General features: G+C 45.5%; 4 protein-coding genes across 7 annotated transcripts; 1 reads left to right on the forward strand and 3 right to left on the reverse strand.

Moving 5' to 3' along the window:
- Window positions 1-52,705: 52,705 nt before the first annotated feature.
- On the forward strand, window positions 52,706-91,365 carry LIMD2 (LIM domain containing 2). Its single transcript, XM_088476729.1, has 5 exons — window positions 52,706-52,847; window positions 80,916-81,002; window positions 83,336-83,380; window positions 83,709-83,848; window positions 88,422-91,365. Exons 2-5 carry the CDS (start codon window positions 80,916-80,918, stop codon window positions 88,582-88,584), a joined length of 435 nt encoding a protein of 144 aa, XP_088332855.1. The 5' UTR covers window positions 52,706-52,847; the 3' UTR covers window positions 88,585-91,365.
- Window positions 91,366-96,235: 4,870 nt separating this feature from the next.
- Window positions 96,236-154,242, reverse strand: MAP3K3 (mitogen-activated protein kinase kinase kinase 3). 2 transcript variants are annotated; one of them, XM_088476731.1, is made up of 16 exons: window positions 153,954-154,241; window positions 140,021-140,142; window positions 134,379-134,419; window positions 130,582-130,681; window positions 125,809-125,922; window positions 118,238-118,355; window positions 117,054-117,187; window positions 116,768-116,841; window positions 116,526-116,593; window positions 116,350-116,442; window positions 111,516-111,707; window positions 111,105-111,253; window positions 109,719-109,850; window positions 105,193-105,322; window positions 102,232-102,409; window positions 96,236-99,876 (listed from the first exon to the last, which is right to left on the reverse strand). In XM_088476731.1, exons 1-16 carry the CDS (start codon window positions 153,955-153,957, stop codon window positions 99,648-99,650), a joined length of 1,878 nt encoding a protein of 625 aa, XP_088332857.1. In that variant the 5' UTR covers window positions 153,958-154,241; the 3' UTR covers window positions 96,236-99,647. The 2 variants fall into 2 exon arrangements, with proteins under 2 accessions (XP_088332857.1, XP_088332858.1); XM_088476732.1 differs by lacking the exon at window positions 109,719-109,850 and having other exon boundaries at window positions 153,954-154,242.
- A 10,399-nt stretch (window positions 154,243-164,641) lies between these two features.
- Window positions 164,642-179,436, reverse strand: TACO1 (translational activator of cytochrome c oxidase I). 3 transcript variants are annotated; one of them, XM_088476733.1, is made up of 6 exons: window positions 179,405-179,436; window positions 178,794-179,069; window positions 178,481-178,587; window positions 173,801-173,934; window positions 165,617-165,794; window positions 164,642-165,527 (listed from the first exon to the last, which is right to left on the reverse strand). In XM_088476733.1, exons 2-6 carry the CDS (start codon window positions 179,047-179,049, stop codon window positions 165,327-165,329), a joined length of 876 nt encoding a protein of 291 aa, XP_088332859.1. In that variant the 5' UTR covers window positions 179,050-179,069; window positions 179,405-179,436; the 3' UTR covers window positions 164,642-165,326. The 3 variants fall into 3 exon arrangements, with proteins under 3 accessions (XP_088332859.1, XP_088332860.1, XP_088332861.1); XM_088476734.1 differs by lacking the exon at window positions 179,405-179,436 and adding an exon at window positions 179,295-179,397; XM_088476735.1 differs by lacking the exon at window positions 179,405-179,436 and having other exon boundaries at window positions 178,794-179,378.
- Window positions 179,437-195,786: 16,350 nt separating this feature from the next.
- On the reverse strand, window positions 195,787-229,496 carry PRR29 (proline rich 29). The gene is made up of 6 exons (XM_088476746.1): window positions 229,348-229,496; window positions 204,703-204,787; window positions 202,481-202,596; window positions 199,497-199,696; window positions 198,467-198,537; window positions 195,787-196,429 (listed from the first exon to the last, which is right to left on the reverse strand). Exons 1-6 carry the CDS (start codon window positions 229,429-229,431, stop codon window positions 196,398-196,400), a joined length of 588 nt encoding a protein of 195 aa, XP_088332872.1. The 5' UTR covers window positions 229,432-229,496; the 3' UTR covers window positions 195,787-196,397.
- Between the last annotated feature and the right edge of the window lie 58,862 nt (window positions 229,497-288,358).

Consider the following 288,358-nt stretch of genomic DNA (forward strand, 5'->3'; position numbering starts at 1 on the left):
GGTGTAATAAAGCAGTCTGCAGATGTCATCCCTTGGTTTATCGGAAGAGACTTCATGAGGCTTCAGGGCTCTATGCGCCCTATCAAATGTAATAAGAGCACTGGGATCATTACCCAAAATTTTGTTAAAAACCTTGGTTAGCACATCAATCAGTCCTTGTGTAGGCACATCTTCAGGAATAACTCGGACTCGTAGGTTCTGCGGCGGCCCCTATTATCCAAATCATCCATCTTTTGTTGTAGAAGGAGCATAACCTTTGCATGAACCTGAACAGTATCACGTAGGCTTTGTAAATCCTCGGATATAGCCTCCTCCAGGGACACCATTCTAGTCGTCAGCTGGGAGAGATCTGCCTGAAGAACCGCCACTTCTTTACGAACTGTCGCCTGGAGTCTAACTTCGAGTAGTTCAAAGTCCCTTTTAGATGGTAGCTCCCAGTGCCAGATTAAGGTACACATGGGCCTGGAGCTGAAATTTATGAAGGGCCTATTGTGTGCCACTGCAGGGAATGTGACAAGCGTTGTGTCCGTGTGACTAGTGATGCAGGGGCATGACCAGTGTGGTGTGGTGGGTGTAGTCTACACAAGGAGTCTGGCATGTGCAGTGGGTGTGGCTAACTCCATAGAGGGCATTGCTACATATAATACAGAAAGCATCTCGGTGACCACCATATAATGCATTGAGCATCGCAGTGACCACCATATACAGTAATACAGAGTGCATTACAGTGACCACCATATAAAACAGAATTGCAGTAATTGCCATATAATACAAAAAACCAGTACCTGTCATATAATACACCATGCATCCAAATGACCGCCATACACAGCTACACATCATGGTCCCTGCAGTTGGATAAATCAAACAACAAGCTACTGATGCTTCAGCCTGTCCGGGGGGCGAAGCTTCAAACGGACCTGAGAATAGGCGGGGCTTCAAACGGCCGGGGGGCTGAGGCATTTTTGTGTGAATGGGTGCTGCTTCAGCCCTGGCAGTCAGGAGGTGAGTGATCGGGGTGGTGACAGGAATTTAAGGTGGCCATACATCTGCGACTGTTAAGGTGGCCATACATCTGCGACAGATCGTCGCGATGCAGGGATGCGATTGGAAATTTCCAATTACCCATCAGAGACTTCCGATCGCCCACCATCGATGTTCTGCGATCTGTCGCCGGATCGCAGACATTTGCCATGTTAAATGTTGGCTATTTGACGATCGTGATCATTTTTTGATCGCGATCATCAAATTGGCAAAATCCAACATGTTGGATTTCTGCGATCCCGCGATGCCGAGTTGCAGCATCGCGGCAATCCATCACAAACCGATGAGGCCCATTAGTCGCGATCCGGCGATGTGATGGGAAACGCCGAACTACCACCATCGATGTTCTGCGATCCATCGCCGGATTGCAGACATTTGCCATGTTAAATGTCAGCGATTTGACGATCGCGATCATTTTTTCATCACGATCGTCAAATCGACAAAATCCAACATGTTGGATTTCTGCGATCCCATGATGCGCCCAGGCAGCCGGGAGGTGAGTAATCTGGGTGGTGGCAAAAAAAAAAAAATCCTGTCAATACTATCTGATGATGCTGTGGGCCTATTTGCATGGGTGGGCCTGGAGCTGTAGCTCCACCCGCCCCATTGTTAATCCGGCCCTGGTAGCTCCTGCTTAGTTGGTAGAGACTTAAGGAGCTGCATAATGGTAGAAAGGTCAGTGTGCTCTGGAGGGCCTCTGCCTGTAGAATCATCTGCCCGGGACGAGCCCAATGATGAAGGCGAGCCCGGCGACAAAGACTGGGGCGTTGCCGCCATAACCCCGGAGGACGAGGCTGGTGTTCGCAGAAATTGACGTAGAGCAGGGTGGAGAGAGGAACCCGATGGTTTGGGGGTGTTCACCTTGGAGGATCCCTTCTTTTTCTTACCTCTAGAACTTAGAGGCATTGGCAAGTCCACTTTCGAGAAAATTTAAATAGGTGACCGTGTTGGGACGTAGACTGGGTAAATGAAGATATTCACACTTGGCCTGATTCAGAGCCGCTCGTAAGCGGCCGCTCGTTCGCTCCGAGCGATGTTCGCACATCTGCGCATGCGTATGGGTTGTAATGCGCATGCGCCAACCAGTTAGTGCGGTCGGAAATCGTGTGCTTGCAAAATAGCGAATGCCTGCTAATTTGAGTGACAGAATGAGGCATTTGTGGGTGGTAACAGGGGAAGGTGCTTGAAAACGGGGAGTGGAGATCCGAACGCAGGCGTGCCAAATGGTCAAAACGGGCGTTTTAAAGGTGTGCATAATTAACAAAGCAGCGTCATCGACCACGTCACTTGGTTGTCTTTTAGCCTGAACTGCTCGCATGATTGCGGTAGGAAAATGCTACCACAAGAATAGCGAGCAGTTCATACGCCTTTCGATGTACTCGATTAATCTAATAAATAGCGGAGATGACGTATGATGCGAGCGGCCAAGGGGCGTCATTACAAAATAGCGAGCGCATGTTCCGTTCGCTTGCTCAGACATAGAGGCGTCAACAGACCGTAAAGAGCGAGCGCTCAATTTAAATAGCCAGCCCCTTTTCTGAACGAGCGTCCGCAAATAGTGTCCGGCTCTGAATCAGGCCCTCTGTCTCAAGACACATCCCCGAGGAAAAGTGACCTAAGCAGCCATAGGCCTTAACATCGGTGGAGTGCAAGGACTGGTCCCTCTTTAGTTTAGTGTTAAGTGAATGTCCCATCTGCTCAGGACATTATTACTTCAGCAGACACTAGATATGACAGAAACTGAAATAAATATAGAGCCTGTATTATGTATGGAGCAGCCACAGGAGGGAGTTACAGCCCAATAGATATGTATTCAAAATGCTAACCACTGACAGCTGCCAGAGCATGGAGAATGATTGATATTATAAGAGAAAAGAGCTTCACCAGGACAGAAAGCTCCTCAAAGAGAGTGGTAGTGATTAGAGACTACAATGAAGAGGTATCAGCACTCCAGGTTCCAGGGAAAGGCACCACAGGCAAACTCACAGTCTGACCCAAGGGAATACAACAGGGGAGAACCAGCGGCTGCAGCACAGCTCCGTCAGGGCTGGGATCCACACATACACTAGATGGAGGGGGCTCTGTGACCCTCCGCTTGTCGCTCTCAGCGTTATCCCGGTGGTGACAGCAGGTGGCCGAGTCCAGGAGAGAGAGGCTCCGGGGTAGAGCGACTGCCTGAGCCGCGTGAGAGCGCGCCCACGCCGCCGCCCGGAAAGGTGAGTCTGCAGCGTTAGTAGTGGAAGTGCGGGGTGGTCAGGACAGGCGGGAGGTCTCAGGTGGGTCTCCGGGGGTAGCGCTCAGGTGAGGCGAGGCACTTCACTTACTGGCGGATGCCGGGCAGGGCCTCACACAAGTGCTGCATCTGGCAGGCTGGTTCTGCTGGCGTGGAAGGCCCAAGTCCGCGATCTGGCCAAACAGGGGGCACAGGAGTCTAGAGCGGGAGACCGCAGCGGCAGGCTGCTTAATAGCAGATGCGGTGATAAAATTGTCCCAAAGCACAAGTCCTGGTGGCCGAAAATATGTTAAACAAAGTTCCTGGGACCTGAGCTCCACAGAAACACGTCTTCCTAGGATGGCTGCTAAGCCACGCCACTATGACTATTTTTTAAGTATGCCAATTCCCTTGAGGATTCGGATAAGGTAAAGGGGCTGCAACAGATCAATTTGGGATTTTTGGTGCCTACAAAAATGTAACCACTATACTAAAGGGGAATAGACTTCCTTGGCATACAATGGTGCCTTTGTATGTGAAAGATACAAATTGACCCATGTGTGTATACAGTGCATCCGAAAAGTATTCACAACACTTCACTTTTTCCACATTTTGTTATGTTACAGCCTTATTCCAAAATGGAATAAATACATTTTTGTCCTCAAAATTCTATACACAATACCCCATAATGACAACATGTAAAAAGTTTTTTTGAGATTTTTGCAAATTTAATACAAAACAAACAAACTAAGAAATCACACGTACATAAGTATTCACAGCCTTTGCTCAATACTTTGTTGATGCACCTTTGGCAGCAATTACAGCCTCAAGTCTTTTTGAATATGATGCCACAAACTTGGCACACTAGCAGTTTCGCCCATTCCTCTTTGCAGCACCTCTCAAGCTCCATCAGGTTGGATGGGAAGCGTTGGTGCACAGCCATTTTTAGATCTCTCCAGCAATGTTCAATTGGATTCAAGTCTGGGCTCTGGCTGGGCCACTCAAGGACATTCACGGAGTTGTCCTGAAGCGACTCCAGTGGCCAGCACTCTAGGCAGCTGTCTAAAGCTGCCTAGTGCCTAATGGTAGCGCCGGCCCTGGACGAACCTGTGAGTAGGCGGGGCTTCAGACGGCCGTGGGGTTAAGATGTTTTTGTGTGAATGGGTGCTGCTTCAGCCCAGGCAGCCGGGAGGTGAGTAATCTGGCCTAATGGTAGCGCCGGCCCTGGACGAACCTGTGAGTAGGCGGGGCTTCAGTCGGCCGTGGGGCTAAGATGTTTTTGTGTGAATGGGTGCTGCTTCAGCCCAGGCAGCTGGGAGGTGAGTAATCTGGGTGGTGGCAAAAAAAAAAAAATCCTGTCAATACTATCTGATGATGCTGTGGGCTTATTTGCATGGGTGGGCCTGGAGCTGTAGCTCCACCCGCCCCATTGTTAATCCGGCCCTGGTAACTCCTGCTTAGTTGGTAGAGACTTAAGGAGCTGCATAATGGTAGAAAGGTCAGTGTGCTCTGGAGGGCCTCTGCCTGTAGAATCATCTGCCCGGGACGATCCCAATGATGAAGGCTAGCCCGGCGACAAAGACTGGGGCGTTGCCGCCATAACCCCGGAGGACGAGGCTGGTGTTCGCAGAAATTGACGTAGAGCAGGGTGGAGAGAGGAACCCGATGGTTTGGGGGTGTTCACCTTGGAGGATCCCTTCTTTTTCTTACCTCTAGAACTTAGAGGCATTGGCAAGTCCACTTTCGAGAAAATTTAAATAGGTGACTGTGTTGGGACGTAGACTGGGTAAATGAAGATATTCACACTTGGCCTGATTCAGAGCCGCTCGTAAGCGGCCGCTCGTTCGCTCCGAGCGATGTTCGCACATCTGCGCATGCGTATGGGTTGTAGTGCGCATGCGCCAACCAGTCAGTGCGGTCGGAAATCGTGTGCTTGCAAAATAGCGAATTCCTGCTAATTTGAGTGACAGAATGAGGCATTTGTGGGTGGTAACAGGTGAAGGTGCTTGAAAACGGGGAGTGGAGATCCGAACGCAGGCGTGCCAAACGGTCAAAACGGGCGTTTTCAAGGTGTGCATAATTAACAAAGCAGCGTCATCGACCACGTCACTTGGTTGTCTTTTAGCCTGAACTGCTCGCATGATTGCGGTAGGAAAATGCTACCACAAGAATAGCGAGCAGTTCATACGCCTTTCGATGTACTTGATTAATCTAATAAATAGCGGAGATGATGTATGATGCGAGCGGCCAAGGGGCGTCTTTACAAAATAGCGAGCGCATGTTTCGTTCGCTTGCTCAGACATAGAGGCGTCAACAGACCGCAAAGAGCGAGCGCTCATTTTAAATAGCTAGCCCCTTTTCTGAACGAGCGTCCGCAAATAGTGTCCGGCTCTGAATCAGGCCCTCTGTCTCAAGACACATCCCCGAGGAAAAGTGACCTAAGCAGCCATAGGCCTTAACATCGGTGGAGTGGAAGGACTGGTCCCTCTTTAGTTTAGTGTTAATTGAATGTCCCATCTGCTCAGGACATTATTACTTCAGCAGACACTAGATATGACAGAAACTGAAATAAATATAGAGCCTGTATTATGTATGGAGCAGCCACAGGAGGGAGTTACAGCCCAATAGATATGTATTCAAAATGCTAACCACTGACAGCTGCCAGTGCATGGAGAATGATTGATATTATAAGAGAAAAGAGCTTCACCAGGGCAGAAAGCTCCTCAAATAGAGTGGTAGTGATTAGAGACTACAATGAAGAGGTATCAGCACTCCAGGTTCCAGGGAAAGGCACCACAGGCAAACTCACAGTCTGACCCAAGGGAATACAACAGGGGAGAACCAGCGGCTGCAGCACAGCTCCGTCAGGGCTGGGATCCACACATACACTAGATGGAGGGGGCTCTGTGACCCTCCGCTCGTCGCTCTCAGCGTTATCCCGCTGGTGACAGCAGGTGGCCGAGTCCAGGAGAGAGAGGCTCCGGGGTAGAGCGACTGCCTGAGCCGCGTGAGAGCGCGCCCACGCCGCCGCCCGGAAAGGTGAGTCTGCAGCGTTAGTAGTGGAAGTGCGGGGTGGTCAGGACAGGCGGGAGGTCTCAGGTGGGTCTCCGGGGGTAGCGCTCAGGTGAGGCGAGGCACTTCACTTACTGGCGGATGCCGGGCAGGGCCTCACACAAGTGCTGCATCTGGCAGGCTGGTTCTGCTGGCGTGGAAGGCCCAAGTCCGCGATCCGGCCAAACAGGGGGCACAGGAGTCTAGAGCGGCAGACCGCAGCGGCAGGCTGCTTAATAGCAGATGCGGTGATAAAATTGTCCCAAAGCACAAGTCCTGGTGGCCGAAAATATGTTAAACAAAGTTCCTGGGACCTGAGCTCCACAGAAACACGTCTTCCTAGGATGGCTGCTAAGCCACGCCACTATGACTATTTTTTAAGTATGCCAATTCCCTTGAGGATTTGGATAAGGTAAAGGGGCTGCAACAGATCAATTTGGGATTTTTGGTGCCTACAAAAATGTAACCACTATACTAAAGGGGAATAGACTTCCTTGGCATACAATGGTGCCTTTGTATGTGAAAGATACAAATTGACCCATGTGTGTATACAGTGCATCCGAAAAGTATTCACAACACTTCACTTTTTCCACATTTTGTTATGTTACAGCCTTATTCCAAAATGGAATAAATACATTTTTGTCCTCAAAATTCTATACACAATACCCCATAATGACAACATGTAAAAAGTTTTTTTGAGATTTTTGCAAATTTAATACAAAACAAACAAACTAAGAAATCACACGTACAAAAGTATTCACAGCCTTTGCTCAATACTTTGTTGATGCACCTTTGGCAGCAATTACAGCCTCAAGTCTTTTTGAATATGATGCCACAAACTTGGCACACTAGCCGTTTCGCCCATTCCTCTTTGCAGCACCTCTCAAGCTCCATCAGGTTGGATGGGAAGTGTTGGTGCACAGCCATTTTTAGATCTCTCCAGCGATGTTCAATTGGATTCAAGTCTGGGCTCTGGCTGGGCCACTCAAGGACATTCACGGAGTTGTCCAGAAGCGACTCCAGTGGCCAGCACTCTAGGCAGCTGTCTAAAGCTGCCTAGTGCCTAATGGTAGCGCCGGCCCTGGACGAACCTGTGAGTAGGCGGGGCTTCAGACGGCCGTGGGGCTAAGATGTTTTTGTGTGAATGGGTGCTGCTTCAGCCCAGGCAGCCGGGAGGTGAGTAATCTGGCCTAATGGTAGCGCCGGCCCTGGACGAACCTGTGAGTAGGCGGGGCTTCAGTCGGCCGTGGGGCTAAGATGTTTTTGTGTGAATGGGTGCTGCTTCAGCCCAGGCAGCTGGGAGGTGAGTAATCTGGGTGGTGGCAAAAAAAAAAAAATCCTGTCAATACTATCTGATGATGCTGTAGGCTTATTTGCATGGGTGGGCCTGGAGCTGTAGCTCCACCCGCCCCATTGTTAATCCGGCCCTGGTAGCTCCTGCTTAGTTGGTAGAGACTTAAGGAGCTGCATAATGGTAGAAAGGTCAGTGTGCTCTGGAGGGCCTCTGCCTGTAGAATCATCTGCCCGGGACGATCCCAATGATGAAGGCTAGCCCGGCGACAAAGACTGGGGCGTTGCCGCCATAACCCCGGAGGACGAGGCTGGTGTTCGCAGAAATTGACGTAGAGCAGGGTGGAGAGAGGAACCCGATGGTTTGGGGGTGTTCACCTTGGAGGATCCCTTCTTTTTCTTACCTCTAGAACTTAGAGGCATTGGCAAGTCCACTTTCGAGAAAATTTAAATAGGTGACCGTGTTGGGACGTAGACTGGGTAAATGAAGATATTCACACTTGGCCTGATTCAGAGCCGCTCGTAAGCGGCCGCTCGTTCGCTCCGAGCGATGTTCGCACATCTGCGCATGCGTATGGGTTGTAGTGGGCATGCGCCAACCAGTCAGTGCGGTCGGAAATCGTGTGCTTGCAAAATAGCGAATTCCTGCTAATTTGAGTGACAGAATGAGGCATCTGTGGGTGGTAACAGGGGAAGGTGCTTGAAAACGGGGAGTGGAGATCCGAACGCAGGCGTGCCAAACGGTCAAAACGGGCGTTTTAAAGGTGTGCATAATTAACAAAGCAGCGTCATCGACCACGTCACTTGGTTGTCTTTTAGCCTGAACTGCTCGCATGATTGCGGTAGGAAAATGCTACCACAAGAATAGCGAGCAGTTCATACGCTTTTCGATGTACTCGATTAATCTAATAAATAGCGGAGATGACGTATGATGCGAGCGGCCAAGGGGCGTCTTTACAAAATAGCGAGCGCATGTTTCGTTCGCTTGCTCAGACATAGAGGCGTCAACAGACCGCAAAGAGCGAGCGCTCAATTTAAATAGCCAGCCCCTTTTCTGAACGAGCGTCCGCAAATAGTGTCCGGCTCTGAATCAGGCCCTCTGTCTCAAGACACATCCCCGAGGAAAAGTGACCTAAGCAGCCATAGGCCTTAACATCGGTGGAGTGCAAGGACTGGTCCCTCTTTAGTTTAGTGTTAAGTGAATGTCCCATCTGCTCAGGACATTATTACTTCAGCAGACACTAGATATGACAGAAACTGAAATAAATATAGAGCCTGTATTATGTATGGAGCAGCCACAGGAGGGAGTTACAGCCCAATAGATATGTATTCAAAATGCTAACCACTGACAGCTGCCAGTGCATGGAGAATGATTGATATTATAAGAGAAAAGAGCTTCACCAGGGCAGAAAGCTCCTCAAATAGAGTGGTAGTGATTAGAGACTACAATGAAGAGGTATCAGCACTCCAGGTTCCAGGGAAAGGCACCACAGGCAAACTCACAGTCTGACCCAAGGGAATACAACAGGGGAGAACCAGCGGCTGCAGCACAGCTCCGTCAGGGCTGGGATCCACACATACACTAGATGGAGGGGGCTCTGTGACCCTCCGCTCGTCGCTCTCAGCGTTATCCCGCTGGTGACAGCAGGTGGCCGAGTCCAGGAGAGAGAGGCTCCGGGGTAGAGCGACTGCCTGAGCCGCGTGAGAGCGCGCCCACGCCACCGCCCGGAAAGGTGAGTCTGCAGCGTTAGTAGTGGAAGTGCGGGGTGGTCAGGACAGGCGGGAGGTCTCAGGTGGGTCTCCGGGGGTAGCGCTCAGGTGAGGCGAGGCACTTCACTTACTGGCGGATGCCGGGCAGGGCCTCACACAAGTGCTGCATCTGGCAGGCTGGTTCTGCTGGCGTGGAAGGCCCAAGTCCGCGATCCGGCCAAACAGGGGGCACAGGAGTCTAGAGCGGGAGACCGCAGCGGCAGGCTGCTTAATAGCAGATGCGGTGATAAAATTGTCCCAAAGCACAAGTCCTGGTGGCCGAAAATATGTTAAACAAAGTTCCTGGGACCTGAGCTCCACAGAAACACGTCTTCCTAGGATGGCTGCTAAGCCACGCCACTATGACTATTTTTTAAGTATGCCAATTCCCTTGAGGATTCGGATAAGGTAAAGGGGCTGCAACAGATCAATTTGGGATTTTTGGTGCCTACAAAAATGTAACCACTATACTAAAGGGGAATAGACTTCCTTGGCATACAATGGTGCCTTTGTATGTGAAAGATACAAATTGACCCATGTGTGTATACAGTGCATCCGAAAAGTATTCACAACACTTCACTTTTTCCACATTTTGTTATGTTACAGCCTTATTCCAAAATGGAATAAATACATTTTTGTCCTCAAAATTCTATACACAATACCCCATAATGACAACATGTAAAAAGTTTTTTTGAGATTTTTGCAAATTTAATACAAAACAAACAAACTAAGAAATCACACGTACAAAAGTATTCACAGCCTTTGCTCAATACTTTGTTGATGCACCTTTGGCAGCAATTACAGCCTCAAGTCTTTTTGAATATGATGCCACAAACTTGGCACACTAGCCGTTTCGCCCATTCCTCTTTGCAGCACCTCTCAAGCTCCATCAGGTTGGATGGGAAGTGTTGGTGCACAGCCATTTTTAGATCTCTCCAGCGATGTTCAATTGGATTCAAGTCTGGGCTCTGGCTGGGCCACTCAAGGACATTCACAGAGTTGTCCTGAAGCGACTCCAGTGGCCAGCACTCTAGGCAGCTGTCTAAAGCTGCCTAGTGCCTAATGGTAGCGCTGGCCCTGGACGAACCTGTGAGTAGGCGGGGCTTCAGACGGCCGTGGGGTTAAGATGTTTTTGTGTGAATGGGTGCTGCTTCAGCCCAGGCAGCCGGGAGGTGAGTAATCTGGCCTAATGGTAGCGCCGGCCCTGGACGAACCTGTGAGTAGGCGGGGCTTCAGTCGGCCGTGGGGCTAAGATGTTTTTGTGTGAATGGGTGCTGCTTCAGCCCAGGCAGCTGGGAGGTGAGTAATCTGGGTGGTGGCAAAAAAAAAAAAATCCTGTCAATACTATCTGATGATGCTGTGGGCTTATTTGCATGGGTGGGCCTGGAGCTGTAGCTCCACCCGCCCCATTGTTAATCCGGCCCTGGTAGCTCCTGCTTAGTTGGTAGAGACTTAAGGAGCTGCATAATGGTAGAAAGGTCAGTGTGCTCTGGAGGGCCTCTGCCTGTAGAATCATCTGCCCGGGACGATCCCAATGATGAAGGCTAGCCCGGCGACAAAGACTGGGGCGTTGCCGCCATAACCCCGGAGGACGAGGCTGGTGTTCGCAGAAATTGACGTAGAGCAGGGTGGAGAGAGGAACCCGATGGTTTGGGGGTGTTCACCTTGGAGGATCCCTTCTTTTTCTTACCTCTAGAACTTAGAGGCATTGGCAAGTCCACTTTCGAGAAAATGTAAATAGGTGACTGTGTTGGGACGTAGACTGGGTAAATGAAGATATTCACACTTGGCCTGATTCAGAGCCGCTCGTAAGCGGCCGCTCGTTCGCTCCGAGCGATGTTTGCACATCTGCGCATGCGTATGGGTTGTAGTGCGCATGCGCCAACCAGTCAGTGCGGTCGGAAATCGTGTGCTTGCAAAATAGCGAATTCCTGCTAATTTGAGTGACAGAATGAGGCATTTGTGGGTGGTAACAGGTGAAGGTGCTTGAAAACGGGGAGTGGAGATCCGAACGCAGGCGTGCCAAACGGTCAAAACGGGCGTTTTCAAGGTGTGCATAATTAACAAAGCAGCGTCATCGACCACGTCACTTGGTTGTCTTTTAGCCTGAACTGCTCGCATGATTGCGGTAGGAAAATGCTACCACAAGAATAGCGAGCAGTTCATACGCCTTTCGATGTACTTGATTAATCTAATAAATAGCGGAGATGACGTATGATGCGAGCGGCCAAGGGGCGTCTTTACAAAATAGCGAGCGCATGTTTCGTTCGCTTGCTCAGACATAGAGGCGTCAACAGACCGCAAAGAGCGAGCGCTCAATTTAAATAGCCAGCCCCTTTTCTGAACGAGCGTCCGCAAATAGTGTCCGGCTCTGAATCAGGCCCTCTGTCTCAAGACACATCCCCGAGGAAAAGTGACCTAAGCAGCCATAGGCCTTAACATCGGTGGAGTGCAAGGACTGGTCCCTCTTTAGTTTAGTGTTAAGTGAATGTCCCATCTGCTCAGGACATTATTACTTCAGCAGACACTAGATATGACAGAAACTGAAATAAATATAGAGCCTGTATTATGTATGGAGCAGCCACAGGAGGGAGTTACAGCCCAATAGATATGTATTCAAAATGCTAACCACTGACAGCTGCCAGTGCATGGAGAATGATTGATATTATAAGAGAAAAGAGCTTCACCAGGGCAGAAAGCTCCTCAAATAGAGTGGTAGTGATTAGAGACTACAATGAAGAGGTATCAGCACTCCAGGTTCCAGGGAAAGGCACCACAGGCAAACTCACAGTCTGACCCAAGGGAATACAACAGGGGAGAACCAGCGGCTGCAGCACAGCTCCGTCAGGGCTGGGATCCACACATACACTAGATGGAGGGGGCTCTGTGACCCTCCGCTCGTCGCTCTCAGCGTTATCCCGCTGGTGACAGCAGGTGGCCGAGTCCAGGAGAGAGAGGCTCCGGGGTAGAGCGACTGCCTGAGCTACGTGAGAGCGCGCCCACGCCGCCGCCCGGAAAGGTGAGTCTGCAGCGTTAGTAGTGGAAGTGCGGGGTGGTCAGGACAGGCGGGAGGTCTCAGGTGGGTCTCCGGGGGTAGCGCTCAGGTGAGGCGAGGCACTTCACTTACTGGCGGATGCCGGGCAGGGCCTCACACAAGTACTGCATCTGGCAGGCTGGTTCTGCTGGCGTGGAAGGCCCAAGTCCGTGATCCGGCCGAACAGGGGGCACAGGAGTCTAGAGCGGGAGACCGCAGCGGCAGGCTGCTTAATAGCAGATGCGGTGATAAAATTGTCCCAAAGCACAAGTCCTGGTGGCCGAAAATATGTTAAACAAAGTTCCTGGGACCTGAGCTCCACAGAAACACGTCTTCCTAGGATGGCTGCTAAGCCACGCCACTATGACTATTTTTTAAGTATGCCAATTCCCTTGAGGATTCGGATAAGGTAAAGGGGCTGCAACAGATCAATTTGGGATTTTTGGTGCCTACAAAAATGTAACCACTATACTAAAGGGGAATAGACTTCCTTGGCATACAATGGTGCCTTTGTATGTGAAAGATACAAATTGACCCATGTGTGTATACAGTGCATCCGAAAAGTATTCACAACACTTCACTTTTTCCACATTTTGTTATGTTACAGCCTTATTCCAAAATGGAATAAATACATTTTTGTCCTCAAAATTCTATACACAATACCCCATAATGACAACATGTAAAAAGTTTTTTTGAGATTTTTGCAAATTTAATACAAAACAAACAAACTAAGAAATCACACGTACATAAGTATTCACAGCCTTTGCTCAATACTTTGTTGATGCACCTTTGGCAGCAATTACAGCCTCAAGTCTTTTTGAATATGATGCCACAAACTTGGCACACTAGCAGTTTCGCCCATTCCTCTTTGCAGCACCTCTCAAGCTCCATCAGGTTGGATGGGAAGCGTTGGTGCACAGCCATTTTTAGATCTCTCCAGCAATGTTCAATTGGATTCAAGTCTGGGCTCTGGCTGGGCCACTCAAGGACATTCACGGAGTTGTCCTGAAGCGACTCCAGTGGCCAGCACTCTAGGCAGCTGTCTAAAGCTGCCTAGTGCCTAATGGTAGCGCCGGCCCTGGACGAACCTGTGAGTAGGCGGGGCTTCAGACGGCCGTGGGGTTAAGATGTTTTTGTGTGAATGGGTGCTGCTTCAGCCCAGGCAGCCGGGAGGTGAGTAATCTGGCCTAATGGTAGCGCCGGCCCTGGACGAACCTGTGAGTAGGCGGGGCTTCAGACGGCCGTGGGGCTAAGATGTTTTTGTGTGAATGGGTGCTGCTTCAGCCCAGGCAGCTGGGAGGTGAGTAATCTGGGTGGTGGCAAAAAAAAAAAAAATCCTGTCAATACTATCTGATGATGCTGTGGGCTTATTTGCATGGGTGGGCCTGGAGCTGTAGCTCCACCCGCCCCATTGTTAATCCGGCCCTGGTAGCTCCTGCTTAGTTGGTAGAGACTTAAGGAGCTGCATAATGGTAGAAAGGTCAGTGTGCTCTGGAGGGCCTCTGCCTGTAGAATCATCTGCCCGGGACGATCCCAATGATGAAGGCGAGCCCGGCGACAAAGACTGGGGCGTTGCCGCCATAACCCCGGAGGACGAGGCTGGTGTTCGCAGAAATTGACGTAGAGCAGGGTGGAGAGAGGAACCCGATGGTTTGGGGGTGTTCACCTTGGAGGATCCCTTCTTTTTCTTACCTCTAGAACTTAGAGGCATTGGCAAGTCCACTTTCGAGAAAATTTAAATAGGTGACTGTGTTGGGACGTAGACTGGGTAAATGAAGATATTCACACTTGGCCTGATTCAGAGCCGCTCGTAAGCGGCCGCTCGTTCGCTCCGAGCGATGTTCGCACATCTGCACATGCGTATGGGTTGTAGTGCGCATGCGCCAACCAGTCAGTGCGGTCGGAAATCGTGTGCTTGCAAAATAGCGAATGCCTGCTAATTTGAGTGACAGAATGAGGCATTTGTGGGTGGTAACAGGGGAAGGTGCTTGAAAACGGGGAGTGGAGATCCGAACGCAGGCGTGCCAAACGGTCAAAACGGGCGTTTTCAAGGTGTGCATAATTAACAAAGCAGCGTCATCGACCACGTCACTTGGTTGTCTTTTAGCCTGAACTGCTCGCATGATTGCGGTAGGAAAATGCTACCACAAGAATAGCGAGCAGTTCATACGCCTTTCGATGTACTCGATTAATCTAATAAATAGCGGAGATGACGTATGATGCGAGCGGCCAAGGGGCGTCTTTACAAAATAGCGAGCGCATGTTTCGTTCGCTTGCTCAGACATAGAGGCGTCAACAGACCGCAAAGAGCGAGCGCTCAATTTAAATAGCCAGCCCCTTTTCTGAACGAGCGTCCGCAAATAGTGTCCGGCTCTGAATCAGGCCCTCTGTCTCAAGACACATCCCCGAGGAAAAGTGACCTAAGCAGCCATAGGCCTTAACATCGGTGGAGTGCAAGGACTGGTCCCTCTTTAGTTTAGTGTTAAGTGAATGTCCCATCTGCTCAGGACATTATTACTTCAGCAGACACTAGATATGACAGAAACTGAAATAAATATAGAGCCTGTATTATGTATGGAGCAGCCACAGGAGGGAGTTACAGCCCAATAGATATGTATTCAAAATGCTAACCACTGACAGCTGCCAGAGCATGGAGAATGATTGATATTATAAGAGAAAAGAGCTTCACCAGGGCAGAAAGCTCCTCAAATAGAGTGGTAGTGATTAGAGACTACAATGAAGAGGTATCAGCACTCCAGGTTCCAGGGAAAGGCACCACAGGCAAACTCACAGTCTGACCGAAGGGAATACAACAGGGGAGAACCAGCGGCTGCAGCACAGCTCCGTCAGGGCTGGGATCCACACATACACTAGATGGAGGGGGCTCTGTGACCCTCCGCTCGTCGCTCTCAGCGTTATCCCGCTGGTGACAGCAGGTGGCCGAGTCCAGGAGAGAGAGGCTCCGGGGTAGAGCGACTGCCTGAGCCGCGTGAGAGCGCGCCCACGCCGCCGCCCGGAAAGGTGAGTCTGCAGCGTTAGTAGTGGAAGTGCGGGGTGGTCAGGACAGGCGGGAGGTCTCAGGTGGGTCTCCGGGGGTAGCACTCAGGTGAGGCGAGGCACTTCACTTACTGGCGGATGCCGGGCAGGGACTCACACAAGTGCTGCATCTGGCAGGCTGGTTCTGCTGGCGTGGAAGGCCCAAGTCCGCGATCCGGCCAAACAGGGGGCACAGGAGTCTAGAGCGGGAGACCGCAGCGGCAGGCTGCTTAATAGCAGATGCGGTGATAAAATTGTCCCAAAGCACAAGTCCTGGTGGCCGAAAATATGTTAAACAAAGTTCCTGGGACCTGAGCTCCACAGAAACACGTCTTCCTAGGATGGCTGCTAAGCCATGCCACTATGACTATTTTTTAAGTATGCCAATTCCCTTGAGGATTCGGATAAGGTAAAGGGGCTGCAACAGATCAATTTGGGATTTTTGGTGCCTACAAAAATGTAACCACTATACTAAAGGGGAATAGACTTCCTTGGCATACAATGGTGCCTTTGTATGTGAAAGATACAAATTGACCCATGTGTGTATACAGTGCATCCGAAAAGTATTCACAACACTTCACTTTTTCCACATTTTGTTATGTTACAGCCTTATTCCAAAATGGAATAAATACATTTTTGTCCTCAAAATTCTATACACAATACCCCATAATGACAACATGTAAAAAGTTTTTTTGAGATTTTTGCAAATTTAATACAAAACAAACAAACTAAGAAATCACACGTACATAAGTATTCACAGCCTTTGCTCAATACTTTGTTGATGCACCTTTGGCAGCAATTACAGCCTCAAGTCTTTTTGAATATGATGCCACAAACTTGGCACACTAGCCGTTTCGCCCATTCCTCTTTGCAGCACCTCTCAAGCTCCATCAGGTTGGATGGGAAACGTCGGTGCACAGCCATTTTTAGATCTCTCCAGCGATGTTCAATTGGATTCAAGTCTAGGCTCTGGCTGGGCCACTCAAGGACATTCACGGAGTTGTCCTGAAGCGACTCCTTTGATATCTTGGCTGTGCGCTTAAGGTAGTTGTCCTACTGAAAGATGAACTGTCGCCCCTGTCTGAGGTTAAGAGTGCTCTGGAGCAGGTTTTCATCCAGGATGTCTCTGTACATTGCTGCATATATCTTTCCCTCTATCCTGACTAGTCTCCCAGTTCCTGCCGCTGAAAAACAACCCCACAGCATGATGCTGCCACCACCATGCTTCACCGTAGGGATGGTATTGGCCTGGTGATGAGCGGTGCCTGGTTTCTTCCAAACGTAACGCCTGGCATTCACGCCAAAGAGTTCAATAGAATGCCAAAGAGTTCAATATTTGTCTCATCAGACCAGAGAGTCCTTCAGGTACATTTTGGCAAACTCCAGGTGGGCTGCCATGTGCTTTTTACTAAGGAGTGGCTTCCGTCTGGCCACTCTAATATACAGGCCTGATTGGTGGATTGCTGCAAAGATGGTTGTCCTTCTGGAAGGTTCTCCTCTCTCCACAGAGGAATGCTGTAGCTCTGACAGAGTGACCATCGGGTTCTTGGTCAACTCCCTGACTAGGGCCCTTCTCCCCCGATCACTCAGTTTAGACGGGCGGCCAACTCTAGGAAGAGTCCTGGTGGTTTCGAACTTCTACCATTTATAGATGACGGAGGCCACTGTGCTCATTGGGGCCTTTAAAGCAGCAGATGTTTTTCTGTACCCTTCCCCAGATTTGTGCATCAAGAATCCTGTCTCAGAGGTCTACAGACAATTTCTTGAACTTCATGCTTGGTTTGTGCTCTGACATGCACTGTCAAGTGTGGGACCTTATATAGACAGGTGTATGCCTTTCAAAATCATGTCCAATCAACTGAATTTACCACAGGTGGACTCCAATTAAGCTGTAGGAACATCTCAAGGATGATCAGTGGAAACAGGATGCACCTGAGCTCAATTTTCTCCTTCATGGCAAAGGCTGTGAATACTTATGTACATGTGATTTCTTAGTTTGTTTTTTTTTTTATTAAATTTGCAAAAATCTCAAAAAAACTTTTTACACATTGTCATTATAGGGTATTGGGGGAGATGTATGAAGCCCAGAAATGGTATCAGCGCCCGTTAGGTGCGCTGATACCGCTTCTCCCTGATGTATGATCGGGGGTCTGGGCAGTAAATGACAGGGGCGGCTGCTGGCTCCAGGCTGCACGCGGGAATCTCGCGATACTTGCGAGATCCCGCGCATGCTCAGTGGAGCCGGCCGGGACAGAGACACATACCATCTGTGGTCTCTAGCGGGTAGCGCCGGAGGGGGGAGTTAACGCTCCCCCTCTCCGGCCGATGAGATGTTCTTACATCTCATCGGTAGCGCTTCCCGCTTCGCCTCGGTAAAGTAAAGAGGCGAAGCAGGAAGCATTATAGCGGCACGTTAAGTGCCACTATCATACATCTACCCCAGTGTGTGTAGAAGTTTGAGGACAAAAATAAATTTATTCCATTTTGGAATAAGGCTGTAACATAACAAAATGTGGAAAAAGTGAAGCGCTGTGAATACTTTCCGGATGCACTGTATATAATGTACAATTTTACTATAGGAAAAGAGGAACTGGTTTACAGTTATGCCATACCTCTCAAGATTTGTGAAAATGTCCACATGTGCACAGGAGTATGTGCATTGTATTACATAGGGCGAAATCCATGCCCCTCCTCTGTAATACATTGGTGTCCCCCACCTCTGTACTATTACATTTCCTGCCCTAACTTCTGCCATAACACTCTGTAGTAATATCCTCAACCACACATACTGTAGTAACATATCCACTCCCATGCTTCTTCAACAACACCTATTCCTCCTCACACTGTAGTAACACATATCAGAAGACTTGCCTTTGCCAGTAGTGTAGTAGTAGTATTTATAATCCAGCATACTCTTCAAGTATATGTTCTGTTTCCCTTGCTGAGAGCAGCTGGACTGTGGGCCTGATTCAGAGCCGGACGCTCTGAACGAGCGTCAACTCTGAATCAGGCTCCGTCGTGCGCATGCGTTCTGGGCCACCATCGACCCGGTTGCGAGCGCTCAACGCTTGCGACCCGGGTCTGAATCAGGCCCTCTGTTCGCATCAATGTCTTTATTTGCATGATTTGCTATGCACTTGTAACTCGCTGCTGTTCATAGTATAATTCTCTGTGTATTTTTTATTTTTTTTTGTATTTGTGTACTGTCATTCCCCCTATGTATGGCGCTGTTTTGCATCTGTTCCATATATCTACCAATGTTGAGCTGTGCATATTCTCTCTCCTGACAGTATAGCTCGGAGATGAGATTTTTTTTTTTAACTTGTGCAGTTCGTACTGCTGCAGAAACAAACACAGTGATTTCAGTTATCTGCAAAAGAATTCACATAGCTAATTATTTCCACAATACTTTAGGCTTTTCCTTGTAGCTGCTTGCTTGATTCATTCATCAAAGTTATGAAATGTGGGGGGAAAAAAGCTAAAATGAGCAGCTGTACTTCATTGGTGTCTGGAGTGACAGCTTTTAAGGCACCTGTCACATTTTTGAACTGACAGTCATGGCATCATTCATATTCAGTATTTTAGCACAGTCATCACATTTACACAGAGCAATGATACCATTGACCTGACCAGTAACAACAGATGATTATCAAAACAACTTTAGAAAACTTTTTATTTTGATTGCTAGCACATTTAGTGGTACAATTTTTACGGTGTTCTCTGTAGCAGACCTATCTTTATATACCTTTTTGATATCTCTTCAGTTTTAAAAAAAAAACCTAGTTTGCTTAACAGGATTTCTGGATAACACAATATTAACAATAGTGGAAATACTATCAGATGTGTTTTTAAAATTCTGAATAACAATATCTGAATTCTACACCAAATTCCAGCACCATACCTGGACGGTTCAGTGCCCTGGACAGGCTGGCTGCACTACAACTTAAAATTCTAACTTCTATCTGACGCCACTACATACAGTCATCCCTGTTCTCTCCAGCACCAATCTACTTTTACATAGGTGAAGTAAACCAGAGCAGGGAGCCTCTTCGGGACTACTTCATGGACCAGGAGCTGGTGCCTTTGTGACGTGAACAGGCAGCCATGCTGCACCCTTAGCCTGCCATCAGAGCCTCCCTGCCAAAATCCCTTTCTTTGCATAGCTACACTTAAATGGCAAATCAAGAACAAACCTCTTCAACCGAGTGAAGAAGAATCGATCCTCGAAATTCGAGACGTGCAACTTTTTACTTGGCACTTAGTACACCACTCATAAGTAGCTCAATACTGTATGTACCATTTCCGCAGCAGAAGAGATGGAATGTATCCAGATAAAGTGATATCCTGCTCTATCAGTTCTTATGTAGGAATATTGATTATTACATTATCCTTTTCAAGCACAACAACTATATGCAATTAAACAACTATATATAGACAATCCATTGCCACTACAAAAAAATTTTGAAGGGAGGTTGTTTTGAAACTGGAAAAAAACCCACTAAGTCAGTCGCTAATATAAAATTATTTTTATTCTAAATATTAAATAGACAATACAAGAAAATAGTTTTAAAAAGTAGGGCGCCCTCCAAGTTCACAGCTGAAGGTGTCAGGCTGCTATTCTAGGGGTCCAATGGCACCCATAAATCTAGGAAGAGGCAGTATAACATAATACCAGGAGTTATCCATAGAAGATTCTGGAGCACTTTTTACATCTAGTGCTCTGCATTTGGATCCATTTTTAGGGGGGAACAACAATATAGCATATCAAGAGAGCTCGGGGTGCACCCCGTTTGCTACTTGCAGCACAGGTTGATATGTAACATGCCATTTTTTCCCTGACACTCAACATTGCTCTGGACTTCCTCATTTAGAGACATCGATTTAGTCCATATGTACCTATGGGTTCATTCACGGCCATAGATCCATAGAATTAGGTTTGTCCATTGTCCCTCATTGTTCTATACCCATTATATGTACTGGTTATTTGCAGTTGTATTATAGAAAATTCTTAAAAGAACTATCTGTGTCAGAATATTAGAGTTTTTCTGTGTAATACTATGCACTAACTATATTTATATTGGATCATGCATATATGCACTTTTTACATGTCACATATTTAGGACTTGTAATTGAGTACAAGTGAACTAATACAAGAAAATAACCTGTCACAAGCCGCCACACTGCAATTGCAGGGCTAGACGAACCCTCTGCGAGCATTCGCTGAAACTCCTATCTCCTGTCCATCATTCCATGAGTGATCTGGATTGGCTCCTGCATCTATTTCTTCCTAATGCAAACGCTGCTCTGATGCCGGTGATAGAGTTTTCGGGTTTCCGGTTCTCCTGTTATCTAGTCAAGCTCCAGTTCTCCTGTCTATATTGTTATACTGCCGTTTGTGTCATCCAGGTGGCACAGTTCGCATACCATCTACCTGCCGTTTGTCATCAAGGCGCTACTGTTCGCATATCTTTCTTCTGCCGTTCTTGTCATCCAGGCAACAAGGATGGCACTCTGTGTCCAAGAGTGCGCAGTGCTTGTGTCAACCTGGCGGCACAGGCCACACTCCAGCGTCAGCTGCTTGTGTCAACCCGGCGGCACAGGCCGCACTCCAGCGTCAGCTGCTTGTGTCAACCCAGCGGCACAGGCCGCACTCCAGCGTCAGCTGCTTGTGTCAACCCGGCGGTGCAGGCCACACTCCAGCGTCAGCTGCTTGTGTCAACCCGGCGGCACAGACCGCACTACAACGTCCAAAGTACGCAACCCTGCATACCAACGCCTGTCTCTTTCCTGAGGCTCTAGTCTTTCATCTACCACATCTGGCCAAGTCATACCATCCCTCAAGGCTGCTGCACAGCCCAAAGGCCGCATCTTGTCTTATGGCCCACAGGACACAGCCACCCAATGCATACCAGCCCTCAAGGCTGCTGCACGGCCCAAAGGCCGCATCTTTTCCTACGGCCCACAGGCATACCAGCCCTCAAGGCTGCTGCACAGCCCAAAGGCCGCATCTTTTCCTACGGCCCACAGGCATACCAGCTCTCAAGGCAGCTGCACGGCCTACAGGCCGCATTGTGTCTTACGGCTCACAGGCCCATCAAGCCAAGGCATATCGGCTCTCAAAGCTGCTTTACGGCTGCATCTAGCCAAGACATACCAGCCCTCAAGGCTGTTGCGGGACTAATACCCTCAGGAGTCACACCCGTGGCTTAACAGAACCATTATCTTGCTCCAAAAATGTATAATGCTGCATCTCTAAGAGGAGAATCTTCTGTTAGCCGAACCCCACAAAACAATATAAAACCAATAATCTCAGAGGGCGCTAGAACAGTATTTAAAATATTATATTTTTGTTTGTATACAATGTTTAGTCTATAACATCAGTGTGGGTTGCTTACCATCAATCAACTCCAGAAGGATGAGCTTGATTACTTCACAGGCATCTGTAATTATACCCACTCACCAAAAATTATTCACACAGAAAATGAGGCCAAATATTAATAAATGCCAATAAAACTTATTCCAGTGTAAAATATTTTTAATATAACTAATTGTTCTTACATAAAATGATGTCAAGCTTAATGTCACTTTGTAGATTATCGAAATTTGTGATTCTTTGGACTTGACACTTTAAAATGTATCCATTAGCTTCGGCATAAAACCCTACGCGTTTCACCCCTTGGGGACTTCATCAGGGGTAATCAAATAGGATCACAATCAGTTCATATGTGGTCACATTGAATCTTTTAAAAATGCCTTACATATCAATGGAGAATAGATCCTTTATTCAGGCTTTAGCCAAAAAGTTCACAACTGATTCATATTCAGAAAATATTAGCACCCCCAATTCAGTGTAGATTAGGTCCTTTGTGCAAGATTTAGCATATAACTGGTCCAGTACACAATGGGGAAATTACACAGTTCAGCTTCTGAATGATCTAGAAGCAGTGAATGAGTGAGAGAATGAAGGTGATCAGTCCATTGCTCCTTGTGGTGAGTCCGTGCGGGACAGAATCCCACGTCCACGTCGTTATCATACAAGGCATGTGCTGGATGGTCTTCCATAGGTGGAGGTGATGAAAATGTATCGCTTATTCACCAGTGCAATGTATTTTCTGTGTGATCTGTTGGAGCCTGACCTTGACCTCATTTTCCCACCAATTTTGCATTCTCTGGTTTTTCAAAACGTCTGGCTGCATTATATTTTTATTGCTCAGGCGCATTTCAGTCTGCTTTGTCCCTATATTGCAGTATGTCCCAGTTCACTTTTTCTTGTTTGTTAACCCTAGAAAGCTAACCTTATAAAAAAAAGTTTCTTAATAGCTAACCTGGGTCTGTGATACCCATAAGATGGAAAAATCTGTAGCATGCAGAAAAATAACATTAATTGAACAATGGTGCAATACATGGCTACTATATGTTCTAAACAAGACATTACAACTGGAAAAAAAAAAAAAAAATATATATATATATATATATATATATATTATATATATATATATATATATTTTTTTTTTTTTTTAATTTATTCAAATACAAATCATTCCCCAATTTTCTATGCACATCGGCTTGTGACATGTTACTTTGGTATGATGTCTTTTTAATATGCAGTAGATGATATCTCCTCATTGGGAAAGCGTTAAGTTACTGTCCCCTATGTGATAAGGTTAAGCCAGATAGGCCTGTTAACGAGTGACATTATGGGAAACTCATTTTCAATTGAATTGCGCATTAAGCATAGTGTGCTTTCAATACCTTACTCATGAAATGCATTAACTTTTTATGTGGTTTGTGAAAACAAATGCGGATATTTAAATCCAGCCTTTAGTATCGGAAGAATTATAAAATATATTAGTCAATTCTGGGTAGCAGGGTGTTTTGCAATGCATTTTTTATTTATTCACAAACATGAATATTGGGTTTTAATCATGTATATACATTTTTTCAACTTAACATCATGCATACTATGCCAATTTGCTCTATGATGTAATTTATTACAGCCATTATAATTCCTATATTGACCATTACATTTTGTAGGTTATATTTGACAGTTCTCATTTTTGTATTCACTGCTTTTTCTTTTTTTGTTTTGTTTTAAATTCAAACTGTTTTTATTTAAAGATTTTAACAGTAAAACACAACAAGTGTAGAAAATGAAGAGATTTCAGGATGTGCATACCTTCCAACATCAACCATTCCAAGAGGGACAAAATGCTCTGTTCCTGGATTTCCCTCATTATTTATAATTGCCATCACCTGTGTTGAAACACCTTTGTTATCAATTAACTTGTTCAACACAGTTGACGGCAACCATTAATTAAGAGTGAAGTCCAGGAATAGAACATTTTGTCCCCCCTGGAATGGGTCATGGTGGGAGGTATGCTAGTTCAGTAAACCCAAATTAAGTTGAGTGTTAATGTTAGGGGGCGGTTGTTATTTATTTTGTATTTGTTCTGTATTTTACACTTTAACAGGACACAAGAAGGTAAAAAAAGGGGGAGAGTGAAGAACAGAGAGGGGTGGTGTGGAGGTGAGAGGAAGGGAGGAGTGTAAATAGTATAGACCTTCTACGACCTGTTTACACTCTCAGAAACCAATAGTGACAAATATAGGAAGCCTAGTAGGAAGATTCTTTGAATTTCAACCAGGATAGTCAGGTAGCTCAAAAGTCTATATGTCTACCAGTAGTAAATGTTATTGGGATTTAGTTAATATGCTGGCGGATGGGATGCCGGCCGCCAATATACCGGCGGCGGAATCCCTGCGACCAGCAAAATGCAGACGCCGTTATGCCGAAGAGGATCGGGATACCAGCGTCGGCATCCCGACCGCTGGAATCCAGAACTAAGGACCCGGGTTAGTATCGGCGTTAGTCTGGGGATGGGGGGTTAGGATTAGGGACAGCCGGGGGGAAATTAGGGTTAGGCACCACCGGGGGGTGAGAGGTTAGGGTTAGGCACCACTAACGGAGGGTTATTCAGCCACCAGTATTTCCTACCCATTCCTAATTATCATATAGAAATTTTTGAAAAGCCGTCTTTCAAATAAGGACCAGAGTGCGACTTTCAAAGAACTACGATTACGGCTTTTGCAGCATTGTTAGGATGTCTGAGAAAGGATTATATGTGATGGAAGGAGACAATCTTTGGAACATCACTTCCTAAAATTAACCCTGCACATTTAGGAGAAAGGCTTGGGCAGTCCCACAAGATGTGTAGAGGACTCCCAATTGCACCATTCTATCTCCAGCACTCATAAGAATACATTTCGTGTAGTAAGCTCGGGCATCTATACAACAGAGAAAAGACCTTTTATAGAGTGTATTAAAAGTTGCAGAACTTATCGGGCTAATGTGAGTGTTTTGGAAGATTTTCTGCCAGTCTGAGGCACTGACCATACCCTGCAGGTCCATTTCCCATAACAACGTAAAAGTAGGTAACATGTAAAAAATTATCAATATATATAATGTAGAAATAGTAGGTGGAGACACAGAGAGGTTCAAAAAAGAAGGAGCTCTGTGCATGATCTTATGAGTACTCAAGGAGGTCAGGAAGTGACGAAGTTGCAAGTACAATCAGCTGGCCATTCCAAAATATACTCACTTCAGCACAATTTCTAAAGGTTGGGGCATAAAATTCTGGAGTAAAATCTGGATTAAACAAAAAGGGGAAATTGGTGAGGAAATATGAGAGAGGGACCTCAGTTTGTTCCAACAACGTAGTGTAGTGGTGATGGTAGGGTGATCTATATTTGGAAGCCAAGGGATAATTTCAGAGATGAAAAGCAACCATGTCAAATGCCTACCTGTGGCTGCTGGCAGCTAATCCAGGGGCAAACGCAGGATTTTTAGGGGGGGGTTTCCACATACATATATATATAAGCCCCAGCCCCAAACAACCAGTCCCAGCCAGCCCCTGCCAGACAGCCCCTGCACCAGAAAGTCACCCCAGCCCCACACTGCCATCCTCTATCCAGACAGCCAGCTCCAACCCGATAGCCAGCCTGCCAGCCCCAGACAGCCAACCCCACACTTACCTGATGCTTGTGTAGCTCCTCAGTCAAAAGCCGCGGGTCCGAGTCCTCTGCTCTATGGCGTGGCGTGACATCATGCACGCCGGCCGCCAGGTCTCTCTCTCCTTCCAAATAAAAAAAATAGCGGGTGCGGGGGTCGACAATGCCGGGCGAGCGGGGCCCCCTCTCTATCCGGGCCGCCAGTCTAGTCTCTGATGACGTCCCTGGTGATTGCTGCACGCTGCCTGGCCACTGTCAGTGCAGCTGTCAGCGCTTCCGCATCTGGTGGTATGAAAGCCACCTGACGCAGAAGCGCTGACAGCTGAACAGGCAGCGGCTGGGCAGCTCCGACTGTGGCCCACTGATTGTGCAGAGACAGAGACAAGGCTGTCTCTGTCTCTGCAAAAAAAAAAAAAATTAGTTGGTCAGGGGGGGTTTCTGGGTACCCAGAAACCCCCCCTGCATGCGCTAGTGTAATCTTCCAGAAGATGCCGTGCTCACACTGCCTGCCCAGGCCCTGTTCACCTACAGCTCTGCCCCCAGCCTCCTCCTGCTCTTCCTGCAGCCCAAATTCTGATGGATCACTGCATCTGCGGCTCCCGACGGCCACAGCGATTGGCGATCCTGACAGAATCACTCACCCAAAGCTGTAGCAAGATAATCTTCCTGCAGCTGCGCCTCTCCCCAGTCTTTCCCTGTTTCCAGGCAGCAGTGATGGGCAATTTCCAAGAATGCCCATCCCCTTGCGCTGACTGCTCTTCTTACAGGATTGTGAATAGATTCCCTTTGCACCTTGGTAATTCCATACTGCACTGCAGGTGGGCAGATATAAAATGTGCCAAAAGATTTAAGCTGGGTACACACTAGACGATATGTCGCCAACATATCGTCCATTACGGTAAGTGTGTATGCACTATGACCAACCATGCATGCTCCCGTGGGGTCGTTCATCGCATTGACAGATCGAGCCTACATGCTGCTCAATCTGTTAATTTGATGAACGACCCCATGCTTGTGGAGGCGGCTGGTGAACAACATCTCTTGCAGTCATTCACCAGATCGTGCGGTGGAAAACAACTGCACTATATGTTGTTCACACATCGTCTAGTGTGTACCTGGCATTAGATATTGTGTCCAAACTCAAATTTAAACTGAAGTGTAAAAAAAATCTGTCCAACATTTGTGGGCTGCATGCAGAAGCAGCCACTATTTATTCTGCATGCAAAATACATATATTTGCCCCCTGTGCACAGCAACTTGGTTTGTTTGAGATACAAAGTAACTTGATTTTTTTTTACCTCAGAAACAGTCCCTATATTTAACTTTTTTATTTTCATACATTACACTTCCTCTTTTATAAAGAGTCTATGGCATCTTTTGTTCATTGTAACATAACATGAACCTGTAAGTGGCTAAATGCTCCTCACAAGGCTTTGCAGAAAGCAGAAGTTACAAATTACTGGGGCAGAGAGGAGGGGAGTAGTGGATGTTGACATGGGTGAAAAAAAAGCACTGGTTAATAAAATAACAATGTCTAGCTAAGTAGCTGGTGTATGAATTTTCTTTTTACTCAACCTCAATCAGTGACTTGGATGTGGATTTGTAGTTTTCCGAAATGAATTGTACCAAACTCTTCTTTCCCTATGCAGTGAACATAGAGCCTGATTCAGCAAGGAACGCAGTTACTTATACGCATGCAATCGGCCGATTGCTGCATTCTGCGTATGCGTATGCATCGCAGTGCCGTGTGCGAACCAGTCATTGCGATCGAGACTGCGATCGCAGTGACTATGCAGACCCATTGCAGAGTGATTGACAGGAAGTGCCATTTGTTGGTTGTGACGGGGGGGTCGGCTGAACGCAGGCATGCGAGTGCATTTGATTGCCGTTGCAGGGGCGTGCATAAATTATGCACTGTGATACCATATGAGGCCTCATAGCGTGCGCTGAAGTAAGCAATTCCTGAGTGAGGTCTGGCCTTCCTTAACTGTGTTTATGGGACCGATGTTACTCGATTGTACCAATGTTTTCGCAGTCTTGCTAACCATTACGGTTATGCGTGTAAAGTAAAGTGGGCGTCTATGTAGTGCTGCGGCGGCATTACGATCGCTATGGATTTAGCATACTATCACAATGAACTGCGTGCATACGCTATATTGCGTACCGTAATGAATCAGGCCCATACTATGCTGTAGCATGCCAACATTTTGCTTAAGTTTTCACCTTGACACCGAGCTGACTAAAGAAGAAAGGTGTCTCCCAATGCCCTTAAATTATATATTTTCTTAACATATAACAAATACATATAGTTAAAAAAATTATTCAACATAATGAAGATGAATAAAACATGCCTCTAAAAATAGGTTTGGCTCTATAGTTCTTAATGTCTCTCCAAATTATGACTGTATAAACTCCACATATAAATTTTTTGATAGTGTGGTCATTGTGAAAGCTACAGAAACAAGCACAGGACAATAAAAGTGGAAATTTCATAGGAAATTATGGTTACAATAAATTCAGGTCTTCACAAATTATGATATAGTAGGTGTGGCCGGAGGACGGCCACACGTGGTTAATGGCAGCCGCGGCACTGAAGGGGTTAAATGTTGCTGCGGCACCATTTTTAAATAGGACAATAGGCGCTAGGTGACAAGTTTTAATGTATGTCAGGTGCTAGGCGCCATATTTGAGAAGTGCTAGGCGCCGTGTGTACTTTAAAGGTATAAGCTGCCACAGCCCGGAACTGCACTGGCGGGCGCGGCAATTATGTATTTTAACCCCTGGGGGACTGGTGCAAGGAGCCGCTAAGTGCTCCGCACTGGGGGCTAAGCTCCCGGTGCCCCAGCTACACAGCGGGCTGCAACTGACTGCCGGGGGCAGGGAGCAATGCTCCAGGACGGCAGGAAGCCGCTGCAGCTGGGACAAGTGTCCCGGACTGCAGGGCTAAGTGCCACACACCGGGGGACCGGGCTAGCCGGCTCCCTGTGCAGCACTGGTTAGCTGGCTGAGCGATGGGGACTGGGAACTTGGCTCAGATCTTGGATCCCCCAGCACCACTAAGCAGAGTGGCCGACAGTAGGTTTAACCCCAGGTGCTCCACACTGCACCTAGGTAGAGCCCCAGCAATACCAGGCTCCAGGGCCAAGGCAGCCAGATAATAATTTTCAGGGAGCTCCCAAAGAACTTCTCCTCAGTGGCCAGGAAACCCTGCCTGGGGACCTTGGTTGTTGACCTCTGGACCTCAGATTCAGGCAGAGGTGACAGGCTTGGTCTCTTAGCAGATTCCTCGAAGTACATTTTGGAGGAAACTTCCCCCAACCCTAGACGAGCTGACTCCTGGGTGGCGACTAAACCACCAGGTGGGCTCAGGCACAGAGGAGCGACCACTCCCCACTGTCCATAGGGGACAATGTTAAATGTGCATGTGCACTTAAGTTGATTGGTTGAAAACCACAGGGTGGACTTACCCCTTGTGGTAATGTGTATTGGAATGGCATAAAAGAAGGCTAATGAGCCTGGTGTAGGGTGCATTTTTTTGAACATCAAGAAGGAAAGAACTGTTGTAATATGCTGACCCCCTTAAAGCTGGGAGGAAGAGTCTTTTTTTAAGACTATTGAGCAATAAACATCTTTGCCTTTACAATGACTGCATCTGAGTCCTGCAGCAACAGAATTGCGCCAAACACTATTCCATTCTCTGGCTGTTCTGGATTGAGCCCAGCATCTCCAAGCTCAAGCCTCTGCCAGCTACCGTGCAGAGCCTGGTCCATTGCGAGGGATCAGTGAGTATCAGCCGATACCAATCGGGGTGTGGCCACACCTCGTCAACGCATACGCAGCAGAAGCGGTTCCAGGTGCCGGCGGTTGGAGCCTTGGTGTACGTAAGAGGCGGTTCGAAACACAGATGGTAGGAGTTTGGTGGTGGCAGCTACATACCAGCCCACTGCGCAGTGGGTGGAGTCGGTGACAGGTGGTCACTGACGGTAAGAGGGAATCCCGGATACCCCAAGATCCAGTGGGGATCAAAACCCAGTCTGTGTTCATGCGGCAAGTGAGGTCATCTGGTCACAGTATGGGACCGGGTCAAGATGTAAAGTTCCTGGTTGGAGAAACTTATGATTGTATAAAGTAGTAGTATGGTAATTAGCCAACACTTACTCACCACTCAACCTGCTGGGTTTAGGGTTGCTATGTGTAAACAATAAATATTGGGGACACATTTTCATGTGTCAATACAGCGATCTGTATTGATAGATCAATTTAAATCGATTTAAAGAAGAAAAAACAACAATATGGGAGACATGGATTATAGCAACGCAGTTAATAAGTACTTACTGACAGGTGCCTGGTGGTGTAATGTCCATGGTAGTGGATCTACAGTAGGCCCTGATTCAGACCCGCTTGCTGCCGGAGGCAGCTCGCAGGTATGATGTGCGTTTTTAATTTTTTTGTGAGCGGCCTCCTGGCCACTCGCTAAACTGTGGGTGACCACCCACAGCTTTAGCGGGCGGCCAGGTGATGGTCACGACCATCGGGGCTTGCAACGAGACCCTTGTGGTAGGGTCTCATCTGCCACAAGCCCCAGTGAGCTTCCGGCTCCAGTAGAGCCAGAAGATCACCACTGACATCTCTCGTGATGTCAGTGGGGCCACCCCCAAATGGCAGGCTGCCCCCAAAGTTACAGCGTTTTAAGCAATACACAAGTCTATCTTGGAAATGACCCTATCACAAACTGGTATGAAAAGATGAATAATCTAATTCGAATATATATGCGTGAATTAGTTAAATTCAACAAAGAGAAAAGAGCCACAGTAGATGTGGATTATGGCCACAACACTATGTACCAATGGGCTGGTAACAAAATAATAGAGAATAAAGCTGGGTACACACTGAACGATGTGCTGCATCAACAATATCGCTGAACAATTTCCTTTGAACTTTCTGTAGTGCAGGACAAACGATATTGGGTGTACACACTGAAAGATATCTAAGAAATATATCTTTCAGTGAAGTCATCCTGCCACATCTCTGAAAAGGCAATTCTTCACGATATCGTTCAAATTGGCCTGCAGGTACAGACGACCAAAGATATAGTTATCGTCCAGCGGGAGTGTGCATCGTTGGTCGTTCATTGCATACACACGGAACGATGTGAACGACATATCGTTGAACATTATTGTTCATATCGTTCAAAGATATCGTCTCATATTTATGCCCTTAAGATACCATTCGTTCCTAGAAACCGCAGGAGAAATTTCAACACAGACTCATCTAATGAGTTTACATCCTCAATTAGTGACAATGAGTGGTCTGATGTAAATCTGGCAATCAATCTAATGAGCACCCTTTAGGTGTAACAACGAGAGCGAAAGATATAGGAGACGGACACATTACACCAAACGTGCTAAACAAGGGCAGTCGCATAGTTTGTGGCAGAAGACCCCACTTCTACGCAAAACTTAGTGGTTAACCTGTCCTCTTATGAACTTGCAGACATAGAACAGCAGATCCTGTCTAAAGGACTATCATTTGTACCATCAGTACCCTTTCATTCATTACAATGGCAAACTGAACAACAATGCTTTACATTGCCAACTCAATCTCAAATATTTTTTTTGTCAAAACAGTACATAGGCCTAACAGTGAATCACCTGTAATACATCCACAGTTACCAAAATTTATACCTAGATCTTCATTTGAACTTCAAACTTCGAAAGCATCTATTAGAACTTTTATGAGAAAGCTTGATTATGAAGTGACTATTGATGAGGCACAGTTACCTCCAATGAGATATAATCTCACTAGAGAAGAGCAACAAGCACTTTACTCGCTGTCTCATAATACCAATTTAATATTCCACCCAGCTGACAAAGGTGGCCCATTAGTGATTCAGGATTTTCATGAATATAAAAAAGAAATTGACCAACCACTAATGTGTATCATCCACTTACAAATCACCTTACGGGTATAGTCAAGAATTGTGAGGTTCTGAATTTGTTGTGGACCCGGGGTGATGATAAGAGCAGACACAGAAGCATATTTACATGAAAAAGTGGAGTTTTTAATAAGTGACTTAGAAGACATGGGCATGGCAAATGAAAAAGTCCAGGTATAGCACTAAAGTGCACTTGATAACTGTAGTGGGGGTTAATGAGAAAATGTCCAGATAGTGACAGGCAGGAACAGTCCAGTATACAAGTATAGTGAGCTGAAAACAGAATGCAGGTATGATGAGCTGTAACTAAATGCAGGCTTGATGAGCTGTAACTGAAAGCAGGTTTGGTGAGCTGTAACTGATGCAGGCAGAGGTAGTGAAGTCCAGCTGGGAGTGAAATGAAGCAAGGTGCAGGGAAACAGCAGGTTCAGGTACTCAGGCAGGTAAGAAGGTATATGGAGGGTGCAGGGTAAGTCCAACAGGTTAGAGCAGGCAAGGTTCAGGCTAGAAGCATATAACAAGCAAGTAGGTAAGGCACAGGTACTCTCTCTCAGCTGTAGCTGAGAAACACGTTGCACTGGCAAAGAAAGGAAGGCTCTGGACCTTCCTAAATACTCAGTGCCGCGCTGTGACTGGCTGGAATGAGCACATGACCTACCAGGATTGGACAGCCGGAATCACATGGCCGCAAGCAAGATGGCAGCGCCCATGCCAACGGAACGGAAACACCACCAGACCTCACCAGGCCTAGTGACAATGTGCCCGCACAGAACCACGTGCAGCCAATGCCCCTCGCCAAAAACCAGCACCGCTGCCAGAGACCCCCCACCATAACGACCTTACAGGTAATACCCAGTGACTACCATGCCGAGAAACCCTGGCCGTGATAGTACCCCCCTTATGGGTGGCCTCAGGACACTCACCAGGCTTCTCTGGATGGGCAGCATGGAACTTCTTGATGAGTGCAGGAGCATGGACATCTCGGGCATCAGTCCAACAATGTTCCTCTGGGCCATAGCCCCTCCAGTCCAGTAGGTACTGCAAATGTCCTCTGCAGAGACGGGAATCCAATACCTGGGAGACCTCAAACTCTATGCCCCTTTCAGTCTGGACACGGGGAGAAGCAGGCAGGACTCTGTGGAACTTGTTTAGCACCAGGGGTTTCAACAGGGAGACATGAAAGGAATTGGGAATTTTTAGATAAGGGGGTAGCTGAAGGCGATAAGCCACGGGGTTAATGACTTCTATGATGGAGAAGGGCCCAATGAAGTGTGGAGCAAATTTCATGGATGGTACTCTAAGTCGTAGGTTCCGGGTGGACAACCAGACCTGGTCTCCAACTTGCATATGTGGTACTTTCCTACGCCTCTTATCAGCTTGAAATTTGTAATGGGAGGATCCTTCTCCAGGTCAGTACGAACTTGAGACCAGATTGAAGCAAATCTCCATACAGTGTCTTCTACAGCTGGGACATCAAAGACGGGCAGGCTTTGAAATTCAGGGACCCGAGGATGAAGGCCGTAGACCACTTGGAATGGTGTTTGGTTCGTGGAGGAGTGGTAGGAGGCGTTATGAGCAAATTCAGCCCATGGCAGCAATACAGACCAATTGTCTTGGGAAGATGTCATAAAAATCCTCAGGAAGGTCTCAAGGTCTTGATTAACCCTTTCAGTGGAACTGTTGCTTTGTGGGTGATAAGCCATAGAAAAATTTAACTTTACTACTAATACAGGACATAAGGCTCTCCAAAATTTTGCTGTGAACTGAACACCACGGTCAGAGACAATCTCAGCAAGAAGACCATGGAGACGGAAAATATGTTGAACGAACAAGTGAGCCCAGTCAGGGGCAGAAGGCAATTTCTTTAGTGGTATATAATGGACCATTTTGGAGAATCGGTCTACTGCGACCCAGATGGTAGTGAACCCTTGAGAATTTGGCAGATCCGTGACGAAGTCCATGGAGAGATGCGTCCACGGACGTGATGGAATAGGTAGTGGTAATAACTCACTAGCCGATGCCTGATGTGAAGATTTATGCTGGGCACACGAACATGAAGAAATAAATTCCAACACGTCTGCTTTCATGGATGGCCACCAATATCCTCTCTTTAAAAATTCCAAGGTCTTCCGGGTACCTCAGTGACCTGCAGAGCGAGAGGAATGAGCCCAGGTGAGGAGCTGCTTCCTTAATTCTGGGGCCACAAAGGACTTCCCTGTAGTGGGCTGTAACTGTAAGGTGGCAAAGACTCTTGACTCCAAAACAGGGGTATTTTGTTGATTCTCTGATTTGTCATCACAGAGGAAAGATCTGAACAAGGCATCTGCCTTTTGATTAAGGGCTCCAGACCGGAAGGTCAGGGTGAACTGGAACTGAGCAAAAAATATTGCCCATCGGGCCAAACTAGGACTCACGCACTGAAGATTCTTGAGGAAGAGAAGATTTCTATGATCCGTGAAGACAGTGAAGGGAAACTTGTCCCCTTCCAGCAGGTATCTCCATTCTTTTAATGCTAACTATACTGCTAAAAGTTCTTGTTCACCAATGGCATAATTTCTCTCGGCAGGAGAAAATTTCTTGGAGAAGAAACCACAGGGGTGGACTCGATTATCACCATAATGCTGGGAAAGAACTGCACCCACAGCCTCTGATGAGGCATCCACTTCCACTAGAAACGGCCTATCCAGATCTGGCTGTCGTAAGACTGGAGCTGAAATAAACGCCTGATTTAAAAGTTGGAAGCCGGTCTCTGCCTCAGGTGACCATAGGGCAGGGTTAGTGTCTTTTCGGGTCAACGCGGTAATGGGAACCAATAATGATAAAAATCCTTTAATAAAACGTCTATAGTAGTTGGCGAACCCAAGCAATCTCTGGATGGCTTTCAAAGTTTGAGGACGGGACCAATCCAAAATCATCTGCACCTTCTTGGGGTCCATTTCTAGACTGGAGCCAGAGATGACATAACAAAGGAATGGCACACTGGGAACCCCAAAAACACATTTCTCCAGTTTGCAGTAAAGGTGGTTCTTCCTCAGACGGGACAATACTTCCTTCACATGTTCATTATGGTTTGTTACAGAAGACGAAAAAATCAATATATCGTCCAGGTAAACTACAACCGAGACGTACAACAGGTCCCGGAAAATCTCATTACAAAGCACGGAAACACAGCAGGGGCATTGCACAACCCAAAGGGCATCACAAGGTATTCAAAGTGTCCATCTCTAGTATTAAAGGCGGTCTTCCATTCATCACCAGCACGAATGCGGATGAGATTATAAGCCCCTCTCAGATCCAGCTTTGAGAATATGATGGGCCCTTTAACTCTGTCAAACAATTCTGTGATCAGGGGAAGAGGATACCGATTCTTTTTTTTTAATCCAATAATTTTTTATTGAGTTTTTAAAATATGCAATAAATTTACATTGTACAACAATATAAACATTACAATAAAAACAAAAATAATAAAAATAGTAGATAAAGCAAAAATCTTGTGTGTGGTTTCACTTCTTATTATCCACATGTCATGTGTACGGTATAACAATCATCGCATGCATGTCAAACATCAAACAAGGCATTTGGGTACATATATACATGGTAAAGACATTTTGCACAGCATTTTACAAATATAAGTATTAATGTTAATTAAATTTAGAAGCTTGAGACTAGATAGTAGACAGGCTGGGTGCCATCAACCTTGAACGACTATATGGAGAATCTAGCCATCTTTCCCAAGTATCATAATACTTCTGCACCGAGCCTCTAGTGGTATCAACATACTTTTCATGTGCAGCAACTGCCCCAACCATAGATAGCCAGGTTTCCATATTTGGCCCAGTGGTTGCCATCCAATCCCTTGCTATGCAGACTTTGGCAAGCGTACAGAGATTAATAGTGTAACGTATGGCATGTTTGTTGATCATGTCTGCATCTATCACCGCCAGAATGCATGCCTTAGGGGTAAGAATATCCTGAGGTATACCCGTAGAGACAATAACATGGGATACCCCTTGCCAAAAGGAATCTACTAAGGGACATGACCATATTAGATGCCAAAAGTTCCCCTCAGCTGAATTACATTTAGGACACTTTGAATCCATCCTACCCCCTATTCTCAGTAATCGAGCGGGTGTCATATATACTCTATGTATTATGAAATAGTGTATCTGCTGATATCTGACAGACGTGGTGGCAATACGAGGGCTTGCAAGAGCCACTCTCCACTCATCTTCCTCTATTACCCCAATATCATTTTCCCATTGCTGTTTCAATGATAATAAATGAGACTTATGATGCTTGTTTAATAGATAAGAGTATATCGTAGATATTAAGCGACTAGAACTAGCATACTGCAATAAGGTTTTAATGGGAGACTCCTGTAATGACAGAGTAACTTTAGAGAACTGAGCATTAACAGCATGTCTAAGCTGAAGATATCTATAGAAGATATGGTTGGGGATGTTAAACTCTAGCCGCAGTTGATGGAAGGTCTTTAGAGTGTCTGACTGAATTATCTGTCCAATAGACACTACACCCCACTGACCCCAGGCTTCTCCAACCTAAAGAGCTGAGAGCTCCCTAAAGCAATTAGCATGAGCAAGAGGAGTATCTGGATCAATGCCCTCCGCTTGTAATAGACGTGAGACAAGTCTCCAAATCGTGATGGCCTGCCTAATTATGGGCATCCTAATTATATGTATATTGTCACTCAATATTAGTCGTAATGATGACAAGCCTGTTTTAGAATGAGCCATGACCTGAGCATGCAAGGAATTATCAGTTTGATCATTAATCCATTCCCATATATGCGTTAATTGTGCAGCAAAATAATAAAATTTAAAAAGGGGTAATGCCAAGCCTCCAACATCACGAGGTCTAGTTAAAGTATCCAATTTGATCCTGACCCTTTTGTTGGCCCAGATCACTGAAGATAAGAAGATAAGAGGCCATCTATCTGTGTAAAAAATTTCTGTGGGATATAGACCGGAGAATGATAGAAAGTATACAGGAGTTTAGGTTGGAGAACCATTTTAACAAGATTTACTCTTCCCGTTACCGTTAGTGGCAGTTTACTCCAAATTGGGACACGGGACTTAAGATATTCAATTTGCGGCAACATATTCAGTGGCAGATAATGTTGAGGGATATTGGAGATCCATATGCCTAAATATTTAAATGAGTTCACCCATTTTAGAGGAAGATTAATAATAGGAACAGTGGGACAAGTCCCCCTGAAGGGTAAGATACATGCTTTATCCCAGTTAATCAATAAACCGGAGTATTTCCAAGGATACCGATTCTTAATCGTTATATCATTGAGGCCCCGGTAATCTATACGAGGTCTTAGGCCTCCGTCTTTCTTGCCAACGAAAAAGAAGTCAGCTCCAGCGGGAGAGGTGGAAGGTCGAATAAACCCCTTTGCTAGGTTGTCTTGGATGTACTCTGACATGGCTTGAGTCTCAGGCACGGATAGAGGATAGGTGCGACCACGGGGTGGCATCTTGTCAGGCAGCAGCTCGATAGGACAGTCCCATTCTCTGTGGGGAGGTAAGACTGTCACCTGTTGCTCGGAAAAAAAATCAGAGAACATCTGGTACTCAGAGCTGGAGATGGTAACGAAGCTGTCTTTTTTACAGGTCGTATTTTGGGAAGACAGGATTTCTGACAGTCAGTTCCCCATGAAAGAATCTGCATTGAACACCAGTCTATCCTGGTGTTCAATGCAGGTAGTCCTAAAATGATTTCTTGAGAAGCCTCTGGTATCACTAAGAACTTTAAAGACTCGGAGTGGAGTGCCCCAACACGAACTAATATTGGTTGAGTTTCCTTGGTGATCGCTCCTTTAGCTAGAGGACGTCCATCTACAGAAGTCAGAGAGATTGCGTGCTTGAGAGATGAACAAGATATCTGTAGTTTATCAACTAGGCTGGAAGTCATGAAGTTTCCGGCTGCTCCAGAGTCTAGTAGAGCAGAGACGAAGACAGGTTTGGGCTTGAGATCCAAGGCTACGAAAATCCTGAAATCTTTAGTATTTGGGGACGGGCACATAACTCCTAACTTGATGTCCCCGAGGTCAGTTAGGAACAGGCATTTCCCGACTTGCGGGAGCAGGAGGCCACCAGGTGACCCGAATCTCCGCAGTACAGACAGAGGTTTTTTAGCATCCTTCTCTGATGTTTCTCCTTGGAGAGATGGATTTGGTTTACCTGCATGGGCTCCTCATCTATAGGAGGACGGGGTGGATGGTTAGGCAAGGGAGACGTACATGACCTTTGCCGGTCAGTTCTGTGCTTTTCAGCCTGACGTTCTCTGAAGCGTAGGTCAATTTTGTTACAGAGTGAGATCATATCATTTAAATTGGTAGGAAGCTCACGGGTAATCAGATCATCTTTTAATCAGTCGGAAAGGCCATGCCAAAAGGCTGAGGTGTGGGCCTCCTCATTCCACTTAAGCTCTGATGCCAAGATTTGAAGCTGTACGGCATATTGGCTGACAGGACGGGTTCCTTGTCTCAGGGTCATGATGCTGGACGATGCTGACACTGTGCGTCCAGGTTCATCGAAAATCCTCCTGAATGAAGATACAAAATCTGTATAATTATCCAGCAGTGATCTAAACGCTCCCAGAGTGGGGAGGCCCAATCCAAAGCCGAGCCGGTCAGGAAGGATACGATGTATGCCACTTTAGTTCTAGCGGTGGGGGAGTTATCAGGCTGTAACGTAAAGTGTATATCACAATGATTTAAAAAACCACGACAGAGCTTAGGATTGCCGTCAAACTTGCTTGGCATGGGTAGATGTAGACGAGGGGACACCCTGGTCCCTGTATTACCAGGCACAGGAGGAGGTGTAGTTGCTGATACCCCAGGGGTGTTTAACGAGGTTTGCAGATTATCTTGGCGTTTAGATATCTCCTGTAGGAACTGGGCCATTTGATGTTGCATAGCTTCCAGGTTTTCTAAACGACGAGCAATACAGCTAAATAAGTCCACTCCTGACTCCTGTTCTGTGGCCGGATCCATGGGGCCAGTGCAAACTGTCAGGTTCTGAATTTGTTGTGGACCCGGGGTGGTGATAGGAGCAGACACAGAAGCAGATTTAAATGACTTGAGTTTCTGCTTAGGCGAATTCCGTCTGGAATTGCATTTGGAGATAAGTTCCGACCAGGCGAAAAGCGGCAATACGCTAAACTTTTTCGCCGATTGCGGCTTTATGCTTCTAATTGAATACGGCCTATGGTGGATAAATTATTAGAAAGAGGTTACCACCCTAAACTGATTGAGGAAAAAAAACACAAAGTAATTAGTTTAAATAGGGATAAATTGCTCTATAAACAACACAAAAGGGAGAAACTCCCCTTTCTGCCATGAGTACAATCAAGCAAGTGATAGTAATAACAGCTCCAAACAAACTTTGCCCACTGATACAAACAGGTCCTGACCTTAAATTGAAGGACACTAAGATTGTCTTGCTACACGCATGGACGCAACCTGCGTGATATGTTGGTGAGGACCGACATCACAAATCTGGTTGTGTCAGATGTACATGCACCATATGCCGATACCTGATAGCTGGTGATAATTTTTATCACCCACATTCAGGTAAAACATATACCATGAAACACCGACTTGCATGCAATTCCAGTTTTGTTGTATATCAGATCATTTGTCCCTGTGGCCTTTCCTACATAGGCAAGACAGAGAACTTTTAAAGAAAGAATGGCTGCGCATAGCTCTGCGATCAAAGCTGCCCTTAATATGGGTAAAAGTGAGCAACCAGTAGTTAGATATTTTTGCACCATACCAAACACATTGGCCTCATTTGATATTGTTTGATCAGTGACATCCCCACATCTTTGTGTGGTGCTAATTGAACTTTGAAATTATTCCGATGTGAAACCAGGTGGATCCACAGACTGGGGTACCTTTGTTCCCAAGGGACTCAATGGCCACCTAGGTCTTAATTGTCTTATATAGGCCTTTGAGCCTTGATGTGATCGATTGGATAGTAGTCAGATAGCTTGCTGTACCAGAGGTGGGACTGTAGCTCAGTTCAAAATTGAAATAGGGGAGCCACACCAACTGCCCTTCCAAACACTGCCAAACATCGCCGGCCGGGACTTATTGACATTTGGTGTGGTTCCCCTATTTGAATTTTTGACTGTTTTGCAGCCCCACCTCTGAAGCCTCCACTGTGTATGACACACTGGCTAATGATATAGTGCCCCTTGTTGTGTATATTACCATATTGTAATGCCTTTTTGTACTTTATATTTTTTTATAACATATCTATTTTTAGCAATTTATATGCATACATATACTAGTTAGCATTTTTGATACCAGAGACCAACAGCATTTGGATCTTCATTACATTAGGTGTGGACATTGAGGGCCTGATTTGTAGATGGTGGAGTGGGGGTGCCAGGTCACCATTCCCGGAAATGGTCGCCCCCATTTTCCAGGAGGATCGAGACTGCGTTGGTGGGCGCAGATTTCTGGCCTCTTAACTGACGAGCACCCGTTCAGCTTGCGGGAAGCTTCAGCTCCCACAGCCTGACCATCGGTCGCAGTACTGGGATCGCAAATGCAGCAAAGAGGTATCTGGCAACTCCTTCTGCACTTGCTTCTGAGATGGACGGAATTACACAGCTACTTGTGTGCAGCTCTGCAAATCCGTCCATCTCTGAATCAGGCCTTGAGCCTATTATTGGATATTCTATGCGCCCTATTGATAAGCATATACCCTATGTCGGTCTACTAATGTATTTAAGAAGTGTAATTGACATTTTTTCTTACCAACATAGTGCCTGATACATGCAATATAATGTTCTGATTTAGTATTATGCCTCTATTCTAGTCCTTCTGATTTGTTTATGTTTTATAGTTGATATTACTATATTGAGAGGGAAGCATGTGTGACTAATCGGTGTGAGCGCTCGACGTGCCCACCGTGATGACGTCACTAGGTATGCGTGCATGTACCCCACTGTCTATTGCATTATTTTTCCTAATTAAAGTTGTGAACCAGTAAAGGCACTGATACGTTAATTATTACAAAACTGCTGTAGTGGAGTTTATGATTATGGGCCTGATTCACTACCGATTGCAACTGCGATTACGCATTCAATCGGCTGGTTGTTCCGTTCCGTATGCATCGCAGTGCGCATGCGTGAACCACCCACTGTGATCGTGACTGCGATCGAAGTGACTATGCAGATCCATCGCAGAGTGATTGACATGAAGTACCATTTGGGGGAGGTGATGGGGCGGTGGCCGGTGAAACACAGGCGTGCTAGTGCATTTGAACACTGTTTCATGGGCGTGTATAAATTATCCACTGCAATGCCTTACACAGCTTGAGTACTCCTAGCGTGCGATGAAGTTAGCAGTTCCTGAGTAAGGACAGAGCTTGTGCAAGTGTGTGTGAGGCTGCGATGGTACTCGATGTTACCGATGGTTTCGCAGTCTTGCTAAACATTACAGATGTGTGTAAGGTATGTGGGCGTCCTTATGTTGTGCAGCATATGGCATAGCGATCGCAATGGATTAGCATACTATCGCAGTGAGACTGCGTGCACAGTCGCTATTGCAATCGAAGTTGCGATCCGTAATGCATCAGGCCCTGGGTCCTATTGTCCTGCAGGTACATTTCTCCAGTTTTTATGGTGATTCGATTTGAAATGGATAAAATTAGTGGCACCTACTGTCTTTTGGTATGGTGTAGCTTCTATGTAAGTGGACTGTACTGTGAGGTTGATATCCAGAAGTTGATGGTGTTATGGCTAATAGTTTTGATGAATCAGAAACCAAATGGGTTGGTGTTGAGATAACTAACAGAAGAAATGGCAGACTCCTCAAATCCTCTCCAAACGGGTTGGGTATGAAATCCTGGTGGCTTAATAGCCGCCGGGTGAAATACCGACAGTGGAAGCACGACAGCAGGAGAATCCCGGCGGGGCAGGTAAGTCACCTAACCCTACCCTTCTCCCCCCCTAACAACCCTTTGGGGGTGCCTAACCATAAAACTCCTGGGGTGGTGCCTAACCCTTCCCGAACCCTAACCTCCCCCCAGTGGTGCCTAATCCTATCCCCCCTTCCCCTAACCCTCCCCAGGGGGTGCCTATCCCTAACACCCCCCCCCCCCCGTAACTGCTAAGGACGCCTGGTCTTACCTCGTTCGGTCCGGCGTCCTTTGGCATTCAGGTGTCGGTATTTCGATGCCTATCTTAAGTCCCATGTCGGACTTCCACAGTCGGGATATAGACCGGCGGCATTTAGTCCGCCGGTCTATTGACGACATGCCCTCCAAACAAAGGGGGTGACTCAGCAGTGGACGGAATTGCAAAGCTGCACGCAGGCAGCTTTGCAATTCCGTCCTTGTAGGTGTACGAGCGTGTAAACGAGCCCCAAAGCAGTGAGATACTTTTCAGAGTTTGTGCTTTGCAAGGGGTTACATATAAGAGGCCAAGAGATGGTATACGTGGAATATGCCGGCAGACAGGATCCTGGGGCGTTGAAATACCGACTCCGGAATCCCGACGCCCGGCATAATGCTGTTGACGATATCCTGAAGAGAATCAGGATACCGATGTCTGCATCCTGGCCCCCACCATCCCGAAGGTAAGAAGACTGGTAAGTATGATACTTAGCCCACGGATAGGGAGGTTTAGGTTTAGGCACCCCTGGGGGGGAGATTAGTGTTTACAGTGCGGGAATGGGATGTTAGGGTTAGTCAACCTAGGGGGGAGGGGAGTGTTAGGCACCCCCTGGGGAGGTGAGGGTTAGGGAGGGGAAGCTACTCCCCTGCTATAATGGCAGCCCTATCTGGCTCATAGGGGCTGCAGCTAATGCAGGCCCTAAGAGCCAGCCTGTCTGCTAGCCTAGCAGCAGCACTGGGTTTAAGCCACACACCTTGATTTAGGCCACACCCACTGATTTAGGTCACGCCTGCAGCATTCAGACTTAAGCCCCGCCTCTCGGTGACATCAGCTGTCAGTCACCAGGATGGAGAGGGAGAATGTACACTGCAGACTCCCCGGCCAGACAGGTAAGGAGCCGCCGCTGTAACAATTGCAGGGAAATGGCACTGATTATACCATTTGAATGTATTTATCTCTGATTTATTTTTTTTCCCAAGTATATAGCGGCTACATAACAGGGCTAAGGTGCAATCAGGGAGATTGCTAGACTCTTCAGGAAGTCAGGGAGATTGCTACTATTTCAGGGAGTCTCCTTAACAATCAGGGAGAGTTGCCAATGCTGAATCAGCCCCAAAGAAACAGATTGTCTATGTACCTACCATAGAGGTTTGCAGCAAAGTCTCCACTCCATATGAGCCGCTCCTCGTGATAGAGGTTGGCGAAACTCAGTGAAAACTGAAGTGTTACTGGGGGGATTGGTATGAATGACCGCCGGACGAGAGCCCGGCGGTCTTAATCCCGACGCCGGCAGGCCGAACAGCGGTGATCCCGACGGAGGTGAGTAAACTACCTAACCCTCCCCTCTCCTTCCCCCCTCAACCCTCCTTTAGGAGTGCCTAACCCTAACCTCCCCCCTTAGTGCCTAACCTTAACCTTCCTCCTGGGGTGCCTAAACCCTAACCTCCCCTTCCCTTAGCCTAACCATCCCGGGGGGGTGCCTGACCCTAAATCCCCCTGGGGTGCCCTAAACCTAACCCTCCCCTCCCCGCGGCTATGAAGCCGCGTGGACCGTACTTACCTTGTTCGGTCCCGCGTCGTTCTAGATTCCGGTGTCGGGGTTATGATAGGCGTTGCTATTTTGACACCTATCAATAATCCCTAGCCGGCATTCTGACGTCGGGATTGTTACTTTGCGGCCGCCGGTCACATGACTGCATCCCGTTACTGGGATGTAACTTGTGGGGGCCCATAAAAATGTCAATGTCATATGTTGGTGATATTATTAGAAAGTATAATTTGTAAATACTCCCAGCACCACAAATGTGTTAAATACACAGTTGTGCCAAAGTTCACATTATTATATACAGAAGGCTCAGTTTCTATATGCCACAGTGCCCCCCATGCTGGTGATGAATCTATGTGTGAAGGCCCCACCATGAGTGGATCCATTAACAAATATGTGTGAACTTGTCTTTTGCGATCTGTTTAATATTAGTAAAAGTTAAGCTAGGTACACAATGGAGCTATGTCGGGACTATTCACTGTTTCATAACGACATATCGCCTACATCGCTCAGTCTGACGGTTTCCGGGTTTGATGTGCACATAAAACCTAGCGATATTGCTAGCAATTTTGTGCCTATCGTGCAGTGTGTACAGCAAACGTAGCCTTCATCCTAATGACGGTTGTTCTAGTGTGTACAGGAGGAGCGATAAATCGCTAGCGACCAAATTATACAATATATTGTTTGGTCGTTCAGAAGATTGGGTGTGTACGTTCAATATCGCTTGTTCTGGGCTCAAGGGAAATCGTCAGTAAAGTTGGAGCGATCGCCTTACTTTTATACACTTTTAGCTCTCTGGCTAGTGCATTTGTCTTCCTACTGTTGCCGTATTGTGGTGTTTTGGGTAGTAATGACACTAGTCTGTAAGTTTTTTACATGACTGCTAAGTGAAAATTCTGTTTGTTTTTTTTGCCCCTGTCTCGATTTGGTGCCCTTGGACTAGGGGTGTGCACCGGCCCCTTTTCGTGTTTTGTGTTTTGGTTTTGGATCTGGATCTTTCTTCGTGTTTTGGATCTGGATTGGTTTTGCCAAAACCACCCTTCCGTGTTTTGGGTTCTGGGTTTTGTGTTTTGGATCTGTATTTTTTTTTTAAAAAGCAAAAAACAGCTAAAATCACAGAATGTGTTGGTTTTTCTGCTCCTATGCTATTATTAACCTCAATAACATTAATTTCCACTAATTTCCAGTCTATTCTGAACACCTCACACCTCACAATAGTGTTTTTATGTCCAAAAGGTTGCACCAAGGTAGCTGGATGACTATGCTAAGCGACACGAGTGGGAGGCACAAACACGTGACCCATCTAGGAGTGACACTGCAGTGGCAGACAGGATGGCAGTTTGAAAAACTAGGCCCCAAACAGTACATTATGCAAAGAAAAAAAAGAGGTGCAAGATAGAATTGTCCTTGGGCCCTCCCACCCACCCTTATGTTGTATAAACAGGACATGCACACTTTAACAAAGCGATCATTTCAGCGCCAGGGTCTGCCACACGACTGTGGCTGAAATGATTGGTTCGTTTGGGCCCCCACAAAACAAGCTGGCAATTAATCTGGCCCTGCACAAACTGGCTCTACGGAGGCAAGATGTCGTCCTCATCCTCCTCATCCACCGATTCCTCACCATCTTCAGTGTTGTGTACATCCTCATCCTCACAGAGTATTAACTCGTCCCCACTGGAATCCACCACCACAGGTCCCTCTGTACGTTCTGGAGGCTGGTCTCCCTGGAAGAGTTGATAATTCATTTTGATGAACATCATCTTCTCCACATTTTGTGGAAGCAACCTCCTACGCCTTTCGCTGACAAGGTTCCCGGCTGCACTAAACACTCTTTCGGAGTACACACTGGAGGGGGGGCAACTCAGGTAAAATAGAGCCAGTTTGTACAGGGGCCTCCAAATTGCCTCTTTTTCCTGCCAGTACAGGTATGGACTGTCTGACATGCCTACTTGGATGCTGTCACCGATGTAATCCTCCACCATTCTGTCAATGGTGACAGTATCATATGTAGTGACAGTAGACATGTCAGAAATTGTTGCCAGGTCCTTCAGTCCGGACCAGATGTCCAAACTTGGTCCTGCCTGCCCTGCATCACCGCCAGCGGGTTGCTTAGGATAGCTAAGTTTTTTCCTGGCAGCCCCAATTGCGGGAGAAAATGAAGAAGGAGCTGTTGACGTGTCACGTTCCGCTTCAGCTGACAGTGTGTTCACCAGCAGGTCTTTGCACCTCTGCAGGCTTGTGTCGGCCGGAAAGAGAGACACCACATATGCTTTAAACCTAGGATCGAGCACGGTGGCCAAAATGTAGTGGTCTGATTTCAACAGATTGACCACCCTGGAATCCTGGCAAAGCGAATGAAGGGCTTCATCCACAAGTCCCACATGCCGAGCGGAATCGCTCTGTCTTAGCTCCTCCTTCACTTTCTCCAGCTGCTTCTGCAAAAGCCTGATGAGGGGAATGACCTGACTCAAGCTGGCAGTGTCTGAACTGACTTCACGTGTGGCAAGTTCGAAGGGCTGGAGAACCTTGCACAACACGGAAATCATTCTCCACTGCACTTGAGTCAGGTGCATACCCCCTCCTTTGCCTATGTCATAGGTGGATGTATAGGCTTGTATGGCCTTTTGCTGCTCCTCCATCCTCTGAAGAATATAGAGGGTTGAGTTCCACCGCGTCACAACCTCTTGCTTCAGGTGATGGCGGGGCAGGTTCAAGAGTGTTTGCTGGCGCTCCAGTCTTTTGCACGCAGTCGCTGAATGGCAAAAGTGGCCAGAAATTTTTCGGGCCACCCAAAGCGTCTCCTGCACGCCCCTGTCGCTTTTCAGAACATTCTGCACCACCAAGTTTATTGTGTGAGCAAAACATGGGACGTGCTGGAATTTGCCCAGATGTAATGCCCGCACAATATTGGTGCCGTTGTCAGATATCACAAATCCCCGAGAGAGTCTAAGTGGAGTAAGCCACTGGGAGATGATTTCCCTCAGTTTCTCTAAGAGGTTGTCGGCGGTGTGCCTCTTACTGAAACCGGTGATACACAGCGTAGCCTGCCTTGGAACGAGCTGGCGTTTCTGAGATGCTGCTACTGGTGACGCTGCTGCTGTTGCTGCGTAAGGTGATACATCTACCCAGTGGGCTGTCACAGTCATATAGTCCTTAGTCTGCCCTGTTCCACTTGTCCACATGTCCGTGGTTAAGTGGACATTGGGTACAACGGCATTTTTCAGGACACTGAGGACACTTTTTCTGACGTTTCTGTACAGTCTCGGTATCGCCTGCCTAGTGAAGTGGAATCTAGATGGGATTTGGAACCGGGGACACACTACCTCCATCAATTGTCTAAATCCCACTGCACTAATGGCGGATACCGGACGCACGTCTCACACCAACATAGCAGTCAAGGCCTCAGTTATACGTTTTGCTTCAGGATGACTGCTGTCGTACTTCATCCTCCTCGCTAATGACTGTTGGAGGGTCAATTGTTTAGTAAAAGTAGTGGTGTTCCTACTTCCTCTCTGGGATGATGAATGACTCCCAGCAGCAGCTACAGCAGCAGCGGCAGCAGGAGGCATAGCAATGCAGGATCCTCCGGAGGAATCCCGGATAGGAGAGTCAGTCATGCCAGTGACATGGCCTGCAGGACTACTTCCGATCCTGACTAAGGAGGAAATTGACGAGGAGGGAGTTGACGGTGTGGTTTGCAGGCGCTTGGATACAACAGGACAATGGGATTTAGGTGTCCCTGGACTGCTTACGGTCTTAGCCAAAGTTTCTGAACTTGACAGTAACTTTTTATGAACGCGCTGCAGGTGCCGTATAAGGGAGGATGTTCCTAGGTGGTTAACGTCCCTACCCCTACTTATTTCACCTTTACATATGGTACATATGGCAAGACAGTTGTTGTCCGGATTTGAATAGAAATATTGCCAGACCAAAGAGGTGGAATGTTTGGTCTTCTGCCCAGGCATGACCGTGATGGGCTTTTTCATCCCACGGACAACAACTGTCTCCCCCGGAGCCTGATTTAAACAAACCACATTACCATCAGAATCCTCCTCGCCAACTTCCTCCTCAGCGCCAGCTACACCAGTATCCTCATTCTGTTGTACTTCAACAGTGACATCTTCAATTTGCATATCAGCAAGTGGACTGTGGGTGCTCCTTTCAGCACTTGCAGGGGGCGTGCAAATGGTGGAAAGAGCCACCATTTCCCGTCCAGTGCTGGGAAGGTCAGGCATCGCAACCACCACCACACTTGGACTCTCCTTGGGGATTTGTGATATCTTCTTAGAACGCACAGTTCTTCGCTGTGCTTTTGCCAGCTTAACTCTTTAGATTTTTTTAGTGGGAGGAGGGCTTCCATCGTCATGTGAAGCTGAACCACTAGTCATGAACATAGGGAAAGACCTTAGCCATTCCTTGCCACTCCGTGTCGTAAATGGCATATTGGCAAGTTTACGTTTCTCTTCAGATGATTTAAATGTTTTTTTCAAGGTCATTTTCCTGAACTTTGCCATTTGGGATTGTATGTGCCCTCTACTATGACATTGGGCATCGGCCTTGGCAGACGCCGTTGATGGCATGTTATCGTCTATGTCATGACTAGTGGCAGCAGCTTCAGCACTAGGAGGAATTGGTTCTTGCTCTTTCTCTATTTTTTTTTTATCGGAGAAAGTTTGGTCCTCCATTTATGTTATATCGATTTGATATATACGTGCGGCTAAGGCGCACACAAACACAGAAAATATTTTTTTATTTTTGCTGGAGAGTAGTGCACTTTGTGGGTTACACCACCCTTTAAGAAATGAGCCAGCCGGCTCATTACTTATGGGACACAGGCGCACGCTTGGCGCTGCTCCTTTGTTGATGCACGTGTGGCTACTGCGCACACAATTCACAAACACAGAAAAAAATTTTTTATTTGGTTTGGAGTGTACTTTGGGGGTTACAGCACCCTTTAACGGTCAAGCCAGCCGGCCCTTTACTTATGACACAGGCGCACGCTTGGCACTACTTTGTTGATGCACGTGCGGCTACTGCGCACACAATTCACAAACACAGAAAATATTTTTTTATTTGGTTTGGAGTGTACTTTGGGGGTTACAGCACCCTTTAACGGTCAAGCCAGCCGGCCCTTTACTTATGACACAGGCGCACGCTTGGCACTACTTTGTTGATGCACGTGCGGCTACTGCGCACACAATTCACAAACACAGAAAATATGTTTTTATTTGGTTTGGACTGGAGTGTACTTTGGGGGTTACAGCACCCTTTAACGGTCAAGCCAGCTGGCCCTTTACTTATGACACAGGCGCATGCTTGGCACTACTTTGTTGATGCACGTGCGGCTACTGCGCACACAATTCACAAACACAGAAAATATTTTTTTATTTGGTTTGGAGTGTACTTTGGGGGTTACAGCACTCTTTAACGGTCAAGCCAGCCGGCCCTTTACTTATGACACAGGCGCACGCTTGGCACTACTTTGTTGATGCACGTGTGGCTACTGCGCACACAATTCACAAACACAGAAAATATTTTTTTATTTGGTTTGGAGTGTACTTTGGGGGTTACAGCACCCTTTAATGGTCAAGCCAGCCGGCCCTTTACTTATGACACAGGCGCACGCTTGGCACTACTTTGTTGATGCACGTGCGGCTACTGCGCACACAATTCACAAACACAGAAAATATTTTTTTATTTGGTTTGGACTGGAGTATACTTTGGGGGTTGCAGCACCCTTTAACGGTCAAGCCAGCCGGCCCTTTACTTATGACACAGGCGCACGCTTGGCACTACTTTGTTGATGCACGTGCGGCTACTGCGCACACAATTCACAAACACAGAAAATATTTTTTTATTTGGTTTGGAGTGTACTTTGGGGGTTACAGCACCCTTTAACGTTCAAGCCAGCTGGCCCTTTACTTATGACACAGGCGCACGCTTGGCGCTACTTTGTTGATGCACGTGCGGCTACTGCGCACACAATACACAAACACAGAAAATATTTTTTTATTTGGTTTGGAGTGTACTTTGGGGGTTACAGCACCCTTTAACGGTCAAGCCAGCCGGCCCTGTACTTATGACACAGGCGCACGCTTGGCACTACTTTGTTGATGCACGTGCGGCTACTGCGCACACAATTCACAAACACAGAAAATATTTTTTTATTTGGTTTGGAGTGTACTTTGGGGGTTACAGCACCCTTTAACGGTCAAGCCAGCCGGCCCTTTACTCATGACACAGGCGCACGCTTGGCACTACTTTGTTGATGCACGTGCGGCTACTGCGCACACAATTCACAAACACAGAAAAAAGTTTTTTATTTGGTTTGGACTGGAGTGTACTTTGGGGGTTACAGCACCCTTTAACGGTCAAGCCAGCCGGCCCTTTACTTATGACACAGGCGCACGCTTGGCGCTACTTTGTTGATGCACGTGCGGCTACTGCGCACTCAATTCACAAACACAGAAAATATTTTTTTATTTGGTTTGGAATGTACTTTGGGGGTTACAGCACCCTTTAACGGTCAAGCCAGCCGGCCCTTTACTTATGACACAGGCGCACGCTTGGCACTACTTTGTTGATGCACGTGCAGCTACTGCGCACACAATTCACAAACACAGAAAATAGTTTTTTATTTGGTTTGGACTGGAGTGTACTTTGGGGGTTACAGCACCCTTTAACGGTCAAGCCAGCCGGCCCTTTACTTATGACACAGGCGCACGCTTGGCACTACTTTGTTGATGCACGTGTGGCTACTGCGCACACAATTCACAAACACAGAAAATATTTTTTTATTTGGTTTGGAGTGTACTTTGGGGGTTACAGCACCCTTTAACGGTCAAGCCAGCCGGCCCTTTACTTATGACACAGGCGCACGCTTGGCACTACTTTGTTGATGCACGTGCGGCTACTGCGCACACAATTCACAAACACAGAAAAAAGTGTTTTATTTGGTTTGGACTGGAGTGTACTTTGGGGGTTACAGCACCCTTTAACGGTCAAGCCAGCTGGCCCTTTACTTATGACACAGGCGCACGCTTGGCGCTACTTTGTTGATGCACGTGCGGCTTCTGCGCACTCAATTCACAAACACAGAAAATATTTTTTTATTTGGTTTGGAATGTACTTTGGGGGTTACAGCACCCTTTAACGGTCAAGCCAGCCGGCCCTTTACTTATGACACAGGCGCACGCTTGGCACTACTTTGTTGATGCACGTGCGGCTACTGCGCACACAATTCACAAACACAGAAAATAGTTTTTTATTTGGTTTGGACTGGAGTGTACTTTGGGGGTTACAGCACCCTTTAAAGGTCAAGCCAGCCGGCCCTATACTTATGACACAGGCGCACGCTTGGCACTACTTTGTTGATGCACGTGTGGCTACTGCGCACACAATTCACAAACACAGAAAATATTTTTTTATTTGGTTTGGAGTGTACTTTGGGGGTTACAGCACCCTTTAACGGTCAAGCCAGCCGGCCCTTTACTTATGACACAGGCGCACGCTTGGCACTACTTTGTTGATGCACGTGTGGCTACTGCGCACACAATTCACAAACACAGAAAATATTTTTTTATTTGGGTTGGAGTGTACTTTGGGGGTTACAGCACCCTTTAACGGTCAAGCCAGCCGGCCCTTTACTTATGACACAGGCGCACGCTTGGCACTACTTTGTTGATGCACGTGCGGCTACTGCGCACACAATTCACAAACACAGAAAATATTTTTTTATTTGGTTTGGAGTGTACTTTGGGGGTTACAGCACCCTTTAACGGTCAAGCCAGCCAGCCCTTTACTTATGACACAGGCGCACGCTTGGCACTACTTTGTTGATGCACGTGCGGCTACTGCGCACACAATTCACAAACACAGAAAATATTTTTTATTTGGTTTGGAGTGTACTTTGGGGGTTACAGCACCCTTTAACGGTCAAGCCAGCCGGCCCTTTACTTATGACACAGGCGCACGCTTGGCACTACTTTGTTGATGCACGTGCGGCTACTGCGCACACAATTCACAAACACAGAAAAAATATTTTTTTTTTAGCACTTGGGGGGAGCACCCCTGACGGACAGAGCACCCCCTGGACAACACTACTGCACCCCTTTAGGACTGGGACACTGCACAGGACTTTGGAGTGGACACAGCCCCTATGGACAACTGACTGCACAACACAGTCCAGCCAGCCCCTATGGACTTTGAAGTAGTGGACACAGCCCCTATGGACAACAGCAGCACAACACTACTCTGCACTACACTACACTACACAGCCCAGCCAGCCCTAACTCCCACCCTCCCTCTTCACTGTCCACAGCCGAGTGAAAAAATGGCGCCGACGCGGGTACCTTATATAGGATCCAAAACCCGCGAGACCCGGAAGGCGGGATGATGACGTTTTGCCTCGATTTCAGATCCGAGTCAGGCGGGAAAAGTCGAGCCTGACTCGGATCGGCCTCGGATCGGGGGGCTCAGAGGGGTTCGGATTTCAGAAATCCGAACCCGCTCACCCCTACCTTGGACATAACAGGCCACAAAGTGAAAAACAAAGAATATGCAGTCATGATCTTACTTTACCTCTCAAACATATGCGATAGTGATGACATACCTTGTCCTTAATGGTATTTCTTCCTTTCTTTTTCTATTGCTTTTGACTTTTTTTTAAATAAATTTCTGTCTTATCACATTTGTGACATGCGGAAATACAAAACATGTTTTTGCAGACATTGGCAAGTGTATCTCCTTCGTCATGTAATGACTTTGCTCAAATCTGAGCTTAGTCAACCTGTGGCTCAACAGCTTTTGTGGTACTGCAAGTTCCAGCAGTACCAGTCTTGTTGTTCCAAAATAGCTGCAGGGCCATGGAACTTCTATCTCCACTCTCTTCTATGTCGCTAGGTGACTTGCAACACGTGTAACAGAATCCTTTCTGTCCTTTATTCCTCCTCACCTTTAATCTGCTTCCCCTCCCGCACCCATTCACCTGTCTACACTGTACCTCCCTGTCTCCATGACAACTGGCTCTGGGTAATGGGAGCATCCATTTGGTCACCATAGAAACCAAAGCATTTGCTGGCCCTTCTGTATATCCAGCAGGCAGACAGCACAGTATATATATATATATATATATATATATATATATATATATATATATATATATATATATGTGGTGTTACTGTAGTTTGGTTGTATAATGTAAAGTGTACAGTTGATTGCTGAAAACAAAGGTGGAAAGCATGGATGAGAAATGTGCGATAAGAGTGAGAGGGTGATTTTACAAGATGATGCAATTGATAAATTAGTGAAAGTAACATCAATTATGTCTAAGGGGCAGAAGTTAAGAAGTTCATTTTAGTCTCTAAAGCGATGTTTAAAGCAATTATGCATGTGTTATGTAAAATAATAGCTAAAGGAATTTGAAAACAACAAAAAATAAAAAAATCATACTTTTAAATCCTTCACAGGAAATGAGGATGCAATTTTTGGAGACATCAGGGACATATAAACCGGACAGGGGGAGAGTGTGTGGGGGGCAGCAGGAGAGAAGAAAGAGGAGGAGAAGACTAGGAGAGTCCAATGGGAGCAGAGAAGGAGTATTGAAAAAAGAAATGGGGGGAGGGTGACAGGACGGAGGGAAAGAGATAACCAGGGAGGAGAGGAAGAGGGGGAGGGGGGAGGCTGTTGCATGAAACAGCCACACAAAGGACCGGGGTTGTGAAAGAGAGAAAAGCGGGCAGCAGAGCAGGAACAAGCCCCTCAGACACACAAGGTGACCAGGAATGAGGTGAGTACATTGCAGCCAGCGATGTATAATCATTAGCAAAACAGGGCAAAATTGCTAGTTGGAATCTGGTAACAGGATCTGCAGAGCAGCATGATAAGACAGAACAACATACTGTAGCAAGCCAAACAATGGTGCAGTGTAGAGAATAGCATTGCATGATGCAAAGCAATAATACAACTATAACACAAACCAATACTATAACATAGGAAATAGCACAACATGCAAAGCCAAGCACAATACTCATATCAATGACATGATCTGAGCATTATTTTCACATGCACAGCAATAACGTTTGGATTGTAAACTAATGATACTTACAATAAATTATAAACATAGCATGCATACCGCATTAGTGTTACATAAAAACAACTATGCAAATGTAAGCAGAGGAGATGTACTCAATTAGGTCTGCAGGATTTTCCATTTTTGTGAAAGGTGAGTTTCTCTTTAAAGTTTGGACCCATAGTGTCCAAGACTGTATTATCGAGCCATGCACAGCATTTTGGTGACAGCACAATAACACACATCACGGTGTATATAATGCAGAGCACATTACACAAATGTACATACCAAGTCATCATCACCATTTATGTTATATGAACATCACTGTATCTGTATTTCACTTCTAAGCACACAGACAATAGCTGACATTTGATGGGAGAGATGATAAACACTGATATGCTTTGTCTATTCTCCACATTTTCTTGAATGAAAGCTTTAGCAAGCAAGTCTCTTTGCCTATATATATATATATATATATATATATATATATATATATATATATATATATATGTATATATGTATATCAGTATTGTTATCATGGTATGTTTAAGTTAGTCATTCTGTTTGTATATCACGTAAAGCTGTATAAGTTTATGACATTAATAAAGATATGTATACCATGATACAGACAGATGTAGCATTACAGACTCTTGTGCAACAATTCAGTTGCAAATTAATTACTGCAGATATTTATGCATAATATATTTTGCATTCATTTATGTAGACCTGTAATCCACACCTGGTTTAATTAAGTGGCATCTCCAGCAGCTGTACTGTATATGTATAGAAACTGATTGAATTTTGTACACAATATTGAGGTCTAGGGGCCTAGGTATCAAGCTTATTTTTACATAAAATAGCAGATAAGAACTATTTGGCCCATCTTGTCTGCTCTTTAAGGTTGGTTTTAGGGGTAGAATTGGATTAGTGGTTTTGGTTAGGGTAGTAATGTTAATATTTTAGGATCAGGGTTTGGGGTAAGGGTTGGGGTGTTAGGGTAGTAGGATTAATTATGAGCATTTTGGGTATGTGTTAGGGTTTAAGATTAATGAGTCTATGTACTAATAATCAAGGTACTGTCGCAATTATTATGTATCTTTCTTGTAGGGAATATTACAATTTTTTATGAAAATATCCCTGCTATGTACCAAGGGGAACTAGCATGGACAGCGGTTGCAGGATATCTAAGAAATCTCCTGCATTGTGCCTGCCATTAGTACATCAGAATAATACATAAATTTCATAATTTTATGCAAAAATCAGCTTGATACATGTGTCCTAACGGCGATATGGATACAAAATCACGGCGGGCATAGCGATTATTAGTACATAGGACCTCATTCAGAGGCGGTCGGAGGATGCAAGCGGTCGCTCAGATACTGGGCGGCCACTTGCATCCTGACCGCCCGCCTCTGTTGCGGTTGTTAGGCTGTGGGTTTACACCCACAGCTCTAACGACCGCTCGGGTGATGGTCGCGATGGTCAGAGACCATCGCGACCATCGGGGCTTACGACGAGACCCTAGGGTAGGGTCTCACTTGTCGTAAGCCCCGGAGAGCTACTGGCTCTGTCAGAGCCGGAAGCTCTCCACTGACATCACTAGTGATGTCAGTGGGGCCTCCCCCAAACGGTAGGCGTTCCCATGGGAATGCCTCCGTTTGGGCTGCCACCCCCCCCCCCGGCCCGCCTTCCAAACGGGGCGAGCTGTCAATCAACATCGACAGCTCGCCCCCTTTGGAAAGAGACCCGCTACGACCAGCGCTGTCGGTCGTAGCGGGTCTCACGCATGAGCCGGCTCCCTCATGCGCACTGGCCAAACATCAAGGCGGCCGTGCGGTCTTCGTACGGCCGCCTCTGAATAAGGTCCATAGACCCATAAGAGTTATGGTATTAGGATTTAGGGTGAGGGTGTTAGGGTGAGAGTTAAATTATATGAACAGATATTCACGGCCAGGTCACCAAGGTACAGTTGGGGAGAGTGTCCAGCGTGGAGAGCAGAACCCGTAGGGGAAAGGCTTAAAACACTCAGAGGTGTATCAAGCAAGTGTTATCTCATTGCAATGTTCAAGCAGGGTGACCAGTAAATTGTGTCCCGGACATGGATTAAGCAGGTGTTTGAATTGGAGACAGGCCAAAGCGCAGTTTCTTCGAAGTAGTTTTACAGTAGTAGAAATTTCAGGTTGAATCTGAACCAATTGGTTTATTGCTTAAAGAAGAGCAAATTGTACTGTGTTAAGGCCCCACACACGGAGTGATATAGTGACCGATCTGTCGGATTGGAACGATATCGCAGCTATATCGTTCCGTGTGTGGGCATGATATCTGCCATTGTGCGCTCCAGTGAGGTCATCCATTGCTCCTCCAGAGCTACGTCTGCACAAGAGATCTGGGGAATTGACCGACGATGTCATGCTAGTCTATGCGGGAGGGAAAGGGGGGGGGGCATATAGGGCGGTCAGGCAGTGGATCGCTCAGTGTGTGGGGACCGCCCAATATTTTTAATGCCTCAGTGATGTCACTAATTCCTATTGAATTCATAAACTAAACATTGGTTCAAACTACAAAATGGCTGCCTCCAACTTGGTATAGGGCACGCTCTGAATCAGGGCCGGTCTTTTTTTTTTTGTTAGAACGGCCTTCTGGCCGCTCGCATAGCTGTGGGTGACCACCCACAGCTATAGCGAGCGGCCATGATGATGGTTGCGATGGTCAAGACCATCACGACCATCGGGCTTGCGACGAGACCCTTTTGGTAGGATCTCGTGGCCGCAAGCCCCAGAGAGCTTTCGGCTCAAACAGAGCCGAAAGCTCTCCCACTGACATCACTTGTGAGCGACGGGTTGTCCTTCGCTATCCGGGTCTCGCGCATGCGCACGACGGAGCTGGCTCTGGGCCACCATCGACCCGGTTGCGAGCGCTCAGCGCTTGCGACCGAGTCTGAATCAGTACCTCAGCCCCCACTTTTCTACTGCCTTTTGCCTCTGTAAAGGGGCCTACGCAAGGTACAATTTGCAAACTATCCAATCTCGTTTGTGATTTCCCTTGAAATCCTGAATAAACGATATTGTGCCTACACATGGAACGATTCTACAAACGTCCAAACGATATAGATTGGTCGTTAATGACTGCAAATCGTTAACGATATATTGTTTGGCAGAACATAACAGCACGATGTATGTTCTGTCTCTCCGTCGGCTGGTATAAAATGGAGGAGAGATGTGTGCCAAATCGTGAAAGATAGGTCGATATCTTTCTGCAGGGTCAAGAGATAAGCGACAGCAGGAGCATGCATTGGCCTCGTGATCATCCCCACACACTGCACTTTTTAAATGATTGGTCGTTCCAATCAATCGAAAACGGACAAATAGTGGAAAAAATTGTACCGTGTGTTGGGGCCGTTACTGAGCTATTTCAGACTTTCCCTTTTTTTTTCCTCTACTATTCTGAGGTAAATATTGTGTGTGTTACTGTACAACTAGACAATTAGACAGTCATGCATTAACAGTGAGGTGAGTTTCTTTATTTCTTGGTACCACAGGAATAAATACACTTGAATAATTGTATCCCCATCAGTGGCAAACGCAGGATTTCTAGAGGGGGGGTTTCCAAATGCTTGATTTTAGAGTGAGTGTGGCCAGTCTATGAAGAGGGTAAAATTAGCACTTATCCATCTTTAATATGCATCATACAAAGTGTATTGTGTGTCATAATCCAGGCATATACAGGATCAGAGATCACAGTAAGCCATTAGATGCGGCAGTAGGGCCATCCTGCCTGAGCTGAATGTTTTTATTTTAGATGTGGGCACCATTCCAGAGTATTACAGCAAGTCCGGGAGTCTGGTGGAGCAGCAGAATAACCTAGCACTGCCCTGGACATAAATGTACATATTGGGCTCTATAGCAGCACATCCCTAACAGTGCATGTTTTGCAGACCTCCTAGTTGGTGCACAGGTGTATTTATTACTGGCAAACACATGATAAAAGATCCATAGGTGGTGCTGATTATTTAATTTGTGATACTGAGAAGAATATACAGCACTAGTAAAATTATATTATAGTACTATTTCTATTGTGGTCATGGTGTGGGCTGGGGAGGGGGGTTTCCAGGCAGACTGAAGCCCCCCCTGCTTTTGCCTATGCCCATGTCTGAGCAGCTCTGTTTGCTACCTCTATAGCTAGAGTTTCACTGCGTAAACAGGTACAGTAACTATCTGGGCCTTCTTAGACCGATATGTACAGCAGTGTTTGAGATACAGCTGTGGGAAAATAACAGTATGCTTTCCCTATGTTGTTGATCCCTTCTCTTTTTGCTTAATAAGAAATTTTGGAGTATTTTTGGGTGAGTTACAACCACCAGATTTATTTGAAATGAGAGACTGCTTCCGGTTGACTGTCTGGTATAGATTTTATTGATTAGAATGAAGGGGACTTCATATTCAATATTTTACTGAAGGGAGCATTCTATCTATATCTTAATGGGAACATATACTATTTATTAAATGGGATGTAGTCGGCATTCTGGTGGTCAGAATCCCGAAGCTGAAATCCCGACGGCAGTCAAAATCCCGGCTCCAGAATCCCTACTGTTGACATCCCGACGGTAAGGTTAAGGGATAGGGTTAGGCACTAGGCTGAGGCTTAGGGTTAGACTGTGGTGGGGTGGAGGGTTAGGTTTAGGCTGTGGGAGGGGAGGGTAAGGTTTAGGGGTAGGGTTAGATACTTACCCACCTACAAGCATCGGTATTTCCAACCAGTCGGCTCTGAGCACCAGTATTCTGGGGTCCAGGATTATCAGGAGGGGGCAAATGCTACTTAGTATTGTTCCAGGCATTCATAAATGCAGGGGCCTGAGCAAACCCTTAGAATGCAGGCGGTTTCAAAATGAACGCATATTGGCGGTGATTTGGGTAGCAACCCTCCAAAATGCTGAATAGTAAATCCTACATATTTGAGGACATAACCACCAGCAGTACACTGGAATAAAACCACCCTTGATAAATTTACCTTTTGGGCCTCTTAATTCATAGGCCCATTGAATTTATAGTTTGCTAAAATTTAAGGTAGCCTTGTTATTAATTGGAGCACCAAATTTGTCCCTGGTGTATATATAAGCCTGATGTCAAAGGGTTGGACTCACGTATGTGTGTGTATAATATATGGTGTATGTATGTGTCTGTGTGTGTGTGTGTATGTATGTGTGTGTATATATATATAAATATATATATATAAAATGTTATGAGGCAAATGGTTAGATAAGGAGGTTGAGGTGCAGTGGCAGATATATATATCTGTATCAGAAAACATGCCTTGAACATTTGCATAGGGAAAAACTACAATATAGGGTTCGGAAACCATGTTCATAACTTCATATAGGGTAGAAAACAGATGAGGAAGGAAAATAAGGCAAATACATGTTCAAGCAGACTATCTACAGCCGTGGCCAAAAGTTTTGATAATAACACAAGTATTGGTTTTCACAAAGTTTCCTGCTTCGGAGTTTTTAGACCTTTTTGTCAGATGTTACTATGGTATACTGAAGTAAAATTACAAGCATTTCTTAAGTGTCAAAGGATTTTATTGACAATTACATTAAGTTTATGCAAAGAGTCAATATTTGCAGTGTTGTTCCTTCTTTTTCAAGAGGAGGGTGGACAAACAAAAACCCACAAATTCTGACAAACTCCAAGCATTGATTAGGCAAGAATGGGTGGTCATAAGTCATTATGTGGCCCAGATGTTGATTGACAGCATGCCAGGGTGAATGGCAGAGGTCTTGAAAAAGAGGGTCAACACTGCAAATATTGACTCTTTTAGGGGTATTCAATATGGAGCGAAAACGCAGTTTCTGTGAGGTTTTCGCTCGGATGACGTCATTTTCGCCGGTTTGACTTTTACACCGTATTCAATTTGAAAACTTTTCGCCGGTGCGAAAAGTATATTGCATTCGACCCTGCAGAAAAGTTTCACCAAGGAATGGGTGGCGAAAAAAAGTGCATAATTGGGGTTTTGGGGTGTGACATTTGGGAAACCACCCTACAACCTTCAGACAGTCCCCCAAAGGTAAACTGTGTCAAAAAATAAAAAAAAAATACCTCAGAGGACCCCAAAAAAAGCACTTTCAGAACAAAAATTGGGGGGTACAAAGTTAAAAATAGTGAAATACAATCTAAGGGGGTCCCCAAGTATGCCCCAGGTGTTTTTTTTCATTGGAGGTGTTTGCGGCAGGTGGATTTTTCAAATTTTTTAAAACTTCACTTTAGCAACTTTTAAATATGCTCAGCCCCATTTTCAAGTACCCCAAATTTGCTGGGACTACTTATTTTCAGCCCAAAACACTTCTAAATACTATTCTTCACCACCTTCCCAAATCCCCAAAATAGCAGCTATTGAGCCCGTTTAAAGACCCCAAAAACCTTCAACAGGGCTAATCGGGGGTATCCAGAGTGAACCCCCAAGTCAGAGCATCTTTTTGGGGGTGTTAGGGTCATTTCCCCTAAAATCAGCGAAGTCTTCGCTGATTTCACATTCGCCGGGTGCCGTTTTCGACGATTTCATATTGAATACGGGTATAATCGGAGGCGTGCCCGATACGTTTTCGACGGCAAAAGCTCTGATGTGCGGCGAAAACTTTGACCCGCATAGACGGCGAGGTTTACGTTTCATATTGAATACCCCTATTTGCATAAACTTAATGTAATTGTCAATAAAACCTTTGACACTTATGAAATGCTCTTAATTTAACTTCAGTATACCATAGTAACATCTGACAAAAAGGTCTAAAAACTCTGAAGCAGCAAACTTTGTGAAAACCAATACTTGTGTCATTCTCAAAACTTTTGGCCATGGCTGTATATTCAGATTGTCAAAAAATACATGTACAGACAGGTCAAGACCAATAGACACCCTCAGAAGATCAGGAGAATTGGCAGATATAGATCACAGACACATATCCAGACAAAGGGCCTGATTCAGAGCCGGACGCTCTGACCAGAGCGCTCGCTCTGAATCAGGGCCGGCCTACCTAAAATCGGAGCGGCCTCCTGGCCGCTCGCATAGCTGTGGGTGACCTCCCACAACTTATGCGAGCGGCCAAAAAGATGGTCGCGATGGTCAAGACCATCGGGCTTGCGACGAGACCCTTGTGGTAGGGTCTCGTCTGCCGCAAGCCCGGAGTTCTTTTGGCTCTATCAGAGACAAAAATACTCCCACTGACCACTAGTGATGTCAGTGGGGCCGGACCCAGACGGTAGGCGTTCCCATGGGAACGCTTCCATCTGGGCAGCCACGCCCCCGGCACGCCCACCAAAGGGGGCGTGCTGTCAATCACCATCGACAGCACGCCCCCTTTGGAGCGAGACCTCGAGCGGCGGCTTCCCCGTCACTCGCCGGGTCTTGCGCATGCGCACGACGGAGCAGCCTTCGTCGTGCGCATGCGCATTTAGGTAACATCGACCCGCTTGCTAGCATACAGCGCTCGCAAGCGGGTCTGAATGAGACCCAAAGTCCTGACAGACAGGACAAAAGAGAGAGCTCATTCAGAAAGCAGTGAAAACAGACAGGACAGAGGTCCTGATTCAGGCCCGCTCGCAAGCACTATGTGCACGTGAGCGGGTCGATGTTTGGCCACTGCGCATGCCGGAGCCGGCTCCGACGTGCGCATGCGCGAGACCCGGCTAGCGACGGAGATATGCAGAAGAGAAGACAGCCAAGTCCAGACAGATCTGGATAGAAGAGACACACAAAGAGCCCCAAAGGAGAAAACACAAACGGGCACCTTTCAATAAAGGATAGAAGACAGATCCAGACATGTCAAGACAGGTAGACATGTTCAGACAGACCGACATAGCTCCAGACATACAAATGGATACATGTCCATACATACAGGAGATACATATTTATCCAGACGTACAGAAGGAAAGATAAACATGTCTAGACAAAAAGGAGGTAAGACGGCTGCACATCCAAATACATGTATGTGCACAGAAGAATAGGGGAACAGAAGAAAAAAAACATAGTGGGCCAGAAATGGGAAGGTGGTAGGGGAAGATGCCTGCCAGCGCTTGGAGCCGACACAACCCCCCACACACATTGCCTTCCCATCTGCAACAACCCCAGTGGCCCCACACCCAACTCTACCCTTGCTGCACCAAACGAGGGATGGGAACAGATAAGAGACTTTGGGGTGACAGATGACAGAGAGAGAGAAGGGGACAGAAGTGAGAGACATTGGGGGTACAACACTGGAGAGACAAATTAAGGGCATGAGGCTTGAGAGACGGGGGGGTTATGAGGCTGGAGAGACACTGGGGGAGGCATGACAGTGGAGAGCCACAGGGGGGCATGAGGTTGGAGTGACTGGGGGGCGGTGGAGGATGAGTAGACACTTGGGGGGCATGAGCTTGTAGATACATGGTGGGATGCATGAGGTTGTAGAGAACATTGATGGATGGACTGGAGAGACACAGAGGGGATGAGGCTATATGGCAGACACACTTGCTAGCAATTTGGGGAATAATGGGTCAGAAATACTAGTTTATACATGTACATGAACATCTAAAACATTAGTGTTCAACCCCAGAAAGACACATGTACAAGCATCGGAACCATAACACAGACTTAAAAGACTGATGCACTAAAGGGGAAACTGCGTTAAAAGTCCCTAAACTGGAGTTTTACGGCATTTTCCATATGTAATAAGCATCGGAATGCAATGCGAAGAAGCCTATGGGCTTCTTATCAGGACGCATACCCTGAGAGGGATCTGATCAGATCCTTCCCATAACCCCCTGCGCAGAAGGACGCCAGAGGGACTTCTGCATGGTAAACCCGAAAGTCCCTCTGTCCGGGGGCATCGCAGAGGACCGCTCTTATCTGGAAATCTCATTTCTAGGTACATACCGTGGTAATCAACCACGATATGTACCCGAAGAGATGCGGGATGTACCGCTTCGCAGTAACACAACTCTTCCTACCACCAGATGCATATGTTTGTTGTTCACATAAATGATTTATTGTATTTTACAACATTTATTTTCTTTATGAAAAGGCAGAAGGGACTGGCAGAAAGAGAAATACACTACCCCAAGGTCCGGGTTAGTTTGGTGAGGCAAATTCAATTAGCGGTGATGGCTACAAGGTGCTGGCTTTCCAGCCATTTCAGAGGGGTCTTGCGAACACCAACACTGCACAATTTTCATAGTGCCCCATTGAGGTGCACAGAAACCCCCCTGCATTGTTGGGGTACCGCAATAAGCGATGATGTTCACAACCTCCTGTGGTGACTGTACATCCCTGCTAATTAAATTGCCCTCTAATGGTGCATACACACAGAGCGATCAGACAGCGATAACGATATCGCTGTCTCATCGTCCTGCACCCTCCTAGTGTGCTGGATGATCAATATCAATCATCCAGCACACCACCAACTCACCAATGACTATAGCGACCCGCGATCACCGATCGTGGGTCCCTATAGTAACCTGGTCGGTATCGACCAGGTTGGCCTGCATGCACGGGCGATGGACGATATCGCTATCGTCCATACGTGCCCGTGCATCGCAGGTCGTTGGTGGGTTGGAAGGGATCCAAAAATGCACAATATGAACAATAACAATATGATCAATATTGTTATCGTTCATATCGTGCATTTAAATCGCTTAGTGTGTGCGCACCATAGGACACACACAACCAGGAAACCACAAGACGCAGCCAGTTAGTTGAAGATATTTACAAGATTTGGGCTGTAGTAAAGATAAAATGTGTGCAGTGCTTTAGGAACCATTTAATCCCTAGGGAATATTTTTGTCATCTGACCAATTTGCACATAGGCAGCCAGGTTTGGGAGCTCTTGTCCCGTTTCTAAAAAGGTGGACAGGTGAACCGAAATCTTTTACACAGATTCCCAATGATAAGAACAGTAAACCAATGTATATAAAGAATCAAGGCAAATATAACAATAAATTAAATAGAAGTTCAAAAGACTTACAAAATAGTGGGTGATGGCGCAATTTGTCTCTTCGCCCTCATCCCACTAAGATGATACAATTTACCACACCACAGTGGCTGGCGCATTAAAGCTGTCATTAAGTCCCACACACCTATGTAGCTACCTACCACATTTCCTTGATACCCATTGCACATTGTTATTTTTCACCTTTGTAATAGGTCTTTGAAGCTCTGGAGATGCTTCCATAATAGCACAGTGTTTCTTTATACATTAAACTAGTACAAGGAAAGGAAAAGTTATAAATATAAATTTTATTGTATGTTAAAGCAGTGTGGCTTGGCATAACATGGTATAGGTTGCACCTTGCCGGGTTTTCTGCATGAATTCTGTTTCCTTGGAAGTTCCTAGTGTAGTGCGGTAGGCTTCCTAAATGGCCGTCGTGGTCTATGCAGCCAGGTCCTGCTGTGCTCTGCTGTCTGGTGATCTTTTTCCTCCCTTGGCTTCAGCGGCTGAGCTACAATGCTGTGACTTCCCGGTGGCCCCTTCCTGGTTACGTGATGGAATTCTCCGGTGTCTTAAGTGTGCCAGCTGCTAGATACTTCTCTCTGTCTTTCTTCAGCCTGGATCTGTGGTTTGGGGCGTACTGGGAGTCGTCCGCCGCAATCTTGAGCCTACTCTCCTGCTTATCGGAGCTCTCTGCTGTCGCAGCTCTTTTGAGTCTATGGTTGCTGGCTCTTCCCCCGTTCCAGCGGTGCGTTCATCTCCCTGTCTCCTCCTGGTGGTCTCTCTTGGGCCTGCTGCCCTCTCCTGGACGGCCTGAAGTGACGGTCCCTGGATAGGTGGGCCCTGTGACCCGGACTCCAGGTACCTCCTGGTCCTTGTTTGATGCCACCTGCAAACACTGCTTCTACAGCCTTCACAGTGGTATCTACTCCTTTTTTTCCCCGGCTATTCTCCGGCGTAGCTACTCGTTTGGTGTCCTTATTTCTTTTCATTCCCTGGACTCTATTTGGTGCCCTTTATTTTAATATCTGGGTTGCCTCTTTAAGTTGAATGTTGTGACTCTTTCCCTGGTGCCTAATTTTTATTCCAATTTGATTATTTTTCCTGCCCTCTCCCCTATCCATCCTAGTTTATTACATGTTTTACTGCTCCTAGTGATTTTATTACCCATCATTGACTGCACATCCACCATGAGTAAATCTGGATACACTGCAGGTGCACTGGATAAACTGGAATAATTTGCCTGCTCTTCTCACATCACAGTCTGTTCTCTTCAACAGATTCTACAGGTTATTAGCGCCTCTGAACAGAGGGTTATTAACAAGATTGGAGAACTACAAGTGGCATGACATGACCTTCAGAAAATTCAGGATAGGGTTAGGAAAGCTGAACATTGGATTTAAGAGCTTGAGCACCTCACACCTTCTATGAAAGACTAACTCTCCAATCTGTCCTCTCAAATGGCTGGCCCCCCTTGGGAGGGAAAATGTCTTCTTGGGAGTATTTTTTTCTTTTGAAAAAATGGCAGATGTGTAGTTCACATACTGTATTTCTGTTTTGATACCTGTTTGCTCTCTGATACCTCTGTAGCTGCGTTGGTATACATTTGGGTTAACTTTATGCTACGCGGACATGGATGGTGCCTTCAGATCATCATTTTGTTGTTCTTATGCCTTGTGACCAGATGACCTTCATTTGCCACCCAATCACAGATTAGTCTTCAATCCCCACTGGATCTTTGAGTATTAGGGATTCCCTTTTACCATCAGTGACAGTTTGTTACTTATGCAGTGGATGGGTAATGCACTGCCACCACCAAACTCCTACCTTCAGCAATTGGAACTGCTAAGTATGCCTAGACAAGTTGCGGCCACACCTCCTGATTGGTGTCAGCTGATACCTCCAATTCAGAACAGCTGGAGAACTAAATAGTGTTTGGCACAATTCTGTTGTCACAGGATTCAGATGCAGTTGTTGTAAAGGCAAGATGTTTATTGTTCAATGTCTTCAAAAAGACTATTCGCCTTGCTGAAGGTGCTCAAGGTAAATCACAGCATACAAAGATGTTATAGCAGCATCTCTCAGTCAGCAGAGATCTTCACAGCAGTCCAATCCTTCTTGATGTTCAAAAAGATACACACAAACCAGGCACACAGGCCTCTTTTATGTCACTCCAATAACTAAGTGCATGTGCCTTGCATGCCCAAGGCATGCTCACCTTTAACATTGTCCCTAATGGACAGTGGGGAGTGGTCACTCCTCCGTGCCGAAGCCCATCCGTAGGGCTCGTCCCACGCCCAGGCACCGTTACGTCTAGGGTGAAAAAAGTTCCTTCCAAAATGTACTTCCAGGAATCTGCTATGGGGGACTTAGCTACCTCATCTGTCCAAATCTGGGCTCCAGGACTAGGCAGAGAAGATCCCCAGCCAGTAGTCTCCTGGCCAGTGGGGGGATGCTCCTTGAAGCTCCCTGAAAATAATTAGCTGACTGCATTGGCCAGTCACCCATGCACCTCCTCATACCACTTTCAGACATGAGGTTGCATGGGAAGGCAGTCCATTTCCCTGGAAGGGGCTGGGGGATCCAGCAACCCAAGCAGAGCCCTGGATCCCCTGGGACTTCCAGGGAAACAAAGTAAGTGCAATTCCCTTTAAATTCCCTTTAAATTATACATTTTATATACATAGTCACATATTTTAAATACATTAAATGTTAAAATACATACACTGAGCCTGTGCCCTGCAACAGGCTTTCACAGACCGCAGCACTGCAGCTCAGGACTGCACTCCTGACTCAGTGCTGCCACACCTTAACACATTTATATATTTTATTTAACAATGTATGTTTGTTATACTGTTGGCGGTACTGGGAGCTACTCTCCCGGTCCCTAGCACTCTGCAACACATGTTGCTGTCTGCTATCCTCAGAGCGCCGGGGGTTACCAGGAGCTGGGTTGCCTGGTCCCCAGTGCTACCAGCCCCTATTACATGCTCTCAATGCTGGGAATCCGGGGTGCGGACTCTCCCTGTACCCCAGCGGGCATTCACACAGCCCTGCACTGCAGGGGTGCCGGGAGCTCTGCTTCTGGTCCCCAGCAGTCAGCCAACATACAGTCCTGCAGCCCATGGACTATGTCCCAGCTGCAGTGGCTGAGTACACACTACCCCCTTGTGCAGTGCATTGCTGCATGGGGGAGCTGGGGCGCTGGGTGCTAGGCTCCCGATCCCCAGCGCTGCACCAGGGGGTAACACATAGCATGGTTGCGGCTGCCAGAGAGGGTCCTGGGCTGCGGCACATCGGTGCCTAGTGTCTGTAATACATTTACAATGACCGCCTAGCGCCTATACATTTCAAATATGGCACTGCAGCACAGGGCCGCGGCCGCCATTAAACATATGGGGGGAGCAGGGGGTGTCTGTTGTGGGACTGGGACCTGGCCACATGCCTTATGCAAGGTTTTTATGTATGCACAAGGATAATAATCACTTGCCCACACTAGCTGTTCTGTGGTGGTTTTACATCCACTTCTCCATTCTTCTTTACTTCTTTGGTTGCTTATCTCTAACTGCTGTGTTGCACATTGGTGCATTGCCCTGTTGTTACTCCGTTATCTCCATTTGAGTCAGAGGTCTAGGTTGTCACATACCGCTTTTCATGTTTGCAATGTTTCATCTTTTTTGTCTGTTTTGTTATTTTATTTTTTATGGGTGTAACATTTTCAAATCTTTAATAAAACTTATGCGTATTATTGTAACCCGTCATTGTCCCCAACTCCTAATATTTGGTAAACTAGTGTGCGGATCCCAGGTTGTTATAGGTCTATTGATTTTGTGACAAAATATATATATTACTTTGTATCTTTGACAGTACACAAACTTTTGTAATTTTGGATTATGTTACAACCTTTTAAAGTTTGTTTTTTATCTGCAGTTCTATAATAAAATATTATGGACAAAAAAGCATTTAAAAAAAAAAAAGTATGGTAATAATTATAATAATACAATAATTATCATGAGACATGGGAGCTGAAGGCAGCACCTGGCAGTGAGTAAAGGTTGTCTCTGCCTGCTATGACTCGCAAGTAGAGTGTCTGTATTTGCATACAGGGTGCAAATAATTTATTTGCATGCACTCTGAAGCAAGCATAGAATGGCGACTGTTTGTACATTTACATATTTTGCTAGGTGCTTTGTAAAACAAGCACATGACCGGTTCTCTTTATTACAATCGCTAGCGCACACCCTAATTTAGTCATTTTATAAATAAGGATAGACTGCTGAAATCTTGTATGTAGGTCCAGTGAATAGATGAAAACAAGCTGTGTAAGACGATGCGGAACCTTTTTGGCGCCGTATAAATAAAGGATAATAATAATAAAATGGTCATATCATGATCAGCCCAATACTGCAATCAATGTTGGGTTCTTGTCCACTGTGGCTATATGCTGACATTCTCCAGTATTGTTCTGCATGATGCTATAACCTACATGTGCCTCACATCTTATAAATACATGCTAGACATGATTTGCGTCTGAAAGTCTGCCATGATGTGTGCACATATCTGTGAACACAAAGCTATATTTTATAACAAACAGTACTGTGCACTTTTTGCCTAAATAAAGTGCAAAATGGCTGTTCTGCATGTTAACAGCTTTGGATCCATGTGTTCCTTGATTTCTAATGGGTGACACAGTTGTCTGAAACACGATGGCCAACATTTGGGGAAGAGCTGAAGTGGGCACTGGTAGAAGGATGTGAAGGCACTGAATTGGCACACTTGTGGATCAGTGCAGAAGTAAGATTATTGAAGAGCTAGTGGGGTGGAATGGGTGTTCCTTGCCACATGGATATGCACAGCTGATTCCACAAAGCTTTACTTTTGTGCAAGCTCTGAGTGGTTCTGTCTCGTCCTATACATTTACTTAGACCTCTTTTGTGCACTAATTACCCATGGGAAAGAGGCTTTTCTACACCTACTACAAGCAATGGGGTAAAGTGAGTGCAGTCGGGGCCAATTCAGAGATGGTGCTAATGCGATTGTTATTTTATTTTATTTATTACCAGTTATTTATATAGCGCACACATTTTTCCGCAGCGCTTTACAGAGAATATTTGGCCATTCACATCCGTCCCTGCCCCAGTGGAGCTTACAATCTATGGGCCTGATTCAGACCCACTCGCGAGCGGCTGTCCGCTCGCAAGTGGGTCGATGGTCTGCACTGAGCATGCGCACGACGGAGGGAGCTCCGTCGTGCGCATGCGCCAGACACGACGAGCGAAGGACTTTCCTTCGCTCGTTGTGTCCGATCAAAGGGGGCGTGCTGTCAATGTTGATTGACAGCACGCCCCCTTTGGTGGGCGTGCCGGGGGCGTGCCTCCCTGACGGGGGCGTTCCCACGGGAACGCCTCCCGTCAGAAGCCGGCCCACTGACATCACTAGTGATGTCAGTGGGAGTGATTTTGGCTCTGATAGAGCCAAAATCACTCCGGAGCTTGCGGTTGAAAACCTCAACCGCAGGCTCCGGCTCGCAATTTCGATGGTCGCGATGGTCACGACCATCGCGGCCATCAAAATGCACGCTCGTATAGCCTGTGGGTGGTGACCCACAGCTATACGAGCGTCCAGGAGGACGCTCCATGAAAATGGAGCCCGGCCCTCATGCAGAGCGTGCGCTCTGCTCAGAGCGTACGGCTCTGAATGAGGGCCTATATTCCCTATCTCACACACACACACACACACACACATATACACTAGGGGTAATTTAGTTAGGAGCCAATTAACCTACCTGTATATTTTTGGAGTGTGGGAGGAAACCGGAGTACCCGGAGGAAACCCACGCAAGCACAGGGAGAATATACAAACTCCACACAGGTAGGGTCGTGGTGGGAATCGAACCAACGACCTCAGTGCTGTGAGGCAGTAACGCTAACCATTACACCGTCTGTGCTGCCTGTTATGCACATCGAGCGATTGTTTGCCATCCTGCATGCGTATAAGCCGCACTGTGCATGCGCTGCGATTGTCTTGCGATTCCGCGCGCACAGAGGACCCATCCGCAAAGTGAGTTACAGGTAGTCATCATTTGGGGGAGGTAACGGGGGGTGTTTAATAAAACGCAGGCGTGTCTGACTGACATGCGTGTGAATAAATTAGCCCTTGTGATCTCCTACGCAGCATGAGGGCCCTCTGCGTGTCAGGAGAGCGGCCGAGTCACAAGATGGCCATTTGATGTGCGTCGATGTTACCGATATTTACACGGGTAAGTAACGTCATACGCATATGAGAAGGCAGCAGTGGTTGTCCTTATGCTTGGGTAAGCTTTATAACTATTAGCATATTTTCACAGCTGTGTTCTGTTCGAGATTGCAGCTGCGATCGCATTAGCGTCCATCTCTGAATCAGGCCCTCACTTGTCACTTAACAGGCCGTTCTGATGTTCTCGCTGATATTTTTAAGCTCTAAATGAGGCAAAACTGAGCTTTATTTTATATGAAAACCAGGAATGATTTTCATCTAAAATACAATGGGTACCTGGGCAACCTTGGTGTAAATTTAGAGGTCTGCAGTGGCAGAACTACCTAGTGTGACTGCTACCCCGCTTCCTTGCGAGACATGCACACCCTTCGGAGCAGAGCTGTGCACCCTGAATTCTGCAGTGGCACTGCCGAGCTCCTTCCTAATTTTATATAACAATGCCAGTGATGCACTGTTCCATGCTGAAATATACTGTATGTGTATGTATAATCCATTCTTGACAACAGAAGAATAGTTATCATAAAAAAAATATTGTAAAGAACACATGCATACAATATGATGATCTGCTCAAAGTCTGTGAGCGAGGGGGGACCTTACATATTCTGCCACATTTACTGTAAGCCTGAACAGAATACAGAAATATCAACAGCAGGGGTATCCCACACGCTGCACTTGTCATAGGTGTCACTCACTAGAGACCAAGGGGGAGATGTATCAAACTTTGGAGAGATATAAAGTATCAATCAGTTTTTAACTGTCATTTTTCAAACACAGCCTGTAAAATTATATTTAGCGGGCAATTTAATTGTTTATTTCTTTTGGGCGCATGACGAAGCAATTCAGTCGTTGCTTCGTTTGGGCACAAATAGCCGTGGATGTACACACGGCAGGGGTGCACCAGGTTTAGCCTCGCAAAGCAGCTAAACTTGTCTAAAGAACTACTTTGGGTGCCCTAAGTTCCAACTTATTGCACATTTCTGCTCACCACCTTGGGAGACTGCGAGAAAAAATGTGTGCAACCCACTGCTATTCGAGCCCAAGTGGAGCAACAACTGCATTGCACGTCGGGCGCCTAAAAGAATAGCCTGTTGAAAACCATTAAATCGCCTCCTTAGAAACTGATTGCTTGGTGCTGTACTGCAGCACCTCATTTGTTCCTCTTGACAGTTTACTCTGGATCAAGACTGCAGAGCACCAGGCAGTTGTTGACTCTAGGAGCAACACAGAACAGCTAGTGCATAGATTAGAATGGTAGCTTTTATCTGTAGGTCACAGCATTCCATCAGATTTAGGCTTCTTGCAAAAGTAGAGAGGAACCTTTTAAGAAGAATAGCGCTTATTGCTCAATAGTATGGCTTAAGAGTTGCCAACACCACTGAGAGGCAGTGATGATACAGATGGAATGTACACAACACACATCATAGAATGTACTGTACACAACATGTCCTCTTTATATAGAACAAAAGCAGTTTCCACTCCTAACAAATTTAAATAAGCACTTGAAACACTGGACCAATCCTAGTGGGTGATGTGATCATTGTGACCAATCTGTGAACGTTTGTGGGTGATAGCTTGTGCCAAAGTGCTGCCAGAAGACCAGGACATTTTCAACCAAGTCCCATTTTGCATATAATTCGAACGACGAGCGATATATCGTTAGCAGATCGTCGGGTGTGTACACCCGATGTGCTTGTGAACAACGTCGTTTTAGGTCTTTCAGTTTCATTTGAGGGTCAAACCATGTCAAAATAATTTACATTTGACATATGGTTTCACTGGTATTTGCTTCAGTTTGTAAATGCAAATCGGATTGGGTACTTGACCTACTAAAGAGAGTAAGTGGCAGGTCTAAACGGAAAACTCCCTTTTTGCTTTCTATTTGTTCCCCCTTTACAATGACCTGTAGATAGCTCTGCACTATCAGCAGTACATGTACTGCGAGAAGGAATGATCACAATGTAGACAGAAGCTCCCCTGTCATATTATTTTTCTGCCTTAGCCTTACAAAAATATAGCCCAATGTTTGTGGAGAACATTTTTTTTGTGTCCTAATGCTCAACCACTTCCCAGTCTAGAGATATTTGCACAAACCCCTACAAACATGAAAATCACTGTCTGGTATGATTTAAAGATGGCTGCCATTTCTTAAAGGAAGCACGTAAAATAAATATATTTGTGATTTTGAACTACTGCCATATAGGGGTGACAAAACGGATATATATATATATATTTTTTAAATAGAAAGACATTCAATTGTTATTCGCACTCCCTGCTGGGCGTCTATACGAATTGGCACCCTACGGAGCAAATCCATTTTCTCCATTTGGGTGCCCATTAGTAATTAACGTCCCTAGAAGTATCGGGTTTAGCCGTGCAAAGCAGCTAAACCCATCCAAAGAAGTAGTTAGGGCACCCGAAAAAAGGGGCTTTGCACACACTTCTCTCACATCTGGAGGCTGCGAGAAGAAATGTGTCCCCACGCGGCTTTAAGCTGTGCTGCAAGGACGATCTGATATTTCTGTGAACGACATCGTTCACAGACATATATCGTGTGTACAAACTCACAGATGCGCTACCGATATATTGCTAGTCGTTCTAGTAATGTGTACCCAGCTTAAAGCTGCATTGCCCTTTAGTTCCTGTTATGTTGTACAAAGTGTTTACAAGATGTGAAAATGCAGAGAGTAGTTCCAGGATGTGCTGCTGTATCTGAGGCTCATATCCTGTGTGTGCCCCTGGGGAAGAGTGATCTACAAAATCTAGAGTCACCGTGGCAGAACGGCGTGGTCTCCAGCTGTGGGGCCTCTGTAGTCGTGAGTTTCATCTTTACATGTGTCTCTCCTGCACCCCCAGCTCAGTGTTATGGCCTATGCGCCTTCTATCTTGCACTTACAGCAGCTGGGTGCCCAATACTAAGCACATAGGCTTTTCCCCATCACAAGAAGTTATTTTTATATGTGTGAGAAGAAGGTGCCATCTGTGTGCACATGCAGATCTGTATCTAGGGAGGGAGGCTTGTGCTGATTTCTTCTGTCACTTGTAAATGGTGGCTGACTGCTGGAGACAAGATATAGCTGCATATATTATAGGAGAGATAGGCACCCTGCATCTCTCTATCTGGTAAGTAGGCAATGTGATTTTTAAGATCTTCTAAGCGGGAAGTATACGCCGAGATTTGCCAAGCTGTCTTTATCTGAAAATGTTAAGGTTTGTACCACTGCCATTTTCAGTTGGGGACTGCCCAAAATCTGGCACAAAAACAGGTGCAAACAACATATGGCATATTCTAAAATGATCCATAATGTATAGTGGTTCTGAAAAATATGTTGGAGCTGTCCAGCTGCTTTGGAACTACACAGCCCATCATGCCATGCCATCTGAAGTCTAAAGAGGCACCATGGGACCTCTATTTGGGAGATAAGTGGCATAAGAGTATTATAGGGACAAATAGTTTTGTTAACAACAAGAAAGGACTACAAATGCAGGTGGTTCTTGAAACATACTAATTAACCTTTGGGTTGCTAATATTGCTGTATGTTTTAATGAACTTAGAGAGGCTCTTTCAGTTTATATAATGGACTTGGGTTACGTATTCTTATGAGGCAGGCATACAGTAGTTGTATACATTTGTTATGTAGGTCTTATTGTGTATGCTAATACCCTTGGGGTGGGTTGGGTATGAAATGCCGACAGCCGGGAAGCCGTCTGACTAAATCCCGACGCCGCAAGTTCGAACACTGAAGTTCCTGATTAGGGCTGGTAAGGACCCCAAGCCCCCTTCTCCCCCGCCCCTAACCCTCCCTTAGTGGTGCCTAACCCTAACCTTCCCCCGGGGGTGCCTAAACTAAACCCCCCGCACCCTAAACCTAACCACCCCCCAGGGGTGCCTAAACCTAACCCCCCCTCCCCGCAACCTAAACCTAACCTTCCTGGGGTGGTGCCTAACCCTAAGTTCCCCCGGGGGTCCCTAAACCTAACACCCCCCCCGTGGCTAGGCGCCAACACTGCATGGCTTACCTTCGTTCGTGAGGCCGTCTGTCTAGATTCTGACGTTGGAATACAGACGGGCGTCTGGATTTCTACGCCGATCTTTAGTCCCACGTCGTTATTTAGACTCCGGGTTTTAGTCAGACTGTTTCCCGGCCGTCGGCATTTTGACTGTATCCCCTTGGGGTATTGGGTTTGCCGTCTTTTTGTAGTAAATTTGAGGTCTATAATAAGCAGCTTATGGTACTGAACTTGAGGCCTGTGATGATTGCTGTGTACTTGAATGTGTTGAGAAGGCAGCATGTAGGATCCGCTTGTATCACCTATATTCTATAGGAGGTGGTCTGCACAGCTGGAACACTTTCACCTGGGAGTTAAACGAATAACTGAGAGTAGCAGCAGGAGGTTATTATGCAAAGTGGAGATAGAGGACAGTGTAGGATGAAATTAGAAGACATCAATGAATGGCTACTGAGGGACCAGAGCCGTAACTAGACTCTGGTGCCCTGTGCCAGAAAGAGCATTGGCGCCCCCCTCATTTTTCAAAGGGACATAATACACCCAAAAAAGGGCCATGGCCTCATGGGGAAGGCCAGGGAAGAGATAGGAGAGGCCAGGAGATGCTGGGGATGAAATAAGAGGAAACTACAAGTGTGAATGATAATAAACAGAAATTTGTCAGGCCCAAACAGCACCCCCTGACCTGTGGTGCCCTGTGCGATGGCACCGGCCGCACTACCCTAGCTACGGCCCTGTGAGGGACTATTGTATTTAAGTGTAATCTGGTTAAAGATGTTATATGTATATTACACAAAGATAGATGAAATGATAGCTATGTTTATTTGTGCTGCTGAACACTGACATGCAATACTTTCACACTGATGTGTACCATAACGTTACTGAAATTATGGTATCCAGTCCTGTGGGGAAAGCTGTGCATGTCTCCTATGCTGAGTCCCCATGGCGAGGCAGATTGCAAGTGTGGCAAATTGGGTATTTGCTGCTGTGATGTCAATTCAGAATGAGACGTGTGCATATCTAATGCACATCCAGGATACATAGTATTATACTATAAATGTACATGTGTACAAGATTATGGGGCAAGATCACAGGAAAGAACAGAAGCCACAGGGTGACAGGAAGTGACAGAGGTGACTTTCACAAGCTACATTAACCCCTTCACGCCCTTACGACAACATCACATCCCTGAGAAAGTGATGGAGTATGTGTAACAGAGACACCAGTCTTTGTAATGTATGTGATCTGGGCATGGAATGCATTTAAATGATTATGGTTCGTTTAAAGCCACCTTTTGCACATGACAAGTTTTACATAGTCCTGTTACTATTACCTGTTATTTGTACAGCACCAACATATCCCACAGCACTTTCTTGAGAATATATACTCATTCACATATGTCCAGACCTTACAGTCAAAATTCTACACCACAAACCCTGTTGTTTTAGTGTAAAGGAAAGTATTCCTATCCCTAACTCAAATTTCAACTGCAAAACATGCTCCATTTTGCAGCCAAAGGTGCAATAAAGAGACTTTTTCACTGAACAATTTTAAAAACTTTGTTCATCATTAGTTGTAACAACAAAACTTTCTATACACGTTTCATAATTCATACTTCTTCAGGGTCCATAGGCTCCACAGGGAGAACTTGGAATGTAGGTGATGGGAACCAATACAGGCACCACACAGTTAAAGCTTTACAGCTCCCAGGATGCATTGGGTCCACTCTCCCTAAACCCTGCCCTCAAGCCAGAGGCACCTCGGTTTCGTTGGTGCCTGGCCGGAGTGGGGTCACCATTTTGTAGGGGGGCTTTTCATCAGCCCCATAAGCTTATTTTCTTTATTTAGTTACTTCTACAAGCGACTAGAGCGTACAGCAGCAGACTGTCCGTGGGACGTCTGTGCTGCCGCTCCACCACCACTCCGGTGCCGTGATGCCAGCACTGATCTGGGGATCTCGGTGGGCGTGCCGGGGGTCATCGCTAGCCAGGGCCCCCGGAGGGGACCCAGATTGTACCCGGACATCAGGGGACAGGTAAGGTGGGTCGCCGCTCGTGGTAACCTGCGTATAATGGCAGTCGGTACTTCTGATCTCAGGGGACAGACCGGATGTGCTGTGTGTGGACGCAGGCTCCGGCCATCACACTCCAACTTGACTACCAGGGACATATTGGTTGCAGGAAACCAGCGTCCCAGGGGTTAATAACTGGCCAGGGGAGACAGCTTCCCTGTTTAAGCAGCTCCTTCCCTCAGCTCAGCACGCCTTTCCACTTTGGTCTGGCTTCCTCCTCCGGACATGCCCCCTTCTAAGTTCTCCGGTGGCCATTTTCTAAGTGTGCAGTCGCAGTTCTCCCAGGACAGCGCGTGGTCCAGTCCCCCTGCATACCTCTCCCTAGGGTCAGCGTACTCTCCCCAGGGTCAGCGTATGTAGCGCTATTTCCTACCAGACACTGCGTCTGTGTAGTTGAGTATAGAGCCGCTTTGCAGCGTCTTTCCTCCATTGTATGTGACTTGTGCTAGTGCTATTTGTCATACTATGACTATACCCTTTCTCTCATTCTGCCCTAAATACAGGTTTTGTTAAGGGTATCTCATACCTGACCTCATATATAGATAAATATATATATATATATGTTTATATTTTTTTTTTGTATAGATATATATGTCAATATTTCTGAGGTCTGTCACGAACTGTTGTGTGCTGCACTGTGCCATATGTTGGCAACAGGTTCCTGCAGCTTGCATAAGCATAAGACAGGACCAGTATATTTCTCCCTGGTCCAGTCTTATGCATCTATACCTACTCGTGGTTGCTGCGTACACAGTGCGCTATTGTGCGTCATTTATCCCGCAGATATGTCTGACAAGGGTGATGGATACATTCCTGTACTTTTGTTGCAATCTTACAGATTATGTACTGCAGTTTTCAGCGAGGAGGATGTGGTTCAGGATGGGCTATGTATGAGGTGTTATAACCCGCCTTGTTCCTCGTACCCCCTGACATCAGTACAAGAGCCTCCTTGGGCGGTGTTCTCTCAGATGCTGGCCTCCATTGTAGACCGCCTGGCGGTCCCGGCTGTTGTTCCTCGCAGGGACTACCACTGAATATGCAGACCCCTCCTATACCTCAGCAGGCAGTCATGCCCACAGTGGGATTGCTACAGGGCCCTCCACCATGGGTGGATGTCTTCTCTAACCCATTGCAGAGTCTGGCAGTAACCTCTACTGCACTTCAGATCATCTTACAGAGTGAGAAGCCCGTTAGACCAGCTAAGCGTCTTATGTTGTCATCTCAATCCACACAACTATCAGAGTCTGAGATGCCTTCTGATGGCGGAGAGGTGGCTGATGCCTCTAACCCTGACTCCCCTTGGCAAGAGGCGGAGCTTAAGTCAAGGATTAATATTCCTGCCTTGGTGCTTGCGGTCAGATCCGCAATGGTTATTGAGGATGATGAGCCAGTACCTAAAGCCAAACACGCACTGTTTAAACAGGTGAAGGTGACTTCGGCAGTATTCCCTCTGTCAGATTAGCTGGTGGATCACATGGCGATTGCCTGGCAATCGCCTTGTAAGAGGTATCAACCTCAGAAACGTTTGACCTCCTGTTACCTGTTTACGGAGGCTCATTGTAAAAAGTGGGAATCCCCCCTGTGGTGGATTCACATGTTACATGGCTAATAAAGAGTGCACCGTTACCTATGCCTTCCATTTCTTCCTTAAAGGATCCTACGGATAGGAAGGTGGCAACTTGCCTGAAGTCTATATACTCTCTTTCAGGAGCTGTTGCCCGTCCGTCCATGGCTATTTCCTGGGTGCTAAGGCTATAGAGAGTTGGGCCGATACACTTGAGGACACCTCGGACGTTCCAGAGGATCAGGTGTCACTGATCGGCCATATTAGGGACGCGGCTGCATATATTGGTGAGGCCGCTCTGGATGCTAGTCTGCTAACATCCAGGGTCTCGGACGTGGCGTGTCTCCTCACCATTCCCTGTAGTTACGCTATTGGAGCACAGATGCCAATTCTATAATGGGGAGATTTTGTTTGGTCCAGACCTGGACAAGATTATTGACACATTAGCCAAATCAAAATTTGCATTTCTGCCTTCAGCATCTGCTCCTGCAAAGTCTCGTAGCTCCTACTTTAGATCCTTTCGTCCTCAAGAAAAAGCCAAAAGGCAGTCCTTTCCTAGGCAGTCCGCTGCCAAGAAAATTGCCAAGCCTAAGAAACAGGCCTTGAGCACAAGATGCCCGGCCTCCAAACAGGAGAATAAACCCGCAGCCTGACGGGGCTGGCCTTCCTCTGGGGGACCCCAGAGTAGGAGGCCGACTTCATTTCCCCCAGTACTAGTGTCAAACCACCAAGGATGCTTGGGTAAGAGACGTGGTCTCTCAGGAGTACGCCCTCTCATTCCTCCGAAGGCTTCCCCACCAGTTTTTCTGCACAGGCCCTCCTTCAGACAAAACCAAGGCCTTGCAGATCCAGAAAGCCATACAGTCCTTGCTGCATGCAGGGGTAATTGTACCAGTTCCACTATCTCAACGAGGGACTGGTTACTACTCTACTCTTTCTGGTTCAGAATCCGAATGGGTCTCATTGGCCTATCCCCAACCTCAAAGCTCTGAACAAGTTCCTTAGGGTGCCCAGGTTCAGGATGGAAACCTTACGATCCATCATATTGGCTATTGAACCTGGGGATTACATGGTATCGCTGTACATTCAGGATGCATACCTTCATGTTCCCATAATGCCTACTCACCAGCACTATCTGCGGTTTGCTATACTGCAACAACACTTCCAGTTTCAGGCGCTGCCTTTTGGCCTATCCACGGCTCCAAGGGTATTTACCAATATTATGGCTGTCATGGCAGCCCACCTGCGGAGTCAGGGTATCCGACTCCTGCCTTATCTGGACAACCTTCTCTTGTTGGCAAGTTCTCCAGACGTACTTCACCACCACCTGCAACTGACAGTTGCTTGCCTGCAAACACACGGGTGGTTGATCAATTGGAAAACGTCCTCCCTAATTCCCACGCAGAGGATGGTTCATTTGGGAGCTCTTCTGGACTCTCACCAGCAGAGAATCCTTCTGACTCCAGAAAAGATCTCTAAGCTGCAGCTGCGAGTACGCAGATGTCTCCACAGTTACTGGATGTGAGTCCACTCGGCAATGCAGGTTCTGGGATCCAACAACGGATGCCTGTCTCTGGGGATGGGGCGCAGTGACCGGTCCACACTCATTTCAAGGCCGGTGGACAATGGTAGAGGTATCCCTGCCCATCAACATATTGGAACTTCGGGCTGTATACAGGGCCCTCATGATGGCAAAGCACGTTCTTCACGGAAAGCCCGTGGAGGTTCAGTCCGACAATGCCACCAACCATTAAGAAGGCACTCTAAGTCGGGCAGCAATGGCAGAATTGTCACGCATTCTGACATGGCAGAATCTCATCTCCCAGCCATTTCGGCAGTGTTCATTCCGGGAGTTCTCAATTGGGAAGTGGAATTCCTCAGCCGTCATGACGTACATCCAGTGGAATGGTCTCTTCACCAAGAGGTGTTTCAACTCCTAGTGGACAAATGGGGTCTTCCAGAGGTGGACCTCATGGCCTCCCGGCACAATCACAAGTTACCAGTGTACAGGGCCAGGACAAGAGATGCAGAAGCAAGCCTGGTGGATGCTATGTAAAATGTAAAATGGATGTAAAATGGACCTACCGGTTTGCGTACATATTTCCTCCTGTCTCCCTGCTTCCTCGAGTTCTTCGGAAGTTCAAGCAAGATGGAGGCACTGTCCTGCTGGTGGCTCCAGCTTGGCCCAGACGTTATTGGTACTCAGATCTTCTGAATCTTTCCATCGATACTCTGTTCCTGCTGCCTCAATGACTGGACCTGTTGTCTCAAGGTCCTTGCCTTTACCTGGACCTGGGTTGTCTGTCTTTGACGGCGTGGCTCTTGAGACATCCCTCCTGAGGCCCAAAGGTTTCTTTAGCTCAGTCATCAACATGATGCTTAGAGCGAGTAAACCTGCCTCCGCCAGGATCTACCACAGATTGTGGCATACATATTTCCAGTGGTGTCATACAAAAACTTACTGGCATTCTTTCAAGCTGGGATGGACCTTGGCCTGCGCCTGGCCTCATTGAAAGTGCATGTTTCTGCACTGTCGGTGTGGTTCCAACGTAGAATTGCTCCGCTTCCAGATATGCGCACCTTCCTCCAGGGTGTCCTCTGGTTTCAACCTCCCTTTGTCCCACCAGTGGCTCCTTTGGGATTTGGCAGTAGTTCTTTGGGCCCCCCAGGGTCCTCCATTTGAACCACTAGATTCAGTGGCTCTTAAGTGGTTAACAGCTAAGACTTTTTTTCTTCTGGCCATTGCATCTGCCAGAAGGGTGTCAGAATTGGGACGCTCTCCTGTCGTCCTCCTTTTCTGATATTTCACCAGGACAGGGCAGTGCTTTGTACTTGCCCTGAGTTCCTTCCTAAGGTTGTTTCTTGTTTCCATATTAATCAGGAAATTATAGTACCAGCCTTTCTGTCTCCAGACCTCTTGGCAGGGCAGGCCTCATTGGATGTGGTCCGCTCCCTCAGGATTTATGTGGACCGTACCAGTTCTCTTCGGAAATCAGACTCCTTGTTTGTGCTCTATGGATTTCACAAGAAGGGATGGCTAGCCAATAAGCAAACATTGGCTAGATGGCTTCGTATGACTATCTCAGAAGTTTACACACAATCAGGCCTGCATGTTCCATCTTCTGTTAAGGCTCATTCTACTCAGTCTGTGGGTCCCTCGTGGGCTGCTAGCTGTGGCGCCTTGGCTATTCAGCTTTGTAAGGAGGCCACGTGGTCTTCTGTCCAGATCTTTGGGACATCCCCAAGGTCTCCCTGTGGAGCCTATGGACGCTGAAGAAGAAAATGAGTGTTGTGGTAAGAACTTACCTTTGTTAACTCTCTTTCTTCGAAGTCTATAGGTTCACACAGGGCACCCGCCCTGACGCACCTGGCTTCATATGGGCTATCTTACTGGTCACCGGTTTCCAGTCTCCTTCTCTGTGAGAGTCATTCTTGAGTGTTCCAGTCTTCCTTCTCTCTTATCCTCCTCCGGCCTTTGGCTTATTACCAAATGAGGTGCCTCTGGCTTGGGGGCGGGGTATAGGGAGAGTGGACCCAATGCATCCTGGGAGCTGTAAAGCTTTAACTGCGTGATGCCCGGATTGGTTCCCATCACTTACACCCCAAGGTCTCCCTGAGGACCCTATGGACTTCGAATAAAGAGAGTTAACCAAGGTAACTTCTTACCATAACTCTAATTTCTAGGACATATGGTATGCACAATGAAAATATTTCAGTGCATATTTAAAAGATTACCTTTTAATACATCACAGAGTAAAATATAATGTAAGGGAAGTCAGTGGTTCTATAACTCCACGTAATGAGCCTCAATAATTTCACTGGTCCATAGTGATTTTAATAAGATGTATTCTCTTGAATATGGTCAAGCCCACAAAATGGCTGCTTTCTCTGTGTAGGTGTCTGGTATAATTCAAGGTCTCACTGAAATTTTCATTACAGATGAGAAATAAACCTGACCGGTCCCAGGAGCAGAAACCCGGAGAGATGTTTCAGGCTAAACTTCCCAGCACAGCAGCCACAGGGCATGTAAGTACAGCTCTTCATAAATACTCTGCAGTGGGGCCATAAAGACAGGTTTGTGTTCCATTGCAGAAAGGGAACATTTACTTCACAAAGCTATGATTGTTCAGTCACTTTTGAAAAGGCACATAAAGCACAATGACTATAACAGCGAGAGAATACACTCGTTTAGATCACTAAAATTGTTCCAAAAATTATTTATGGAGATTCTAAAAATAAGACAAGGGAAGGATGTATGTAGGCTAGATTTACACGTTATTTCTGTGACTGCGCACCACATACAGTATGTAGGAGTCTACTTATGAGATACTATGGATGAGACAATGCATTCTCCAACTAGCACTCTGCACCCTACAGTGCATCCTATAACACAGAGCTTTGGACAGTCCCTCCTTGGGCATGGCCTCCCTGCCCACCACTACAAGATCTAATATACTGAGCTACATGAGGCCTTGCATTGGTGAGTAGGCCAGACCTGTGTCCAGGAAGTTGGGTGCTCTGCTCTAGCCTCAGTTTGGACTGTGCAGCCTGAGGCATTTGTATAAAAATTACTTTGGTTTATTTCCTTGTCGGCTTCAGCTGTGTGCTCACTTGCTGAAACTGTCTACACTGCGCCTACCAGATACAAAGGACAGAGGATGATAGCTAAGAACATTCTAGTCAAGCTGACCCTGAGATGCTCTACAATATGAAGCCTTCAAGCAACCTGATACTCAGCCATTCGGTAATCAGAGCATGACATGGCCAGTGCTGAGCAGAATCCCACTTATAGATAAACTGTTTCACTCATACTGGGACTTAAGTGGAGGATTAGCTTCTGAAGCGCTAAACTATTAGGGGGAGTTAAAGCTGCATTACCATCTAGGGAAAATGTTTCCTAAGATGCACCATACCCCTACGTGTAGCCCCAGGCACTGCTACACGCAGAGGGTAATACCTAACAGGTTAATAAAGACCACCATCTTTAAATGGCAGCAAAGGGTGGAAGGTTTGTGAGTTGGAGGACCAGTCACAAGCAATAACCCCTTGAAACCATGCAAGGGGGTTCTCGGTTTGCAGATCGGGAAATAGAGTGAACATGTATGAAGGACACTGGAGAGTCTAGACGGTGCATACACACTGTCAGATTTTTCTTAAGATCTGAACGATAATGATTTAAAAAATCGTTGATATCTGAAGGAAAATCTGACATATCTGACATGTCTGAACAATGGACGATTTCCATTCATTTTAATGCAGTCAACAATCGTTCAATCGTTTGCAAATCGTTCAATCATTCAGTCGTTCATCTGACAAATCTGACCGTGTGTATGTACCTTTAAGGTTTTCTGCGTTACCAAAGTCAGATACCTATAGCCAATGGTGAAACCGTTGTAGCTCCATAGATTTCCTCTAATAAGAGTCATGTTCTACACATAAATTAGGAGTTTACAATTTAAATTTTTATTTGCAATAAGAGCCAAGACCTAGATTTGTGTACTATTTGCACAGTGGTGCTTTTTTTTACATTTATAATTCTCTGCTACAGTATATGCAGACATTTAGCAAGTTTCATTGTGTTATAATTTCAGTTTTGTATTAATGAAAGTAGATTTGTCAACTACACACAGTGGCAGCAGACCTTTTGACCCCCACTCAAGCATTGTGATCGCAACCCCACACAGCAGCGGGTGGGGCTATGATATTTGTGTCATCATGGCAACTCCTTGGCCACCACACTAGGCGCTTTTATCTGCCAGTTACGGTAGGCGAAGTCTGCTCGCTCCTCCATATGCAGTTAATACGTAAAAGCTGCTGGGACCCAGTTCTCCATGAGTACACCAATATGGGGCTTGTACCTTAATTAGGTAACCCATTCTTAAATTCCCGCTAGGACCGGGATCTCCTGTCAGGAAGGACTGCCTGATCCTCTTTACAATTGGTTTTTGCTATATATAGTGGCATGGCTGGGTCTGACCCCGGTGGTATAGTGATAGTGAAAGCTACCATTATGCTGAAAACTCTTAGTCGGGACAGCATCTTATTCGCTGCGCTGTCTCGCAAAGAGTCTCTTGGTAAATTGCCCCGACACAGCATCTCTAATCGCTGCGAAAAACACAGATTAGTTGATATTTACTGGGGTAAAAATATGATTCTTTCTAATTACCAGACAACACTAGAAATCTTGTCCAGTTACAAGAAACTGTCAGTTTGTTAACAGCTGAGATGTTAAATGGTAATGGCTAAAATAGAAGAACATTAAGAAAGTAAAGAGATCCCTTCACTGAGAAAAACGAGCATGAACCAAGATGTGTGGACACCACAGTGTAATAATGTCCTGTGATCTGTTCATCTCATAGGATTCTGCATGCAGTCCATCAACAAGTGTGGTCCAGAGGTCAAAGGTGAGTGACTGTTCACCAACTTCTCTTGTTATTTTTATAGATTCACTGAATTGCAGAAAAATAAAAACTGTCGGGCACACAAAAATACATCAATGTAAAGTAGGGAACAAAATGATGAGGATAGAAGGCTGTGGCCCAAAAAAGTTTTGCCATGTATATAGAGAGGCAATATGAGGGTATATAGTGCTGCTGACTTATTTATCTAAATGCACACAAGTGGAGAATTGATTCAGTATATGCCTAGTGCACTGGGAGCTAGGACTGTGTGTTGTAAGTGCTTTGTTATTTATTTGTGCCATCTGTTAATGATGTTGGTATGTCACCACAGTCTTTTAGTGTGAAGCCCCCAGTTAGAGAACTCTGCTCGTCCTGCCAGACAACCGTGTACCCTATGGAGAGGCTGGTAGCTGACAAACACATCTTTCACAACAGGTGTTTTTGTTGCAAGCACTGCAGTACCAAACTGAGGTGGGTATTCCTTTCCAATAAGACCTGAGAAAGGCATTCGCATTAATAAAGATTGCTAAATGTGCTCCTTACTAAGAATTATTTTGTGATCACTGTGCCTATACAGTTAATTATGAATATATAATACTTGTAGCATGTCCATATAACAAAAGATTTATATTATATAAAACATTCAAAACCATACGTCAAAGTAAAATTTTAAATTAATGTAATTGTATATATCCACTATGGATTTTTTCTTTCTTCTGAAAAACAGGCAACATTTAAAGGTCTCTTGCACTAAGTCAGGACAGCCATTTATTGGCTGAATTATTAGGTCTAAGAATGCTAACAGTTTACTGGGCACATCACTAATCCACAAATTGGCTTCTTGCACTATTTGCAGGCAAGGAGTACACTTTCAGAATGTTTATTAATCTGATAACAAGACGTGTGTGAGGGAAACTATGCAAAGGACCAGATCATGTAGAATGTACAGCGCAGGGAGTGGATATAAAAATGGAGACCGCTGTGAAAGACACACAATTCTATATTAATGCGGAGTTTGGACACCATGCCATTAATATACAGATATCCTTCTTGGAATAAGCTAAAATTCTGAATGTTATCTAGTGGAATGTTTTACATATTCTTCAAGGTGCGTGAGAGATTATGTATTCAATAACATTGAACCACTATGGTCAGTTTTAGCGAAGTCTGGTGATGGTTTGAGGACCAGCTTCACTGGCCAGCACAAAGACTGAGCGCTTCTGGCTATGTGTGTGGGTCATTGTAATCTTGAAAAATTACATAATTGTTGGGAAACATCTGACCATAGGATGCGCTTGGTTGCCTAAAATATCCATGTAGTTATTACTAGTAGTAATTCAGCTCTTGAGTAATTAAATGACCAGCAGAACACGAACCATCATAGATCCACTTCCATGACAAATGTAGAGCTATCATGGATGCTAGATATGTGGAGCTCTCGTCAGACGAGTGGAAACAGGGTCTTTAAGTATAAAAATTGGGTTGTGCTGTAACATTGGCTGCAGTGGCTGGATTTGTAGACAAATCTTCAATGTTCAGTGCTCCCATTCACTTATTTTTGTTTTGCAGCTGCTTTTCCTCTTAGCCAATGAGGTCCTCCCATGCAGTGGATGTCATCAAAACCTTGGAAACGTGCTCTAGTTATACCGACTAAAGTTGCTGTTTTTGTCACACTTGCTTCAGTTAAACACACAACAATCATCTCTCATTCATAATTTGTTATTAATGGATTCTGGAACTACACCGTATAAACAAACAAAATAAAGATTAGCACAACAAATATTCTACCAGTGTAGCCAACACAAACAGTTTCAATTACTATATTGTTCAGTGTTTCCATCATTTTGTCTATCCCTGTGTGTTATGTGAGTACCTGTAGCAGTTTGTTTAGTCATGGTTTCCTTTAGCAAAAATAAAAACTGTAGGTAGAATTTAGACACGGTATTCTGATCAACACAGAACAATTGTGTAAAAGTAATTTGTTGCAGTGTGTGAGTTTGTGTATATATATATATATATATATATATTTATTAGCAATTACCAATTATGCGCGAAGACAGCCACAAATGTATAATAATTTATCCAATAATATATTGGTGTATTCCAAGCAGCAATCGTCAAATTAGACCTCTCTGTCTCTGGAGGTCAGAAAATGACAATTTAAATGATAACCTGAGGAGAGCTTAATATTCACAATTTCAATCCCCTTTGGTGATACAATATTGATAAAATATAGATAGAGTCAATGGAATAGGAGAGTTGACACACAAACCACTTTAATCATTCCAAAACACTTTATTATAATTCAAAAACACAAAACTTATTGACATATAACCTATTATCCCAATTATAATCCTCATACTGAGAACAAAATATCTCCTTAATTTCTTGCTCCTGTTGTATAATAGATCATATACAAATCCCAGAGTTCTCTAATGCTAAAAGTCTGGGATTTACTAAGAAGCAAGTAATTAAGGAAGATATTTTTGTTAAAGAAGCATTAGAGAAGTATGGGATTTGTATATGATCTATTATACAACAGGGGCAAGCAATTATGGAGATATTTTGTTCTCAGTAGGAGGATTATATACCTCATTTACACCTAAATGTGGTTTCTATCAAAATCAAGATCCAAACCTGGGAGACCAGAAATTAAGTCTGAAAGATATAACAAACCTTATATGTTCCTATAATTAAGGATTTAAAAATACTCAGGTGCTGTCTAACGAATTAACCAGAATTAGCTGTCATTAAAAGGGTGGTTTCTTACACATTTTGAGACAAGCAAGTCAAAGATGCCACAGAACCCCTGATGAAGTAGTGATGGACAAAATGTATTGAGTGATTGTCATCACAATTGACAAATATTTGTTCAATAATCCTGTTCCTTATAATTGGGATAATAGGTTATATGTCAATAAGAAAAGTTTTATGTGTTTTTGAATTTTAATTAAATGTTTTGGAATGATTAAAGTGGTTTGTGTGTCAACTCTCAGCTTCCATTGACTCATAATCTATATCAATATTGTATCACCAAAGGGGATTGAAATTGTGAATAATTAAGCGCTTATAATTTTATATATATATATATATATATATATATGAAAAAAAAATTATTGGCAAAATAACATGTTTGATGCTCAAATATTGTTTATAGTTCCTGTTACTCACAATTTGTGTTGTGTAACACATAATGTTAACTATAATGCAGCCTTATGTGGGTGAATCGTAGCAAGTAGTTCACACCTGTCACTTATACCCAGTGTAGTCACCCACGTGGTGGGCAGATCCAGGAGAGACTGCAGCCTATAAAAATTTCTAGAAAGTAGTGACATCACTTAGATACTAAATCTTCACAAGGCACCAGTAAATTGATCACTGTATCCTGGTGAAATTTGTGTGAGCTTACACAATAACTGCTTCTATGGTCTATAGTCAAAAGATGAACATTAGATGAAGATTAAAATCTATGGCTTCATCTACTTTGACGACTGTTAATTGCAGCTAGTGATGTATAGAGATAGAATAAGAAATAGTTGACGAATTAAAATTCCAAATGCAATATTCCGATCATTTACAAAAAACATCATGTAAAATCATCACAGATTAAGTTGGACCCCCACCAGATGTAAGTAAAATCTGGGCAGTATGTTCAGCCCGGGCTGATTCCTCCAGACAGAATGGTAGTGTGACCTCATGAAGCAATACATTGCCCCAACCGACGAGTTTCGATCTGCATACAGATCTTTTTCAAGCAACCACACTACTACACTCTATTATGTAATTATGGGGGAGAATTGTTAGACGCAGAAATTTAACGTCTGAGAAGTTTTCGCACATTTTGCGTGCTTTGGTTTGATATTTTCACATCTTTTGTCTTTGCGTGCTCCCGTTTTTCGCACTATCCACTACAAAAGACTTGAATACACATTGGCGTGAAAACTGTTCTTTGAGAAACCAGCTAAAAGTACTGGTGAATTTGGGGAAATCTGTCTGTACACCATAAAAATGCTAACTGACATTGGAGATCAATTTAGAAGTGTATTTGTGGCCCTAATAAAAGTATTTGGTGTTCTTAAATTGTGTCAAATAGCTGTTATATGCATATTTGCATAAGTGTGGAAAATTATAAAAAGCCATTTTTTTTGCACAAAATAAATACTGCAGTTAAAATGCAGGTACATTAAAATGGGTGCAATATATTTTTGAGTCAAAAAAGTGCACTTTGCAAAAATGTTAAAAATACACCTGCAATGTTTAAAACACATGTTCCATGCATATAGGCCCCCTAATTACCGGACCCACTACTTTAATTCCATTCTTCACTACTTTTAAATGGCCAAATTAAGCTAATTAAAAAAATATTTTTGCCTAATTTGTCTTCAAACGGCTCGTCCTGTCACTCATGCTTACGGAGCGTCTGTGTACAGGGTGCGAACGCTTCCCGATCGCATGGACTAGTTCGCGCACTGCGTCTTGCATTTATGCGCAGATTGCAAACATCGGCAGGCTATGCTACGCAGCCTAGCGAACGGGTCTGAATCAGGCCCCAAGTCCCTACATTTTTAGATGAAAATAGGGATTTTGCACAATTTTTCACTTGTTGCTAGATGGTGAAAACAGTTCGCCGGTTTTTGTCTATGGAGAATTCACACCTAGGAAAACTTTGGCAATAGGATTGCACAATACACATTTTTGTGCAAAAAGTTTTCACAAAACCGCAGCTTTTCATGGCTAATTGAATCTGGCCCTGTGTCTTATTTTTTGGAGATGAAAACATCCCTTTTGAAATCTATACAGTGTTGGATTAAATCCTCATAAAGAAACTGGCTGAGTATTATATGTTTTCCCAGAAGCACTGTTATAGGTGACCAATGCTTTATATGTAAATGGTGTGTGAAAAAAATATTTTTGTTGGAGTTTTGGTTACTAATTTCAGGCTGCTTTAGCTGTGCACTTATTTCTTTTTGTACTATAGCCACCTAGTGCTGGCTGTGGGTGTAATTATTATGTGCCATGTAAATGTGATCCTTCTCTCTCACAGTCTGGGATCCTATGCCGCCTTGCATGGAGAATTTTACTGCAAGCCTCACTTCCAACAACTTTTCAAAAGCAAAGGGAACTATGATGAAGGCTTTGGACGTCGACCTCATAAGGATCTGTGGACCCACAAGGAACATGAGGCACCTGGCGACAACACACCTTGAGGGTGCAGAACATGCATATCACACCTGGGGCTTAGCTTCTCTCACCCACAATGCACATGGGGATGGGCCCTCTATATGCCTCAGTGTGGCTTGTTGTGTTGTTTTTTTTGCAGATAAAGGCACTTTCTATAGGATGTAGCTTATGCAGTTAACCCCACCTTGGGTGGGGGATGGCTTACTGCAAAAGGAGAAGGAATACGATGCCACCTTGGCCATCATTTTCATAATAGGACATCCTCACACCCCCCCCCCCCCCCCATTAGCAATTGCTTCTTCCAATTTCATGTATAAATGTTCAATATCTCATTCCATGCTGTACTGTCATTCTAGGCACAGGTGGCTTCTTGAATGTGTCTGGGGTAGGGTCCAGGTGAGTGAGAGGGAGTATCACACTTGATAGTAATCCACAGCAGCAAGAGTTGTGCATTTGCACATTCTTAGTGGTCACCCAATCGTTGCTGCCTTTTTGATTTTCAAATCTCAGGGTGGTGACAGGGAACAAGGCTGTTTACATCTTGCAGCAAAAGCATCATTTATTTAATTCCTCAGAATACACCAAAGTAGTATTGCTAGAAAGTGTGGGTGTGACTGATTTTATAAGGCACATGGTAACAGGACAGCCATACCCTTCTCTCTGTGCTCAATGACCTCAGGGGACATATACTTGTCTAAAAATTCAGATTCCAGGCATGTATACATTAGCCTTTACTGTATTCCACTTCCTCTCAGTTTATTGCAAAGAGACTAAAACATTCCTTAACTCTACTGCTTGTGGGGATAGGAGCCCCTCTGCCAGTATGAGAGTTACTAATACTCTGCACTGGGTTTGGGTTTTGTTTACAGACTGTTTATAACCTCTGAATACTCTCAGTAAGACTTGATTGTATAATAAAAGCCTCTGTAGGACATGTTGCTCCCTCTTTGTGTTTGTACAGCTGCTATGCAACTTCCATAGTCCCCCACCCTAGCAGTATTCTGCATAGAAGTGGGTTTATAATAATTGGTTGAACAAACACAAGCCAATATTCCAGTATCAGATAGTATGAGAGGGAAATGCCCCCAACAGCAGTCAATCATAAGAGAACATATTAAAATGTACAATTGATAAGGGGAGTGGATGAAGGTGTTATGTAACTATTTTCTGAAAAAGGACTTTAACAGATGAAATTGTTATGAAGTAGGGATCATAGTAACAATGTTATTTTAAATGTTGGTAGTCTATTTACTGATATATTTTGTGTATAAAAGTGCTATGTCCAATCTTAAGTCAGTGTTTAGTGGATGATTTATCTTAAATTGTAAATATCTTAGGGTCTTCTAAACAGAACACCTTCGTCCCCTCACCTCCCCAGTTGTGTTTATTTCAGTGGGGATAGAAGCATCAGAAGTCTATCCATTCCCCGTTTTGTGGTTTCAGTCCAGAATACAGTTTACTGAAACATTAATGTTTCTATTTACTGCATTTTGCACACATTTTTTGTTGTTTTTGATGGACTAGCATTGGTGTATCCTCCTGTGTGATACCTGAATGGTTTGTGTGGCCTTTAAGTGTACATGTTGCCTACACAAAGTGAGACAGCCATTTGGGGGTTGAACATATCCCTGGGAACCAGTGCTAATATATCTCCCAACAATTTTATATACAACATTAGGACATGTGGATATTCACCTCCATCATTTGGTTAGGCAAGTCCTTACAAAATCTTGAACCCTGTCCATTCTGTTTCACAAAGCCTTTAACTAACAGGTAGGCATCATAGCGTGCCTTAATGATGTCGCTGAGTGATGGATAGTATGTATTCTTATAAATACTGGTTCAACCTCCAACTGTGTGCAGTTGACAAACTCACAGTAATGGAGCGTACACACGGTCAGATTTGTCAGATGAACGACTGAACGATTGAACGACTTGAACGATTTTACCAAAGTTTTGAACGATTGAACGATTTTTGACTGCATTAAAATGAATGGAATCGTCCAAGTTTGACTGCAAACCCATCAGATGTCAGATATCGTTATCTGACAAACGGGAACGCGCATCGTTGATCGTCCATCGTTCAGGCATGTCAGATATGAACGATTTTCCTTCAGATATGAACGACTGAACGATTTTTAAATCGTTATCGTTCATATCTGAAGGAAAAAACTGATCGTGTGTATGCACCATAAATCTCAAAGTGAAGGGAGAGAAACTTGGAGATTTAGTGAATCCACTTCCAAGCGCTGAAGAGTTAACCAAATTAATATCCTGTTTGTACGGTGGTTTTTAAGGGTCATGGTATATTGTAAATGGATAAAAAGCACAGCAGTAACCCCACAAAACAGGTGACTTAGGGCAGCGGATAATGTTCATAGATCTTCAATAGTGTTAGGAATAAGAAAACACTTGATAATGGCAGTGAGCATTACAAAGCGTACTGATAAATACTGAACACCTCCATCTAGTGGTGATCTGCACAGCTACAGGAAAATATGATTCATGGTACTAGTCCAAGGAGGTGGCCTAGATACAGCAGCATTATCCTCTTTTGTAAAATAAAACTCAGGGTTCAGTATCCGCTTCTCAACACATAAATGGTAAGATAAAAAATGTACTGTCCAGCAGAAATATTTTTTGCCTTGTCCTGCTCCGTATACCCAATGGGCTCTGTGACTTCATTTGTACTGTAAGGGTGCTTGTCCACTCCCAAAGCATTTAATCACTTTCAAACTGAGGATTATTCCAGTATGTGACTGTTCTGTAATACAGGGTAATTACATAAAATTATTTGATTTGTTTAATACTGTGTTCTGTCTGATTATTGATCATTTCTCTCACAACAAAAAAAGGAGGCATGTTTATACACCCCCAATGTACATACTGGGAGGAGAAGAGAGGGACATGTGCACCCCAATATCTATATTATAAGATGAGGAATGTGTGTCCCCAAAAGTCTGTATTGGAAGGAAGCAAGAGGTGTGTGTTCAACTGTCCATATTGGAAATAGATGAGAGTGATGTCGGTGTGCACATGCATTCCAATGTTGGATAAAGAGAGATGAGACAAGGAACGTGTGCACATGTGCCTCAATGTCTATATTGGAAAGTGATGACTAGGGTGTGTGTACCCCTTTAATGTATAAAGTGGAAAGAAGTGTGATGTATATCTGCTTACCTCAATATCTATACTGGAAGAAGGAGAGAGGGACATTGGAAGTGTGTCAGGGAGTTCATCTCAATGTCGATATTGGGAAGAGGAGAGAGGGACATGCAAGTGTGTAAGGGAATACACACTTAGTACATGTCAATATGATAGGGTCCCCTGTGCGCACAGGTGAGGCAGCAAGACAGATGTGTGCATCAGTCCCAATGTCTTTAGAAGGAGAAATAAGCCTGTGCGCACATTCCTGTCTATATATTAGAAGACAGTGAGACGCACTTGTGAAGTAAAAAACAAGTTGGCGATGTTTTCTGTAACAACAGTCCAAGCACAAAATACAAGTTTATATAATATAAATGACCATTTTATTGCAAAATAAAAACTGGATACATTGTGAGGGCTCTGCACTGCAAGCCCCAAGTCAGATTTTATTTTGAGATTTATACAGTAAATAAGATATTCCCTTTGGCACAGGTCCCCCTCCCCTCTCATGAAGGTACATTACTATATAGCTTCACTTAACAGTTCTACCTACTTGTAAAACATTCCCCACTGCTGAGAAGCAATGTGATGGCAGTAATACTAGTCCCACACAGATCATGGCTGCCTTCCTTTCCAGCTCTCTGTAGGATATTTCTATACATTGCTTCCTCATCCTTTCTGCATGCAATAGCATTATTGCCCTATTAGACATAGTGCACATAAACTCATTCCTACTTTGTAGGATACTGCCTTTAACATGGACAATTCCAGTTCTCGTTAGTACAATTATTGATTTATGTCTGTTTCTAGATTTAATATTGAATTTGTTTGGCTATGGTAATCTATTGTATCTAATTAGTATTGGATCAATGAAACTACCACCCCTACCGGCTTTGTGACTACTGCAGCAGTTCAGCAAAACAACTTTGGAAGTTGCCCCTGCTAGGTGTAATAGAGGCACAGGTTGGAATACAGCCATACCTCTCACACATCAATAAACACACAAAGGGGCATGAGGCAGAGTTGGCTGCAAAATGAGTGTAATTTACCATACAAAAAGCCATATGTAAAAACAGCACATTTACACCCCTATGCTGAGGATTATGATTCCAAGATACATGCAGGTCTGCACCAGCATATGAGCCAGATTGACACCATGCATATATCACATACATTTACGCTCATGTTTTAAGCATTTGTTTTGCTTGTAAAATGCAGATTTGCCACAATAACACTTGAAAAACCTGTCTAGTACAGCTGAAGCAACTTTCAGGCTTTTGTACGCGGGTGGTCATTATCAAAGTATTTCAGCTGCCCTTGACCAGCAAATAAGAAGGCTCTCTTAGATATTTACGCCTCTATCTATGCCCTGGTCGGCATTGGCTTAGAAATTACCCTGTCACGTTCTTGCTGTACTCGGCCTATATTAGAACACCTCCTATGTCTTGCCTGTCTATACGCAAGTGGGTGCAAGTGCCAGAATCACGTAAGTCTATATAGTCCCATATGTGCCTTTCCGCTTTTTTTATATGCACAGAGCAATTTTACACTAGATACACCGCGCAAACTGGTGTATCTACTCTGCAACAGCTCCTAGAAAGGACAGGACTAAAGAAGTATCTTAAGAGCCAAATGTAAAGGCGGGTATCCACTAGGCGATTTTGACAGGAGATTGCATGATATCAACGTCGTTATTGCGGAATCGCCTGCAAATCGGGCATGTAAATGACAAAAACAACCAGCGATACGCGTGCCCGCTGGTCGCTTTTGCCATAGATCATCGCCCGTACATGCTGGTCAACCTGGCGATCCAGTCAGGTTCAGCATGTGCAGGGATGATGGATGTGCTGGAGTGAACGTTCAGTCTAGAAACATCACTAGACATACAAACGACAGCACGATTGCAATGTCGTAATCTTGCTCTTGTTTGTAGGTCTATAAATGGATACGCGGCTTAACACTCAGGTCCTTTAATCTTATGCAGAGACACAATGAGAACAGATGAGACAGGCATACAGACTGAAAGCACCACACATACAGCCCAACTCCATCTATTAGAGGAATACATCAAACAAATGTTGCAAGGAAGAAAATAATCGCAGTAACGTGACCTAGACCCAAGTCCTGCTACTTTAAAGTGCTCTTGGCATTAACGGACACAGTGGAAACCACCATTTTATGAGTGGAGAATGCAATTTGACCATATTACTGAAGCTATGTTAGAGCATCTATCCTTTTGCTAGGAATCACTGATATCAATGGAGCTATAAGACAAAACATATATATCCCATTTACTAGGAACCAGTGATGTCAATGGGACCCAGTAAATGATTAGACTGCATTCTAGTGAATATCAGCTTCGCCTACAAAATGATTGCCTCCACTGTGTATAGGTAGCAGGTACGCTGTACAACTGTATGCAAACTGAAATTCATTTAGTGCATTGAGGTCTCTTGTTTAGTGCATAATAGAAACACTCGACTGTCGTAACAAGGTCTGAGACACGGGCTGATTCAGCAGTGGGTGGAATGGCAAAGCCGCAGTGAAGAGATGACTCCTGTCAGCCTGGGATCACCATCGGTCTCGATGTTGTGCGGCACTGGCCAGCTGAGTAAGCCTCATCTTACGCAGCCTGCTTCCATGGACGCTGACCTCGACGCGCCCCCCGTTACCGGGAACGCAGGCCTTCCCCAGACAGCCCCACAAACACCTCTGCCTGTCAGTCAGGCAGAGGGGGACCTGCGTGCGATCCTGCAGGACCTATTGTGCACATGCACAAAACAGGTCCTGCATATGTGCAGATTCCCGATAATTGGGAATCTGTGTGTAAACTTGAATCTTTGTCCTCTGCTGAATTAGCCCCACAGTGTCTTCTCAGGGTGTGTATTTATGGACTTAGAACTGCAGGATACAAATGAAATAAAAATGAGTGTGTAAATTAGGGCACTTCAGCATATACCAAGAACCATATCACTTCTGAACAATGTGCATACAGTCTAAGCCTAATGCATTAGGATGACTTCATCAGCCTGTGCTGCTTTCCATGTTTGCAAATAGACATGACAGGACTGAGGTGCCACCAGTACACTTGGTACAATTTGTGCATAGGAGAAAAAGTCTGTCATTCTAAATATAGGGAAGGATAGACAAGAAAACAAAGACGTGAGAAGATGTTCATACCTCACCCGTATCACATTAAGCAGCTAGTGTAGGTAGGGATCAATGATTGACAAAATACAAGCAGTAAAGCGGATAGATTCAACCCACTTGTGTGCTTTGAGCCTAATATTGTAGTTTTTTTTTACAGTATGCAATAACAATCTAGTCTGTTACAGTCTCTAATAACACAGCCAGGAAAACTAATATATTGCTGAATCATAGGAATATAGGTGATAAAAACATTTCATGCTCAGAAATCTCCTGTTAAATATACACATCACAAGCAGCTCCGAGTCCCAATGATACAGACTGCTGCTTTTCCTGACAATTTACCAGCGATTTCATGAAGTGTCCCCACGTAAACTAAGCTACATGTTACAGAGTAGCATTATGGGTGAAGCCTCTACCCTTTGTGACACTTGAATTTCCTTTATTTGTGGAAGTTCCATACCTATTCTCTACAGTGGGATTGGAGCAGTAACAGTGCCACAAATATGTTCTCAGCCACCATTGTATCATCCTACTCCTTTTTGGTAAGCACACTGAACTACAAAGTGCACCTAACACCTACACACAGTGGAGCTGATTTTGTTAGTGAATACTAGTTCCTGGATTGCATTCTTAGTTCAGTTAAGGCCAAAGAGTGAAGGCAGCCATTTCTGCGAATGCAGCAACTCACTATGAACCAGTGACATCACTAAGGCACAAAGAAGATCACTGATGTAAATGGTCCGTAGCGTTCACTATAAGAGGTGTGTGTAACCCCCCCCCCCCCCCCCCCAAACAAATTAAATATAAAAGTCAGGAAAATTCCATTTCACTCCTTAAAAGGCAAACAAAATAAATACAGCTTCCAAAACATCTCAGGTATGGAAGCAGACAATAAGCCCTCAATAACAGGCACTATAATAGTCAACAAATGATTTGCTTGAAGATTCACTAAAATAACTGTATTAATGCCCCTTGTCCCAACAAGCACACTCCCCTCCAGGGATTTCAAGTGAGGCCCTGCATGACTTTTCCCCTCTCCCACACTGTCACAGAGGCAGTCTTCAGTAAGAGCACGCACAGCTTCCTCTCCTTACAGACTCACCCATACACTAAAGCTGGCCACACACTAGACCAACTTTCATCCAACCAGCCAACTAGGTGATTGGTTGGAATGAAAATCTGGTAACGTATGGGAGTAACTGATGATCAGCAATTTGCTCCTAAATGCCAGAAAACAGATGAAAATGGTCGTCAGACAAGTTTGTTAAATGTTTGATCTAAACTATTTGTTCAAACAACAGTTTTTGTCCATTCTCCGGCATTTGGGAGCAAATTGCTGATTGTCATTTGCTTTCATCCCTTACCAGGTTTTCATTCCAACCAATCAACTAGTTGGATGTAAGTTGGTCTAGTGTGTGGCCGGCTTAAGATTGAAGGCTTTGAGAGTATATAAGGGGACAGCAGAAAAGAAAGGAATCCATAATCGGGTGTAGAGCTGCAAACACTTTCACAAAACGTAGGTTAAATCCCATCAACAGGATTATTATACATTTCTCTCAGCAATAGGATTTTTATACATTTCACAATCAAAAATATTTCTCTCCATTTACATATTTAAATTAGGTGTCTATGGCTCATGAATAGATTATACCCCTCTCACACTGTCAGCTATAATCCAGGTTGTTTCACGTGATCGTGCAGCAACCCGGGTTACTGTGCAGTGTGAAAGGGCCCAGTTGAAATAACTCTGGTCGAGTGACCCGGCATTTCAACCCAGGTAACGAGCAGGGTTGAACACGGGTTCAACTCGGCTTGTGGTGCAGTGTGAACAGATAACCCAGGTCGAAGCGGTCCGGGACCCATTCACAGCATATGATCTAATCCTGGGTGCAGTGTAAAAGAGGTATGGGTCTGGTGAGAACCATTAGGCACAACCTGGCCAATAATACACACAAATATATGGTGCTAACAACGTAAAATGCGAGTGCACAACAGAAGGGAGAAGTCTTCATTTCAGTTGATCAAAACTGAGGTCATACAGATGAGCATGGGTTGAAGTGAACAAGGCAAGAGAAACAGCTAGCCAATAAATGCATTACAATGCTATATAGCAGCACAGAATATTTCTCCTGCATATAAAGTTAGGCAAGTGTGAGGCAGGAAGACCAGGCCAATTTGTAGCCGATCTAAAGATTAACAGCAGCACAGAGTAGTGATGTGAGGCGTCTGTCAAATACACCTGTACATGAAATGAGGTTCCCAATGTGTATACACAGTGATTGACTTCTGTATTTGTAGCACCTCCTCATTCATTGGGTTAGCAGCATACCTTACAGTGACTGCAGGAGCAAATACTTAGCGAGTAGGTCTGCGTAGGACATTATCACCAGGCAGCATTATTTGCTTTATTCAATTTTTGATTTTCAGAATCTTCATATAAGTAGTTGACGGAGAACAGACCCCATACCTGATTATACGTTCTGTCATACTGTCTGGTGTGCATAGAACTAGGTGTTTTTTTTTTTTTTAAAAAGCCTTTGAAGATTTATACAGGTAGCTTTGGAGGGAGATGTACAGATAACTGTACAGCAATGAAGCTGTGGATTGTATAAAAGAAACTTACCCATCTCCTACAGCCTTAGCTCACCTGGTGCCCAAACGTAGAGAATGGCACTACGTATTTATTTATTTTATACAGCTGATTTTAACAACGCAGGTCACCAACTCACTACATGGGGCTGCCGTATATGGGTCAGAAAAGTAGATTTAAAAAAAATTCCTGCAACACTCTACAATAAATAAATGCTTCAAAGAGCATAAAGCATGTAACCTGGGAGGCTAACAGAGTGTGAAATGTATAATACTAACATACGTATGCCTTATACAATGGCCTGAAAAAAACATCTCTACTATCCTCTAATCTTTAATAACTTATGCATAATGTAACAGATATGGTCTTCCAAAGCATACAGTATACTGGATCACAATAGACCAAGAGGAGTAACACCATCATTAAGCTCACTAAGTGTCATTCAGCATCCCTGCTTTGTCCCTTAATAACCCTGCCTCACTATAAAGCCTGGGATTATCGTTGTAATGGTCTGTAGGACAAAGTTGCATTATAACTATTTTCAATAAAAATATGGCAGCATATTAAATATAACAAAACATAGTTTGAAGATTTGCTAGACAACAGACCATGTACTGGTTCATTAAATGTCCACTATAAAAAAACTCTTAAAAGTAGGAGAACTGTGTGACAAATACACAGAAGTGATCATTATACATCCATAATACTATAAACTATCAGACACGTGTACACAGCACACATACAGTCTTCTGTTTGTACATATCCGGCACCATCATTTTGAAAAGAAAAAAAAAAAGGCAGCAATGCAATTTAATCTCACTATTAGGCCTCATCCTTCCAGTGAGTCACATACATGGACATCCATCATTGTATTTGTTTTTTTAAAGAGAAGTTTCACAAATCGTTCAGAGTTTAATTTGCAACATAGAACCCAAGGGTTTCCTATGTACATATAACTTCCATCCCATTACTCTGCATCTGCTGTCCAAAGACGTTGACAAATGATAACTGATACACTATGACCAACACCTCAAAACTGGCAGGTGTTTAACAACAGGTAAATGCCATAAACAGAGTATATGTACAAAAAGGTTATATATAGATAGGTTAGACTTCTATTTGGGCTCTATTATGGAAATGTAATCCCTTAAACTGAATAATAGTTTATTTTTTCTATCAAAGTGCCCAGGCAATGGATGGGGCTGCTGCAGATGGTCTTCTACTGACCAGCTGCGCCAACTTGTCTTTGGCACCAAAACTGTTCGGGAAATTTGGTTGAAAATAACCAAAATGCTGATCCAAATGCTCCATGCATAGTCAGCTTAAATCACCAACCAAGTGAAATGTGTAACACACACACACACACACACACAAGATGTGGAACACCACACTACATTTAAAGGTTTCTGCTATTTTCCCACCAATAAACATTTGTGCTAATCAGGAAGTGCTTTGCGTTAAACCCTCTGTAACCGTGACATTAAAGCACAACTAGAAGGATGCATGTGGCTGTTTGGTCAGTAAACAATTATTTTTGTCTGCAGAGATTTAAGAAGAGAATAAAATGTTTTGTATAAAAATATCTTGGAATACAGAACAGGCTTGTAAACATATCCCAGACTCCTCACTAAGGCACACTTTGTGTTGGCAGCTTCCACAGTGAGCTGATAAGCAATCTAACATTAGATTTGGTCAGGAACACAAGCCATGGAGTGTAACGAAGTTTTGTGACGTATGGCTGTCAGGAATTCACACCATCTATGAAATGGTTAGAGCTCCCTGACAAGAGAACAGGCCATCAGATCATAGTTATTTCGGTTCCTAGGTGTAGAGGTATTAAGGCACTTGTTTCAGAAGTGGAAGAACACCTTACTGAAGAGAGGCTGGTGCAGTTTAATCCTTTCTGGAAGTCGCCATTTTCTTTCTTTTAAATCAGGTCACTAGTTGGATGCACAAGGAAATCTTCCTCGGGCATCATTTAAGTCAATTCATCATTACAATATAAACCATTGTTCTGATGCTCTAACACTGACATAGACCCTCCCAGCTGCTGGATCTAGAACCTGCTCTGAACACAGCAAAGGTATGGGAGGGGTGTGATTGTCTTCGCTCTTTATTAGAGTCCCTGGAACCTTCCCTGAACATTTTCATCTTTATGGAGAATTTCCACGTTCAAGGGAAGGAAAACACTTTTCCGGAGACTCAATATGTGAGTTGAGCAAAAGGGTGCCTGAGGAGCTCCTCAGCAGACGGTCTCTGCCGTGCCTCCACCAGTATCCGCTTTACAAAGTCCCGGCAATGCTCTGATGTATTTGGAGGAAGCTGAGGATTGGTTGGCTGGGTGGCAATTTTAAAAATGGCAGCCATGGCTTCATATTCAGCCCAAGGAGGTTTTTCCGTCAGCATTTCCACCACAGTACATCCCAGGCTCCTATTACGCAAAGAAAAGAGCACAGGAAGAGTTAAAACAAAGTGTTGACATGGATTAAATAAAACATTTTAAAAACTAAAAAAACAAAACACAATGCACTTGGTCCTATGATAGGTGATGTATGTGACATTTACCATAGGAAATTGTAAACTTGGAAGACATGGTTGGTTACATTTACGAAACTTGTATCAAAGGCAACAGTACAAAATGGTGCTCAAAGCATCTAGATTAAATGTACAGATTTCACAAAAAAAAGGTCTGATGAGTTTCCATGGCTTACAGTACACTTTCTGCACAAATGGCCATAAGTAGCACTCCTTTACTTAGGAAGACTGAGTGGGATGGGGAAATTGAGATCCTAAAATGTAATCAACACTGATCACTTGCCATGATAGATTTTAAAATCAAATGAAATCTAGACAGAGGATTTTTAGACTTCCAAAAAATGTTTTATTTTCTATAGTGATTCATCTTGTGATTGTATGTATAGAAGCAGGACAAACTCTTGCAGGCATCAGTGAGGAGCAAAAGATGAACAGTTTTTGTAAACTTTAGTGTCCTTTTAACATTGATCTTCAATGTCCTAATGACATCTATTGAGTGAACCTCCGTAGACAAATTCAGATCTAGGGGCAGATGTACTAAGCAATTTGGGGATAGGTGTTTTTGGGCACATCTGTACAATAAATTAAAAAGCAATAGGCATAAAGATTACACAGATAACCATACATAAAACAGCAAATGAGTTCCCTTATAGAGAGGGAAAACAAGCAACTTAAGACAAAATTAATAGTAAAAGTAATAAAAGTACACCTGCTAGTATGGTTAAACTCTTGCAGGTTCCATTAGATAAATGCTACCTGTATTTTATGCTTATGGTTTGTTACCCCAAGGTGGAGGTGGTAGATAGATGTGGAGATCAGAGTCAGCTGAGCTAGTCACTATACTCCGCATTGCAGACAGCAGGTGCTGAGAGATGGGGGTGGGGGGCTAGCTAAGGAGCCATGACTGTGATATTGACTTCAATTGGCATTTGCTGAGCTGTGGGTAGGGACTGAACAGTGCACTGTGTATAAGTGAGTTCACACTTCAGTGGTCATTTGCTGAACGGAGTCTGGGTGGGGGTGACTGAAGAGTGGCTGAGGCATACTTGCCTATGTTTGAAAAAACATTTCAGGGAGACTGAATTAACAACTGAGCGCGGCGGTAAAGTGGACTGTAGTGTTACATCTGAGAGGCGTGTCATAAAAGTGACTTATGTTGGCTACACGCTGGCCAATATATTGGCCGATCAATTGATCAGCCAATATATCTGCTGGCTGTCGGCCAGTGTGTACAGGCGATATGTCTGTGAACATCATTCATAGACATATCGCATTGGCTGTGCTACACAGCTGATGGACAGATATGTCTACACAGCGGCGGGGACGGGACACGCTTCCCCCCAGCCGCCGGGACCTGCGAGCAGAAGCAGATGATGGCCGTTCAGTGTGTATGAATGACCATCTGCAGATATATCGCTATAGTGTGTACCCAGCATTACATCCAAATGCAATGAGCACCAAAGCAGTTAGTACGAGCTACTTGTTGATGAAAACACACTGATACTTAACAGAAAATACATGTAGCCATAGGGATCACTGTGCCTTATAACCAATGCAGGGAGATGATACTAATGATCCCATTTAAATGTATATATCTCTGTTTTTTGTTTTTTTTAACAACAACTACATAATGGGGGTAAGGTGCAATCTTCAGGGAGATCGCTACTATTGCAGGGAGTAAGTATGGGCTGAGGAGCACTGTGTGTGACCACAGTGAGCAGGTGGAGATTGTGTGTGTTGTAAGGTGAAATATAGATGTGACCCTCCCAACCAGATCACATCTACATTTCAGATTAAAATATGCTCCATGATCAGTAAACAATACACACATTTGAATTTAGAGGACAATGTGTGTTTTCTTTTCTGTGGATTAATTTCTATTATTAATACATAGGAAATATATTAATTTTGTTCAGTTGACAAAAGTATTTGGGGAGCACTCCAACACTTCTCGCACAAGGTGCTAGTAGACCTGGAGCCGGCCCTGCTAGTAGTGTACACAATTCCTAGCTAATTGCACTTTCTGAACACACCGTCACCTGTACAAATCTTTACTGTATGTTTTATGGACCACTGTGGACTATTATATGGTATGATAGGTGCGCATTACAGTGAACATAATATAAATGTTAAGCATAAGTTTCAGAGAAAACACCGCAGAACATAGTAGGATTTGTTGATTAGAAGCAGAATAGCACTCCATTCTGTATGCAGTCACACAGCATTCACCAGTAAGAAGTGATTCACTTACCAGACATCTGCTTTCCTCCCGTATCCCTCCCCACTGATCACCTCTGGGCTCATCCAGTAAGGTGTTCCGGTCACAGAGCGGATTCCAGTTCCTGACATGCAGATAGTCTGAAGCCGTTTACTGGCTCCAAAGTCTCCCAGCTTTACATTCCCTGCAGAGTCCCGCAAAATGTTGGCTCCTATGGTGTGGAGGCAGAAGCACATAAATATCATAGAAGACTTAAGGTGCATACACACGTAACGATTTTTTGAACGATTTGTCGTTAACGACGTTATTGTTCAAAAAATCGTTCAGTTTCTGAGTTATAATGATGAACGATAATCGTGGAAGCGCGCTCCGGTTTGTAGTTTATCATCCATTTCAGACTGTCCAACATAACTATTTTTATTTAGGGAAGGAACATTTTCCGTTCATCATTGTAAAAATCGTTCATTACACTTCAAAAAATCGTTCACTTTTTCAAAGGGGAAATCTGACAGAAAATCGTTTGTTACAAAATCGTTACGTGTGTATGCACCTTCAGAAGAAGCGAGCGCAGAAAGAGCTTGAAAATGTTCACTCCCATGAAAAAGGATAAAAACGCAAAACAATAAAATTATATTGCGACTGTCACCAATTTTAAGTGCAGTGGCGGAACTCCCGGAGACAATGGAGTCATTTGCCGCCGGGCGTCATCCCTGAAGGGGGCACCTGGCTCCATTGTCCCTGGGAGCTGCATGGAGAAGGAGCACCGCTGATCGGCGCTCCACCTCCATTGGCGCAACTACGGAGGGTGCAAGGGGTGCGGTCGCACCCTTGCACCCTCAATTTGCCGGGCGCCCTCTGAGTGTGTTACCAGCGGGCGCCCGGCTCCTATCCTCCTGGCGGTAGCCGGAGGACGGAGCTCCCTCCGTCTTCCGGGTCCCGCAGTGCACTATGGGAGTGACGTAATGACATCACTCCCATAGTGCCGAGGAGCAGACACCAGGGATGGACGGCAGCAGCACTGGAGCGGGGATAAAGGTAAGTGTTTGTTTGTTTTTTTGTGTGTGCGCGCGGTGGGGGCCATCACTACTGGGGGCAACTACAAGGGGCCTCACTACTGGGGGCAACTACAAGGGGCCTCACTACTGGGGGCAACTACAAGGGGCCTCACTACTGGGGGCAACTACAAGGGGCCTCACTACTGGGGGCAACTACAAGGGGCCTCACTACTGGGGGCAACTACAAGGGGCCTCACTACTGGGGGCAACTACAAGGGGCCTCACTACTGGGGGCAACTACAAGGGGCCTCACTACTGGATGTACTGCATAGGGGGACCATTACTGGGGAGCACTACATAGGCGGACCACTACTGGGGGCATTATATAAAAGGAACTGCACAAGGGGGGCGGCGGCAGCAGAGGCTGGCATAGGTGCTGGGGAGTGGTACATTTTAGTTTGTGGGGGGGGGCACCAACATTTATCTTGCCTCCGGGCACCTGGGATGAAGTTACGCCACTGGAACAGTGGTTTTCAAACCTCGGTCCTCAGGACCCCAAACAGGTCCCGTCTCCTGGTAGGTGCACAGGTGTATGCATTGCGCACTGACACATTTTAAAAAATCCACAGGTGAAGCTAATTATTTCACTTGTGATTCTGTGAGGAGACCTGGAAAACATGCACTGTTTGGGGTCCTGAGGACCGAGTTTGAGAACCTGTGCTGTAGAGCATTTGTCCAGGAAGGTTTAGGTGTATGAAACTTGCCTGTATGACAAAAGGGAGCCAAGCAGTGACTATTTTAATGAAGCAAGTCAATGAAAAATAAAATCGGATGTCTCAGCGCTTCCATGGCTTACGCTGCCAAAAACCGTTAAAGATATAACACAATGATGGACTTTATTTTATACCATGTAGAGATTGATATGTATTATCTGGTTTCTCCAGAAAAATGTATGTAATCCCTGTTTACTGGTTCAAAATGTAAGTTTTTCCCTTTTTTTTTTTTTTTTACCAGTCCCATTTCATTTATGTGAAAAACGATTCTTTAACTTCAAATGAGTCCAATTCCTGGTAAGAGCCTGATTTGGCATGACAATAAATAAAGCACTGATCTACTGTAAGTGAAGACTGCTTTTCTCATGGATAACTTTACGTGGCCCTTTTGTGTGTCAAGTCAAAACTAAATCTTTTCGTGTGGACTTCAGGAGGAAAAATGACTAATGTCAGCTACAGGGCAAACTTATAAGACCTTGGTTAAAAAGAACACTATCGCCATAAATTCAAAATTGCTTCCATGAGAAGATGGGGCGGGTCGCTAGTCATTTATATAATGATCCAATGATAATCCATTACAGGGCTCCTATATGTCCCTGCGAAGTGTACCAATTGCTTATACAGCGGAGGCATCCATTTTGTGGGCTGATCCAATATTCCTAACAATGCAGCCTGTTGATAGGAACAAGTGCTATCATTGAGGAAGGAAGGGATCTGAAAGCACGTGGGTAAGCCAAAGGTACATTTTTATTCCTATGTGGTTTATTAGATCTAGTAGGATTAAAAAATGTAAGGCATCCTTCTAATGCACAGTAACTTTGTAAAGCACTGCATTATACTTCGGGCCAATTTTTCTAGTACACACAATGTACACACAATACAAACTCAATTATTGTTCATTATTAAAATGATTGATAGACAACAGAAGTTGATTTATTTACGGGACATCAAAGACAAAGTGGAATTTACAATCAGAAGCCCATAAGGATATATAAAGATGCCCATACAATTCTCTACCAATTATAGATACAGCTACCGACATACTGTAGTAAGAATAATGTAGATCCCAAAAAAGATCTCTCAGATACAAATTGGAAGGCTGGTAAATCTGAGTATGTATGTGATTATGGTCCCATACATGCCAATGGTGCACTATGTATAGGAAGTTTAAATACGCAGAAAGTATTACATTTTATGATTGAGTAAACAAATGAATAGGTAAATACCCTTTATGTCCCTGTGTACAATCATGTTGCTGTGGAGGTAAGAGACTCCCTCCAGGATCTGCCGGGTGTATCTGCGAGTAACGTTTTCCGTCAGCGCCCCGTAAGCTTTCAGCTGATCTTTCACTGATCCCTGAGAAACGACAGATACTGTAAGTGAATCAGTTACAGACCTTTTCATTAAAGCACTTGAACATAAATGGGGACATTGTATCACTGAGGTATAGAGTCAGAGGCAGGAGTTTGAACACTTTAAATTTACCAGTAAGACATCCTCCTCCTCTCTCTATCCCTTGCCTGGGAAGCTCCGTTTTTTGCAGTGTTCCCGAGCTGGGTGCTTGTTTTATAGTAATACATAGTAGCCATCCTTATTTTTCATTACCAGTTTATTCTCTTACTAGCTACTAACCCCTTCTGTCTCTCTTCAGCGCTCCTCCATCCTTTCTTCCCTCTCCCCTCTTACTCCATCACTCTCTTCCATATCTCTCTGTCCTCCCTCTATTGGTGCATACACACGGTCAGATTTTTCCTTCAGATATGAACGATAACGATTTAAAAATCGTTCAGTCGTTCATATCTGAAGGAAAATCTGACATATCTGACATGCCTGAACGATGGACGATCAACGATGCGCGTTCCCGTTTGTCAGATAACGATATCTGACATCTGATGTGTTTGCAGTCAGACTTGGACGATTCCATTCATTTTAATGCAGTCAAAAATCGTTCAAATCGTTCAAAACTTTGGTAAAATCGTTCATCTGACAAATCTGACAAGTCTGACAAATCTGACCGTGTGTATGCTCCATATTTCTTTTTATTCCTCTGCCATTCTTCCCCTCTTTTTCTCCCTTTCCTTATCTCAATCTTTTGACCAAACTCAGTCTTGCTCTTTTGCCTCCTCTTGCTCTCCTGCCCCTCTGTGACTGAATTTGCATGCACACAATGCAGGCATAGCTCATGCACTTAGCTTGATTGATTAGGTTCCCAGGGTGGGCATACCCCCTGTGGTAGTGTGTGTTAGAGGCCTGCGAGCCCTGAATGAGTGTATCCTCTGACTATTAGAGAGAACTATACTTCTGTACTTCTAAAGAATCTCTGTATGCTGTGGAGTAAAGACATCTTTTGAGCAATAAACATCTAGGGCTAGATTTACGAAGCAGCTGCATTTGCAAGCTAAAAAAGAAACAATTGTAGCGCTAGTAGAACAAATAAACATACAATTTATTGACAAAATACACAATGATTAAAAACAGTCAATATGTACATATTGACTGTTTTTAATCATTGTGTATTTTGTCAATAAATTGTATGTTTATTTGTTCTACTAGTGCTACAATTGTTTCTTTTTTACCTTATGCTCCTTTTTGTGGGTTGCAGTTCCCACATCTTGTAGCAGCTTCTGTAGACCAAATTGTTCTCAGGGTGAGTAGCATTGCGCACCATCCCCCTCCATTTTTCTTGCATTTGCAAGCTGCCACTGAAAGCAGAACTCACATTCAGTTTACAGCATGCCAGGCTCTACGCTGAATGTGAGTGCCACCAGAATAGCACAAAATGCTACTCCGTTCTCTGGCTGTTCTGGATTGAGCCCAGTGTCTCCAAGCTGAAACCCTCTGCCATCTACTCAGTGCAGACTGATTCACAGTGAGAGACAAATGGGAATTAGCCAACACTACCCAGGAGGTGTTTTAGCAGCATGTCCACACACCTGTGGAACAGACAGGTCCTGGTGCAGGAGCCTGGTGGTAGAATAACCTAAAGGTTGGATGACCTACATTTCCTGGTGTAAAGCAAAGGGGGTTTCTTACCTCTTCTGTTCTGATCAACCCGATACTACTGACCCTGCAGGAGGGTCTGGAAAGAGTTTCAAAACTCAGCACCTAAAAAGTCAGGTGTCAGCCATCTTGGTTTTCTATCAGAGAAAACTGGCTCTTCTCGTGTGTACAGACCTATTTTCATGGAGTCATACATGTGCAGCCCTCCATATATCCCGTCAATAGCTCATTTGGAGTCTTTATCTTAGCTATGACTTGGCTCTTTTTTGTAGGTCTCATTTTCCACGAGGAAATGGCAGTTCTTAGAACCAAACATATTCAACAAAGGTGGTTTCCTAGATCCATCTTAATTAGGACATTGTGATCATGGCTTTAGAACAGTTTAAGTCTCTGGAGGAAGAAGACTCTTTTCACTCTCTGGAAATCGTTAGTTCATTAAGAACAAAAGAACTGTGCTGGACAGATGACCTGTTGATGGTCTACAATGTCTTTAAGAGAGGCTGGACAGCTTCTAAACAGACCATTTAGTGGGGCCTTTACGACGGTGTGACATGAGGCCTCAGCTGAGCTGCTGCGCTGAATGACCTGATATTCGCTGTACAGCTTCACAAAATACTACAGATTTCATAACTATGAATCCATGTATACCAGTTTTGGATGTAAGGTGTTGCGTATCGCAACTTTTCAGCAGGTCTGGGACATCCACAGAGTTCCTCATTGTATTTGGTTGTGGGAGGAGCCTGAGCTTTGTGCAGAGAATGTAAAGGGCCCAAGCCCCTGCACATACCAGTGTTCCAGTGTCCACACTGGATTCAGAGAAAATAATTTTTTATACTGAATTTATTTCTACAATTGCCAGTAGGACCTCCATACTGTCAAGCCTCAGGTTAATATCTCTCTGTGATGCAGCAGCTTAGCTATGAATGCACCTGGTAGGGCCCTTAGTGGAAGAACCCAAGAGAGAAGGCATTCTGTCCACACCACATAAGAACATCTTGGCCATAGGAGGCCCCCAGCAGCTCCACTTAACAAATCTGAGGCTGTATGCCCTCTTTCCACATGGGCAACACAACAAAAAAGACAGCACACCAACAGAGGAGCCCCAACATCGGACAGCATCTGCTTCACTGCAACCAACTGAGTTTTCAAATGACTGATCTTAGATGTCATAGGTGGTTTGTACTCTTTCCCAAGTAGACATGTGGGCTTCAACCTGCTCCATATTCTCCCCATCGTTTGCAAATCATAACTCAGGAGCACCAGATTTGCCAGCTTTGGTGTGAACCGGCTGAGATACAACAGCGCCAACAGATCTGAGGTCACCAGCAAGCTCTCTCTGATGGGTGAGCAAAGTTAGTGCCCCAACCAGACCATAAACAGGTTGTGAATTACCTAGGCAGGATGTATATAAGCATTACTGAGTTGGAGAGCAAGCAAATTAACGTTTTACTACTTGTCTGTCCTGGCCACACACCACTACTAATTCAGAATAGAATTTAATGCAAGTACAAAAAACACATTTTCAACAACAATCTTTATAAACACCAATCTGCAGTGGTAATTAGGGCCAGATTCTGATGTGGCCGGTATTGCACAGCTGCAGGAAAGCGGCAGTGCAATACCATACAACTAAAATGCAAATACAGCAGGAGGTGTCTGTAGGAATACGATGCCTCCTGCATGCATCTGCGATCCGAGTGCTGCGTCCAAAGACAGAGCGTCGGATCACCATTGCGACCACCGTAGTTTACTGGCCAGTTGCTATAGCCAGATCAAGCAAGTCTGCGTCCAACGACCCTAGGCTTGGCACACATACAAAACAGGGGAGACATGCATCCATTTTGTACAACGGTCTTGGTCTCCACCCCCCAAATGCAGAACAGGTCTGAACGATCTGTAGGACCCGTTCTGCACATGCGCAGATCCCAAAACATCGGAGGTACATAAACCATCACGTTTGCATACAAACATGAATCAGGTCCTTAATTCCTGCATCGGCCATTGTAACATATCTTTTCCTGGTATCTGTATTCCATGTGAAAAGAGTTTATAGATCCCATCACCCTTTAGTTTGCCACTAGCTATGATAGGACATATGAGAGGAAAGCAACAAAAAAAGGCATCCTGGTAGTGCTGCTCTGTATAGCATATACGCTTCAAAGAAATGGCTTTCACTGTAAAAATTGTATGTTTCTATTTAAGCATAGGGGGCACAAACACTGTGGGGGTTTCCAAACACTTAGAACATGAGAAGAAGGAGGAGGAGGAGGAGTGGCAATCACATATTATTAACCGCAGGACCTCCTTGTCAAACGCAGGTGCACAGGTCTGTTTACTCTCCTCTCAGAATAGGTAGAAAGGAAATGCACACCCACTAACTGCACAACAGACTGGACCCATTCACCCCTCAGGCATTATGTGAAGAACTTTAGCTCTTGTGGGAGCCAACTGTGCTGCCAGAAAGTCGCCAGTAGCACAGCGAGAGCAAGGTATATGGCACGTTACAGAATCACTAAGATTTGGGGCCTGGCAACGCTCATCTTACAATATGGAATCTTGAAAATCAGACATGCTCTTATAAGGGTGGAGACTTAACTTCTTCATTGCTGAAAAAAAAGGTTCATTCACTGTTTTGGTGGTAATAATAAGAAAAGAAAATCTCTTTAACTCATTCATCCTGTATATTATTATTCCCAGGCATTTGGACAACACCTCATTCCCAACAAATAGCCTGTTTGCATGTTCCACTCACCCCTGGCATATACTCCATGAAAATGGTCAACGTCCTCTCCCCTTTGTCACGTAAACAGCCATAATACTGCACTATTCTCTCATGATGCAGATTCTTTAGCAGCTGGATTTCACACTCCAGAGCACTAACCTCCTGCAGAGGAAGCCAAAAGAACACCATCAACAAAAACCATCAACACTTACAGAGAACAATGTGTATGCTGGTAAGAAAGTGGACCAGGGTCAGACTGGCCAACCGGTGTACAGGGGAAACCCCACTGCCTGAGGTCCCCTTCCCCTCCTCTAGGGGTCAGTAACTTAGTGGAGCAGCATCATGGATGAACGATGAACTAGGGTGCTTAGTTTTTTTCTATGGAAACTACAGAAAGATTAGCACTCCTGAGAATCAAAGTGGGTGGTCCTGACACCCCGTCCCCTCCTTTAGTAAAAGGGTCTTGTTCTTTGCATGATCTCCATAATGGTGGGTCAAGTCCACCTCTGGTGGCTGGCCACACCCATTAAGCTTGGGTCCCTATTATCACTGCATTCCCTGGTGGGCCCTGCATGCCCCAGTCCAACATTGCATTGGACACACGTACACACGGGCATGACATATAGTGTTACTGATTTATACAGTCTAACAGCAAACACTGACTTAACTCTTTCCTGAAAACATTTTATCTGCAAAGCTGGCGATAAGCAAAGTAAACACTTGTAATGGCAGCATATTGCTACTGCAACATCACTAATATGTAGTAAAATAAGCAATGTTGCTTTCCTGTAATTATCCTGGATTTGGTTATCCAACAATATTTATGAAATAGTCAAGCTTGGATACTCAAACTGTTCAAATAAAGATTGGTGACAATTTAATCAATTAATCAGTTTTTGGTTTATAAATGTTGTTAAAAATGTTATGCCAATCAACTTATTTAGCCAAAAACAAAAAAATTATTTAAAGTGTTAAATTAATTTAGGAGAACAGGGGAGCTAATTTCTTATCTGACAACAACACATAAAAGATTAGCATAAACCAGCAAAGAGAACTTTAAGAAAATAGAGACGCCTTTCTGCTGGCTGAGCAGTTTAATGCTGGGTACACACTAGAGGATAGGACGACATATCGGGCACATCGTCCACTGTGTACAATCAATCGCCCGATGAACCTGCATGCAGGTCCGACGGGCAACATAGTCAGCGGGGGCCATGCTGCCAAATGCAGAATGGCCTCCGCTGTCGCTCCCGGCATTGGTAAGGGTGTACGCAGTTGCCAATGCCAGGACCCCCTGCTGGGTCCTGCCGTACAATAGGTCAGCTGGGTCCACATTGTTAAATGTATACCCAGTTTTGGAGACATGGAGGAGGAAAACTTTAAGGCAAAGTGGAGGAAGAACAGAGCTGTAATGACCTTGCTTGTTTCTGGACTATCTGGATCAAACTGGACCTGTTTTGCTGCTAGTTCACGTCCTATATCCACATCATAGCACAAGTACACACGGCCAAAGGCTCCTTGACCCAGGAGTTTCCCTCGTCGCCAGTTTATGGGAGCACTTGGAGCTGGAAAAAAGTAGAAAGCTTGTGAGCAGGGCATTCTTACCACTTTGCCTGTGTGGTATTTACCATCCTCATTTTATTACGGTTTGGTAACAAGTGCAACAATATATGTTGGTGCTGTATGAACATTAATAAATAAGTGCTGTTCAGAGTGTGCACGAGAAATGAAGACCTCAGGGATATGTTATCAGATATAGTAGCATGCAATATGGAAATTAAGTGTATTCTCTCTGACAGAATACTAGCTTAAGGCCTGGTTTCTTACACTTGGTGGAAACGTTCCTCTCTGGTACACTCAGAGTGTTCTCACTGTCTGCACTCCGCAGTCTGTTGCGAGTTTCTAAATATTGTACAGAAAGGCCCAGATTCTCCCCGTTGGTGCTTAAGGAACGACTAGATGGTACAAGTGTGAAGAGATTCCCTTGAGGATGTCTGATCCGTGGGAATGTTCGGCGCCCTAGTAACAGAGAAAAATAATATTTTAATGCCATAATATTCAAAGAAGTTAATGTAAAAAAAAAAAAGTTGGATGTTAAAACAAACCGCTGGTAATCCTTCTGAGAGGATGCTAAATACACATAGACTTTTGTCAAACTTCAATGTAGTGAGAGGTACAGTGATAGAATGTTTTGGGGGTTTTATAGTTCCACCACTCAGACCACATACATACAATAATTATTTATTATATATATATATATATATATATATATATATATATATATATATATATATATATAGAGAGAGAGAGAGAGAGATAGAGATTATATATATATATATATATATATATATATATATATATATTACACACACACACACTTACATACATACATACACACACAGCAGTGCCAGAAATCATGGAATAGTATGGAGATAATATGACATCTCGTGAGTCAGTTTGAACACCGGCTAGGCTGCTCATGGCAAGGCAACCTGAATTATTGGAGTTTGATTGGGGCATGATAGTGGGTGCCCAACGGATGGGGACATTCCATTTTCAAAGTTGTGTGGACATTCAACAATATAACCATTAAAAGCTACCCATCTCCAGGCTAAACTCGTACCAGATAATATAATAAACTGCACATCACCACATCATCGCTGAACCTCTATGATTACTCTTCACAATCTTCCCCTTCGTTGTTATGCTGTACTCTTCCAGAATTATGGAATTACCGTGGACGCGAGTAACTGGTCGTAAGGAAAGCCCGGGATTCAAGCTATTATGGCAGCATATGGAACGTGCACAATGTAGCCAGGACAATGAGCAGGGTCATGGACAGCGCTTACAGTGTCACCAACGCATTTAGTCAGAGGGCTGGCTTTGGTGACATCTCTCCTACACTAATGAACGGTTGATAACCAATGACAAATCTCCTATTCTAACTAGTCAGCTGCTATTACAAGATCTGTCAGTACTCCAGCAATAAAAACACAGCGCATGCTTCAATGTTTTTAAATTGGCTAAACAGCTATTTAAAATTATATCGGAGTATGTAATAATATATAATATTGCGAGACCAAATAAATTTATCACAACCAATATATTTATCCTGCAACATTGCAACAAATATACAGTATTGCTATAATAAAAGCCTTAACTATAAACCATGAGATTTGTACCACATCTTCTACTACAATACATAACAGCCAATTACAAAATAAGAATAAGTAAACTACACTACTACTATCCAAATGTCATTTATAACATTTTTATATATGTAAGAATTATAAATGTAATTGTAGATAGTAGCCTACATAAAAAGAATAGTGGCACAGAGTTAGATCATCGGTCCTTATAGAGTGTGTGGGTGTGTTTATTTATAATATATTATATATATATATATATATATATATATATATATATATATACACATATATATATATATATATATATACACACACACATACATATACCTCTCTCTCGCTAGATATATATTTATTAGAGCACAATATCACTCCCTTCCCACACACATTTTATTTATATATATATATATAAAAAACTGTGTGTGGGAAGTGAGCGATATTGTGCGCATATATATATATATATATTACATATACACACACACACACACACACACACACATACATACATACATACACACACACATATACCCCCCACCACACACACAGACTACAACAATTGTGCAATAACAGAAATAATCTGATCAGGTTTTCTTCTTGTAAAGTGTCACAAGTAAAAGAAAGTGAACAAGTTTGTTGCAACACTATTGATGGATTAAAGTACTAAATGGACTAAGCAAAGGCTGTAGGGAGGGAGATGCAAAGAGAACGCTCGACCAGGTATAAGGAGGGATGGTGTGAAAGAGACAGAAAAGAGTACAAGAGGTGGATAAATGGTGCTGGGAGAGAGATGGCAGTACTATGGGATTACCAGGTGTGAGGGAATAGAGGTGATGGAGTAAGGAGTAATTGTAAGAGGCACAGGGAAAAGAAGTAGCTGAAAGTATATCTGATGAAAACAAAGAAGGGGAAGAGATTAGATGATAGCCCTCATGGGAATGGTTGGGTAACATGTAAGATGGTAGTTGGCCAGGAAGTTGAAGGAACATGAATGGAAGGCACAAATCGTGTAAAATGCAGAAAGCTGAAGTGGAGTGAGCGGAAAGCTTAATGGTAACTAGAGAATACAGTATATGCACAAGAGAGAAATGGGGGTGCATGCTGAAAGGAATACAGAAGAGGAGAGTCCAGTAAAGATAAATGGAGGGTAGGTAGAGGAGTCACTGGAAGGCTGGGTCGGAGTAGTATTGACAGGAAGCCAGGTGAATAATCAGTCCTTGGAATGTTGTACAAAGATGAGCAGGGGGGATTGTGGAGTCAAGGAGCATAGGCAAATCCGGTAACTGAAGGGTTCATGCTGAATAAGTAGAATATGCAGGAGGGTAATATGTTGGAGGGGAAAGCTGGTTTTGTGGTGAGGTCAAGGCAGAGGAATAGCCTAATGGTGCATATACACGGTCAGATTTTTCTTCAGATCTGAACGATAACGATTTTAAAAATCGTTCATATCTGAAAGAAAAATCTGAAATGTGGGCAACAATGAACAATGCGCGTTCCCGTTTCTCAGATAACGATATCTGACATCTGATGTGTTTGCAGTCAGATTTGCTCGATTTCATTAATTTTAATACAGGCTGAAATCGTTCATCTGACATATCTGACCTTGTGTATGCACCATTAGTGTGGTGAAGGCGCAGCACCATGTTCGTGACCAGGAAATTAGGCCCCAATATGGCGCTAAGAGGTACAGAGCTTTAGCATTGTGAGAAGATGGCTTGGTGGGACTGGTATATTAGACCAGTCATTCACTGGGTAGCTGCTAGAGTTGCAGGATCCCCCTCCCATTCTCTGTCTTCCATCATACCCCTGTTCTCTCTTACATGACCCACCAGTTCCCTCTCTCCACCCCCCCTCTCCCATCTCTCTTCCACCAATTTCCCCACACGTTTTTCTCTCTCTCACCCTCCCCTTGTTGTGATTATATATTAGGCAACATGAAACCCTGTAAATTAACTGTACAATACATTGCGCTTTGTTTTATTTCCAGCATGGTGACCAGTGAATGAGCCTGTGTGTGTGTGTGTGTGTGTGTGTATGTCCAACTGGTGGGGTAAATATTTGTATAAGAACATGCCATGTGAGGGGGACGCTGGCAGATTTATGTATAGCCCATTTGGACTGTCTGCAAGTGATCCACCCTCCCTGATTACTTACCTTCTAGCTTTGTGTTGTGAATGCAGCAGCAGTCAGCGCTGCTGCATAGAGCGCAGAGCGGCTCCTAAAGCCCAACGTCAGTGATCAGCGCCACGTACATGATGTGTCACGTGATGCTTATGAGGGGGACTCGGCAGCAGCTGTGTGTTCTATGTGGCAGCGCTGAGTGTGCTATTGCATTCAGAATACAGATCAGCGCTCAACCCCCATCCGGGAACAGGGTTCAATGGACACCTGCTCTTCGCAGGGTCACCCCAACCCGTGTGGGCAGGGGCAAATACAGCATATTCTGGGGGGGGGGGGGGGGGGGGGGGAGGATTACATTATATATATATATATATATATACACATACATACACACACACATACATATTATATATATATATAAAAACAATTTGTATAATTTTTTTATTTATTCATGCACGTGTATTAAACACACACATAAAACAAAATAAAATAAATATATATATATATATATATATATAAGTATATATAATACACACATACAGTATACACATACACTGACACACACACATATACAGTATACACACACACATACACACTAACAGTTTACACACAAACACACACATATGCAGTATACACACAAACACATACATACACACTAACATACACACAGCAGTATACACAAATACATATATACACACATTAACACATACATACACACAATTAAACAGCACACATATACAGTATACACACACAAACAGCAGTATACACACACATTAACACATATATCCACACACAATAGGTGGGGCATGTCACATTGGCTCCGCCCCCTCCGGACATGTTAGCAGGGGGGAATTGGTCCGTCGGGTGGTGGTGGGGGGGGGGGTTCTAGCTTCTCAGAAACCCCCCCATGCGTGCTCTAGAGGTGGGGGCCCCTGGACGACCGCCCTTGTCTAAATGCCCCCCCCCCCCCACTGTTAATCCGGCCCAGATTGTAATAATAACTAGGACTGATTTAAGGTCTAATTGTAGTTATACAGGGAGTAGTCATTTTTAAACAGACCAGGCATTTTTTTTTATTAAATTTGTGCCATACAAACGTCACACAGGCTCTCGTGATCCTCCCTCCCCCATTCTCCCTCTCCCTGACTTCCCCACCCCTTAATCTCTCTCTTTATATACGACAAATGTATATTATTTTCTTGTGGCTGGCATTGACGTTTTTTTCTCTCTGAACTAATCCAAAACCTCAGCCTCCTCTGCAACGTTTCAACATATTTTTTCAGCTGTGCTTTCACTTTAAGCTTCGTGCACAAAATAAAAAATGCACAAACAAATTTATACAGCCAATGCCATCACTTTCAGTACTTCCCTGATGTCAGGCAAGGAATAGCACTTACCATCATTATAGTCTTTATGATGGATAGAGACATGATATCTTCGAGGGTAGGTCCCACCCTTCCCTGCTTTGTCATAGAATTGATTTTCACGATCTGAATTGAAATAAACAAAAATTACAACTTGCCAGGAGAATTGTTCATTCATGTAAATAATGTAGTACATAACTTCTTTATACCTGAGAAATCCTGCCTGTTATCTGGATAACTCCGAGCTCTTGACATCCGAGACTTCCTACATGAAGGGCTAAGAAGAAAAAAAAAAAAAAAAGATGCAAATAACTGCAGAACACATAGCAGCAGTAACACATTATGAAAAACAAGCTAGATATATGAACTTTGGTATAGATATTTGAATGCATGTCTGCCCATTTCATAACTATATATGTCTCTCTACAGCCGTTGGTCATTAAATATTTACCTGTCCTCTGATTGGTCCAGAGACTGACAGCTGCCAGATATTGAATTTTCTGTACTACTTAGTGGATCAAGCATCTATCTCAGAAAAAAAATAAATAAAAAATAGAGATGTAAAAATCAAAATCACATTTCAATTTGCCACACTGCAAAGCTAGCAGTGCATATATATATTAGCCGCAGCTAAACCTTCCATTGCTTCCAACTGGAAATGTAACCAGTCATGTAACGTTTATTTCAATTAAAAATAATGAGAGAGAAACAGACCTATAGTTTGGTTCGAGACTTACACACTGATCACTGGTCTCTGGGATGAACTCTCCTTCACTGTTGATGCTGGTATATGATCCCTGCCTAGCTATCCTTTGCTGTCTCTCAGGGACATAACCAGGAGGTGGAGAACTGCGACCAGTGTTCTGCGAACCTGATTAGTGAGATAAAAAATTATTCAATTCCTCATGAACAATTTACAACCATAAAATTACTGTCACAGACATCTGTTAAACAGACATATGGAACCTGCCACAGGATTGTAGCTTAAAGCTTAAATGTCCCCTGCAACTCTCCTGTTCGGTTGGTTCCATCATTTTGATAGACCACATAATTTTTTTATTATTCCGCTTTGTAACAGTTCAGTTTATTTTTCAGTATTTACAAAGTGGAAATAAAATTGGTAAATGTAATTTTAGCATTTTATTAGTTATTCATTTGTTGGGTTTTTTTTCATGCATTTTACCTTGCAGTGCCATATTTTCACTTATCAGCAGATTTTGGAACAAAATATTTTTGCTCATAAAATCATTCTCGCCATGCCTTTAACAGTATACTTACTAAACTTGACAGCTTTCCACCTATTAGCTAGAGCTACAGACAGGAAACCTTTATTATGGCCATGTTGTATTTATCAAAATTTTATAGGGAATCATTTCTGCCTACGGTAAATTAAGGTCATTAGAAGACACAGGAGTCCCATGACTATATAATAGTACAATACCAGAAGTTATGTATCTCGTAGGATGTAAAATTTAAATGAGGGTAATCCTTATATCCATGTTAATATTAGCTTTACTGACAATCATACATTCCATAAAAAAAAGAAAAAGAAAAGATATTCAATGTGTTACATGAAATGTGGCATCACTTCCCAAATAATATATTTTCATTCATTATAATAGAGTAACTATTTCTGATTTAGAGTTCTAGTGAATAGGTTTCATTTATTAAAACTTGCAATATAATAGAGTCCTAGTGAAGACATTAGAGGTGGTCAATTAGCATCACAATTGGTTTATTTTTTCAATCCAATATGGAGGATCATTTTTTTTATTACTGTAAGGAATACTTCTAATATATGCCTGTGAGAACACCGCCTGAGGAATAAATTTGATGTCAGATAAAATAATGAAATAGCAATGTGTAATGGAGGTAATATACAGTATATTCAAATGAATTCAAAGGATCGGTGGTTACTCACTGACAGACAGGTGTCTACTGCGGGTTTCTGCAGAATGATAAGCGGTGTTAACATCCCCCAGGGACTGAGAGGCTTTGATCCGTACTTGTTTCTGGACCCCTGAGTGGGTGGAGGATGTCTAGGAAAGAAGAAGTTTAAGTATAACTGATAGCCTAGCCCATAAGAAACAAGAGAAAATACACAACCAAGTCCTATGTATACAGTGAACCTCTATAAGGACTAAGGATAAAGTGTAGAATGTAGTGACGTCCTATAAATAAAATTGTAACGAGAATAGTAGATAACATCATAATCTATATATATGGGTCAATCCAATTAGGTGCGAATTGAGAGTTTGTTTCATGAAACTCGCAGACTTCGCACAAATGCACGTACACGAGAATTGTCTAATCCAATAAAAATGCCAATCCACGGTAACTGCAGCTGGGGTGTGCGAGTTGACTGACAAATGCGATGTGATAAAAGTGCACAGATCGTCCTGGACCCACCAAACTTGATAATTTTGTTAGCAGGACCGGCAGTTAGTTGGCATAAGGAAGACACTGAAGGTTTTTAAATGGTATCAAATGACTGATTTGTGATTTAAAAAAAAAAAAAAAAAATCCAAGCTACCTTTTTTATTTCATCTCAAACAATTTAAAAGAAAAATGCAAACAAAGAAAGAAAAAAAAAAAGTAGGAAAAAAGGTGATTTGGGGGTATTTTGAGGGCACTTTAAAAAAATGTAAAATAGTAATAAAAAATAAATACAAATATTTATAAAAATATTTTTCAGTGCCTAAACTAACAAAAAAAGTTGATAGGGGGGGGAATTTGAGGCCATTTTTGTTAAACCCCCCCAAAAGTGACATATAATTATTGGACTAATTAAGCTAATTGGATACTTACAATTGCCTAATTAGTCATTAGGGGTGGGGGGTGTCCATGGTGTTCTGCACGGTTTCCCGGCATTTTAACCTTAAAATAAAGATTATCCCTACCATCTCTCAGGGAGGTACGAATTAAAAGGGAGGTTTGAAGAAAAGGACTTAAACAGGTAAGACACAAGTCTCCTTTTTTCTTCACCTATCCATAGGGGACACAGGGACTACGCTGGGGACGTCTCAAAGCAATTCCCCTAAGGGAGGGGATGCTCCTGAGCTGCACAGAGTACCCTTTGCACAAATGCCGCATCCATGGAGGCGAAGGTTTCAAAAGCATAAAAGCGGATAAACGTATGAACCGAAGACCACATGGACGCCTTGCAAAGCTCCTCTGTAAGAGGTACAATGATGAGCTGCCCAAGAGGCACCAACCGATCTTGTGGAATGAGCAGTCACCACGACCTTGGAGTCCGCTGCCACATACGCATGGTGGATGGTGAAGCGGAGCCACTTGGCTAAGGTCTGCTTCATAGCCGGCCAGTCTCCCTTGTGGAAACCATAGATGATGAAAAGGGAATCCCACTTCCCGATATCCCTGGTACGCTGTACATAGATGCGGCATGCCCTCAACATTCAAAGAAGCCTCTACCGCCGACTCCTCCGGAGACTGAAAAACTGGGAGCACAATCTCCTGATTGAGATGGAATCTGGGAACCACCTTAGGAAGGTAGCCAAGTAGAATCCGAAGAATGGCCCAGTCCGAATGAAAGACCAGAAAAGGAGAGCGACACAACAGAGCGCTCATGCCAGACACTCTCAGAGCTGAAGCAGTAGCCAGAAGGAATATAGTTTTCCACATGAGCCAACGAAGGCCCACCGAATCCAAAGGCTCAAAGTGAGTTGCCACCGGAGGGACAAACGGTGGCTGCACATGGAAAACTCCCTGAAAGAATGTACGAACATCTGGCATTAAGTCTTTGAAAGAGAACTGAAAGGGCAGAGACCTGTACCTTTAAGGAAGACATAAGAAGACCCAAATCTAGACCAGACTGTAGAAACAAGAAAACTCGGATCTGCAATTAAAACCTCTGGAAGAATACAAGTAGTAAGGGTGCCAAATCCGATGATAAACTTTGGCCAGAGGAATGCTCAAGGGCTGAAATGCGTTGGACCACACCAAGACAAACCCCACACAGCCGGAGAGAGACACATGTAGCAGTGGTCATGTGACCAAGCACACGCAGAGAACACAGAAGAGAGAGACATCGGAGAACAGTCGCGCGGACATCTAGCAAAATCAGGTCAGGAGAAGGAGCTGGAGGGGTCGCGCGGCTGTAATGGAGTGGATACCCGGTACCCGGCTTACAGGCCCAAGCCGGACTGTCCACTCCCAAGACATAAGCAAGTCTCTGTGAGATAAAAACACTGGGGAACAGTCTTAACAAGACAAACCTCAATAGCCTGTAATACGGAACAGAGCTTTGGCCGGAGCCCCCCGCAATACCCTCGCTTACCGCTCCATGCCACCCAGGCTTCACCAACCTGAACACTCATTCTAGTGTACAGACTACCTATAATACAAGTGTGACACCGCTTACACATCTTCTAACTGCTACAAAGTGATACATTCCCCCGGCTGTTGGATATTATAAAAAGCCAAAACGCACTTATTGCAACACCTGTCATCATTTTCAAATACTTAAAGAGATTCAGCATTAGAGGGACTGTAGTATAAGCAACACCAGTAACTAAGAGGAGCTAATGTTGAGCACCTCAACTGTATCAGGATACACCGAGAACAATTATTTGGAAACCTTGTGTATGATGTGGCTCATGTGTTCTTCATATTAATGTATCGATTATAGACATTTCATTTCTGGCATAAGGTGTTATATGCCAACGTTGGTCAATTGACCTTAATTTTCATTTATTCTTTAATTGTTATACACATGAAACAATGTGAAATGAACAAGTAAAAGTACCCTTTTCCTTTTAGAAATTTAGTCTTGACCTTCATTCTCACTGGTATCTCTATACTACGTGTATATTCTCAGACATATAAGAAGGCTATACCATCATTTTAATACCATTACAAATACACAGATATAGGTGTAAGCGCAGTAATAAATTATTTTGTTCTTGAATAAACTTTGGCGGAAGAAGATTTCCGTGCATTCAACGTGGTGCGAATGACTGACCACGAAAAACCTTTAGCTTTCAAGACGGATGTCTCAATAACCAACCCATCAAAGCGAGGAGAGTCAGATCCGGGTGGCAGCACAGGCCCCGAGACAGAAGATATGGCCAGGCGTCGATGGAGAGGCTTAGACGATCTGCATACAAAGCCCTCCGCGGCTAATCAGGAGTTACCAGAATCACGGTGTCGCCTTCCAACTTGAACTTGCGGAGAACCCTTGACAGCAGCGAGATCGGAGGGAAAATGTACATGAGACTGAAGGTCTGCGCAACCGCCAACGCATCCACCAGAAGAGCCCCCAGGTCTCTGGTGCGAGATCCGTACTTTGGTGCCTTGTGGTTGTACAGAGACACCATCAGATCGACTTCCGGCAGACCCCAACAATGAACTAGAAGCTGAAAGACATCCGGATGAAGGGCTCATTCGCCGGAGTGGATGTCTTGGCGGACTTAGAAAGTCCACTTTCCAATTTTGGACCCTCGGAATGAAAACTGCAGGTACATGAAGCTCCGCCCAACCGAGTATGCGACTGACCTCTTTCATGGCGCCGCGATACTGCCGCCCTGATGGTTGATGTAAGTGACGGCAATCGCGTTGTCCAATTGGACTTGGACTGGGCGATGCTGAGAAGAATTGCTGAGCCTTACAAAGAGCCCTGAAGACAGCTCAAAGTTCCAGGACATTGATCGGGAGACAGCGCTTCTGAGCCGTCAATCGACCATGGAAAGAGTGCTGGCAGATCACAGCTCCCCACCCACGAAGACTGGCATTCGTGGTGAAAAGAACCCAAGTCCAGAATCCAGAAGGGGCGACACTTGTCCAAGTGGGAGCTCTGGAGCCACCACGCAAGATAGTACTACTGTCTGCAGTTTGATCTGGAGATGGGATCCATTCCAACGATTCAGAATCTCCGCCTGGAGAGGCCGGGAGTGAAACTGGGCGTACTCCACCATGTCGAAAGTGGAGACCAGAGATCCCAGGATTCGCATGCAGGTGTGAATTGGCACCCGACGATGAAGTAAGAACCCTCGAATCCTGTCCTACAGATCCTGAATCTTGTCCACCGGGATTAACACTCTCTGAACCTGTGAATCCAACATTGCCCCCATGTGGAGCATCTCCTGGGCCGGAGTCCAGGAGGACTTCTTCCAATTGGTGACCCACTCCTGCGACTGTAGAAGATCTATTGTGAGGCGAATAAAAAGATTGTCCAGGTAAGGGAGAATTCTGATAACCTTACGCTGTAAGTGAGCTGCCATGACCGCCATAACCTTCGTGAACACACGAGGAGCTGTGGAAAAAACAAAGGGCAAAGCCCGAAACTGGTAGTGCTCCTCCTTGACTGCAAACCGGAGGAAGCGCTGGTGACTCGGATAGGCACATGTAAATATGCATCCTGGATATCTAAGGAGGCCATGAAATCTCCCGGTTCAAAGGCCAAAATGATGGCGTGCGAAGACTCCATACGGAATTTGGGGACCCGCAAATACTAGTTGAGGGATTTGAAGTTGAGAATTGGGCAGAAGGAGCCATTCAGCTTCTGAACTAAGAAGAGGTTGGCGTAGAAGAGATCGGATGCTAGTAGAGAGCGAATTGACTCCAGCAGTGCTTTTGCCTTTACCGGAAACTGTGGTGAAAAACCGTGCCGGTGGACGCCTCCTGAAAGTCGGAGCGTAGCCATGCGAGACTACGCCGCGAACCCAGGCGTCAGACATAGTAGAAAAGCAGAAGCCGGCCTCCCACACTGGGGTACCCCAGGGAGAGGCCGGTCCAGTCAATTCGTAGGCTTGTTTGGCAGCCGGGCGTCTGGCAGGCCAGTACTGTTTGCTTCTGGGTTTAGTGGTCTTAGAGGAAGAATTCTTGGACCTAGAAAAAGACTGCCCCTTGGCCTTCCTTTGCGGGCGAAAGGAGGATGTTCTCGCATTAGGGGCTGCCACCAAAGGAAGACATGCTGACTTGGAAGCCGCCACCATGGCAACTATTTTATCAATTCTGGTCCAAATAGAACGTCAAGGAAGGGCTTCAATGGCCTTCTTAGAGTCCAAGTCAGCTCGCCAGGAGCACAGCCAGAAGGTCCTTCTGGCCGACACAGAAGAAGTCACCACCTTGGCAGTTAAGATGCCGGTCTCAAGAGCCCCTTCATCCAGATCGGAAGCAGTCTGCTTGATCTGCGCCACCAGAGGTAGTAGCTGGTCGCCATGGGCCTCTGGCATAAGGCCCTCCTCCAGGGCATTTCGTCCAAGCGCTAATCGCCTTAGCCACCCATGCAGAAGCCATGGACAGACGTGCGATAGCGCCTGCATGTGTATAAATTATTTTCCAACTTCCTGTTCGTCGGATCCTTGAGGGAAGCTGTATTGGAAATAGGAAGGGTAAAACTATTGAGGAGACGGGCAATGTGCGCATCAACAGGAGGAGACTCCCATGTGCTATGCTCCCCAGCAGGGAGTGGGTAAAAGGACACAATGAGCCTGGAGACCTGAAACCGCCTATTAGGAGCGGTCCAAGCCTCCACTACAATTTCCTCAAGTTGTTCAGATTTAGGAAACTCCACTGAGACCTTTTTCAGACGTTTGAAAACCGGCACCTTGGGTAGGAGCCGGTTGCTCGTCTTCAATAGAAAGGACCGATCTGACTGCCCTAACTAAGGAAACAACAGCTACTTGATGGAGAGGCACCTCCTGAACAGACGAGGTCTCATTATCATAGGCACCGGAAGAACACTCATCTTTGTCCGAGGAGAGTTCCGAATCAGAAACTTCAACCGTTTGGGGGTCAGAGCTCTCACGCCTGGACGATCTGCATCCGTAAGTCCCTGTCCAGCATTTGCTGAAAGGAGGCAGACACCTGTGCTAAGCCCTGTACTGACTGTTATAAGGTGTTAATCCATGGGGGTTCCAGCACAGCTGCAAATGAGGCTGCATAATAGGGGCAGCTTGAACCTCCAAAGTAGGAAGTACAGGCACATGTCGTTCCTGGTTGGAAGCAGGAGATGTGACGTTTCACTGCGTGTCTGAGTAACACTGGATACATATACATCCTGGAGCGCATCTTGTGGGGAAAGAGCAGCAGAACAGTTTCTACATGTACGCAGCAAAGGAGCCTCTTTCTTCTTGGGCGCTTTGTTCTTGGAAGACAGGTTACTGTGTTCCAAGGAAAGTCCCACACGCCAGGTTATATAACAGGGGTGTACAATAGGGAACAGTGCACTAAATGTAGGGGCCGCACAAATTTAATAATGGGCAGGGCAACAGAGGAGGAGTTAACCCCTTGCACAGCTATAGAAAGAAAGATAATAGTGTGAAAAATGAGAACAAGCACACAGTCGCATTCAATGCAAAAATAGGCAAATAATGCTCAACAAACCAACCCTAGTCAGCTGGATGGAGCTGACCTGAGGGGAGACGGGAGCCAAACCTCTCTGGAGATTAACTGTAGCCAGCAGCTGTGTAAAATGGCTGCTCAGCGTCTGCCTGAAGGAGAAGAGAAGAGGAGTAAGCCCATGGCGGGAAGCCTCAGTGAGGGAACACACCGAGGGCCAGGGTTAACGGGGAGAGCCTAACACGGATCCCCAGGGCAATGGCCGCCTATAGATCCCGGCTACGCTCACTTACAATGTGGTGATGGCCACTGAGCTCTGCAGTCCCCGCTGCCTTCAAGTGCACTGCTGGTCTAGCGGGGTTGCGGGCGACCCGGCCTCCTGCGTCATCTGCACCGGTGGCGACAGCCGCGCTGATGTAGCAGGGAGACGACCTTGCGCTGCCCCCGGCTGCAGTCCTCAGTGTACTGCGAGGACCTGGCTGAGGTCGCTGACCCAGTCCTATAAGACGCCCGGCTCTGCCTGCTCAGTAAAATAAAATACAAAATAAATAAAAAAATAAATATGAGGGTGCATTAGCAGCCCCACTATATAGGTGCGGGGTATAGGGGAGGAGAAGCCTGAGCTGCACATCTCTGAAGAAATTAACTGTTTGGTGCCCAGACTCCACCTGCCACCCTATACCCCCAGCGTAGTCCGTGTGTCCCCCCTATGCAGGGCCGTAGCTAGGGTAGTGTGGCCGGTGCCATCGCACAGGGCACCACAGATCAGGGGGCACTGTTTGGGCCTGTCAAATTTCTGTTTATTATCATTCTCACTTGTAGCTTCCTCTTATTTCATCCCCAGCATCTCCTGGCCTCTCCTATCTCTTCCCTAGCCCTTCCCCATGAGGCCATGGCCCTTTTCTGGGTGCATTATGTCCCTTTGAAAAATGAGGGGGGCGCCAATGCTCTTTCTGGCACAGGGCACCAAAAAGTCTAGTTATGGCTCTGCCCCTATGGATAGGTGAAGAAAATGTGAGTTTACTCTGACTGCATCAATGTAAGTTGCGAATTGGATTGCAATATGAATTCACAGAGAAAATTACAACTTGCAACGCGCACCTAATTGGATTGACCCCATAGCCTAAATACTTAGTTACTATAGAATCAATGCCAGACAGGAGAAATAGTATAGAAAACAGAATATCCTACATGGTTCCTGTCATGAGAAAGAAGAAGAATCCGAAGACTTTTCATACTGGAGCTGCGATCTAAGAGATCCACGGCCTTGTCAAGGTCATCCTGACTCCTGAGGGGGATAGAAAGCTGAAAAAAGAAGAAAATCTGAATCAGCATAACATTCTCAGTTCTAGATACGTTCAGAGTTGGCAATGGAAATTTAAATATTGAGACAAAAGGTGATGCTTTAAAACACCCAATGTGAATAAACATCACATCAGTCTTGGCGTTTCCCTTTCTTCTTCTGATTTTTCAGTATTCCACCAAAATATATGTAAATAAATATATCTAACAGTGCAGTATTATATATAAAAAAAATATATATATATATTTTTTTACAAATAATAGCAAATGTAAAAGATGAAAAAAATCTGTGTACAATGTAATAATCAATGAAGAAAACAGTTAGATGACTAAAAACCAAATAAATTAAGTGTGACTACTCTTACTAGCTTGTATAAATAAAGACCGATCAGATTTTCTAGAGCCAATAGTACACAAGGAATACACCAGAGATCTCTTTAAAAGGTGCTTCTTCCATTCCAATACTTATTTCTCACATGTTGTACCAAAAAAAACTTTGTGTAGCACCATCAAAAAATCATAAATAAAATTATAAAGAGAGCAAAATAGCTTGCCTCCTACCAAATAGAAGCACAGGAAAGGCACATCACAAATAATCCCAAAATATGCCCAGGTCTTAGGGAAGGTCCGTGGTGAAACTACTCATGCAGGAACTAGATAACACAGCACCCACTCTCACAGCCAACGCGTATCAATACTTAGCGTATCATTTTCAAGGCAGTCTTGAATATTCAGATATGGATCCCTGGGGTCTGTGCAGAGTGTTTACCATAAGTGTTCCCAAGCATCCTTATTCTAGCTCAACCCCTTTTAAGACCAGCGGTGGTTTACTCCTTCATAATCAGATCTCATTAGTATGTCTTAATGGTGCAAATTTATATTTCATTCAATAATTTACAGATGTTATGCGATGATTAAAGAAAAATGCAAAAAAAATGTATCCTGAAATGTAGGTCTAATTCTCCAGAATATAGCAATACAAAATGTGTACTTTAAATAATAGTACACCTGTGTAACTTATTACAAACAGAACCATTGGCAGTGTGGGTTGGTCCCATCCACCACTCCACAACGCTAAAATGGCTGCCCCAGCAGGCTGCAGTGGGAAATGGGTCTAAAATGTATAAAATGTTTAATGATGCGACCGTGTCAGAAGTGTCTGCTGCTGAAAGCTAATCTTCCAACAGCTGCGGGGCTCAGGCACCCGGCTGGCCCATCTGTTGTCGTGGCAACCTCTCCTCAGCCCCTCCTGCTGGTCAGGCTTCAAAAGGGTCTTCCTGCAGCCCAAGCTCAGGGAAGCTGCGGCTTCCCTTCTCGCCCCACAGTGTGTGTGTGTGATACTTTTTTGTTTTAACTATATAAAACTTTTTTAGAAACAATCCTCATAATGGTTGATTTTTTAAAATGATCAAATTATGTAAATGTTGGTAGTTTTATTAAAAAATCTGCATATTTGTTATTAAAATTGTACTGAATCTGAATTAAATAGCTATAATTTTACATAATCTAAACAAAAAAAATTATTGACAATTTTGGGGACATTTAAAAAAAAAAAATATTAGTCTGTCAAGTGGTTAAATGGACGGGGGTCGGAATGCCCACTGCTGTACTGTGTGCTAGAAATGAACTAAGCAGGGGCTCTATACAACTTGATTATCCAACACTGATGGCTGATACCTTTTCCCTCACCCTACCTCCTTGTAAACCCCCCTCCCTCACCCTACCTCCTTGTAAACCCCCCTCCCTCACCCTACCTCCTTGTAAACCCCCCTCCCTCACCCTACCTCCTTGTAAACCCCCCTCCCTCACCCTACCTCCTTGTAAACCCCCCTCCCTCACCCTACCTCCTTGTAAACCCCCCTCCCTCACCCTACCTCCTTGTAAACCCCCCTCCCTCACCCTACCTCCTTGTAAACCCCCCTCCCTCACCCCTACCTCCTTGTAAACCCCCCTCCCTCACCCTACCTCCTTGTAAACCCCCCTCCCTCACCCTACCTCCTTGTAAACCCCCCTCCCTCACCCTACCTCCTTGTAAACCCCCCTCCCTCACCCTACCTCCTTGTAAACCCCCCACCCTCACCCTACCTCCTTGTAAACCCCCCACCCTCACTCATTCATAACATACACTATAAAACTTAAGCAGGTCTGTCAGCTATATTGTTAGGATTTCATGCTGTTAAGATATCTATGGACCTATATTTTGCTGTTATCTGCTTGTGATCTTTATATATCTCATTCTTTGAAATTAATAAAGAAAATGTGCACAAAATAGGGTCTGCATACTCAAAAGGTGTGTACCCTCAACCTTCTATAGATTGTATTCCATCTGATTCTATTATATCTGTAGACTGTGATATTCACAGCAACTTCAATTAGAAACAATTGTCTTTTAAGGATATTTTATTAGGGTGAATAACATCTTTCTGCCTCCAAAGACGCCTGCATCTGCTTGTACCCTGTGAATAACTGATAAGCGCCAAACACTATCCATTCTCCGGCTGTCCAGAGGTTGAGCCCAGCGTCTCTGAGCTCCCCCCTGACCACTACCAAGCACATCACTGGTCCATAATAAGTGACCAGTGAGGAATTAACCACCACCAATCAGGAGGTGTTGCAGCAGCGTACCTAGAAGTAAGTGGTTCCAGGTGCTGGTGTGGGAGGAAGTTACGGTCCTACAATGCAATGGGAGGAGTCAGTATCAGGTGGTTATTGATGGTAAGACATTCCGTCTTGCCATCAATAACCAGCTGATACTGACTCCACAGGAGTGGAAAAGTAGGCCCACTCTTTATGCTCAAAAAGAGTGAGTCACCTACCCCAATCTGTAGCAGCTGGCAGAGCAATACCACCTGGTCACAGCCATCAAAAAAAGATCCAAGTGCAAAAGAATCTAATGGTGATGCCTTGTCACACATGTATTTGAATGATTTGATGATTCAGTCTTACAGGGATGTTAACATTATAGCTTACTCTGCATATAATTGTCACGACCAGGGTTTTCTCGGCATGGTGGTCGACGGGTATTACCTGTGAGGTCACTGTGGCGGGGGGCGTCTGGCGGTGGTGCTGGTGTGTGGCGAGGGGCACTGGCTGTGCGTGGTTCTACGCGGGCATGCTGTCATGTTGGGCTGGTGAGGTCTGGCAGTGCTTCCGTTCCGTTTGGCATGGGCGCCGCCATCTTGCCTCAGGCCAGGATTTGCTCGCCCAATCCTGGTTTGTCACATGCTCTCTCTGGCCAGTCACGGCTCAGCACTTGGTATTTAGGGAGGTTCAGAACCTCACTTTATTGCCAGTGCAACGTGTTTCTCAGCATAGCCGAGAGAGTTCCCTGTGCTCACCACCTGTTACCTGTGAAACGCTAACTGCCTGTCTGCTTGTCTGCTCCAACCCCGCTGGACTACACTGCATCCTCCATTACCTTCCCCTTGCCTGAGTACCTGAGTCCTGCTGTTCACCCTGCACCTTGCCTCCACTGATACTCTGCTGGATATTTCTTCCTCAGTTTGCATTCTTCATTAATCAGTCACCACCTGGACAGTTCACCTTGTCTGCCACTACCTGGACAATTTCTATTAACCAGTCACTACCTGGACATTTTCTATCAACCAGTCACTACCTGGACATTTTCCATTGCCTGTCACTAACTGGACTTTTTCCTATTTGCCTCACTACAGCTCCCAAGTGCACTTCAGTGCTATACCCGGACTATCTGTTTTACCACATTGATGTCTGTTAAGCCACTCATTAAAAACTCCACATTTACTTTTAAACCTGCTTCAGTGTCTGCTCCTATTACCACCCCGGGTCCACAACGAAACCAGAACCTCACAGTAATTAATTTATCTACACTCCCAACAAACTTTCCAAGTTTTTCTGTCTGCGATTGGCGCCTGGTGGTTACCTGTTCTGCCAAACCCACCCTGAGCAGTTTTATTTGTGCATGATGCTTGCAAACAGCACCCAAGTGACTGCTGCTAATTTCCTCTGGCATTCGCTAAACACTAAAGCTTGCGATCCGCAACACAAAACCTTTCCTGAAAAGAACGTGACTCCATACACACACTATGGTTGGCAGTGCATGCACACACCCTGATTTGTCCGACATAGGACCATCGTGTCTGATGAGTTTTAGGATCATCATAAAATCAGATCTTCAGACATGTTCTGTTTTCTTGCGATAAATGATGGTAGGAGCATACACACTCTTACAATGCCTGAAGAATAGGTCGGAATCTCAAGATCGGCCAGAAAATTGTATCGATTTGTACCCAGCTTAAGGTGTGTTGTTGGCGTGTTTATACATTGGTGCAAAGAGAGTGGCCATGTATACTGCTGCTCAGTGTTTTTCTACAGCCAAATTTTACATATGATTCATCAACATTGTTATTTTTTAAAATCCTAAAGCATCACATTATTTACTGTGGAGAGCAGCAAATCATTGGCAGCTGCCAGGCAACAATTAGCATAGTATCTCACCTATCTAACTGATGTGCATTCTTCCAAACTGAACTTTACTTTGTTCATAGCTTCCTTTCTGGCATGCACGCAGAGGCCACCTCCTGAATTTCAGTGCACTGTAGCATCTCTATGTATAACGTGTGTGTGTGTGTGTGTGTGTAATGGACTGCTCTTTAATTGTTGAATAAGCATAAAGAATCTCACCTCGTTGTTCATGTAATGGAGGTCCATCTGCTGTCCAAACACCACTTTCACCTTTTGCTCCACATCATCATACTTCACTGGCCGAGGAAATTGCAGGATCCTGTAAGATTTATATTAATCATCAATTCAGCTGGAGACGAAACGATGAACCCAAACATCTACATACTCCACCCAAGGATCAACAAGCCAGGTTTTGTTTTAATAATGTTTGAGAAATCATTGTAACAACAATAATGTAATAAAGTTACAATCATTAAATAAAGAATGCATATATTAGTCCTATGTATTGGGGGAACACAATCGTTTTTGGTAATGCAGAGGGTCAGACATCTCTACTGAAATACATGTAATGTACTTCTTACAGAATAGTCTTTTATCTGCTGATGTGCATTAATGCTCCGGAATTTTAATTCATTTTACCACCAATATTTTAAATTATTACTGTCAAACCATACTATGTATTGCTTATCCACCTAGAAATAAAATATGAAGTTTTTATGAGAAGAATTAGCATTATTAAATCTAAGTCTACGCCTTATACACATCTATTTCTATCGTTCATTTTCTTGGTGGCAATAGAAAAGGCCACCGGTATCGGAGGCAGCACTAGGGTTATTATATACTAAGGACCCCATTAAATACAAGGGGAAATTCCTCATCGCTTAGCTTTTCATCTTTAGGAGCGCTCAGGCTCGGGAGTCAGCACATGATGGGAGGAGGGGGGAAAATACTGGCAACCAAACAAGGAACTTGAAGCTGCGGGGCAAACTGGAGGCAGAGGGGGCTAGCCAGTGGCGTCACCTGCGCCGGACTCCAGGGCTGTGGCGGCAGCTGGGGATCAGCGCAAGTGTATTGCCCTAGAGCTGGCCCTGTGCGACCAGACACTGCAGAGACGATTACATGCAGCCACGGGTCACACAGGCTGAGGGTATCCTCACAGAGCTGACTCACTGGAGAGAGGTAGCTGGCCCTGCAATCACCAGCGGCAGTCCGCGATAATATCCTAGCTGCCGTCGGGGAGGAGGTGGTCAGTGAGGAGGGTGGTTGGCAGGGCGGCGATTGGCCGAGGAGAAGCAGCAGGCTGCTGTGACTGGTTGGGAAGTCGCTGAGGACGGTTATTGGCTGCTGAGGTGCACACAGGTCAGTGACTCACAGCGCATCTAGTGGGACCCACTAATTTCTAAAAACTGAGTCCCTCACTGCCTGTAGCGCGTAACAACGCGCTGTAGCGCACATTTTGCAATCACTGGTGCCTGCTTAACACAGAATAGTTTCAATTTCAAAACAGTGAGAACATACTAATAATAATATTTGCTACAAAGAGGTAAGACAGTTCATAGTTCTATATTGTATACACATATACACACAGTTGCAGGACACTATATACAAATACTTCTCTGGCAAACAAAGTTTTGTGAATGTGTGTAGGTGATGGGGGCACTTTAATACATTGTAACAGGCTCATTGAATTATGTATTCTTAACATTTTATAGCACCTGCACCATTGTCAGTTTATTATCTCCATAATACATATTAAGAGGAGTTCAGCTTCTGCGAGGCAATGTTAATGTGAATAAAACAGAACTGCTAAATATCTCAGTCCAGACGTCTGGAGCCCTCATCTGACATTTTGCATTTTTGCCAGAATATTGTTGGCAAGATTATACAATTCTCATGTAAAAGTCTTTCACTGGCCCATCATATATGGTTTTAGAGTTTCATTAAGCCTTTAACAGATATGTTTCTAGAGGAAACCACAAGAGACATTCTTGGAATATCAAGCACCATCCAGGGCACAGAGGCAGCCAATGTCTGCATACAGTCAGCTGAACCTTCCACCTCTAATAGGAAGTACTCTACTTCATCCTCGTGGCCAGTACAAGGAGTTATCCTTCCATATAACTTACTTATGCGGAGCCTTCAGCCATCTTACATACTTGTGGTCAGATCTGGCAGCCAGTGAGCAGCCGCGAGGCCACTTCCCAGCTCCTGTCTGTAAATGCAAACCCCATAAGGAAAAAAGGAAACTCAGGCTAGTGATAGAAGTGAGCCAGGGCCGGTTCACAATCAGGCCATTTATTACACAGTATCCTGTGCTGGATACGTTAATGTACTATACACACACAGTTTTTGCAAGCAGATCGCATCACTACAAACAAATGTGTGAGCATGAGGAAGTAAAATCTGAGGACAAGCAGGTAGCCACATACTAAGGAGGTTACAATTAGTACAGGGACAGTATGCCTCTGGATACCTAGTCATATTTTGATAGATCACGTTACAGGAGGCGTGTGGAAATGGTGAAGGAGGAAATCCATTAAAAAGCTCCAAGAGGAAACAGGAATAAAATATCCCAATAAGCCACATTGAAATCTACTGCAGATTAAGGATTCAAGACCACTAAACCAAAAGTACAAGTTGATTTAAATGAAAGAGCCAACTTCCAAATTCTACAATAGAATCTGAGATGTAGAACTGGGGCAAGTATAGGGTTTTCACAAGGAGAAATCTGTGTTCATAATTTAACAACTAAAAAAGTAACAACACTTGTCATATATTGATGGTTGAAAGCTTACAAACTGCAGCACTATGTAAAAACATAAATAAACATACACCGTGAGCTTTCTGAACTTTAAAGCAACACATTGGAAGCTGTCAGTACCCTGCCCTATATATCTAGGGAGAGGGAGAGCATTCTGAACCCGTTGCACCAAACAAGGTGTATTTACTGTGCATGTCAGTTTTAGTCACAAATGGACCTCTCTCAACCAAGCTGTTCCAGGAAGGTGGTTATGAAAACCGAAACATTGTATCGATACCTTACTTGTCTTGTTATTATATGCTGGGGTGACATATACACACATATACATACACACACACAAACAGGGGCCTCTTTCATTGATTGTTTAAGGGTTCAAGTTGTTTTTTGCACTTTATTAAGTCCGAGGAGTGCCACGTTGTTCCTGGGATCCAGGAATTACTGCAAATTATATATAAGGGGATTTTTGGTTGCTTACCCTTGAATCCTTTTCTCTGAATCAGGCTGGGGGACACTGGACCATGAGATTGTCGGTTGGGGGCTTTAGCAGGCACTTAATGATACTGCAGTTTTAGCTCTAGCTCCTCCCCCCTGCAATCCCACAATTCCAGTACTTCTTTAAGAGAGTCCGGAGAGGAGTAGCAGGAACCCAATGAAATGGTCAGAACAACCAAACAAACCAGTAGGGAAAAGACCGGTCAAGAACCAAACACCACACACGACTGAACGTGAGGGAGGGAACGCAGTGTCCCCTAGCCTGATTCAGAGAAAAGGATTCAACGGTAAGCAAACAAGTTTCATCAAGGCTGGGGGACACTGAACCACTGAAACCTACTACAAAGTAAAAAAAAAAAAATATTACAAAGAAAAAGAAGCTAGCTTCAAAGGGCTGCAGAGCAGCCACAAATCTATCCAACTCCTCAGGCACTTAAATCACACTGGCATGCTGGGGTTGCAGAGGGGAGGAACTTAGGGTTAAAGCTACAGGTTTAGTTTAAGTGCCAGCTCTTGCATTCCCATCTACAACCCCCATGGTCCAGTGTCCACCAGCATAGAGGCTGCAATTTAGTTTTGAGTTCAGACACGCTCCTCATATATCTAAATCTCTCTGCACATTTTTAATCTGCCCAGCTGCAGTGCAGCATGGTATTACCAAGGTGCAAAGTTACTTTGCTTTATTCCCATCTCAGAAACAGCATCAGTTATACTGACAAGTCAGAACTCAAGGAAAACAAATGTTACAAATAATCCTACTCACCGTCTCTCCCCGTTGTGTTCAAACTTTATTCTTACATCACTCTAAAATAAAAAATATATAAAATTAAATCCATTGATTGATTTAATTATCTTAACAGGTAACCAGAATTTTGTACAGTATACAGAACTATACTGCAGGGGGCGGCGATGCCTTCTGTTTCCCGAAACAGAGTTGTGTCGCCGCAATTGCGGGGGAAGGAAGAAGCCAGGAACTACGTCGGCTGATGGAGATTTCCTGGCTTAATCCTCTAAACTGCGGCGGTCAGCTGCGGGACCCCATGGGTCACAGTAGCCGGCCAAAGGTGCGCAGATTATCCAATGCTGCGTTGGACAACGCAGCTCAGATAAGTAATGAACAGGAGGCGTGATGCCTCGAGCTGCATTACCATATCTGCAAGGATCGCAAGCTGCCTGCGTGCAGATTTGCAATTACAATCCTTGCAGAATCAGGCCCACAGTCTACTTTAATATTCAATTTCTGCACACATTAAATCTCCACTTTTATTCCACTCAATAATAGAAAATGTGTATGCATAACAACAACATTTTAACACTGTTTTTCACTTCCATTTCTGCAAATCTCTTGCACTCTCTCGCATTCATATTTCATTCCTACTTCCAGTTTTCTTCTTCCCTCTAGTAACCACATCATACCATGTTTATGTTTTCTTCAACTCCTCCTTTCACTCAGTGTCTACCTAATATTCTGTTCTGCCCCCTGCTTCCACCTTTATCCTTTCACCCTGGTCTCCTTCCCTTCTCCCCCCTCCTCTGGTCTGCCTTCTTTCCCATCCTCTCCCGCTACTCCACTTTCATAGTGTTCTACCCAACCTTGGTCCTACTACCCCACTGCTAATCCCTACTCCTACACTCCTCTCCCTGTCTATTCACCCCACTGCCATCCACATCTCATTAAACTACCTCTCTGCCCATCTCCTGCAGGTTCCCTACCTAGTTCAGGTGCCAACTATTCATATCAGTCCTCCAAATTAATGTCACCTCCACGCTACAGCAACCGTGGTAATCACATTCACATCTCCCCCATAAACGCTGTCCCTCTATCCTGTGCCCTCTGGAATGCCAGATTGGTCTGTAATAAACTAGTCACCCATGGCCTTTTCATCTCCATCTCCCTACATCTCCTAGCCATTACTGAAACCTGGATTTCACCCTGTAACACCAGTTCTCCTGCTGCTCTCTCCTCTGGGGGCCTCGCCTTCTCTCACACTCTTCAGCCCGGCGGTCGCCATGGTGGTGGTGTTGGGGTCCTTCTATCCCTCTCCTACCTGCCTATACCCACTGAACCATCCCTTACATTCTCCACATTTGAGGTTCAAGCTATACGCCTCTTCCAACCAGTACACCTTCAAGTAGCTGTCATTTACTGTCCCCATGGCCCTCCTTCCAAATTCCTTGACAACTTCGCCACCTGGCTCCCTCACTGTCTCTCCTCAGATCTTGCCTCCATTATCCTAGGAGACGTTATGTTCCAATTGATATCCCCACAGAATCCTCTGCCTCGAAACTCCTTACCCTCACATCTTCATTTGGTCTCTCCCAATGGACCTCCTCACCTTCCCATGTGAGTGGGCACTCACTTGATCTGGTCTTCACTCACCGTTGTGATATTTCTGATTACTCTAATTCCCTATTCCCCCTCTCTGACTATTACCTTCTCTCTTTTAACTTATCCCTTACTCTCCTCTATCTCCTAAGGCTACCATTACTAAGCGTAACATTGAGGCTATCGACACTTTCTTTTTCCTCCCTGCTGGACTCACTTCTCTCCCCTATCCTTTCTCTCTCCTGCCCTGAACAAGCAACTTCCCTGTATAATGACTCTCTTACTTCTGCTCTTGACTCTGTTGCTCCAAAAATCACTACTCACACTCACAGATCCACACCACAACTCTGGCATTCCAAATGCACCAGATACCTGCAAAAGTGTTCACTTCCTCTATTTCAAATTTATGCTCTCATCCTACAGTGCTGCCCTGTCCCTCTCCAAACAATCACATATCAAGAACCTCATCTCCTCCCAGTTCTCAAACTCTGTGTCTCATTGCCATTTTCAACTACCTCCTCTGCCCTCCCCTTCCTCACCCCCCCTCATCGCTATCTGCCCATGACTTTGCCACCTACTTTACATCGAAAATTGACTCCATACATCAGGACATCATATCCCACCAGACCCTCAGCACTCCACCCCCTCCATTCCCAGACCACCCCTCCTCATCCATCTTATCAACTCTGACATCCTTCTCCCCTGGCCCTCATCCGGTCCTCCCCCCTTCCACCTGCCCCTTGACCCTATCCCTTCCCGCCTCCTCCACTACCTCTCTCCTTCTGTTTGTCCCATCTTACCCACCTCCTCAATCTCTCCCCATCATCTGGCTCTGTCCCTTGTTCAAACATGCCCCTATCTCCCTCATTCTTAAAAAACTACCCTTGACCCGAACACACTCTCCAACTACCGACCCATCTCTCTCCTCCCTTTTGCTTCCAAACTCTTTGAGCGTACGGTTTACAACCGCCTTAGCACCTTTCTTTCCTCCCACATTTCAATCTGGCTTATGTTCTCTCCATTCCACTGAAACTGCCCTCACGAAAGTCAGCAATGACCTCCTTGCTGCCAAATCCAAGGGCCCCTACTCTCTGTTCATTCTACTTGACCTCTGCTGCTTTTGACACTGTGGACTACCTCCTGCAAATCCTTCATTCCCTGGGTCTACGTGGCTTCTCCTGGCTGTCCTCCTACCTAACTGACTGTTCCTTCTCTGTCTCCTCTTCTCCCCCCCACCCCTTCCACTAACAGTAGGCATTCCCCAAAGTTCTGTTCTTGGACCGCTCTAATTCTCCCTTTCCTCTTCAGTGAAACTCAAACTCTTTTGACCTCCAATATCATCTCTATGCTGATGATACTTAGGGATCAATGTTATTCTGTGCGAAGGGTGCGATATGCACCCCGACTCGATACTGAATCTTCCAAACTTTGCTCGCTGCCCTATGGGGCGGCGAGCAAAATTTGGCAAATACGGGCTGCCGTAAAGTGCGGCCACTGCCGCGATGACTCCCACTGGCGAGATCATCGCACGGAATAGAATTGGCCCCTTACATTCACCTTTCCTCCCCTGACCTCTCATCCTCTCTCCTCACCCATATCTCCAACTGTCTCACTGCTATCTCTTCCTGGCTGTCCCAGCGCTTTCTCCAACTTAACATGTCTAAAACTGAGCTGATCATCTTCCCACCCTCCAGTATAACCTCACTTACCATAATTTCATTATCAATTGATGGCACAACTATCTTCTCTAGCCCCAAAGTGCGCTGTCTTGGAGTTATCCTGGACTCCTCACTCTCCTTCAAACCACACATTCAACAACTCTCGCAGTCCTGCCATTTCCATTACAAAAATACTTCCAGGATTAGACCCTCTCTCACCCTGGATGCTACTCAAACCCTCATGCGCTCACTGGTCATCTCCAGATTGGATTACTGTAATCTCCTCCTATCTGGCCTCCCAGACTCCCACCTCTCTCCACGCCAATCTGTCCTCCATGCTGCTGCTCGGCTCATCTTTCTCTCCAAATGTTCTACATCTGCCTCCCCTCTCCTTCAAGCCCTACACTGGCTCCCCTTCAGAACCCAATTCAAGGTTCTTACACTCACCTACAAAGCACTCACCCAATCCTCTCCCATTTACATCTCTGACCACATCTCCCTTCACACTACCGGCCATCCACTTCGCTCAACAAATGCGAGCCATCTCTCCTGCCAACTGATTACTTCCTCCCACCTCCAAGATTTTGCCTGTGCTGCTCCCTACCTATGGAACGCTCTCCCTCTCAGACTCTCTACAAATCTTCAAACAGGCTCTCAAGGCCACTACTTCATCAAGGTCTTCCAGCTCTCATACTAACCCATTTTCCTCCCTGTCTATCCCATCTGTGTCATGCCTATTTGTCTGCCAATCCACTTTAGAATGTAAGCTCTCACGAGCGGGCCATCTTCCCTCATGTGCTTCTCTTTATACTTTCTTCCACTCCTTTCTTCCCACAAGGGCACGTAACACTTAATTTCTGACTCCCTGCTGCTTATTTTGAGTGTTTTAATCGCTAATGCAGCAATGTGTATAAAACATGTCTTTGTCCTGCATTGTATTGTACTGTAAGTCACTCATCTCTTGTTCACTTCTTTGTTTATGTACTTAGTAAGGCGCTGTGGAACACTTGTGGTGACATATAAATAAAGGATAATAATAAATTGTATTTTACAAAATTTTGGGAATTTCCTGCACCCTTTAATAGTTCAAGTGTAAACTCAACAAGTCAATTTACTTTGAACTTATGTTTCTCTCAAAGCTATTTGATATCGAATACCTAATAATTAGGGGCCATCAAAGAAAAGAAGACAAAGGACAAAGCATGCAGATGTTACATCTGGCAAACCTCAGACCACCGCTACTGCAGTGTACGGAACAAATGCTAAACTGCGCGCATCTCACACACAAGGTGGTCAATTACAGCAAACCAGACGCGGGAATCCGTATCCGGAAGTTCACGTCTGGCGGGGAGGAGCGGCTAGGGGAGCGCCTTATCTCCCCTAAGCTGAGATTTTGACAGCTGGGTACGCTGAACTAAAAGGTAGCAAGACATTGACAAGTGCGTCTTACACCAGTCCCCGGCAACAGACGATATGGCCCTGGCCGCCTTAGTGAGGACACGTTAGACGAGGCCTCCACCCGCAGCGGCCTCTGATGCGTCTCAACACCAGAGGCAAGGGACTGCTTTATGCACGATTCCCCAATAGGAATCGCTTACCTGGCGTCTGTGACCCGACCGCAGTTCCGGACCTCAGCGTTTTTTTCGCCCGCTAGCTAAGCCACGCTGAGGCCTGCCGAGAACCTCAGGGCATATAGCGGTGCTGGCGTTTCCACGTGGCCGGAGGTAGATGGAGTCGCAGTACAGAGTCATTACCAGCAGCTGGTATGGCTAAACTCTGAAGTTTCATAACTTAAAGTAAAACATAAAAGAAAAAAGCCTAGGACTGCCTAGCAGTCTCGCTGTTATGACAGGGGCATCTTGCCGCGCACCAAACAAAACAACTGAATGCCTGTGGCGGGGGGCGGGGTATATAGTGCATGCTGGAAGCTCTAAAGCTTTGCTGTTTGGTACATTGGATGCGATCCAACTACATACCCCAGGGTAATTCTTGTGGACCCTATGGAACCCGAAGAAGAAATGTTAGATTATATAAAACAGGCTAAAACAACTGATTACATTCATCATTAGGAACACTGCCACAATAACCCTACAATACACACATATATATATATATATATATATATATATATATATATATTTTATTCATTACACACTGTATATATCTCTCACACGTAAAATAGTGGCTTTGGTGTCATTGCTTCTGTAGTAATTACGATATGAAAGAATTTATAAGCAATACAATACCGACTGCTGTAAATTATTAGTGCTATTAGCAGTCAATATTAACTTTAATACCCATATAAAAACAATTCCTAAAGCATTGTGCAAGTGACTTCAAATATCATTATATATTACAGAGGTGGTAACATTAGTCCATACATTAACGTCTTTGCAACTTGAATCCCAGTAGTAACCTGACCTGTTTATTAGGCTGACTGCTAGCCTTCGTTTTCACCCCTTCAATGCCTCCTGTTCGAAGTCGCCGGCCCATCTGAAGGGCAACCAGATCCTTCATAATGGATTTAAGAGCTTCCTGTTCATCTGAAAAATAAGGATTTTACAAAAAAAGATGATTTCAAAAACAAAAAAACAGTAATGGTCACATGACAGACACCAAGGGTGGGATTTAATAGAGATCGGCTTTGCCCTGTAAATGACTGCAACTTTAAAAAAACGATCGAGATCAGTCTGCAACCCGCACCTCCGGCAGACTTGATCTCTATTACATCCCGTCCCAAATCACAGAAAGCAATCAGCTTATTAATAAAAAGACACTAGCATAAATATACTGATTGAACAGATAGCTACAAGTTATAATACAGCTACTGAATGCATGTAGAAATAAATACTATATGAGGATTGTAATATATCTAACTTTGCATGCAGCCTTCTTAATGTAAATAAAATGTGCATAGATTGCATGCAATATAGTGTGTACAATAGTTCAACAGAACTTAAACTTTAACAAATCTAACCCAACATACACTTATCACGATAGGTAGCTGTTCTTTGGGTATGTTGCTTTCATTGTTTACTTTTACAGCTGTTACTTTTATATGATATTTAAATTGACTATGGGCATAGGAATATATTTCATATAAATTGGTAATCTCATAGTGCTTACACACAGAACGATATCGCTGAACGATCTCCCTGCACCTTCCCAGTGTGCTGGATGATCGATATCGATCATCCAGCACACCATCAACGATGGCCAGCGGTCCCTATAGTAACCTGGTCGATAGCGATCATCCAGCATACCATCAACGACGGCCAGCAGTCCCTATAGTAACCTGGTCGTTATCGACCAGGCTGGCCTGCATGCATGGTCGACGGATGATATCTTTATCGTCCATATGTGCCCGCGCATCGCAGGTCGTTGGTGGGTTGGAGGCACCGAAAAAATGCACGATATGAATGATAACGTTATCATTGATATTGTTCATAGTGTGCATTTTTAATCGTACACACCATTACAGCAACAGAAAGGATTCCATTGTGTATGTAACATGTCAAGTTATTGAGGGACAGAGCTGAATTAAACATTTACTGCAGAATGGATTATTATTATTAAACACTTCCATAGTGCCAACATACCCTGCACTGCTTTACACTAATGCTATATTGCATCTAGCAAACAATTTACAAATCATGTAGATATTTAAAAATACACTCATTGTCTGCTTTAATAAGTACACCTTCCAAGTACTGGGTAGGGCAGAACAGGCAGAGTTCTTCATGGAATGTATTCAACACGTTGCTTGTAACATTCCTTTGAGATTTTGGTCCATGCTTATATGATAGGATCACTCAGTTGTTGCACATTTATGCTGCATATCTCATGTTTTACCACCTCCAAAAAGGTGCTCTATAGGCTTGATATCTGGTGACTGTGAAGGCCAGTGCAGTGCAAAGAACTTATCATGCTCCTGGAACCAGCTTGAGATGATGTGTGCTTGGATCTATGGGGCATTAACCTGCTGGAAGTAGCCATTATAGAATTGATACAGTGTTACCATAAAGGGATGCAGGGATCAGCAGCAATACTCAGGTAGGCTGTGGGATTTAAATACTGCTCCTTGAGCCAAGAACACATTCTCCAGACTATTATACAATCAGCAGCCTAAAAACTGTTGACACAAAGCATGATGGAACCATGGCTTCATGTTGCTAATTCTGACCCTACTTATCTGCATGTTGCCCCAAAAAAATAGAGATCTGTCAGACCTGGAAATGATTTTCCAATCATCCAATGTCCAGTTCTGATGAGCTTGTGGGTACCACTGTAGTCAAGAGTTCCGTGTTCTTAGCGGAAAGGAGTGTAAACTGTATTGTCTACGGCTGCCCTTCAAGGTTCAATGTGCTGTGCATTCAGAGATACTCTTCTGCATACCACTACTGTAATGCACAATTATGCAATTTAATTTCCTATCAGCATGAACCAGTCTGGGCATTCTTCTCTGACCCCTCCAATGAGCAAGGCATGATCATACACAGAACTCCTGCTCACCGCATGTTTTTTGTTTAGCGCACATTGTCTGCAAATCCTAGAGATTGCCGTTTGTCAAAATGTCACCAATAATCCCTCCATGGTCAGTCAGATATCACATTTATATCCATCTGGTGTTCTATATGAACAACAAACTAACCTCTTCACCATGTCTGCATGCTTTTATTCACAGAGTAGCTGCTGTATGACTGGAGGAAAATACATTTGCATTAATGAGCAAATGTTTATTCAAAACACATATAGGTAGGTAGAACAGGAATACTAAAATAAAGTCTAGTACCAAGACATTGGTCAGTCAACACAAGCAGCCATTATATATGGAACCATTGATACCCTTTTCACATTGCAAAAATAACCCGGGATATTGCAGAGTCAACCCGGGCCGAGGTGAGTGAAGACGCCACCAAACAAATTCCAGTGTTGAGCAAACCAGCATTTTTACCATGCAGTCGAGCAGGGGTGAACACGGGAACAAGCCAGGTTGAAGTGCAGTGTGAACAGCCCTACCCGGGTTATCAACACCGCTGACTGAATGTTCCCGGGTCTCACTTGATGATGTCAGCAGCCAGACACACAGGCAGCACACTGCAGACATCATCAGAGGCAGCATTTCAGCAGTCTAAAAGGGGTTAATACCGCTACTGTCATTACAGTGATGGCGAATTGGAGTAATGAAGAAGTGAACTGTACAGTATGCTGCCAGAAGCTGCATCATGCTCTCACTGGCTGAATTAAATAGCAGTAAAGCACAAGCACTCATGAACTCAGGGCTACACAGAGGTAATCCATTAGCCATGATTCCTGCAATGCTGTGAGCAGTCCCCACCCCTCCCTTTTGTGACCTCATCTTTGTGAGTCTGAAAAGTAAATTGTTAATGACATTCATAGGGTTTTACAGGGCTGACCAGGGTTCAGTGTGAACGGGGCCAACCCAGGTCGAAGGTACAGTGTGAAAGGGATCTGACCCAGGTCACAGCAGGGTTGGACTAGTGTTCAAAATCCCGGGTCAGAGACGGGTTTGCGATGTGAAAGGGGTATGAGTCTACCAATGTCCAGGATTGTGTAGGAGAGATACAGCACCATTCTCCCATAACTACTACTCTCTTGATGGTTACTATATTGTTTATCTAACACCAAACTTGGCTCTATTTGCTTTTCCTCTGAGAATTTTTGGCATGCAATAAAACTAACATACTGTAAGTGGATATATTAGCAGCTACTACTACTGCTGTAAACTTTACCACTGAATTTTTACCATCATTATTTACATTTCTTGACCCGACCATCTTTCTACACAATGTGTGTTTGTATATTATGATTATTTATACATTTCTGAGATCTTGTTTGCATGCATGCATATTGCAGATATCACCAATTGAACATATTGGGGTTGATCCATATTCCTATTGGTGTCTGAAGACTATGCATGATATTTTTACATTTGTTTATGTGGCTAATTTTACAGACACACACTGTTGCATATTTGGTACATTTATTTAATATAGGATTAAGAAATATCAATACGATTGTATACAACCTTATTAGGCTGAAAAAAATTTGAATGATATTTTATTGATTAGGTACAGATTTATTTTTAGTTTTCTATCAGGTTTTGTTTGTTTTTTTATTATATCCCAGATACTAGAAACTAAGCAGTTTATCCCCATTTTTTTTCTGTAACACAACAAAGTCACTTAGCAGGGCAGTGGACCACCACAACATGCAGCCATTAGGTATCAAAGCGCTGAGTTTACCGATGTCTAGGACATTGCAGGAGAGATGCAGCACTATTTTTTTTCCCATAAGAATGTCTCTCAAATGACACCTAGCTGATGGTTCTTGCTTTGTTCCAGATGAGTAAATGTGCACCAGTACTTTTCTTTGCCTTCATGCTTACTGCAGGACAGAACTAGAACCTTTGTTCTCTAATTCTGCAAAGCTGTTACAGCAGAAGCTGACACCAAGGTGCACAGAGATGGCAACAGTAAGGACAGTTGAACTCCTTAAGTGGCAAACTCAAAAAAGCGAGGGCTGCCATATGCATTTATCAGCCCATTACAGTAGAGAGCAGAATCAGCCGCCTGTGAGTTAACGCATGGTTCCAGCATCTACCACACTTAAGCTTGGTACACACTAGGTCAACCAGATATATTGGGCATCTACTGTGCTACACAGCAGATCGAATATTCGCAGATATATCGCCTATTCAAATGAACAGGCGGTATATCCTAGAGTGTTTACCCAGCTTAAATTGAGCCTGCCCCTAAATCTAAAAGAAGCCGGAGATGGAATAGAACAGTTCGTCTAAACAACCCTAATACATGGTTTGATGATATTTGTGAGAAGGTGATTATGTGTAGGTAGGACACAAACTATCATTTGTTGCCCTTGCATTTATGGTTTTTCTTGATGCTCCATGCAGACATCACCTTAGACCAGGGCTCGACAAAACCCGGGGACCAGGTCGCCATGGCGACCAGATTTGGCGGCCAGGTTTTCAGCAACCCCCGGGCCCTGTAGTGCAGACTGCGTGCGCGGTCCACACTACAGAGTAACAAACATACAGCCGTCAGCGGAGGCTGTATGTTTGTTATAGCAGCCGATGACAGTCTGTCAGACTCTCATTGGCTGCTGCGTCGTTCACGAAGTAGTGAGCCGGCTGGAGCTCACTCATGAGCTCCACCTTCTGGCTCATCCCGCAGCAGGTTGGGAGAGACGTCACGTCATGATGTCTTTCCCATAGTGCAGAGCGGCAAGGAGCGGACAGCGGCGGTAGGAGCGGGGATCAGGTAAGTTGCGTTTTTTTAAGGGGCACTGCATAGGGGTGGTGGCTGCTACTGTAAGGACACTGCATAGGTGGGGGTGGCCGCTACTGTAGGGACACTATGGGGGGCTACTACTAGGGGAAATGCATAGTGGGGTCTACTACTGGGGTCACTTCTGGGGGCACTGATTAAAGAGGCAGTACATAAAGGGAACCACTACTGGGGGCACAGCAGAGGGGGGATTACTACTGGGGGCACAGCAGAGGGGGGATTACTACTGGGGCACCCTGTTAGTGGTGTGGCCATGGGGGTTGGTTGTCAGGGGCGTAGTTGCTCAGTAATGCTTTCCGGGGGGAAGGGGGCTCTTACACTTTCATCCTGGCTCCTAAGTTTTAGAAAAATTTGTCAAGCCCTGCCTTAGACAACATTGCTTATGATACATTTGCAATGCTGAGCAGCTATGGTCACTGAAGTTCTGGCAAATATGCACAACACTCAACCCTCTTTCAAAGTCATTCAGGTCTCTGTTTGCAAACACGCTAGCAATATACACAGTGCCTGGCAAAAGTATTTACCCACCTTTGCATTTTTCATGTTTTGTTGCCTCACAACCTGGAATTAAAATGGATTGTTTGAAGGTGTGCATCATTTCATTCACAGAACATGCCTACAACTGTGAAGTTGTGTTTTTTTTATATTGTGAGTCAAACAAAAGTTAGGACAACATAACAGAAAACTTCAGCATGCAGAACTATTCACCCCCCCCTAAATTTAGTACTTTGTCGAGCCGCCTTTTGCAGCAATTACAGCTGCAAGTCGCTTTGGATAAGTCTCTATGAGCTTGCCACATCTTGCCCCTGGGATTTTTGTCCATTCCTCAAGGCAAAACTGCTCCAGCTCCTTCATGTTGGATGGTTTCCGTTTGCGAACAGCAATCTTCAAGTCTGACCACAGATTCTCAATTGGATTGAGATCTGGGCTTTGATTAGGCCATTCCAACACCTTTAAATGTTTCCCCTTAAACCACTTGAATGTTGCTTTAGGTCATTGCTTCGGGTCATGCTTCGGGTCATTGTCCTGCTGGAAGGTGAACCTCCGTCCCAGTCTCAAATCACAGGCAGACTGAAACAGGTTTTGCTCAAGAATATTCCTGTATTTAGCACCATCCACCTTTCCCTCGAGTCAAATCAGTTTCCCAGTCCAGGCTGCTGAAAAACATCCCCACAGCATGATGCTGCCACCACCATGTTTCACTGTGGGGATGGTATTCTTGGGGTGATGGGATGTGTTGGGTTTGCGCTAGGGGTGAGCGGGTTCGGATTTCTGAAATCCGAACCACCCCCAAGCCCCCCGATCCGAGGCCGATCCAAGTCAGGCTCGACTTTTCCCGCCTGACTCGGATCTGAAAAACGTGGCAAAACGTCATCATCCTGCCTTCCGGGTCTCGCGGGTTTTGGATTCTATATAAGGTACCCGCATCGCCGCCATTTTCTCACTCGGCTGTGGGCAGTGAAGAGGGAGGGTGGGAGTTAGGGCTGGCTGGGCTGTGTAGTGTAGTGTTGTGCTGCTGTTGTCCATAAGGGGCTGTGTCCACTCCACCAAAGTCCATAGGGGCTGGCTGGACTGTGTTGTGCAGTCAGTTGTCCATAGGGGCTGTGTCCACTCCAAAGTCCTGTGCAGTGTCCCAGTCCTAAAGGGGTGCTGTAGTGTTGTCCAGGGGGTGCTCTGTCCATCAGTGGTGCTCCCCCCAAGTGCAAAAAAAATAAAAATATTTTTCTGTGTTTGTGAATTGTGTGCACAGTAGCCGCACGTGCATCAACAAAGGAGCAGCGCCAAGCGTGCGCCTGTGTCCCATGAGTAAAGGGCCGACTGGCTTGTCCGTTAAAGGGTGCTGTAACCCCCAAAGTGCGCTCCACAAAAAATAAAAAATTCTCCTTTTTTTTTCTGTCTTTGTGAATTGTGTGGGCTGTAGCTGCACCTGCATCCTCAAAGCAGCAGCGCCAAGCATGCGTCTGTCTGTTAAAGGGTGGTGTAACCCCCAAAGTGCACTCCAACAAAAATAAAACATTTTCTTCTGTGTTTGTGAATTGTCTGCACTGTACGTGCATCCTCAAAGCAGCAGCGACAAGCGTGCGTCTGTCTGTAAAGGGTGGTGTAACCCTCAAAGTGCGCTCCACAAAGAATAAAAAATTCTTTTTTTTTTTCTCTTTGTGAATTGTGTGGGCTGTAGCTGCACGTGCATCAACAAAGGAGCAGCGCCAAGCGTGCGCCTGTGTCCCATAGGTAAAGAGCCGGCTGGCTCATTTCTTAAAGGGTGGTGTAACCCACAAAGTGCACTAGTCTCCAACAAAAATAAAAAATTATTTTCTGTGCGCCTTAGCCGCACGTATATATCAATATAACGTAAATGGAGGACCAAACTTTCTCCGATAAAAATAAAATAGGGAAAGATCAAGAACCACTTCCTCCTAGTGCTGTTGCTGCTGCTGGGAGTTGTTCATCATCCCAGAGAGGAAGAAGGAACACCACTACTTTTACTAAACAATTGACCCTCCAACAGTCCTTAGCGAGGAGGATGAAGTACGACAGCAGTCATCCTGAAGCAAAACGTATAACTGAGGCCTTGACTGCTATGTTGGTGTTAGACGTGTGTCCGGTATCCGCCATTAGTGCAGTGGGATTTAGACAATTGATGGAGGTAGTGTGTCCCCGGTTCCAAATCCCGTCTAGATTCCACTTCACTAGGCAGGCGATACCGAGACTGTACAGAAACGGCAGAAAAAGTGTCCTCAGTGTCCTGAAAAATGCCATTGTACCCAATGTCCACTTAACCACGGACATGTGGACAAGTGGAACAGGGCAGACTAAGAACTATATGACTGTGACAGCCCACTGGGTAAATGTATCACCTTACGCAGCAACAACAGCAGCGTCACCAGTAGCAGCATCTCAGAAACGCCAGCTCATTCCAAGGCAGGCTACGCTGTGTATCACCGGTTTCAGTAAGAGGCACACCGCCGACAACCTCTTAGAGAAACTGAGGGAAATCATCGCCCAGTGGCTTACCCCACTTAGACTCTCCTGGGGATTTGTGATATCTGACAACGCCACCAATATTGTGCAAGCATTACATCTGGGCAAATTCCAGCACGTCCCATGTTTTGCTCACACAATAAACTTGGTGGTGCAGAATTTTCTGAAAAGCGACAGGGGCGTGCAGGAGACTCTTTCGGTGGCCCGAAAAATTTCTGGCCACTTTCGCCATTCAGCGACTGCGTGCGCCTGTGTCATAAGTAAAGGGCCGGCTGGCTTGTCCGTTAAAGGGTGCTGTAACCCCCAAAGTGCACTCCAAACAAAATAAAAAATTCTTCTTTTTTTTTCTGTCTTTGTGAAATGTGTGGGCTGTAGCCACACCTGCATCCTCAAAGCAGCAGCGACAAGCGTGCGTCTTGTTTGTTAAAGGGTGGTGTAACCCCCAAAGTGTGCTCCAACCAAAATAAAATAATCTTTTTTTCTATGTTTGTGTGTGAAATGTATGCGCAGTAGCCGCACCTGCATCCTCAAAGCAGCACCGACAAGCGATGTAATCTAAGGATTACATCGGTGACAGCATCCAAGTAGGCATGTCAGACAGTCCGTACCTGTACTGGCAGGAAAAAGAGCCAATTTGGAGGCCCCTGTACAAACTGGCTCTATTTTACCTGAGTTGCCCCCCCTCCAGTGTGTACTCCGAAAGAGTGTTTAGTGCAGCCGGGAACCTTGTCAGCGAAAGGCGTGGGAGGTTGATGATGATGAGATGATGTTCATAAAAATGAATTATCAACTTTTCCAGGGAGACCAGCCTCCAGAACGTACAGAGGGACCTGTGGTGGTGGATTCCAGCGGGGACGAATTAATACTCTGAGGATGAGGATGTACACAACACTGAAGAGGGTGAGGAATCGGTGAATGAGGAGGATGAGGACGATATCTTGCCTCCGTAGAGCCAGTTTGTGCAGGGACAGATTAATTGCCAGCTTGTTTTGTGGGGGCCCAAACGAACAAATCATTTCAGCCAGTCGTGTGGCAGACCCTGGCGCTGAAATGATTGGTTTGTTAAAGTGTGCATGTCCTGTTTATACAACATAAGGGTGGGTGGGAGACCCCAAGGACAATTCCATCTTGCGCCTCTTTTTTTCTTTGCATTATGTACAGTTTGGTGCCTAGTTTTTCAAACTGCCATACTGTCTGCCACTGCAGTGTCACTCCTAGATGGGCCACGTGTTTGTGCCGCCCACTCGTGTCGCTTAGCATAGTCATCCATCTACCTCGGTGCAACCTTTTGGACATAAAAACACTATTGTGAGGTGTTCAGAATAGACTGGAAATGAGTGGAAATTAAGGTTATTGAGGTTAATAATAGCATAGGAATAGAAAAATCAACATATTCTGTGATTTTAGCTGTTTTTATGCTTTTTTAAAAAAAAATACAGATCCAAAACACAAAACCCAGGACCTAAAACACCGAAGGGTGGTTTTGGCAAAACCAATCCAGATCCAAAACACGAAGAAAGATCCAGATCCAAAACACGAAAAGTGGCCGGTGCACACCCCTAGTTTGCGCCAGACATAGCGTTTTCCTTGATGGGCGAAAAGTTAAATTTAGTCTCATCTGGCCAGAGCACCTTCTTCCATACATTTGGACAGTCGCCCACATGCCTTTTGGCAAACTCAAATCGTGTCTTCTTATTTTCATCACTAAGTAATGGCTTTTTCTGGCCACTCTTCCATAAAGCCCAGCTCTATGGAGTGTACAGCTTATTGTGGTCACATGCACAGATACACCAGTCTCTGCTGTGGAACTCTGCAGCTCCTTCAGGGTTACCTTTGGTCTCTGTGCTGCCTCTCTTATTAATGCCCTCCTTGCCCGGTCTGTGAGTTTTGGTGGGCGGCCCTCTCTTGGCAGGTTTGTTGTGGCACCATGTTCTTTCCATTTGATGATGATGGATTTGATGGTGCTCCGGGGGATCATCAAAGATTGGAATTTTTTTTTTTTTTTTTATAACCCAACCCACAATTGTACTTCTTGACAACTTGGTCCCGGACTTGTTTGAAGAGCTCCTTGGTCTTCATGGTGTGATGCCTCTTGCTTAGTGGTGTTGCAGCCTCTGGGACCTTTCAGAAAAGGTGTGACTATACTGACAGATCATGTGACACTTAGATTTCACACAGGTGAACTTCATTTCACTAATTATGTGACTTCTAAAAGGTAATTGATTGCACCAGAACTTTTGAGGGGCTTCATAGCAAAGGGGGTGATTACATATGCACATGCCAATTTTCAGAATTTTATTTATAAAGATTCTTTTTTATATATATTTTTGTCATTTCACTTCACCAAATTAGACTATTTTGTGCAGATCCATCACATAAAATTCAGATAAAAAATAAATAAATAAATAACAGGTTGTAATGTAACAAAAAAGGTAAAAAGCTAAGGTGGGTGAATACTTTTGCAAGGCACTGTATATAGACAACCAAGGTAGTTCAAAATGTGACACAGACCATACAGGGATGTTATATGATCAATTAAGGTTTGAGTCACACCAACCTAATTTAAGCAGTACAGTGTTCCTCATTTACAAAATATATTTCCATTTTCTATTGTCTACTACATGGCCAAAGGTTTGTGGACACCCAAACATAACAACCATATGTGTTTCTTGAACAGGTCTTTTAAAAAGCATGGTCATTAATATTGACTTCCACAACATTTTGGAACATGGCTTCAGGGATTTGCATCGATTCAGCCACAAGAGCAATAGTGAGGGCAGGCACTGATTGGGGCGAGAAATTCTTGATTGCAGTCATTCTACAATTCATCCCAAAGCTGTTTGATGGGGTAAAGGTCAGGAGGACTTTGGGCAGACCAGTCAAGTTCTTCTACAAACAATTTGGCAAACCATTGTTTGATGGACCATACTTTGTGCACAGGGTCACTGTCATGCTGAAACAGGAAAGGATCTTATGGGGGGGGGGGTTTTACCGCAAAATTAGAAGCATGCAGTTCTGTATAATGTTGTATTATATGCTGTTGCATTAAGATTTCATTTTAAAGAAGCCAAGCATGGAATATTCCATATTCCAGTTGACAGTACGCGTTTTTGTAGGAAGCATTCTCCTGGCATCTACCAAACCCAGATTCTTCCATAAGACTGTCAGATTGTGAATAGGGCAATTACATTTCTCCAGAGTCTAATGGTTTGTTGGCGTAGTTTACACCACTCCAGCCAATGTTTGGCATTGCATTTGGTAACATGTCATTTTTGAGGGGCTGCTCAGTCATGGAAACCCAATCTATGAAGCTCCTGCTGAATGCTGAAGCTACACACTTCAGCAACCATAGGTCCTGTTTTGTGAGATTCTTTGGCCCAAAGCTTGGCAGTTGAGCTTTTGTTGCTTCTAGATGTTAACACTTCACAATAACAGCACTCTGGACAAGTGTTGAAGCCGGGGTTTCAGTACTTACCCCCTTTCACACCTGGGTGATAGGCCGGGATTTTTCCCGGGTCATCACCCTTTACACTGGACCGGGGTCTACCAGTGACCCAGGTCTTATGTCCAATAGTGGGCGCATGGAGATGATGTAATTTCCAGGCACTACTGTGCCCGCCAATAAAGTCCTTTTAGGCATGACCTGGGTCATCAAGACCCGGGTTATGCCTTTCAGACATAAGCCGGGACACTGACACTTGTTGTAAGTCCCAGGAATAACCCTGGTCGATTGCAGGGTCACAGACCTGGGACTGTTAACCCGGATCAGACCCTTTTAGACGTAATCAGGATCTAGGTCGACTCGCCATGCCCTGGAAAATTCATGGGTTTTAGCTTATGTCTAAAAAAGGGGAATCAGCTGACCAGGGAAACTATAGCAAGGCATACATTTCACTGACTTGTTGGAATGATTACATCCTATGACAGTTCCACGTTGAAAGTCTCTGGCCTCTCTATTAAGACCCATTCTACTGCTAATGGAGGACTACGGAGATTGCTTGGCTATATACATGTGTTAGCATTAAAGATATACAAAACAGGCATAATGCCTGTGAATGCACACAATTATATATAATGTATCACAACAGTAATACAGTATGCATGCAGACATACAGACAATATGCACCACAAACCTAGAATACAGTCTGTGTGGACTCACAATGCATCACACCAGAAATACAGCTTGTTCACATATCAATAAAATAATATATACATATTTAAAGCTTTACAAAACATGCACATCAATAATACAACTTACATGCACATTTTAAGCAATGGTGTGTTAGACAGATGCCAACATTCACTTTTTCCATCTAGTAGAAATTTGTAGTTTAGCAACAGCTACAGTACTGAATATTGTATACTACTAAATACTACTTATGGGTCATTCCATGCCAAGTGGACCAATTTTGAAGATCGTCTACATCTGACCATCTCCAATTTCGATACAATTTTGCATGAAGATTGGCATATATATCATACTGGTATGCCGATGCTTACATTACCGGCGGCAGCATACCGATGCCGGTCAGAATCCCGACGTCGGCATCCCGGAGGTAACGGGGTTGGGTTAGACACTAGGGGGAGGGTTAGGATTAAGCACTAAGGGGAGAGGGTTAGGTTTAGGGTACAGGAAGGGGGAAGTTAGGGTTCGGCACCGTAGGGGAAGGGTTAGGGCAGTGAGAGGGGGAGTGTTAGCATACCGACCAACAAAATTTGATTTGCTCACAGCCATAGGAAGCTGCCGTAAACACGGCATTTAGGGAGCCTGAGGGTTTGTTCATATCGATCCACAGAAAATGTTCTCTTCAGCCGCTAACGAAATCCACGTTAAAGAGAATGGCTGCAATTCAATTTAATAAGATGTTGAACAGCCCGAGGAGGGAGCTCCCGAAGATATTCAATACGATGTTTGGTCGGACTAAAGGAAAGGATTTCTTCTCGTACCCTCCAGGGGATGCGAGGAGAAATCCAACAAAAGTGTCATCCACGTGGCCTCGTGGCCAGCACTTTATAGTCGGAGATGACGGTTGTCACGACTAAATGCCCAGGTTAAGTTGCGGGAACCGACATACTCTGACTTAACAGCACGCTGTATTTAATAGCTCCGGGAGCTCCCTCCCGTGGCTATTCAACATTGCATGGAATTGAATCGCGGCCAATGAATGCCTTCTCCTGGACTTACACTATTACGTTCTTAATTGGGAACTCAATTCCCCGTTATGGACGAAATGGCAAATTACATCTATCGACAAAGCAAGTTTTGCCTCACATCTCATAGCGGTATGGAGGGAAACTTGTAATGCAAGTGTTACCATATTTGAATATGTACGTAGCAGGGAAATGCAGTGACGTTCGGCAGTGCTGCATAGATTCTGGCTGCAGTGTGCCATTCTAGGCACCCTGCTAGCCAGATGAGGCTAGTATAAAAAAAAGCTCAGAGGGCCAGGCCAAATGATTCCGAGGGCCTTATACGGCCCCCGAGCAGGAGGTTCCCCATCCCTGCTTTAGAATGAAACCCTGGCAAGCAGGGCCCTCCCTCCTAGTGTTTCTTCCTGCCCCCTAGTTCTACTACCTCAGCCTACTGGCATAAGTTATATATCCACATCTGTATTTATGTGTTATTCTGTTTACCCATTTCTCTATTCTGCTCAGTAGGGCGCTGCGAAAATTGGGGGCACCTTATAAATAAAAACGAATAACAATTGTATTTGATAACTGCAGCTAAAGACGTGAAGGCTATATCATACATGTATATGTCTCAGCCTCTGTGAGCTGAAAGCAGCCTAGAACCTAAGGACAGGTACTGCACACGCTGCTGCAGTCGTGAATAGCATCTGTGACATCCAGGCAGTAATCCCGTACAGGCGTACATTACACAGGTAATGCTGGCATGCATCAGTCCATAAGTTACATGCAGAGCATAAGTCAGCAGCAGCAGCATAGTGTCCTGCCCGGTGCAGCATCACTCAGAAAGCAGCAGCGCAGCGGGAACAACACGGCAGATAACGGACACACTGGTCCCAGTGAAGCTCCGCACTCACCCATGGCGGCAGAGGGGAAGCGGTCCCGGGCTTTGTCCGTGTCCCGGAGCCTCAGGCCCACTATGGGCAGTCCCAGTTCTACTCCAGTCGCTTTCCGTTACGTTAAGGTCCAAGGCCTACACTCCCCCGCCTTCTCCGCGGGTGTCCTGTCATTCCCGCAGGCGTCTCCGGGTCACCTCATATCCGGGTGTCCTCGGTCTTGATTTCGAGCGCCCCAGGAAAAACGCAACCGCAACTCCTCACTGCCCACAGGACAGGGCTGCTGCCAGTCATTGGCGGGCGGGACAACCAGCAGCCAATAGGGGAAGAGATTCGTGCATGGAACGCAGCGCAGCCGCTGGGCGGGGCCTCCGGTGACAGCTGTCACTGACACTGGGAGGGGCGTGTGTTGCATAGCGACAAGAGAAGCGATGGATTATACCTCCTGCTTATTTACAGCTGTGTCTGCCATATCCAGTCTGTCCCCCTGCACACCTCCAAGTTCACAAGGTTCCTGGCTGGAGAAAGAGGTAGGATACTCATCCAGCCAAGTAGAGGAAGTCACCTGTGCCCGTGCACGATTAAAATACATCCAGAAAACATGAGCTGTTGGGGTGCATAAGGATCTTATTGGGAAATACTGATGCATATAAGTACAAAGTTGCAGCTACGTCTATAAATGGCACTGCTCATGGGACGATCAGCAGGGATCTCATTTCAACATCACTAGTATTTTTTCATGAATTTTTAATTCAAATATCAGTTATATGAATTAAGTTAAATATTAATTTTGTTTATTGTTTTAGGTGATCACTTTTAAAACTGAAATATGAATTATTACCTGTGCACACTTTTTCAACTTAATAAAACTCAATAACAATCTGATGTCACCATAACAGTAAGGGCAGGTGAACTTTCTTGGGAGACAAATCTATAGTCAGGAGTCCATTGGTAGTAACTGCAGTCCCAATCGCTGCCCGGCCGCCCCAACTTCACCATCCAGGAGTCAGTGGGAAGCCCACTGAGCGGGTGGGTGATATGTTATTGCACCTGTGTGTGCTACACAGGAGCAGCAACGGATCACCCACCCCTCAGACTCTGTTGGCTATCAGCCTGCCTCAAGTGATGCAGAGTCTGTGTCACTGTGGGGCTGGCAGATAGTAGCTAGCCAATGGAAGCTGGCTGGTAATGGAGTCTGGGGGGCGGATTATCCATTGCTGCTCTTGTGTGCTAGAGATGGACATCGAAATCCCTGCATGGAATGGTTGCCGGGCTTCCAACATCAAATCAAGCAATGCAATAGCAGCTAGCCATTGCATCCCAATCATGCGATAGTATAACAATCGCGATGGTTATACTTGTGCATGGAAGGGTGGCGGATCTGTAGAAAAGGGGGCGGAGCATCACGGTTCACCATTCTACGTCACTGTGGGTGTGTGCACAGCACTCTCTGCCCTGGGCTCCTCCTACACTGAGAATAAATGCTGTGCACATGCGCACTGCTTCTATTCTGCTGCTCACGGCGGTGTGTGCTCATCCCCCCACAGCCAGCCATCGGATGGGCATCGGAAAGCTGCATCTGATGGCTGGCAATCATCAAATTTACGGTATTGGATGGAAGAAAGGAGAGTTATGGTAAATCTTACCCTTGTTAACTCTCTTTCTTCAAAGTCCATAGGGTCCACAGTAAGAGAATGGGGTGTAGGTGGGACTAGGAGGACCGGACACCAACAGCAAAGCTTTTCAATCCCAGGATGCTCTGGTCCTTCCCCCTATACACCCGGCCAGAGCCTGAGGGCAACTCAGTTTTGTTAACAAGCCCAAATGCAGGAGCAGGATAGGAGAGAAGGAAGACTGGTAGACTGAAGAATCACACTCTCACACAGAGAAGGAAACAGTGACCAAGAGAAGAAACCCATAGAAGCCAGGTGCGTCAGGGCGGGTGTCCTGTGGACACTATGGACTTTGAAGAAACAAAGTTAACAAGGGTAAGTTTTACCATAACTCTCCTTTTCTTCTTCAGGGTCCAGAGGGCTCCACAGGGAAACAATGGGGATGTCCCAAAGCAGTTGTTCAAGGGGCAGGTACACTCCTGAGCTGAGAAGAGAACCCTGCAACTCAAGGAAGCATCCTGAGAGGAAATGTATCAAAGGAATAGAACCTAAGAAAGGTGTGGACAGAAGATCACGTAGCCGCTTTGCATAGTTGTTCAGCAGAGGCGCCACGCCGGGCTGCCCAAGAGGGACCCACAGAGCGAGTAGAATGAGCAGATACTGTAGCTGGCACATTAAGACCAATCTGCGCATAAGCCTGTGAGATAGTCATGCGAATCCATCTGGCCAGAGTCTGTTAGCTGGCCATCCCTTCTTATGGAATCTATATAAGATGAGGGGAGAGTCTGATTTCCTGATTGACCTAGTGCGATCCACGTCGATCTTTAGAGCATGGACCACATCCAAAGAGGCCTCACTTGCTGAGAGATATAGTGATTGAAAGGCCAGAACCACAATTTCCATTGCACCCCTAAATTCGATACCGTATGAGCAGATGCTATAGCCAGAAGAAACAGAGTCTTTGCAGGGAGGGTCGAATGGAGGTTCCTGGAGTGCATGGAGAACCACTGACAAATCCCACGGAGCCACAGGAGGCACAAAGGGAGGTTGTATATGTAGAACACCCTGCAGGAAGGTGTGAACATCCGGTCGAGGAGCAATTCTACGCTGGAATCAGATGGATAGAGCAGAGACGTGTACTTTCAGAGATACTAGGCAGAGTCCAAGATTCCAATCCAGCCTGAAGAATGACAAGTATTCCAGAAACCTTAAAAACCTGAGGGTCATAGTTTCCAGGGGCACACCACTGTAAATATGTATGCCATACCCGGTGATAAATCCCAACAGAGGCTGGTTTATGAGCTCTGATAATGGTCTGGACTACAGACCTAGAAAATCCTTATGCCTTAGGAGGGATGTCTCAAGAGCCAAGCCGTTAAAGACAGACGGGCCAGGTCCGAATGTAGACAGGGACCCTGAGACAACAGGTCTGGTCATAGAGGAAGTTGAAGAGGAAAGTCTATGGAGAGACTTTGAAGGTCGGAGTACCAATGGAGTCTGGGCCAAGCCTGCGCCACCAACAGGACAGTGCCCCCTTCCTGTTTGAATTTCCGAATAATTCAAGGAAGAAGGGATATTGGAGGGAAGAGGTACTCCAACTGTAAGATCCACCTTACATATAATGCATCCACGAAGGCCGTGTTGAGGTCCTTTGTCCTGGCTCCATACACTGGAAGTTTGTGGTTGTGTCTTGATGTCATGAGATCCACATCTAGTAGACCCCATTTTTTCACCAGAAGCTGAAAGACTTCTGGATGTAGAGACCACTCTCCTGCATGCACGTCGTGACGGCTGAGGAAATCCGCTTCCCAATTCCTGGGATGAACACTGTGGAGATGGCGTTCGGTCCATGTGAGAATGCGGGACACTTCTGCCATTGCTGCCTGACTTCAAGTGTCTCCTTGGTGATTAAGGTAAGCTACTGCCGTGGCGTTGTCAGACTGTACTTGTACTGGCCTGCTCTGAAGGATATCCTGAGCCAGAGTGAGAGCTCTGTAGAAGGCTCAGAGTTCTTGGACGTTGAAAAGTAAGACCGCCTTGGCTGGAGTCCAGTGGCCCTGGAAGAAGTGCTGGCCAGTCAACGCTCCCCACCCGCAGAGTCTTGCGTCCGTCGTTAGGAGTACCCAGTCTGGGATCCAAAAGGGGCATCCCTTGCTCAAGTGGGACGTCTGTAAACATCAGGCTAGGGACAGGCGAACCTCCGAAGAGAGACTCATCATCTGGGATTTGAGCAGATGAGGCATGGAGAGGATCAGGTGTTGTAGGGGCCTGGAGTGAAACTGAGCGAACTCCACCATGTCGAAGGAGGACACCATGGATCCCAGGGTCTGCATTGCAGAGTGAATTGAGACTCTGCCACGTGTAGTAGTCTGTACACCCGGTGCTGTAATACCGAGATTTTTTTTTGTCATTAGGAAGATTCTCTGAACCTGAAAGTCCAGGAAGGCTCCCAGAGGTACCATTCTTTGAGTAGGTGTCAAGGAAGACCTTTTTCCAGTTCAACCAACCATGCGTTTGTAGAAAGGCAATCTTTATCTGTAGATGGTGGTGAAGAATTTCTGAGGAGCTGGCCAACAGCAAGAGATCGTCTAAATATGGGAGCAGTCTGATCCCTTGATGACGAAGATAGACTGCCATAACTGCCATGATCTTGGTAAACACCCGATGAGCCTTTGCAAGGCTAACAGACAGAGCCTGAAATTGGTAATGCTGCTGTGGTATAGCAAACTGGAGATATTGTTGATGAGAAGGCGCTATAAGTAAATGTAGGTAGGCGTCCTGAATGTCCAGAGACACCATAAAGTTCCCAGTCTCCATAACCAGGATAATAGAGCGGAGGGTTTCCATACAAAACCTGGGCACCCTGATAAATTTGTTCAGAGACTTGAGGATAGGCCGAAGAGACCCATTGGGCTTCTGAACTAAGAAAAGGGTAGAATAATAGCCCTTCCCTCGCTGTGCGGAGGGGACAGGAATTATTACTCCCGAGAGCAGTAAGGACCGAATGGCCTTTTGGAGCAACAGAGCCTTGCATGGGTCCGATGGAGGGCCTGTGCAGAAAAACTGCTGGGGGGGTGGCCTTAGGAAGAATAGGGCATATCCGTGGAAGACCACTTCTCTTACCCAGGTGACTTTTGTGGTCTGTCGCCAGAAATGGGCGAATTGAAGAAGTCGACCTCCCACACTGGGAGCCCCCAGGGAGAGGCCTGTCCCCAGATTTGGTAGGTGGACGTCTAGTAGCCCAGGTCTGTTTGGTCCAAGGCTTGGAAACCTTAGTTGATGCTTCATACCTTGAAAAGGACTGACCTTTAGTTTTTCCTTGAGGACAAAAGGACCGAAAGGATGACGTCTGAGGCTTCGCATTATATGCAGAGGGCAGGAACGCCGTCTTGGAAGCTGCCAAGGTAGTCACAATCTTGTCCAAATCTGGGCCAAACAGGATATCCCCTGAATAAGTCAGAGACTCTAAAGCCTTTTTAGAGTCCGCATCTGTCTTCCATGAGCGAAGCCAAACAATACGGCAGGCTACTACAGAAGTGGCAGATGCCTTGGAGGCTAGGAGAGCCATATCCATAGCTGCTTCACCCAAATAGGAGGTTGCATCTAATGTGAGATATGTAGGACAGCTGTTCCTCGAAGCATCAGAGGGAAATGTCTCTTCTAGGGCCTCTGCCCAACTCTCAATGGCCTTAGCCACCCAGGCCATAGCCCTAGCAGGACAAGTAATAGCTCCTGTAAGACATATAGATTTTAGACAAGCTTCCATCCTTTTATCCATAGTCTCCCTCAAGGAGGTTGCAGTATGGATAGGTATTGTAGCATTTTTGACCAGACGTGTCACTTGGGAATCCACAGCTGGGGGATCTTCCCACTTAGTGCAATCAGTAGCGGGAAGAGGGTAAAAGGAACTTAAACACTTAGGCAGCTGAAATCTTTTACTGAGCATTTTCCATGGCTCACTCATATGATCAGATAGCTGATCAGAGTGAGAAAATTCTGGTAAAATTACCTTCTGTCATTTAAAGGATGGCTGTTTTGCCTTAGGAGCAGGTTATGTCTCTTCTATTTGAAGAATAGATTTTACAGCTCTTACAAGTGCAGTATATTCAATTTAGAGGGGGGTTCCTCGTCTCCCGAAGGAGAGTCAGAGTGGGCGACGTCTGCATCTTCTGCCTCCCCAGATGATAAATCAGAATCTGATAGCTGGGTGGACTGGGAAGATAACAGCACGCTTAGTAGGTTTACTAGGTAAGGGTCTCTCTTTTTGCAGCATTTGCTGAAAAGCTGTAGAGGTATCCGCCAGACTCTGCACTGAGGTAGAAAGTATGTCTACCCTTGGGGGAGGCAAAGGATTTGCAGAAAGTACCTGCTATGGCCATCCCATAGGGGGAGCTACCACAGGGACCGTTAGATGGTCCGCAATTTTTGCCAGCACTTGTGAAAAAGTAGTCCAGGGTGGATCCTGAGGAGAGGACACCGGGACTGATGGGCCTGGGGCAGTATGCACAAAGATCATCCTGAATGAGGTCCTCAAAGTCAAGCCTGCTGAGCAGGACTTACAAGACTCCAGAGTGGGAGGAGCAGGCTACTTGTCAGTCTTGCCTCTGCTAGACATAGCTGCAAGAATAATGTAACAATCTGGCAGAGCGCAGTGAGCAACCCCGCTGTATGTGTAATATGGCACAGTGTAGTGCGCAACAGCAATTTATGGTGTGGTGATAGCCCTCACAAATATATGGAGATCTGAGGTACAATGAACCCCCTATACCTTTAGTATACCAGGGTTATAGTAGAAGGGAAAGGTATAAGCTGAGTCATATGAAAAAGAAAACAGCAGCGCTAGCATAAGTCACATACAATGCAGAATATACAATATAACTACAGTGGGCACTAAACTCACCTACACAGACTGCAGTGGCTGGCAGGCTATAGCATTGTATAACCTGGCCCTTGGGAGGGGTACACAGGGAGACTGGACCCAATGTTTCCACAGACCTGAATGCAGAAAATGGCTGCACTGAGGGGACGGAGGGTAGGGAGGAGCAGCTCAAGGAGCTGGAGCGTCCTCAGCTGGGAGAGGGGTCGCAGGGAGAGCGCCTTCTTCCCTATGCTGACTTTAACCACTGGGTCCCCTGGCCTTACATATATCTTGCACCAGTGCTTGTAATGCCCTGGTGGTCTAGTGGGAGTCCCGGACGAACTGGTGTCCACATCAGCTCCTCTGTTCTGTCTCCTAAAACCGGAGGTCTGCACGAGCGTGGATCCGTCTTACCTGTCCCCTGGATTCCGGGCTGCAGTCTGGGGTCCGGGGAGCTTCGCTAGCTAAGTCCCCCTCAGAGCCCTGCCGAGAGTACCTAGCCGAGAGCTGGTGTCACGGCGCCGTGGAAGGGTGATGGAGCAAGAGTGTAGACGTCCAAAGGACTGCATCATGCTGCTGCTCATTAGTAGAATAAATAAAACTAAAATTAAATCATAAAAATAAGCTTGGGCTGGATAATAGCAGTCCCGTTAAAACGATGTTCCAGCTCCTGACGGAAACTGAGTTGCCTTCAAACTGTGGGTGGGGGAAGGACCGCAGCATCCTGGGATTGAAAACTTTGCTGTTGGTGTCCGGTCCTCCTAGTCCCACCTACACCCCATTGTCTCCCTGTGGAGCCCTATGGACCCTGAAGAAGAAAGTACTTCCATCAAATAGGAAACATTGGCCCTGATTCAGAGCCGGACGCTCTGGAAAAAGGGGTGGCTATTCAAATGAACCGTTCGCTCTTTGCGGTCTGTTCACGCCTCTAAGTCTGAACGAGCGAACAAAACTTGCGGTCGTAATTTTGAAAAAGACGCCCCCTGGCCGCTTGCACCGTACGTCATGTCCGCTATTTAATAGATTAATCGAGTACATCGAACAGCGTATGAACTGCTCGCTATTCTTGTGGTTGGTTTTTCCTACTGCTATTTTGCGAGCAGTTCTAACTATAAATCAACCAAGTGACGTGGTCAATGAAGCTCCTGTATTAATTATGCACACCCATAAAACGCCCGTTTTGAACTTTAAGCACGCCTGTGTTCTGATCTCCACTCCCCGTTTTCAAGCACCTTCCCCTGTTACCACCCACATACGCCTCCTCCTGTCACTCAAAATAGCAGGCATTCGCTATTTAGCGAACAAACTATTTTCGGCCGCACTGACTGGTTCGCGCATGCGCAGATGAGCGAACATCGCTCATAACGAATGAGCGGCCACTTACGAGCGGCTCTGAATGAGGGCCATTGATCATTGATGGTTGCTAAGCATCGGCTTCAGATGTCCATCCCAACTGTGTGCTGTTCCCAGCTGGTCCCCGGTGGCTTCCCACTGATACTCAGCCGGCCGGCAGGGCAGCGTTTAGGGGTGCAGTTGGTGTGACTCTCCCTCTTTTAGTTTTGGGCTGCGCTGCAGCCCCCGCTTCAGAGCCGCCACTGATCAAGACTATACTTTCCTACTCTAGCACCTGGGGGGATAGGCTTTTTCTCCCATTAAGGCACCACAACACAGACAAGATCAATAGTGGAATGATTGGAGTGCGCTATAGATATAAATAGGCACATACTTTTGCTAACAGATACAAGGAATAACAAAATTGTCCAAGCACTGCTGATAAGGTTAAGGACCTCTGTCCCTGCTATGAGTTTGGGGAGTAGTTCCCCTTTAGACATATTTATCACATCCCACATTTTTTATGCGATTTAGGTGTGAAAATATTGCCCATGATTTATGATGCAGTAATGTAAATTACCGCTTGCAATTATCATCCTTTAGGTGCCAGGACAGAGCTTGTAAGCAAGCTACATCCTGGCGAAGGATTACATAGTGATGCACTATGCTTCTGGATTTGGATGCGGCAGGCCTCATGCACAGCCATCATGTGGCAGGCGATGGGGAGGACCCCTTTCCAGTAAAATTTAGGATGGAGTAGCCCATAGACTACTATGGGCTAACGCCATTCGCCTCCATTTTAAAAAACCCACCCTTGATCCTGACACCCTCTAATTATGGTCTCATCTCTCTCCTCCTCTTTGCCTCCAAACACCTGGAACGGATTGTCTACTCCCTGCTTGACCCATTTTAATCTGGCTTTCATCCTCTCCAAAGAAACTGCCCTAACTAAAGTCAGCAATGACCTACTTGCTGCTAAATCCAATGGCCACTACTCTCTGCTCATTCTTCTTGACCTTAACTTCTGCTTTTGACACTGTGGACCATCCTCCTGCAAATCTTCACTCACTCGGTTTGCGTGATACTGACCTCTACTGGCTGTCCTCCTCCCTCTCTGACTGCTCTTTCGCCTGTCATGACTCAACTTCTCTCCCACCTCCTCTATCAGTAGATATCCCCAAGGATCTGTTCTTGGACCTCTCCTATTCTTCTTTTATACATCCTCCTGAAATAAGCTCATCAGCTCTTATGGCCTCCAATATCATCTCTATGCTGATGACACTCAGATCTACCTCTCCTCACTCATATCTCCAAATGTCTCTTTGCCATTTCTTCCTGCATGTCCCAGCGCTTTCTTAAACTTAATAGGTCTAAAGACTGAGTTGATAATCTTTACACCCTTCCAAATAACCTCACCTCCCACAATATCATTAACTATTGACAGCCCCACCATCTCCTCTAACCTGCAATTGCACTGTCTTGGAGTTATTTATGGCTCCTCCCTCTCCTTCAAACCACACATTCAGTACCTTTTGCAGTACTGTTGTTTCCATCTCAGAAATATCTCCAGGATCAGACCCTTTCTCACCCTGGAGGCAGCAAAGACCCTCATACTCTCACTGGTCATCTCCAGATTCAGCTAAGCACATTGTCACTAGTGAGACCAGTGCCCAGTTTTTGTTTTGTTTGTGTCATCTCTAGATTGGAAACCTGTAACCTCCTATCATTTGGCCTCCCTGACTCCGAGCTCTCTCCACTCCAATCTGTCCTCAATGCTGCTGCTTGGCTCATCTTCCTCTCCAAACATACTACATCTGCCTCCCCTCTCTTACAAGCCCTACTCTGGCTACCTTTCCATTTCAGAACCCAATTCAAACTTTACAGTCACTTACAAAGCCCTCTCCCAATCCTATCCATCAACCTTATCTCCCTTCACACTCCCACCCATCCATTTCGCTCCACAAATGTGTCCCACATCTTCTCCCAGCTGATTACTTCCTCCCAATCTGACTCGAAGACTTTGCCTATGATGCTCCCTACCACTGGAACTCTCTCCCTATCAAATATTTACATCTCTACAAAACTTCAAAGGGGCTTTCGAGATCCACTTCTTTATCTAGGCCTTCCAGCTCTCATCCTTACCCACTGCTCCATGCTCACTTTCTCTCCCTCCCCGTTAGACTGTACGCTCTCACAAACAGGGCCATCTTCCCACATGTGCTTTTCCTCGCCTCCCGTATATCATCTCCTCCCCATCTGTCCCTTGGGCTCTGCCGTTCTGCTGCGCATTTGTGTATTCCGACTGCTGGTGCAGCAATGTATATAAACCATGTCCTGCTATGCTCTGTACTGTAAGTCATTATTTTCATATTGTGTTAATCTACTTTGTAAGGTGATGTAAACCCTTGTGGTGCCATATATATTATATATATATATATATATATATATATATATATATATAAAAGATGATAATTCTAACGCAATCTTCAGATGGCGTTTGCCACCGAGGCCAAACTCCAGAATGCAAAGCATTCCAGAGCTTTGCAAATATAAGCTAAGTAGCCCTCAAAGAAACCTATGGGGACTGCGACTGCTGTCACAAATGGAGGAACCGCAGCAAATATCAGAGATATCTCCAGCAGTCCCCCTCTATCTTAATGCTTAATATTTGCGGACACCCCCTGAAGAGGTGTTTTAGGATATCCCGCAAATATTCTTTCATAGACCCATTTAAAAGGGATTCTATAAAACAAACATTATACAAATGGTTACTATGCAATCAAGTTACTTCTACGTCGAATGTATATACTTAATTTTTATGAACAGTATATTAGTTTTACATAAATTAGTAATAAGTGAATTGATTAATTTTATGTCATGTATAATTATGATAAACATGCAGGAAAATGTTGTAATATTTTATTTTCAATACACTTGCATACATTTCATTAGTAAGGGGTTGGCTTTATTATATAAATTTGTGGTCAGGGATATTAATCTAAATAAGAACTATTTGTATAATGTTTTAAACATTCCAGATAGGTGGTTGAAGGGAGCTATCCCGAAACAAATGACAGATATACGGATCATAGTTAACATCATCAACATTGCTTGCACAACATTTTTATAGTATCTACTCAATTTATTCCTGGCATTTTTATCTGTAACTTTTTTAAATACAATTTTTTAGAATTTTTTTCCTAATGCCTATTTTAGTCTGTAATGCTCACCAGTCATTCCCCAGTATGATTTCATTGACAAATAACTACATAATATAAATTTACTTTGTGATATATATTTTTCAATGATAAATGGTTCTTATTTATCCAGCAAACGTGTTCCTTCAAATACCTACTTTAATGCTCACCTATAATCAATTTAAGTCAAAGTTGTATGTTCAGCATGACGTGTCACTATAAAGTGAAATTTTAGATCACCAGCTATGTGATGGACTAATATAGCTCCTGACAAAATAAAAGTTATCGTTTAAATGGAAAATAAATTAGAGTTCATTGCTGGGTTCCAATAAAATCTTTGACTAAGTTATGCGGCTGAGAGTTCCTCACACTTTGTGGAGCATGGCAGATGCTGTTATTCGATGTTGTCATACACATGCATGACATCTGGCTGGTCATTGATCAATTCCAAGAGCCGGAAAACCCGTTCTTTGTCATCATCCGAGAGTTGTACATTGATGATTGGCAAGTATTCAGGTCCAGAAGATATTGCCACTAATCCCAGGGAGATTAGTTGGGAGCGGACCTCTCGCAATGAGGAAAAATCACAGATGTACTGGAAAAAGAGAAATGAGAAGACCAAAGTCAATGTTGATGGGCAGGCTCTTTAAAATGTCTCCATATTACAACACATTTGCTTCACACCTTGTACACGTCCCTCTCCTCCTCATCCTGCACCTCTTGTACATCCTCAGCTCCAGCCTGAATTGCTAAATCAAGTGCCTGCTCCAACTGAAAAGGGCTGCCATCTTGGTCATAGGTCTGCACAGTCACCACCCCTTTTTTAGCGAAGCAGTGGCGGGCTCCATCAGTTGGTGTTCCTCTGTAGGCCACAAAGACAATACAATTTGTTATCCTAGGAATCTGAGCCCACATACAATTCCTGATATATGCATTCAGTAATGTTTGGATATAAACCATATATATATATATATATATATATATATATATATATATATATATATATATAATTGGTTGCTCAGCTCTCCTGCCAAATTTTGACGAGTGCTTATTTCACAAGGCAATTTTTTCCCCATTTGGTGGTATAGTGTGTACAGGTTATGGTTGTAGTCGGTGACTGTTCTTTGTCCTGCTACTGTCTCCAGGTCGTCTCAGCGTAGTCAACGTTTCAATGTTAATGGAACATTTTCGTCAGGAAGTGAGGGAAGTTAGTGATTAAAAGGATGATGGTGAACAAAGGTATTAAGCTCTGTATTACTTACATAGTATTATACATATATATGTGTGTGTTGATATATATATATATATATATATATATATATAGAACAAGAACAGACCGGCACTCCCACCAATAAATGCACAACTGCCCCGGGTGCCTCTCCAGAGGAATGCTCATAGATAACTAGGAATATAGGACGGAACTCCGGGAAACCAAAAAAATGCCACAAGACTATTAAATCAAGGTCAACGTTTCAGAGCACTATGCTCTTTTATCAAGACAAAAATCACGATTTTCGTGAAAATCCTAGTTACTCCTAGTTATATATATATATATTCAATCCAATAGGCTGCACTCACATGTCAGAGTGTACAATCCGGGGTGCTCCATTAGAGACAGTAAAGTCCAGAATACAGGCAAACATAGATGGGCAATCACCGATCAGTAGAAAGTCTTTTACTTACTGACAGATTACATAGCATAGGTCGACGTGTCTGTCCCGCAAGGACCTTTGTCAAGACAAATAAGCCACCACAAAGCTACCACCATATATTCCATATATACATATTCCAGATCAGTCCACACTCATGTCGTTAGTAACAAATTGCTGAGGTGGCTAACCCAAAAAGGACCACTGAGGCCCTTATAAACAAGAGAAAATAGGGGTGCACTCATCAGTCTTCTAAAATAGCTTCTTTATTACATACCAAAAAATCAGTTACAGCATCAAATGATGATGCTGTAACTGATTTTTTACATATATAATTTATATATATATATATATATATATATATATATATATATAAAAAACACAGGCTCACACACGCTGAAGTTCCAAAAGTCATGGGATAGCATACTGTGACATCTTGGAAATGCCCAGACCTGCATGAGTTGTAGTCTGACATCTCTTAAGTCAGTCTGAAAACCGGGTTAGGCTGCTCATGGCAAGGCAACGTTAATTATCGGAGTTCGAATGGGGCATGGTAGTCGTCCCCGACGGATGTGACATTCCGAAGTTGTGCGGACATTTAACATTCATCGATCTATGGTGTCGTGTGTACCGTTAATACCTCATGGAAGGCATTACCACCCACCGTGGAGAGCGCAGTGGCAGACCATGGGTGCTTAATGATCGTGACCAGTGGCATCTGGCCAGAATTGTCCGTGGTAACAGACAAGTGACACTTGCTGAAATCATATCTACATTTAATGCAGGAGGTACCAGACGCATATCCAGCAGAGAAAGAAAAACTGGTGCCTAATCACTCAGGTGTTGTCTAATATAGAGACTTGCTGCTGACACCAGAGGGATACCTGCAAATCACCCTCAAAAAGAAACAGAAAATACAAATAAGGTGTCTGCGCTAATCACTATATAAAAAACATAGGCTGTGAAAATTCTAAATATATTGTTATTTTATTGAACATATGAAAAAATTAACTGCAGTTCAACTCTAAAAACATATATAAACATTAAATGAAAAAAGAAATTAAATGTTACATTAATAATCTAAACACATACTGTTTCCAAAATATCATAGGAAAAAAGATAGATGTTTTAAACTCTATGTAGAGCCTTGATGGTAATCAGCATATGTTGCTATTGGCAACCAGAATGATAACTGTAAAGTAGGTATAGTCACTCTGTTGAAACCTGATATAGGGTATGGTGACTCCCTAAATACCGGAACCGTGGCGCTAACAAAATCTTGATATGGTGAATATAATAGCGGGGGGTCTCCAGACCAAAACCCGCAGTCCAGTATCTCACTTGTCCCAGTGGACTCAAAGCTCCAAAGATTCCCTAGGAACCAACTGTTCCTGCGACTCCCAGACAAATTGAAACAAGTAGGAGTGATGTTGGTCCCTGTGACCAGCGCTGCTCCGGCGGGTAACTGCAGGACTGTCCGTAGCTCCAATGGCTCACAGGCAGGGAAGTCGTGCAGGATGGTGAGCCGTTCACGCCTCAGCGACTCCCAGTCAGGCCGCAAGTGGTAAAGGCTGGACAGTCTGCCTCTGGGGATTCCCCCATCCAGCGGATGCAACAGATAGCAGAAATGATGGTCCACACAAACAGGCTCAGCAATGTCCGTCAGTGTGTCCCAGCAACACTGGTAGGTAATTAATATGCAAGTAGTGCAAATCACCAAACAATGGTTCCACAGATGGAATACAGCAGTGTAGTTGGTCAAGAGTTGGAAAAGCAATCCACATTTAATGCAGGAGGTACCAGACGCACATAAAGCAGGTCAATGTAGCATTTTTTAGTGTCCTTGGGATATGGGAGCAGAAGACCCACCAGAGTGCCCCTGTTAACACTACAACACAGGACACAGAACCTCACCTGGGCTCATGTCAATAATTGGACGCTGGAGGACTGGCAACATGTGGCGTGATCCGATGAGTCATGGTTCTAGTTGTTTCTGGCTGATGGTAGGGTTCGGGCGTGATCCAGACCCCATGAGGCCATGGACCCCAGTTGTAAAAGGTTACCGTGCAGGCTGGTGGTGGTTCCAAATGGTGGGAGTATTCACGTGGCATGGGATGGGTCAGCTGGTAACTGCTATGTTGCATTTCTTGATAACCATTTGCAGCCCTTCATATACACACACAAATATGGAATATTTCAGCAAGATAATGCATTGTGACATCGTTGCCAAGTTTGTCCAGAATTGGTTCCAGGAGCAACGAATGGTGTGACCACCACGTTCGCTCAACATAAACCCGAATGAGTGGTGGAGAGGTCCATTAGCACCCAAGATCCTGCACCTACAAATATCAGGAAGCTGTGGGAAGCTATCCAGACGGCATAGGTCAACATCTCTCCAGAGGTCTTCTGTCCACTTGTGCAATCGATGCCACGTCGAGTTTCTGCACTTCGTAGGGCTAGAGGGGGTACTACACAATACTAGGTATCTATCGCATGACTTTTGGCACTTCAGTGTACAGTATATATACATGTTTACTTGTATTCCATATGTGGATTATATATATATATATATATATATATATATATATATTAGTGTGTAAGTGTAGATATATATTTATATATATATATATATATATATATATATATAATGTCCTCAAGGCTCAAGGGTGACACTCCCATAAAAAGAAACTAATGCAGCGGGTGCCCTCCAAAAAAAGGTCAGCCACAGTTGACCCTAATATATAATCCACATAGGCGGCACTCCGTACTCCAAAAATGACAATACAGGAGGTGTGATGAATATCACCAACGTTTCGGAGCCTTTATTATAGCCCCTTCATCAAGGTATAAGCAAAAAAGTACAAACATTTATACTCACTGAACCCCACGTGTGTGGTCGGTGCCGCGCGCTGTCCATGGCCGGGTCTCCTGCTGATGACATCATCTCGCCTCTCCTCCACACCAGCGCTTCATCAGCGTCAGTCCTAAGAGAGTGGAGACGCCCCCAGCCTGTTCCCCTATTTTCATGGCAACGCGCAGTTACCGAACTAGAATACAAATATCAAGACATATATAGTTACATAAATATAGCAATACAAACACCAATAAAAAACATGTTGCCTTACATAAAAATGTACAATTTAAAGCAGTCAGTGTGCTAGAACTGTTTCACCTAACAAACCCTAAAGAGAGACCTTAAAGACCCAAAAAAGCAATAAAGTTATCCTTATATCTTTATCCCAATCTTAAAAGGGATACTTTTAGCATTCAAATTAGAAATCGCCAGAGCCTCAGAATATAAGCAGAGTAATTCAATGCTGAAAAAATTTGAAAAATATAATTAAACATACTAAACGAGCATGCTGACAGTTTGGGGAGAACATATAAACTCCATGATACCCCCATACTGAACCATAACAGCCTTAGAACACAGCAATACAATAGGTATTATATATAATATAGATCTATGCTAACAGACATGGTTTTAAAGGAAGCAATGAAGCCCCAAATTTTCATTTAACCCGCGAGGTGCCAAAGCATCCAGTGTGAAAATCCAACGAGATTCACACTGGAGTAGTCTGCGGGACCTATCACCTCCCCTTAGAGATTTCGGTATGTGATCAATGATCATATATTTTAATGAGGCAACACTGTGACCACTAACAGCAAAATGACGGGCCACAGGTTGGTCACTACCACCAGATGAAATAGCGGCTCTTATGGCCGACCGGTGTAGTACCATCCGCTCCCTTAAGGTTCTATCGGTTTTACCGACATAAATAAGCCTGCAAGGGCAGGTAATTACATATACAATATACCTAGTTGTGCATGTTAAACGGTGTCTAATGGTATACCTATAGCCACTATACGGATGGCAAAAACTATTACCTACCGTTAGTGAACGGCAGGTCATGCAATTGAGACATCAAAAAGCATCCTCTGTCAATCTTGCTCATATTGCTGATATCAGTTTTTACCAACCAATTCCGAAGATTTCGACCTCTAGTGTAACAAGGCATGATATTAATATCCTGCAGGTTTAACTCAGAATCAGACCTTACAATAGGCCAAAGTTTTTTAGTTATATTCTTAACCTCATTACTTTGAGTATGATAGTGATTAACCCATGGTAACTTCCCAATGTTTCTTCCTTTGACTCTTCCTGTTTTAAGAAGGTCAGCCCTAGGTATACTCATGGCTTTTTCAATAGCTTGATTTAGAATATTAACAGGATACCCCCTCTCAAGGAACTTGCACTTCATCAAATCAATTTCCCTCCGAGCCATTGCTTCATCACTACAAATCCTGCGAGCCTGTAGGAATTGTGAGTATGGTAGACCATACTTTAATGCTTTGGGATGGCAGCTGCCAAAATGTAACAGAGTGTTCCTGTCAGTAGGCTTCTTAAACAATTCCATCCCAAATTTACCATTCTCAAATCTTAACTTGACATCCAAATAGTTCACCCCCATGTCACTAATATCAAATGTAAATTTAATTGGATTATCGGATCGATTATGTTGATCCATGAATTCTCTAAACTGTGATTCAGTACCTGTCCAAATCAGGAATATATCGTCTATGTACCTGGCATAAAAGAAAATCATGCCAGATACATAAACGTCCCGAAAGAAAATTTCTTGTTCCGCTAGGAACATGTATGCGTTGGCGTAGGATGGGGCCACATTCGGCCCCATCGCTACGCCAACTAGCTGCAGATACAGCTTCTCATTATACATAAATAAATTTTTGTTGAGAATCATATCCAATAAATCTATCACCAACCCTGCATCAGGGCCACTATAAATGGTACTTTCAACAATAAGTTTCCTAACTGCCATCAGGCCCTCCGCATTGGGGATCACAGTGTACAGACTATTAATATCTATACTACATAAGAAACTCCCCAGCGGTATATCCGACAATGCATGAATCCTATTCAAAAAGGAGGTAGTATCAAGCAAAAATCTGGGATGTTCCTTAATACAAGGTTGCAACACATCATCCAAAAATATATATAGACCTATATATATACGCGCACACACAATATAGCTTTATGCAATGTGAGTGTGGATTATAAATAGCAGATACTGTACATACCAAGAAATGTGTGTGATCCTTGGCACTTAAACCTGACGATGGTAGTAGGCAAAAAATAAATGGAATATAAAATAAATATACAAATGTGTCTTTAGCATAAATTTCTCATACGCATCAAATTTATAACACATTTATTATAGGGTACCATAAAATAACAAAAATGCATTAAATGTTTTAAAAGACATAAAACAAAATTATGCTGGATACTAATGTGCAATATCACCTATGGGTCTTTAACTGAAAAAGTTCTCACCCTTAATGGTGGTTGCGGTGGGCTAGCTTAAAAAGCAAGTAGTCCCGGGAACATAGCACGGCACCACCGCAACACAGTACGTGGGGAGTCCAATACGAACTGTGTTGCGGTGGTGCCCACAGGCCGAATAAACATTTTCTGCGGTCCTAGAGTGTGGGCTTACATATACATAATATGCGGCATAGAGCACAGCTCCGATCGGGCAGTGTTTACTTTACAGGCTGGCAAAAGTGGTCTCTGAAGCGATCAGAAGCCTCTGATCGCTTCAGAGGCAAGCGTTCCCAGTAATGCAGCGCGCGGGTGATGTCATGACGTCACCCACGACGAGCGGAGCCTTAGCTTTCCACTCTGGATCTAATTAGATCCAGTCAGCGGCAGCGTCTACACGGGATGGCGCGGACTGGAGCGGTGCCCAGTGACCGTCGTGAAGAAAGGTAAGTACTGCACAGACAGGTGAGTGGGGCCTGTTCTCTACTAGGAGGGGACACAACATAAGGAGCATTACTGGGGGCACAACATAAGGGGCATTACTGGGGGCACAACATAAGGGGCATTACTGGGGACTCTGCATAAAGGGGAATTACTGGGGGCTCTGCATAAGGGGCATAACATAAGGGGCATTACTGGGGGCTCTGCATAAGGGGCACTACTAAGGACATTACTGTGGGCTCTGCATAAGGGGCATTACTGGGGGCTCTGCTAGGGACATTACTGGGAGCTCTACATAAGGGGCATTACTGGGGGCACTGCATAAGGTGCACTTCTAGGGGCATTACTGGGACACTGCATAATGGGCACTACTAGGGACATTACTGGGGGCTCTGCATAAGGGGCATTACTAGGGACATTACTGGGGGCACAACATAAGGGGCATTACTGGGGCACTGCATAATGAGCACAAATTCAGGGGGCATTGTAAAAGGGGCTCTAATACAGGGTGGAATTGCATAAGGAACACTGCAATGGTTTCTATTAATAATAAACCTTTCAAAATTGCATATAAGACTTTTTCTTTCTGTTGCGGCCCACACACTCGTTGATCTTGAATAATCGGCCCGGTTGGTATTTTGAGTTTGACATGCCTGCACTAGACGATATGTCATCCAATCCAACAGATCGAAGCGACACATCGGGCACATCGTCTAGTGTGTACCCGCTATGTCGCCCACAATGCGCGTTCCTGCAGATCGTCATCGACATCACCCGTCGGACCTGCATTCAGGACTAAATTGGCGATATTGTCAGCGGGGGGCCATGCTGTATTATACATGAATAAGAAACAAACATAAAAAGTGACTGTGTATTAAGTGGTTATGCCCTGAAGAGGCCCAGCCAGGTAGGAGGAGCAACCCAGACACAGAAACACCTCACCTGGATCGATGTCTTGGATGTGGGAGCGGCTGCCGGGGAGAGCCCCTACGCTGTAACAACCCCCGGGTGCGTTGGCATTATACATGTCTGACTTGCCCCGGTGGTCTAATGGGGGAGCGGATGCAGCGGTCGCCTCACTACAGTGACCTCCGGCAGGTCTCTAACCACCGGAGGTACGGACTGCCGCGTGGTTCCCCGCGAGCAGGAAACCACCTTACCTGCCTCCCCTTGCTTCCTGCTGCAGTCCCGGGTCCCAGCGTCACTGCTAGCCAAGCTCCGCTGGTGCCCGATTAAATCACCAGTCCGGTTACTGGTGTTGCGGCACCGGCGGGGGTAGGTGGAGCAGCCGCACAGGCGTCCTTTAGGACACCTAGCGCTGCTTGCTGTAAAGTAAACTTCTGTGTGGTCATACTATATTACTTCAGCCCATAACATGGCTTTTTGCATTGTAGAAAACACTGTATTTACAGTTTCAGCTTCATCCAGAGCACCTACCCATTATTATTCAGAAGTAATCTTAGATCTGCAAAAGAGCGATTGTTGTTATCTGTCAGGAGCTCAATAAGAAGGGAAGAGCCACCAGGCCCTCTTGCCTGAAACAGTGCATAGGAGGTGGGTTTAGATTTATCCTGAAAAATAAAAATAATGCATGTATGTTATATAACCTATGAAACTAGTAAAATACCATAGTGAGATTATTATGCAAAGTACTACTCAACATTTTTCCACTGGGCTTGATTTAGCATTGGTGAGCACGCTCATTCCTAGGGACAGCAGAGACTCAGAGGCCTTTCTTCACAGTATGCCTGACAAACTTATTTCATTTTAACTGCAAAACAGAAACTAAGGCAATTTGGGAAGATAAAAAGATTTAGGGGGAGCTGTACTAAGCCTTGGACAGAGATAAAGTGGAGAGAGATAAAGTACCAACCAATCAGCTTTACAGGCTATGTTTGAAAAATGACAGGAGCAGATTGGTTGGTACTTTATCTGTCTCCAAAGCATAGTACATTGGCTCCTCGGTCTTATATGACGTGGTGACAGATTGTGTAGGATAGTGGCATTACATTGTGGTTTGCGGCAGGATTAGCACAGTTACAGAATATTCTGTGTGAAAAGTGTAGCTAATGGAGAGAGGAGGACAGAAGACAGTAAAGGTGCGTACACACTAGGCGAATTTACTGAGCGATTGCACGATTACGATGTCATAATCGCTCAGTAAATGTGCACTATAATGCCAGAAACGACCAGCAAAGAGCGCTCCCACTGGTCGTTCCCGACATTGGGCCTGATTCAGAGCCGTTCGCTATTTGCGGTCGTTCGTTCAAAAACAAGGGGTGGCTATTCAAATGATCCGTTCGCAAATTGCAGTCTGTTCACACCTCTAAGTCTGAACGAGCGAGCAAAACATACGCTCGTTTATTTGTTAAAAACGCCCCCTGGCCGCTCGCACCATACGTCATGTCCGCTATTTATTAGATTAATCGAGTACATCGACCAGCGTATGAACTGCTCGCTATTCTTGTGGTTGGTTTTTGCTACCACAATCTTGCGAGCAGTTCTGGCTATAAAATAACCCAGTGACGTGGTCAATGACGCTGCTGTATTAATTATGCACACCCATAAAACGCCCATTTTGACCTTTAAGCACGCCTGCGTTCTGATCTCCACTCCCCGTTTTCAAGCACCTTCCCCTGTTACCACCCACATACGCCTCATTCTGTCACTCAAAATAGCAGGCATTCGCTATATTGCGAGCACATGAATTTCGGCCGCACTGACTGGTTCGCGCATGTGTATAACGATCCGTACGCATGCGCAGATGTGCGAACATCGCTCGGAACGAGCGTACTGCCGCTAGCGAGTGGCTCTGAATGAGGGCCCTTGTCCATTGCCTGAACATGCAGGCCAATCTGTCGATAACGACAGATTGATCATGTTCAGGAAAGATGGAGGGTGCCTACACTGAACGACTGATCGTTTAGTGTAGGCACTACAGGGGATAAGGAATGAGTGTAGATTACGATGTTGGAATCGTACTATCTTTCCTGATCGCCCTATGTGTACGCACCTTAAAGGTGCTGTAAATCCAGCCTAGTTTTACAACAGTCTGCTGGAGACTATTCAGATGCTTTAGCCAACAAGTTGGAAATAATTACCATATTGAAGACAAGTTGCAGCATGAAAGATTCACTCTAATACCCCTTTTACACCGGAGCTAAAACCCGGGTTTTTGAAGAGTTAACACGGGCAGCTCCCTGGTGTAAAAGGGGAGAGAGTTGGATCGCCGGGTCGAGTGACCCGGCAATCCAACCCAGGTAACTAGCAGGGTTTAACACGAAACCCTGCTGTGAGAACAGCGCACTCCGGATCACGATGACCTGGAGTGCGCTGCTAGCCGGCCGATTGGTCCGGCTTCAGTGGCGCTTGGAGATGACGTCATCCCCAAGCGACCACTTTCACTCCGCAAAAGCCGGGTCTATGCAGACCCGACTGTGGTGTGAGCGGCGCTGACTCGGGACTATCCCGAGTCGGCGCCGACAAAATTCCGGGTCTGATCCGGATAGGACCTTTGGGGGTCATTCAGACCCGCTCGCGAGCGGCAGGACGCTCGCAAGTGGGTCGATGTTCCCCACTGCGCATGCGCACGACGGATGGAGCTCCGTCGTGCGCATGTGCGAGACCCGGCGAGCGACGGGCTCACCATCGCTCCGGGTCTCGCACCAAAGGGGGCGTGCTGTCGATGTTGATTGACAGCACGCCCCCTTTGGTGGGCGTGCCTGCCAGACGGAGGCGTCCCCATGGGAACGCCTACCGTCTCAAGCCGGCCCCACTGACATCACTAGTAATGTCAGTGGGAGTGATTTTGGCTCTGATAGAGCCAAAATCACTCCAGGGCTTGCGGCAGCGAGACCCTACCGCAGGGTCTCCGTCGCAAGCACGATGGTCGCGATGGTCAAGACCATCATCATGGACGCTCGCTAAAGCTGTGGGTGGTAACCCACAGCTATGCGAGCGTCCATGAAGACGCTCCAAAAAAAGGCAGGAGGGCCCTGATTCAGAGCGAGCGCTCTGGTCAGAGCGTTCAGCTCTGAATCAGGCCCTCTGTTCCAACTCCGGGTCAGACCCGGAATTTAGGTGGAAAAGGCGTATTAGTAAGCAGGTTAAATAGACATGGCATAAACTACTGTATATATGTGGAGGTAATCTGTACCTTAATAACCTTATCAATACCCTGTTTTTGGAATGCTGTAGTCTTGGCTTCATAATAGGAATTTACATTGTTTTGGTATAGACTGATACTTTTCATGGTAGAATACTACAATAACCATTTTAACCCCTTTGCTGCATAGGGTCTTCAATGTTAGTGCTTGTTACATTCATATATCAATATAATACTTTTTTATGCAGTACCCCTCAAATTACACCTTGTTTTTTCTTTCCAAAAGACATTCCATTTTCAGAATCTACCATTAGCCTTTTGCGCCTCCAGACACATCAAATAATATTTAACAAGACTAGTCATAAAAGTGTTGCTTTTTTTTTTTTTTTTTTTTTACTAAGGGGAAACATTGTTTGAAATAAGACTCTCTTTCACTCAAGGGTGTCTTCACACGAGAATAAGGGTAAGTTTGGGGGAGATATAGCATGTATGGAAAATGCCATTTCTCTTAAGCACTGGGTGACACTGGCTGTCGACCACAAGGAAATAGCTACTAGGGGGCCACATCATTGGAAAGAGGGGATTCCCTGCTTTCAAATGTGGGTACTCCCATGTGTGCAGGTGCAATTATGGGGTGATAGGGAACGTTATCGCCCTCCTGTCTATATATGGAAAATGTATGTTTTCCTTAGCGCAGGATAATATTGTCTGGTGATAACAAGTGAATACCAGACAATACCTACTTAGTACTTAGGGAGCCTTGTCATTTGAAAAAGAAGGCTCCCCTCTTTTAAATGTGAGTGACCCATAATTAATGGAGGCCAGATGGGGAGATCTACACCATCCTGGACTCCATGGGGTCAATTTAATTAGGAGCAATGTACACTTGCTCATTTTAGCGTGATATACAGTGTGCACAGAACCCTATAAATATGGTACGCTGAATTAATTCATTTTAATATGCACTCCCTATGCACAATATAGGGATGTTAACACGCTATCACATGAGCACATTGACCCTAATTGAATTGACTCCCATTCAGTTTCTGTAGTGAAGCGGCCTTTGCCGTCACCAGCTTTAGTGTCACATGTAAAGAGAATTCATTTTTTATTAAAGAAAGTCCCAATGAGGCCATGACACATTAGCCAGTCTTCAACCAGCACATTTTGCTGCACTCCCATGCTGTCACCAACACACTGTATACTGTTATCCATACACGATACGGTCACTGGTTCTCCTCAAACTGATGCAGGAGGAAGCGTGCAGTGATTTATCTGAGAATAATACAATAAGTGTCAGAGGTCTGGTTAAATGTTAGTTCACATTAGGGATGTGCAGGCTCGGATAGGTTCGAGTTTGCACGTGGAGTTCGGATTTTTCCCTCCAAAAAAACGGAACTCAGAACGAGGCAAAACGACATCTTACATGGACGAACATCATCATTCCTGGACAAAAGACCAGGAATGATGATGTTCGTCCATGTAAGATGACGTTTTGCCTCGTTCTGAGTTCCGTTTTTTTGGAGGGAAAAATCCGAACTCCACGTGCAAACTCGAACCTATCCGAGCCTGCACATCCCTAGTTCACATGGAACTAACCCGACCACAAAAAAAAAGCCCTCCTCCCACTGCCCGTGTCCTTAATCCTGCTCACCGTGCTTCACAGTATCCATTGTTACCATGTCAAGTGAGAAGTAAAGTGTAGCGTAGCATTTCAAAGATACTAGTTTTTGGTTAAAAAATAAATAAAAATGTCTCTATAAGATGCTTACAGTGCTTGGTGACAATTACCTCTGAGATTATGAGTAATGTATTTTTAGTTATCCTGTCCACTGCAGGTCTACATGTACTATTATATTATTGCATCTACTGTCTATATGTCTGCGTATATGTACTACTAATTGACGTAATGCAGGTACTCCTTGTAAATGAATTTGCTCAATGGTGTTCATCTGGAGAATTAAAGACTTTAATTGATTGAATGTTCCTGGCTCTGGGTTCTACTGACATACCGCTCCGTTGATAGCAGCCTCAATGGAGGACTTTGGCATGTTCTTTTGTCTGCATTGCTCAACCAGCTGGTACAACTGTGCATTGAAGTCGGGGTTTGGACCGCCCTCTGCAAGGAGAAGACAAGTATTTACGAACGCTGCTTATACTGTAGGTGCAAAACTTCACCAATACTGCAGCTTGTCTGTCTAGTGAGCGCTAAACAATGAAAGCACATCGGATTGCTAGTGCTGATTTACATTATGTTAGGTTTGTAAATAACCATTAGTGTCATGCTTCTCTCCCAATTCCATATGGGATGTCACCAACTCATACCTCTCACAGCCACTTTGATCATCATAGACAGCTTGGCGAAAACGCGAGCCCTGGCTGCATCCTTTGGACCCTTTATATGTTTCACCTTGGACCACTTGTTATGTCCAGCTGAAGCTAGTGTAGATGTATGAAATGTTGCCTCCTGGCCTCTCCAGCAGATGAAATTGACTTGGTCCATAGCTCCCTGACAGCCCAGCAGTGACCTCCAAAGACTATTCCTGTAGCACAAGCCAATCCTGCTTACAGCCAGAGACATAGCGCCCCCACTTCCAGGCTCTGCAGATGGGGAAGACAAATGGTTCATATACTGTGTAACCAATTCTTTTAATTATCCCTGGATTTCATTCAATAGGTCGTATTATAAATATGTCCATTTTAAGTTCAAAAACAAGGCACACACTAACGAATAATAACTACAGAGCCTCCCTAATAAATAACTTTATAAGCAGCAGGCACTAATGGACATATAAGATATATTATATATGACAGTATGCTCCCCACTTTGATTTTGTCGGGCGCTAAGCCCGACACTGCGTGTGACACTGCCGACAGTCGCGCTCTGCACTGACGTATAAGAGAGAAGCGTCAGCGCAACGCGACTTGTTACCCACATGTCTAGACATGCGCGTCACAGTGACAGACGGGAGAGCAGAGCGGATCCCCCCCTCCCTCTCCCTTATAAAAGGAAGAGGGAGGGGCAGCGGTGCGGGCAGGGCAGGGATTGGTTTACATACGGGTGCGTGTGTATTATTGCTGTTGTTGGTCCTTCTGTCACTGTGTACAGTGTGTAGAGACTAGAGCCAGTCCGGCAGTATACTGCTGCAAGTGGGGCAGTATCTAGGCTGGCTATCAGTGTCAAGCAAGTAGTGCAGTATCCTGGCTTTTTGTGTCCAGCCAGCAAAGGGGTGGTATCCTGGCAGTGTCCAGCCAGCAAGTTGCTTAATATCTTGGCTTTCTGTGTCCAGCCAGCAAGTGGGGCAGTAGCTAGGCTAGCTGTGTCCAGCAGGCAAGTGAGGCAGTATTCGGGCTCTCTGTATTGTAAATCTGTCCAGCCAGCAAGTATGCAGTATCTGGGGTACTTAAAAATTTTTTATTTGTGTCCAAGCAGCAAGTGTACAATATCTGACTTATTTAAAATAATCTCCGTCCAGTCTACAAGTGGGCATTATACGGGCCACTCTTTAAAGTTCTATTTGTGTCCATCCATCAAGCAAGCATCATCTGGGACTCTCTTTAAAATTATATTTATCATCTTCTGGGCCACGTTTTAAAATAATATTTGTGGTCCTCATCTGTGCCAATTTTTAACCACTTGTCTGCTGGGCTTTTCCTGACATGGTTGCATTTGATACTTACTTGACAGAAGAGCCTACTGGAAGCTAATCTTTCAGGGAATCTGTATGATTTACCGCCCTTGCCGGGATTACAGTGTCAGGATTGAGACCGGTGACCATGCAGCTGCCAGTCTCATAACTACATCCCACAGACGCAGCAGGCCCGCCTCCCATAGCCATCTCCCTTTCCCAAACAGCAGTAATATGATGTGCAATCCTTAGTATCGCCAACTGCTGCTGGCTGCTCTTCTTCCAGGACTGAGGAGTCCTACAATAAGTGTTCATATAATTATGTTTTATATAGTTAAAATAAAAACATTGATGGTGTGTGTGAGGAATATAGTGATATGGCACATAGTGCGAATTATAGTTTTCTCGTCAGGGCAATACGGGAGAGACGCTTGAGGAATGATCTGGTGGATCATATCCCTGCGCCTCTTCTTAAATGGGGAGATGTGAAAATTATAGATTTTCTATGATTGGGTTTGTTCTCTTAATAAGTTGTTGAACTCTGGCCCCTCACCGATCAATAAGATGCTAATGTCATATGACTCACATGGTAATTATGCTTGGAAGTGTACAGGGCAGGAAGACTTTGGTTAATGTCAGTCAGAATAGCTCAGGTAATGAAGTCAGGAAATACTAAACAGATTTGTCTAGCTTAGAGCCCATCTGCCAGTTCATTCAATTATGATAACGTCACCAGGACATGTGGATTGCTCAGCCCTTTGTGTTTGTGGCTATAGGAAGCAAGCACCATGGGGGGTGTACAACAAAGAGTAACCAGACTGACATTCAGGTGTGATGAGATATAGCAGATGAAAGAGCAATCATATTTGGATGGTTTATGTGACAAAATTGATGTATCAGTGATAGCTGGAAGCTTGGAAAATTATATACATATAATGGGACTCCATATCTAGGTTGTGTGTGATTCCCAGATCATTGAGACATACAGTTTTGAAGATATGAGATATCTCAGGAATGCACTATGACAACCACATCATATTTACACTTTTATAACAGATAAAATAAGGACCAGTACGATGAACACCCCATATTGTAGGTAATCCATCCACAGGGGAAGTTATTAGACTTATTCTGTTCTAAGTTTAAATGTAGCTGGGAGGTTCATGTCCTCCAATTATCTAATCCACCAATCATGGTGGACGGGTATGACATCACCCCAGGTGTGATGCTCTTCTGATAAAAGGGATTGAAGTCCTGGGTTCTGTGTTCAACCTGAGGGGTTAATGCTACATTGAGGTTTTAACCTGCAGTCCTTGCATTTCTTCCTGTCCCTTCCAGGCAAATCAGCTGAGTGTTCATTTGTAAGTATCCCATTTTTATTTAATGTTGCTGTACATGTATGTACCTTTGTAACCATTCTTTTCTCTGTAACATTCTTTTTAAGCATTGTACTCCTTTTGTAAATAAAGTAGTCTTTATTAGTTTATTTCATATATGCTCCGAAACCTAGTCTTTGAAGATATTATTAGTCCGCTAGAGTGGCGTTACACCTATTAAGTACGGGAAGCAGAGGGTTGGTCTCAGCGAATTGTGTGGTCGTCAGGGACGCTGAGACTGCGCAATTGTGGAGTGGTTAAGCAAAAGATTAACTGCGTGGGAATCTTGTTGCCGAGCCTGTGCAATTATTGGGACAATTGAGGACCAGTGGCCTCTTTAAATTGTTTCCATTGGTGGTGGCAGTTTGGTAAGTAAGGTATTTGTATAACAGCACTCTGTCTATAGCAGAGGTGCACCCCCACATCAAGGATACTGGATACGGATCCCTGACAGTGTGCATATAATAAATATATGTGAGAAAACATCTAGTATAGCATACTCCTAAATGGTGATTTAAAGAGAGACAAAAAATACAAATGTACAAAAGAGTCTCTGTGTATTTGTAGATTATTTTCTGCAGGTCTCTTCCTAGAGGATTATCTCAATGTGAAACAACATCCAGGAAACAAAAAATATATATAAACATTAGAAAATAACCTTTAGGGTGAATCCCACACCATATAATGTATTGGTGTGTGATATAAATGCACTGCACTTTTGGTAATAAGTGCAGCAGGAATGGGATTGAAATACCGACGATTTAATAGCCGCCGGTTCTAATCCCGACAGTGAGAGACCGATGGATGAAGATCCTGACAGGCGCCCGTAAGTATATTGACCCTCCCCTCTCCCCCCTCTAACCCTCCCTTAGGGATGCCTTTCCCTAACCTCCCCCCTAGTGCCTAAACCTAACCCCCCCCTCCCGCACCCTAAACCTAAGTCTCCCGGGGGGTGCCTAACCCCTCCCTTTACCTACCCTAACCTTCCCCGACGGGGGGGTGCCTAACTCTAAGTCCCCCGGAGGTCCCTAAACCTCGGGCTAAATGCATGCGTACCCGGCAGGAGGACGATCGGTCTGGCGTCCTTCGGTGTTCCGGCGTCAGGATTAACATAGGCAACGGTATTTCGACTCCTATGTTAAATCCCTTGCCGGGATGACACTGTCGGGATTGAGACCGGCGGCCGCACTACATTCCGTGCAGCATGCTTGTGAAGTCTACCTAGTGGGCACATGACGAAACGTGTTGAAATGGTTCTGTGATGACCTACACCATTTGCTGCCTGGAATATGCATTTGGGCTACAGCAGATAAGCTCTATTTCCTGATCTTACATGTATGTTTGGATATTTATTAAATTTTATTTTTTATATATTACTACATTTTCGCTTTCTCCATGTTTTTTATTACTTGAATCTGAGTGGCATTGTGGCCGTCAGGACAAAGTGAATTACGTCACTGGTACAAGCACATGCACTTTATTTCTGGGACTAGGGTTCTCTATTGAACTCTGAGGAGTATATTTACAAAAGTGTGGAGTTTTGGATATGTTGCCCATAGCAACTGATCAGGTTCTACTTTTATCTAGCACCTTCTAGAAGATAATAGCTAGAATCTGATTGGTTGCTATGGGCAACATCTCCACTTCTAAAAACCTGCACTTTAATAAATATACCTCTGTAAGTAGGCACGCTGCACTTATCACCTTGAGTGGTTTTTCTTATCATCCATATATCCATGCCATTTGACTTACAGGTAATTTTGCCAAAAAGGAAGGGAAGCACTAAAGATGAGATGTATACCAGGATTTATGCCTGGACAAATCAGAAAGGATAGGGATGTGGTCAGAAATTATAATATAGTCTACAGTGGTATTAAGGACACCAGAGAATAAGGAATCAGCCATCAAAAGGTAATCAATTCTCATGACAACATGAACCTGAGAAAGAAAAAAATCATTGCAAGAAGGATTCTGCAGCCTCTGAGGATTAACATTATGAGAGCACAGGAAGTCAATACCATTCCTACGAGAGTTTGATCAGAGTCGAACAATCTAAGGGGATCATAGCGTGCATTAAAATTGCCACCTACAATAAAGTCAGGGGTATCATGTCTCATAAGTAAATTAGAATTTTTTTTAGAAAAGACAAAATATGGTGAATTAGGGGCATAGATATTAAGAAAAGCAAATTGCTCACCATACAGTAGATTAGAAGATGTATCAGCCAAAAAAAAGCCGCCTTTGTCTGATACCACATCAGTAATTATACTGGAGGTGGAAAAAGAATGGCCACTGCTCTCTTTATCAAAGGACGTAGAAATGTACTCCTGAATACAGGGGTTTTTAATTGTGGCCTGCGGGCCACTTAATCATCGCGTTTCCTGTAACAAAACTATATTTGGGGCAAAACATTTGAGGTGTTAAATAACCCTACATCTTTTGATGGTATAGTTAAAACCTGCTGCATTTCAAGAGAGGAACATAAAAGAGGTAGAAGCCTGTTGGGGAGCTAGTCTTGGAGAAGGGGAGGGGGCCGTCAACTATTCCAAATCTAGGTAAAAAGAAGTATATACATACACTTGCCTCATCCCAGCAAGTAAGGAAATTACAGCCCTAGAAAAACATATTAGCCACTTCAGGAGTAGAAATGGAGAGCACAGGTGATCCAGGGGGAGTGGAGACAGGACAGGGAAAGTAAGGGGTTCAGGAACAGAGGGACAAATACACAATAGCAAAAGTACATACCCGCAACAGTAAACAGTAGCAATCATTATAGAAGTGTATGATAACTCATTCATTTAAAGCAGTGATTCCCAACCTCGGCCCTCAAGGCACACTAACAGTCCTGGTTTTAGTGATATCCATGTGTGAGCATAGATGGTTAAATCAAAATAACTGAGGTACTGAGGGTGTGCACCGGCCACTTTTCGTGTTTTTTTATTTGGATCTGGATCTTTCTTCGTGTTTTGGATCTGGATTGGTTTTGCCAAAACCACCCTTCCATGTTTTGGGTTCTGGGTTTTGTGTTTTGGATCTGTATTTTTTTTTAAAAAAAGCATAAAAACAGCTAAACACAGAATTTGTGGGGTTTTCTGCTCCTATGCTATTATTAACCTCAATAACCTTAATTTCCACTCATTTACAGTCTATTCTGAACACCTCACAATAGTGTTTTTATGTCCAAAAGGTTGGACCAAGGTAGCTGGATGACTATGCTAAGCGACACGAGTGGGCGGCACAAACACATGGCCCATCTAGGAGTGACACTGCAGTGGCAGACACGATGGCAGTTTGAAAAACTAGGCCCCAAACAGTACATAATGCAAAGAAAAAAAGAGGTGCAAGATGGAATTGCCCTTGGGCCCTCCCACCAACCCTTATGTTGTATAAACAGGACATGCACACTTTAACAAACCAATCATTTCAGCGCCAGGGTCTGCCACACGACTGTGGCTGAAATGATTGGTTCGTTTGGGCCCCCACAAAACAAGCTGGCAATTAATCTGTCCCTGCACAAACTGGCTCTACAGAGGCAAGATGTCGTCCTCATCTACCAATTCCTCACCCTCTTCAGTGTTGTGTACATCCTCATCCTCACAGAGTATTAATTTGTCCCTGCTGGAATCCACCATCACAGGTCCCTCTGTATGTTCTGGAGGCTGGTCTCCCTGGAAGAGTTGATAATTCATTTTTATGAACATAATCTCCACATTTTGTGGAAGCAACCTCCTACGCCTTTCGCTGACAAGGTTCCCGGCTGCACTAAACAATCTTTCGGAGTACATACTGAAGGGGGGGCAACTCGGGTAAAATAGAGCCAGTGTGTACAGGGGCCTCCAAATTGCCTCTTTTTCCTGCCAGTACAGGTACGGACTGTCTGACATGCCTACTTGGATGCTATCACCGATGTAATCCTCCACTATTCTGTCAATGGTGACAGTATCATATGCAGTGACAGTAGACATGTCAGAAATTGTTGCAAAGGTCCTTCAGTCCGGACCAGATGTCCAACTTGGTCCTGCCTTCCCTGCATCACCGCTAGCGGGTTGCTTAGGATACCTAAGTTTTTTCCTGGCAGCCCCAGTTGTGGGAGAAAATGAAGAAGGAGCTGTTGACGTGTCAAATTCTGCTTCAGCTGACAGTGTTTTCACCAGCAGGTCTTTGCACCTCTGCAGGCTTGTGTCAGCCGTAAAGAGAGACACCACATAGGCTTTAAACCTAGGATCGAGTACGGTGGCCAAAATGTAGTGGTCTGATTTCAACAGATTGACCACCCTGGAATCCTGACAAAGCGAATGAAGGGCTTCATCCACAAGTCCCACATGCCGAGCGGAATCGCTCCGTCTTAGCTCCTCCTTCACTTTCTCCAGCTGCTTCTGCAAAAGCCTGATGAGGGGAATGACCTGACTCAAGCTGGCAGTGTCTGAACTGACTTCACGTGTGGCAAGTTCGAAGGGCTGGAGAACCTTGCACAACACGGAAATCATTCTCCACTGCGCTTGAGTCAGGTGCATACCCCCTCCTTTGCCTATGTCATAGGTGGATGTATAGGCTTGAATGGCCTTTTGCTGCTCCTCCATCCTCTGAAGAATATAGAGGGTTGAGTTCCACCGCGTCACAACCTCTTGCTTCAGGTGATGGCGGGGCAGGTTCAAGAGTGTTTGCTGGCGCTCCAGTCTTCGGCACGCAGTCGCTGAATGGCGAAAGTGGCCAGAAATTTTTCGGGCCACCCAAAGCGTCTCCTGCACGCCCCTGTCGCTTTTCAGAAAATTCTGCACCACCAAGTTTATTGTGTGAGCAAAACATGGGACGTGCTGGAATTTGCCCAGATGTAATGCCCGCACAATACTGGTGGCGTTGTCAGATATCACAAATCCCCAGGAGAGTCTAAGTGGGGTAAGCCACTGGGCGATGATTTCCCTCAGAGGTTGTCGGCGGTGTGCCTCTTACTGAAACCGGTGATACACAGCGTAGCCTGCCTTGGAACGAGCTGGCGTTTCTGAGATGCTGCTACTGGTGACACTGTTGTTGTTGCTGCGTAAGGTGATACATCTACCCAGTGGGCTGTCATAGTCATATAGTCCTTAGTCTGCCCTGTTCCACTTGTCCACATCTCCGTAGTTAAGTGGACATTGGGTACAACCGCATTTTTCAGGACACTGAGGACACTTTTTCTGACGTTTCTGTACAGTCTCGGTATCGCCTGCCTAGTGAAGTGGAATCTAGACGGGATTTGGAACCGGGGACACACTACCTCCATCAATTGTCTAAATCCCACTGCACTAATGGCAGATACCGGACGCACGTCTAACACCAACATAGCAGTCAAGGCCTCAGTTATATGTTTTGCTTCAGGATGACTGCTGTCGTACTTCATCCTCCTCGCTAAGGACTGTTGGAGGGTCAATTGTTTAGTAAAAGTAGTGGTGTTCCTACTTCCTCTCTGGGATGATGAACGACTCCCAGCAGCAGCGGCAGCAGTAGGCGTAGCAATGCAGGATCCTCTGGAGGAATCCCGGATAGGAGAGTCAGCCATGCCAGTGACATGGCCTGCAGGACTACTTCCGATCCTGACTAAGGAGGAAATTGACGAGGAGGGAGTTGACGGTGTGGTTTGCAGGCGCTTGGATACAACAGGACAAAGGGATTTAGGTGTCCCTGGACTGCTTACGCTCTTAGCCAAAGTTTCTGAACTTGACAGTAACTTTTTATGAATGCGCTGCAGGTGACATATAAGGGAGGATGTTCCTAGGTGGTTAACGTCCCTACCCCTACTTATTTCACCTTTACATATGGTACATATGGCAAGACAGTTGTCCGGATTTGGATAGACATATTGCCAGACCAAAGAGGTGGAACGATTGGTCTTCTGCCCAGGCATGACCGTGATGGGCTTTTTCATCCCACGGACAACAACTGTCTCCCCCGGAGCCTGATTTAAACAAACCACATCACCATCAGAATCCTCCTCGCCAACTTCCTCCTCAGCGCCAGCTACACCAGTATCCTCATCCTGTTGTACTTCAACAGTGACATCTTCAATTTGCATATCAGCAAGTGGACTGTGAGTGCTCTTTTCAGCACTTGCAGAGGGCGTGCAAATGGTGGAATGAGCTACCTCTTCCCGTCCAGTGCTGGGAAGGTCAGGCATCGCAACCGCCACCACACTTGGATTCTCCTTGGGGATTTGTGATATCTTCTTAGAACGCACAGATCTTCGCTGTGCTTTTGCCAGCTTAACTCGTTTGATTTTTTAGCGGGATGAGGGCTTCCATTGTCATGTGAAGCTGAACCACTAGTCATGAACATAGGGAAAGACCTTAGCCGTTCCTTGCCACTCCGTGTCGTAAATGGCATATTGGCAAGTTTACGTTTCTCCTCAGATGATTTAAATGTTTCTTTTTAGGTCATTTTCCTGAACTTTGCCATTTGGGATTGTATATGCCCTCTACTATGACATTAGGCATCGGCCTTGGCAGACGACGTTGATGGCATGTTATCGTCTATGTCATGACTAGTGTTAGCAGCTTCAGCACTAGGAGGAAGTGATTCTTGATCTTTCCCTATTTTATTTTTATCGGAGAAAGTTTGATCCTCCATTTATGTTATATTGATATATACGTGCGGCTAAGGTGCACACAAACACAGAAAATAATTTTTTATTTTTGTTGGAGACTAGTGCACTTTGTGGGTTACACCACCCTTTAAGAAATGAGCCAGCCAGCTCTTTACTTATGGGACACAGGCGCACGCTTGGTGCTGCTCCTTTGTTGATGCACATACAGCTACAGTGCACACAATTCACAAAGACAGAAAAGGAAGAATTTTTTATTTGTTGTGGCGCGCACTTTGAGGGTTACACACCCTTTAACAGACAGACGCACGCTTGGCGCTGCTGCTTTGAGGATGCACGTACAATGCAGACAATTCACAAACACAGAAGAAAATGTTTTATTTTTGTTGGAGTGCACTTTGGGGGTTACACCACCCTTTAACAGACGAACCAGCCAGTCCTTTACTTATGACACAGGCGCACGCTTGACGCTACTTTGTTGATGCACATGTGGCTACTGTGCACACAATTCACAAACACAAAAAAATATATTTTTTATTTTTTTTGGAGTGCACTTTGGGGGTTACAGCACCCTTTAACGGTTAAGCCAGCCGGCCCTTTACTTATGACACAGGCCCACGCTCGACGCTTCTTTGTTGATGCACATGTGGCTACTGTGCACACAATTCACAAACACAAAAAAATATATTTTTTATTTTTTTTGGAGTGCACTTTGGGGGTTACAGCACCCTTTAACGGACAAGCCAGCTGGCCCTTTACTTATGGGACACAGGCGCACGCTTGGTGCTACTTTATTGATGCATGTGCGGCCACAGTGCACACAATTCACAAACAGAAAATAATTTTTTATTTTGTTTGGAGTGCACTTTGGGGGTTACAGCACCCTTTAATGGTCAAGCCAGCCGGCCCTTTACTTATGACACAGGCGCACACTTGGCGCTACTTTGTTAATGCACGTGCGGCCACAGTGCACACAATTCACAAACACAGAAAATAATTTTTTTTTTGTTTGGAGTGCACTTTGGGGGTTACACCACCCTTTAACAGATGAGCCAGCCGGTCCTTTACTTATGACACAGGCGCAGGCTTGGTGCTACTTTATTGATGCACGTGCGGCCACAGTGCACACAATTCACAAACACAAAAAATATTTTTTTATTTAGTTTGGAGTGCAAGTTGGAGTGCACTTTTGGGGTTACAGCACCCTTTAACGGACAAGCCGGCTGGCCCTTGATTTATGACACAGGCGCACGCTTGGCGCTACTTTGTTGATGCACGTGCGGCTACTGCGCACACAATTCACAAACAGAAAAAAATTATTCATTTGTTTTTGGAGTGCAATTTGGGGGAGCACCCGTGATGCACAGATCACCCCCTGGACAACACTACAGCACCCCTCTAGGACTACAGCCTTTATGGGACACTGCACAACACAGTCCAGCCAGCCCCTATAGACTTTGGCGTGTCAGCCCCTATGGACAACTGACTGTACAACACAGCCCAGCCAGCCCCTATGGACAACAGCAGCACAACACAGCCCAGTCAGCCCCTATGGACTGAGTGGACACAGTCCCTATGGACAACAGCAGCACAACACAGCCCAGCCAGCCCTAGCTCCCACCTTCCCTCTTCACTGTAGCCAGCCGGAGTGAGAAATGGCGCCGACGCGGGGACCTTTTATAGAATCCAAAACCTGCGAGATCTGGAAGGCGGGATGATGACGTTTTACCTCGATTTCAGATCCGAGTCAGGCGGGAAAAGTCAAACCTGACTCGGATATGGCTCGGATCGGGGGGGTTCGGATTACAGAAATCCGAACCTGTTCATCCCTAGTTTGAACGACGTTACAGGGGCGTGCATAATTTATTCACAGCAAACCAATACGTAGCTGGAGTACTCGCGTGCAGGAAGTTTAGCAACTTCTGCGGCAGGGTCATGTCAACCACAAGTGTGCATGCAGCTCTGATGATATTGCATACTTACACATTAGTACGGATGTGAGAAGTGTGTAAGGGGGCAGCATTATGTAATGCATTCATTAGCATATTTTTGCAGCGGCCGGTTGCGTGCGAACGCAGCATTGCGATCCAACCTGAATCAGGCCCTCATTACCACCTCTGGAGGGAAACACAGTAAAATCACTTCATATCACAAACATAGAGCTTAAGTGAGACAGAATGAACCCAGTAACCTTTAATGTGTACAATGCACCACTAGATGGCGACCAGAGCAAGATAAATTAAAAGCAAGCAATATAGAGGTCTATTCATCATCGGAGACCATATGGCCCCCGATGATTAAGTACTGATCTCGCTCCGATGGATACTTACATATCCAACTCGTAGCGGGGGAAACTTGACACCGGAGTAATTCATCTTTGCTCCGGTGCGGGACAGCTGCTCTGAAAAGCAGCTGTCTCCTTGGTTAGTATCTCCTGCCCATCAGCCTGAGATCACGCATGTGCAAAGTCGCTGGGGAGGTATTGAGGAGGCGGCGGATTGATCCCACTTCGCATCCCCGGAAACGTCTTCCCATAGGAAGGAGCGGGGAACCGAGAACAAGCGCTGTCTGAAGATTGCGCTTGTTTTCAGAGTTTGCTGAATATTGGGTTGTCCTACCGGACCCCTGATGATGAATGGCCCGGTAACTGTGGTACCCCCAAGTTTGTTCCCAAATAGGGGTCCCCCAATTTCTTTTATATATAGAGATAACAGCCCCATTCACATAGTACAGTGAACTTTGACCCTGCTCTCCCTGAACCCCACTGAGCATGTGCAAACAGGGAGGTAGAAAGTGCCCCTTGGTCAGCGATCCATTTAGGAGGGAAAATCCTGCCCCATTGATTGGTAGCCTGGGTGTCCAGTCAGAGATCCCTGTAGGTGGCCTGTTGCTGGGGTCCCCATGTCCACTCATACATGGCGGATCGACAGAGAGGAGAATATGGAAGAGTTTATAAAATACCCTCCCCAGGGCTGTCAGTGCTGAGTCTGGGAGGAATTTCTGAAAAAAGGATTGTCTGTAAGGTGTCTCTGTGGAGTGTCCCTGGATCTGTACAAATAGGGGTGCAGTAACCCCTCTCATTTATCCTGGATTACAAATACTGCACTTGGTGCTGTCTGTAAGGAGTTTCAGTGGAGTGCCCTTGGAGCTGTAAAAATAAGGATGTTATAACTCTTATGTTACCCTGGATTACAAATACTGCACCTGGTATGCTGTCTGTAAGGAGTTGCTGTGGAGTGCCCTTGGATCTGTAAAAATAGATGCGGTACCCCTTTTTGTTTGCCCTGGATAATTACCAGACTTCACATTAACCCGGAGGAAGCCTGTCTTGGGACTTGCATAGAGAACCCTGCTTTGGAAGAAGCCCCCTCTGAATAAAGGACTGCCTTCCTAAGTGCCTGTTATCAGGAGGCGCCACATGTGGAAGTCTGCACATGCTGGGAGAGAATAGGAGCTGCCTGGGAAGGAGGTCTCATTGCTCCATCGTCGCGGATGAAGCCCTAGCTGAGGAAAAGGTCCCGCCAGTGATGAAAACCCTGCTGGCACCCGCACGGGCAGAAGAAAAGACAGCCCCAGGGGAAGAGTGCTTCAGGACCCCTCCTGCTGCTGTTTGTCGGACAGAGCCCCTGTGGAAAGAGATTTTGCGCCTGTTGCCCCTTGTATAATACCTGCTGGAGGTCTGCAGCTGGGAGGTGCGGTGCCTAGCATCCCAGAGTTTCCCTGGACATCGTGGGGGGCTGTACAGCCACAGCCAGGGGTAAGAACACCATACCTCCCTCTGCTAAGCTCTTGCTTCCTTTCTTCCCCTGAGTGCAGCTCTTGCCTTTCGATAGTATCACCCAGCCGGCACACCCCTCACCCTCTTCCCTTAGTGCCTTCTAATGGGTTCCCAGCCTTTTTTTTTAGTGGGTCCCTTCTCCCCTCCTAGGAGCTGCCACTGTGCAGTTTTGCCCAGTACATACTCTTAGGCCCACACAGGGTATTTATCAGCTTATGCTAGCCTGCCATATAAACTGTCATTGCCAGTGTCTTTAAATTAGGTAAAGTGTTGAAATAGGGGGGAAGTGAAAGATAGGTTACCTCTTCTGTCCCCCAAGAGTTGTATTGGTGGTTGTTTTCTCTCCTGTGAACTTCCGGCTCATGTACGGGAGGGGACGTGGGTTACTTGTGTCGGCTCATGTCTTACGCAATCTAATGGGATGTCAAATGACGCTTAAATCTAAGTAATCTGTATTTATTCTTGCTGAAATTTGTTATTCAAATGCTGTTCTCTCTCGGGCATTGTGCCTTGTTGCTGTGTTGTTGTTGTCAATACTGATTATTATTTTGCTTGCCATGAAATGTTTGAATATTTGCTGGTATTGGTGTTAATGTAAATTGTCTTTTATACACTGCTTGTTGCCGGTATCCATTTCTAAGTCCATTCATGCTGATGTAATGTATATTATTTGCTGTCATCTCTTAGCACAAGGTGTATGTTTGCTGTGAATCTTTTACCTTGTTATTTTCTGTGGTGTAATGTACATTAATTGTTTATTTAGCCCTGTGTAACCCCGGCTGGCAATTCTGGTAGTAGAAGTTGCATTATTGAGCTTGGGCATTTACTCTGCATGAACTGTTAGCCGTTACAGCTGGAGAACTAAAGTACAAGCTCGGCCTACATGTGTTTTACCCACGTTTTCCCTGCAAAAGTTGAAGCATTAGCACAGACTGTATTTCAAAGCTATAGGCTGCTGGTGCACTACTGATGTAATCTTGACCTGTAGATTTCATGTTTAGGTCTCTCATTTGTTTTAGGTAAAGTTCTGCAGAAATTGTGGTTCTTGTTGTTTACACTTGCCTGCCAGCTGGGGTCACCAGTAGAGGATGGGGAGGTAATAAATAAATACCTTGATATTGAAAAGTATAATTCATGTCGTCTAACCTGTGAATGGTAAACATTTCCTGTGTCAGTTGTTAATCTTTGATTGGTTACAATAAAATTGCGTTGCACCTTCCCTCCTGACTGGTCATTGTGTCTGCAAAAGGGGAATACAGGCTTGCCTCTCTGTCACGGTGTGTCCTATCTTAGCTATGGGGAAATCGGCCACCGAAGCATTCCGAACACACCTGAACCTGGTGCTAGTGGTGCATCAGTCGGTACATCACATAACTAAAATATGTGTAAAGTAGTGTTTACGCATGGTTACCGGGCCATTTATCGATGATTAATAGGCCCCATAGTGTTGTAGGGTAAGGGTGCTTTCTCCTGGGGTAAACAGTTGCACTTGTCATGCAGGAGCCAAGTAGTAGTACACCAGTCCAGGGCCATGGTGCAAGTATCCGCAGCTAATTTTATTAGCAGCACAAAAATAAAATAAAAACATAAAAGTAAATCCTGGCCTATCCAGATCTAACTAAACAAAATGACCTAACGTCCCTCTCACAAAACAGAAGTGTTTAGCACAGCACTTCCATTCAGTAATCACAGTGTCATCAGCCCCCATGGGGTACATAAATCTCCCCTTGATAACGTTTCCAGTGTTTTTGTAATAATAGAAAAATGTATAAGAAGGATGGTGGTGAACAATAGAAAAAGCAAGTAGTATAAAGCCCCAGGCAAAAGGTCAAAACAGAAGCCTCGGTATAGAGAATCTATTAGTAGAGTATAATGGAGTGCGCCTGGGCATGTGACTTATTGGCAGAGTGACCAGTGAAAAACACTGTGGCCCGTAACTTGATAGAAGGTATGATGTAAATATATATATGTATATAACCACAGTCAGTTTTCTGTGATCGTGACTGTATGAAAAAGCATTAAAGGGCCTATTTATGAAGTTTTTTGACTCCTATAGAAGCCCGTCCTTGTGATGTGTAAAAGTAAAGTGATCACATTTGTGATCACTTTCCTTTCACTTCCCGGGCACAGTGCATGCACAAGTGGTGAGTGTTGGGAGAGGGATCCACACCATTTTGCGATCTGTAGCCTATAGGCAACAATGACTTACTCCATCTTTGGATGGCATTAGCTACTGGGACCAAGCTCCAGAATGCACCTCAAGTATCTGCTGTGGTCCCTAGTAGATACATTTGGGGGATACTTGTTTGCAGGTACCCCTGAAAACAGGGGTTTTCGGGGATTATCACGCAAATAATAGTGTTTTCGGGGATTATCATGCAAATAATAATTGATAAATAGACCTCAATGTGTTTCATTTTCTTTGCTGTTATCCCCTACCCTGACCTTCTTTTCTTCCTCCTGTATTCTTCCCCTCTGTTCCACCAAAATCCATAATAAAAGATTGTTAAAAAAAAATAAATAGTCCCAGTTAACCTTACTCAGTGAAAGCAGACTGTTATTTCTCAATGCTTGTCAGCTACACTAACGCCAGTTATAGAGTGGCTATCTTACGCAATTCTCGTGCCTTCATGTTGTGATTTGTTTTGTTGTTTTCTTCTTCAGATTTGTCTGCATTGATGAGAGTTATGGATACAGCCATACATTAAAAGTCACACTCCACTTGCCAGTGATAATGGAGTAAAATCTCCCACTGACTTGGGGACTCATTCAGAGATGTATGCAACCATCTCCAATGGTGGAGCACATGCGTGGGACCCATTCTGCACATGTACCCCGATTGACAGACTGCAGCTGTTTGGGGGCAGGGTGCGGGCCCCTGTGTCGGAATCAGTATGATTTACTGCTGGCCGCATGGCCGGTGGTTCAAATCCCGACAGCGGCATCCCGGCAGCAGTGAAAATTGTGATCGTCGAAAGGTAAGTATTGGCTAACCTATTCTACCCCCTAACCCTCCCTTAGGGGTGCCTAACCCTAACTTCCCCTCCAAGTTCCTAACCATAATCCCCCCTCTAAGTGCCTAAATCTAACCCTCCCTTCCCCACCGCCTAAACCTAAGTCACCCTAACCTCCCCGCAGGGGGTGCCTAACCCTAACCCTCCCTTCCCCTAGCCTAAACCTAACCTCCCAGGGGGGTGCCTAACCCTAAGTCCCCCCCGGGAACCCTAAACATAAACCTCCCCCCCCGCGGGTGTCTGCGCCCGGCTTACCTTCGATCGGTTAGCTGGGTATCGAGCTCTCGGCGTGGGGAAAATGTCAGGCATCGGGATTTTGACGCCTGTCATTTAACCCTTGCCGGGATTAGACAGTCAGGAAGCCAATGGTCGGGATTCCGTCCATCGGCTTCCCGACTGCTTCTCCCTGTGTCACCCCCGTTTTCTGGGAGTGCTGAAGCCAGGGTCTGCCTCTACCACCGCAGATTTCCTGGCCTCGGGCTACAGAGCTGCTTGGGGCAATCTGAGCAACCTCAGTGTTACTCAGATGGCCGATGGTCTTGCAGAAGGTCCAGAGGTGCGTCTTAGGACTCAGCACTCAGATCTGCAATGATGTCAGGAGGCGTCTTTCCTACTCAGACATCTCCTGCAGCATTAGCATATATTAGCATCATTGCTGTTTCCAAAGACGCAGCAACAAGGTTAACTGTGTCCATCTCTGAATCAGGCCCATAGTCCTCACACATCTTTGCAAACTGCCTGAAAGCTGCAATGTAATCATTGTCCAATTTTGGTAATGGGAATGTTTCAGAAGTGGAAACATCCCCCAATACACAGGTCTAAGAGCAGAAAAATATAGCATAAATGTCCTTAATTTCCAGGATATATCTGCAAATATATACATATATATCTATACATATTGATATTATTTTGACTTTATTTGCTTTCTTTGTAACTACACCCCTTCATTCCCTGCAGTTGGGGGAGAGACACATTTATGATTGGGGGGGTGATAAAATATCTGGATTTGTTTTATACAATTTCAAATGTTGGGAGTTGTGGAGGTAATAGTTAAACCCACACAATGAATAAATAACAATACAATTCTATGAAAGAATACACTTATAAATTAACATATATTTAAATAAATAAAGGTGTATTAAGACATTGACTGTATAAAATGTGAACATAACCACTAGACATTTAAAATACAGATTGAAAATGTTGAAATTTGTTTTCTTCAGCTGTCTGATAGTTAGAGGGGTTAATGCATCTTGGAGGTAGGTCTCAAACAACACAGATAATAATATTATAGCTTAGGAGAAGATGGACAAAGGAAAATGAAATAGTGAAGGGTAATCAGATAACCATCGTACAATGGAGAATAATTTAAGGGGAGATAGGGTGGATGGGAAGTTCCAGGCAATGATTGTTGCACACATAACACTATTAGCCTGGTATTTTCATTAAGAGGAAAGTAAAATAAAAGGATAGTAGCAGATTTCAGAAAACTGGTGTGTAATAATAACTCTAAATATTTGTTTATAATCCTCTATGTCCTAGGCTGGTCTTGGTGATCTCATATTTGAGCTTCAGTCAAGTCGTAATATTCTGAAAAGACAGGAAAAACATAGACAAAATAATTTGTAAGTGCAACAATTACACCTGACAGTGTGTATACATTTTTAGGGATATTTATTTATTATTATTACCAGTTATTTATATAGTGCACACATATTCCGCAGCGCTTTACGGAGAATATTTGGCCATTCCATACAAGAGCTCATGTAGTGTTATTTAGTGCTTGTCAGGTAAAATCAATTGTTGAATCCTAATACAGCCATTAATTAAAAATTTATATCCCTTCTTTACCTATTTTAAATGCGGCTCATGTTTAATTGCTAGACAGTGGAAGTGTACTGACCCTCCTTCTCATCAGCAACTCATGACTACAATTTGGCACATGGCAGCCATGGAGAAAATATCCGCTTATCTTCTCAATACCTCCCATAAGTTTCTCTTGGTTTGGTGTGACTGGTTTATATACCATAACACCACTCCACATGGAACTCTTCCCTCTGGCTCTTCAGTCCCCCTACTATAATGTTGCCATTTTACCATGGTGATTTTTCTTTTCTCTCTTATTTATTATGGGGATGTTTGTTTATTCCCCTTAGTTTATAATGTAGACCCAAATTATACCTCTGTCCTTCTTATCCTCCACCCCCAACCGCCTTCTTATTTCTTTTTTCTCCTCCACTTTCTCTCTTTCCCTTTCCCCTGCTCTCACGTTTCCTTTTTGTTTCCATTTTACATCTTATAATGTTATTTATAGTTTTCTCCAATATGTACCTTAAACTGGGTACACACTGATCGGCCAATATATTTGGTGCCCGTCGACCAGTGTGTACCAGCGATATGTCTGTGAACGACGTCGTTCACAGACATATCGCGTCGGCTGTGATGCACAGCCGATGGGCAGTTATATCTGCAGACATATCTGTCCATCAGCAAGTGTGTACGACCACCCGTTCCCATGCAGCGGCAGCCGTGGGGAGGGGGATGGACCCGCCCCACAGCCCAGCAGGACCCACGGCTGCCTGGAAGATGATGGTCGTTCAGTGTATATGAACGACCATCATCTACAGATACAGTATATATGCAGATCACTCGATCTGCAGATATATCTGCTAGGTGTTTACCCACCTTTAGTATTTAGCATTTCTTATCTACCTGCACTTCCCTCAGATTAGCTCATTACTAAAATTGCTTATTCATGTTTCTATGCAAATCCATGCATTACGTTTTGTATACTATTTATGTTTTCCTTGCCTATGCATGTATTTTTGTACTACCTTAATTGTGAAAAACCTTACACATATAAAAAATAGCCCTGAGGTTGTGGGTTCGATTCCCACTAAGACCCTAACTGTGCAGAGTTTGTATATTCTCTCTGTGCTTGCGTGGGTTTCCTTCGGGTACTCCGGTTTCCTCCCACACTCCAAAAATATACTGGTAGGTTAATTGGGTCCCAATAAAAATTAACCCTAGTGTTAGGTTAATTGGGTCCCAATTAACCTACCCTAGTGTGTATCTGTGTGTTCATGTGGTAGGGAACTTAGATTGTAAGGTCCACTGGGGCAGGGAATGATGTGAATGGACCAATATTCTCTGTAAAGCGCTGTGGAATATGTGTGTGCTATATAAATAACTGGTAATAATAATAATAATAATAATAATAATAATAATAATAATAAAAAATAATAATTAGAATCATAGATGATGACCGTGTCTGTACACCTTTGCTCTTCAGATGAGCAGCAGATGAATCACTGGTCACAGCAAAGTACCCATGGACCTGCCACACATATTATAATGCCACTTGTCTGAAGCATAGGAGAGTGCATGCAATAATATTGATGCCAGCATGATTCACACAGCAAATTCTGTTGTGATTGTGGCGTACGTCATTTCTCTTAATATGCTTGTCTGAACAAGTTCTTAGTTTATATATTATAACATTGCAACATCAGAAAAATGTTACAATAAGCAAGCCTATCTCACCACTTTCTGTATACCATACATCTCTTGATTTACATTGTATTTATCTAGTATGGTGAGTAATCAGAATCATATTGCCTAATTTACCTGAAGCTGGAGGGATGTCCGCTCCGACAGTGCTTGTAGCACTCATAGGTGGAGGAGGTGGTACAGCCCGTCTGTGGAGACACATCACAGTCTGTTAGGAGTGATCAAACCTTGCTTTATTCAGAGATTCTCTAGTAGTGGCACATTCTAGAGTATTCTTCATATACCCTCTCTAACCACTCTATAACTCTGTAAAAACGAACATATATATATGCTCCTGATGTAAATAGAATGTCTTTGTTCTGTTGAAATAAGATCTAGACTTACGGGATGTCACATGCTGGACCTGGAGTCAGTCACTCACCGGGTCCGGTTTCCAGCATGCTCCTTCCATGGTGGGCCTTAGTGGGCTGGTATGTTTTTTAAAACTGTAATCAGTTGACTGCTGATGTCACTGGCACACCCTTTTAAAATTTTTAACTAGCCTTGCACCAGGGTATCAGGTCTCCTTTACTTCAGTGTTACTTGTGAGTCTTCTGTGCACCTTGATTCCTCTAGAGCAGGCCGGGCCAACCTGTGGCTATCCAGCTGTTGTGAAACTACAAGTTACAGCATGCTTTACCAGCTGATAGGTAGGAGGGTATGCTAGGACTTGTAGTTGCACAACAGCTGGAGAACCACTGTTTGGTAAGGCCTGCTCTAGAGCATTACCGACCCTGTTTGTCTTGCTGCTCCCTAGTCTATTGTGTCTCTGCATATAGCTTCTTCCCCTGTGCCATAATTATTACTATTATTATTAACCGTTACTTATAGAGCTCCAAAAGTTGTCCGCCATGCTGTACAATGAAATTTGTGAAGGCGGCGCCTCTCCAGCCCGGCACCACCTGCTGCGCAGAACTGGCTTGGCCCCCTTCCTGTAATCCTACCCTTGCTTGCATATAGATATGAAAGATATTCCTGCTGATTGCTGTAATGAACTAAATTTCAGTACCTCTGGTAAAATGTATGTACAGAGTAGTACAACATAGTATAGTGCTTCGGTATTTCAATACAACATAATCATAAACACAGATACACACTGCCATCTCACTGGTCTATGTTGCGTGAGGGTGATACAGGCTGCGTATCCAGATTTAAGTGTCTGATGGTTGGATCACGTTGAGGCATTGGTGCTGGTGGCTGTAATGTGGGGTATGCTGGATAGGTTAGGTAGTTTCCTGGGTATGAATCATAATGATGATGATACACAATAGGCTCATCCTCATCAACTTCAACTGGGACCACATTGGGCTGTAGGGAAAAGAAAACAGATTAATACATCAAAGGCGACATGTTACTCAATTAACAGTTCTCCTAAAACTCCTAAAACAGTTAACATGATCTACTCAGATAATGCTTAGGGGGGAATCAGTGGCAAACGCAGGATTTCTAGAGGGGGGTTTCCAAATGCTGGATTTTACAGTGAGTGTGGCCAGTCCATGAAGAGGGCAGAAATACCACTTATCCAGCTTTAATATGCGTCATACAAAGTGTATTGTGTGTCATAATTCCAGCATATAGAGGACCAGCAATCACATTAAGCCATTATATGCGGCAGTAGGGCCATCCTGCCTGAGCTGAATGTTTTTATTTTAGATGTTGGCACCATTCCAGAGTATTACAGCAAGTCCGGGAGTCTGGGGGAGCAGCAGAATAATCTAGCACTGCCCTGCACATATATATACATATTGGGCTCTATGGCAGCATATCCATAACAGTGCATGTTTTCCAGATCTTCTAGTTGGTGCACAGGTTATTTATTACTGACTGATACGTGTTAAAAGATCCACAGGTGGTGCTAATCATTTCATTTGTGATACTGTGAAGAACATGCAGCAGTAGTAAAATTCTATTATATTACTATGTCTATTGTGATCATTGTGTGGGCTGGGGAGGGGGGTTTCCAGGCAGACGGAAACCCCCCCTGCGTTTGCCTATGGGAATGTAATTGACTGCACATTTTCAGTGTCTTTTAAGTAACCGAAAATCATAATGAGATTGCAGGGACTTTGGCCTCCAAGTCACACAATGTAATATCCAGCAATTTGGCAATCTGCCTGTGTTATGTGACAGGGTTAGAACCAACACATCGCCAGCACTTCAGCGGTTTTTCAGCATCTTGTAATTAAATAGAAAAAAGAAAAAATGCTTAGGGTGCCTCCCCCCAAAAAAAGTGAAACTAGAGCTAGAGCTTCTGCCTAGGCTGGTATTGGAAAAATTGGGTGGACAAAGAGTGTCAAAATATCCATTAACAGCACCAGACAGTACCAGCCAGGGCTGGTAGAACTATAGCATGGGGGATACTCGACTGGGAGGTCCTCTCTGCCATAGCGCCAACCAGCCCTAGGCCATTTGCATGGTGCTGGTGGCTCTAGGAAAGTTGGGCCTGCAAAAAAAACATAACTGCCCACCCACCATAGGCATAACAAGTACTAGGGGTATTAAACGGTGGGTATGAGGTTATCAATTATGTATAAAGAATATATTTTATATCCTTCTATGCTGGCGCAATACAAGTCCCAGTTAGCCCTACCATGCCTATTTTAAATGACTGTCAGTGCATGCAGGCACTAAGAGAAATGCCACAATTGTGTGAGTTTTTCAAAAGGCTATTACATCTCCCCCTTATGGAGCATACACATGGTCAGATTTTTCTTCAGATCTGAACGATAACGATTTAAAAAATCGTTCAATCGTTCATATCTAAAGGAAAATCTGACATATCTGTCAGATCTGTCAGATGAACGATGCACGTTCCCTATGGTCAGATCTGACATCTGATGTGTTTGCAGTCAGACTTGGACGATTCCATTCATTTTAATGCAGTCAAAAATCGTTCAAATCGTTCATCTGACAAATCTGACCGTGTGTATGCTCCATTAGTTTTCAAAGTGACAGCAAAAGATCCCTGTATCACTTCATTCACACAAAGGGTCTGATTCGAACCCTGCCATGTCCGTATGTGCATCTTTTGCCAGTGTAGCGTGTGTGACTCTATACGAATACCGCTGGAAGCCCTTCCCTAGTGTACATCTGCTTGTGCAAGGACTAAGATGTTCACTTTGAGCGTCTTTAGATGCTGAAATACCGCTTGGTGCATCTTTAGACACAACCATCAGATGCAGATCAAAACTTGCACCAGCCCCATACGAGGTGCAGATTCTCTGCCAGGGTAGGCCTTCAGTGTGAGGGATTTCGCAACCACTTCAGCTATATGCCCGTGACACTCCTAAAACAAGCCCATAAAATGGACCATCTTCGTGTATCTGAATAGCCACCTCCAAGTCTCTGCCCACGAACTCCCCGCACATTTCCAATACACTTTGGATACCATGCATCTCAATCACAACTGCGCCTCTGTGCGTACAGTACACACCATGAGATGCATGCACTGTGCAACTTTTTAGGGACTTAGACACCTGCACAATTGAAAACCATCTACCATTTGCTTGAATTTCCGCATTGTGAGCCTGATTCACTACCATATGCAACTGCGATTATGCACGCAATCGGCCGATTGTTGCATACTGAGCATGCGTATGCTTCACAGTGCGCGTGCACACACTAGCCATTGTGATCGGGAATGCGATTGCAGTGACTATGCAGACCCTTCGCAGAGTGATTGACAGGAAGTGTGGTCGGGCGAACGCAAACGTGCAGTGCATTTCCACGCAGTTGCAGAGCCGTACATAAATTATCCACTGTGATGGCCTATGCAGCCTGAGGCGTGATAGCGTGCGTGGAAGTTAGCAATTTCTGAGTAAGGTCAGGAATTGTGCAAGTGTGCGTGAGGCTGCGATGGTACTCGATTGTACTGATGGTTTAGCAGTCTTGCTAAACATTACGGATGTGTAAGGTAAGGTGGACATCTTTATGTAGTGCTACGTATGGCATTGTGATCTCAATTAATTAGCATACTATCGCAGTTGAACTGAGTGCGTTATCGCTATTGCATTCGCAGTTGTGTTCTGTAGTGAATCAGGCCCTGTGTGCAACTAAAAATTAGCCCTAAAGAGAGGCTGCTCGTTAACTTACCACTGGGATGGATTGGGTTGTGCCATATCCAAAGCTGGACAATGCTGACATTGTCATATTGTTCATTATAACCTGATGCATCTGTGCATTCTGTATCATCATCAGTTCTATTAAATCTGAGGACAAAAATATATACAGGGTTATAGAGGGGAATTAGATCAATGATTCAGTATTGTTTAATTATATGTGTAATAAAAGAGAGTTTAAACTAGGAATGCACAACCTTGTTTTGCCTGAGGGTCACAGTGACAGATTGTACTCCTTAGCAGCGGTATAAATATGGGCCTGATTCACAGATGGTTGGCAATGCAGCCGCAGTCACAGCCGTTCTCACAATAGCAGTTGAGGGAATATGCAAATGCTAATTTCAGCCTTCATTTTGTGCTGGATGGAGTGATGGAGTGTACAAGCGGTGAGACATCCACTTTCAGTCTGTGTGGTCTGTGCATTTGCGATGGAGATTGTAAATACACCAACATCGATGCAACATCGATCGCACCATTGACATATGCGGTAGCAAACAGCAGTGTTCCCAGACACGCCAATGACACTCCCATAACACGCACATGAAACGGAATCAGTATGATCTACCACCGGACCCATGCCCGGCGATTGGAATCCCGACAAAGGACGCCCGACAAAGGTAAGTATATACTAACCTATTTCTTCCCCCTAACCTTCCCCCCAGTGCCTAACCCTAATCCCCCCTCTAAGTGCCTAAACCTAACCCCCCCTTCCCCGTCGCCTAAACCTAAGTCCCTCGGGGGGGGTGCCTAACCCTAAGTCTCCCCGGGGGTGCCTAACCCTAACCCCCCCTTCCCCTAGCCTAAACCTAACCTCCCGGGGGGGGTGCCCCCCCGGGAACCCTAAACCTAACCCTCCCCCCCGCGGCTACCCGTGTAAGGTGCCCGGCACCCCTTCGATCGGGATGCCGGGCGTCGGTCTCCCAGCGTATGTCTAATGACAGGCGTCGGCATATGACAGTCGGGAAGCCGGCTGTCGGGATTAGGTCCGCCGGCTTCCTGACTGCATACCCATGAAACGGACCCTTTTTGCCATAACTATAGGTCACTTTCCAGTCTCTCAAGTGTTGGTGATTTTGCAACGCATTGTGTATGGCAACGCGCACATTGTTCAAAGATACTCTTCTGCATGCCATTGTTGTAATATTTAAATTACTGTTGCCATTCATATCAGCTTGGGTCATTTTTCCCTAGCCTCTCTCATTAATAAGGTTTGTACTCTCTCTGAACTGCCACTCATGGGATATTTTTTGCTTGCACATCATTCTCCTTAATTCAGAATTGTATTGATACAAAGATTATTATGACCTGACGATAGGTGTAATAACAATTAACAGTGACAAATATTTATTAATACATATTAATAAATTAATACACCACTCTTTTACAAATGATTATGACAGTTTGTAGAAGGCAGAATGGCTAGGAACACCCTAGATGATTTATTAACGTATGATCTCAGCAGTGGGTAGGCAGGTTTCATTCTATAGGTAGGTCAGGGTTGCCTACCTTTAACATTCTCTTCCCGGGAGAAGCCCGGGTAAGAGATGCAGCAGGGGGCCGACGGGGGCGGTGCTTGATGATTCGCGTCATTAAGCCCCGCCCCCTCACGGTAAAATTGCCGCGATTGGGCACAATTTACATAGGGGGCGGGGCCAAATGCTGTGATTCATGCAGAATCACAGCTTAAGCCCTGCCCCCTTCACGGAGACCCACGATTGCCGCGGGTATTCTCCTAATTCTGCCCACTTCACTAGGAAGTGGGCAGAATGCGGGAGAAATGCCTACCCTTCCGGGGGTGCGGGGGGTTACCCGAAAAATCGGGAGCCTCCCGCGAAAACCGGGAGGGTAGGCATGTATGAGCTAGGTTGCATTCTATGCCCAACCTGACACTTTTAGAGTTTATATTCTTTACATGAGGGCAAAATTTACTAAGCGGCAGGTTTTAAAACGTGGCGGTTTGACGGTGGGTTCTAAACCCCAGTGGTTTAGTGGTGGTTTGACGGCAGTTTCTTTATGATACCAATACTGCTGACTAGTAATTTTAGCCCTAGCCCTGTTCTATTCTATTCTAAAATGTGTTTTGACGATGGTTTTGAAGCGGTTTTGGCTTTTGTAAATCTGCAGATAGCAAAACCGTCACCAAACCGCCAGGGTTTAGAACCCGCCTCTTAGTAAATTTTGCCCTTAATCTCTCACCTTCTTTAGCACGTCCATGTCTGATGGGATGAGGAGGGAAGAAATCTCCTGGAAGCTGCTGTATTATAGTTGCCTGTTGGGGAAACTGAGAAATGATGTCATTAGGGCCCTTTTAAGTATCTCTCTGAGCTGTGTAGAGATGACATAGGGGCCTATTTATTAATAATGTGCGATAAGAAAGTTTCTGTAACCATACCACTGATACCCAGTACCTCGGGAATACTGACTGGCCACATTAGGAGGACTCTTAAGGTGCCCACACACATACCTACTTTTCATCCAATTTGGCCAATTTCGACGAATCGTGACGACAGATCATGTAAATAATGGCCAAATTGTGAGTTTCTACTCTTGATCACGATGCCGATGCGCGTCCCCGCTCGTCGTACCTCGCATCTTCAGATCTGCCGTGCTGTAGGGCAGATAAGCCAATCTGGGATACAATGCACTGGCTGCAAGATAGATCTTAAGTCAGATTGAACATTTTTAACTCCAAATCGTGACCACGACTGCCTGGGGAGAGTTCAGGGGAAATCGTGTACATCAGCTGATTGGGAGCAAGTCGGTATGTGTGTGGGCACCTTTACACTTCACCGGGAAGTCCTTCTTCCCTGTACATATACACACTATACCGGAAGTTCGGACTTGGGCTTCCAGTTGTAGATTTAAAGAAAAAAAAATGACTAAGAATATATGTATCTAAATAGTTATAATATATTTTTAGCTTAGGAAAATATGCTTTGTTACTGAAATCGTGATGGTTGGGAGGTATGCAATGCTTGCGGCAGTAACATCTCTGTATATAGATAGGATTAACATTGCAATGTTTTTGTGTTATATGTAAAATAAATTACAATTTACAACTATTTACAACACAAAATAGTTGTGTAGTCAGGACCAAGAGTAATACAAGCACATAACAGTTGCAAAATCTTATATATAATTATATGTCAGTCCTGTCCAACTTTGTATACTATCTGTATATATATGAACCAAAATGCACTTCTGTTTCTACATGTAGTTCTTACTATCTGATTTTAAAAATACTCATTGCGTGGTTTGCTGAATGCAGTTCTTCGTTTCTATTCTGAATAAATTATTTGCAGCATACGAATGAGCAGAAGTGGCACCAGGGGCTGGCTGGCAATTTTTAGCCTGGGGGGCAAATGCATGCAGGCGGCCCTGGCAGAGGAGTAGCGTGTAGCCAGGGTGTCCGAAGAATATGCGTGCTACGGCGCCCCCCCCTGAAGTGTTCCTGGGAGGAGGCGGGTCCATAAGGGATTAATGTAAGGTAAAAATAAAGATTAGGGCAGCCCCCTGTCGTAGTGCCCATATGCAGTGCCCCTGTGTGCCACAGGAGAGAACACTCTTATGCAGGCCTCCAGTAGTGCCCCCAGTAGTAGTCCCCCCCCTTGTAGTGCCCCCAGTAGTAGTAGTCCCCCCCTTTGTAGTGCCCCCAGTAGTAGTAGTCCCCCCCTTTCCAGTACCCCCAGTAGTAGTAGTCCCCCCCTTTGTAGTGCCCCCATTAGTAGTAGTCCCCCCCTTGTAGTGCCCCCAGTAGTAGTAGTCCCCCCCCTTGTAGTGTCCCCAGTAGTAGTAGTCCCCCCCCTTGTAGTGTCCCCAGTAGTAGTCCCCAGTAGTAGTAGTCCCCCACCCCCCTTGTAGTGCCCCCAGTAGTTGTAGTAGTCCCCTTATAGTGCCCCCAGTAGTAGTAGTCCCCAGTAGTAGTAGTCCCCTCCCCCTTGTAGTGCCCCCAGTAGTAGTAGTCCCCCCCTTGTAGTGTCCCCAGTAGTAGTAGTCCCCCACCCCCCTTGTAGTGCCCCCAGTAGTAGTAGTAGTCCCCTTATAGTGCCCCCAGTACTAGTAGTCCCCAGTAGTAGTAGTCCCCTCCCCCTTGTAGTGCCCCCAGTAGTAGTAGTCCCCCACCCCCCTTGTAATGCCCCCAGTAGTAGTAGTCCCCCCCTTTGTAGTGCCCCCAGTAGATACACATAATATAAAAAACAAAATAAAAAAAAACACTTACCTGAATCCCCGCTCCCGCCGCCGCCATCTGCTCCTCCGTCTGTCCTCCCGGGCCGCTCTGCATTATGGGAGAGACGTCATATGACATCATGATGCCTCTCCCATTGCCCACTGCGGGAGCCGGAAGATGGAGCTGCTCCCGCAGTGGGCGCAGCAGCAGCAGCTAATGAGAGTCTGACAGACTAATGAGAGTCTGACAGACTGTCATTGGCTGCTGCTTACAACACAAACACACAGCTGCCGAAGCCGGCGGCTATGTGTTTGTCAGTGTAGCGCTGACCGAACTCCATCCGGTCAGCGCTACACACGCGGTGCAGTCTGTGTCACAGTGACACAGACTGCACCGGCCCGCGGCCCGCATGACGCTGCAGCCCGGGGGGCACATGGCACCCTGCCCCCCAGCCCAGCCCGCCACTGAGTGGCACTATGCAATAGTACACAGTAATACCAAATAAAGAGAATATCCAAGATACTGAATAACAGAAATTGACCAGCTGAACATACAAAATAAGAGGAGGGTTATATCCAGAATTAAAACTATATATTAAAAAGTTATTGAGAAATGAAATAAAGTTAGAGATTTGCGGTTTGGTTTTCCTGATATACGAACACACCTGAATTTATGGGTTCTGGGTTGAATCAAATCCCAGTTTTGAATCACTTTGGGGTTCAGAGTTGAACTGAGTCCCGGTTCGGTTCTATAGTCAGTTCGGAACTCAGATTTGAAAACAGAACTCTGGTTTTGGATTGCATGTAAACAGGTCCCAATTACATGATATTAGCTGTTTTATTGATTTTTATAGACTTTTAAGGAATCCAAAACTGTTGGCACTGTATATTGGGCACTACTGGGGGCACTAAATAAGGGGCACTACTGGAGCACTATACAGTATATTGGGCTTTGCATAAGGGGCACTACTGGTTGCACTATATAAGGGGCACTACTGTCATGTTGACACGCCAATATTTTGCAGTGGAGACAGCCTTTGTGGCACGTAGCTACACCTACTTTGCAGCGCACATGGGGGGGCTCCATTTTTCATCTTGCCCTTGGCTCCAAATAACCTAGTTACGCCACTGTTCTTAACAATTGATTCAGACCCGCTCGCTGCTGCACAGCTTGTGCAAGCGGGCTGGAGACCGTCGCTGGAGACCGTAGCGATTATCGCGACCATCGGGCCTGGCTGCGTTTGTGCAGCCACCCTCTTACCCGCCTACAAAAAGGGGCGAGCTGTCACTCACCATCGACAGCCGCCCCAGGGCCTAATTCAGAGCCGCTCGCAAGTGCACAGCGCTCGCAAGCGGCTCGATATTTGGGCACAGCGCATGCACCATGTCCGGCGTGCGCATGTCCGAGCTGTATTAGAGCAGGCAGTCCACTCGGGCTTGCGGCAGCCGAGACCCTACCACAGGGTCTCGTCGCAAGCCCGATGGTCGCGATAATCACGACAGTCTCCAGCCCACTCGCACAAGCCTGCCTGTGGCAGCGAGCTGGACTGAATCAGGGCCTTCGGGCCTGATTCATAGATGTACACTAATGCAATAATGCAATCATAGCTGCAATTTCACATGGAACACAGCTGCAAAAATATATTAATGAAGCACTTGCCTTACAGTGCTTATAGATGCCCTGTGACAGAATTTCACATCCACCGCTACCGTACAAAACCGGAAATATTGGAAGCATTGAATGCAGATCAGGCGGCCATCAGCCGTTGCTGATATATTCAGTGCGCAATTGATGAACGATAACGATGTCGTAATCGTTCAATCGCTCATTTTTCTTGTGTAGTGAATACACACCTGAGCGATTGAACAATTACGACATCGTTATTGTTCATCAATCATGCAGTGAATATGCCAGCAACCAGGGGTGTAGAGTGTTGCCATGGCGCCTGGAGCATGTGTGCTCTACTGCGCCCCCCCAAGTGTGCCAGGTAGGGGGCATGTCCAGTATGTACCCCCTCACAAAGCTCTCCCGTTCTCACACATATCCCCCACACGCATACAGCTCTTCCCCCTTACTCAGCTCTCCTACCCTCAAACACACACAACGCTACCCCCTCACTCAGACACCCCCGCCACAGCTCTCCCCCTCACTCAGACACCCCCGCCACAGTTCTCCCCCTCACTCAGCCTCCCCTCACACACACTGGGGTTGATTCAGACCCAGATGCTAAGCTGCGGAGATCAGACGGGGGCCGATCACCTGCTACTAAGCAGAGCCTGAAGCACATAAGGAGATCAGTGCCTCCATACTAGGGGCGTGATGTGGGCGGAGCCACAAGCGCCGCTCTGCCCACACCATGTTTCCTGCCTGGAGGCACTGATCTCTTTATGTGCTTCAGGCTCCGCTCAGCAGCAGGTGATCCACCCCCCATCTAATGGCTGATCTCCGGCGCCCTGGATGGAGCAGGCGCCTGGAGGAGCTCCACTGGAACCACCATCGCTACTCCCCTGCCGGCAACGACCAGCGATGCGGGCTCTCGCTGGTCGTTGTTGGCATCTGTCATCACCTGAACATGCAGGCCAAGCTGCCGATATCGACAGGTTGTGTATGTTCGCGGATGAGGGAGGGTGCCTGCACTGAATGACATATTGTTCAGTGTGAGCACATTATCCACTGCACAGAATGTTATACAGTCGTTCCACTCTCGTGTAGTGGATAAGCACCTTTTAGTTCCTTGTGTGGGATTTGCAATTTTTTCCTTTTATGATAACTGCTACAGGCGAATATTACTTCTTATTAGATGACTGAATAATTGATCTTAACAAGCGCTGGATATATTGTATTTTACTTAGAACTGAAATTTCACCCAATGAAATCACAGGGCTTCTGTCCAATGGAAAAATATGTTTATAGACAATGAAACTGAGATATTCAGCTAGTTGTTGCAATTGTTAAGCTTATTGATTGGCTAGATAGCAACAATGGTTCCAACCTATTAAATTTGGTATTACAATGGTGAAGCCAGGAATGGTTGTTGTAACCCATTGACGTTATAAAACTGTAATTGCAGCAACAACATTTTCAATGCTGAAACAACAAATTGCTACTGCCATTGTCTTGTGGGCTACTAGAGTTGGCTGTTGGCTTGGTGGATCTAGTCTTTCCTGCGTGCCACCTTCTGGACAGCTCTGATATAAGTTAAGCAAGATTTGTATAATAACTATTCAGGAACACAAGTCTGTTTATTACATGAATTCTGTCTGCAATATCTTCCTAGCACACCTTTAATAAATGCATCTAAAATGTATGCAAAGGAACTGCCATTTACCAGCACAAAAATTAATAAATATTCAGCAATTCCAAACACAACTAGCAAAATACTATCTTATCTTCTTCAGATGTTGTGGGTATCAGGGCAATATAGATTTTTAATGTGGAAAAATGCTAGAATATATATAAAATGTACATGATAAAATTAAGTGCTGCTAAAAATGTTAATGACAGTTGGTATGAACTCTGACCTCTCGCAGCTGTTTCCGTTATGTCACCAGCATTGTGATTATGATGGTGTTGTCTATTAGATTTATGAGAATATATTCAAGAAAGAGACAGTACAAAGAGACAGTGCTGTAACAGGAGGAAGAGGTACACAGAGACAGCTGTAACAGGAGGAAGAGGTACGCAGAGAAAGTGCTGTAACAGGAAGACAAGGTACACAGAGACAGTGCTGTAACAGGAGGAAGAGGTACACAGAGACAGCGCTGTAACAGGAAAGAAGAGGTACACAGAGACAGCTGTAACAGGAGGAAGAGGTACACAGAGACAGCGCTGTAACAGGAAGAAGAGGTACACAGAGACAGCTGTAACAGGAAGAAGAGGTACGTAGAGAAAGTGCTGTAACAGGAAGAAGAGGTACACAGAGACAGTGCTGTAAAAGGTAGAAGAGATACACAGAGACAGCACTGTAACAGGAAAAAGAGGTACACAGAGACAGTGCTGTAACAGGAAGAAGAAGTACACAGAGACAGTGCTGTAACAGGAAGAAGTACACAGAGACAGTGCTGTAACAGGAGGAAGAGGTACACAGAGACAGTGCTGTAACAGGAAGAAGAAGTACACAGAGACAGCGCTGTAACAGGAAGACGAGGTACACAGAGACAGTGCTGTAACAGGAAGAAGAAGTACACAGAGACAGTGCTGTAACAGGAAGAAGAAGTACACAGAGACAGCGCTGTAACAGGAAGACGAGGTACACAGAGACAGTGCTGTAACGGGAAGAAGACGTACACAGAGACAGTGCTGTAACAGGAAGAAGAGCTACACAGAGACAGTGCTGTAACAGGAGGAAGAGGTACACAGTGACAGCGCTGTAACAGGAAGACGAGGTACACAGAGACAGTGCTCACAGAGACAGTGCTGTAACAGGAAGAAGTACACAGAGACAGCGCTGTAACAGGAGGAAGAGGTACACAGAGACAGTGCTGGAACAGGAGGATGAGGTACACAGAGACAGCTGTAACAGGAGGAAGAGGTACACAGTGACAGCGCTGTAACAGGAAAAAGAGGTACACAGAGACAGTGCTGTAACAGGAAGAAGTACACAGAGACAGTGCTGTAACAGGAGGAAGAGGTACACAGAGACAGTGCTGTAACAGGAAGAAGAGGTACACAGAGACAGCGCTGTAACAGGAAGACGAGGTACACAGAGACAGCGCTGTAACAGGAAGACGAGGTACACAGAGACAGTGCTCACAGAGACAGTGCTGTAACAGGAAGAAGTACACAGAGACAGCGCTGTAACAGGAGGAAGAGGTACACAGAGACAGTGCTGGAACAGGAGGATGAGGTACACAGAGACAGCTGTAACAGGAGGAAGAGGTACACAGAGACAGCGCTGTAACAGGAAGAAGAGGTACACAGAGACAGCTGTAACAGGAAGAAGAGGTACGCAGAGAAAGTGCTGTAACAGGAAGAAGAGGTACACAGAGACAGTGCTGTAAAAGGTAGAAGAGATACACAGAGACAGCACTGTAACAGGAAAAAGAGGTACACAGAGACAGTGCTGTAACAGGAAGAAGAAGTACACAGAGACAGTGCTGTAACAGGAAGAAGCACACAGAGACAGTGCTGTAACAGGAGGAAGAGGTACACAGAGACAGTGCTGTAACAGGAAGAAGAAGTACACAGAGACAGCGCTGTAACAGGAAGACGAGGTACACAGAGACAGTGCAGTAACAGGAAGAAGAAGTACACAGAGACAGTGCTGTAACAGGAAGAAGAAGTACACAGAGACAGCGCTGTAACAGGAAGACGAGGTACACAGAGACAGTGCTGTAACGGGAAGAAGACGTACACAGAGACAGTGCTGTAACAGGAAGAAGAGCTACACAGAGACAGTGCTGTAACAGGAGGAAGAGGTACACAGAGACAGCTGTAACAGGAGGAAGAGGTACACAGTGACAGCGCTGTAACAGGAAGACGAGGTACACAGAGACAGTGCTCACAGAGACAGCGCTGTAACAGGAGGAAGAGGTACACAGAGACAGTGCTGGAACAGGAGGATGAGGTACACAGAGACAGCTGTAACAGGAGGAAGAGGTACACAGTGACAGCGCTGTAACAGGAGGAAGAGGTACACAGAGACAGCGCTGTAACAGGAAGACGAGGTAAACAGAGACAGTGCTGGAACAGGAGGATGAGGTACACAGAGACAGCGCTGTAACAGGAAGAAGAGGTACACAGAGACAGCGCTGTAACAGGTCGAAGAGGTACGCAGAGACAGCGCTGTAACAGGAAGATGAGGTACACAGAGACAGCGCTGTAACAGGAAGAAGAGGTACACAGAGCCAGTGCTGTAACAGGAAGAAGAGGTATGCAGAACAGGGGCAGAACTATGGGAGACAATGGAGGCACCTGCCGCCGGGCTCCAGCTCTGAAGGGGCACCTCCTCCATTGTCCACAACATATTCACCGCGCTTAGGGCTGTAACTATATACCTGGAGTGTACCATGACACCCCTTCCCGGCACCTGAGAAGCCACCATACACGAGTGGAGAGCTCCATGTCAGATCATCAGCTGCTGCCTTCGTCTATCTATAGCCTGTCTACATACAAATTGCTACATTACAGTATCAGCGGGTGTGACGGGGGGCCCCAAATTATAACTCGCCTCCGGGTGTCAGGGATGAACTTACGCCACTGATGCAGAGAAAGCGCTGTAACAGGAAGATGAGGTACTCAGAGACAGCGCTGTAACAGGAAGATGAGGTACACAGAGACAGCGCTGTAACAGCAAGAAGAGGTACACAGAGACAGTGCTGTAACAGGAGGAAGAGGTACACAGAGACAGTGCTGTAACAGGAGGAAGAGGTACACAGAGACAGTGCTGTAACAGGAGGAAGAGGTACACAGAGACAGCTGTAACAGGAGGAAGAGGTACACAGAGACAGCGCTGTAACAGGAAGACGAGGTACACAGAGACAGCGCTGTAACAGGAGGAAGAGGTACACAGAGACAGCGCTGTAACAGGAAGACGAGGTACACAGAGACAGCGCTGTAACAGGAGGAAGAGGTACACAGAGACAGCTGTAACAGGAAGACGAGGTACACAGAGACAGCTCTGTAACAGCAAGACGAGGTACACAGAGACAGCGCTGTAACAGGAGGAAGAGGTACACAGAGACATCGCTGTAACAGGAGGAAGAGGTACACAGAGACAGTGCTGTAACAGGAGGAAGAGGTAAACAGAGACAGTGCTGTAACAGGAGGAAGAGGTACACAGAGATAGCGCTGTAACAGGAAGACGAGGTACACAGAGACAGCGCTGTAACAGGAAGACGAGGTACACAGAGACAGCGCTGTAACAGGAGGAAGAGGTACACAGAGACAACTGTAACAGGAGTAAGAGGTACACAGAGACAGCGCTGTAACAGGAAGAAGAGATACACAGAGACAGCGCTGTAACAGGAAGAAGAGGTACACAGAGACAGCTCTGTAACAGGAAGAAGAGGTACACAGAGACAGCTGTAACAGGAAGAAGAGGTACACAGAGACAGTGCTGTAACAGGAAGACGAGGTACACAGAGACAGTGCTGTAAAAGGAAGAAGAGGTACACAGAGACAGCGCTGTAACAGGAAGAAGAGGTACACAGAGACAGTGCTGTAACAGGAGGAAGAGGTACACAGAGACAGCTGTAACAAAAAGACGAGGTACACAGAGACAGCGCTGTAAGAGGAAGATGAGGTACAAAGAGACAGTGCTGTAACAGGAGGAAGAGGTACACAGAGACAGCGCTGTAACAGGAGGAAGAGGTACACAGAGACAGCGCTGTAACAGGAAGACGAGGTACACAGAGACAGCGCTGTAACAGGAGGAATAGGTACACAGAGACAGCTCTGTAAAAGGAAGACGAGGTACACAGAGACAGCGCTGTAACAGGAGGAAGATGTACACAGAGACAGCACTGTAACAGGAGGAAGAGGTACACAGAGACAGTGCTGTAACAGGAAGATGAGGTACACAGAGACAGTGCTGCAACAGGAGGAAGAGATACACAGAGACAGCGCTGTAACAGGAGGAAGAGGTACACAGAGATAGCTCTGTAACAGGAGGAAGAGGTACACAGAGACAGTACTGTAACAGGAAGAAGTACACAGAGACAGCGCTGTAACAGGAGGAAGAGGTACACAGAGACAGTGCTGGAACAGGAGGATGAGGTACACAGAGACAGCTGTAACAGGAGGAAGAGGTACACAGTGACAGCGCTGTAACAGGAGGAAGAGGTACACAGAGACAGCGCTGTAACAGGAAGACGAGGTAAACAGAGACAGTGCTGGAACAGGAGGATGAGGTACACAGAGACAGCGCTGTAACAGGAAGAAGAGGTACACAGAGACAGCGCTGTAACAGGTCGAAGAGGTACGCAGAGACAGCGCTGTAACAGGAAGATGAGGTACACAGAGACAGCGCTGTAACAGGAAGAAGAGGTACACAGAGCCAGTGCTGTAACAGGAAGAAGAGGTATGCAGAACAGGGGCAGAACTATGGGAGACAATGGAGGCACCTGCCGCCGGGCTCCAGCTCTGAAGGGGCACCTCCTCCATTGTCCACAACATATTCACCGCGCTTAGGGCTGTAACTATATACCTGGAGTGTACCATGGCACCCCTTCCCGGCACCTGAGAAGCCACCATACACGAGGGGAGAGCTCCATGTCAGATCATCAGCTGCTGCCTTCGTCTATCTATAGCCTGTCTACATACAAATTGCTACATTACAGTATCAGCGGGTGTGACGGGGGGCCCCAAATTATAACTCGCCTCCGGGTGTCAGGGATGAACTTACGCCACTGATGCAGAGAAAGCGCTGTAACAGGAAGATGAGGTACTCAGAGACAGCGCTGTAACAGGAAGATGAGGTACACAGAGACAGCGCTGTAACAGCAAGAAGAGGTACACAGAGACAGTGCTGTAACAGGAGGAAGAGGTACACAGAGACAGTGCTGTAACAGGAGGAAGAGGTACACAGAGACAGTGCTGTAACAGGAGGAAGAGGTACACAGAGACAGCTGTAACAGGAGGAAGAGGTACACAGAGACAGCGCTGTAACAGGAAGACGAGGTACACAGAGACAGCGCTGTAACAGGAGGAAGAGGTACACAGAGACAGCGCTGTAACAGGAAGACGAGGTACACAGAGACAGCGCTGTAACAGGAGGAAGAGGTACACAGAGACAGCTGTAACAGGAAGACGAGGTACACAGAGACAGCTCTGTAACAGCAAGACGAGGTACACAGAGACAGCGCTGTAACAGGAGGAAGAGGTACACAGAGACAGTGCTGTAACAGGAGGAAGAGGTAAACAGAGACAGTGCTGTAACAGGAGGAAGAGGTACACAGAGATAGCGCTGTAACAGGAAGACGAGGTACACAGAGACAGCGCTGTAACAGGAAGACGAGGTACACAGAGACAGCGCTGTAACAGGAGGAAGAGGTACACAGAGACAACTGTAACAGGAGTAAGAGGTACACAGAGACAGCGCTGTAACAGGAAGAAGAGATACACAGAGACAGCGCTGTAACAGGAAGAAGAGGTACACAGAGACAGCTCTGTAACAGGAAGAAGAGGTACACAGAGACAGCTGTAACAGGAAGAAGAGGTACACAGAGACAGTGCTGTAACAGGAAGACGAGGTACACAGAGACAGTGCTGTAAAAGGAAGAAGAGGTACACAGAGACAGCGCTGTAACAGGAAGAAGAGGTACACAGAGACAGTGCTGTAACAGGAGGAAGAGGTACACAGAGACAGCTGTAACAAAAAGACGAGGTACACAGAGACAGCGCTGTAAGAGGAAGATGAGGTACAAAGAGACAGTGCTGTAACAGGAGGAAGAGGTACACAGAGACAGCGCTGTAACAGGAGGAAGAGGTACACAGAGACAGCGCTGTAACAGGAAGACGAGGTACACAGAGACAGCGCTGTAACAGGAGGAATAGGTACACAGAGACAGCTCTGTAAAAGGAAGACAAGGTACACAGAGACAGCGCTGTAACAGGAGGAAGATGTACACAGAGACAGCACTGTAACAGGAGGAAGAGGTACACAGAGACAGTGCTGTAACAGGAAGATGAGGTACACAGAGACAGCGCTGCAACAGGAGGATGAGATACACAGAGACAGCGCTGTAACAGGAGGAAGAGGTACACAGAGATAGCGCTGTAACAGGAGGAAGAGGTACACAGAGATAGCGCTGTAACAGGAGGAAGAGGTACACAGAGACAGCGCTGTAACAGGAGGAAGAGGTACACAGAGTCAGCTGTAACAGGAAGACGAGGTACACAGAGACAGCTCTGTAACAGGAAGACGAGGTACACAGAGACAGCGCTGTAACAGGAGGAAGAGGTACACAGAGACAGCGCTGTAACAGGAGGAAGAGGTACACAGAGACAGCGCTGTAACAGGAGGAAGAGGTGCACAGAGACAGCGCTGTAACAGGAAGATGAGGTACACAGAGACAGCGCTGTAACAGGAGGAAGAGGTACACAGAGGCAGCGCTGTAACAGGAGGAAGAGGTACACAGAGACAGCACTGTAACAGGAAGAAGAGGTACACAGAGACAGCGTTGTAACAGGAAGAAGAGGTACACAGAGACAGCTGTAACAGGAGGAAGAGGTACACAGAGACAGTGCTGTAACAGGAAGAAGAGGTACACAGAGACAGTGCTGTAACAGGAAGACGAGGTACACAGAGACAGTGCTGTAACAGGAGGAAGAGGTACACAGAGACAGCTGTAACAGGAGGAAGAGGTACACAGAGACAGCACTGTAACAGGAAGAAGAGGTACACAGAGACAGCGCTGTAACAGGAAGAAGAGGTACACAGAGACATCGCTGTAACAGGAAGAAGAGGTACACAGAGACAGCTGTAACAGGAGGAAGACTTACACAGAGACAGCTGTAACAGGAGGAAGAGGTACACAGAGACAGCGCTGTAACAGGAAGAAGAGGTACACAGAGACAGTGCTGTAACAGGAAGAAGAGGTACACAGAGACAGCGCTGTAACAGGAAGAAAAGGTACACAGAGACAGTGCTGTAACAGGAGGAAGAGGTACACAGACAGCTGTAACAAAAAGACGAGGTACACAGAGACAGCGCTGTAACAGGAAGATGAGGTATACAGAGACAGCGCTGTAACAGGAGGAAGAGGTACAAAGAGACAGCGCTGTAACAGGAGGAAGAGGTACACAGAGACAGCGCTGTAACAGGAAGATGAGGTACACAGAGGCAGCTGTAACAGGAGGAAGAGGTGCACAGAGACAGCGCTGTAACAGGAAGAATTGGTACACAGTGGCAGCACTGTAACAGGAAGAAGAGGTACACAGAGACAGCGCTGTAACAGGAAGAAGAGGTACACAGAGACAGCTGTAACAGGTGGATGAGGTATGCAAAGACAGCACTGTAACAGGAAGAAGAGGTACACAGAGACAGCGCTGTAACAGGAAGACGAGGTACACAGAGACAGCGCTGTAAAAGGAAGAAGAGGTACACAGAGACAGCACTGTTACTGGAGGAAGAAGTACACAGAGACAGCTGTAACAGGAGAAAGAGGTACACAGAGACAGCGCTGTAACAGGATGAAGAGGTACACAGAGACAGTGCTGTAACAGGAAGAAGAGCTACACAGAGACAGCGCTGTAACAGGAGGAAGAGGTACACAGAGACAGCGCTGTAACAGGAGGAAGAGGTACACAGAGACAGCGATGTAACAGGAGGAAGAGGTACACAGAGACAGCGCTGTAACAGGTGGAAGAGGTACACAGAGACAGCGCTGTAACAGGAGGAAGAGGTACACAGTGACAGCGCTGTAACAGGAAGAAGAGGTACACAGAGACAGAGCTGTAACAGGAGGAAGAGGTACACAGAGACAGCGCTGTAACAGGAAGAAGAAGTACACAGAGACAGTGCTGTAACAGGAGGAAGAGGTACACAGAGACAGCACTGTAACAGGAAGGAGAGCAGTCTGTAGCATCCATACGCATGCTCTGGGCGGCTCTACAGACTGCAGGGAGCATGGTCAGAGCATCATTTGGACACTCTGTGTAGCTCTGATCTCTGTTCCAGGCATCCTGCAAGCCAATGGATGTGCCATGGAGCAGCGACGGTACCACCCACAGGGCCCAGCACACTCGGCTGCTGCATGGCTCACATGGAATTGGAATGAAATACCGACAGTCAGGATCCTGGCGTTCAGAATCCGGATGCCAGGATTCCGACAAGGTTAACATACCGACACTTGTTGGTCGGTATGCTAACCCTCCCTCTTTGGTGCCTAACCCTAACCGCCCCCCTAGTGCTTGAACCTTACCTCCCTCTCCCCGCACCATAAACTTAACCCTCACCCCTTAGTGCCTATCTCTCCCCCTATTGCCTAACCTCTAACCCTTCCCCCAACCCCGTTACTTCAATTTGGATGCCGGCGCCAGGATTCTGGCGCTGCTAATGTAAGCTTCGGCATCTCGACCGCCGGGATGCCGATTGCATACCGCTCGCACACCCATAGTTATGGGCCTGCACAGGGATGCACAGGCCACATACAGAAAGGAAAACACTCTGTAGAAATAAAAAAAGAAAGAATGTCCCAAAATGTACAATGCTAAAGATGAAAATCAAAAAGGTACTGCTAAGCATAATCATATCGGCTCAGATTGCATTGCAAATGCAAGTATTGATAAATGGTCCCCTTAAAGAGATTAAATCAACTGACAATTTGAATTAATCCAGGAGGCCCACAAAGCAAGTACAACCTCAAGCAAACTGACAGCTCAATAAATAACATCTTTCCTACGGCAGGTATCTGCACCATTATCACAGCATTAATTTGCTCCTCAGGTAACTACTTTGGCCAAAACGAGTCCTTCAAAGGACAGCTCATTATATTGCTCGAAAGGCCATTAACAACCTGCCCAATCTCCAGTCCTGTCTAGTTCTGTAAAAAAAACAAAGAGACAAACTGTTTAATTGCAAATCTCCTACCAAAGTTCTCTGAGGAATACCTCTCTTTATCGAATGCTGGTATCAGTTGTTAGTAGTGATGAGCACCGTTCCCCTTGGACTGCAATTCAGGCATACGATCCATCAAAGATGTCCATTGAACTTGTGCTTCTGGAGCTGGAGATAGCTGGACATTTTGGATGGGAAAGTAACCATTTTCTTTTGGGACCCTTTTACAGCCTCTGAATTGGAGTAAGCTATAGGCACCAGAGATCCATAACCATAACGGACTTTACTTGCATATTTTATTATAGTCCCGTAGTAACCTAAGAGTATGGGAACCAAGTACATTTATTACAGGACTTCATATTCCAACAACCGCTATTGACTTATGCTAACCCCCAGACTGCATGTACATGGTGAAACACTTGTAGCTGTATGGGGTAAATGTGATAGCCTATAATTTTAAAGACAAAACTACAGGTAGATTGATGTTGCCTTTTAAATAATTGCCACTTTAAAACATTGTCCAGACTCAGATCTCGCCGATGCCTGCAAGTCTCAGGCTATTACATTTACCACTATCAGGGGTATTCAATATGGGTGCGATAACATCGTTTTTGCGTTAATATCGGAGGTATGACGTCGTTATCACAGGTTTTACTTTTACACCGTATTCAATTTCAAAGACTTATCGCAGTTTTGAAAAGTCTTTGATAAAAAACGGGGATAAGTTTTCACCATTGAATAGGTGTCGAAAAAAACTGCAGAATTGGGGTTTAGGGGTGCAGGCTTAAAACAAATAGCCTGCATCCCTGGGAATGACATTTAAAAAAGAACTGTGCCAAAAAAGTTACAAAAAAAAAATAGGGACACCCCAAAAAATTATTTTAAAAATTGGGGTGAAAAAAAAAAAATAGGAAAAAATTATTTAACAATAGGGAAATAGGTTCAGGGCTATTCTGCAAGTATGCGGCAGATGTTTTCTACAATAGAATTATAGCGGCAGCTGCACAAATGCAGAATTTTTAACAAATTACTATAGGGACTTAAAAATATGCTAGTACCCATTTTCATGTACCCCAAATTTGATGGGACCACTTAAAAAAACGAAAAAAATAACCTAAGTGCTCTTCTGCAACACTTCTTCAATGTCGGGAAAAAAACACCTGCTGCGGCTATTTAAATCCCCGACTTTCAATTAAAGGCTAAAACGGGGGTACCCATAGTGTTCCCCCATGTTTTTACAACTTTAGGGGGGTCTTACAATTATTTAAGGAAAAATGCGTAAATTTACGCAAATCCAACTTCGGAGTTTCCCGTTTTCGTTAATTTTATATTGAATACGGGGATAAGCGGGAGCGCGCACCATACCTTAACGCAGAAAAAAACTCCGATATGAAACGTTAACTTCAATAGTGAAGTTAACGTTTCATATTGAATACCCCTCTATGTGTTTTCACACACATATTTTAGCTGTTTTTTTAATTGATATGAAAGTAGTTATCTTAACCATCTCCTTTGTATTATAGAGGAGAACGATAACATTATTATTATTATTATTATTATTATTATTATTATTATTATTATTATTATTATTATTAGTACTATTCAATTATTATTCGACACTATACAACCAGCGCTGCCATGTCATTGTATGCCCCTTCTATTTGTGGTGCCATCTAAGTTTTGCCATCAGAATAAACTAATAAGACAGCAGCACATTGGAAGATGCCAACTGTTTCCACAAGGCTCTATGGCCCTCATTCAGAGCCGTACGCTCTGAGCAGAGCGCACGCTCTGAATGAGGGCCGCCTACCATAAAAATGGAGCGTCCTCCTGGACGCTCGTATAGCTGTGGGTCACCACCCACAGCCTATACGAGCGTGCAGTTTGATGGCCGCGATGGTCATGACCATCGCGACCATCGAAACTGCGAGCCGGAGCCTGCGGTTGAGGTTTTCAACCGCAAGACCCGGAGTGATTTTGGCTCTATCAGAGCCAAAATCACTCCCACTGACATCACTAATGATGTCAGTGGGCCGGCTTCTGACGGGAGGCGTTCCCGTGGGAACGCCCCCGTCAGGGAGGCACGCCCCCGGCACACCCACCAAAGGGGGCGTGCTGTCAATCAACATCGACAGCACGCCCCCTTTGATCAGACACAACGAGCGAAGGACTTTCCTTCGCTCGTCGCGTCTGGCGCATGCGAACGACGGAGCTCCCTCCGTCGTGCGCATGCTCAGTGCAGAACATCGACCCACTTGCGAGCGGACAGCCGCTCGCGAGTGGGTCTGAATCAGGGCCTATGTCATTAATAGGATTGACATATGTACTGCATAGAATTAAAACCAGCATACTGCAAAATTCTTCAAAATTAGTTTCCAAAATTTGGGAGCCCTGGGCCTTGTGCTCCAATGCCAACCTTCCATTTTCATTATAACCCTCAAGGTTCATAGGTCTCTACCCACTGGTAGAGACCTATGGTCCTCCTGGGCCAATCCTTCTCACATCACAAGCTGTCTGCCGCACAGAGGGCCTGATTCAGAGCCACTCGCAAAATAGCGAGCACTCACTCTGAATCAGGGCGGGCACTTGTTTTTAAGTTGCGGCCTCCTGGCCGCTCGCATAGCTGTGGGTGACTACCCACAGCTTATGCGAGCGGCCAGGTGATGGTCGCGATGGTGAAGACCATCGTGACCATCGGGCTTGCGACGAGACCCTTATGGTTGGGTCTCGTGGCCGCAAGCCCCAGTGGACTTCCTGCAGGAAGAGCAGGAAGTCCACCTACTGACGTCACGAGTGATGTCAGTAAGGCCGCTCACAAACTGCAGGCGTTCCTGCAGGAACGCCTCTGTTTCCCCAGCCACCCCCCCTCCCCGCCTTCCAAATGGGGCGAGCTGTCGCTCAACATCGACAGCCGCCCCTTTTGGATGTGGGCGCCGGAGCGAGAGCTTTTAGCGCTGGCTCCGGAGCGTGCGCACTGGCCAACCATCGACCCGCTTGCGAGCGCTATGCACTTGCGAGCGGGTCTGAATCAGGCACAGAGCTCCCTCTTCCCAGACCCTTATATGTATATACAAATGAATACACTTGTCGAATTGTCATTTATTTGATTCTCTTACACATTTATGACTCAAATTTAAATAATCCTAGATAGGTATATGTAATGTTATCTGTACTTGCATACCTATACAATAAAAGTGGTATTTAATTATATCAGTAGTGAGCTTTGGTTCCCAGAAGAGGCCTAAACAATGCTTAAAAGCATCAGATGATATTAAAATATTGGAAGCAGACTACTCACTTATTTGGTTACTTTTGGCTGGCTTGTCAAGCTGCTGAAAAGATGGCAACACCCAATCTCTAAGTCAGTGGGTCCTAAACTGTGCACCAGTGGCGTAACTATAAATTTTGCTCCCCCATGCCAAAAAAGTTTCAGGCGCCCCCCCCCCCAAAGATCAAACACACCCAAAGAGGACGTTTCAGGTGTGTGGTTACATGATACAGCAACATGCCTTACACATTATGACACACTAAGTAATGCCGCTTATAACACAGTGTGCCACATCGGAATGCCCCTTACAACACATTATGCCACACCGGAATGCCCCTTTCAGCACATTATGCCACACAGCAATGCCCCTTACACATGACACACAATAATGACATACAGGAAAGCCTTTATAACAACTTTATGCCATGCTGTAATGCCCCTATTTCACATTATACCACACTGTAATGCCACATACAACACATTATGCCACACAGTAATGCCACATACAACACATTATGCCACACAGTAATGCCCCTTACACATTATGCCACACAGTAATGCCCCTAATAGCATATTGTGTACACAGTAATGCCAAATACACATTATGCCAAACAGTAATGCCCATTACATCCCACCCTGACAGATCTACTTCACCAACCCTCCTCTCTGCTCCTGCCAGTCTGTCACCTCAGCTCAAGAAGGTTGCACAGTTTTTATGTCTGTGTAGAACCAGATTATTGGGAACATAGTTTATAACCTGTAAACTGTGTGTATCAAGTTAGTGCTCCTTATACAGTGCCCCCTGTAGTTGTGCCCCAAAATGCAATGCCCCCTATACTAGTGCCCCTTATGCAATGCCCCCTGTAATAGTGCCCCTTATGCAATGTCCCCTGTAGTAGTGCCCATTATGCAGGGCCCCCTGTAGTTGTGCCCATTAAAGTAGTGCCCCCTGTAGTTGTGCCCCATATGCAATGCCCCTTATGCAATGCCCCCTGTAATAGTGCCCCTTATGCAATGCCACCCTGTAGTAGTGCCCATTATGCAGGGCCCCCTGTAATTGTGCCTATTAAAGTAGTGCCCCCTGTAGTTGTGCCCATATGCAGTTCCCCTTGTAGTTGTGCCCCTTCAAGTAGTGACCCTTCTAGTAGTGCCCCCTGTAGTTGTGCCCATTTTAGTAGTGCTCCCTGTAGTTGTGCCCAGTAGTTGCCCCCAGTAGTTGCCTCCTGTAGTGAGCCCCCTGTAGTGAGCCCCTAGTAGTGAGCCCCCAGTAGTGAGCCCCCTGCAGTTGCACCTAGTTGATCCCAAAAGTGAGCACCCTGTAGTTGCCCTCAGTAGTGAGCCCCCTGTAGTTGCCCCCAGTAGCGAGCCCCCTGTAGTTGCCCCCAGTAGCGAGCCCCCTGTAGTTGCTCTCCCCCCCGCGCACACACAAACACACACAAAAAAACCCCCCAAAACAAAACACTTACCTTTATCCCCGCTCCAGTGCTGCTGCCGTCCATACCCCGGCGTCCGCTCCTCGGCACTATGGGAGTGACGTCATGACGTCACTCCCATAGTGCTCTGCGGGACCCGGAAGATGGAGTTCACTCCTGAGCTCCGTCCCCGCCGTCCGCTCCTCGGCACTATGGGAGTGACGTCATGACGTCACTCCCCTAGTGCCCTGTGGGACCCGGAAGACAGAGGGAGCTCCATCCTCCGGCTGCCGCCGGGGGTTTGAATAGGAGCCAGGCGCCCGCTGGTAACAGACTCAGCGGGCGCCCGGCCTGCACCTTCCGTAGTTACGGGAGTTCGGCCACTGAGTGGCGTAACTACTGCCCCCGTTGGCCCCAAGCTACCCAGCGCCTCCAAGCCACCACAGGGGCTGCGGGGGCAGTAGTTACGCCACTGCTGTGCACCATATACCCCTGATGCCTGCTGCAGGTGGGATGCCCGGTCACAAGTGAAATGCAGGCATTTTTGTAGTCTGCCTAAAAGAATGCAGTCCACTGCCATTTACACAGACCTCACTGCTTAATGTATGTCTGTGCAGCCTCCTCCTCCCCTTCCTCGCAGGGTTTCCTACACACATCACAAGGAGGGAGTAGCCAGATCGGCATGACTGGGGGCGTGGCAAGCAAATGGGGGCGGGGGCAGCCAGACAAGTGTTTACGGGCGGGGGGCGGAGCCATGCAATGACGTCATTTTGGCCCCGCCCCCGATACACACTGCCGATATTACAGGCAGTGTGAAGCAGGGGGCGGGGCCAAAATTACGCGATTCCACATGCATCGCATCACCGCTGTCCCCCGCTGCGGGGGCTTTACATGTAATTGCGGGGGGATAGGAGGGGTCGCCGGCAGCAGGGAGTCTTGCCTGCCTTCCCGGGAGGTCGGGAGCGGCACCCGATTTTCGGGAGGCTCCTGACCAAATCGGGAGTGTAGGCAAGTAAGAGCAAAGCTCATACATAGTATAGTAGTGCGCATATGTAGAGGGCACCAGAAGTTTGCATATGCAGAAAGGAGCTTACGATGTACATAGAGGAATGGAAGCCAGCAGCCACTGGATGAGGCATTGGAAAGGACATTGCAATCCTGGCATCGAATTGAAAAAACATGTCCACAGTATGGGAACATTGGGCCTGATTCAGAGTTGTAGGCAAATCCGATGGTTTACGTACAACTCCTATTGTTGGAGACAGGGGCGTTTCTAGAGAGGAGGGAGCCCGTGTGCAGTCTCTGACGTGGGCGGAGTTATAGACTCTGGGCACTAGAGTGCGCCCTAAGTCTATAGAGTATACGCAGGTCGCTGTGAAAATGGTCGCGACTGCCATTTTCCCTGTACTGCGCATGCGCAAACGATGGAGAAATGGCTGCGGCGGCCATTTTCCAGTCATTCTTACAGCGCCGGACCCCCGCGCCGACTTGGGACTCTGGAGAGGTAAGTAATACTATGGGTGCAGGGTGTGCAGTGCGGGGCCCCCGTGGACTCAGGAGCCCATGTGCCCCGCACACCCTGCACCCATTATAGATACGCCCCTGGTTGGAGATCTGTGCATGCACAGTATCTGCACTGGACATGTGTACGATCTGCACTGCACATGTGCAGGTCTCCTTAGGCAACTACGGTTGCAGTGCCCCATAGCTGCAGCATGATTGACATGGGGTCGGGGAATGGGCGTTGACGATCAGTGTTCCCGAAAACGGGTGCGTTTGGTGTGATCCTTTTTTCTGGGAGTGCCTAGGCCAGTGTCTGCATCTTCCAGAGCAGATGAACTGGCCTCAGCTACAGAGCTGCAACAGTCATTCTGACTAGCCTTAGGCTCACTCAGATGGCCGATGCCACAATCGATGGTTGCGATGATGTTCCCATGCTGTGTGTTTGACACAGCACTTGGCTCTGCAATGCTGTCAGGGGGTATCTTTTGTCTTCAGATGCCTCCTGCGGTATTAGCATATTATAGCATTGCTGCTGCATCCAAAAATGCAGCAGCGATTCCAACAGTTTTCAACTCTGAATCAGGCTAATTAATAGCTGCCGTCCATCGGTATCTGATGGCCATCCCTAATACAGGCACCCAGCTCCTGGCAGACCTCAACAAATATAAAGGGTAACTTTCATTCATGTGACCACTTTGAAGACCACGTGCAGCTCTTGGGTCACCAGTTTTCTACTATACTTATCAAAGGCCTTAATTATAATTAATAGATACAGAGTAACTTGTAAAAACTTCAATACAAGAACACTATGCATATTTATATAATTTCCAAGAATGCTGCATTATACATAAACTAGCAACTTGCCCCCCCCCCTGTCATTTAGGAGACTTTTTTTACCTTTATTGTTAGCCCCCCCCGGACCGTGCAGCTACTATGGTTGCTACCCGTCCGCCGGTGCCTTTCAATAAAGTTTTTTTTATTTAAAGACCCGGCGTGCAGCTCTGCAGAAAGAGAAGAGCCGCTTTGCACAAAGAGAGGAGCCGCTTTGCACAAAGAGAAGAGCCGCTTTGCACAAAGAGAGGAGCCGCTTTGCGTGAAGCGAGCCATGAGCAGCAACAAGAAGGTAAGTGTGGGGGCTGCTGCGGACACAGAGGAGGGGCTGCTGTTGCTGAGCACACAGAAGAGGAGCTGCTGGGGACACAGAAGTGGGGCTGCTGGTGCTGGGGACACAGACGGGGGCCTGGCTGAAGATACACTGCGAAGCTGAGGTTGCAGAAACACGAGGGAGCTGCCTATTTTGATAGTCCTGGGCCCCACAATTTCTGATGGCAGCCCTGCATTTGTTACACTTATAACACAATTGGAGCAGCTCCGCCTCCCTTAGCTCCCTTTTTCCTCAGCAGTGTCACTTCAGGACAGGCTGCTGCAGGCGCTACTGCAGGGGTGTTAGTTTGAAGGTAAGCAGGTTGTTAGTGCTGCCCATGGGGAGGAATGCTGTGAGGTGTATAGTGGAGGAGTACTGTGATGTGGTGAATATTAAAAGGGGGAGGATCGATGTGAGGTGAATATTGAAGGAAGGGTTGGTGTGCTGTGATTTAGTACATATTAAAGAAAGGTAGGCAGGTGCTGTGATATGGTGAAGGGGGGTGAGTGCATTGAAGTGGAAGAGTGCTGTGAGAGGAGAACATTGAAGGGGGGGGGGGGGACGGGTGCTGTGCCCAGACCTGCACACAGACACTCACCCTATCACCTAACAGACCTGTCCCTGCACACTCACCCCGTCACCTACCAGATCTGTCCCCGAAAACTCACCCTGTCACCCTGGCTTGTGGGTATGGCATTCCCTGTAAGGCCACGCACCTTGCTACAAGGTCACACCCACTTCTCCAGGAACTCTCGCACACAAAATTTAGGCCCTGATTCAGAGCTGGACGCTCTGACCAGAGCGCTCGCTCTGAATCAGGGCCCACCTCCATTAATATGGAGCGTCCTCCTGGACGCTCGTATAGCTGTGGGTCACCACCCACAGCATATACGAGCGTGCAGAATGATGGTTGCGATGGTCTTGACCATCGCGACCATCGGAACTGCGAGTAAAAGCCTGCGGTTGGGTTTTTCAACCGCAAGGCCAGGAGTGATTTTGGCTCTATCAGAGCCAAAATCACTCCCACTGACATCACTAGTGATGTCAGTGGGGCCGGCTTCAGATGGTAGGCGTTCCCTTGGGAACGCCTCCGTCTGGCAGGCACGCCCCCGGCACGCCCTTCAAAGGGGGCGTGCTGTCAGCCAAGTCCTTCGCTCGTCGGGTCTCGCGCATGCGCACGACGGAGCTCCCTCCGTCGTGCGCATGCGCAGTGGGGACCATCGACCCACTTGCAAGCGGACAGCCGCTCGCGAGTGGGTCTGAATGACCCCCTTAGTTTCTTTTGTTTCACAGCTGTTCTAAAACATTTTTTGTGACACATAGGGACCTATCTATCAAGCTGTTTGACCCTGTAAATCAGGGGTCTTCAACCCGTGGGTGGCCCGCGGAGCTCTGTCGGGTGGCGCACCAACCGGGGGGAGCTGTTCCCCGCGGCCTGCCAACAGGCTCCATTTGCTGGGTGCCCACTGAGATTTTGTTACCAGCTGGCGTCCGGCTCCCTACTTGCACCGCACCGCAAGCCGGAGGCTGAAGCTCACTCCTGAGTTCCTGCTTCTGGCTCCCGCAGTGTGTGCAGTGCACTATGGGAGAGATGTCATGACGTCTCTCCCATAGTTCAGACAGAAGAGCATCCGGGAGGACCGGAGGAAGCGGACGCGGGAGCAGGGTTTAAGGTAAGTAGTAGTCATTTCTTTTTGTAAGGGGCTTAACTATTAGGAGCACTACTACTAGGGGGCATTTCTATTAGGGACACTACTACTAGGGGGCATTTCTACTAGGGGCATTACTATTGGGGGAACTGCTACTAGAGGGAATTACTATTAGGGGCACTAATACTAGGGGGCATGTCTATTAGGGGGCATTACTATTAGGGGCACTACTACTAGGGGGCATTCTATTAGGGGCACTAGTACTGGGGGCATTACTTCTGGGGGCACTAATACTGGAGCACCACTAATAGGGACATTGCATAGGGGGCACCACTCCTGGGGGCACTACATAAGGGGCACTAACACTACTGGGGATACTGCTTAAGGAGCATTACCACTGTGGGCTCTACATAAGGGGCAGCACTGAATAAGGGGTACTACCACTACTGGTGGCACTACATAAGTGGCATTACCACTGTGGGCACTGCACAATGGTCAGCACTACTGGAGGCACTGAATAAGGTGTACTACCACTACTGGGGGCACTACATAAGAGTCATTATCACTGTGGGCACTGCATAAGGGGCACTACCACTACTGATGGCACGCATAAGGGGCACCACTGCTGGGGGAACTACATAAGGGGCACTACCACTACTGGGGGCACTGCATAAAGAGCACCACTACAGTGGGCATTGCATTTGGGGTAAGGTGCACTACTGCTATGGGCATTGTTTAAGGGGCACTACTACTGTTGGCATTGTGTATAAGGGGCACAAATGTCGGCATTGTGTGAAAGGGGTATTGCTGTGTGTCATACATGAATAAGGGACACGACTACGTGGTGTAATGTGAATTGGGTGAATCAAGATTGTGTTACTGTATGGCGTATAACTTAGTGGCCCTCGGGCTTCGTTGAAGTTTTTAATATGGCCCACACTGTGTAAAAGGTTGAAGACCCCTGCTGTTAATCATGCAGAGCCCATGTCCCAATCACTACCCCTTAATAAATAGCCACAAAATAATATTCCTAATCACAGAGATAAGGAATGTTACATATTGGGGCTGCATCGCAGGTTGTTTTTTTTTTAACAAGGGGCAATACACAAATAACCATTGTTGCTAAGCAAACTGAAAAGCCATGTACACAAGTTAATGATCTATATCTAATAGTAGACTTAGTAGATCCAGGACTTACTGCATGAGAGATGATCTGTAATCCATTGTAATTCCTCTCCATGGAAGGGTTGGTAGTGGTGTCTACATGCCATTGCTGAAACATAGTAACCAAGGACAAGTCTGTAAAAGCAGGGAGTTACTGTAGGTAGTAAGAGAACAGGACAACATATGAACAACAGTCATTTAAGTACAGGAAACGAATCTGGAGAGGCTTGGTCTGTAAGGATCAGCTGAAGTAGCTGCCCTGGAAACCGTGTGTACACAAATGATACAGTACATGTTCATGGTACTCAGCTAAGAATGACTACATAAATATATATGTGCATTGTGTTTGTGTACATTTTATTTACCTTGTAGCGAACAGACCACTATTTATTTTAGCACAGTGTACAAGAACATTACAATGGTGCCGAAAATACTGTTTGACTTGTTAGACTTGAAACTGATCAGTTTCCTTTCCCTGGTTAACAATAAATAAAAAGGGTTTTTACATTACCAACTCCTGCATTCATTAACTGCAAGATGGTCTAGCCCAGTGGTGGCTAACCTTATGTTCTGGGGAAGTTCAATACAGGCTGTTAACTAATACATTATCAATTAAGATATATGCTATTTATTACTAATAAACAGTGACACGTATGCTGCTAATTGGTACTATGCTGTCTAATAATCTGTTGCATATGTATAATATTTTATTGTTTTTTTTTTGCGATGGACCTTGCTACTTGGTATCACCTATATGGGGCGCTGTATTGCTTTGGTTTCCAGCACAGTTTGTGGATGTTGTGCAGACATTGGTGCCCATTTATCAAGGATCACTTTTGCAGTGCGATCAGGACATGCCAGTATCACCCCTGATCGCACTGCAAAAAGTGATCTCTTCTTCCGCATGTATCATCCGGGACATGCAGTGACACGGCTCTGAAAGGAGCCCGTCCCTGGACTGTCTCCGGAGAGCTGCCGGCCAGTGCAGGGGGTGCTGTGCATGCGCAGTCCCATGGACTGCCCATGCACATCCGCCATAGCCGGGGAGGGTTCCGGCGGATCCCTCCGCCGGTTAATAGTGCGTGGTGTAGCCCATAGGCTATAGCGGCTAACGCCATGTTCTGATGGCGTTAACTGCAGGGGCCAATATCTGGAATGCATCACATTCCGGTTATTGGTAAATTTGGAAGCAAAACCTATGGGGGATGCGGCTGTCAGCGGTAATGGAGGGATCACAGCAGGTATCGGAGATACCTGCTGCGGGCCCTCAATACATACGGGGGATACTTAGTATTTGAGATAAACCCCCGAATACTGATGTTTTCGGGGATTTTACCTCAAATACACTTTGATAAATGGGCCCCATTGTGTAATACCCCACCAAAACACTGGGTGCCTGTGGTGGGTATTACTAATGTATTTAAAACCCCTATAAAAAAAAAATACATGTACTGGTGCAGGCAATATGTGATAAGTCAGCAGGAGGTCACATGACTCAGAAGCTGCTGGAAGCAGCTGCAGGTGACTGAGAGGGATAGTTACAGGGAGCCCTGAGGATGATGTGCTGAGGAGAGGACCTGCACGTGAGGACTCTCCTGAGGGACAGCGGCAATTTGTGGACAAAGCAGCGGCTCTCAGCTGCTGGCACTAGGGGACCAGAGACCACCCAGCACCTGTGACAGCCTGCAGCAAAGGGGTGAAAAGCTGAAGGTGGTCTCATCGTCATCAGAGTTTGGATTGGAGATAGGTCTACCTCGACATAAACTTCAAGCAGAGAATAACCTGTATCCCATATATGGAGACCGCTGGGTAGTGCCAGTTATCTCCCTGAAGCAGCTGAACCAACGTCCGGAGAGGTCGGTAACACAATCCCCAGCTAAATCCTGCATTATAGACTGCATTACAGCCTTAGCAATGAGGCAAAATAAATTACAGAGTAAGATGAGAAGTGCAGGTGTCAGTTATAGTGACCATCACCTAATAATCATTTGCAGCACCATACTTGTCCAGCAGTATAGCTAGCACCCAAGATATTGGATAGTAGCCATAGCTAGCCATAATAGCTTATAATCAATACATAACAGCCTTAGCTAACCCATCAGGAGTCATCAACTAAACAACATTAGTGAAAGTCTGCAGGGATAACAGCGTAAGACGACAACTCCTTTTAAGCACTTCAGATGGCTGTAAAAGTTACATTATAGGATGCAAAACGTATTCAACCCAGGCAACGTACTACAACAGAGCTCTCCAACAGTATTTAAGTAATAACTTTAACAAAAGTGAGAGGAACATCCCAAAATCAACTTATAAGTGCACCACCTATAGAGAACAAACTGAACGATGGTGTTAGGTTGCATGCATGCAATTATAAAAGTGAACAAAAGGACTTTAAACAAAATGTGTATTATTTAGAGAGTGTTACATTTCTTTTATTTAATTGTTTGGTCACTGATATACAGTAAGTGTGACTGTGCCAAGTTGTTTAGTGTGTAATACATGACCAGGGACATCTTTAGAGAGGAGGGGGCCCATGTGTATCCCCCGTCACGGACCCACTCATCTCACCCCGGCAGCCGACTGATGTGGGTGACCGGCCAACGCAGAATCAGTAGACTCTCGGCACTAGAGTGTGCCCAGAGTCTACTATGCAGGCGATTTCCTCACAGTGCATGCACAAAATGCCAGAAAATGGCCGTAGCGGCCATTTTCCAGTGTTTTGAGCAGCTCTGAGGGACCCGACACGGGACCTCGGAGAAGTAAGTTTTAGATAATATGGGTGCAGGGTGTGCGGTGCAGGCCCCCGGGGGTCTGTGTGCCCCGCACACCCTGCCCCCATTATAGACACGCCCCTGTGCATGACAATGTAACTGTAGTTCACTGGGACCAGTTAGTTATTCAGAAATAGTGATATCATTTGTTCCATAAAGAGAGTTTTAAGAAGAATTGCATGTTGGCTGGGAATATTCATCTTCTCACAGGTGTTCGACATGGATTGGATAAACAGAAAGTCTAACACCAATTTCCAGTGTAATAACAACTGCATTTTCAATTTAGTGTGATTTTCTAGTAGATGTAAAGAAATGATATTTTAATTTGTCATATGCTGTTTGTTACCCATTGAGTGATGTTGTGTTTAAGAAATTGTAACACTTATTTGAGACCAAACTGGTGACAATCTGTGCCTGTAATCCCTCATTACCTCTCTGCAGCCAAAAAAAGAACCAAAGAATGCAGTAAAATCTGGTAAGATTAGGTGACACCACACCATAACAGTTGGGGTGTCACAATTGTATACCCACACCTTAATGCAGATGTCAGTTAATTACTTTTTGTTATGGCTGTTTCAATCCAGAGGGTACCTGTTAGGGTTGCCCTTTATATCCTCCTTTATTTGCGATAGCTCTTGAAACCCTCACCACAAGATGTAAACCATTGGTGAGCCACAAAAACAGGAAGACCAGATTAGAGTTTGCCAAACAACATCTAAAAAAGCCATTACAGTTCTGGAACAACATCCTATGGACAGATGAGACAAAGATCAACTTGTACCAGAGTGATGGGAAGAGAAGAGAAGGAAAGGAACTGCTCATGATCCAAAACATACCACCTCATCAGTGAAGCATGGTAGTGGTAGTGTCATGGCGTGGGCATGTATGGCTGCCAATGGAACTGGTTCCCTTGTATTTATTGATGATGTGACTGCTGACAAAAGCAGCAGAATGAATTCTGAAGTGTTTCGGGCAATATTATATGCTCATATTCAGTCAAATACTTCAGAACTCATTGGACGGCGCTTCACAGTGCAGATGGACAATGACCCGAAGCATACTGCATAAGCAACCAAGTAGTTTTTTAAGGCTAAAAAGTGGAATGTTATGCAATGGCCAAGTCAATCCCCTGACCTGAATCCGATTGAGCATGCATTTCACTTGATGAAGACAAAACTGAAGGGAAAATGCCCCAAGAACAAGCAGGAACTGAAGACATTTGCAGTAGAGGCCTGGCAGAGCATCACCAGGGATGAAACCCAGCGTCTGGTGATGTCTATTCTTTCCAGACTTCAGGCTGTAATTGCCTGCAAAGGATTTGCAACAAAGTATAAAAAAGTGAAAGTTAGATTTAGGATTGTTTAGTTTGTCCCATTACTTTTGACCCTTTAAAAAGTGGGAGGCACATATAGAAACCGTTGTAATTTCTACACCGTTCACCTGATTTGGATGTAATTAACCTCAAATTAAATCTTAAAGTCTGCAGGTAAAGCACATCTTGTTTGTTTCATTTCAAAGTCATTGTGGTGGTGAATAGAGGCCAAAATATGAAAATTCTGTCAATGTCCCAATATTTATGGACCTGACTGTAACTTATTCCATCTGTAGAAGGCTCACCAGGAAAGGGGCATAAACAAAACCTTGCCAAGCATTAGAATAATTAGGGACCCAAGTGGTCTGACACATCTCAAATAAGTACAATTTTGGTGTTCATCGATAAGCAGTAACTGGGAAGGTTTTTAATGAGACCTGCCATATAATGACACTCATTTGTAATTAAAAAATCAAGTCACAATTAGTTAAGGTCTATTGGTATTAAGATTATTCCCCTCCCACTGATACCTCTATACTATTTATTATGGTTTCTGTTTCCAGTGCCGTTTCTTTTGTCCCATTGTAAATAGTGCAAAAATCTTGATAGATAAATGAATGCCCATTACTTAATGTTATCTCTACCTAAATGGCAACAAAGCATTTTATCAGTCAGAACATATATATATATAGCTCTTCTGTTCCATCCATACTTTTCCAAAAATATTGATTAAAATAAAAAAGTTATTCTCACCCAGACCGAAAGTATGAGGTAATTAGAAACATAATCGAACACACTCTAAATAGAACTATACTATCTGAAGAATGTTTTTGTTTTCTTTTGATAAAGGAAACACAATTGGAAAATTGTTGTAAAGTATACAGTGACTATGCAAGCTGGGACATCAGTAACTACAGTATGCAAGTGGCGACATCTTGTGGTTGCTAATATTAATAACATTGTGGGCCTCATCAAAGAGTTTTATAATTCAAAACGAGTGATAAAACTTGTTGCATAAATGGTGCAATCAGCACAATCATAGCTGCTGTGTCACTCTCTGTACTTCTCTATGTAACTGATAGAGACTGTGGACCTCATTCAGAGGCGGTTGTTAGATGCAAGCGGTCGCACAGAATCAGGGCGGCTGCTTGCATCCTGAACGGCCGCCTCCTTGTCGATCGTTAAGCTGTGGGTTACCACCCACAGCTTACCGACCGCCCAGGTTGATAGTCGCGATGGTGAACACCATCGCGACCATCGGGGCTTAAGACCAGACCCTAGGGTAGGGTCTGGGCACTCGTAAGCCCCAGGGAGCTTTCTGCTCTGATGGAGCAGGAAGCTCCCCACTGACATCACTGATGATGTCAGTGCGGCCGCCCACAAAACGGTAGGCGTACGTAAAGGAACGCCTCCGTTTTGGAAACCACCTCCACGGCCCGCCTACCAAACGGGGGCAGCTGTCGATCAACATCGACAGCCGCCCTTTTGGTAACGAGCTCCGGAGTGACAGAGTTTCTCTGTCGCTCCAGGGCTTGCGCACGCGCAGTGCGGCCGCTGCGCGTGCGCAGGCCAAACCATTGAGTCGGTTACGAGCGCATCGGCGCTCGCGACCGACTCTGAATGAGGTCCTGTGCTCCATATCTTCCTGTTTTTGGCAGGTGCACACTGTACCAAAGTCTATCCCAATCCATTTGCGGTCGAGCCTTCGAGCCACAGTAATAAGCTCAAGAGTCCTGGTTATAAGTATATCTGTGGTTAAGCACAGATGGTTAAATTATAAATGACTAAGTTACTAATTGAATGGGCCTGATTCTGAGTGCACCAAAGTCAATGTACATGTAGCTGAGCAATTACTTGCAACTGTTATGGAAACCCCTACGATGCATACATTATACAGAGCGTACGCACAAAGGTGCTTTTGCAATCGGGACAGATGCTATCAGAAAGGTGGCAGAAATGTGATTGGAGCTCCTGGGAGGTGGTTAGTAGTGCATGGCGAAATGGTCCCTTTCAGAGGGCGTGTCAATGTAAGTGACTGCGTTCACAGATGACAGCCACTAGCATAGGAGGTTGTGGACAGATGGAGAAACTGCACATGCCATAGGGCTGGTGCAATTTTTGATGGTGCGACCGATGGTGGCGTATAAGGACTCTGTATTACAGCATGTGCACTGGCGCTAAAACTGGGCATCTATTTCCTTACACATTCGGCCACATGGATGTACACAAGGGAAGGAGTTTGTAGGACATTTGCATAAACTCACAGATGGGCAACCGCCTGAGAATGGGCAACGACTCAGAATGGGCAACGTCTCAGAATCAGGCCAATGAGCGCACTGCTTTCCACTTGCCCCAGACTTATGGGAAAAGCAGTGTAAGTTTAGAGGAAGACGATGCAGTCAAGAACAGCTTTTGATAGAGACAACAAAGCAATACTAACAAACCAAAGATAAATACATGGTACACAATAGTATAGTCACAATGAAAACTGTGTCAGCAGCAGGTGGCTTACTACAGCAACAAGAATAAGCTGAGTTGGTTTAGGAGCGTGATAGTAAATATGTAAGGTTCAGGCTTAGCGGCAGCAAAGAGTCACATGCAGTTTATGGAAAACCAGCCCAATTATATTGAGAATGATGGGACACCGCTCCTGATTGGCTAACTGTTTCTAAAGTAGGCTGGATGATTATAGATAAATGAAATTTGCATTGGGAACTCATAGCATAAATTCTGCTTTGCTTATACTGTTAAATTTTTATTTTTTTTGAATAATGGATTATGATGGTCTATCAAGATAAGAAGACAAATGGTAAGTAGTATAAATATTTTTGGATTCGGAGCAATGTTAAAGATACAATATAACAGCAGCGTTTCATTGTTATACTTTATTAAACAATAAAATATTTAGTTTCTAAGAGAATGACACTTCAGAGATTGATGATCTAACACAACTCAACTTGATTATCAGAACAAATCTGAATTTATATGGGCCTGTCAGTTTTCCTGTTTATTTTCATTCTCACTTGCAGCTTCCTCTTCTTTTATCCCCAGCATCTCCTGTCCTCCCCTATCTTTTCTATGGCCCTTCTCCATGAGGCCATGGCCCTTTTTCAAGTGCAATTAAGAATCTCATTCAGAGTCGGCCGTTGCGGCCGCTCGGTCGTACGCCATCGATGTTCTCTAAACTGCGCATGTGTAAAATTTGCAATGCGCGTGCGCAAACTAGCTATTACGATCAGAAATTGCTCTCTCCTTGAACACAGCCAGGTCGTTAGTTTGAGTGACAGGATGAGGCGTTTGTGGGTGGTAACGGGAAGGTGCTTGTGAACGGGGGAGTGGAGATCCGAACGCAGGCGTGCCTGTCTATGCAAAGGGCGTTTTATGGGAGGGCATAATTAACTAAGTAGTGTCATGGCACATGTGACATAGGAGGTTTTTACACTGACTAGATCGTAGTGCTTAAGAGAGGCTATGGTCAACCTTAAGATCTACGAGCAGTTCCGATGGTCTCGATTAATCCTTATATGCCCGGAGATGACGTGTAATGCGAACGAGAAGGGGGCGTATTTTTAGTCTTACGGCCGCATCCTCCCCTCGCTTGTCCAGCTAACGATCCCATCTTGATGACAAAACTTGCGAGCGCTTCATTTGCATATCCGGCCCCTTTTACCTTACGACCGTGCGGCCGCAACGACCGACTCTGAATGAGGTCCTATGTCCCTATTTAAAAAATGGGGGGGAGGGGCACCAATGCTCTCTCTGGCACAGGGCACCAAAAAGTGTAGTTACGGGTCTGATGGTAGGTGTCAGGGTGAGTGTGTGGGGACAGGTATGGTAGGTGTCAGGGTGAGTATGCGGGGACAGGTATGGTAGGTGACAGCGTGAGTGTGCAGCGATGGGTCTGGTAGGTGACAGGGTGAGGGTGCGGGGTCGGGTCTGGTAGGTGATAGGGTGTCTGTAGTCAGGCCTGGGCACCCCTTCCCCCCTTTGATGTTCTCTCACAGCACTCCCCCACTTCAATGCATTTTACCCCCTTCACCATATCACAGCACCCCCCCACCTTCCTTCAAATTTCACATCACAGCAACCTCAACCCTTCCTTCAGTATTCACCTTACATTGCTCCCCCCTTCAATATTCATCAAATTACAGTACTCCTCCATTATAAACCTCACAGTGTTCCTCCCCACGCTCAGTACCAGCGACCTGCTTACCTTCAAACTAACACCCCTGCAGTAGCACCCGCACCAGTCTGCCCTGAAGTGGCACTGCTGAGGAAGAGAGGAACTAAGGGAGACGGAGCTGCTCGGATTGTGTTATAAGTGTAACAAATGCAGGGTTGCCATCAGAATTTGTGGGTCCCAGGACCAGGGCTGCCATCAGAAATGGTGGGGCCCAGGATTGTCAAAAAGACAGGCAGGCAGCCCCCCCCCCCCCGAACCCGTTGTTTTTTTGTAAAATGTTTGTCACCTCTAGCCCCTTCCTGTCTCTCCAGCCAAGCACAGCCCTGCTGTCCGACTCTTATCTCCAGTCCAGCCCCAGACAGACAACCCCACACTTACCTGCTACTTCTTGTTGTTCTTCACATGCCGCGGCTCCTCTTTCTATCAGCGTCGTGGCGTGACATCATGACGTAATTCACATCGGTCTCCAAAGAAAACAAAAAAAATATTGCAGGGCTGCAAGCTTTGCAGCACAGCACAGCAATGGAGATAGGAGCCGGAGGCAGACCGTCAGCGAGATTGTGGGTGGGTGGCAGTAACAGGTGGGCACCCCTCTCTGTCTGGGCCCCACTCTCTGTCCAGGCCCGGGACTCCAGTGCTGGCAGTCCCTCCCTGATGGCGGCCCTGCCCAGGACTGACAAAATGGGCAGCCCTTCCATGTTTCTGCAACTCCAGCCCCGCAGTGTATCTTCAGTTCTAGCCAGCACCCCGTCTGTCTCCCCAGCCAGCCCGGCTTATATGTCCCCAGCCAGCCACCTACTTTGCCCTCAGCATCAGCAGGCCCCCTTCTGTGTCCTCAGCAGCCCCCTTCTGTGTCCTCAGCATCAACAACCCCCTTCTGTGTCCTGAGCACCAGCAGCCCCCCTTCTGTGTCCCCAGACAGGGCCCCTTCTCGGTCTTCTGTGTCCCCAGCAGCTCCCTTTCTGTGTCCCCAGTAGTCCCCCTTCTGTGTCTCCAGCCCCAGCAGCCCCCTTCTCTGTCTCCAGCAGGCCCCCCTTCTCTGTCATGGCAGTCCCCCTTCTCTGTTCGCACTAGCACCCTTTTCACTGTCCCCAGCAGCTCCCCTTCTCTGACCCCAACAGCCCCCCTTCCCTGTCCCCAGCAGCCCCCCTCTATGTCCCCAGCAGCCCCCTTCTCTGTTTCCAGCAGCCCCCCTTCTCTGTTCCCTGAAGCCCCCCTTCTCTGTCCACAGCATCTCCCTTTGTCTGTTCCCAGCAGCCCCGTTCTCTGTTCCCAGCAGCCCCCCTTCTCTGTCTCCAGCAGTGCCTCTGTTTCTCAGTGGCCTGCAGCCTCCCTTCTCAGTGCCCGGCAACCCCCCTTCTCAGTGTCCGGCAGCCCCCCTTCTCATGTACTGGGCTGCTGTGATTTAAGAGGGAGGGGGGTGGTGCCAGACGCGGGCCACCTGCCGGGCCCCTCCAGCAGCCCGGGCTCTGGGTAACTAGTATCTGCTCCCCCCTCCCTCATTGCCCCTGGGCATAGTGGTGTATGTCTGCTGCAAAAATATGCTAATGTCTGCAACTGCTCACCCGGCATAGAGGCACCCACTATCGCTTTCGCACATCGCAATCCTGTGTATACATTGGTAAAATCGGAGCCTCGCGCAGAATTACAGCAGGTCTGACCTGATTCAGAAATTGCAACTGTTGCCACACGCAGTGAGTACTCAAGCTGTGAATGCCGTTCCAGTGGCTAATTTATGCACGCACAGGAAACGGCGTTCAAACGGACAGGCGCACCTGCGTTTCTCCAACCACTCCTCCATCACCACCCACAAACACTGACGTCCTGTCAATCACTCTGCGATGGCTTTGTATCTGCGTAAGTGATCACAGTGCGATCACAATGCTAACCCTCGCTCTTCGATGCATATGCAAGCGCAGTACGCACCATCAACTGATCTGCGTATGCTGTTGCAGTTGCAATCTGTGATAAAACAGGCTCTTTATTTGCTTCACCAGGATCCAAGGGTTGCCAACAACTTGAAATTGGATCACTACATTTTGGCGACCATGTTTGATCCTAGTTTTAATTCGTGCATCATGTCTTTCTTTCCAACTGAGGGCCTGATTCACTACTGATCACAACTGTGATTACGCACGCAATCGGCCGATTGTTGCATTCTGCGTATGCGTATGCATCGCAGTGTGCATGCGCAAACCAGGCACTACGATCAGGACTGTGATTGCAGTGTCTACGCAGACCTATCGCGAAGTGATTAACAAAAGTGCCGTTTGTGGGTGGTGAAGGGGGGGTGGTTGGCGAAACACAGGTGTGACAGGGCATTTCAATGCTGTTGCATGGACGTGCATAAATTATCCTCTGTGATGCCTTACGCAGCTTGAGTACTCATAGCGTGCGATGAAGTTTGCAATTCCTGAGTACAGTCTGACCTTGTGCAAATGTGCGTGAGGCTGCGATGGTACTCAATGTTACTGATGGTTTCACAGTCTTGCTAAACATTATGGATGTGTGTAAGGTAAGGTGGGTGTCCCTATGTAGTGCTGCGACGGTATAGCGATTGCAATGGATTAGCATACTATCACAGTTGTACTGCATGCGTAATTGATATTGCAATCGCAGTTGCAATTCGTAGTGAATCAGGCCCTGAGACAGATGTTAAGAGAGGTAAAGAGCTCTTGGTGAGCAAGTTGCCAGCTCAAATGGCAAATGACACGACAATGTCTCCTCCTTCACTTTCTCTGGCAACTGCGGCTGCCTGGAAAATAGTTGGCATTCCCAAGAGACCTACTGGTGATGTGGATGAGTCAACGCAACAAATTTTTGACATCTAGTCAGGTCTAAAAGAGTGACACCTCTACTGTAACGCAATCTGATACATTATTTTAATGACAGTTTACAAATAAACATGTTAGACAGACTCTTTGACTACTGGAGGCCCTTGTACAAACTGGCTTTCCTTTATTTAAACTGCCCACCCTCCAGTGTGTACTCACAAACAGTTTTCAGCACAGCCGGGAATCTTATCAGCGATTGGTGGAGGATGCCTCTTCCTCAAAATGTGGAATAAATGATGTTTATCAAAATGAACTATAAATTCCATGCTGAAGACCTTTCCCAGCAATTACATCAATGTACAGAGAATTCTGTAATGATGGATTCCAGCGGGGATGAATTAGTATTGTGTGAAGATGATGTAAACACTGATGAGAGTTAGGATTATAATGGCAATGACATATTGCCACTGTAGAGATCATTGCCTTATGTCTACATTAACAACAACACTGTTAGCTAACTTAAGCCCATCATTAACAACAGTGTCAGCTGCCGATTGGTAGCTTGTTTTGTGGGGGCCCAAACAAACCAATCACTTCAGTCACAAAAGTGTCAGTCCCTGTCACTGAAGTTTGTTAAACTCTATGATTCCTTTTTAATATTCAACATTAGGGTTTTTTAGGGCCCAAAAACAATTCCATCTTGCACCTCTCTTCTTTGCATTATGAACTCAGGGCCGGCGCTTCCATTAGACAGCTTTAGGCAGCTGCCTAATGGCGCCGAGACCTGAAGAGCAGCCCGCTGAGGCCGTCTTGGAGAGGGGGCATGAACTTGCCTTGCCTCTCCTGCTAGTGCAACTTGCTTAACCTAGCGGCGGCCGTGGCACCCATCTACACCCGCACCCATAGAAAGCAAGAAGAATACGCACCGTCACTCACATTGCCGCAGGAGTCTCCAGCAGCTGGGTCTGTTGCCGGTGACATCAATGTGTCACCGGCCGGCCCACTGCCGCTCCGCCTCCTCCAGTCTCATGGTGGGCAGCACTGTGCAGCTGCCGGCAATTGCATCCTGGCCGGCCTACTGCCGCTCCGCCTCCTCCAGTCTCACGGTGGGCCGCGTTCTGCAGCTTCCGGGACTTGCACCCCGGCCCTCCTGCCTCCTCTCACCCATAGCTGCTTGCTGATGGTGAGCTGACACCTGAAGTGACCCACAGACAGTCCAGCCTGAAGGACTATCCACCGTGAGACTTTCCACACATTCCATCACACAAAGGTAAGTAGGCTTGGGGAATATATATATGTATACACATATACATGTGTGTGTGTATATATATATATGTATGTGTGTATGTATGTATACTGTACATGTGTGTATATATGAATACATGTACACTCTAATGCAGGTATATGAAGTTTGATTTTTATTGGTATATGATGCCTCATCTATATAATACTTCAGCTTTGAGTTTATATATCATTGGTGTGTGTTTAACCTTTAGTTTTTTCATTGGCTGCGTTCTCTGGATGGGCGTGTATGTTAACATCTCCACTGACCATTGAATAATGAATCACTATGTGAAAGCCATGCTAGCGTCATCTATATTTGATTTATAGAGATGCAACCTGTTTGTTTGCATTACCGTGTCCATTATATTCTGTGTGCACTACGCTGGAACTATGCTATCCTAGGCGCTATTATCTATAAATGAATTTCAGGAAGCAGCTAGAGTGGTTGCTATGACCGCTGAACTGGCTTGCGTTCCATATGACAGGAAATGGGATGAGTTGAGACGCATGGACTGGCTTGCGTTCCATATGACAGGAAGTGGGAGGAGTTGACACGCACGCCAGCGGGGTTATGCAGTTCGATTATGCCTGTAAGGTTTGTTTCACACATGTGTTTGCTAACACGTTTTTCTCATTAATAGTTTTAGATAGATATTACTGTACAGACAGTTAGGATGTTTTGATGTCTCTATATGTTTATATTGATTGTATTATTTTTGATGAGAGGGAGGAGTCTCTTGATTGGACTCAGATATAAATAGGTGCAATATACTGCTTGTGATTGTACCTTGACAAAGGTCCATGGTTAGGACTGAAACGTCGGAATTCTATTGAGATGCAGTGAACGATTTTAAAAAGGTGAAATAAAGCTTGATTTTAGAAGACTGGTGAGTGCACCCCCCTCTGTTCATTTATATATATTAGGGGTGTGCACCGGCCACTTTTCGTGTTTTGTGTTTTGGTTTTGGATCTGGATCTTTCTTCGTGTTTTGGATCTGGATTGGTTTTGCCAAAACCACCCTTCCGTGTTTTGGGTTCTGGGTTTTGTGTTTTGGATCTGTATTTTTTTGAAAAAAAGCATAAAAACAGCTAAAATCACAGAATTTGTAGGTTTTTCTGCTCCTATGCTATTATTAACCTCAATAACCTTAATTTCCACTCATTTCCAGTCTATTCTGAATACCTCACACCTCACAATAGTGTTTTTATGTCCAAAAGGTTGCACCGAGGTAGCTGGATGACTATGCTAAGCGACACGAGTGGGCGTCACAAACACGTGACCCATCTAGGCGTGAAACTGCAGTGGCAGACAGGATGGCATTGAAAAACTAGGCCCCAAACTGTACATAATGCAAAGAAAAAAAAGAGGTGCAAGATGGAATTGTCCTTGGGCCCTCCCACCCACCCTTATGTTGTATAAACAGGACATGCACACTTTAACAAACCAATCATTTCAGCGCCAGGGTCTGCCACACAACTGTGGCTGAAATGATTGGTTCGTTTGGGCCCCCACAAAACAAGCTGGCAATTAATCTGTCCCTGCACAAACTGGCTCTACGGAGGCAAGAAGTCGTCCTCATCCTCCTCATCCACACATTCCTCACCCTCTTCAGTGTTATGTACATCCTCATCCTCACAGAGTATTAATTCGTCCCTGCTGGAACCACAGGTCCCTCTGTACGTTCGGGAGGCTGGTCTCCCTGGAAGAGTTGATCATTCATTTTATGAACATCATCTTCTCCACATTTTGTGGAAGCAACCTCCTACGCCTTTCGCTAACAAGGTTCCCGGCTGCACTAAACACTCTTTCGGAGTACACACTGGAGGGGGGGCAACTCAGGTAAAATAGAGCCAGTTTGTACAGGGACCTCCAAATTGCTTCTTTTTCCTGCCAGTACAGGTACGGACTGTCTGACATGCCTACTTGGATGCTGTCACCGATGTAATCCTTTAACAGACAGACGCACGCTTGTCGCTGCTGCTTTGAGGATTCAAGTGCGGCTACAGCCCACACAATTCACAAAGACAGAAAAAAAAAAAGAATATTTTTATTGTTTGTGGAGCACACTTTGAGGGTTACACCACCCTCTAACAGACAGACGCACGCTTGTCGCTGCTGCTTTGAGGATGCAAGTGCGGCTACAGCCCACACAATTCACAAAGACAGAAAAAAGAAGAAGAATATTTTTATTCTTTGTGTAGCACACTTTGAGGGTGTCACCACCCTTTAACAGACAGACGCACGCTTGTCGCTGCTGCTTTAAGGATGCAGGTGCGGCTACATCCCACACATTTCACAAAGACCGAAAAAAAAAGAACAATATTTTAATTGTTTGTGTAGCACACTTTGAGGGTGTCACCACCCTTTAACAGACAGACGCACGCTTGTCGCTGCTGCTTTAAGGATGCAGGTGCGGCTACAGCCCACACAATTCACAAAGACAGAAAAAAGAAGAATATTTTTATTGTTTGTGTAGCACACTTTGAGGGTGTCACCACCCTTTAACAGACAGACGCACGCTTGTCGCTGCTGCTTTGAGGATGCAAGTGCGGCTACATCGCACACAAGTCACAAACACATAAAAAAAATAGTTTTTTATTTTTTGGAGCACTTTGAGAGTTACACCACCCTTTAACAGACAGACGCACGCTTGTCGCTGCTGCTTTAAGGATGCAGGTGCGGCTACAGCCCACACATTTCACAAAGACCGAAAAAAAAGAACAATATTTTAATTGTTTGTGTAGAACACTTTGAGGGTGTCACCACCCTTTAACAGACAGACGCACGCTTGTCGCTGCTGCTTTAAGGATGCAGGTGCGGCTACAGCCCACACAATTCACATAGACAGATAAAAGAAGAAGAATATTTTTATTCTTTGTGTAGCACACTTTGAGGGTGTCACCACCCTTTAACAGACAGACGCACGCTTGTCGCTGCTGCTTTAAGGATGCAGGTGCGGCTACAGCCCACACATTTCACAAAGACCGAAAAAAAAGAACAATATTTTAATTGTTTGTGTAGCACACTTTGAGGGTGTCACCACCCTTTAACAGACAGACGCACGCTTGTCGCAGCTGCTTTAAGGATGCAGGTGCGGCTACAGCCCACACAATTCACAAAGACAGAAAAAAGAACAATATTTTAATTGTTTGTGTAGCACACTTTGAGGGTGTCACCACCCTTTAACAGACAGACGCACGCTTGTCGCTGCTGCTTTAAGGATGCAGGTGCGGCTACAGCCCACACAATTCACAAAGACAGAAAAAAGAAGAATATTTTTATTGTTATTGTAGCACACTTTGAGGGTGTCACCACCCTTTAACAGACAGACGCACGCTTGTCGCTGCTGCTTTGAGGATGCAAGTGCGGCTACATCGCACACAAGTCACAAACACATTAAAAAAATAGTTTTTTATTTTTTGGAGCACTTCGTGAGTTACACCACCCTTTAACAGACAGACGCACGCTTGTCGCTGCTGCTTTAAGGATGCAGGTGCGGCTACAGCCCACACAATTCACAAAGACAGAAAAAAGAAGAAGAATATTTTTATTGTTTGTGTAGCACACTTTGAGGGTGTCACCACCCTTTAACAGACAGACGCACGCTTGTCGCTGCTGCTTTGAGGATGCAAGTGTGGCTATATCGCACACAAGTCACAAACACATTAAAAAATTTTTTTTGATTTTTTGGAGCACTTTGAGAGTTACAACACCCTTTAACAGACAGACGCACGCTTGTCGCTGCTGCTTTGAGGATGCAAGTGCGGCTACAGCCCACACAATTCACAAAGACAGAAAAAAAAAGAACAATATTTTAATTGTTTGTGTAGCACACTTTGAGGGTGTCACCACCCTTTAACAGACAGACGCACGCTTGTCGCTGCTGCTTTAAGGATGCAGGTGCGGCTACAGCCCACACATTTCACAAAGACAGAAAAAAAAAGAACAATATTTTAATTGTTTGTGTAGCACACTTTGAGGGTGTCACCACCCTTTAACAGACAGACGCACGCTTGTCGCTGCTGCTTTGAGGATGCAAGTGCGGCTACATCGCACACAAGTCACAAACACATTAAAAAAATAGTTTTTTATTTTTTGGAGCACTTCGTGAGTTACACCACCCTTTAACAGACAGACGCACGCTTGTCGCTGCTGCTTTAAGGATGCAGGTGCGGCTACAGCCCACACAATTCACAAAGACAGAAAAAAGAAGAAGAATATTTTTATTGTTTGTGTAGCACACTTTGAGGGTGTCACCACCCTTTAACAGACAGACGCACGCTTGTCGCTGCTGCTTTGAGGATGCAAGTGTGGCTATATCGCACACAAGTCACAAACACATTAAAAAATTTTTTTTGATTTTTTGGAGCACTTTGAGAGTTACAACACCCTTTAACAGACAGACGCACGCTTGTCGCTGCTGCTTTGAGGATGCAAGTGCGGCTACAGCCCACACAATTCACAAAGACAGAAAAAAAAAGAACAATATTTTAATTGTTTGTGTAGCACACTTTGAGGGTGTCACCACCCTTTAACAGACAGACGCACGCTTGTCGCTGCTGCTTTAAGGATGCAGGTGCGGCTACAGCCCACACATTTCACAAAGACAGAAAAAAAAAGAACAATATTTTAATTGTTTGTGTAGCACACTTTGAGGGTGTCACCACCCTTTAACAGACAGACGCACGCTTGTCGCTGCTGCTTTGAGGATGCAGGTGGAATCTAGACGGGATTTGGAACCGAGGACACACTACCTCCATCAATTGTCTAAATCCCACTGCACTAATGTCGGATACCGGACGCACGTCTAACACCAACATAGCAGTCAAGGCCTCAGTTATACGTTTTGCTTCAGGATGACTGCTGTCGTACTTCATCCTCATCGCTAGGGACTGTTGGAGGGTCAATTGTTTAGTAAAAGTAGTGATGTTCCTACTTCCTCTCTGGGATGATGAACAACTCCCAGCAGCAGCAACAGCACTAGTAGGAAGTGGTTCTTGATCTTTCCCTATTTTATTTTTATCAGAGAAAGTTTGGTCCTCCATTTATGTTATATTGATATATATACGTGCGGCTAAAGCGCACACAAACACAGAAAATATTTTTTTATTTTTGCTGGAGAGTAGTGCACTTTGTGGGTTACACCACCCTTTAAGAAATGAGCCAGCCGGCTCTTTACTTATGGGACACAGGCGCACGCTTGGCGCTGCTCCTTTGTTGATGCACGTGCAGCCACAGTGCACACAAGTCACAAACACAGAAAATATATATTTTTTTGGTTTGGAGTGTACTTTCGGGGGTTACAGCACCCTTTAACGGTCAAGCCAGCCGGCCCTTTACTTATGACACAGGCGCACGCTTGGCAGTACTTTGTTGATGCACGTGCGGCTACTGCGCACACAATTCACAAACACAGAAAATTATTTATTTTTTGGTTTGGACTGGAGTGTACTTTCGGGGGTTACAGCACCCTTTAACGGTCAAGCCAGCCGGCCCTTTACTTATGACACAGGCGCACGCTTGGCACTACTTTGTTGATGCACGTGCAGCTACTGCGCACACAATTCACAAACACAGAAAATAATTTTTTTTTTGGTTTGGACTGGAGTGTACTTTGGGGGTTACAGCACCCTTTAACGGTCAAGCCAGCCGGCCCTTTACTTATGACACAGGCGCACGCTTGGCACTACTTTGTTGATGCACGTGCGGCTACTGCGCACACAATTCACAAACACAGAAAATAAATTTTTTTTTGGTTTGGACTGGAGTGTACTTTGGGGGTTACAGCACCCTTTAACGGTCAAGCCAGCCGGCCCTTTACTTATGACACAGGCGCACGCTTGGCACTACTTTGTTGATGCACGTGCGGCTACTGCGCACACAATTCACAAACACAGAAAATAATTTTTTTTTTGGTTTGGACTGGAGTGTACTTTCGGGGGTTACAGCACCCTTAACGGTCAAGCCAGCCGGCCCTTTACTTATGACACAGGCGCACGCTTGGCACTACTTTGTTGATGCACGTGCGGCTACTGCGCACACAATTCACAAACACAGAAAATAATTTTTTTTTTGGTTTGGACTGGAGTGTACTTTCGGGGGTTACAGCACCCTTAACGGTCAAGCCAGCCGGCCCTTTACTTATGACACAGGCGCACGCTTGGCACTACTTTGTTGATGCACGTGCGGCTACTGCGCACACAATTCACAAACACAGAAAATAATTTTTTTTTGGTTTGGACTGGAGTGTACTTTCGGGGGTTACAGCACCCTTTAACGGTCAAGCCAGCCGGCCCTTTACTTATGACACAGGCGCACGCTTGGCACTACTTTGTTGATGCACGTGCGGCTACTGCACACACAATTCACAAACACAGAAAATATATTATTTTTTTAGCACTTGGGGGGAGCACCCCTGATGGACAGAGCACCCCCTGGACAACACTACAGCACCTCTTTAGGACTGGGACACTGCACAGGACTTTGGAGTGGACACAGCCCCTATGGAGAACTGACTGCACAACACAGTCCAGCCAGCCCCTATGGACTTTGAAGTAGTGGACACAGCCCCTATTAACAACAGCAGCACAGCACAACACAGCCAGCCCCTATGGACTTTGAAGTAGTGGACAACAGCAGCACTACACTACACTACACTACACAGCCCTAACTCCCACCCTCCCTCTTCACTGTCCACAGCCGAGTGAGAAAATGGCGCCGACGTGGGTACCTTATATAGGATCCAAAACCCGCGAGACTCGGAAGGCGGGATGATGACGTTTTGCCTCGATTTCAGATCCGAGTCAGGCGGGAAAAGTCGAGCCTGATTCGGATCGGACTCGGATCGGGGGGGCTCGGGGGGGTTCGGATTTCAGAAATCCGAACCCGCTCACCCCTAATATATATATATATATATATATATACATACATACAAACACATATATACACATGTGTTCTATCTATCTAAGGGTACATAGATAGAACACATGTATCAAGATGCTTTTAACATAAACTGATGCAGAAACTGCAGTTTCTGCATAATTCTATGCATTGTTCCTGTGTACTAATAGCACAATGCAGGAGATTTTACAGAAATCTCTGGCAACGTGCTAATTAGCACTGCAGATCGCAGTCCCCATTATTATCCATGAGGACTACGATCTGACCCATATGTACTAAACTCCAAAAAGCAATGCTTTTCGGAGTTTAGCCCCAGTATTTTACACCATCTTCAGCCTATGGGGTCTCCAGGGGCAGGAGAGAGATCTTTCGATCTCTCCCCCGCATCCTCCGGCCAGTCCAGGAAGCTGACGCTGTGCATATGCGCAGCGTCAGCTTCCCCCGGAGACGTCTTTTACTTCAGTGAAAGACTTCTCTGAAATGCCGGGGATATAACTTTCGGAATATCGGTTACAACAACCGCTGTCCCTGCGAGTTCCCGGTAGTACATAGCCCGGATATTTTTATTAAAAATGAAAATATGCCCGGTGAGTTGGAAAAAAGTGTGTATTAAGGTGGGGGGATAGAGAAAAGTTTTGCCTAGGGTGCAGAGAAACCTTGCACCGGCCCTGTATGCACTGTTTGGGGCATTGGTGACTGTCTTTTTGCAAAGATGACAAACATTTATAGTTTATTAAACTGCCATCCTGTCTGCCAGTGTTGCGTGACAATATTTCATAGATGTCCTATATTTTTTAAAACGGCCAAGTTTGTGCCGCTGCTCTGTCACTTGGTTTAGCCAGCCAGCTCACTGCAGCCTTTGGCCCATATTGGTGAAAAGTGAAAACAATATTGTGAACTGTGAATTGGCTGGAAATTACTGGAATTTAATGTTATTGAGGTTAATAACACTGTAGGAACAAAAACAGGCCCAAATTATGTGATCTTACCTGTTTTTATCATGAGTGTATTTGAGATGATCATGTGACTTCAGCTTGATTAACCCTATTGATGGAAGGCTTCCGGTGGGATAATGTGCTTGGGTAATTCATCCATTTTTAATATATTCACAGCTTTTAAGATAATATTTCTGCAAATATATTTTATAAATAATTGTGTGCCCCCTTCTTTGTGTTATAGGTTTGTATTTGCAAGTTATTAAGCTGCAAACAACAAAACAGAAATCCTGTTGTTCCCTGAACAAATCATTACCACTGTTATACTCAAATTAAGAGGTTTTTAAATAAATAAATAAGGTAGCCTCCAGTATTAGCAATTTACTGTATATAATAGTAATATAATTTTTCTACCAAACCATAAGTTACTTTATTATATTTGTCTTAGTCATTCAGGAGAGCTTGTGGAATTTTCCATTCATCGGTCACGGGGACTTCTGTAGAACTTAAACTTTAACACAAATCTTGTAACTATTACTATGTCTTATGAAACACCTCCTAATGCATGAAGAATACAAAAAAAACTCTAGTCATTTGTAGAACATTAGAGAGGTAAATAAAACACAGTACTATTACCGTACATGTCCTTCTGGGCAGGGCCGTCTTAACAGCATTGTAGGCCGTGTGCGAAGCAATGCACTGGCCCCTACCCACCCATTCACGGGAATACAAATGTAGATTGTCAATAACAGGGAGTTGGAACATACTTATCTACTGAAGCCTGGAGAGGGGAGTAAGATGTCTACTTTGAGGGGAGGGGCACTCACGTCATTAGGCCCAGGGGTGGTGTGTCCTTGGGGAGGGGCTAAAATTCATTATTATTTGTGACATTTGACCCTGCTCCCTCCCCACAGACCCACAAATCTAGCTTTTATCTCCCCAATTCTGCCCACTTCACTACGAAGTAAGCAGGATGTGGGAGATACAGCCACTCTTTCAGGGGTGCGGGGGGCTACCCGAAAAATTAGTAGTCTCCCGCAACTTCTTCTGGAAGACTTGGACCCTGACATGTGACATGATGATAGCATAGAAATATGACTTCACAGTGTTCACAGTCCCATTAACCTATCTGTACACAACATACTGATGTAATAAAGTATCATATACACAAAAGAGCACATTATTTTTACTGTTATAATTAAATGTGTAAACATTAATCCAACAAATATAGATATGTACAGTAGTAGTACTTCCATCTCTAAGGTCTCCTGTACAATGTAACATTAGGGGAGTTTTGACAAAGATTACAGGATTTACATGTCTCTTATACCATTTTTTAATTTTGTAAACGGGTTGGGTATGGGATGCCGGGGCTCAGGATCCCAGCAGTCAAAATCCCGAAGCCAGAATTCTACCAAGGTTAGGACTTGTCGGTAGATATCCTCCAAACCCTCCCCCTCTCCCTACCCCTAACCCTCCCGTCCCCAGTGCCTAAACCTAACTATAGATTCCGAGGTTAACCCATAGCTCCCACTGACCACAAACACAGCAAAATAGCCATATAAATTCCTAGTTTGTTCCCTGTCCATATAAAATTGTAAATGCTTAATTGCACTGCTATTAAAAATATTTTATTTTAGGGACACATAATGGAATAGTATGAAATAAGGGCTTGATTCACTACTGTGCGCAACTGCGATTGCACACGCAATCGGATTATTGTTGCGTTGTGCGCATGCATATGCATCGTAGTGCTCGTGTACGCGAACCGGCCGCTGCAATCAGGACTGCGATCTAAGGGCCTGATTCAGAGCCGCTCGTAAGTGGCCGCTCGTTCGCTCCGAGCGATGTTTGCCCAACTGCGCATGCGTACGGATCGTTATACGCATGCGCGAACCAGTCAGTGCGGTCGAAATTCATGTGCTCGCAAAATAGCGAATGCCTGATAATTTGAGTGACAGAATGAGGCATATGTGGGTGGTAACAGGGGAAGGTGCTTGAAAACGGGGAGTGGAGATCCGAACGCAGGCGTGCTTAAAGGTCAAAACGGGCATTTTATGGGTGTGCATAATTAAAACAGCAGCGTCATTGACCACGTCACTGGGTTATTTTATAGCCAGAACTGCTCGCAAGATTGTGGTAGCAAAAACCAACCACAAGAATAGCGAGCAGTTCATACGCTGGTCGATGTACTCGATTAATCTAATAAATAGTGGACATGACGTAGGATGCGAGCGGCCAGGGGGCGTATTTATAAAAAAAACGACCGCAAGTTTTGTTCGCTCGTTCAGACCTAGAGGCGTGAACAAACCGCAAAGAGCGAACGGTTCATTTGAATAGCCAGCCCTATTTTCTGGACGAGCGAGCGCTAATTGCGTCCGGCTCTGAATCAGGCCCCAAGTAACTACACAGACCCATCGCAGAGTGATCATCAGGAAGTGCCGTTTGTCGGAGGTGACGGTGTGGTGGCCGGCAGAATGCAGTTGTCCCAATGCGTTCGAACGCCATTACAGGGGCGTGCATAAATTAGCTACTGTGATGCCGTACTCACCTTGAGTACTCATAGCATGCGATGAAGTTAGCAATTCCTGAATAATGTCAGAGATTCCTGAATAAGGTCAGAGCTTGTGCAAGTGTGGGTGAGGCTGCAATTGTACACGATTGTACCGATGGTTTTGCAGTCTTGCTAAACATTAAGGATATATATACAGCGATATTCCGAGTCAGATCCGTGTCCGGCTCCGGGGTTTCCTGTCTGACTTGGAATGCGAAAATGAGGCAAAACATCATCAATCCCGCATCGGATTCTCACGGCTTTTGAATTGTATATAAGTCCCTCCCTGGGATGATTGCCGCCATTTCCTTGCTGTCCCGGCTGTGTTGTGCTGCCCGTGGGTAGTGCAGGGGTGTGCTGTGCTCCTTCCAGGGGGCTGTGTTGTCCACCCAGGGGTGTGCAGAGGTGTTCTGTGCTCCGTCCAGGGGGCTCTGTTGTCATCCAGGGGTGTGCTGTCCATCCAGTGTGCTGTCCATCCAGTCCGCTGGCCATCCAGGGGTGTGCTGTGCTGTCCATCAAAGGGTGTGCTGTTCATCCAGGGGTGTGCTGTAAGTTAAAAATAGATTTTTTTTTTGTTCTGTACCCTAGTGTATCCATATAAGCACTGTTACGCTGCAGGCCATTCCCCCCCCCCCCTTCCCAGTGTATCCATATAAGCACTGTGACGCTGCAGGCCATTCCCCCCCCCCCTTCCCAGTGTATCCATATAAGCACTGTGATGCTGCTGGCCGTACCCCAGTGAATACTTCCGTACCCCAGTGTATCCATATAAGCACTGTGACGCTGCAGGCTGTACCCCAGTGTATCCATATAAGTAGTGTAATGCTGCTGGCTACTCCAGTGTATCCAGAGTCCATATAAGTACTGTGATGCTCAGGACCGGATTAAGGTCTGTGAGGGCCCAATTAAATATGGACGAAATGGGGGTACGCGCAATGGGGACTGTATTGCTCGTAAACGGTACATTGACAAACAGCGATAAGCTAAGGTTAGTGCTGTTTGTTAAATTCTGAGAGGAGGGCATAATCCCTTTAGCGAGTGCTAAAGGGGTTATGTCTCATTGTGAAATGGGGCCCATGGACTCCATATGAAAACAAAACCACACAATATACAATCACAGGAAAAAAAACACACATATAGACACCCACATGAAATATTACTCACCAGTTGTGCAATTTTATCCACATTACATCGCACATAGGGCCTGATTCAGACCCAGACGCTATTTGAGGCCGCTCGCTCTCAAAAAGGGGCCGTCTATGCAAAACATGCGCTCGCTCTTTGCGGTGTAAGGACGCCTCTATGTCTTAGTGGGCGAGGGCTTATTGCGCTCGCAAGTGTTTAAAGACGCCCCCTTGCCTCTCGCAACAAACGTCATCTCCTGGAAATGTAGGATTAATCGGGACCATCAGGAGCCATCGGAGCTGCTCGCAGCACTTGAGGTAGACCTAGGTTCCTGCAAGCAGTGCGAGCAGTTCAGGGAAAAATCATCCAAGTCACATGTTCAATGATGCTACTTTGCTAATTATGTACACCCATTAAACTCCGTTCTCACAGTCGGGCATGCCTGCGTTCGCACATCCACTCCCCTGTTCACAAGCACCTTCCCCTGTTACCACCCACAAACGGCACTATCTGTCACTCAAAATAGTGGCCCGACTGCGGGCTACGGGCGAGCACTTTCACATCGCACTGACTGGTTCGCGCATGCGCATTGCGAATTATACGCATGCACAGATTGAGAAAAATCGCTCAATGCGAGTGAGCGCAGCTTAGCGAACGGGTCTGAATCAGGCCCATAGTGCACCTTATTCACATTACATCACATAGTAGTGTCCCTTATTCATGTTATGACACACAGTAGTGTCCCTTTTACACAATGCCCACAGTAGTGCTCCTTATACACAATTCCCACAGTAGTAGTGCCCCTAATACACATTATGTCCACAGTAGTAGTGCCTCTTATACAATGCCCACACCAGTAGTGCCCCTTATGCAATATCCCCAGTAGTGGTGCCCCTTATGCAGTGCGCACAGTAGTGGCAGTGCCCCCAGTGGTAAGTGCATTTTATGCAGAGCCCACAGTAGTGGTGTCCTTTTGCAGTGACCACAGTGGTAGTGCCCCTTATGCAGAGCACACAATAGTGGTGCCCTTTATGCAGTGCCCCTAGTAGTATTGCCCCCAGGAGTGGTGTCCCTTATGCAATGCCCCCAGTAGTGGAAGTGCCACTTATGCAGTGCCCCCAGTAGTGGCAGTGCCCACAGTGGTAGTGCCCCTTATGCAGAGCCCACAGTAGTGGTGCCCCTTATGCAGTGCCCCCAGTAGTGGCAGTGTCCACAGTGGTAGTGCCCCTTATGCAGAGCCCACAGTAGTGGTGCCCTTTATACAGTGCCACCAGTAGTAGTTCCCCCAGGAGAGGTGCCCCTTATGCAATGCCCTCAGTAGTCATGCCCCCTATAGTAATGGCCCCTGTGGTAGTGCCCCAGTAGTAATGACCCTGTAGTAGTGCCCCCAATAGTAATGCCCCCTGAAGTAGTACACCCTGTAGTAATGCCCCCTGTAGTAGTGCCACCTATAGTGAAGCCGCTTACATTAAAAAAAAAGACAATACTTACCTTAAGCGCCGCTTCTGCGTCTGCGTCTGCCTGACAGGCTGCTCCTCGCAATTATGGGAGAGACGTCATGACATCATGACGTCTCTCCCATAGTGCAGTGTGCAGTACAGTGCGGGAGCCAAAAGCCAGAGCTCAGGAGTGAGCTCCAGTCTCCGGCTGCATCTGGCGCTGTGGGGTTGGAGTCGGGCGCCTGCTGGTAACAAAATCTCAGTGGGCACCTGGCAAATGGAGCCTCCCTGCGGCGCTGGGCTGAGGTGGGCTGGAAGAAGCATTCCAGCCCACTTTAACACTTGGTGGGTGTGGGGGCCCTTTATGTGTGCGGGCCCCTGGACGAACGTCCCTGTCGCCCCCACCACCCGTTAATCAGCCCTGGTGAGGCTGCTGGCGATACCCCAGTGTAGATCAAAAAAAGAGAAAAAAAGGGACTCCTTTTAATGGGGCACTCACTGATAATAGATAAGGGCTTAATAAAGATTAAAGATTAAAACATAGCTCTTTATTCAAAATAATTAAAATACTATTGCTAGAAAAATCATAATCATGAACATCAAATGCCAGACAGATAAACAAACCAACAATACAAAGTGATAACAGGTGATCCTGTATGTGCTAACTGCACCCCTGGGTTCAATTAGATATCAGACTAATCAGAGTTTTTTACATCTCCTACATGAGTCTACAATATCAAAAAATAAATGACAATGGGACAATCAATAGTCTAGGCACAGCTCAAAAATTGAGCTCTAAGGTATCACATGTAGGGGTACCAGTACAAGTTGCACATATAGGCATGTAGAAAGATATGTGAAAAATATATTGAAAAAATAGACAAAAACAGATTACATATATAATTATTAAAAAGCTGCAAACCACGAGTAAAGTGAGCAATTCAATACACAATGGTTAATTATTGGAGGCGTCCCTCCCTTCTACCTGGGAGAGTATAGAAAAAAATTAAACCTGCATAGTTAGGAATAATCAGAGATGAGTGCACTTATAAGTCAGATGCTGCTTTCCCATGTCATACAAGTATCAGACATGGGATGAGTGTCACTGACATATGGCACATATGAAATTGTACAGCTTGCCTCTGCTGTTAGCGTCCACTGAAACCGGGACCCCCTGTTGCCAGAAGGCAGCACAGGGAATCTCAGTAACGGTCAGCTAATGAGAGAGCAAGGAGGGAGAGTAAAGGTAAAGTACCTGTGCCTGTATACTCCCAAGTAGGATCGTGGTGCGGAGGTTCCAAGTGCGCACTAGGTCACACAGCTGTGTTTTAATCTTTAATCTTTATTAAGCCCTTATCTATTATCAGTGAGTGCCCCATTAAAAGGAGTCCCTTTTTTTCTCTTTTTTTGATCTACCTCATTTACTCTGAGGGAGCACCTCTGTACTGTTACCTAAATTCCATACCCTGACCTCCTTGTGTTTCTCCTGTGCAATTGTTTTTTCTCCCTATCCCCATTTCCCTTACTGAAATACCATACCCCAGTGTATCCAGATTCCATATAAGTACTGTGATGCTGCAGGCAGTACCCCAGTGTATGTTTTCGGTCCCCAGTGTATCCATATAAGCACTGTGACTCTGCAGGCCGTATCCCGGTGTATCCCAGTGTATACGTATAAGCACTGTGATGCTGCAGGCCGTACCCCAGTGTATACGTATAAGCACTGTGACGCTGCAGGCCATACCCTTGTATATCCATATAAGCGCTGTAATGCTGCAGGCCATATCCTTGTGTATCCATATAAGCACTGTAACGCTGCAGGCCATACCCTTGTGTATCCATATAAGCGCTGTAATGCTGCAGGCCATACCCTTGTGTATCCATATAAGCACTGTAATGCTGCAGGCCATATCCTTGTGTATCCATATAAGCACTGTAACGCTGCAGGCCATACCCTTGTGTATCCATATAAGCACTGTAATGCTGCAGGACATATCCTTGTGTATCCATATAAGCACTGTAATGCTGCAGGCCATACCCTTGTGTATCCATATAAGCACTGTAACGCTGCAGGCCATACCCTTGTGTATCCATATAAGCACTGTAACGCTGCAGGCCATATCCTTGTGTATCCATATAAGCACTGTAACGCTGCAGGCCATACCCTTGTGTATCCATATAAGCACTGTAACGCTGCAGGCCATACCCTTGTGTATCCATATAAGCACTGTAACGCTGCAGGCCATACCCTTGTGTATCCATATAAGCACTGTAACGCTGCAGGCCATACCCTTGTGTATCCATATAAGCACTGTGCGTTTGTGCCCTGAGTTTGTGCCTCTGCTCTGATGATTACTTTTTTTTTTGTTTCCTACTGTATTTATTTCAACTAAAATTACAAATAGGTATACTTGCAAAATACTCTTACTGTATTCCATTTTTCAACCTTGATTTGTAGATACCAACCTGGTGGGCTTGGATTTCCTTGATCATAACAGCCAAGTTTGGTCAGATGCAACTTGCAACTCAAACACCAAATGGAAAGGCTATTTTGTAACAGGGGCAGAACTATGGGAGACAATGGAGGCGCCTGCCGCCAGGCTCCAGCTCTGAAGGGGCACCTCCTCCATTGTTCACAACATATGCACCCCACTTAGGGCTATAACTATGTACCCCAAGTGTACTGTCACGGCCGCCTAATACCTGGCACCCCCATACACTAGTGAAGAGCTCCATGTCAGACCATCAGCTGCTGCCTTTGTCTATCTATAGCCTGTCTGCTTGGGAATTGCTACATTACAGTGTCAGTGCTGTGACCGGGGGGGGGGGGGGGGGGGGTGCACCAAATTATAACTCGCCTCCGGGTGTCTGGGATGAACTTACGCCACTGTTTTGTGATGGTTTCTGGAGATGTTCTCCCTCCTCCCCTTTCAGCCTTCACAGAAGTACAATGATAACTGATTTTTAGTACCATACTTTTAATTCCCTCTGCCCCCTTCCTGTTCAGTGCTGCCGTTTTGTGTGCTGCCATATTAATAGTTCATCCACCAGTTCAACAATCAAAATGGGCAGGTGCGATACTGACATTACTCCCGTCGGTGGGAGGACCCAAGGAGAATTCCATCTTGCACCTTTTCTTTGCATTATGTGCTTTTCGGGGCATTGCGGACTGTCTTTTTGTGTAGATGACAAACATTATTGTTATAGTTTATAAAACTGCCATCCTGTCTGCCACTGCAGTGCCATTCTCTTTCCTAGATGTGTCATGTTGGTAATTGAACTGTCACAGCCGCTGAAGTCTTCGACAGGCGGGTTGCTGAATGCCAAAAATTTCCAGAAATTTTTATGGCCACAGACAGCATCTCCTGCATGCCCCTTTAATTATTTAAAAAAAAATTGCGGAACCACCAAATAGCTCAACTGGGGCCAGGACTGATGTGAATGATTAAAATATTTTTTTGTAAATGCCTCTCCTCCTCCCTCATAAATTTGCTTCAGTATCCAAAACTTAAATTAAATTTACTGCAAATCAACCCTTCCATTACCAGCCTTCAACTACATACATACTACAACTCCCCAGGTCTCAGTCTTGCTTAATAAAAACATTTGTTTCCTGATGTGCCATGTTGGAAATTGAAATGCCACAGCCACTGAAGTCTTCGACATGCAGTTGCTGAATGCCAAAAATGTCCAGAAATTGTTATGGCCACAGCCAGCATCCGCTTGCTGCTCTACCACCGTTGCCGGTTCCAGTTACGATTGCCGGCCGCCTGCTCCTGGACAGACGCTGTCCTCCAGTCCACATGAACGCTGAATGCCAGCAGCTGCTCACTGTTACCGCTACTACTCCTTCCAGTGTTACCAGCCACCCGCTCCTGTTACGGACACTACCCATTGGTCCACAGGATTATTAACCACAGCGGCATTGACCATTGTTTATACACAGAGGAAGGTACAAGGATTTGGATACTTGTGGGGCCGTGTCCATCACAGTGAATTGGAGATCCACAGGTGGAAACCTGCATGTTCATACTGGATCGAAGTAACCTATTATTTACTTCAAACGGCAGAGACACTGTGATTATCACTGGGACGCCAGTCTATCACTCACTGCTGCGGAGTACCATTCACAAGCTGGTTTGTTAGAACATTACTATTGCTGCACTTTTTTTATTGCAACTTATTTGCTTTTTATAGCTGGGAACATAAATCAATTTATCCCAGAAGTGAGAATCCACTAGCTTTGTATGCATACAAGTTCAATATACTATTTTACCAGGCTATTCATTGTACTAGAATCTATATTCTTTTTATGCCTATGTGATTATATAATTGTATTTATTTTAGGTTGTCAATTGTCTAGATTTGATTAAAACTATTGAAGTTCTATACATATAAGCCTCCTGTGTATCATTAGCAAGCAAACACCAGATCTGTGTATTTATTTATTAGATGTTATTAGCATACCTCTATGCGCAGCAAATAAAAGACCTCTGCATCCCCTGTATGCCCCTTTCATTAAAAAAAAAATTGAACCACCAAGTTGATTGGGTGGGCAAAACATGGCAGATTTTCAAATGTACCCAGTTTTTTTCATTGCTCCTCCCCCAAACCTAACTGGTTGCCACAGGTCCCTGGTGAATTGATAGGCTGTTATAAATAACTATTCAGCTCAATAAACGCCTGCCTCCTTTGTATGTAGGCGACTCTAAGTGGAATAACTGGATAATGTAGATGGCGGGTTTCATGTGAGAGACCAGAAATATGAGCAGCAGCACAGAGCATCTTCCTGCCAGGATGTGTGCAATAAAGTGCAAATACGTTTAATACAAAAATTAGTTGTGTAAATTTGTCACATACATACATGTTTACACACACTGTGCGCAATGCAGGCTGAGGTAACCTGAGGCACACCACTCATTGTTGACAAACAACTTCCAGCAGGCCCGGCAAATAGTACAGATGCTGGGAGTTGTAGTTCAGCCAGAGAGCTACAGGCTGCTTTCCTCTGATGTAAAAAACAAGTATTTGTTCCATTATCCCTAACAGCCTCCCAGAGCACAAAGTAAATGTCTGTTTACAGTGTGTACTATTTAGCAGCACCTCCACAAGCAAGGCCACTGCATTTCTATCAGATGTATAAAAAAACCTCCTCCAGATCAAAGATGTCTTTCAGGAACTGAAGAACTAGATCCTACATTGATCCTCCCTCGTAAATTTTCTCCAGAATCAAAACATTAAAATAAATAAATACAAACTAATCAATCCTTCCGGCCTTTCCCTGTCTTCAGTTCATAAACATACTCCAACTTCCTTGTGCCTCTGACCTATTTCTTGATTAATGAAAACATTCTTGGTTTTTAAACTTCCTATAGGGTCGTATAGTTTATTAAACTGCCATCCTGTCTATCACTGCAGTTCAACTCTGTACCATGTTGGAAGCTGAACTGCCACATTTTTGTGCCGCCCACTGCTGTCGCTTAGCTTAGTCAGCCAGCTAGCTTAATACAACCTTTTGGCCTACCCTCAATGAAATCAATATGTGTGAGGTGGTCACAATTTACTGGAAATGACTGGAAATAAATGTTATTGAGGTTAATAATACTGTAGGAGCAAAAACAGGCCCAATTTATGTGATTTCAGCTGTTTTGATTTATTTTTTTTTTTAAATACAGAACTAAAACACGCGGGGCAGTTTTGGCAAAACCAAATCTTCTCCTCCCCCTACTTATAGTATAATTTACTCCTAACTCCCCACAACGGCACCTAACACCTGGTTGCTCATGTCCTGCTACTTGTGTTATGCAGCTATGTTTATAAACAATGTCCTTGTCCTACATTGTTTTGTATTACTTTTAACAGTTTTTCTTGTGTGCTCATTTATGTACTGTGTAAGGCGCTGCAGAACTTTGTGGCACCATATAAATAAAGGATAATAATCATAATAATTACCCGGTCACTGGATGTCTACTTCCCACTATAAGACTATTACATCAAAGAGACACTATGGTGGACTTTGATTCTGTCTCATAGAAGGTCCAAGCTGCAGTCATCCTGCATGTTAGGTTTACTAAAGGGTGTTGCTTTATACCAAAATCCCGCACTTGAACAGACCTTACCTAAAATTGTATAACTGGTTGATTTATAGACAATGCTATTTACCATCTTGGCCCTCAAATCTCATCTAACTTAATTTATTCTGCCCTGTTTCTCTACTGAAACATGCCTCAAAAGTAGGGATGTGCGCCGGACCATTTTTGCCGGATTTGGATTTGGTTCTAATTCGTCGTCCGGCTTTGGATTTGGATTTGGATTTGCCAAACTGCGGTGACTGGCTTTGGATTTGGATTTGGATTTGGATTTTTTTACAAAAATTGACAAAAAAAGCTAAAATCACATAAATTGGTCTTTTTTTTCTTCCTAGAGTATTATTAACCTCAATAACATTAATTTCCAGTCAATTTAGACCATATCACAGCTTATAATATTGTTTTCAACATTATTGGCCAAAGGTTGCAGTGAGCTGACTGGTTACTAAGCGACAAAGCAGCGGCACAACGACACAGACACCACAGTATAAAGCACATCTATGACACATTGCCACACAGCAGTGGCAGAAATGAAAAGTAGTGCACCCACCCAGTGGGGTACGGCCAGCAGAGTCACAGTACTTGTTTACAAAGTGGGCTACGGCCCTAGGAGTCACAGTGCACAATCTTATTAGCATTACACCGCACATAGGGCCTGATTCACATTACACCATAAAGTAGTGTCTCTTATTTATGTTACGACACACAGTAGTGCCCCTTTTACACAATGCCCACAGTAGTGACCCTTTTACACAATGCCCACAGTAGCGGTGTCCCTTACACAATGTCCCCCAGCAGTGGTGCCCCCTATGCAGTCCCCTTAGTAGTACGGTCCACTATGCAGTGCCCCCAGTTGAATGCTCCCCAGTAGTATGCCCCCCATTAGCAGGCCCCCCCAGTAGTATGTCCCCCATTAGCAGGCCCCCCAGTAGTATGCCCCCCATTAGCATGCCACCCAGTAGTATGCCCCCCCAGTAGTATGGCTCCCCCAGTAGTATGGCTCCCCCAGTAGCAGGCCCCCCCAGTAGTAGGCTGCTCCAGTAGTAGCCCCCCCTGTAGTATGGGCCCCCCCTGTAGTATGGCTCCCCCAGTAGTATGGCTCCCCCAGTAGCAGGCCCCCCCAGTAGTAGGCTGCTCCAGTAGTAGCCCCCCCTGTAGTATGGGCCCCCCCTGTAGTATGGCCCCCCCCTGTAGTAGGCCCCCCCAGTAGTATGGCCCCCCCCAGTAGCAGGCCCCTCAGTAGTATGGCCCCCCCAGTAGCAGACCCCCCCAGTAGTATAGCCCCCCCCAGTAGCAGGCCCCTCTGTAGTATGGCCCCCCAGTAGTATAGCCCTGCCCAGTAGCAGACCCCCCCAGTAGTGCAGACCCCCCCAGTAGTATAGCCCCCCCCCAGTAGCAGGCCCCTCTGTAGTATGGCCCCCCAATAGTGCAGATCCCCCCCAGTAGTATGGCCCCCCCAGTAGCAGACCCCCCCCCAGTAGTATAGCCCCCCCAGTAGCAGGCCCCTCTGTAGTATGGCCCCCCCAGTAGTATTGCCTCCCCCAGTAGCAGACCCCCCCCAGTAGTGCAGACCCCCCCCCAGTAGTATAGCCCCCCCAGTAGCAGGCCCCTCTGTAGTATGGCCCCCCCAGTAGTATAGCCCCCCCCCAGTAGCAGACCCCCCCAGTAGTGCAGACCCCCCCCCCCAGTAGCGCCCCCGGACCTTTGACAAGTAAAAAAATAAAAAAAATAAAACTTACCTGTATCCCCGCTCCCGCGCCGTCCGCTCTGTCACACGCTGAGGAGGGAGCCGGAAGACGGAGCTCATGTGTGAGCTCCAGCCGGCTCCCTCAGTGCAGCAGCCAATGAGAGTCTGTGTGACTCTCATTGGCTGCTGTAACAAACACACAGCTGCCGCTGGCGGCTGTGTGTCTGTGTCTGTGTAGGGCAGAGCGCTATCACTGCGCTCTGCCCTACACGCGAGGAGACCTGATGTCGGATTCTCTAGTGAGAATCCGACATCAGGCGGCCGCCGTTCGGCCCCGAACGGGGATCCGAGTCAGGCGGTGAACACCCGAACAGGGTTCGGGTGGACTCGGATCCCCAATGTTCGGAGCGGTTCGGATTCCACAGAATCCGAACCGCTCATCTCTACTCAAAAGTATGGTAAGAGTTCAGCTCCTGACATTTGAGTTCAAGATTATGTGATATTTATTGAGCAAGACATTCTGGACTCTCAACATACTGTAGCACTGGTATGATACACTATTAAATGTAATAGACAGGTTACCACTTTAATAAGCATCCCTTTAAAACTATCAACAAAGTCCATATCCTCAGGCTTGTCACATATTCCATGCAGCACATCCTAACAAGCCTGGTCATTTGGCACTTAGCAATCACTCCATTAAGATGGTAGTTTTATCAGTGTGAAATTCTTCAATTTTACTTGCCCATAACAAATTGTGTTCAAAATATTAACTAACACTTTGGGCATGCTCAATGTGAAAGTCACTACTCTGCCAGACACAGCTGACACTCAGTTCCTGAAATAACCTGGGTATACTGAGTAGCTTGCAGAATTAAGCTAATGTCTGATTATTGTTCTTTGGACTTTAATACTGCCTGTCCTATTGTACATCGTAACTCCTGTTGCCAACTACAGCTTGTTTACAGGCCATTTTGAACTCTGGCACCTTTGCTGCTTGTTATTTTACCATAGCGCACTGCTGCTGCTATTCTCTATATAAGTACTAGGTTACGAGTCCTATGAAGTGGCTCAAATTCAGAAACATCGCCTTTGCCTTTAAAGTATTACCGCTTTAAATCTACAGCCAAAATTACTAGGGGTGTGCACCGGCCACTTTTCGTGTTTTGTGTTTTGGTTTTGGATCTGGATCTTTCTTCGTGTTTTGGATCTGGATTGGTTTTGCCAAAACCACCCTTCCGTGTTTTGGGTTCTGGGTTTTGTGTTTTGGATCTGTATTTTTTTGAAAAAAAGCATAAAAACAGCTAAAATCACAGAATTTGTAGGTTTTTCTGCTCCTATGCTATTATTAACCTCAATAACCTTAATTTCCACTCATTTCCAGTCTATTCTGAATACCTCACACCTCACAATAGTGTTTTTATGTCCAAAAGGTTGCACCGAGGTAGCTGGATGACTATGCTAAGCGACACGAGTGGGCGGCACAAACACGTGACCCATCTAGGCGTGAAACTGCAGTGGCAGACAGGATGGCATTGAAAAACTAGGCCCCAAACTGTACATAATGCAAAGAAAAAAAAGAGGTGCAAGATGGAATTGTCCTTGGGCCCTCCCACCCACCCTTATGTTGTATAAACAGGACATGCACACTTTAACAAACCAATCATTTCAGTGCCAGGGTCTGCCACACAACTGTGGCTGAAATGATTGGTTCGTTTGGGCCCCCACAAAACAAGCTGGCAATTAATCTGTCCCTGCACAAACTGGCTCTACGGAGGCAAGAAGTCGTCCTCATCCTCCTCATCCACAGATTCCTCACCCTCTTCAGTGTTATGTACATCCTCATCCTCACAGAGTATTAATTCGTCCCTGCTGGAACCACAGGTCCCTCTGTACGTTCTGGAGGCTGGTCTCCCTGGAAGAGTTGATCATTCATTTTATGAACATCATCTTCTCCACATTTTGTGGAAGCAACCTCCTACGCCTTTCGCTAACAAGGTTCCCGGCTGCACTAAACACTCTTTCGGAGTACACACTGGAGGGGGGGCAACTCAGGTAAAATAGAGCCAGTTTGTACAGGGACCTCCAAATTGCTTCTTTTTCCTGCCAGTACAGGTACGGACTGTCTGACATGCCTACTTGGATGCTGTCACCGATGTAATCCTTTAACAGACAGACGCACGCTTGTCGCTGCTGCTTTGAGGATTCAAGTGCGGCTACAGCCCACACAATTCACAAAGACAGAAAAAAAAAAAGAATATTTTTATTGTTTGTGGAGCACACTTTGAGGGTTACACCACCCTCTAACAGACAGACGCACGCTTGTCGCTGCTGCTTTGAGGATGCAAGTGCGGCTACAGCCCACACAATTCACAAAGACAGAAAAAAGAAGAAGAATATTTTTATTCTTTGTGTAGCACACTTTGAGGGTGTCACCACCCTTTAACAGACAGACGCACGCTTGTCGCTGCTGCTTTAAGGATGCAGGTGCGGCTACAGCCCACACATTTCACAAAGACCGAAAAAAAAAGAACAATATTTTAATTGTTTGTGTAGCACACTTTGAGGGTGTCACCACCCTTTAACAGACAGACGCACGCTTGTCGCTGCTGCTTTGAGGATGCAGGTGGAATCTAGACGGGATTTGGAACCGAGGACACACTACCTCCATCAATTGTCTAAATCCCACTGCACTAATGTCGGATACCGGACGCACGTCTAACACCAACATAGCAGTCAAGGCCTCAGTTATACGTTTGCTTCAGGATGACTGCTGTCGTACTTCATCCTCATCGCTAGGGACTGTTGGAGGGTCAATTGTTTAGTAAAAGTAGTGATGTTCCTACTTCCTCTCTGGGATGATGAACAACTCCCAGCAGCAGCAACAGCACTAGTAGGAAGTGGTTCTTGATCTTTCCCTATTTTATTTTTATCAGAGAAAGTTTGGTCCTCCATTTATGTTATATTGATATATATACGTGCGGCTAAAGCACACACAAACACAGAAAATATTTTTTTATTTTTGCTGGAGAGTAGTGCACTTTGTGGGTTACACCACCCTTTAAGAAATGAGCCAGCCGGCTCTTTACTTATGGGACACAGGCGCACGCTTGGCGCTGCTCCTTTGTTGATGCACGTGCAGCCACAGTGCACACAAGTCACAAACACAGAAAATATATATTTTTTTGGTTTGGAGTGTACTTTGGGGGTTACAGAACCCTTTAACGGTCAAGCCAGCCGGCCCTTTACTTATGACACAGGCGCACGCTTGGCACTACTTTGTTGATGCACGTGCGGCTACTGCGCACACAATTCACAAACACAGAAAATATATATTTTTTTGGTTTGGAGTGTACTTTGGGGGTTACAGCACCCTTTAACGGTCAAGCCAGCCGGCCCTTTACTTATGACACAGGCGCACGCTTGGCACTACTTTGTTGATGCACGTGCGGCTACTGCGCACACAATTCACAAACACAGAAAATAATTTTTTTTTGGTTTGGACTGGAGTGTACTTTCGGGGGTTACAGCACCCTTTAACGGTCAAGCCAGCCAGCCCTTTACTTATGACACAGGCGCACGCTTGGCACTACTTTGTTGATGCACGTGCGGCTACTGCGCACACAATTCACAAACACAGAAAATAATTTTTTTTTTGGTTTGGACTGGAGTGTACTTTCGGGGGTTACAGCACCCTTAACGGTCAAGCCAGCCGGCCCTTTACTTATGACACAGGCGCACGCTTGGCACTACTTTGTTGATGCACGTGCGGCTACTGCGCACACAATTCACAAACACAGAAAATAATTTTTTTTTGGGTTTGGACTGGAGTGTACTTTCGGGGGTTACAGCACCCTTAACGGTCAAGCCAGCCGGCCCTTTACTTATGACACAGGTGCACGCTTGGCACTACTTTGTTGATGCACGTGCGGCTACTGCGCACACAATTCACAAACACAGAAAATAATTTTTTTTTTGGTTTGGACTGGAGTGTACTTTCGGGGGTTACAGCACCCTTAACGGTCAAGCCAGTCGGCCCTTTACTTATGACACAGGCGCACGCTTGGCACTACTTTGTTGATGCACGTGCGGCTACTGCGCACACAATTCACAAACACAGAAAATAATTTTTTTTTTGGTTTGGACTGGAGTGTACTTTCGGGGGTTACAGCACCCTTAACGGTCAAGCCAGCCGGCCCTTTACTTATGACACAGGCGCACGCTTGGCACTACTTTGTTGATGCACGTGCGGCTACTGCGCACACAATTCACAAACACAGAAAATAATTTTTTTTTGGTTTGGACTGGAGTGTACTTTCGGGGGTTACAGCACCCTTTAACGGTCAAGCCAGCCGGCCCTTTACTTATGACACAGGCGCACGCTTGGCACTACTTTGTTGATGCACGTGCGGCTACTGCGCACACAATTCACAAACACAGAAAATATATTATTTTTTTAGCACTTGGGGGGAGCACCCCTGATGGACAGAGCACCCCCTGGACAACACTACAGCACTCCTTTAGGACTGGGACACTGCACAGGACTTTGGAGTGGACACAGCCCCTATGGAGAACTGACTGCACAACACAGTCCAGCCAGCCCCTATGGACTTTGAAGTAGTGGACACAGCCCCTATTAACAACAGCAGCACAGCACAACACAGCCAGCCCCTATGGACTTTGAAGTAGTGGACAACAGCAGCACTACACTACACTACACTACACTACACAGCCCTAACTCCCACCCTCCCTCTTCACTGTCCACAGCCGAGTGAGAAAATGGCGCCGACGCGGGTACCTTATATAGGATCCAAAACCCGCGAGACTCGGAAGGCGGGATGATGACGTTTTGCCTCGATTTCAGATCCGAGTCAGGCGGGAAAAGTCGAGCCTGACTCGGATCGGACTCGGATCGGGGGGGCTCGGGGGGGTTCGGATTTCAGAAATCCGAACCCGCTCACCCCTAAAAATTACACCCCTTTACAGAACTCACAACCTAACACATATACCTCTCAGACTCCATCTTCCCCTCTGGTCTCTTGCTGCTGTATTGTGCATGCTTAGAAATCAATAAAGAAGTTCTGTATTTATCAGTAGCAAAGGGTCTGTAGTTAGTGTAGAAGCCACTGTGATTTATTTGTTTAGCAGTAGCTTATTTTTTATTGCCTCGGGGGTCTATTTACTAATGCTGGGTACACACTGGCTGATCATTTGATCAGCCAATATATCTGCTGCACGTCGGCCAGTGTGTACAGGCGATATGTTTGTGATGCACAGCTGATGGACAGATATGTCTGAAGACATATCTGTCCATCGGCAAGTGTGTATGGGCGGTCTGCAGACCACTTGTACACACACATCGGCAGTTCGGGCAGGGAGACGGCCTCTTTCCCGACCCGCCTCCCTGCCAGCGGTACCTGCGGCTGCCGAATAGATGATGGCCACTCGGTGTGTATACACGACCATCATCTAAAGATATATCTGCAGATCACTCGATCTGCAGATATATCTTTCAGGTGTGTACCCACCTTAAGCCTTGGATGGAGATAAAGTCAACGGAGATAAATTACCAGCCAATCAGCTCCTAACTGCTATGTTGCAGGCTTTTGAAAAATGACAGGAGCTGGTTGACTGGTACTTTATCTCTGTCCACTTTCTCTCCATCCAAGTCTTAGTAAATAGACCCCATAGTATAAAAATAATAACTTAATATTTGCTTTGTCTTGATTCGATGCCAAGCTATGTAGTACTATAAATAATAGCAGTAAATATTTCTTCATCCCCTAAATTTTTGGTCAAGAATCGTTGACACTTTTATTTATTAATTTATAAATATGGTATTTATGTATTTTAATTTACAGCCTATTTGCACCATTAAAGTACATGGGACTCAGGGCCTGATTCAGAGGTGCTCGCTATTTGCGAGCGCTCGCTATTCCGGCCTCCAGGCCACTTGCTAAGCTGTGGGTGACCCACAGCTTTAGCGGGCGGCCTGGCGATAGTGGCGATTTTCACGACCATCGGGCTTGCGAGGAGACCCTGTGGTAGGGTCTCAGATCTCGCAAGCCCGAGTGGACTTCCTGCTCTAATAGAAGTCCACTACTGACATCACGAGTGATGTCAGTAGGGCCGCCCACAAACGGCAGGCATTCCTAAGGGAATGCCTCAGTTTGTGCAGCCACCCCCGCTACCCACCGACAAAACGGGGTGAGCTGTCGATCAACATCGACAGGCACCCCGTCTTGTAGCTAGCCCTGGAGCGAGTAAAGTTCTCACTCGCTACAGGGTTTGCGCATGCGCGTACGCACTGGGCCAGCATCGACCCACTTACGAGCGCTATGCGCTCGCGAGCGGGTCTGAATCAGGCCCTCAGATCACAAATTTAGAATAGTTTGTAAAGACCTTCCATGATGCAGTACCTAACACAAGGTCTTTATGAGCCTAAAGTGCTCCTAGATATGTAATAAAGTGCCCTCGGGCCTAGAACTTCATTTTACTCTCTTTTATCCCAGAACCTCAGCTGTTTTTTTCATCTGTACTAAAAAATTTACCTGTTATAGGAGTACTGCACCCATCATGGCACAGGTCTGACCTCCCTCACAGATGCAATGATCCTGGTGCCCACATGGATGCAAATTAGGGGTGTGCACCAGCCACTTTTCGTGTTTTGTGTTTTGGTTTTGGATCTGGATCTTTCTTCGTGTTTGGGATCTGGATTGGTTTTGCCAAAACCACCCTTCCGTGTTTTGGGTTCTGGGTTTTGTGTTTTGGATCTGTATTTTTTTTAAAGAAAAGCATAAAAACAGCTAAAATCACAGAATTTGTGTTTTTCTGCTCCTATGCTATTATGAACCTCAATAACCTTAATTTCCACTCATTTCCAGTCTATTCTGAACACCTCACACCTCACAATAGTGTTTTTATATCCAAAAGGTTGCACCGAGGTAGCTGGATGACTATGCTAAGAGATACGAGTGGGCGGCACAAACACATGGTCCATCTAGGAGTGACACTGCAGTGGCATACAGGATGGCAGTTTGAAAAACTAGGCCCCAAACAGTACATAATTCAAAGAAAAAAAAGAGGTGCAAGATGGAATTGTCCTTGGGCCCTCCCACCCACCCTTATGTTGTATAAACAGGACATGCACACTTTAACAAACCAATCATTTCAGCGCCAGGGTCTGCCACACGACTGTGGCTGAAATGATTGGTTCGTTTGGGCCCCCACAAAACAAGCTGGCAATTAATCTGTCCCTGCACAAACTAGCTCTACGGAGGCAAGATGTCGTCCTCATCCTCCTCTTCCACCGATTCCTCACCCTCTTCAGTGTTGTGTACATCCTCATCCTCACAGAGTATTAATTCGTCCCTGCTGGAATCCACAACCACAGGTCCCTCTGTACGTTCTGGAGGCTGGTCTTCCTGGAAGAGTTGATAATTCATTTTATGAACATCATCTTCTCCACATTTTGTGGAAGCAACCTCCTACGCCTTTCGCTGACAAGGTTCCCGGCTGCACTAAACACTCTTTCGGAGTACACACTGGAGGGGGGCAACTCAGATAAAATAGAGCCAGTTTGTACAGGGACCTCCAAATTGCTTCTTTTTCCTGCCAGTACAGGTACGGACTGTCTGACATGCCTACTTGGATGCTGTCACCGATGTAATCCTTTAACAAACAGACGCACGCTTGTCGCTGTTGCTTTAAGGATGCAGGTGCGGCTACAGCCCACACATTTCACAAAGACAGATAAAAAAAGAAGAATTTTTTTATTGTTTGTGGAGCGCACTTTGAGGGTTACACCACCCTTTAACAGACAGACGCACGCTTGTCGCTGCTGCTTTGAGGACAGTATCATATGCAGTGACAGTAGACTTGTCAGAAATTGTTGGTACGTCCTTCAGTCCGGACCAGATGTCCAAACCGGCCCTTGACTTATGACACAGGCGCACGCTTGGCACTACTTTGTTGATGCATGTGCGGCTACTGCGCACACAATTCACAAACACAGAAAATATTTTTTTATTTGGTTTGGAGTGTACTTTGGGGGTTACAGCACCCTTTAACGGTCAAGCCAGCCGGCCCTTTACTTATGACACAGGCGCACGCTTGGCACTACTTTGTTGATGCACGTGCGGCTACTGCGCACACAATTCACAAACACAGAAAATATTTTGTTATTTGGTTTGGAGTGTACTTTGGGGGTTACAGCACCCTTTAACGGTCAAGCCAGCCGGCCCTTTACTTATGACACAGGCGCACGCTTGGCACTACTTTGTTGATGCACGTGCGGCTACTGCGCACACAATTCACAAACACAGAAAATATTTTTTTATTTGGTTTGGACTGGAGTGTACTTTGGGGGTTACAGCACCCTTTAACGGTCAAGCCAGCCGGCCCTTTACTTATGACACAGGCACACGCTTGGCACTACTTTGTTGATGCACGTGCGGCTACTGCGCACACAATTCACAAACACAGAAAAAATATTTTTTTTTTTAGCATTTAGGGGGAGCACCCCTGACAGACAGAGCACCCCCTGGACAACACTACAGCACCCCTTTAGGACTGGGACACTGCACAGGACTTTGGAGTGGACACAGCCCCTATGGACAACTGACTGCACAACACAGTCCAGCCAGCCCCTATGGACTTTGATGTAGTGGACACAGCCCCTATTAACAACAGCAGCACAGCACAACACAGCCAGCCCCTATGGACTTTGAAGTAGTGGACACAGCCCCTATGGACAACAGCAGCACAGCGCAGCACAGCACAGCACAACACTACTCTGCACTACACTACACTACACAGCCCAGCCAGCCCTAACTCCCACCCTCCCTCTTCACTGTCCACAGCCGAGTGAGAAAATGGCGCCGACGCGGGTACCTTATATAGGATCCAAAACCCGCGAGACTCGGAAGGCGGGATGATGACGTTTTGCCTCGATTTCAGAATCCGAGTCAGGCGGGAAAAGTCGAGCCTGACTCGGATCTGCCTCGGATCGGGGGGGCTCGGGGGGGTTTGGATTTCAGAAATCCGAACCCGCTCACCCCTAATGCAAATCAGCCATATATGCTCCTGCATTGTGTGTACATGAATATATTTGCTTATATGCAGGGCTTTATGCATCTTTCCGTGTGCTCACCCCCTATTCGTACATTTGGTTTGCTACTAGTCATCATCGTCAGTGTGCACTTGCACCAGCCTGTACTTGTTAAACAGAATACACCTAGAAACAGGTGTATTTACGCTTACATCCTGCAGTTATATGGACACTACCTTTCTAAACTTTACCTATATGAGAAATATGTATGACTGTGCAATGAGCTTGTGCAATAAAAAAAACATGCAAGATAAGCTCCACATACAGACATACTTTCAACTATGAGATCAGATCCATAGAAAGCATATAGTATATAATTACGGATGATCGGGTCCGGTTCACCGAGAACCGGACCCACCCGAACATAGGGGATATGAGTAGCATCCGAGTATGGCTTGGGTTTTTCCCGTCTAACTCAGATCCGAAAATGAGGCAAAACGTCATCATCCCACTGTCGGATTCTCACAGGTTTTGGATTCTATAAAGGTCCTGGTGATCGGCGAAATTTTCACTCCGGTTGTGGAGAGTGTACAGAATAGACGTGTTCTGTTCTTCTCTGTTGTTCAAGGGTGCATTGTCGTCGACCTGGGGCTGCAGTGTCACTGTTGTCCTGTCAATCAAGGGGTCTCTGTTCTTCTGTTGTTCAAGGGTGCAGTGTTGTAGTTGTTCAAGGGTGCAGTGTTGTCGTGCTGGGACTGCAGTACATAAAGTAGGGGGTGCTGCTGTGTCATTGTTGGCCTGTCAGTCAAGGGGCTATGGCTGCAGTTCATAAAAGGGTGCTGTGTCGTCCAGGGGTGCTCTTTCCCAGTATAAAAAAAAAAAAGTTAAAATTAATAATTATCATTATACAAAAAATAAAATAAAAAAAAGATCTTGCTAGCTACGCTATTATTGTTCAGTGACACTGCCGGCCAGACCACAGTTTATGATCCATGTATTTGTGACTAAGCAGATGGTCTATCCGCACTCCGCAGGGGTGCTTTGTTGTCCATAAAGGGGTGCTATGTTGTTCATCAAGGGGCTGCTGCCTCATCCAGGGGTGCTCTTCCCCAGTGTAAAAAAATTATTGTTCAGTGACACTGCTGGCCAGACCGCAGTTTATCATCTGCACGTGGACTGTCTGCACTCCGCATGAGTGGTTTGTTGTCCATAAAGGGTTGCTGTTTTGTTAATCGAGGGCTGCTGCCTCATCCAGGGGTGCTCTTCCCCAGTATAAAAAAATAACATTTAAATAAAATTATCATTCCACAAATAATAAAAAAATATATTTTTTTCAGTTTTTTTTCTGTCTGTGCTATCTATGCTATTATTGTTCGGTGACACTGCCGGCCAGACCGCAGTTTATCATCCACGTATTGTGACACTATAAGTCGTAGTGTACTGTGTTATTTTTATTCATAAAAAATATTGTGACACTGTAAGTGGTATTACAGTGTGTTATTCTTTTCTTATGCATAAAAAATATTGTAATTGATACCGCAGTGTAATATTTAAAATTGGTACAAATTGACGTGTGTGCTGTAGCCCACTTCATTTGTGTTTGTTGATATGGAGAACGATCAGTTGAGAGGAGATCAGGAACCACATACTAGTGCTGTAGTGCCACCAGTCATGATGATACTAGTCCGTCTATATCATCTACTAAAACCAACCCCAAAGGCATATAGGGCTTAAGTCAGGGCATCTAAAATCAAAGAATCAATCTTTACAGTGGTAAAGAAAAAAACATCATAGGGATAGTTAGCTGCAGAAAGACATAAAATTGGCAATATGCCTTTCACCACATGAAGTGACAAGGAAAGGCTAAGGCCTTGGCCTTTATTTATGACTGGTGGTGCTGCCTCTTATGATGATTTAAATAGAAGTGAACATGCTGACATAGAAATCGAGGATGCATCTGTATAAGTGCACAAGGATGAGAAGGATATTTGTGTAGCTGATGCTAATAAGGATGTTGATGATGAGGATGTTGATGATGATGTTGTTGATGAGGATGTTGTTTGTGTAAATCAGGCACCAGTGGAAGAAACAGTTGTTGGTCATGATAAGAAAAAGCCCATTGTCATGTCTGGGCATAAGACAAAAAAATCCACTTCTTCTTATGTGTGGAATTATTTCTACCCAAATCTATAAAACAATTGTCATGCCATCTGCACCCTTTGTAAAGCCAGAATAAGTAGAAGTAGGAACATTAACCATCTAGTAACCTCCTTCCTGTTACGTCATCTGCAGCACATCCATCAAAAAAGTTTTTTCAAAATTCCGAAACTTTGGCTAAAAAAGAATCAACAAGCAGTCCAACGTCAGCTAGCTCCCTTCTCTCTGCTAGAGCCAAGCACCTGCCATCTTCACCACCAATACCTTCATCAACAATATCCTCAATCATGAAGCATTTGGTTTGTTTGAACCCCAGATGACAAGCTACCAATGGGCAGCTGACATTGCTGGCATTGATCTCTACATACACAAACTGGCTTTACAGAGGCAAGATGTTGTCGCCATCATCATCCGATACCTCACCCTCAGTGTCGACATCAACTTTCTTCACACAATATTAATTTGTCCCCGCTAGAATCCACCATTACAGGTGCCTCTGTAATTTTTGGACTTAATTGTGGAAATTGTAGTTCATTTTACTGAACATCATCTTTTCCACATTTTGAGGAAATAGCCTCCTATGCCGATCGCTGACAAGGTTCCTGGCTGTACTGAGAACTCTTTCGGAGTACACACTGGAGGGTGGGCAGCTCTAGTAAAGCAAAGCCAGTTTGTGCAAGGGCCTCCAAATTGCCTGCTGATAGTCAAACAGACTGTCTAGCATGCCTATATGCATGCTATCATTAACAATAGTCCTCAACCATTCTTTGAATGGTAACCATATCAGATGGAGTCATGGTAGAGGTCTCATTAATTTAATTGTAGGCAATTCTTTTAGACCTAATCAGATGTCAAAACTTGGTTGTGTTGACTCATCTGCATCACCAGTGGGTCTTTTGGGAAAGTTTAGTTTTTCCTTAGTAGCCGCACTTGCTGGAGAAACTGAAAGAGGAGCCATCGCTGCATCATGTGCCACTTGAGCTGACAATTTGCTTCCAAACAGGTCTTTGGATAGAGCACAGTCGCCAAAATGTATTGATTTGATTGGAAAGTCCTGACAACCCTTGGTTCCTGGTGAAGCGAATAACGTACTTTTCAGAATTGCTTTGTTTCAGCTCCTCCAGTTTCTCAAGTTGTTTTTCCAACAGTCTAATTTGGAGAATTACCTGACTCAAGCTGGCAGTATATGAACTCACTTCACAGGTGACTACTTCGAAGGGTTTCAGCACTTTGCACAACACGGAGAGCATTTTCCACTGAGCTTGAGTAAGGTGCATTTCCCCTCTTCTTCCTATGTCATAGTTCGCTCTGTAGCTTTGGATGGCTTTTTGCAAAATACATAAAAAATATAAGACAAACAAGTGCAGGTATGGTATAAGGTTAGGATACACCACTGGGCGTTTTACTCTCCCTTCCTCTAAATTTGGAACTGAGGGCCTGATTCAGCGCCGCTCGTAATCGGCCGCTTGTTCGCTCCGAGCGATGTTCACACATCTGCGCATGCGCATGCGTTTTAGTACGCATACGCGAACCAGTCAGTGTGGCCGAAAATCGTGTGCTCGCAAAATAGCGAATGCCTGCTAATTTGAGTGACAGGTTGAGGCGTATGTGGGTGGTAACAGGGGAAGGTGCTTGAAAACGGGGAGTGGAGATCCAAACGCAGGCGTGCCAAAAGGTCAAAACAGGCGTTTTAAGGGTGTGCATATTTAACAAAGCAGCGTCATCGACCACGTCACTTGGTTATTTCTTAGCCTGAACTGTTCGCATGATTGCGGTAGGAAAATCCAACCACAAGCACTGCGAGCAGTTCAGACGCCTTTCGATGTACTCGATTAATCTAATAAATAGCAGAGATGACGTATGATGCGAGCGGCCAGGGGGCGTTTTTTACAAAAAAACATCCGCATGTTTTGTTCGCTCGTTCAGACATAGAGGCATCAACAGTCCGCAAAGAGCGAACGGTCAATTTAAATAGCCAGCCCCTTTTTCTGGATGAGCGAGCGCAAATAGCGTCCGGCTCTGAATCAGGCCCTGAGTGCAGTCAAGAGTCTTCACACTGAAGTGTTGTGTTATGAGGAATATTCCATATAAACAGTCAATATCCTTAAGATAAAGGTGACACCTTAATATAGATGTGGCAGCTGACACACTGATGCGGTATAAATCCACGTGAAGGTGTAAAGGTAAAATCCTCACCATTGTGCTGAGCTGGGTTGCTTGCAGGAACAAGTGAACAGAGGTGGTTTGCCGGCAAACACTTACCTCTGTCATCAACATGTTTCTCATACCATACCTTGTCACGGCTGCCGACACTTCCTGGAGGGAGGCAGGCCCACTAGGCACAATAAACTGGGGTGGTCTTAGGAATGACCTTTCCATGAAACTCAGTAGCACAGGATAAAAGTAAAATAGAATTTATTCACAAAAGAAATATAATCAGCAAGGTCTCATATAAAGTCTCAAACAGCACAGAGATTCACATATGCAATAATATGTATAGGAGAGAATCCCCAAATATATATAAGTAGTCTTTAGCATAACGTGGTAGGGAACCCCGAGTCCAGAATGAGGTAAACACCTCAGGATGACATTAAGGACCTTTGCCAGGATATAACCCTGTAGTAATGGAAATCCGGAGCAGAGCGGACCCTGCAGAATAGTATAGTTCCGGGACAGGGCTGTTGCCTGCGGTGCAGTGAGAGATGAAGCAAACTTGAGCCTTGTGGAGTAGTGAAGTTGGAGCAGGGATTCCAGAACAGGGTTGAGCCCTGCGGCGAGGCTAGAGTTCGGAGTTGGGTTGAGCCCCGTGATGCAGAGAGGATTGTAGCAGGGTTGGGCCCTGTGGTGTAGCTAGAGTATGGAGCGGGGTTGAGCCCCGTGATGCAGAGAAGATTGTAGCAGGGTTGAGCCCCGTGGTGTGGCTAGGGTTCAGTGCGGGGTTGAGCCCCGGGATGCGGAGAGGATTGTAGCAGGGTTGAGCCCCGTGGTGTGGCTAGGGTTCGGTGCGGGGTTGAGCCCCGGGATGCGGAGAGGATTGTAGCAGGGTTGAGCCCCGTGGTGTGGCTAGGGTTCGGTGTGGGGTTGAGCCCCGGGATGCGGAGATGATTGTAGCAGGGTTGAGCCCTGTGGTGTGGCTAGAATACGGAGCGGGGTTGAGCCCCGTGATGTGGAAATAACACTGTAACGGTGCAGTTGACAACTGTAACAAGGATGAGTTCAATATCCACAGGAACGAAAAGACAACAGGTAAAGTGCAGCAAAATTATGAAAGCACAATGATGGATAAAAAGCAATACTTAGACAATAGGAATGCTGGGCTCTGTAGTGCAGCGGATAACTGGCATCAGAAGTTCATCTGGAATATAACAAAGGGCCGGATTCAGAGCCGGACGCTATTTGCGCTCGCTCGTTCAGAAAAAAGGGGTGGCTATTCAAATGAACCGTTCGCTCTTTGCGGTCTGTTCACGCCTCTAGGTCTGAATGAGCAAACAAAACTTGCGGTCGTTTTTTGGAAAACTACGCCCCCTGGCCGCTCGCATCCTACGTCATGTCCGCTATTTATTAGATTAATCGAGTACATCGACTAGCGTATGAACTGCTCGCTATTCTTGTGGTTGGTTTTTCCTACCGCAATCATGCGAGCAGTTCTGACTATAAAATAACCCAGTGACGTGGTCAATGACGCTGCTGTATTAATTATGCACACCCATAAAACGCCCATTTTGACCTTTAAGCACGCCTGCGTTCGGATCTCCACTCCCCGTTTTCAAGCACCTTCCCCTGTTACCACCCACATACGCCTCCTCATGTCACTCAAAATAGCAGGCATTCGCTATTTAGCGAACAAACGATTTTCGGCCGCACTGACTGGTTCGCGCATGCGTATTACGATCCATACGCATGCGTAGTTGTGCAAACATCGCTCGGAACGAACGAGCGGCCGCTTCCGAGCGGCTCTGAATCAGGCCCAAAGTCCACAGCAATCCACAGGCACAGCGGGGATCTGGCAGGAGTCTGAAAGCAACATTGCACAGACACTGAGACACAGGGCCTGATTCAGAGCCGGACGCTATTTACGCTTGCTCGTTCAGAAAAAGGGGCCGGCTATTTAAATTGAGCGCTCGCTCTTTGCGGTCTATTGACGCCTCTATGTCTGAGTGAGTGAACTAAACATGCGCTCGCTATTTTGTAAAGATGCCCCCTGGCCGCTCGCATCATACGTCATCTCCGCTATTTATTAAATTAATCGAGTACATTGAAAGGTGTCTGAACTGCTCGCAGTGCTTGTGGTTGGATTTTCCTACCGCAATCATGCGAACAGTTCAGGCTAAGAAACAACCAAGTGACGTGGTCGATGATGCTGCTTTGTTAATTATGCACACCCTTAAAACGCCCGTTTTGACCGTTTGGCACACCTGCGTTCGGATCTCCACTCCCCGTTTTCAAGCACCTTCCCCTGTTACCACCCACAAACGCCTCATCCTGTCACTCAAATTAGCAGGCACTCGCAATTTTGCGAACACACGTTTTCCGACCACACTGACTGGTTGGCGCATGCGCATTACGACTAGGGGTGAGCACCGGCCACTTTTCGTGTTTTGGTTTTGGATCTGGATCTTTCTTCGTGTTTTGGATCTGGATTGGTTTTGCCAAAACCACCCTTCCGTGTTTTGGGTTCTGGGTTTTGTGTTTTGGATCTGTATTTTTTTTAAAAAAAGCATAAAAACAGCTAAAATCACAGAATTTGTGTGTTTTTCTGCTCCTATGCTATTATAAACATCAATAACCTTAATTTCCACTCATTTCCAGTCTATTCTGAACACCTCACAATAGTGTTTTTATATCCAAAAGGTTGCACCGAGGTAGCTGGATGACTATGCTAAGAGATACGAGTAGGCGGCACAAACACGTGGTCCATCTAGGAGTGACACTGCAGTGGCAGACAGGATGGCAGTTTGAAAAACTAGGCCCCAAACAGTACATAATTCAAAGAAAAAAAAGAGGTGTGAGATGGAATTGTCCTTGGGCCCTCCCATCCATCCTTATGTTGTATAAACAGGACATGCACACTTTAACAAACCAAACATTTCAGCGCCAGGGTCTGCCACACGACTGTGGCTGAAATGATTGGTTCGTTTGGGCCCCCACAAAACAAGCTGGCAATTAATCTGTCCCTGCACAAACTGGCTCTACGGAGGCAAGATGTCGTCCTCATCCTCCTCATCCACCGATTCCTCACCCTCTTCAGTGTTGTGTACATCCTCATCCTCACAGAGTATTAATTCGTCCCCGCTGGAATCCACAACCACAGGTCCCTCTGTACGTTCTGGAGGCTGGTCTCCCTGGAAGAGTTGATAATTCATTTTATGAACATCATCTTCTCCACATTTTGTGGAAGCAACCTCCTACGCCTTTCGCTGACAAGGTTCCCGGCTGCACTAAACACTCTTTCGGAGTACACACTGGAGGGGGGGCAACTCAGGTAAAATAGAGCCAGTTTGTACAGGGACCTCCAAATTGCTTCTTTTTCCTGCCAGTACAGGTACGGACTGTCTGACATGCCTACCTGGATGCTGTCACCGATGTAATCCTTTAACAGACAGACGCACGCTTGTTGCTGCTGCTTTAAGGATGCAGGTGCGGCTACAGCCCACACATTTCACAAAGACAGAAAAAAAAAAGAAGAATATTTTTATTGTTTGTGGAGCACACTTTGAGGGTGTCACCACCCTTTAACAGACAGACGCATGTTTGTCGCTGCTGCTTTAAGGATGCAGGTGCGGCTACAGCCCACACATTTCACAAAGACAGAAAAAAAAAGAAGAATATTTTTATTGTTTGTGGAGCGCACTTTGAGGGTTACACCACCCTTTAACAGACAGACGCATGCTTGTCGCTGCTGCTTTGAGGACAGTATCATATGCAGTGACAGTAGACTTGTCAGAAATTGTTGGCACGTCCTTCAGTCCGGACCAGATGTCCAAAGCGGCCCTTGACTTATGACACAGGCGCACACTTGGCGCTGCTACTGTGTTGATGCACGTGCGGCTACATCGCACACAAGTCACAAACACATAAAAAAAATAGTTTTTTATTTTTTGGAGCACTTTGAGGGTTACACCACCCTTTAACAGACAGATGCACGCTTGTCGCTGCTGCTTTGAGGATGCAGTTGGAATCTAGACGGGATTTGGAACCGGGGACACACTACCTCCATTACTTGTCTAAATCCCACTGCACTAATGGCGGATACCGGACGCACGTCTAACACCAACATAGCAGTCAAGGCCTCAGTTATACGTTTTGCTTCAGGATGACTGCTGTCGTACTTCATCCTCATCGCTAGGGACTGTTGGAGGGTCAATTGTTTAGTAAAAGTAGTGGTGTTCCTACTTCCTCTCTGGGATGATGAAAAACTCCCAGCAGCAGCAACAGCACTAGGAGTAAGTGGTTCTTGATCTTTCCCTATTTTATTTTTATCGGAGAAAGTTTGGTCCTCCATTTATGTTATATTGATATATACGTGTGGCTAAGGCGCACACAAACACAGAAAATATTTCTTTATTTTTGCTGGAGAGTAGTGCACTTTGTGGGTTATACCACCCTTTAAGAAATGAGCCAGCCGGCTCTTTACTTATGGGACACAGGTGCACGCTTGGCGCTGCTCCTTTGTTGATGCACGTGCAGCCACAGTGCACACAATTCACAAACACAGAAAATATTTTTCTGACGGACAGAGCACCCCCTGGACAACAGTACAGCACCCCTTTAGGACTGGGACACTGCACAGGACTTTGGAGTGGACACAGCCCCTATGGACAACTGACTGCACAACACAGTCCAGCCAGCCCCTATGGACTTTGAAGTAGTGGACACAGCCCCTATGGACAACAGCAGCACAGCACAACACAGCCAGCCCCTATGGACTTTGAAGTAGTGGACACAGCCCCTATGGACAACAGCAGCACAGCGCAGCACAGCACAACACTACACTACACTACACTACACAGCCCAGCCAGCCCTAACTCCCACCCTCCCTCTTCACTGTCCACAGCCGAGTGAGAAAATGGCGCCGACGCGGGTACCTTATATAGGATCCAAAACCCGCGAGACCCGGAAGGCGGGATGATGACGTTTTGCCTCGATTTTAGATCCGAGTCAGGCGGGAAAAGTCGAGCCTGACTTGGATCGGCCTCGGATCGGGGGGGCTCGGGGGGGTTCGGATTTCAGAAATCCGAACCCGCTCACCCCTAATTACGACCCATACGCATGCACAGATGTGCGAACATCGCTCGGAGCGAACGAGCGGCCGCTTACGAGCGGCTCTGAATCAGGCCCACAGTTAGTAACAGGCTTTATACTAGAGGTCTGTGATCCATAGGAAGCTTCAGAACATGTGACCCAAATGGAATCAGGTTTGAAATAATGAGCAATCTAGGAATCCCACAACCTGACGACACCTGGGAAACAGATGATCACTTTAACACTCTATCCCCTGAATGAGAAGCATGCCAGCAAGCAGGATAGCTCCTCCAACGACCACAATGGAACTTTGGCAAAAGTAGTCTATCTTTATGTACTGAAATAGTCGCAGTCCTGACATACCTGCACTGCTTGTCTTATGTTTTTTATATTTTCTGTTTCATGCTTGTGTGTTCATCTGTACGTCATTTATTAGGTACATATACCAGTATATTTTTACCAGATACTTGAGATACTATAAACAATAAATTACTTTTTAACCTACTTACCATTTGTGGTTTGAAATTTATATATAAGTGAAGCGCCAGGGGTGCATTTTGTTTTGTTCTGTTTCTCAAACAATAAAAAATAACCTATGAAATCTCATTCATTACTACACACTGTACATGAATTCTTGTCTTTCACAACCTCACTAATTATAACACTTTTTTCCTCAGACATAAAGCCATAAAACATCACCTGCTGTACATCTTTATTTGTAGAAATAATGAGCGGGTTACATGTCAAAAAATGATATGCATTGTACATGTGTTAATAGTGCGTGCACTATGGCGGGGGCTGTATGTGTGTGTGGGAAGGTGAGAGGGGAGTAGGAGCAATAGAATTGGCAGGAGTGGCATACTGTTATGAAACTCCTGCACTATTGCATAAGACCCCTAGAGTCCCTCTATGGAGTGTTTTCTGCCTATAGCAGCCACCCGCTGTTCCCTTAGTGTTAGATGCACACACCAGTATTTAGGCGGCCGCCAGGTCTTATATCTTTGTAAAGTAGGGGCTTATGCAACAGACAGGAGATCACTAGGTAATAATTGGAGTAGTAATATAAGCAACAGTGATATGGCAAGGACACAGTTAACTGAAGTACTGACACTAGTATTGGCCAGTACACTGGACATGTAGTCAGGGGCGCCGAGAGGATGGGGGGGAGCGGGTACAATTTACCCGGGCCCGGGCTTCCAGAGGGGCCCGGCGGGGATCCGGGTCCGGCGCTGACTCCCCTCCCTTCCTCCCATCCTCGCAGCAGCCCAGCATACAGCGTGTGCTGGGATGCAGTGGGAGATTGCTCGCGGCTGCTAAGCAGCAGCCACAGCAATCTCCTATGCCTGAGGGGTGGAGCGATCACACTGATCGCTCCCCCCCTGGCTTTGTGCCGGGTTGAGGGGCACACAGCGCCCCTTCCCCGGCACGCGCAAAAGTATGCTTTTTTTCCCAAGGGGGGTGGCCACGCCTCCCACAATTAGGCAACGCCCCCCTCTTTACCGGTCCCCAGCGGAGCTCTCTACGCCTCTGCAGGTAGTAGCAAGGGTATAATATGCAGATAGAGGATATGAGCCTCATGTAGAGTAATACAATCCTTGAAGTGTAGCAAAGTATTTATCCACAGGAGAAATGCAAGTAATAGAACACTCAGATCTGTACCACAGTTCTCAATGCAGTAATGGTTAAATACAGTCACTATTATTGCAGCAGCACCAGCATAGCACAGCAATCCTAATATAGAAAAGCAATGTTATTTAAAACACTGTTTCCAGCAAGACACAGGTGCATGCACAGATCACACAGCAGAATACTAAGGCGCCAATGGCAAACGCAGGATTTCTAGAGGGGGGTTTCCAAATGCTTGATTTTAGAGCGAGTGTGGCCAGTCCACGAAGAGGGCATAATTACCACTTATCCAGCTTTAATATGCGTCATACAAAGTGTATTGTGTGTCATAATTCTACAATATACAGGACCAGCAATCACAGTAACCCATTATATGCCTCATACATAGTATATTGTGTGTCATAATTCCAGCATATACAGGACCAGCGATCACAGTAACCCATTATATGCCTCATACATAGTATATTGTGTGTCATAATTCCAGCATATACAGGACCAGCGATCACAGTAACCCATTATATGCAGCAGTAGGGCCATCCTGCCTGAGCTGAATGTATTTATTTTAGATGTGGGCACCATTCCAGAACATTGAAGCAAGTTCAGGAGCCTGGAGGAGCAGCAGAAGGACCTAGCACTGCCCTGGACATATATGTACATACTGGGCTCTATAGCAGTGCATCCCTAACAGTACATGTTTTCCAGATGTCTTAGTTGGTGCACAGGTTATTTATCACTGGCTGATACATGTTAAAAGATCCACAGGTAGTGCTAATTATTTCATTTGTGATACTAAGAATAAAATGCAGCACTAGTAAAATTCTATTATATTACTATTTCTATTGTTGTAATGGTGTGTGCTGGGGAGGGGGTTTTCCAGGCAGAAGGAACCCCCCCCTGCGTTGCCTATGGAAGTATAGATCAGCAGGGTAAGTGCACAGTAGTGAAACACTAAAGCTGGCCATACACCAGACCAACTTTCCTCCAACCATCCTACTAGTTGGTTGATTGGTTGGAATGAAAATCCGGTAATGCATGGGAGCAAATGACAATCAGCCATTTGCTCTCAAACATCGGAAAATGGACGAAAGCTGTTGTTCAGACAAATCGGCAAAAAGTCCTGTCAGATTTGGGGAAATCAGCCTGACACCCCCAAAAGATGCACTGACATGGGGGATCACTATGAATACCCTCGAATAGACCTGCTGAAGGTATTTGGGGTGCTTAAATGCTCTCAATTGTTGCTAATTAGCATGTTTGCACAAGTGGTGAAGAATAGCATTTAGCATTTTTTTTGGCTAAAATAAGTAGTCCCAGCAAATTTGGGGTACATGAAAATGGGTGGAAGCATGGTTAAAAATCGCTAAAGTGATGTTTTACATTTTTTTTTAAAATTTACCTTATGCAAACACCTGCTAACAAAAAAACACCTGGGGCATACTTGGGGACCCCCCTGGAGTCTATTTCGCTAGTTTTTAAGTATGTCCCCCAACTTTGTTTTTTTTCGCCCACAAAACGAAAGTACTTTTTAGGGGTGACCTAAACTATTTTTAAAACTTTCTTTGACGCAGTTTACCTTTGGGGGACTGTCCCAAGGCTGCAGGGGTGTTTCCGCAACTTTGCACCCCAAACCCCCAATTCTGCACTTTTTTCCGCCTCCTTTCAGAGGCAAATCATTCCTGCTGGTTACAAGGCACAGTGCGAAAAGTCTATGGAATTGAATGTGAGGAAAAGTTCACACCTGGCGAAATGACGTCACCGGCAAGAACTTTTCTCCGAGAACGGCCCTTTATATTACAACATAGAAAAAATAGAAAAGAGAGAAACCAGATGCACCATACAACCATAAATATGCATAATATGCAAGGTTTTTGGCATAAATTTGGCCAAAGTTATGAGCTTACCCATCATCGTCAAGGTAACATCATTGGGTAAGTCCCTAACACTATGGGGGTTCATGTTGGGGGCGTGGGGCACCCCCAAACCACTCCAGCCAAACCACCCCAGGGCACCACACAAAATAAAATAGCAGTGAAGTGTGAAGTGTTAGGTAAGTGAAAGTGGCTGCTTAGTGTTGAAAATGTTAGAAAAAAAAATTAAAATAAATGTGTGAAGATGTAACATATACAAAAAAACAAACATAGAGTGATGTAAAGTGTTAAAAATAAGTGTTAAGTGGTGATGCCCCGAAGAGGTCCAGCCAGAGCAGGTCAAGGGGCCCCACGCCCCAAAATTCAACCCATAACTGACTAGCTACATAGTACTAAATGCATATAGGTCTTACCTGTGGCTTTGCTATATACACTGTGCAGTCAGTAAATGATGGGTCCCTAATTAAAAACATCAGAGGCAGGTGGGCGGGGTGCTAGTCCAGATTGAAGGAGTGTGTGTGTGTGTATATATATATATATATATACCCATACATAATATATTAAATATTTTGTGGAAAGGGGGCCTGGACTGCACACCCTAGCTCTTTCTAATGGGATGTGATACCTAGCTGAGACTTAATATTACAACATTGAAAGAAGAGAAACCAGTTGCACCATACAACCATTAATAATTATGCATAATATGCAATGTTTTTGGCATAAAGTTGTGAGCTTACCCACCATCGTCAAGGTAACCTAATTGGGTAAGTCCATAACACTATGGAGGTTCATGTCTGGGGAGTGGGGTACCCCAAAACCACCCCAGCCAAACCACCCCAGCAGTGGTGTAACTAGGGTATTTGGAGCCCAGGGCAAATTTGAAAAGGGAGTCCTCCCACCCCCGGAGGGCGTGGTCACTTAAAAATGGGGCGTGTCAACATGACACACCCCTTTATTTTCAAACTGAACATTCCTATCCATATGCACCTTAACCCCAGTAGTACCCCTTATACAGTACCCCCAGTATGCAGTTGTGGTCCCTCTTATGCAGGCCCATAGCAGTGCCCCTTATACAGTATCCCCAGTAGTGGTCCCCCTTATACAACCCCCAATTAGTTCCCCTTACTCAGTACCCCCAGTAGTGGCCCCCCCAAATGCAGTGCCCCACGTAGTGTTCCCCCTTATGCAGTGCCCCCAGTAGCAGTCCCCACAATGCAGTGCACCCAGTAGCGGTATCCCCTTATGCGGTGCCCTTTATATGGTGCCCCCAGTAGTAGCCCCCCCCTATGCAGTGCCCTTTATATAGTGCCCCCAGCAGTAGTCCCCCCCCATGCAGTTTTCCCAGTAGTGGTCCCCCTATGCAGGCACCCTATAGTGATCCCCCCTATCCAGTGCCCCCTGTAGTGGTCCTTCCTATTATTGCCCCCAGTAGTGGTCCCCCGAGTGCAGTGCCTCTAGTAATAGGCCCCTTTTATAATGCCCCCAGTGGTAGTTCCTCCCCAAGTAGTAGTCCCCAGTAGAGTAGCCCCCCTCCAGTAGAGGTCCTCCCAATGGCGCCCCCAGTAGTAGCCACACCTCCCCCAGTAGAGGTCCCCACAGTAGTAGCCACCTCCCTCCCCCGTTGTGCAGATAGGTTAAAAAAATAATAATATATATATATAAAAATATACTTACCTGAATTCCTGCTCCTGCTCCTGTGCGCGACGCCGCTCCTGCCCGGGCTGGCGCGCTCAGCATTATGGGACAGACGTCATGACGTCAGTCCCATTACCCACTGCAGGAGCCGGACGGAAGTCCGGCTCTTGCAGTGGGTGCTGCAGCAGTCAATGAGAGTCTATCTGACTCTCATTGGCTGCTGTTTAACACACGCATCGCCGCCAGCGCTGGCGGCGATGCGTGTGTTATGCACAGCCTAAGCCCGCCTCCTAGCACTATTGGGCAAGTGCTCAGGGGGAGGGAACGGGCTCAGGTGTGAAGCACAGGACCAGCACTGGAAGCCTAGCGCTGGTCCTGTGTAAATGTGTAGCGCTGACCGCACTCATTGCGGTCGGCGCTACACTGGCTAACTAAAGCGGGCGGGCCGGTACCGTGGCCGGTGGCACCCCCCATGCCGCCGGTCCAACGGCGCCCAGGGCACGCACCCCGTTCGCCCTGCCCTAGTTACGCCACTGCATCCCAGGGCACCACACAAAATAAAATAAAATAGCAGTGAAGTGTGAAGTCATAGGTAAGTGAAAGTGGCTGCTTAGTGTTGAAAATGTTAGAAAAAATTAAATATAAATGTGGGAAAATGTAACATAAACAAAAAACAAACATAGAGTGATAAAAAGGGTTAAAAATAAGTGTTCAGTTTTGATGCCCCAAAGAGGTCCAGCCAGAGCAGTTCAAGGGGCCCCATGCCCCAAAATTCACCCCATAACTGACTAGATACATAGTACTAAAGCATGTAGGGGGAGAACAAGCCTAATTTGAAGTCTCTTTAGCATGCTACTTCAAATAATCTGTATCACTGGCATTTTATTCATTAAAAGTGAATCTATGCCCCTTGGCTGAATGTTACATGGCAGTGAGCAAGAAGACCTCAAAGTTTGGGGGCCTATTTATGAATTTATTATTTGTCATCAATCCTACAAAAACTGCCATTTTCAGAGATGTACAGTATGTGGCTAAGATAACATAAGAACTCCAAATAGCATCCTGTGGGGACTGCAAAAATAGCCGGTTTACTGTACCAAGCTCCAATAAGGTTAGCCATTTTGAGCTGGCACCCGATAGCTTGATGCATTTTTAGATGTAACTATCCATTGTAGCCTATAGCTAACTTTCCACCATTTTTTTTTTGCTGGAAAGGGATGCATGGTGGCCCTCAGCGCATTTGCATAACTCTTCAAAGTGGTCTTTCTGTTTTGCCTCACTGGTAACGCAATATAAAGATTGTGTTACCTGGTGGTGGAAAGCCTAGCTCGACAAATCCAGTTGAGCCGCCATCCACATAAGTTGGTAATTGACAATGGTTTGAGGCCTCAGAGGTTTCTTCGGCATTGACCCTATGATAAGAGCCTATTTTCTGGTGGTTTTGCCAGAACATAATTTTTTTCTGTATTATAAATAGAACCTATATAGTTCTAAAAACATTCTTAGTAATAATGGGCCTGATTCAGAGCCACTCGTAAGCGGCAGCTCGTTCGCTCTGAGCGATGTTTGCCCAACTGCGCATGCGTACGGATCGTTATACGCATGCGCGAACCAGTCAGTGCGGCCGAAATTCATGTGCTCACAAAATAGCGAATGCCTGCTAATTTGAGTGACAGAAAGAGGCGTATGTGGGTGGTAACAGGGGAAGGTGCTTGAAAACGGGGAGTGGAGATCCGATCGCAGGCGTGCTTAAAGGTCAAAACGGGCGTTTTATGGGTGTGCATATTTAAAACAGCAGCGTCATTGACCACGTCACTGGGTTTTTTTAAAGCCAGAACTGCTCGCAAAATTGTGGTAGCAAAAACCAACCACAAGAATAGCGAGCAGTTCATACCCTGTTCGATGTACTCGATTAATCTAATAAATAGCGGACATGACGTAGGATGCGAGCGGCCAGGGGGCGTAGTTTCCCAAAAAACGACCGCAAGTTTTGTACGCTCGTTCAGACCTAGAGGCGTGAACAGACCGCAAACAGCGAACGGTTCATTTGAATAGCCACCCCTATTTTCTGGACGAGCGAGCGCTAATTGCGTCCGGCTCTGAATCAGGCCGAATGTTTCAAAACCTGATAGAACTAAAGAAAATCAACACAAGTCAATGCTGCTAATCATGATATAAAGTATAAAAACATTTTAGTTTAAGATTAACTTTATGGTCTTGTGATAGTTCTAGTTAAATATTGATCATGGTTCTTCAATTTATTTTTTTTTACAGTGGAGAATGCAGCTTGGTAATTATAAACTTTGCTGCATACATTTTTTGTATTAATCAGTCTATGAGTTGGATGCTCAACTGAAATCAGGGTTTAGTCTTTAACATTCATGGAGAAGATTGCAAATCATGAAATAATGACA

The sequence above is a fragment of the Taudactylus pleione genome, unplaced genomic scaffold (genome assembly GCF_031769625.1).
Source record: "Taudactylus pleione unplaced genomic scaffold, aTauple2 ptg000192l, whole genome shotgun sequence".
In the NCBI taxonomy this organism is placed as follows: domain Eukaryota; kingdom Metazoa; phylum Chordata; class Amphibia; order Anura; family Myobatrachidae; genus Taudactylus; species Taudactylus pleione.

What these genes read in the sequence shown, in the direction of transcription:
- TACO1 (XM_088476735.1), bottom strand. Translation starts at nt 179,097, where the DNA reads ATGAACCATTTGTCTTCCCCATCTGCAGAGCCTGGAAGTGGGGGCGCT. An exon ending in AGGCTGCTATCAACGGAGCG is followed by an intron (nt 173,935 to 178,480) that starts GTATGTCAGTAG and finishes TTTATTTTTCAG; the next exon opens with GATAAATCTAAACCCACCTC. An exon ending in TTACTTCTGAATAATAATGG is followed by an intron (nt 165,795 to 173,800) that starts GTAGGTGCTCTG and finishes TGTGGCCTACAG; the next exon opens with AGGAACACCAACTGATGGAG.
- PRR29 (XM_088476746.1), bottom strand. Translation starts at nt 229,431, where the DNA reads ATGTTTCAGCAATGGCATGTAGACACCACTACCAACCCTTCCATGGAG. An exon ending in TACAGATCATCTCTCATGCA is followed by an intron (nt 204,788 to 229,347) that starts GTAAGTCCTGGA and finishes ATCATTTCTCAG; the next exon opens with TTTCCCCAACAGGCAACTAT. An exon ending in CAACCCAATCCATCCCAGTG is followed by an intron (nt 199,697 to 202,480) that starts GTAAGTTAACGA and finishes TTTTCCCTACAG; the next exon opens with CCCAATGTGGTCCCAGTTGA.
- LIMD2 (XM_088476729.1), top strand. Translation starts at nt 80,916, where the DNA reads ATGAGAAATAAACCTGACCGGTCCCAGGAGCAGAAACCCGGAGAGATG. An exon ending in GCACAGCAGCCACAGGGCAT is followed by an intron (nt 81,003 to 83,335) that starts GTAAGTACAGCT and finishes TTCATCTCATAG; the next exon opens with GATTCTGCATGCAGTCCATC. An exon ending in CACTGCAGTACCAAACTGAG is followed by an intron (nt 83,849 to 88,421) that starts GTGGGTATTCCT and finishes TCTCTCTCACAG; the next exon opens with TCTGGGATCCTATGCCGCCT.
- MAP3K3 (XM_088476731.1), bottom strand. An exon ending in TAACAGGCAGGATTTCTCAG is followed by an intron (nt 116,443 to 116,525) that starts GTATAAAGAAGT and finishes ATTTCAATTCAG; the next exon opens with ATCGTGAAAATCAATTCTAT. An exon ending in TCATGGAGTATATGCCAGGG is followed by an intron (nt 105,323 to 109,718) that starts GTGAGTGGAACA and finishes GTCGTTTCTCAG; the next exon opens with GGATCAGTGAAAGATCAGCT.